Genomic DNA, 280000 nt, shown 5'->3' on the forward strand with positions numbered 1-280000 from the left:
CATTGAAATCAGTATCTATAGGACTAAGTTAAAGCCCGTTCATTTCAGTGCAGTTGAAATACTGTTTGCTTCCTTTTTGCAATCTCTGGATCGGAAAAATGGAAAAATGCAGAATGGAAGCAGCTGGCTGAATTTTGCCAATGAAAATATTATAAACATAATATTAAAAGTGATATTTTTTAAAGTGGAAAATAAATGCAAAACTGCTTTGAAATGAGGTTTGTTATGCCCTGGAGGTTTACTACCATATTCGGAAGGAATGTTGCATTTTTGCTGGTGTCAGCATGAAACATCTATGCCTTAATGAAGAATTACTGTCATTATCTCTTGAGTACATTATTCTAAAAATCTTGGATATAGTAATGGAAGAATAAGAGGAGATGTAAGAGACACCTCACAATGGAACAAAAAGTGATTGTTGCTACATCCTTGAACACAGATCTCCAAATGGTCCTCAATGGAACCACATCTACATGGAGGGAAGTGTGTAGTGGGATGCCCCAGGCTCTGTTCTGGGCCCAGTGCTCTTTAACATCTTCATCAACAATTTGGACGAGGGGATAGATGGGGAACTCATCAAATTTGCAGGTGACACCAAGGTGGCAGGAGTAGCCAACATTCCAGAAGACAGGTTTAAGATACAGGAGGATATGGACAGACTTGAACACTGGGTGCTATCTAACAAAATGAAAGTCAATGGTGAAAAAAGTAAGGTTCTACATTTAGGCAAGAAAAACCAAATGCACAGGTATAGTATAGTAGTAACTGTGAGAAGGATCTTGGAGTCCTAGTGGACAATCACTTAAATACGAGCCAGCAGTGTGCTGCAGCTGCCAAAAAAGCCAACACAGTGCTAGGCTGCATTAACAGGGATAGGATCAAGATCACATGAAGTATTAATACCACTTTACAATGCCTTGGTAAGGCCACACTTGGAATACTGCATCCAATTTTGATTACCAAGATGTAAAAAAGATGTTGAGACTCTAGAAAGAGTACAGAGAAAAGCAACAAAGATGATTAGGGGATTGGAGGCTAAAACATGAGTAACGGTTGCTGCAATTGGGTATGTCTAGTTTAATGAGAAGGACGAGGGGGGACATGATAGCAGTGTTCCAATATCTCAGTGGCTGCCACAAAGAAGAGGGAGTCAGCCTATTCTCCAAAGCGCCTGAAGGCAGGACAAGAAGCAATGGATGGAAACTAACCAAAGAGAAAAGCAACCTAGAACTAAGGAGAAACTTCCTGACAGTTAGAACAATTAACCAGTGGAACAACCTGCCTCCAGAAGCGGTGAATAGTCCAACACGAAGTTTTTAAGAAGAGACTGGCCATCCATTTGTCTGAAATGGTATAGGGTTTCCTGCCTGAGCAGGGGGTTGTACTAGATGACCTCCAAGGTCCCTTCCAACATTATTATTGTTGTTGTTAATCATCATCATCATCTTGTGGGCAGTGAGCATATCTGCGAATATCTTCAATTTTTATGAAATTACTGTAGCAGAGAATGCATGGCTGACTATCAAGGCACATTTGGGATCCAGGACAGAACAAATTTATGAAACTTGTTGTCCACTTTGCATTAGAGCTCAATCCCATAACAGGGATACAAAGCAGATTTAAAACTTGTTTTAAAATCCTCACCTCCCCATAAAGAATGACAATGTCTTAAAATCTGAAGAACAAGCCTTGCAAGTGATATATGTGGATATAGATTCAATTAAATAAGCAAATCTTACACCTTTTAGTTCAAGCTGCAGCTGAACAGGAATGCAATTGTACAAAAAAATTGCATTTCCAGAGATAGTATATTCTGTTCTTCCTCCAGGCTACACCAATCTAGCCATTTTGGTGGCTCAGTGGGTTAGGACGCTGAGCTTGTCGATCAGAAGGTCGGCAGTTTGGCGGGTCGAATCCCGAGTGCCGCGTAACAGAGTGAGCGCCTGTTACTCGTCCCAGCTTCTGCCCACCTAGCAGTTCGAAAGCACGTAAAAATGCAAGTAGAAAAATAGGGACCACTACGGTGGGAAGGTAACAGCGTTCCGTGCGCCTTTGGCGTCTAGTCATGCCGGCCACATGACCACGGAGACGTCCTCGGACAAGCGCTGGCTCTTCGGTTTTGAAACGGAGATGAGCACCGGCCCCTAGAGTCGGAAACGACTAGCACGCATGTGCGGGGGAACCTTTACCTTTACCTTTAACCATTCTGGGGAGGATCCAGCTATTTTGGAAAAAGATTAGAATACCATGGTAAAGAATATAACATTCTAGTATTTATTTCACCTCTGGAAAAGAACATCTCTATTATTCCAAACATCACTAATATTACTTTAAGTTGCTAATAAGAAAATTTGAAAAAATGCAGCACCATCAAGGAAGCATCCTCATGTGATTTAAATAATGGAACTTGTACAGTATATAAGAAGAAGCTAACCAGTCAGGTTTCCAGATATGTAGCATATAGGGTTTTATATGGCAATATAAGTACCCTTGTGATATGTTTTTTTTAAATTATCATCATTATTTTGTTTGAAATCTGGCACCACTTCAGCTGTTCAAATTAAGTGTAATATGTTTGTTTACAATAGAATTATTTATTATGAAAATATTTTTAAAGTGTAAGGGAAGAGCAAAGCAGAAATAATCTAGCAGTTCAAGTGGCCAATCACCATTCTAACCTATCAAACAAAATGTGCCTGTTAAAGCAAAGAGTAGATAAAACAAAATAATTAAATGAAACAAAGCAATGAAAAACACCCAGGGGCAGAATATACCAATGTCAAAGCTTTGAAAAATAAAAAGCACTTAGTGTTTTCTTAAAGCCTGCTGAATTTCTCTAAGGCAATGTGTCTCAACCTTGGCAATTGAAAAGACTCTGTCTTTTACCATCCAGTCAATTTCCTTGGGAAAAAAAAGGGGGAGGGAGGCATAGTGGAAGACATCCCTTCAAACAGTCTTATCCCCAAACCTTGTTATGGTTAAGAGAAACCAGCATTTTGAACCATGCCTGGAAAGAAACTAGAAGCCATTAGAGATGGAACAAGACAGGGAAAGTATAATCAGAAAAAGAGCTCCTAGAATCATATCTGATTGTGATGTTTTTATTCTGAAATGTGGTGTTAAACAATCAAGTATTGGCTTACCTTGAAAGGAGTGCAAAAAACAAAACAAAATAATGTATGAGTTACCATAGCTATTACCAGCATCAGACAGCTACACTGATTTTTTCTGAATGATTTCAAACTTGTCATTATTATTCATTTAATTCTAAATATTTGTTGCCGGATATTTTTTTTCTTTTCTAAAAATGCGGGGATCTGACTTCCATGCAGGCATCATTTAAAATTATTTACTACTCCTTCTGCTCATATTTTCATTGAACTATGTTAAAAATATTTTGCTGGAATGTTTCTTTATGCTGTCCATTGCCTTTAATAGACGTGCCATTTAATAAGCTCTCTACCTGTAAGGATAGACTATTTGACCTCTGTGACCTGCCACTGGTAGACATAGTATAAGATTGCTTTGTGAAATAAAGCTGTCGGTAACATCAACAAAATAAAAAATGATCGTATTCCAATACTCTCTGCTGAGTACTATGACAGCACTGAAATATGGAATAAAATTGAAAGAAGATTAGTTTTGGGCCCTAAGTCATGTTTTGACAAGATATAAGAGAAGCGAACATATCTTTGAACTTTTAGTTTTAAAGTTTTTTAATGAAAATATTTATCATTTTGTAAGGTTCCTTTCTTTATCACAGATGGACTGTATAACCTTAAAACAATCCATTCTCTTATTGTGAGGGATATAAATACTGGTCTATCTTCTTTTATATTAAACAACACAAAGAGTCCATACACAGGGAGAATGAAATTGTGTGGCATTCATACTAATGCTTCTACCATGATGATGGCGATAGCAACAACCTTATTGAGAATGTTGAAAAATCAATTCCTAATAAGCTACATATTTTTAAATTGCACAGAACAGGTAAAGCATTCTAAGCAAGTAAGATTTTTTTTGCATATTTTCTGCTTACTCTGAGAAAGATCTTAGATCTGAAACAATGGGATAAAAGGGCTTGACTGGATTATGTTCTTAGGGGGAAATGGAAGTGAATTTGCAGTGTTAGAAACATTTGCAAATGCATGTATTTACAATAGACATTATTTAGATCCTCACTGCTTGTCTGAAAGCATGATGTTTTAAGTGCTGTTGCCCCACAGCACTTGAAGGATTTCCTCAGGTTGATCTGAACAGTCAGATCAAGGACATTAACAAAATTGACTCTTTTTCAAATGGTTTCATCCATGGGATTTGGATGTCATTTATTGTAATTAAAATTGGTGAGCCCAGTTTCCCTTGAATGTAAAGTAATATTTATACCAGCCTCCCTGATTCTGGGACTATTGAGATGTATTGGACTACCATTTCCAGAATTCCTGGATTTTATTTATTCAGTGTCTATGCTGCTACATCCAAATGATTTTCTTACAATATTACAAAAAAAAAGAAAAGAAAAAAAGATGTTTGGATTTCCCCAAAGAGATTAGTAGCATTGAGGTTCTTTCTAATCAAGAAGCATAATTGTCTGGAGGGTAGGGGAGATTTACCAAAAATGCATTATACACTGTAATGCAAATTCCACTCCTTATGGACATACGCAAGTATAAATAATAAAAAGGTGGAACATGTTGTGATACCCTGATACATGCAGTTTGAGTTAGGAACAGGCAGCTATGCTGGAAAGAAAAATTATCCTGAAATGTCTGGGCATAAATAAGCAGTAATGGGTGGTGTCAATCAAGAGGAACAGGGAGGACAGTAGGATTTTCCATCTGTAGGCTCTGAGAAAGACATTTGCTCCCTGTTGTATCCAGATTTTTGAATGAAAGTGAAGTGCATATGGAGAGCAAGAACCTTTCATTCTTAGTTTTGGTGCATAGGTATAGCAGCCTATGGTGAAAAGAATGGTTTCTTACCTTATTTCTATATCATGTATGTTGCTACTTGTTTACTCTACACATTAAGTTAAAGGCTTAAGTGATTACAGATTATATGTAGATACTCCTCACAATGTATTTCCCAGATCTTTTGTGAAACAATTCTATTCATCATAAATATAATACACTGCTTGCAGAGTGATAAACTGTGCTTCTGCTAAAATAGAGTTTTAAAATAGAAGGAGAAATGAAAGAATTAACAGGGGCAGGATGGCCTCAATGATGTTACTTAATCCATTTTATTAGAGAGTATATAAGTGACGATGAAGCACTTTAATCCTAAATATTAATACTCTGCTTCATAATCTATGCTGCTTTAACAAATTATGCTGTCGTTTGGTTTAATTTAGATGGCAAGCAAGGAGGCCAGTACAAGGCTTTTACTCTATGTTTCATTTGCAAGTTCCTGAACAAACTAATTACCCCCAAGCAATGATCAGGATATCTTCTTATTTTTTTCATACCATAAAATAAAATGTTACATAATATAATATTAGAATATTCTTACATATTTGCTACATGTATGTGTATGATGATAATGACACATATTCAGAGATGATGATGATGATGATGTTGGCGACAACAATGGTAACAGCAGACTCCTCTTTGGGCCATCCTTCTTTGGCCTAAATCAGCTTAGGGGTAATAACAATGTGTTTATCCATTTTGATTCAGAACATCAAAATTGTGCCACAGGGGAGTATCTCCTGATCTGTTTGTCAGAACATAGTTTAAGGTACAGCAGGCAAAATTTAAAGAGAAATTGAGAGGGAAGGATACATCTTGACATGGAACACATGCTTTATTCTAATATAGACCAACCCTGTAAATAACTCAGTAGATAGATTTTTTTTAAAAAAAGAAGATGACAACTGCTGTGATGCACGACAATGATTCATTTTCATTTCCCAAATCCACCCCATTTTATTTTCATGAAAAACTAAACCATAATACGCTTTTTAACAAACAAACATGTTGAATTATTACACCACTTGAATAAACCAATGAATGACATCTCATATCTCACCCGTTTCTAATTTAATTATTTTCAGTGGAGATAATATTCATATTTTAGACTTCTGTAACCGTGTGACATGAGATCAAACAATAGAGAGGCATCTTTGAATTAATCTGGTTGAAAGTATGCTTCCTTATTTTTTAGCCAGATGTAAAATCATTTTAGTAGATAACCTTAACCAGTATATCTCTCTGTTTCCAGCTGCAACATTCTCTTCACCTCATCACTAAGAGCAAGGTTGCCTCTTCTTAACCCCCGATGTTGAAATTTCCTGATTTGTTTGACATGATTAGTTAATTAATTTTACATGCTGCATATAGTAATAAAATGTGTACTTGGAGCTCTCTTTCTCGGTCGCCCTCTTAATACAAACGACCAAGAGATGGCAGCACTATCTCCACTCTCTTTGCCCGCTGTGACTTTTCAAGAAGGCTGCTAAAACAAACTATCCATCTGTGGCCAGCCGTAAGACAAAGGCTCAGTAGTGTTGTGGGCTGTGAATTTCAATTGTTCACAACGTTTTCTTGTAAACTGCTGATTAGACAAGCAATAACAATGCCCCTATTTTCTTTAATTGCTGACTGTGTGAATGTACGATGAAAGATGTATTTGGAATTAGTGACAGGCATGCCGATGCTTTTGCAATACACAAGAGGCTCAGTTGAGCCAGTTTGATTTGCCATCATGACTCTTGAGTTAAAAAAAAAAAATCAACAGAATCCCTGAGACCATCTAATCTTTTTCAGTGGGGCGATAACATTTGGAATGGTAAGATTCTATTAACAGATACAATCCTTGGTTTACCACCACAATTGGGACCAGAATTTCCACGGTTAAGTGAGTCATGGCCAATTTTATGACCTTTTTGCCATGGGTTGTTAAGCAAATCACTGTAGTTGTTAAGTGAATCATTTGGTCATTAAGCCAATCCACCTTCTCCCATTCACTTTGCTTGTTGCTTGTTGAAAGCCCCCTGTCAATCATGTGACCCCGAGATCCTGCAACCATTGTAAATATATCCCATTTTCCAAGCACCCGAAGTTTGATCACCTGACCATGGGGATGCTGCAGTGGTCAAAATGTTTCAATAATGTTGTAACTTCCAATGGTTGCTAAATGAATGGTTTTAAGCAGGGCTTTTTTTGTCATAGAATGCTCAGTTCCGGCACCTTTTTTTGGATGGAACCTTGTAGGGTAGGCAAGGCGGGTTGTATGACACGTGTGAGTTCCGGTACTTTTTTCTTTTGCAAAAAAAAGCACTGGTTTTAAGTGTAGGCACATTTATAACCATGGGTGCAGGAGTAAGGTCTTGCTTATTCATCAAATGGTAATTATAATGATAATATTATGAGATACAAAGCACCTATTGGTTGGACCATTCTCATCTCTATCCTGTGCTGGATGCTGTCTAATATCACTCTTTACCTTTATCCATTTCCGATCAAACTTCCACACGAGGTTTCTCTTTTCTCAAAAAAGTTTATGCATTTATTTGGGGTCCAGAAACATAAAAGTAGCTGATAATACGCTTTCCAATGCTTTTTAAAAATTGATATGATGCTTTAAAAATATACTTGGGCCAGGGAGCATGATCAAGGAAGGTTTTTGTTGCTACAGAGCTCCTGCCAGATACCTAGTGGGGACCAAGTTTTACAAGCACATTTATCAAATATGTCTGCTTTCCTTGATAACCTGTAATGAAATGCAAATGAACACAGGGTTTCTCCACTCCAGTAAAGGAAAGAATGACATTTCCTGCATATTTTACAAAATAAACAGAAAGGCACAGGGAAGCAAATTGTATAAAGTATTGCTACCTCACTTTCCTTAAAAAGGTTTATTTTTTTTCAAGCATCAACCTCACATGACCTGGGAGCAAAGGCCTCATGATGGATGGATGGATATTAGTTTCTTAAATGGCAGTGCAACATGGTAGAGGCATCAAGTAGAATTAGCCTATACCTGGAATTCTAAAGAGCATCTCTAAAGATATCATTCTTTCATAGCTCTGTTTTCTTTCTCCTACTTTTCTTCTTTTAAATACATTTAATGTTATCCAGTGCTTTTTTTGTAAAAGAAAAAGGTGCCGGAACTCACACATGTCATACAACCCGCCTTGCCTACCCTATAAGGTTCCATCCCAAAAAGGTGCCGGAACTCCGTTCTGAGTGTTCTATGAGAAAGAAAGCCCTGATGTTATCAAGAAGTGATAAGCTAAAGGCATATATTTTATCAGCACTAGGTATTTTTTCCAGAGTTCCAGTTTCATTTCTTAAAAGTAAGAGAAAACAGTAATGGAAGGCCCGTGAATTAATGATTATATTATTTTGGAAGACTGGGTTAGTTCTTGTCAAGGAGAAGGTTAAAAATAGTTGGTGCACAGTATAATGTGCTGAGTTGTTAGAGAAATGGCAAAATGTATAATGATGACTGTGCTCCAGAACTGAAGATACCTCAAGTGGCAAAAGTCAAAAGATCTAAATTTTTCAGAAGAAGAAGAAGAAGAAGAAGAAGAAGAAGAAGAAGAAGAAGAAGAAGAAGAAGAAGAAGAAGAAGAAGAAGAAGAAGAAGAAGAAGAAGAAGAAGAAGAAGAGAAGGAGGAGGAGGAGGAGGAGGAGGAGGAGGAGGAGGAGGAGGAGGAGGAGGAGGAGGAGGATATGGTAGGGGAAGAATATTGTTTCTTTAGTATCAGATTGATTCAACTACAATAATCTCCAAGATATGTCAGCATACTGCAAAAAAATTGCCATTTAAGAAATATATTATAATTAATTAATTAATCATGTGACATTAAGTTGATGTTGATTCCTAACGACCAAATGGATAGCTTTTCTTCAGTAATGCCAGAATACCTACAGAAGGGGATCCCCCCCTTTTTTTTTGCTCAATGACTTTTTTTTCTGCAGTCCTTAGATCCTTAGACCCTCTCTACCATGGACAAAAAAAGGAGAGTTCTACCTCTAAAAGGGTAGAGTTGAAAAAATGTTTAGTAAATCATCTGCCATTCCAGGAAGCATCAAGAAACAAGCCTCTATTAAAAAAAACTAAAAACTAAAGAGGCATAGAATTTTGCTTGTTTTTCTAGATAAGTGTAGAAAATCCCTCACCAGACCCAATATAGATTTATAAGGAGAAAAAAAAAACAGTCTGAAAATTTTCCAGGCTAGAAATCTGTCCCTGAAAACAGGATGTTAAATAGGATGGACCGATTCTGGTCTGCTCATTCATGCTGACCCTTTGTTCATATAGTCACTATCTGTATGGCTACAGTTGTATGTCATAGGAATGCATTATTAGGAGTGCAGGTGGTCCTTGACTTACAACCGTTCATTTAGTGACCACTTGAAGTTACAACGGCACTGAAAAAAGTGACTTATGACCATTTTTCTCAGTTGCGACTGTTGCAGCATCCCCAAGGTCAAGTGTTCAAAATTCAGAGGCTTGGCATTTGGTTCATACTAATGACGGTTGCAGTGTCCCAGGATCATGTGATCCCCTTTTGCAACCTTCTGACAAGCAAAGTGAATGGGGAAGCCAGATTCACTTAACAGCCATGTTACTAATTTAACAACTGCAGCGATTCACTTAACAACTGTGGCAAGAAAGGTCGTAAAATGGGGCAAAGCTCACTTATCAACTGTTTCACTTAGCAGTGGAAATTTTGGGGTAAATTTTGGTCATAAGTTAGGGACTACCTATAGTGTCCTGTTTTTGCATTTCTCAGTAATAATATCAGAAAGCCTCCTGGTCTATAGCAGAGGTTCCCAGCCTTTTGGGCACCAGGGGCCGGTTCCGTGGAGAGAGGGTTTTTTCACGGACTGGAGGGGGCGTGGTTTTGTGTGCTGCCTGCATCCTGCAGATGTTTCCATGGACTGGCTTCTGGCATGCCGCGGACCGGTACCGGTCCATGGACCAGGTCATGGGGACCCCTGGTCTATAGCCAGCCAATAAATGAGATGAGCAAATTGAAGTGAATAGAAGTCAAATAAAAATAGAAGAATAGCTGTTTTTTTTAAAAAAAGCCAGTAGTGAAGTACAAGGGTAAAAATGTAAAATAGTCTGTGGAATTATAGGGCACCTATGGCTAGAGATGAACCTCTGAAGGCTGAGCACTTTGTCACTAATGAAAAGGCCAATGTATGCTTAAGCAGATTTTGTTTTGGCCCTGGAACAGCAGATTGTATTTTCTGTCTCGTTTGCTTTCAATATATTAGTCCTAATGAATCCATTACCTGTATGTCCATCACCATGATAGACCAAATCCTGGCTGTGAGTGATGGCATTCCCTTTTGAAAAAAAAATTAAAACATAGTCACTGCTTTTGCAGAATGTAGAATTGTTTATGGGGAATGAAGATGTTAGTGGTTCTTCCCCCTTAAGATCAAAAATGAATGTTTATGTCTTCTTTCTGCCTGCTGCTTGGGAAAGGTATGAAAGGAACTCATCAGGTTGGTCCTGGAGCAAGTGACATCTTGTCTAAAATCTTCCTATACTTGGTGGCAATTTTAGTTTCCTTACACGTAGCCCTCGACTTACAGTATAATCATTCACTGAATGACCGTTCAAAATTACAACGGCACCGAATAAAGTGACTTTTCGTCTGGTCCTCCCTGTTACAAGTATCTCAGCATCCCATGATCAAAATTTGGGTGCTATGCAACTGGCAGGGTTTTTTTTGTGATGATTGCAGCATCCTTAGTCATGGAATCACCTTTTGTGACTTTCCCAGGGGGCAAGCAAAGTCAATGGGAGAAGCTGGATTTGTTTAGCCACCTCATGATTCACTTAACAACTGCAGTGATAACAACTGTAGTAAAAAAGGGGTGTTTTTTTTGCAAAATTGGGCATATCTCGCTTAGCAACTGCCTTGCTTAGCAATGGAAATTTCAGTCCTAATTGTGGTCATATGTCAAGGACTACTTGTATAGTAGCTAATCAAGAGAATGGAGAAAGGGAAGGGGTGGGGTTTTTTTTAGAATGGATTTATCCCAGGTTTTTAAATATATACTCTCTACATATTTACAGATTATTTTAACAAGCTGTTCAGAAATGGTAAAAAATATTCCTAACAATTATCAGATCAGAAATAAATTTAATTTGTTTTTTTTTGTTCATGTTTCAGAAAGGTTAACACCACAGCAACAACATAACAGGATGCCAGTTTTAGATGGGCTTCTAAAGTGACATTGAAGGATACCGTATATAAGCAATGCTCTGACAATGATTAGCAAACATACAGCAGTCAGGAGTTCCAATTTTGCCTCTCATGTTTGGAAAGGAGATGCTACCCTTCTTGTTGTTACTGGTATCCTTCTTTGAAAATGGAAGACTGAGGCATGGTAGCTCATCTAAGGTCCTTGCAGGAGTCATAGTTTAGCAAGAAGCTTCCTGGTTCATCATCGCTCAGCTCTCTAAATCATGGGTCTTGCAACCTGCCCGCTCGCTGTTCTTTACAGGAATTTAATGGACTTTGCACCGTGGTAGCAAGGAACTTTAATTGGGGGCCTGGTCTCTGGATCTTGTCATACTGCACCAAATAAACAGGCTGGGCTGAAGGCACAGAGAGGATTCCCAAGGGGCATCACATCTGAAGAAAAGTTTCCAGGTGACTGAGCATGGTCTATTAGGTTCACTTTGTTGAAATTACAGAAAACCAGTTCCTGAAATCTAATCTAACAACAACAAAAAAAGTAAGGGAAAAAATTGTAGGTACTGGAGCAAAGCTGCTGTGGAGAATGTAAGATGGGCTCAGAAAATCCAAGCTAACTATTCTTAAGGCAGAGTTTTACTTTAAATCCTATCCTCATTCACATCCATCCACATTCCTCTCTCTCTCTCTCTCTCTCTCTCTCTCTCTCTCTGTCTCTCTCTCTCTCTCTCTCTCTCTGTCTCTCTCTCTCTCTCTCTCTCTCTCTCTCTCTCTCTCTCTCTCTCTGTGTGTGTGTGTGTGTGTGTGAGAGAGAGAGAGAGAGAGAGAGAGAGAGAGAGAAATGACAGCATAGATAACATAAAAAGTGCACTTTTTAAGAAAAGCCTGAAAGAGAATAATAGTATCAGTAAAGTCTATTCCATCATTGTATCATTTGGGAAGAGAAAATATAATCAAGCAAATGCTTGGTGAGAAACAAAGTCCCTCATTAAAAATCTTGTTTGTTGGGCCTCAGTAAGCCATTATTTTTTACTTGCCATCTTCTTTTTTTAATTTAGGGTAGATAAAATAAACATTTATGCAGTTCTTATGACAGCTGTGACCACATTGCAAATCTGTGCTGGATCATGGAAGAGAATCTCGTGAATATCACAAGATCATTTACATATGCTTCATTGGCTACGAGAAAGCCTTCAATTGTGTTGATCATGCAAAATTATGGAGAACCCTGCAACACCTGGAGGTATCAGCAAACCTGGTCAAGTTGGTACAATCACTGTATACAGATCAGGAAGCCACTATTCGAGGACCATATAGAAACACTGATTGGTTTAAGATAGAGAAAGGAGTGCAACAAAGTTGCATTCTCTCCTCTTTCTTATTCAGGTATGCTGAAATGATCACAAGGAAGCTAGATGTTGAAGAATCAAAAATTAGGGTAAAGATTGGTGGAAGAAATGTCAACAATCTTTTGATATGCTGATGATACAACTCTCCTCTCAGAATCTAGAGAAGGCCTGAAACATCTGATCGAGAAAATCAAAGAAGAGAGTGAGAATTTTCATCTCTTTTTGAACATCAAAATGCTACTGCAAGGAAGGGAAGCATCAAAATACAAACAAAAGGTGAAGATATAGAATGTGTGAAAAAATTCACTTTCGCAGGATCGCAGATCACTCAAAGTGGTGAATGCACTACAGAAAGCTACCTAAGGTTGGGAAAATTAGAGCTTAAAAAAGAAAGACAGGAAAAAAAATCTACTCAGTTGAGCTGTGATGCTGGAGAAGCTTCCTGCATTTTCCTAATTCCTTATTAGGTGACTAACAAGCAAGTAGCAGAGTACATAACACCAGATATGTCACTGGAAGCAAAATCACGAAACTGCGTCCCGCTTCCTTTGGCCATATCATGCAGGGGAATTCACTGAAGAAAGCAATTATGTTTGGAAGAGTTGGCAAAAGGAAACCAGGCCATCAAAGGACACGGTGGTTTTATTTATTTATTATTTATTAATTTAATTTCTATACCGCCCTTCTCCCGAAGGACTCAGGGCGGTGTACAGGGCAATAAAATACAATAAAAATACAATATACAAAAGTTAAGATAAGAATTAAATAAAAAAGCCCAATTGCAATAAAAGTTAATTAAAAATTACAATTAAAATACCCCAAACCCATCAGACCAGGCCGGCTTGTTCAAATAGGTGAGTTTTCAGATCACGGCGGAAAGAGCAAAGGTCAGGAGCCATCCAGAGCTCAACATCCTCAAAGCTGACATTAGCTAGAGTGTAGAAAAACTCAAGCAGTGCAAGATTGGAAGATTTGGGGAGACCTGGTCCATAGAATGGACTGAATAATAATAATAATAACAACAACAACAACAGTAACAACAACAACAACTTTTTTTGTCTAACAATTGTTGATAAGAAAGACAAAAAAGTCTGGATAGTGGACGTAGCAGTGCCTGGAGACAGCAGAATAGATGAGAAAGAACTGGAGAAGATAACAAAATATAAAGACCTACAAATAGAAATAGAAAAACTGTGGCAAGGGCAAGCAAGGGTAGTACCAATAGTAATAGGTGCCTTGGGTGCAATCCCAAAACAACTGGACCACCACTTGAACACCATTGGCATTGACAAATTCGCCATTAGTCAATTGCAAAAGGCAGCCTTACTAGGAACTGCTTCCATCCTGTGACGATATCTGTAATACCCTCAAACATCCACATCTGCCTATCCCAGCTCCTTGGTAAGGACTCGATAGATAGACAAAAATGCCAAATCCAGTCTGAACATCTGGCTGACTGTGCAATGATAAATAATAATAATAATAATAGTAATGATGATGATGATGGTGGTGTTGGAAGGGACCTTGGAGGTCATCTAGTCCAACCCCTTGCTCAGGTAGGAAACCTATACCATTTCAGACAAATGGCTATCCAGACTCTTAAAAACTTTCACTAATGTTGTTCTCACTGTCAGGAAATTTCTCCTTAGTTTTAGGTTGCTTCTCTCCTTGATTAGTTTCCATCCGTTGCTTCTTGTCCTGCCTTCAGGCGCTTTGGAGAATAGCTTGACTCCCTCTTCTTTTTGGCAGCCCCTGAGACATTGGAACACTACTATCATGTCACCCCTCACCCTTCTCTTCATTAAACTAGAGTTACCCAATTCCAGCGACCGTTCCTTATATATTTTAGCTTCCAGTTCCCTGGATATCATCATCATCATCATCGTTGTCATTGTTGTCATTATTATCATCGTCGTTTTTACTTCTTAAATGAATACTATTATGTATAATTGTTATATCACATTTACAGACCATTCCATATGACTTGTCAATTCACAAACGCAGCACACATGACAAAAGCACAGTTAATGCCAATTAAATAAGCATAATATACAAATTATATAAACAAAACTGTGACCCCAAACAAAATAACATCAAGGTCTAACTATCCTCTGGAATAACTCCATTTTGAGCTGCTTCTGGAGGATAGTCCAAATGGGAGCCAACTGAATGTCCACTGGGAGGCTGTTCCAAATGTCCGATATCATCACTGAAAAGCAGCACCATAGACCTTCTCACCACCTAAAGTGAGGAACCTCTAGTAGCTTCTCCAAGATAGATCAAACTGGTTGGACCAATTCTAAGGAAGTTATATAAAACTCTAGAGGTTAGTACTAGTCCTTATAAATTGCACTGGAGGCACAGCATTGATGTTATGTGCTCCCATTAAGCAAAACTAGTTAATACATAGATCTCTCCTCTCCTGGAATAGCTTAGCCCATACTCTTGTCACCACCCTACAGCAATTTGCAACCATTACTGCTGCTTTATTGCCACTTGAGACTGGTAACTCCTTCCAGCTATTGATCACACACAAGTTGGTAACTTCTCATGTGGCCCCAATAGCATCTCCAACAGCTCCAGCGACCTTGGCACCTTCATTAGGTCAACAAAGAGCTCTGGCAAAACTGTAGGCAGCTCAGCAACTTTTTGACTAGCAATAAGTCTCCAGACGAAGCCCTTCTACCCTCTTCTTATTTTTGGCCTTCACTCCCACTCTCACTGTAACCTGTACATTTCTCACGCTACATTCATTTTTCCACACCTTTAACCAACTACCCTCTCTGGTATCATTCATGGTGAGCCTGTTTTCTTTTCCACAGGTTGCTACCATTAAGAAACAGCTAGAAGTTCATGGATGAATTATCAGCATTTCAACCAGCAGATTCTTCTGTCTTTGCAACTTTGTCTGAAATTTTTCCTTCGCTGCCATCAAACTTGTGTGATGCAAAGTATTTCCACATTTACGGATCTGAATTTTATTTTCTCTTGGGGTCATATAAGTTTCTATTTAGGTTAACTTTCCACACCTAAATTTCAATATTGAAAGCCAGAATTGGAAGTGCCTATGGCACTCTTATACATAGGTAAAGCTGGTAATTTCACCTTTTCATACATTGTCATTTTAATCTTTTGATTTGATTATAAAAAAGGAACAAAATTATCAGTTACACCTAATTATTTCACAAAGAAACAACAATGCTAAAGAAAAATCAGCAATAATTTGGATCCGGCAGGCTGATCTGTTGCTCTGTGATGCAAACATCCACAGCATGTTTCTTATTATCATCATGTTGATCATGCTCTTTTGTTCTATTTTTAAAAAAATGTATTATAAGTGATGGACAACAAATGTGTGGCAGGAGAACTCATGCTTCCTGAACATTTCCAGAATGCCTGCAGATAGCTGTCTGAAAATAAGTGTTATCCCTTACATGTGTAAGTATGGTCCCGACACCCATGCAGATGCCTTCAAAGCTCAGATGATAAAACTGTGATGAAAGCAGGGTTGCCCATCATTACTTTTTGGGAGCTCATGTATCAGAAAATCCCAAAGATCAAATCATCAGGTTTATTTAATTAAGGTAACTTAGAATAAGGCAAAATCATCATGATTCAACAGCCATCCTGCATACTTTACCACAATGAACAAATAAGCTGGAGCAGAGAAACCTCTTAGTGGTAAATGATTAACCATCTTCAAAATGCTTTTGAAATGATTCCATGTTCATAATTACATAGTTGTTTGATATACAAAAGTCCACTCAGCAAGCTCATTCATGTAGGTTCCTACCTCCATGCCAAATCCATCTTCTTAAGAGTATATTTGTTGTTTGCCGTTGAGATAAGACACTTAGCTCAAACAACAGTTCACTTTCATTATCTTGTTTTACTGCAGCAATCACATGGCTGGTTGGAATCTCAGTGTAACAAACAGAGAATACGATAAGCCTCTCCAGAGTTTAAATCCAAGAGATAGTTGAGTGTGGCAATGTTTGTTCATTGCTATTTATTATCTGTAGTAGCATCATGTTAAAGTGTAGGGTTTCCCCCCCCCCCTCTAATCTGGGAATTCAGTACAAATGTAGAGATAAAATGTATTGTGTTCAGTAAGTGCATACAGGATTGCACCCTAGTCTTCAAATTTTGGTCACTTAGATTTTTAAACAGGTAAATAAATGATAATGAAATAATATTGTCAGAAGGAATCAGAAACAGATATTTCAAATCCCTCCATCTGTGCAAGAATATATAAAATAATAAATTTCCCACAAAATATTTGAAAAGGTATTTACTACTTTAGGACACATTTAGTACATTTGGCTCCCCCCCCCATAATGCTATCTCATCCTTCTTTCAAAAAATTTAAGGTGGTCCCAAAGGTGCTTTTTCAAAAGGCAACTGGACTTTCTTTGTTCTTCTGAACTGAAACTGAAGAACTGAAGAAGCTTCTTGGATGAGAAATGAAAGATCTTCAAAGAAAAACCAAGGAAATCCAGTTAACTTTTGAAAAAGCCCCTTTGGGACACCATGACCTGGATGACTGCGAATCTCCATAGACATTCAGGGCACTGATCAAATATTTGATCAAATGAAGTGAGGCATATTAGGATAAGAATTCCTAAATAGTCCAAAAAGATTCTTGTGGCTGTGCAGTTTTATCCTCTTTTATACACTTGAATGCTCTTCTACAACATACTTATAGCTTTAATTTAGAATCATATATAGGATTTTAGGGTGAGTAATTCCTTTATGAGATCCAATAAAAAATGGCATTGGTACTGTGCAACAGAATAATTCCAGAACACAGGCAAATGGGATGGCATGTAAGGAATTTTTCCAAAATTAGGTCAGGAATTTTAGCCATGAAATCTGCAATTTAATACCAGTCTCAAGGAGAAGATTTTTATATCAGTGCAGAGTCAATGGCAAAAATGAGGTAAAGATCAGAGGAATCTGCGGCTATGCCAAACTGGCAGCCATTTTTCCACTGTTTTGCCCACTTTAAAACAAGCTCTTTTATTCAGCTGAATTTTGGGACTGGGATGAATTTTCATTTGAGGAAAAAAAATGGGGACAGCTGACATTTTATGCTATTATTTTATCTTTTTAAAATGTCATTATTATTAATTAATTATCTATTAATTCTCCAAATACATGAAAGGGAAGAACAGAGTTGGAATAATAATGAAGTTGGAAGGGACCTTGGAGGTCATCTAGTCCAACCCCCTGCTCAGGCAGGAAACCCTATACCATTTCAGACAAATGGTTGTCCAATCTCTTCTTAAAACCTCCAGTGTTGGAGCATTTACAACTTCTGGAGGCAAGTCGTTCCACTGATTAATTGTTCTAACTGTCAGGAAATTTCTCCTTAGTTCTAGGTTGCTTTTCTCCTTGATTAACATGAGATTGATATGCATGAGATTTCTTCGATACAGAGGTATATAGATATAGAAGAATGTGCAAAAGTGTACAAATAATTGAAGATTTGCCATGTGGAAAGATCTCTTTTGTTGATAGAACAACAAGAACAAAAACAGTTTTGGAAGTTTTATAAAGGGTCTTAGAGAAGCAAAAATATTCTCTGTATTTCTCCCTGGCCCTTTGAATACACAATTCAAGAAAGGAAGAAAAGGCACATAATAGAATTAGTTATAATTGCTGCTTTATTAAAAAAATTCAAATGAAATGTTTGTGAGTGGATTTTCTTTGGAGTAAATAATATTCATAGTAAGTGAGTGAGCTGTTGGCTAGACTATAGGATAGGAAGACAGATAATGCTACTTATAAAAAGGTATGGGACAGATGATGGCATTATTCATATTTTAAATTAACGTGGCACTACTAAAAGTACTTCATTGCCAGTGACTGATATTGCCCTATATCCCAAACTGGAACACTGCAATCGTAGCAGCATTTTTTTCAATTGATGTGCTTGTTTTGGCAGAAAGTGACAATAAACTCTATGATCCATGTAATCAGTGTTGTATGGCAGTGGCTTTTCAGCTTGAACCTAGGACCATTCCTATGTGGTTTACTATTTCAGTATAGCCCCTTTTAGATTCAAATCAGATGAGCATCAAGACAAGTTATTAATTGCTTGAGAGCTTAGTAGCCATCTATGTCAATCTTTCAGAGAAGTGGTAACTTTGGTTTCTGTAACTTTTGAGCTAGGTGACTTGTGCAACCCCTGACAATCTAATGGAGTCTTTAAGTAAATTTAATAGTAATGGTGAGATAGTACTGAGAAGAGGAGCCCTGGGCAAGATGGTTGCAGTAGTTACCTATATCTTTATTTTCCCAAAATCTTTCTGTGCCCTTTTTCCTCTGGAGACATGAAGATAGTGGTAGTTCCTGACACCCATACTAATTCTTCCAAGAATTAACTTGTTAGCTTGTATAACAACCACATTATCATCATAATTGGGTTTAAATAGGTGGGTTGGGTACATGAGGTCTGGCACTCATCCTGCTTAGTTGAGTTCTGATGCTGAGTTTGGTTTTCCAAATAGTTTCATGGAGCTCTTCTATTTCTATTTGAACCAATCTTCCAAATGTAAGGAAGGAAGGAGAAGCTGCTCAGTAGATTCCAGGTTCTGTTAGTTTACAGTGAAAGATGTAGAAATTACATAGTTTGAATCACATTCCTCTGGTGTCATTTTTGTGTAACGTGGCATTTTTGGCTCTGTTGCTGTTATTACTATTGTTATCCTTGGTATGGTGACATTGTTCAGTAGGTGGTGTTCCTTCGAGAGCAGGGCATTGGAATTTTATTTCAATGTGTACCATTGTGTATACAGGTAAATGACAATAATAGTTATCTTGTCATATAGCATAGCATAGCATAGTATATGTATTTATTATCACATGTCACATATCACATATCATATATCTAGAGACGATGTTAAGGGGAGAGATAGTCCAGCTTATCCCCATAAGTGCTATAATTCCACTGTTATGGATAAGATATTATTGATTCTTGTCCAGAATTAGGCTCACTTCTGTATGTGCAAAGAACACCAGAAGGATGTTGTGAAATGCCATTTATTAGGGCTAAATGAAATGTAACAGCAACCATAATCCATGTCTGATTTTTATAAATGTAAAGTGTATATAATGCATAGTGAAAAGCCATAATTCACTGAATTTTATTGCAGGAATCATATGTAAGGCAGGCATTATTTTGTGCTAGAGAGGGAATCTAACCATAACTTGAGATATCCTCAAAATTGCAACTTTCTTTCTTCCTTCCTTCCTTCCTTCCTTCCTTCCTTCCTTCCTTCCTTCCTTCCTTCCTTCCTTCCTTCCTTCCTTCCTCTTTGGATCAGTATTTGGGTGACAGAAAATGGTGTCTGCACTAAGAAGTCAAATAATCTCGTCCAGAAGAAGGCAATAGCAAGCCATTTTCATTTTGCTATCAGGAAAAATTCACAGACCAAAATTCATAAAGTTCCAAGAAAGTGCCCTTGTCTCAAGGAGTCTTTACTTTGTAAGTGGAACATGTATATTGCCCTTGATATTTCATGCAGATTACTATATTGACAGATTTAATGAAGTAATTCTTTTGGGTGGCTAACAATGCATACATTAAATAATATTGGAAATTCATATTGTCACTGACATTGTCAAATAGTATGATATATTTGTGTTTAGTAAGAGTCAAATTGAAATCATATGCAAAATCTTCATTTTCCCAGTCTTCCTTTCAGTTGTCAATAAAAGAGATAATCATTCTGCCCATTTAAAGTTATATAAGTCACCAGCATCACTATTTATATTAATTAATGATTCTAGATATTGTGTTGGTATTTTGGTGATTCTGTAGAAAGAGCATTACAGTTTTAATACTGGAAAACATAAAGAGGCATTTAGTTGTATGTGTGTATACGTCTTTCAGAAAAAAGCTCCTTGAAGAGACAATAGATATGTAGCTAAATAGCTTAGATAGCTACAAAAATAGAGATATATAATTGAAACAGTAGGTGTGTGTTTAAATGGACTCCGGAAGATGGTAGAGGACAGGAAGGCCTGAAGGAACGTTGTCCATGGGGTCGCAATGGGTCAGACATGACTTTGCAACTAACAACAACAACAACAACAACAATTGAAGCTTGACTGGTTTGGTCTTTAGGCATGTATTGTGACTTTTCTATTCTGTAGGATTTTGTAGGATCAAATGCCTTCCTACAATCTCTGTCCCTCACCCCACACATTAAAATAATGATTAAAATCACACATAAGCATTAGGGACCTTCATGATAAATGAATGATTAACACACATGGCAGGGAAAAAATGGAATATCAAAAGTGGTCTAGCTGTTTCTGTGTACTATTCTGCATTAAGTGGACTCTGCTTCTAACAAAGGTCTGCAGTAACCTGGATTGAAATCACCATTCTTTTTTTTTTTTTTAGAGGGCATCTGGAGTCCATCAAACGCTAATGGTGTTCATTCATCGCTAAACTAGGCTGGCTTAGAACCAATGATCCAGAGGCAAAAAGCTTTCCTAACCCATAACCAATCTCCCGAAGTCACCCAGACTCTTACGGTTCACTCATTTTTTCTGCTTTCGTAGTTCTCATAAGTTACAGTAATTTTTCTTCTCCTATGCCTAACATGATAATCTTTCTTCTACATATCTCCCTTTGACTTTCTTGACAGTAAGGGTGACAAACACCTTTCACACTCCATCCCATCTCCAATTTTTATGCAGGTATTAGTGAGGAGTAGGAAATAAGAACATCAAAAGCTCATGACGTGGAAGGTACTAAACGTTTGCACTTGCAAATAGTTCTCTCTGTGTTCCTTAAACCTTCCATTTTTATCATGAGATGAGTGCTAGCCAGCAATATGACAAATATGGTAGCTCTGGTAGAGGGGCAAAGAAAGGAAGAGTTTTCTTTAGATGACCTGGGCAACAATAGGGTGAATCAAAGAAATTTGGAGCTAACTGCAACTTCATAAAAATCTAGTCTGGTCCAGCTCTCATCTACTTCAATGTAACATATAAACTACAGGTAATTCCTCAACTTACAACTGCTATTAAGCCAAAAAATTCTGTTGCTAAGCGAGGCAGTTGTTAAGTGAGCTTTGCCCCATTTTGTAAGCTTTCTTGCCACAGTTGTTAAGTGAATCACTGCAGTAGTTGAATTAGTAAAACTGTTGTTAAGTGAGTCTGGGTTATCCATTGACTTGGCTTGTCGCACAAGTTATCACATGACACCAGGACACTGCAACCATCGTAAATATGAGTCAGTTGCCAAGCATCTGATTTTTGATCATGTGACCGTGGGAATACTGCAACTGTCGTAAGTGTGAAAAATGGTCATAAATAACTTTTTTCAATGCTGTTGTAACTTCGAACTCTCTCTGCTGTATGTCAGGGACTACTGTACTCTATCCTATCCCAAATAGAAGGCAAATCAGCCTTGTTAGGTACCTTCAGAAAAAATGAATGCTGTCAAGACAATGTGTACAGTATTGGAACCTAGGATGGTTCTCTTTTCACCCAATGGCTTTAGCCCTGGCTAACCTCTGGCTAACCTCTTTCACATACTTGGAAATCTCCCCTAAACCTTGTGTTCTTTTCTTCAAGCCCAGCTCTTTAATCTTTTGTCAGAAGAATGGCAAGCAGTGGTTTTTTTTTCTTATAATAAGCTAGCTGGTTTTGATAATTCCCCTCCCCCCCATTATTTCTTTATCAACGGGCAAAACAGAGACTGTCAAATTCCTCATGGCATACTTTTCCTCTCTAGATTAAACAACAACAACAACAATTTTTCCTTCACAAAGTATAAGCTTGTAAAAAGAAAGGGTGTTTGTTCTTTATAGCAGACCCAAGACTTTCAGATAAACCTATGTAGTAATAACTAAAATATATGAACTGTTTGCAGTCCTTCCCCTGCTTCAATCCCCAGCTAACTCCCAGTTATGATTTCTCTTTCTTACCACTGCATTGTCCTTTACCCTATAATGTACTGATATGTCACTAATTAGACCTCATTTTACCACTCCTTTCAGTTTGAGGCATAAATTCACTATAGGTAATTGTTACAATTAAGTAAATATTAATTTCCTGCATTTCCTACTTTAAATTATTAATTCTGAAGTGAATTTGTCTTCTCTAATAGCACAGAGCAGTTTCTAATACAATAGCACTTGTAGATAGTGAGGGCTGATTACAACATTAACAAAGTTATACACAAACATTTCCATTTTCTTATATGTTCATCAAGACATATTCTTCCTCATTTGCCCCTAAACATGACACAAACTAGTCCTGGTAGCCTTTTTTTTCTGCCAATCTATGTCTGAGGTAAATTTTCCCCTAAACGTTCCAGTTTAAAATACATTCTTTTTCTTATCTTCCTTTTTATTGTGGATGTGATAAAGTATACTTCATTGACCATTTGATTGCTGACACAGTCAAGGTTTGGGTTGTGCTAAAGTTTCTCTGAAAATGTTAAATTGCTAGGTTTGTATCTCCTTCTTTCTGGTCACTGGGCACTTTATTTATTTATTAGATTTTTATCCTGCCTTTATTACTTTGTAGAAGTAACTCAAGATGGTCAACATACCTAATATTTCTTCCTCCTCCTGTTTTCCCAACATCAAGAACTCTTTGAGGCTGGTTGGGTGACTCCAGCCAGCACTAGAACTCATGTCTCTTGATTTCTAGGCCAGCACTTTTATTATTACACCAAACTGACTCCCAGGTTTTACCCCAAAATGATTCCCAAACTCTTCCTGAGAAACTGGGTGCTTGGCTTCCACAGACCTATCTGCATGTTAATACATGATTGATGCTTTCCATAGCACTTCCATAATGTTTGTCAGGTCTTAGGCTCTTCTTTAAATATGAGTTTAATATCTTCTGAAGGAATGGTGGTCCTGTGCTGCATCAAAAGCCAGTATAAGTTGGGAAAGAGAGTTTCTGGCATCTGTATTTCTACTTCTGTTACTGTATGATATGTATTTTAGAGAAAACTTGAAAGCATATCTGGTTTTGGTGATCAAAATGGGAAAATGTCTGTGAAAGGCATAATATCCTAGTCCAGTCTTCACCAACCTGATACCCTTCGGTGATATTAGGAATGCAGATCCAAAATTGCCAGGGAGCCCATCAAATAGTGAATTCTGATAGCTTTACTTTCAACTCATCTAACGGGTACCAGATGTGAGAAAGCTGTTGTAGTTACTTACCCGATAAAAAAGTCTGCTCGTCATGTCTTTTCTGATGCATTTCATGATTTATCTCTTTAGGAACAATTGCCACTTATCATTATAGTTTTTAATACTGCCCAAGGGGATAAATATTTTATTTCTGCAAACCATTTCCAGAAATAGATTTTTTTGTTGTTACTGAAAGCTGTTTATTTTTAATAATATGTATCGACTTTTAAAGCCTGATTCCTTCTGGAATCATAAAATAACAAATTAATTCCAGCATCTGACTTTGTCTCTTTGTCAACTTTCTGTCAGAGGTGTTGGACTAACTACAAGTAACTGATCATTAGAAACAGGACTGTACTTAAGTAGAAATGTTGCTTTGGTTGGGCACAACGTTCAACAACTGGGGATTAGTGGGTTATTGCTGGGGGGTCCCAAGACATGGTTGATGTATTTAGGTGTCTCCTGCAACTGATTTCCAGTTAGCTGTAATTAGTTAGTGTAGATTAACGTGGAAATAGAATTTCTGTTTTGACTTTTGTGTTAGACTGCTTTTTAATATACACCCTTTTCATATTGTCCTTCCTACAACTTTAATATATGCCCTTCCTATATTGTCCTTCTTTCTTCTTTAATATGTGCATTTCACATTTTGTCCTACGTTCTGAGCTCCACTGTGTGTCATAATACAGTAATAAGCATCCCTCAATATCCAGACTTGGGAATAATCTGGAAACATCTAAAAATGATAACATTTGTTCTTCAATTTTTTTAAAAATTATTCTACATGTATGAAAATAAGAACAAAAAAGGATTATAGCTCAGTACACTAGGCTTTATAATTAGACACTGGTGGAAAAAAGAGGCAAAATTCCAAAAGAAGCAATTTATGAAATTAATTGTAACTTGTGTACCAGGGGTTGGCAACCTCTGCAATTCCCAATCCTACTTTTTGAAGCTTCTGGTTTTACCCTCTTTACTTACAGGTGGACTTCTCTAATCCACTAATTTGTTCAATTATCCTTTTTTTCCCTTGCCAACTCTACAATAGTCTTTTGGAGCACTGGTGACAGCCTTTCTTCCTGTCTGCAAGGCTTTTTGTAGCATGGAGACAATGGATTTGGCATCCCTGAATTGATACAATTGGAACTGAACTGCAGAGCCTTATCCAAGTGCTTTGCCTCACTCTATATCTTGATGTGAACAGAAGCTTCTTTTGACACTTCCAATTGCCAATGCCTGACAAGCAAAATGAAGCGAGCAGTTTGGAATATGAAGAGTAACAGGGCTACTCAGCCAAGAGAGCTACTGTATTCTGCCAGGTGAGAGAGTAGAATATTGGAAGGCCTGCTTGATATTTGCTTCTGCTAGTGAAATATCTTTCCAAGAGACCCTGTCTAAGAGCAAGCATCTTCTGTGCTCTCCAGAAAGATCACAAGGCTTCCTAATTGAGTTTTAGTTAGTAGCATTAAGCAAATAGTCAGGAATTAATTAACCATCTAAAATGTGGATTAAATGTAAAAATGTTTTAAGACTCTGGATGGTTTGGTTTATTGAGGAGTTGTTAGCGTGTTTCACTTTGTGGTCTTTAATCTTGGTTTCATTATTTTATGTTTCATGCTTTAACTTTAATTTATCTGTGTATCATTCAGATTACTTTGAATATTAGTTACACTGAGACAATAATAAACAGTTAATAAAATAGTTCAGCCCTATGCATGGTTGTTCAGAAGGAAGCCCCACTATGGTTGGTAAACCAAGAGCCTTGGTGGAGCAGTGGGCTGATGCCTCCTTAAGTAACACCAGCTGCCTGCAATTAGTGCAAGTTCGTGTCCCACCAGGCTCAAGGTTGACTCAGCCTTCCATCCTTCCGAGGTAGGTAAAATGAGGACCCAGATTGTTGGGGGCAATTAAGCTGACTTTGTAATAATGCCGCTGGGGGGGGGGCAAAAGCCCTAATAAGCAGGCATATACATAGAATGAAGGCTATTGCTAAGCACATTGATTTGTGCTTTGGATTGTAAGCCGCCCTGAGTCTTCGGAAAAGGGCGGGATATAAATGGGATTTTTTAAAAAAACAAAAAACTGGATTCCCACTGAAATATCTGTAAACCTTTGTACTATAAAAGTTATAGCCAGAGTTCATATTTGCTCTCCTCCTTTTATTTGTGAATATCGACCATCTCGTTTGAATTTTGTGAGTGTCTGACACTAAGTTATGCTGATGTGGGTAACCTGCATATGTTTGAAAACTTGGGAGTTCTTCTTCTGTCTCTTTGGCTTCATGAAATTCAATAGGGATGGCCATATTCATAGGCAAATGTTGCCATTCTTCAAATTCTTCATGTTTATTTCATCACACCCAGAGTATTCTTAAAAGAAAGAAAAAAAGCTGCCAGTTTTTTTTTTATCTTAAACTCTTGTGAACTGCTCTGAGCTGGGGAAAGAAACACTACAAACCCTGGCATTTTTAGGACTCTAAAAATAACTACTCAGATAGATTCCTAGCTGTTCAAAACCGAGTTTCCCAAAATGAGATTTGTTTATCTTTAATGTACATGGTTGGCATAGCTGATTTGTTGCAGGACTGATATTCTACCAACCGCCAGTATGCGGTTTTCTGCCTGAAAACCCTTCGGCCTGACTGCAGAAAGTCTCGAGTGTCATTCCAGCTTCCATATGTAATACCAGCAGCACAGGTAGATGGATCTGACAGGGCTGAGAACTAACAGCGTGTCAGAGGCTTTTCTCCAATGAAGGCTATAGATCAGAGGCAGGAATCTGCTGGAACCGGAGAGGGTGACAAGGGAATAACATCCCTTTCTCTTCCATCGACAGGGGTAATAACTCCTAGCTCTCTAGGGACAGATTGTAAAAGCCAATAGCTAGGAGCTATGAAGCAGTGAGGGCAGAAGAATTGAAAATTAAAGAGGGAGAGAAAATTTGGTGTAAGGCTTTTCTGAGAGGCTGGAATAAAACATCAAATGTCACTTATTTAATTGTCTTATTGTTCATATGGGGGGGTGGGGTGGATGTGAAAATTTAATTTTTACGATTTTAAACAGCCCAGTTAAAATGATTAAATAGCACATTTTGTGTTTGTTGTAGGTCAGCTCTCTCTCTCTCTCTCTCTCTCTCTCTCTCTCTCTCTCTGTCTCTCTGTCTCTCTGTCTCTCTCTCTCTCTCTCTCTCTCTCTCTCTCTCTCTCTCTCACACACACACACACACACACACACACACACACACACACACACAGAGTGTATCTATGTTAAATTCTTTCCACTAATTGTTGAAGTAGCAGGAAATGATAGGTAACCATTTTAGGAGTTATTGCATATATTACTTTGAACTTCATACAGGATATTTTCTCTTTTGGTGCATAGATTTGAGCATCCTCTTATGTTCAGAATAAATTCTACGTATATTTTAATGGTTGCCTGAGTTATTTATTAGAAAGGTTTCTACACTGGTTACCTAATTACAGTTTATTTAAGATACAAGTCCTGAATTTCTGCATTTGCTAACTTGTATGCACGATTTCAAGAAGGACAGTAAAATATTTAACATTAGACTTCTCTTCTGAAGGTAAAAATGGTAAGAACTGCTACAGAGTCTCTGTGAATAAAAGGCTTTAAATAAACCTTACCCTTGTCCTAGCATTGAGATCTTAACTGGGTTTTCTTATTACTGTATAGCACCTGTACCATTTTCAAGTAGTGATACAGGGGCTGTTACAAATCCTCTTATTCTGGATCGGCCCCCATTTCCTGCTAAATAATTAAAGTATAGTAAATAATTAATCCTGGGTTATTTATGCCCTTATAGTGTCCAAATGACATTCTGATATTAAAAAAACCCCAAAAACCAGTGGCTACAAAGTGCCTTTGGAAAAGTGATGTGCTAAGAGGTTATCTTTGTTGTATGAGAGATGTACTCATTTCGCTTTTAAAGTGCGACTGGTGTTTAGTTAAATCTTTTACAGGCTCAGTTCACTGAAGGTGACAGAAGTACTCACTTGAGCTCCATAAGAAGGAGACGGGCAGTAAATTTCTCAGCCCCAGACAGGGGATCTTGTTATAGAAGTCAGGATGGGGGGTCAGGGCAGAGCCTGTTGATGATTGAGGAAAAGAGAAGTAAATTCATTCTGCTCCAGGCACTTTGTCAAGTGCCAGTAGCTTACCATTGAGAGCTAGTCACCCGTTGGAGTCTTACAGCCCTAGAGGTCACGCATTTGATATAAATCATAGCCTTGCATAGGCTCAGCAACCATTGCCATTCGGGATGAAAATAAAAAAGAAGAATGCTGCCTTCTGAATGGAAATGACGGCGAACGTCCCACCACATGTTGCTGTTTAATGCAATATGCAGCTTGATATTGATCTCCCGAATCAAGTCATTAAAATGTGCTGGGTTTTTTTTATTTATTTATTGGAATGAAGCAATTAAATGGTTCAGTTATGCTAGACCTTACCTTTTTCTGATGAAAACTATTGATTTCTTGCCACAGCTTTATAAGCGACAATGTTTTTGATTACTCTTGACAAACCTCCTTGGAGTGTTAATTAAAATTGAACCAGATGAGCAGGTGTGGGAGATCATTAGATTGCCCGGATCACACACCACACTTCATATTCTGCAGCCTTGCATAATGAATAGGGCACAAGAGGGGTAAAACAATATCTTAATCAGCAGAATTAGCATCTTCCCTCAACCCTCCCTGCCCCCACTAGTCCCCACAAGTAGGTGGCATTCAGTTTTACAGCCCTGACATCTATCAGCTGCTGGAGACATTCAGTGTCACCAAATACACTTCCTCTTGTATAATAGTAATTTGTTTCAAAGGACAAGATGAGTCCCTTTTATTTTTAAAGCATAGACCTATTAGAGCATGCTAGAAAGGGAAGAGATTGTTGGCAGACAAACTTAGCTTTGATAAAGCCATTAATCAAATACTTTAATTTATGTAAAAATACAATATCTTTTTACCAGCAGAAATATTTTGACAGGTATCTTCTCAATTTCTTTTCTCTGGTTATTTAATTGTATGCTAATTGGAATTAAGGCATTAGTAATAAAGGATAAGCAGAGAGAGGTGGTGGCATTTAGACAAAATGAAATGGAAGAAGTATAAAAGGAGAAAGTAAATGAGGCAGTAGAATTTCAGGCACCACATTGAATCTCAGACTGATCAAAGTGGATAAAACATCTGTTTACAAAATACCTGCCTTGTAATTAAATGGAAATCTTCAGGTTTCATTAATTTGATTGGTGAGGTTTAGTCAGCAGTAACTAAATCCTCTGTGATGGTCTTTACTTCATCCTAGGCTACATTTCAATAGATAATTTGGAATTGTTTGCTTTTTTAAAATAAAACCCTAATTTACACTATCAGCAGTCCAGATAAGAAACAAAGAAGCATGAAATTCCACTTTGGTATATTTGTCTTAGTAGAAGCATTCAGAATTGATGCTGGAAATTTCACCTTAAAATAACCAAGAGAGGTGTGGGAGATACCTTGTTTATATGCTCAGAACAAATAAAGGTGATTGAATCAGCCATGGTATTTGAGTTTTGTTAAAATGCCAGAATAATTTATTGTAGTTTCAAAATTGCAGTGATATATTTTAGTTTTACATAGAACATCATGCATTTTCTTACAATATACATTTGTTAAGCTTTTAAATAATATACTAGATTAGCAAACCTTCCACTTTGAGAAACTAAGCAAAAAAAAACAACACAGAGGGAGAGATAAATGTATATATAAGGTAGGGTTATGATTATAAAATAGATTGTGCTAAGCATCCTTCAAATAACTGTCTTCTTGACTATCAATCCTTTAATATTACTCTGTTATAATGCTAATATGATATTGAACTTGAACCAAAAAGACCATAGTGTTGTCTTTTCTTCATCATGGTCATTGGTAGTGATAAGTAAACTTTAGCCTACACTACCTCATAGAGTTGTTGAGAGAAAAACAAACTTCATTGTGATGTGCCTTGTCAAAGGTTTGTCAAATGATCCCATAAGGACCTTTCTATAGATCCATTTGGAGAAATAATGCAAAGCTATCTTTCCCGATTTGATTAAAGACAATGATGTTTAACTAGGGGGAGGAAAGTAGCTGAGCCCCTGCTGATTGGACCTCCATTGCATTTAAACTGCCCAAAGGAGGGTGGAGGAGGAAACAGTGCATGAATCATATAACTAAAAATCAAAAACAGCAGCAGTACATTCAGGGCAAGTGCGTCTGAGTTTCCTTTTATCTCAGAATGTCTGGCTTAGTTCAGTGCAACACTTGTTTTGCAGCTGCCTTTCGCAGTACTCTTTTCAAACTTGGAAACTGTCCTATCTCTAAAGAAATCACTAGTCTACAAGGACAGATTATTTATCTAGGGTCTGTAATCTGTGCTCTTCAGGAAGAAATTAGGTATCCAGTTCAATCCATCTACTACTCTATTGAGCCTCTGCACTATCAGTCCCCTCTACCCCAAAGTTCCTGCAGGAGAAGGGCAGTGTGGACAACCGTGGGATCTGGCAGGGTGAGAGCTGTGAACAATAAATACAAAGCTTTTGCTGTGTCCCTGCATAACAGATACAGTGCCCTTGCTGACCTTAATAGGGACATTAAGGAGACAGGTCAAGGTAGTTGTGATGATAATTCAAATAAGCAGGGGATTGTGGTCTGAGATGAAGAACTTGTTTTTGATAGGGAGACATGTGAATCAGGTATTACACATCAGTCATGCAAGAAGAGAAAGGCATCCAAAAAGAGAAGCCACTTCTGGTTGGTGATTCAGTTATAAGGGATGTAAATTTAGGAAAGGACACAGAGGGTTCGAAAGAGGTCAGGTGTTTTCCAGGTGTTACTACCAGTAGGGACAAGAAGCGTATTTTTAAAATAGTCAAGAATGCCAGCAAGGACTGTGATGTGGAGGCTATTGTACATCTTGGCACTAACGATCTGTCCTAAAAAGATGTACTCTCTGTACAGAATGATTTCCAGAGCTTGAGGCAGGAACTTAGCAGGATAGGCTGTAAGCTTACCTTTTCAGAGGTTTTACCAGTGTATAAGGAGCAAAATGGAAAAGGCCAGCGTATAGCAGAATTCAATATGTGGCTAAAAGAATGGTGTAAAGGGGAAGGCTTTGCTTATATTAGTCACGATGTCTATAGCTGGTCCAATGAAAAAATGTACAAAAGAGATGGTCTGCATCCATCAAAGAAAGGGATTGAGTTACTTGGCAATAAATTAACAGATTTTCTGGAGGAATATTTAAACTAAACAACGGGGACAGTGAGTTAATTGATACAGAACATCCCTGTCCCTGGCAACCTAAAAATTATAGGGCTATCAGTGCATGTAACATAGATGTGTGTGTGGACAAGAATATCAACCTTGCTGTCAAGCAAAATCAAGCTTTTAACTGCGAGTGCCACACAAAGTGCACTAACCAAACAGGTGGTAAGAAAATAGGGGAACTCAGGCACCAGACAGATTATGTAGAAAGTAAACACAGGGTCAGTCATAAAGGACTCATATGTCTATACAACAATGCACAGAGTATGAACAGTAAACAGGGTAAACTAGAAATTCAGGTTGAGGGCAGATATGATATTGTTGCCATTACGGAAACATGGTGGGATGATACCCACAAATGGAACACACAGCTAGAGGTATTTAAATTATTTTAAACAGGGGTGTCAAACTCAATTTCATTGAGGGCCGCATCAGCATTGCCCTCAGGGGCCTGGGTGGGTGTGGCCAGGGTGGGTGCAGCCTACTGGGTGGGCGTGGTTGGAGTGTGTGTGGCCTACTGGGTGGGCATGGCCAGCTCTACATCATTTGCATCAAGGGTGCCTATGGGGGCCTGGGCAGGAGTGGGACAGATCTGAGGGTCTCTGGCAGAAGGAGATGGGACTGGGGCTAGTGCCAAGGCATGGTCCACTGGAGGATCCTCACTGTTCCTCTCAGGCCATGCCGGGGGGGGGGCTGGATGGTGGCACTGAGGTCAAATGCCCAGCGTAGCCCTCAAGCACCCACAGCACTAAGCCCTGCCCCACTTCTCCAAGGGGGCACCTAGCTGCACTTACCTCCTCAAGGCTGCTGCTGATGTGCTTGCTCTCCTTAGCCAGGTTGCTTATGATGGGTACAAGGGCAAAGTCAAGAGGGAGGCCCACTCCCTCTCCATGTGAGGAGACCTCGCTTTGTATTCAAAGCTTCCTTAGCAATAGGATGGGAGACCCCCCAGGCCAGGCCAGGAGGAGGGGGCAAGGGGATGGTGAAAGGGCAGCAGGGAAGGACTAAGGCAGGACTTCCCTCAGATCCTCCCCTTCCTTCCTTCCTTCCTTCCTTCCTTCCTTCCTTCCTTCCTTCCTTCCTTCCTTCCTTCCTTCCTTCCTTCCTTCCTTCCTTCCTTCCTTCAAGAGTGGTGGGAAAATATTTGAGATAAGAGGGAAAAACAGGCAAGAAATGCAGCTGGGGAAGTGTCATCCTTCATGAGGAATGAAGAAATGCACCATTGCCTGGAAGCGGCCAGCACATGGCCCTCGCCTACTTCACATATCTGGCTTGGTGGGCTCTGGGTGAGGGGATGCCATGAGCAGCATGAGAGTCGATGTTACCTGTGCAATGCTGCCCAGCCCCTAGCCTGCCTGAAGTAGGGAGGGCCATGTGCTGGCCACTTCCAGGCAATGGTGCATTTCTTTATTCCTCACAACGGGTGATACCTACCCAGTGCGCGCCCAGTGGGCGGGGCCGACACAGCAGGGACTGGTCCCTCGCTGTTTCCAGACGGCCTTGTGGAGCTAATACTGAATGTGTTTCAGCATAGATGGCCACCACGAAATTGTACATTGTTTCCCGGCCAGCCTGGGCCAGGGCCAAGGCAGTAGGGGCCATTCCCTCACTGTTTCCAGGATGGGTTCATGGGCCACATGAAACCACTTTGCAGGCCGGATCTGGCCTCCGGGCCTTGTGTTTGACATGTCTGATTTAAAAGAAACAGTACAAATAAAAGAGCAGGTGGAGTTGCTCTCTACATAAGAATTAACTACATCTCTACAGAAATAGAGCACAACAATGATGAAAACTGTCTTGAATGCATTTGGGTCAATATAAAAGGGGGAAAATGACATTGCCATAGGTATATACTATAGGCCACCCAACCAAACAGAGGAAATAGATGAACTTTTTGCTAGTCAGCTAACTAAGGTATGTAGGAAGCACATCACAATAGTAATGGGAAACTTTAATTACCCTGACATCAACTGGGAGACAAACTCTGCACTTAGTGGAAGATCAAACAGATTCCTAACAAACCTAGCAGACAACTTTGTCTCCCAAAAAGTAGAGAAAGGAACTAGGGGATTAATCATATTGGATCGAATTCTCACTAACAAAGATGAAATGATAGAAGGTGTTGAAGCCACAGGAACCTTGGGGGGGGGGAAGTGATCATGCAATATTGGAATACAACATTATGGAAGTGCAAGCAATAGAACACAGTCAAACTAGAGTCTTGGACTTAAGAGAGCTAATTTCAATAAACTTAGAGAAACCTTGGGAAGAATTCCATAGATTAGAATCCTCAAGGGGAAAACAACTCAAGAAGCTTGGGAAATTTTTGAAAAGTGAGATAATAAAAGCCCAGTCCAGCACAATACCAACAAAGAAGAAAAATAACAGCTCTCAAAAGAAACCAGCATGGCTGCATAAAGAACTCTCTGATAAATTGAAAGATAAAAAGAACAAGTATAAAAAGTAGAAAGAGGGGCACACAACTAAGGCAGAATATCAGCAAATATCCTGACCCTGCAAAATTGAAGTGAGGAAAGCTAAGGCTCAAAATGAACTAAGGCTTGCGACCAAAGTCAAAAATAACAAAACAAAAGCTTCTTTCAACATGTAAAAAACAAAACAAAAAGATAAGGAAATGATTGGTCCATTAGTGGGGGAAAGTGGCAAGAAGGTGACAAGCAACAGGGAGAAAGCAGAACTATTTAACTCATTTTTTGCACCTGTCTTTACACAAAGGGAAAAACAGTCCAACCTATCAAAAACAGTGCCATAAAAAACAGAACAGAAACACAAATTAAGGCAAGAAAATGGTAAGTGAGCACCTGTCCAGCCTAGATGAGTTCAAATCACCAGGACCAGATGGATTACACCCCAAGGTTCTCAAGGAACTGGCAGATGTGATCTCAGAACCACTGAACTATATTTTTCAAAGGTCCTGGAGCACTGGGGAACTACCAGAGGACTGGAAAAGAGCTGTTATAGTTCCCATCTTCAAAAAAGGAAAAAAATGGATCCAGGAAATTATAGTCCTATCAGCCTGACCTCAATACTTGGGAAGATTCTGGAAAAGATAATCAAACAACGAATCAGCGAACACCTAAAGGCAAACAAAGTCATTACTAAAAGCCAACATGGGTTTGTCAAAAACAGATCATGCCAAACAAATCTTATAGCATTCTTTGACAAGGTGACAAAATTAGTGGACCAGGGAAATGCTGTGGATACAATTTACTTGGACTTCAGTAAGGCATTTGATAAAGTAGATCACAACCTACTACTTGATAAGATAGAAAAATGTGGGTTAGACAGCATCACCACCAGATGGATTTATAGCTGGTTGACCAGCTGTACTCAGCATGTAATCCTCAATGGAACTGCATCTACATGGAGGGAAGTGTGTAGTGGGGTGCCCCAGGGTGTTCTAGGCCCAGTACCCTTCAACATCTTCATCAACGATTTGGACGAGGGGATAGATGGGAAACTCATCAAATGTGCAGACGGCACCAAGCTAGCAGGGATAGCCAACACTCCAGAAGACAGGCTTAAGATATAGGAAGATCTGGACAGACTTGAATACTGGGAGCTATCTAACAAAATGAAATTCAGTTGGTGAAAAAAGTAAGGTTCTACATTTAGGCAAGAAAAACCAAATGTACAGGTATAGTATAGGGGCTACCTTGCTCAATAGTAGTAACTGTGTGAGAGATCTCAGAGTCCTAGTGGACAATCACTTAAATATGAGCCAGCAGTGTGCTGCAGCTGCCAAAAATCCAATACAGTGCTAGGCTGCATTAAAATAGGGATAGAATCAAGATCACGTGAAGTACTAATACCACTTTACAATGCCTTGGTAAGGCCACATTTGGAATACTGCATCCAGTTTTGGTCACCATGATGTAAAAAAGATGTTTAGACTCTAGAAAGAGTACAGAGAAGAGCAACAAAGATGATTAGGGACTGGAGGCTAAAGCGTATAAGGAATGGTCGCTGGAATTGGGTATGTCTAGTTTAATGAAGAGAAGGACGAGGGGGGACATGATAGCAGTTTCCCAATATCTCAGGGGTTGCCACAAAGAAGAGGGAGTCAAGCTATTCTCCAAAGCACCTGAAAGCAGGACAAGAAGCAATGGATGGCAACTAACCAAAGAGAAAAGCAACCTAGAACTAAGGAGAAACTTCCTGACAGTTAGAACAATTAACCAGTGGAACAACCTGCCTCCAGAACAACCTCTGAATGCTCCAACACTGGAAATTTTTAAGAAGAGACTGGGCAGCCATTTGTCTGAAATGGTATAGGGTTTCCTGCCTGATGACCTTCCTAGGTCATCTAGCAGGTTAGACTAGATGACCTCCAAGGTCCCTTCCAACATTATCATCATCATCATCATCATCATCATCATCATCATCATCATCATCATCATCATCATCATTATTATTATTATTATTATTATTATTATTATTATTATTATTATTATTATTATTATTATTAAAATTGCTGAAGTAAGCCCTTTCCTGTAAATTAATTTCTGGGGTTCCATATAGTTTAGATGGTCATTGTTATAAAGTGCAAACTATTGTTTTCTGATATTGGAAGAGCCTCCCCCAATTTGTCCCCATCCATTTGTCTTGAGATTATGAATTCCAGAGTTCAAAATTCAGATGCTTGGCAACTGACTCATATTTATGATGGTTGTAGTGTCCCGGGGTCATGTGATCACCTTTTGTGACCTTCTGATAACAAAGTCAATTGGGAAGCCAGATTCACTTAACAACCATGTTACTAACTTAACAACTACTGTTGTTCATTTAACAATTGTGGCAAGAAAGGTCCTACAATGGAGCAAAATTCACTTAACAACTGTCTCGCTTAGCAATAAAAACTTTGGGCTCAATTGTGGTCGTAAGTCAAGGACTACCTTTATTGCCCAAACCATCCAGCTGGAGATCTTGTGACTGGCAGCCTCAAGAGATCTGGGAAAGTCTAGATTGCATAGTCTAATACAGAGGCCCCTAACCTTTTTGGGCAGCAGGGACTAGTTCTGTGGAGAGAGGTTTTTCCATGGATTGGAGGGGGCGTGGCTTTGCATGCTGCCTGCATCCTGCTTGTTTGTGTGGCCCGGTTTATGGCATGCCAAGGCTTGGTGTCGGTCCATGGATTGGGGGATGGGGACACCTGGTCTAATATATCTCTTCCCTCTCTTCTTTCATTACAGTAACTGAACATATGCCATAAAGGCCAAAACCTCTCAGAAGGAGTAACTCTCTTGTGTTACCTGTTGAGCCCTCTTGGAAACCATCTCTGTCAGTTGATAGTCTCAGAGTTGCTTGAAAGAACTTTGGCAGCATTGTCCTAACCTTACAAACAGTTAACTCTATTGTATATTTGCCTTTGATTCAAAATAATAATATCTTTAATTCAAAATAATAACAATGCCATAGGACTTTGGCAGGGACCCAATAAGGACGCAGGCGATCCAGTAGCAGCCTGACAGAATATTTCACAAAACAGTTCTCCCGAGGGTCCTTGAGGCGGGCTGTGGCGTTTTGCTTGTACTTAACATACATCAACCACCACCCCACAGCAGGCAGTGTTGGACTGCACACAATGGAACATCCAGATGGGCTAAACAAAGTGAACAAATGTTCAGTTCTATTAAAAGCTGTTTACATCAACTTCCAGTATTTCATGTGGTAAAGTTTATATTGTGTCACCTCTTTCAGCCCCATCCTTTCCTTGCAGATCACTTTTGTAAACTATTGTTGCTTATGTGTTAAAATAGCGGCATGAAAATGTTTCAGCTCTACGTGCTCAGTTGCATTAAAAACAGCAGGAAATGGGGCATTGTATGCTAATTGCTCACTTTTGAATATGCTCAGGGAGCTTTTTCTTCCATTTCCACTGAATCGATCCTTTTGCAAATGAGTCTCCCATTTCATCACTCTTCAAACTTGCAAGCACCAACATGGAACATATTTATCTTATGGTTTTATCTTAAGGCAAGCAGGAATATGGGTTAGGTCAGACCAAAACATTATTCTATTGTATTTCCACAGTAGCCAATGGGAAGTCTACATGCAGGATATGAGTAGATGAACACATTGGCACTTGTGTTCCTAGCATCTGTTATTAAGAGTTCTCATTGGAGACAACATAGTCATTGATAGCCTAGGGAGAAGGGCGGTATAGAAATCCAATAAACTATAAACTATAAACTACTCCTGCATGGAATGCCCTTGTAAAGTGTAAGCTAGGGTTGCTTAGCTGAGGTATGAGCCCAAACAAAAGCAAAGCCTGGGATAAAACAAGGGGAAAAACTCAAAACAATGCTGATAATGAAATTGAGAGGCTTCAAGAATATTATGAGGTGTTAATTTTAAGGGGTCAGCAGATGGCATAGTTTCAAATTCCTGTTAATGCCTCCCAATTTTCCCCCCAAATTATTATTTTGAAGCTGGATTTGGAGTGAATGAGTCATCAACAGGTTTTGTTATTGTCGTTTGTGGGGAACCACCAAGAGGATAAGATCAGAAGGTTTCCTGGAGTACTGTATGTTGTATGGCTAGGCTTTTCTAGGATTTTGCCTTCCCAGGGTCAGCCAAAATATCCCAAGCAGCAGCTATAAAGTCAAATGGAGACAACCACAGTCTTAACTCACATACTTAGCCAAGCTAGATTTGGAAGCTGGAGAGTTGGACTGAAGACAGTTATTTAAAGTCTATGGTGGAAAATACATTACACAGACTATCTAGAAGCATCCCATGACCATTCATCTTTACTGGGATTCTTTTTATGGGGTTCAAACCCTCTTCCAGGAATTGAACTTATAGATCTTTTAACTTCAGATGACTACATATAAGTATCATTTAGGTCCTGGGCTTAGTAGCAATAGCAATAACACTTAGACTTATATATTGCTCCATAGTGCTTTACAGCACTCTCTGGACAGTTTGCAACATCAGCATATTGCCCCCAACAATCTGGCTCTTCATTTTAGCAACCTTGAAATGATGGAAAGCTGAGTCAACCTTGAGCCAATCAGGGTTGAACGCCACACTGTGGACAGAGTTAGCCTGCAATACTGCATTCTAACCACTGTGCCACCACGGCTCCTAGTAGTCCCAGGAAGGACTAAATGTACGATCTCTTTCAGAATAATGTATGCAGTCCACCTTTTTAAGCTCTTAGAACATATATATATTATGTAATGCTTCCTGTATGGGGTTTTGTATAATTTCCATCTTTCTCTTGTTGGAGAGGGAATTCCTCTGTTTTATACACTGTAAAAATAGCCGTGTGGTATTTTGTTTGTTTGTTTGCTAAATTTGTTGGCCACCCATCTTACCTCAGGGTAATTCTGGGCAGCTTACAATCATAAAAAATAAGAACTTTACAAAGATAAAAGCATAAATAAAATACTACACACAGCAGCCTAATTAAAAGATGGGGAGGGTAGGAGATAGGAATTTTCGGTTACATTGACTGCTAGGAGGCACCATATGGCTGGTTTCATCCTTATTGGAACATCTCAGATGTAGACAGCCAGATGTTATTCTTTTTCTGTCTTTTTAAAATATGAATAGATATCCGTGGTTTCTCTTCCTGTTAGCTAACCCAGTGTATCACAACCTCAGCAACTTTAAGATATACGGACTTCAATTCCCAGAATTATGCTGGGAATTCTGGGAATTGAATTCCACATAACTTAAAAGTTTGCAAGGTTGAAAAACATTGATGTAATTGATTTCCTTGGGGAAAGGGCTGCAATTCAGTGGTGGAATATATGGTTTGAATGCAGAAGGATTGGGTTCAAAAAAATAAGCATCCCAGATAAAACTGGGAAATACCCCTGTGTGATATCCAGGAGTCATTAATGGTTGTATTATCTGTGTTTCCCAAATGGATGCCCTCCAGGGTTACTTCTCCCAGTATTTTCACCCAATATTGGCAGCTAGTTAGGACTACTGAAAATTGTATACAAAAATACATAAAAGCACCAGTCTGGGGAAGGTTAATGATCACTAAATGCTTGATTTTATGTTTGCTGTTGTAGCTGTTCATTATTTATACCGATCTCTTAATGTTCTTTTATTAAACATAATCTATTCTTTAATAGGGACGCGGTGGCTTAGTGGGTTAGGACGCTGAGCTTGTCGATCAGAAGGTCGGCAGTTTGGCGGGTCGAATCCCGAGTGCCGTGTAACAGAGTGAGCGCCTGTTACTCGTCCCAGCTTCTGCCAACCTAGCAGTTCGAAAGCACGTAAAAAATGCAAATAGAAAAATAGGGAAGGTAACAGCATTCCATGCGCCTTTGGCATCTAGTCATGCCGGCCACATGACCACGGAGACGTCCTCGGACAAGCGCTGGCTCTTCGGCTTTGAAACGGAGATGAGCACCGGCCCCTAGAGTCGGAAACGACTAAAAATGCCGTCAAATTCTCCTGGAAAGCACAAGAACAAAAATGGCTCAACACACACTCAATGCAACAATTTGACCCAACATGGTCACCAGGAGCAGAAAATCAATCAACAGTATATGATCAAGAAATGCACTACATACAAGATGAAAATGTAACTCCACATCTAAACCTAAACAAAATAGTATTCCTTGCAGACGATGATGCACAAGCAAGCAAAAAAAACAAAAAACAAATACACACACCAGGAGATCCAGATCTGCAATACAAATTCCCAATAAACAACTGGTTCATCAAAATGATACCACTCTATGATGCTGACAGCCATCTCATCAAAACAACAGCACAAGTACTCATCACCATGTCAATCACACTAGAATATGTACCAGCAAAATATGCAAGCAACATGCCATTCCTACCAGACACACAACACATGGACCGAAGCTCATTAATGACACCAATGCATTTCCTAGGAGATGGCATATAAAATTCAGGACAACCAGGATTTCCATCACCAGTAAAAGGTGCCTTCATACCAACACTACCAAATCAAAAAGGAACCAAAGACAATGGACAAAAAAAATAAGAACAAAAAACTATATCTACTGACAATGAGGCAGGTACTCAGCTATAGAATAGTCCTCCTTACTACTCCCCCACCCAATCAGAGCACACCTCCACCCACAGAACACACCCCCTCTGGCAGTTTAAAAAAGAGGAACAAACAGTCACTAACACATGCTTCTCCCAGAAGAAGGAAGCTGAAGCCACCAGCCTGATGATGACGGATGGGATTTCGTCGAAACGTTGCTTTTACACCTTCAATTCTACGTGGGAAAAAACCCAAATAACCAAAGATATATATATATATATATATATATATATATATATATATATATATATATATATATATATATATATATATATATATATATATATATATATATATATATATATATATATATATATATATATATATATATATATATATATATATATATATATATATATATATATATATATATATATATATATATATATATATATATATCAGGATAGGAATGCATGAAGGGCTGCAATTGGGATTAAACTAAGGTGAACAGAATGGTCTTGATGCATGATAGAAGGTGTGACTTTGTTTCTTCTCCATCACCTGAGCTCTTCTGAAGAAAGCAGGTTGTCTTGGCATAGAGCTGTCCACTTTTCTTCCCAGGATGTGTTTTCTATATGTCCTGTGTCTTCAAGGTGTCAGCTTATCAGACCCTGGCATAGCCTCCATATATTCTTGCTTGACAGAGGTCAAAGCCTGGGTCTTTCAATGAGTCCTTGGAGCCAAATTGTCAAACCAAATGCAAGCTGCTCTACTTCCTGTTTATGCTGCTGCTGAGTTACATATCCGGACTTGCTTGTCTTCAGCTGCAGGTTTTTCCATACTCCTTAGGAGATCACTTTCTTATAATGGTTTCTTAAGTAAGCTGCTGGAAGTTTGCTGAATCCTGTTTTACTTCACACATGCTAATTATTGAATTCACTCAAACTATATTGCACTACAAAAGGATAGGTCAACTGCTTGTATCAGCGGAAAAGATGTTAAAAGAAGTATTTTTACTTGGAATTTATTACTTCTCTGTAATACTTCCTGAAAGTAGAAATTAGGTACAAGTTGAAGCTTTAGATGTAGATGAAGAATATTCACTGTTTTATAGATGGCAGCTTCCTTAAAAAGGTTGATTATACAATCCTTACTGCTTCAACTTTATGTTTTGCTGACATCCCCTGACTATTTTAATTATATTTGTTTAGATCTGCGTGCATTCTCCAGTTAGTATATCCCATCCTACACATGGGCATCAAAGTTTTCAGCTAAGTGATAAAAGAAATTCCTACTTCAGATGTTGATGCGGTAAACCATGTAGACTCTAGAAGAGAATATCTGTAGCTCAGGGTGGAAGTGAGGAGTTCTTGGTGCTCTCTGAGTTTGGTTGTTTGCTTGCAGATGTTTCATTACCTAACTAGGTAACATCATCTGTCTGAGCGGGGTGGTTGCTTTCTGTTCCTATACAATGCCTTGCCCTGCCAATGTTGGTGGTGTGATTTTTCTTTGATTAGAGTACTGTTTATCAGGTTAATTGTTTGTCTCCTTATTAGTTCCTTGATTAAGGGATGTGGACTCTAGTCTATAAGAGCTTATTGATTTTACTCGTAACTTCCAGGAGCTGAGGCTTGCAGACCACAAGCAGGCTTAGTTGTGTACAGCATCATTCCAAAACCTGTTATTGATATACAATTATAAAATGACAAAATAAAGTTAAATATATAGGGAATAATAATATTAAGCGCATTTCATTGGATTTAATATTAATTCCATTTCAGTGAAACAAAATAAAATTTGATTCTTGTCCAGGCCCAATCAATTTTTTGGAGCATAATTCCTGGCATATCCTTCAAATATGAAGTGTGACCCATTGTCTGAAAATAGGTTCTATATCTCAATCCTAGAATGTATTTCCTCAAGTATCTCAGCATCTCTTTTAATTTGGGGATAGAGGGTATACCATAAAGATTCTTTTGAAAGCATATAACATAAGTTACATCTTTGAGCCTAATTGTCCTTCATATATTTTGTGTAAATATACAATGGTGCAAAACTCACTTAACCACTGTTTCACTTAGCAACATAAAATTTTGGGCTCAATTGTGATCCTAAATCAAGGATTAGCTTTATAAGCAAAACATAGCAGTGCTTTTGAAAATATTTGTCAACTATCTACTTGTTCAGACATAGAATACATTTTAGTGCAATCATGGCTATTTTGCATTAAAAATTACTTATAAAGGGGTAGGTGCATCTTTCTTACATAGGAAAACCATCATATACTCTAAATCACATTTGTCAGTTACAGGAAAAGGTAATATACAAAGAAAATTTCCTTTTGAGAATTACATAAGTAGAAAAAAATGAGATTATTTTTTAATGTTTTCTTTTTTACTTCCCAGTTCCCAAACAGTCTAAAAACTAAGCAACAAAATCAGTATAACTAATTCTCATCTACCCTGATTAAAGATGTGTTCTCATTAATAAATCAAGTAATGATACATCCTCTCATTAATCCAAAAAGAAAATTAGATGATTCTAGACATGGGATTAATTTCTTTAAGATATAACTATAACTTTTCTTGGGCTGCTACAATTAAGGTTGAAATCTCTCTGAGATGGCATTTTGATTTATAAAAAGAGAAGATTAAAGTTTGAAGGATTTTATTAGTTGAACAGCAGTATTCCACCAAATATAATTGACACCTGGTATCTGCCCAGAGACTATGTAATAAAAAGGGCAAGGTAATGTGGGCACACAGAGATTGAAAAAAATCCACACACCTCTTCCTTCCTTCATAAATTGTGACCCCAGATTTCATATTTAGCTGTTTGAAAGAGTCATATGTCATGTTTGAAAGAATCTTCTACTTCAATTAAATAAAAGTTTCCAGGTGGTTCCAAACCCTGTCATTGAAATGCAGTCACAATAAAGCAGAATAGAGAAATTGTAACCGTTGGTATTAAAAATTACAAAAAATTTACTATGAGAATTAGAAACACCAGAAAATATTGCATTGCATTGCACTGAAAGATAACATAATAACAAGACCCTTTGTCAGCATACAACATTCTTGGTCAAAAGGGAGGTAGTGCCCCAGTGGCAGGCAGAAAGGAAGGGTGTCAGTGGGTGCTGTAGGTTATTTGATTTTTTTCTACCACAGTTTCAATCAGCCCTGGACAGAGTCATCACTTATATTTTCTGCAAACTATTTTGAAACTAACATAGTGACTTCTTCAATTGTCATATCTCGAGCATTTTGACAAATGCTTAGGCAAGAAAAACCAATTTTACAACTACAGATTAGGTGAAACTTGGTTCAGTAGCAGAGGGATCTTGGAATCCTAATGGACAATCATTTACATATCAGCCAGCAATGTGTTCAGCCACCAAAAAAGCCCAGGCAATCCTAGGCTGCATTAACGGAGCGATAAAATCAAAATCATGTGAAGTGTTAGTACTGCTTTATGAAGCCTTGGTAAGACCACATTTGGAATACTACATCCAGTTTTCATCACCACAATATAAAAAAAAGATGTTCAGACTCTGGAAAGAGTGCAGAGAAGAGCAACAAAAATGATTAGGGGGCTGGAGGCTAAAACATATGGAGAACAGTTGCAGGAATGGAATATGCCTAATCTACTGAAAAGAAGGACTGGGATGACAAGATAGCAGTGTTGCAATATTTGAGGGACTGCCACAAAGAAGAGGGGTCAACTTATTTTCCAAACCACCAGAAGGGAGTACAAGAAGCAATTGGTGGAAACTTTTTCCTAAAAATAGTGTGCTTTAGAAAAATACTTTTAGGTTACCGGTATTTGTTTTAAAGTCTGAGTCTAGACTAGATTTCTCACATCTAATGCAGATTGGGAGTTCAAGGTCCAAAATTCTCAGCCAGCATGGCCACAAGCAATGGATGGAAACTAATCAAGGAGAGAAGCAACCTAGAACTAAGGAGAAACTTCCTGACAGAACAATTAACCAGTGGAACAACCTGCCTCCAGAAGCTGTGATTGCTCCAACACTGGAAGTTTTTAAGAAGAGACTGGACAGCCATTTTTTTTGAAATGGTATAGGGTTTCCTGCCTGAGCAGGGGGTTGGACTAGATGACCTCCAAGGTCCCTTCCAACTACATCATCATCATCATCATCATCATCATCATCACCATCATCATCATTATTATTGATAATAATAATAATAATAATAATAATAATAATAATAATAATAATAATAATAATAATAATAATAATAATAATAATAATAATTCTGGATGTAACTTGTTTGGAGAGTTCCAGCTGGGGAAGGCTGGGCTGGATTTTCTCTTAATAATTAGTGCTGATCACAAGTACCCCTTTGTTCTTCTAGCCATTTGTCACAATGCTTATATTTCTTTTATAATAAAAAGGTGTAAAGTCTTTTTTAAAAGCAGCTGGAATGAAAACAAACATATCTACCAAGTTTGGCAGGCAGATGAACAATTTGTTATGAGTTTCAAAGGCTTCTTCTTTCATCAATGGTAGGATAGAAAAGGAGGCTGGGAAAATCTGATTTCCGTTTTTATCGTTGAATGAACAAGTTGATGGACAGTGTCAGGAACATTCAGGGGTTTGCTGTCAATTTGTTTACAAGGGAATCTCTGGTCACAAAGTGGGTGGGGACAAGAATATATTTTATTTGGTGGCCCAGAAAAACAAAGTTCTCCTGTTTATTTCCCTTTCCCTTTCCTGCTGATGGTTTGGAATCAGGTTAGATGAGATAAACAAGAAATATTAATACTGTCAAGTAATAAAAGCTGAGCCCATTCTCTGTCTGGTACTTCTCAAGTGGTATCCCACCAAATATCCCTCTTGCAAGATTAAGCTTCAGCCTTTGTGCCAACCAACTGTTGTTCCTTTAATGATTAGGGATAAACCCTGTATTATCTCAAGGTTCCTATCCACAATGTCTTACTGACTTCCATCATAGTCATAGCGTTAAAATTTATTTTTATACTGGCTTCAATTCCACTCTTGCGGACCATTTAAAGGTATCTATCACTATCATTAATTATTGTTGATTCAATATTTTTAGAGAGTTGGTAGGGGTTGATAAAATACTATCATTGATACTGTTAAGATAAAATACATCATGGTATAGTGCTTTACATTCTTATGTATTATGTTTTCAACTGATTTTATTTTTTAAATTTGCTCATAAAATTCATTCATGTTTCTTGCATTTTGTGTATTAATTTCAGTAGCTTGTGACTGATACAAATGCATTTTCCATTTTTTTAAAAAAATGCTTTGCTAAAATCTATTTCTTGAGAAATGCGGTGCATTTCTATAGTTCAATATGTATAGTGTTGTCTAAATGTGCGTAAGTTCAACATCCAGTTTGTTTTCTAAGTGAGCACGAAATATGCTAACTCATTCAGAAACTTCTGTTTACAACAAAGTTCTTGTATTGAGTAAGTATTCCAAATATCTAGAAAATAATCCAAAGTGAATAATTTTAAAATGCTGTCCTATATTCACTTATTTGGAAACAAAAGTCCTTGGGGTTGTACTGTTACAAGAATGGTTTGTTCTAAGTATGTGGTTTATTCTCTACTCCAGCCTTTCCTGTTGATTTTTTGATATGATTTTCCTAAAAAGTTAAATTCATAAGAATAACAAAATATATACTCACAGGCAGACCCTTTGTAATTTGAAATGTTCCCTCCCCCAGAGGGATAAATAGACTTCTCCATTTACCACTGACACATGTGTGAGGAACAGCCCATAACGTGATTGAACTCCATTGATTTTTCATAAAAGTTTAATAAGATGATACAGGTCAAAAGCTTTGCAAAATTTGCAATAAATTTTGGTGGCCATTTGAACCCAACTTCTCTGGGAAAGCTGATATAAGAATAGTAGTAGTAGCTAGTACTCTGAAATGTTTGATCCTTGCTTTAAAAAGTCCATTACATTGACATGGTCTCTCATCAAATAAAATTCTTCTGTATTGAGATTTCATCCACTGGATAATAGATTCTTTTATCCAATCATCTCTATTATAAAGGCATCTTCCTCAGAGTGCTGCAGATGGCCCCAAAGGTATTTTTGTTTACAACGTTTATTTGTTCTTTATTACAGTTATGCCTTCTCTTTCCTCTAGGAGCTACAATAATGAAGAGACTTTCTTCTTTTTGTTTTCAGAAGAATCACCTAGGGGAGCTAAGGAATAGCAACTGCCTCTAGGTACCCAAGAAATCTAATGGCTAAATGGATACTTATATCTTCAGGCTTAGGATGTTGTATCTTGGAGGCTGTTCAGCCAAAACTGTTCTGATCACTATCTTCTGTTGGAGAGTAGAATTATTCTTATTTCAGGTTCTTGCTGGTTTACTTGAAATTGAAAGAAATCTAATCTTTAATGAAATTTATTTAACATTTAAAATTTATACAGCACCCATAATCAATGAACAGTCTGGAAGGACTCTGCAGAGCTTAGGGATGCCTTGGTTCTCTAATTGGTGAGGTACCTTACGGTATTTTGTTCAGAAACCTGCACTTACATATATAGAAAATGTTGGGCTGAACACTTTAATCCTTTTTACCCATGAAAAGTTTATTTTACGAGATATGTTGTTGTTGTTAGTTGCAAAGACGTGTCTGACCCATCGCAATCCTATGGACAACGTTCCTTCAGGCCTTTCTGTCCTCTACCATCTTCTGGACTCCATTTAGGCTCACGCCTACTGCTTCAGTGTCTCCATCCAGCCACCTCATTCTCTGTCGTCCCCTTCTTCTCTTGCCTTCAACCTTTCCCAGCATTAGGCTCTTCTCCAGTGAGTCCGTCCTTCTCATTAGGTGGCCAAAGTGTTTGAGTTTCAACTTCAGGATCTGGCCTTATGAGATATACAGTATATTAAAAATAGCTGACAAATCTGCCAGGTTTTTTTTTTTGAAAATTGGATTATTAGTACTTTAGATTTAGTTATAATGTAGGTAATTACAGGTAGTCCTTGACGTACGACCACAATTGAGCCCAAAATGTCTGTTGTTAAGCAAAATGGTTGTTAAGTGAGTTTTGCCCCCTTTTACAACCTCTTTCCGCAGTTGTTATGTGAATCACTGCAGTTGACAAGTTGGTAACACGGTTTGTTAAGTGAATCTGGCTTCCCCCATTGACTTTGCTTGTCAAAAAGGTTGCAAAAGGTGATCACGTGACATTGGGAACAACAACCGTCATAAATATGATCCAGCTGTCAAGCATCTGAATTTTGATCACATGACCCTGGGGATGCCATAAAGGTCGTAAGTGTGAAAAATGGTCATAAGTCACTTTTTTCAGTGCTGTTGTAACTTTGGGTGGTCACTAAATGAACTGCTGTAAGTCAAGGACTACCTGTATAACAACTTTATAGAAACTTTTAAAAGATAGGGTTACCTAACAGCACTTCTTGATAGTTTATTTGTGTGCATTTGCTTGGGTATTTCATTCTGATGCCAGGTCTTGGAGCAATCATTTCAGGCCTCAATGTCAGTGAAGACAGTTTATGAAATTGAATTAGACATTTACATGAATTCTGTAATAATGAACTTCACCATTCTTTTTCTGTAAACCTGTAGAAGATTATTTTAGGGAATATGAAATTAATTTCTTTTGACATAAAACATTAGAAAAGTTGGGGTATAGTGGAAATCTTTCAGTTTCCTGGATGTGTCCTAGCAGTGTATAGAGGTAGTCCTTGTCTTACAACCATTTTTAATGACCGTTCAAAGTTACAACGGCACTAAAAAAAATGACTTATAACCATTTTTCACACAACTGTTCCAGCATCCATCCCCATGGTCATGTGATCAAAATTCGGATGCTTGGCAACTGGTTCATATTTATGACATTTGCAGTGTCCTGGTGTCATGTGATCACCTTTTGTGACCTTCTGACAAAGTCAGTGGGGAAGCCACATTCACTTAACAACTGTGTCACTAACTTAACTGCACTGATTCAGATAATAAGATGATAAGATAATAAGATAATCTTTATTGTCATTTTTTTACTGTGGGCACAACGGCACACATCAAAAATGAAATTTACCGTATTTATCGGCGTATAACACGCACTTTTTCTTCCTGAAAATAGGGGGCAAATGATGTGTGCGTGTTATACGCCGATATAATGTTAATGACCCATAGTAAATACCGCACAGCAGCGCGAAATTTAAGTTTTTCCCCTGAAATTTCCTTTTTAAAATGAGGTGCGTGTTATACGCCGGTGCGTGTTATACGCCGATAAATACGGTAGTTGCCCGCTCTCAGAGTGAAACACATACATGACACACACCTAAAACATACTATATACAACATATGTATAGACCCACACCCCTACATATACATAACAATAAAATATTAAATACTGTCCATCTTGAATATATAACGGAAGGAGGAAGCCTGAGAGTTCACAAGGTTAATGCTGTACGGAATGAAACTATGGTTGAATCTGGATGTTTTGCTATGGATACCACGAAGCCTCCTCCCAGAAGGTAACAAGGAAAACAGGTTGTGAAGAGGATGTGTAGTGTCCCAGATAATCTTACGGACCCTGTTCAAACAACACTTCTGTGCTATGTCCTGGATGGGAGGGAGGGAACTGCCAATGATCTTTTCAGCCATTCTCACCACTCTGCACCGCCTTCCTGTCTGAAGCAGTGATGTTTCCAAACCAGACTGTGATGTTATATGACAGGATGCTCTCGATCGTCCCCCTGTAGAAAGTGGTCAGGACAGGGGAAGGAAGATGAGCTTTTCTCATGCGACGCAGAAAGTGCAGGCGCTGCTGTGCCCGCTTCACCAGTTAACAACTATGGTAAAAAAAGATCGTAAAATGGGGCAAAATTTATTTAATGGCTGTCTCTTTAAGCAATGGAAATTTTGGGCTCAGTTGTAGTCATAAACTGAGGACTACCTATATTTTGGGCTGAGGCCTTCATGCCCTTAGTATTCTTAGTATGGCATATAGACTGTTCATTGCTGGATAAGGATCTATGAACTATATTTTGTTATTGTCAGCATCTGGAGTTGAGGAAGACAGCAAGATCAAGCATAGGGAAAAATGGGAAAAGAGAAGAATGACATCTGACTTTTTTTTGATACAGAAACAGATGTGAAATACATTAACCTCTTACTCCAAAATGAACAATACCCAGTATTTCTATCATCATAAGCAGTTCTAATCGTCAAATCCTAAAATTAAATGTTCATATCTTTCAGTTTCTAGAAGGAGATCCAACAGTGGTTTCCAAGTTAAAGTCATTTCTAAAGCAGTGTTTCCTAAAGTACAGTCCTAGGATGCCTGGGGTCAAGGGTCAAAAAAATAATAGAATATTAAAATCCTATCAAGCAATCATGAGAAACAACAGGGGTAGTAAATGTGTCAATTTTAATTTTCCACATGCTAAATATTGATAAATATAACCCATATAGACCAAAGCATTTTTGTTCTGTATAATATATGAAAGTGGGAAGAGGTCCTGAAAGGAAAAAAAGTTTAATAAATCTTGTTCTAAAGCAGGTTGTTGGAATGGGCCAAGAAACAGGATTCAGACTTTAAACAGGGCAAAGTATTTGAATTGGTCCTTAGTCTTCATGAGCAGTGTGTTATGCTAACTCTCAACTTCCTGAATGGGTTGCCAAACAACTACAGCTGGAGATAGTAGGAACTTTTGGCTTACTGATAACAGCGATGCTGGCGTGATGTCCCTTTCCAACATCTATCCGGAAGGCATGTCTTTGCTGAAACTTGTGTGTTGCCGAAAACAACCCACAAACAAGCAGAGGATGCTAACACCAGCAGGAAGGAAGGCTAAGAACAGACAAAAAGGAAGCAGTTTCACTGGGAAACTCCAATTATGTTTGCAAACTTGGATTATGTTTTGCAAGGAGGAGGAGGAGGAGGAGAGATGGGAAATGGCCTTGAAACATCACATGAATTAAATTTTATGGAGATGGCTTATAGCATGATTATGGCAGCCTTTTCCAAACTGGGTGCCTTCTAGATGCAACTCCCACAATTCAAGCTAAAGTTTGGCTGAAAAAATTATGGGAGAAAACAGGGAGAGGATATCCAGCTTCTCTGAGTGGTAGGAATGTGTCTTTCACAATGGATTTATCTTCAAGCAGTGCCTCTGACTAAAGGACTTAGCAGCTATTTGACTATTCAATAAAGCTCTAGAGCCGATGACAGAGATGATACATTAGCCATGGTTTCTCTGAGTCCTTCTTCTTTCCTTCATCTCATTGGCTTTTCCCTATATTGATTGGATTTCTGCTCATGATTGCGGTTGGGAAAGGTGATGGCGGTGGGGCGAGAAGACATTGAATGGGGAGAAGGTGCAATGGCTGATGCTCATCTCCGTTTCAAAGCCAAAGAGCCAGTGCTTGTCTGAGGACGCCTCCGTGGTCATGTGGCTGGCATGACTAGACACCAAAGGCGCACGGAACACTGTTACCTTCCCACCGTAGTGGTCCCTATTTTTCTACTTGCATTTTACGTGCTTTCGAACTGCTAGGTTGGCAGAAGCTGGGATGAGTAACAGGTGTTCACTCTGTTACGCGACACTCGGGATTCGACCCGCCCCAGTCTGGTGTGGGACATTAACTCCTGTAATCCCCAGCCTGCTTGACTAGGCTCTGTGGCAGATGGAAGTCCAGCACATCTAAAAGACATGAGTTTGGGCAAGCATTGCTTATCTCCTGGGCAGCAATGTAGATCATGTATGGTAACAATATTAGAGTCTCCTTGGTTATGCTCTCAAGAAGAGTTTAAAGATGTAAATCCTGATATAATATATATAAGCATGGTACTCAATTTATGAGAATGTATTAGGGTTACCTTAAAAAAATGCCTGGGTTTCTCTCTCATCTTCTAATTCTACTATATTAGCTTTTAAGTATATAACTCGATTCTTCTGCAACATAGAAAATTTTTAGAGATTAGCTGGTGTTAATCTGGGGCTAAAATGTAGATGTGGGATTAAAAGAGAGTTTCACACCACAATGGAGTATCGATCATAGAATTGGCACATTGGGAGTTTTTCAGATTGAAATTCAATTCCCAAACATCTCATATCAATTCTAGCTTGATTTGGTATTGCTGCATAACATTAACTATTGTTTTGGGTTTTTGTTTAAATTGAGATTTTCTAGATTTTCTGTCTTTAAATGAAGAACTGCATAATCCTAAGAAAGAGAAGACTAAGAGGTGGATTGCATATAGTTTATTGAGTTAATTATGTGTTTGTAACACACTGTATCTATTTAGTGTCTGTAACAAAATCTTCCTCTCATATAATCTGGTTATCTCTTTTTCAGCCTTACATTTGTGTTCTTTGGTTAGACTGTCTTAATTTTTAAAAATTCTACATTTCAGCAATTCTTCATTTCCTCCCTCTTGGATGTTTTTCAAATATAAAAGGGGTATCCATACTCTAAATATGCTTGCATATACTGTAATACTTCATCCAACTTCCTACTGCTGTATCCATCCATCAGCCTGTTGATTGGACTGCCAATGAAACAATACAAGGAAGCATCTTAGTCAGAGCAGCTTAGATTGCATAGACTGTCAAACTGATTTAAATAATAAGATAAATTGCTCAAGAGTTTATTTAAAGAATTCACTTTCGCCTTGTTCCCATTTACACTGATGGTGAGTCTTACTGTTCACCTCTAGAGGAATGATTGAATAGGTCCAGGCTGGACTGGATTTATACCATATTTATACTGATATTTTAAATGCTATCAATTAACTATTAATTCAATTTATACAGTCACCTCTCTCAAACATATGTCTCTAGGTGCCTAAAACAAAATTAAAAGCAAGGTAAAGATAAACAAATAAAAAATATAGGAGATAAGAGAAAAAGCAACCAATACCGTCGAAGTATGATCTCAGCCAGACAAATCAAGTAAGGTACAGTTAGCATAGGTCTCACAATGCCTCTGTCTTCTTATCCTGACTGCACACAGTAGATTGACATAATGAAGTCCACGATCCTAATTCAGACTCAGCTCTACCAAGTTACCAATGACACAAAGTGAAGTCATTATATTAGTGATTGCCCAGCACATTCATTTTCTTATCAAGCTAAGTCCCCCGTTGCTACATAACAGTAATAATAGCAATTTTCCCCACACTGATATAACAGTTCGTGCATCTGAAGCATTTGAAGAAACACAGTAAAGCAGCTTATAGTGAGAATGAATGACTGCTGGAGTAATGGTCTGATTTTAAAAAAAAGTGAGTGAGAATCTTCAAATGTTTTAGGCCCCAACAACTCACATAATATTTTTGGCCATGCTGGGAGTTCAAAACATTTGGGAATAATAAAGTACCCTGCCTTACTTAATCTCCCAAATAGGCACATGTTACAGTTCTACTGTTGAATTACATCTGAATTTTTTCTTAAATCTATTTTTCTTCAAAGGTCCACCTAATATTTGGGGAAAAAAGTAATTTCAAATGTAATGTAACACATAAAGAGATAATTAGTGGGTATGACATTAGATGCTTATTGACTATAGAGCAGCAATGATAAAATGAAGTAATTCTCACAATTTCTATTTTAATCTTTGCCACATTATTCAGGGGTTTTTGTCCTCAGCATTGCCAAGTAGTAAGCTGGTTTACTCGACAATGTTAACCTTTCTACTGCGGATTTGGGAAAACGATTCTATTTTATGTGTGTGGGTTTGTATGTGTGTTTTCTTAAGAGAGTTTAAAATATCAGATATGTAAAATTACATCAGTATAAACATATTATTGATGAAGGAGTATTTTTGCAATACATGCCGTAATTGCAAACTTTGATATGTGGGGTAGAAAATAGGGAGTGCAGATTTGCCACACAAAGTATATTGCTTTCAATGGAGCTTTTTCATTGGCTATATACAGATTGTAATGGAAGTAGACTCAGGTTGGGGAAAAAAATCCCATTTGTCAGAATTCAGTGGAATGCATAATATTGCATAGAATCTGCCACAAAAATTTATGTCTTTGGAACATTATGTAAACAGGTGGTGATGCCTTCCCTAATTCACTTGGTAAATTAGATTTTCTATAGAGCTTTGTTCCTGTTAAGATGTACTCGTCTTTTTAAAAAAATATTTTTTCTTGAATAACCATTTTAATGTTAGCTACTAAAAGAAGACACACTAACATTTTGAGAAAACTAAGAACCCCCCCACAATTTATTCTGATCTTTCTAAGTATTGCTAAGTATTTGAGTAATATGGTGTCAAACCTATGGCATTCCTAGGATGTATTAAACTCATACTTCATAAGTATGCCATAGCTCTGAAGATATATTAATATTATACATCATTAAAGCACTATGCTCTTTTGACATATAGCTCAAATAGGGTTAAGTGGCATACCTAGAGCATCTAGTTTTGATAGACCTGGCAAGGTAAGTGATTTTTTTTTCCTGTAAAGGAGATGCACAAATATAGTTAAATCAGATTGGTGTGGAGGAACTAAAACCATACATGACTTTCATAAAATGAGAATTAAAAAGCTAGAACTAAACTTAGAATGCCTGCCTGAAAACAAACAAAAGAGATGCAAAATAAAATTCTGTTTCCTAATCAGCAGTGCATATCCTATAAAGTTTTCCACAAAGATATACGATATCTGAATAGTCTCCTATGGGTAAAATACAATAGAAACTTGAGGCAGAATCAGGAATTCTTACTCGGAGAATTTTACATGAAAATGTATCTAATCATCCCCTCCCATCCTGTAAGGTTCTTTAGCTTTTGCTGAGGTTGCTGCTGCTACAGTTTTACAGGAATTGTAAAACCCTAGTCATTATCCTCTTGTGACAAGTATGCTAATACTGTCAGAATATGCAAGATACCACTTGCCCTTTATATGATCGAGAGAGAATCGAAAGCATCCTTTCTAAATACCACCAGTAGTTCAGAGTAATATTTGAAGTTGAATTAATATCTTTAGACTTGTGCCTCCGTTGTATCAGGGTATTGTAATGAGCTCTATAATAATCTAGTAGAAGAGAATATGTTCAGCTACTTCCTACTGTGGAATCCTTTGGTACTCTCTAAGCTTGGTTGTTTGATTGTAGATATTTAATTACCCACCCGAGAAGAACAGCAATGCTGATGAGTCTGGTGTTCACTCAGGGAGGTGGGGGTGTGGTTTTTTCCTTGGTAGTTCCTTGATTAATCTACTGTATATAAATACAGAGCAAGCCTCACATTCACTAGCACTGATGACGCTACCTAGCTGGGTAATGAAATGTCTGCAAGCAAACAGAGAGCACTAAGAACTCCATTCTATGTAAGCTGCTTTGAAATGACCTTCAGAAATTTCCACTTCTCCAGGATGCAGCCCTAGTAGTTCTGCTTGGTACATAGCTGCATGAGCCTATGTACTATGCCCATTTCTGGGTATTACTACAACTCTAAATAAATGGTTCCAAATTCCCATTTCATCTCACATGCCTAATAAAATATCAAGGAGGACTTGAATCCCGTTTTTGCATTGCCCTTTGGGTGGATGCTAACTTAGTTGGGATTTGTAGACATAAACTTTTCTAGAAACACCCCCTCCAACCCCAGTTATTTGGCTTCTTTTTTTAAAATTTCTCAGTCAACAGAAATGAAGCTGTTTTATGGCTGCTGTTTGTATTACCAATCTCATCTTTCCATTCATTGTGGTGTTTTGAGCCAAATGCTTTACTTCATCTGCTGTGCTATTCCTAAATTGGTTACTTTTTAAAATTGTTAAAATGATTTAAATATTGCTTGCTTTCTTGAGTGGGTGAATATTTTTAATTGCTTGACCCTTTAGGGAAAAAAATATCAGGTTACGATAAAGTTTCAATCTGAGGATTCCTGGGAAAAGATTCCAGGATCCCAATCATTTTCTGCTTTGTCTGCAGAGAGGGAAATCACTAAGGATCTGCTGCGAAACCTCACTGTTATGGGGATGAGAAGCTTGTCTGGATCTGCCAGAAAGGGAGAACAATGGATCAAAAATAACAAGGCAGAAGAGGAGGACTAGGAAGGAGAAGCTTTGGCAGCAGCAGCAGCAACAACAATAATAGGAGCCTGGCTGGGAATTAGGCTCTGGCGATGCTTCTGTCTTGGATCTTCTCCCTTCTCTGCTGGACTACTTTCCTCAAGGAAACCTGCAGCTTTGTTGTGCCTCTGATAGTTGTGTTATGTATGGGGGTGTGAACAGCCGCTCTGCAGCTACCACCAGGTGGCACTGTGATTTGGCCGGATTGGCTGGAAGGGTTTCGGCGGGAGATACGAACGGATGGATTGGCCAGAGTGTCACCTGGTTAGGTATATAAGGCGTCCAGGTAACCCCCTTTGTTCAGTACGTGCCTACCACAATAAAGAGCTGACATGCGGTACTCATCTGCCTCTTCATTGCCATGTGGTCCTCAACCCACTACACAATACGTTGCCTATGCATTTCCCCAGTTAAGTTCAACCTATGATGTGTATTTGTAAGACACTTTGCCTGTTTAGCAGGAGAAGGCCATTGGTGCTACTCATAGGTTTTCTACTGCATCTGAAGCAATAGCCGCTGTCAGGACCCACCTCAATCCACATCTTAGGAAATAAGAACTCTTGGATGCAAGTTTAGTCCAAAAGGAAAATGTTTACTAGGATGGAATCGATTGTGGGAATACAAGACAGAATCTGAGAAAAGTTACATTTCAATCCTATATAAACCATTCCCATTCCAGCCCCTCCCCTCATCCATTTGGTCAGGCTGTCGTCAGTTGCTAGGTGTCAGGTCCTTCCATGGGAAAGGGAACTCTCCTTGGTTTTATGGTTATTGCTTTCCTTTTCAGTTGTAAATGAAGATACAATCCAGACCTGTCTGTCCCCCCTCCCTTCCCCAGTAAAACATCCCCTGTTGTTTGAAAATCGATTTAGTAACCATCCTCTCCCCCCCCCTCGGAGAGATGGCAGAATCCCCAGAAATAGCACGTTGTTCTACCTATACAATTATGAAATGTGATATAAATGGATTCTGACATTCGGCTCTCCTTTCAGAAAAAAGATGAGTCCATCTGTGGGGAAAGAAAACATATAAATGTTAGCCTGGTTTGTTTGGATATTCTGTATGAAACCTCTTAAGCAACTTAGGTGCTTTAACATGGAGTTTGTTAACCCACTCATTTTCTGAGGAGGGGAGGTGTTTCCATGCCACTAAATATTGTATCGTTCCATGGTGTTTTCTGGAATCTAAGATTTCTTTCACTTCAAAATGTTGTTCTCCTTCCACCATGATGGGGGGTGGTGGTGGTGGGATTTTTTCTCGTAGTGGTGATTGTTGTTCTCTCTTTAATAGACTGCAGTGGAAGGTTGGGTGTATTCGTTTAAGATTTTTGGGTAGTTCTAATTCAACTGTTACTGGGTTTATGATTCTTTTAATTGGAAAAGGTCCAATATATTTTGGTCCTAGTTTTTTACAGGGTTGGAGTGATTTCAGGTATTTTGTGGATAAATATACCATCTCTCCTACCCTAAATGGTGTGGGATCGGTTCTTTTTTTGTCTGCCTGTGTCTTGTATGCTTTTCTGGCATCTTCCAATGCTTTCCTAACGATTGGCCATGTATTTTGTAATTGAGCAATCCATTCCTTCAGATCAGGGATAACCGGTTCTTTTGGGGTTAGTTCTGGTATTGGGTTGAAACTCTGGCCTGTAGCTACTTGAAAAGGAGTGTAACCTGTGCTTGAGTGGACTGCATTATTATATGCTACTTCTGCAAAAGGCAGTAGGTCCGTCCAGTCGGACTGCTGAAAATTAATATAGCATCTCAGATATTGTTCAAGTATATTATTAAGTCTTTCAGAAGCTCCGTCTGTCTGAGGATGGTGACTAGATGACAGTCCTTGGGTGGTTCCTAAGAGGGATAAAAATTCTTTCCAAAATGCCGACGTAAATTGCACCCCTCTGTCAGATATGATGCGTTGTGGTACCCCGTGCAATCTGTAAATATGCTGTACAAAAAGTTTTGCTAATGCTTTTGCAGTCGGGATTTTTTGGCAAGGTATGAAATGTACTTGCTTAGAGAACAGATCTGTGACAGTCCAGACTACGGTGTTTCCATTACTTTCTGGCAGTTCTACGATAAAATCCATGGCTATTTCTTTCCATGGGGCTGAGGGGTTTGCCACCGGTTGTATCAGACCTGGCGGTTTCCCTTGCAGTCTTTTGGCCATCGCGCAAATTTGACAGCTACCCACATAGCTTTCTATGTCCTTTTTCATAGATGGCCACCAAAATTGCCTTTTAGTTAAGTGTAAGGTTTTTACAAAGCCAAAGTGTCCTGCTGATTTTGTATCATGGCACAGTTGCATGAAATTGATTCTCTGTGTGGCAGGTATATATAGCTTCTCCCCCACCCACGGCAGTCCATCTTTAATTGTGCACACATGTTTATTTTTCTGGAACCATTCATCACTTTCCAAAGATTTCCTGAATTCTATTCCAGTTTGGCTATCTACCTTCGGCTTCATTTTTTCTTGTGCCCTGGTGGTGACTGGTGCTGCCAGTTGTTGTTCCGGTACAAGTGGTTTAAAGTCAGTAACTCTTGTGCTGTTATATTGGGGCATGCGGGATAATGCATCTGCCAGGAAGTTCTTTCCCCCCGGTAAGTGTTTGAGAGTGAAATTGAATCGGTGAAAATGTTGGGACCAGCGGGCTTGCTTAGGAGTGAGCTTCCTGGGCGTTTTTAGTGCTTCCAAATTTTTGTGGTCTGTCCAGACCTGGAATGGTATTTTATTTCCTTCTAAAAATTGGCGCCATGTTAGTAATGCCCACCTCAACGAGAATGCCTCTTTTTCCCATATTGGCCAGCGTTGTTCTGTTTCTGTGAGTTTTCTGGATGTGTATGCGCATGGTTGCAATGTCCCCCCATCATTTTCTTGTAATAGTACGGCTCCTACCGCTACATCACTCGCATCTGCCTGTATTACAAAAGGTTTGTCGGGATCTGGGTGTTTTAGGACAGGTTCAGCAGAAAAAAGTCTCTTTAGCCTCTCAAATGCTGCTTGACATTCCATTGACCATTTCAGAGGCTGGCTGGGTTTCACGGGTGATCCCCCCTTCGTTTTCAACAAATTTGTGAGGGGCATGGCTATTTGGCCAAATGCGGGGATGAATTGGCGGTAGAAGTTTGCAAACCCCAGGAAACTTTGCAATTGCTTCCGTGTGCGGGGGGGTGCCCACTCTAGTACTGCCCTGACCTTCTCAGGGTCCATTTCAATGCCCTCTGGAGATATGCGATATCCCAGGTAGTCGATTTTTTCCTGATGGAATTCACACTTCGATAATTTAGCATATAAGTGGGCAGCTTGCAACTTCTTCAGGACTGCTCTGACTAGTTTGATATGTTCCTCTTTGGTTTCTGTGAAGATAAGGATGTCATCGAGGTAAACCAAGACCCCCTTATATAGGTGCTCTCTCAGCACGTCATTAATTAATTGCATAAAGACTGCGGGGGCCCCTTGCAGTCCGAATGGCAATACTTTGAATTGATAGCACCCCATTGGGCAGTTGAATGCAGTCTTCCATTCGTCTCCTTCCTTAATCCTAATACGGTAGTATGCTTCCCTCAGGTCTAGTTTGGTAAAAATCTTTCCTTTCGATAGGTGGGATAACATATCCTTCATTAGGGGAAGGGGGTACAGATTACATTCACTAATTGTGTTCAAATTTCTATAGTCCACAACCAAACGAAAGGACCCATCCTTCTTCTCCCTGAACAGAACCGGGGCGGCCACTTTGGGTTTGGCAGGCTCAATAAATCCTCTTTCTAAGTTTTTCTTTATGAATCTCTCCATTTCTGCCATTTCCCTTGGGCTCATGGCATACATCCTGGGTTTTGGGAGTTTTGCCCCAGGTTTGAATTCTATGGTGCAGTCTGTGGGGCGGTGGGGGGGAAGCTCATCTGCTCTTTCCTCACTGAAAACCTCAGTCAGGTCCCTGTATTCCTCCGGTATCTCTGGTAATCCCTTCTCTTTCCCCACTGCTGCTGTCTCCTCCCTCTGGGTTGGGGGGGTGCTTTTGGAGTCTAAGTTCTTCTGCCCCCCCTTTGGGAAATTGAGTTCTGCTGTCCTCCAGTTTATCCCGGGGTTCCATTTCTTCAGCCATTCCAGTCCTAGGATCATTGGGCATTCCATGCCTGGGGCCACTATAAACGTTATGTCCTCCTCATGGGGCCCCAGTGATAGGTGGATTGGTAAAGTGGCTAGGGTGGCTGGTCCTCCCCCTGCTATTGTCCCATCTAATTGACTAAAAGAGATTGGTTGTTTTAGCCTCCTCACTGGGATGCTCAATCTCTCCACCAGCGTTGGGCTGATAAGGCAGCGGATGCACCCAGAGTCTATCAGAGCTTTTATTTTGGCTGCTTCAGGCATAGGGGAAGCTAATATAGTCACTGTCTTACGTATGGGTGGAAGGGGTCCACTTACCAATGGTTCTCCCTCTGAGCTGTCTTCCGAGTTGTCCACCGTCCCTGTGGTGCAGCCCGGAGTCCAGTCCCAGTTCCTGGCAGGAATTGTGGACTCTACAGCCTCTGTCCCCTTCATGGAAGATTCTTTTGTGTTGCCTTGGGGCTTCCCCGGCTTCTTGGAGGATGATGCCTCTGGTTTTCGTGGGGGGGCTTTTGAACGACATTCTGCAGCACGGTGGCCCTCTCTCCCGCAGTTGAAGCAACTTGTTGATTTTTTGGCTGTGGCTGGTGGTTTTTCCCCCTCGCGTGTTTGCTCGGGTGGCAGGCGGCCCCATGGTTTTCCTCTGCGGTGTCTCTTCAGTAGGTCTATTTCCACTTCCTCCGCCAGGATGTACCAGTCGTCGAGGTGGGGTGGGTCTCCTCGAGGCAGGCAAGCATCATACAGGTCGTAGTTCAGACCGTCTTTGAAGTGGCTAAGGAGGATGTCTTCTGGCCAGTTCAGCTTGCTGGCAATGGCTCGGAATTCTTGGGTATAATCAGCCACTGCTCGCCTGCCCTGCCTCACCGTTTTGATTCTCTCCCGGGCCTTACGGTCAGCCAAAGGATCCTCGAACCGTCGCCTCAAAGATGACATAATCGGTTGAAGTCGTTGAGTTCTGGGGCGTTGGAGTCATGCAAGTTCACCACCCAGTATGCAGCCGTCCCGTCCAGGGCAGATTGCACAATTTGGATGCGTGTTTTGTCACTGGGGATGTCCCGTCCGTACTCTTCCATGTAGCTGAGGACTTGGGTTAGGAAAAATCCCAGTCATGATGGCTCCCCCTTGAATTTGACTTCCAGGGGCGGGAGTCTTTGGCTGGAGCGTTGTCTGCGCCGTGGCCGGTATCGCTCCTCATCCTGGTCCCCATCTGTGGTTCTGGGGGGGGGTGGGTACTGCTGAGGCAGTAATTCCTGTTCCATTGGATGGCCCCGGGGTTTCAGGTGTTGGATCCCCTCCGTTACCTTTCCAGTTGCGTCCCCAGGCGCTGCCTCGGTTGCGATTTTCAGCTCTCTCCTCCCTCAGTGAACTCAGGGTTGCTTTCATCAGATCAATGGCCTTTTCCAGGATCCGCTCCTCCTCGCTGGCATGCAGGGAACTCTCCATCTCTTGCCTCCATTCTGGTTGGTGGTTACTACGCCTCAGGGTCGTTTCTCCCGAAGCCTTTTCCCACTCACTTTTCCTTCCAACGCCCATCGGCCACCGGGGTTTTCGGTCGTACTGCTCCACCGCTTCTTCCCCGGGGGAATATGCTGCTTCAGCTTCCCATTGTCTCTGGGATTCCATTTGGGGGGAAGACTCCCCCTCCATGGGGCTTCCCTCCTCTCTTGCTTCGTCGCCAGACATTTTATTTGTTGCAAAGTCCCCCGGTAAGGTTTTCCCTTCCAGGTTGACTCTTAAAGCTGATTCCGTCTACTGTCAGGACCCACCTCAATCCACATCTTAGGGAATAAGAACTCTTGGATGCAAGTTTAGTCCAAAAGGAAAATGTTTACTAGGATGGAATCGATTGTGGGAATACAAGACAGAATCTGAGAAAAGTTACATTTCAATCCTATATAAACCATTCCCATTCCAGCCCCTCCCCTCATCCATTTGGTCAGGCTGTCGTCAGTTGCTAGGTGTCAGGTCCTTCCATGGGAAAGGGAACTCTCCTTGGTTTTATGGTTATTGCTTTCCTTTTCAGTTGTAAATGAAGATACAATCCAGACCTGTCTGTCCCCCCTCCCTTCCCCAGTAAAACATCCCCTGTTGTTTGAAAATCGATTTAGTAACCATCCTCTCCCCCCCCCTCGGAGAGATGGCAGAATCCCCAGAAATAGCACGTTGTTCTACCTATACAATTATGAAATGTGATATAAATGGATTCTGACAGCCGCAGAGTTAGCTGTAACATCTCTGTCCATGTTATTCTGATTGAAACCACTACTGTAACTCATACCTGACTCTCTTTTGCTGATTCTTTAAAGACGCATGGTTTGCACAGAGTGCGCAAATTTTCTGCTTCTAAAATAGCTTTGTCAGTAAGTTTCTATGATAGCATGTTAGTCACACCTGAGCTGCTTCCCTTTGGAATATGAAAAAAAGAAGAAAGAGTGTGCGAGAGAAAAGATGATTCTAATCACTCAAATTATGTTATGTTGCTCTACTTTGCACATGATTTCTCTGTTTCCCCAAGTTTAGCTTCTGTAGCTTAGCTAGGGGACAAAGACAATGCTCTACAGAGTACTCACAACTTTTAATCACAAAGAAAGAGACAATTCAAAAGATTAAAAAAAGGGGAAAAAACTGTTGCTTTTCAGTTTCATAGGTACTTCCCCCCCATGGTACATCCTTGTAGATAACACAGTGGTTCAAAGTAGTCCTTCTCCACATAACTCTACTCAACATATGTGTGATGGTTCTTGAGAGCCTTTTTTTTGGTTTTGGTTTTGACAGCAACTTGAGTAGGGTGATAGTTACAAGTAGCTGTGATAGGTCACAGACAGCTTTGACAGTTTGGCACATGTAATGATGTGAAGCAGTTCCTTTGGCCTAACAGATGCTGTTCCGCTATTCTCTTTGATCACTACATGGCTGCTTAAGAGGTCTTGCTGATGTAAGTGTGTCATTTTCATTAAAGAGGTGGATGATTTCTGATATCAAGTGACCACCTCTGGGACTGAAAGAGTGGGCCGTTTTCCACAGGAAGAAGGCGTGTCCTTCGGGCATGTGATAGACATAATACAGAATTCCCTCTACCCTGTTTCTGATGGAATGTTTACATTGAAAAATGAGAAGGGATTAGCAAAATGCAACCTCTTTGGGAGAATGTGAAGGACCTCTTGAAGTTAGGCTAACAAATAAACATACCAGCAAGTATTCTCAGTGGAAGGCCAGATTTCTCTTTTCCAAATTTGTGGATCTTAGATTAAAAGATGCAAATTAATCACATAGACCTTGAACCTAGCTCTCTCCATCTCAGATCGTAACTGCTAACTCTATATTGGGCATTTGGATTCCAAGCTATATTAAAAGGCAAAATGTTAGAAAAAATACTTATCTCTTTTTTGCTGGAAAAAGCCAGCATATAGCAACCAGTTCTACTGAAATTGATCTTCAGAGGGATCCATTCTAATTTTCAGGCCTTTTCTTTCATAGGTTGGATCCAGTTTATGAAGACTTTTGCACAAGATCATGAAGAAACTTGCACATGTGAGGCTGCCTCTCCATCGTCGACCCCCCCTTCTTAAATATTAGAAGGAAAAGTAGTAATTTCCCAGGCGAAATGCTGTCATCCTGACCAATGACCCTGCCTTGTTTTTTGGCCAGATTAGTCATCCACCTAGCCTGATAACGTTTATGTGTTGTTTTTCCTGTTTTGACATTTTATGGCGATTTCTTTATTTGTGATTCCAGAGCAAGTTTCCCCTTTTCATTCTTGAGTCTGTTTGTTGGGTGTAAGTATGTATAATGGTACCTTCCGCTTGTACTCAAGATCATTCATACAAGTGATTTGTGTCCAAAAGAGAGAGAGAGAGAGACACACACACAGAGAGAAAGAGACAGAACATGTTTTAAGAAGGAAGGGGAAGAGAATGTCTTCTAGGAAGAAGGAATCACAAAGATGAATCTGAAGAGGGTGAGAACAGGAACGTTTTATGGGGCTCTATTTAAAATATTGGGGAGAGGATGCAGAAGAAAACCAAAAAGAGAAAATAATTTTATTTATTATTTATTTATAAAATTTATATAGCTGCTCATCTTATAACTGCAACCCTGGACAGCCTACAATAAAACAGAGCAATTAAAAATAAAACTTAAAACAACTGAATAACTGAAACATAAATTTAGAACGCAAGCACATTTTATGCCAAGATTCCAGAAATGGGAAAATTCTAGTTTTGCGGTCCTGATGGGACATTTCATAATTGGAGCTCTAAATGTGGAAATCAACATGGGAAAACTCAAAAAAAAATGTTGTAAGCTTGTTAATATCTACAGCTTTCTTTAATTTTTGGAAATTATGTAAAATTTCACAAGCTTTTAACTAACTTTTTAAAATAAAAATATTGAATCAATAATTTATTAGGCACTCGTACAAATAATTAAGTCCACAAGTAGATGTAACACTTAAATTAAGGGAAAAATAAAATCAAATAGAAGAAAAAAAACAAGTCCTGGAGATTATATACTGTAAAAGTGAAAAATTTAACTAATATTTTAATTCCTCTTCTTTGTTTCTTTGAGAAGAAAGTACTGCCAATTACTATTAGAAATGAAATGCAGTTGTATATAAATCATTTAATACTAAATAGCAAATATTATCAAGTTTCTAAATTCGCATGCATGTCAAATATTGTCAGAACACTAATTCTGTCCCAAGGGTTCTTTTCTTCAAAAGGCAACTGGACTGTTTTTTTGCTTGAAGACGTTTTGGTTCTCATCCAAGAAGCTTCTTCAGTTCTACACACCATGTGCAAACCATGCGCCCTTAAAGAATAAGCAAAAGCACCTTTGGGACAATCATGACTTGGATGACTGAGCATCTCCATACTGAGCATCTCCATTGGTGTGAGCATACCACACCAATACTAATTCTGACACCACAGATTTCAAATTTTAAAAAGTAGCATATAATTCTACCAATATTCAGGTTTGGTAATATGATTCAGTTATAATCAGTTCCTGGAACTCTTTATCTAAGATAAACTTCTCTGATTTGCTGCCTTCTAGTATGACAATGCTGGCTGGAGTGATGGAAGTTGCTGCAGTCTAACACATCTGGAGGAGACCAGATTTGGAAAGGCTGCTCTAGATCAGGGGTCTCCAACCCCCAGTGTGTGGACCAGTACCGGTCCATGGCATGCCAGCAACCGGTCCACACAAATAAGCAAAGCTCCATCCATGGGATGCAGTCAGCACACAAAGCCACGCATTCTCCCGTCCGCAGAAAAAACTTTCACCACAGAACCGGTCCCTGGTGCCCAAAAGGTTGGGGACCTCTGCTCTAGATTATCTGTTAACCTTGAACCATTATCCCATTAAAAAAACCCCAAACCCTTCCATTTAACCATGTCCATTTCTCGGAGACTGCATGAACAAGTGTTGCAGTATTCTTGGAACGTTTCAGAAGTTGTTTATTATTGCCTTCTTGAGTCACTCAGCTGGTTTTGTGCCTAAACTAGGACTAGAAGTCATGGTCTCTCAGTTCATAGCATGATGCCTTAAACACTTCATCAGTACTACAGGTAGTCCTTAACTTACAACAGTTCAAACAGCACTGGGAAAAGTGACTTATGACCATTTTTCACACTTACAATTGTTGCAGCATCCCCATGGTCATATTTCTTTCTTTCTTTCTTTCTTTATTTATTTAGATTTATATACCGCCCTTTCCCGAAGGACTCAGGGCGGTTTACAGGATATTTAAAAGCAAATCAATACAAAAGCTAAAAACAATTTAAAAAGATTACATCATTCCCTGAGAAAAAATAAAAACCCCAGTTAAAGTTAAAAAATTCTCAGCCTGGGCCAGAGAGCTCGAAGAGCCAGGTCTTCAGGTCCCGGTGGAATGAACGGAGGTCAGGGGCAGTCCTCAACTCCACGGGCAGCTGGTTCCAAAGGGCAGGCACGCCCACTGAGAAGGCCCTTCCCCTGGGTGTTACCCGCCGGCAATCTTTAACCGGAGGCACCCTGAGAAGACCCTCTCTGTGGGAGCGCACTGGACGAAGGGAGCTTGATGCTGGCAGCAGGTGTTCCCTCAGATATCCCGGACCCTCGCCATTTAGGGCTTTATAGGTCATCACCAGCACCTTGAATCTCACCCGAAGGGCAACCGGAAGCCAATGCAGCTCGCGGAGTAGAGGTGTTACATGGGAGTATCGGGGAAACCCCCATCACAACTCGCGCAGCCGCATTCTGCACCAGCTGAAGCCTCCGGGTGGTCCTCAAGGGCAGCCCCATGTAGAGAGCGTTGCAGTAGTCTAAACGGGAGGTCACGAGCGCATGAGTGACTGTGCGTAGGGCATCTCGGTCCAGATAGGGTCGCAACTGGCGCACCAGGCGAACCTGGGCAAAAGCCCCCCTGGTCACGGCTCCTATGTGATCTTCAAAATTGAGCCGTGAATCCAGGAGGACGCCCAAGTTGCGAGCCCTATCAACGGGGGGGGGTAACACCTCACCCCCCCATCGTTAGAGATGGAATAATCTGGTTGACCCGAGATGCCGGTATGCACAGCTGAGTCATATTTATGATTGGTTGCAGGGTCACCTTTTGCCTCCTGCTGACAAACAAAATCAATGTGGAAGCCAGATGCACTTAACAATTGCCGTATTCACTTAACAACTATGGCAAGAAAGGTCGTAAAATGAGGCAAAACTGTCTCAGTTAGCAACAGACATTTTGGGCTTAACAGTTGTCGTAAGTCAAGTACCTGCACCCTCAGTACTCCATTACCTATCCTTTCATGTCAATGAGACTCTTCACCAGGAGGAGCATGCATTTCACTAGGTCAGAGTTTCAACAAACCTGGATTATGCAACCTTGTGTTCATACAGAAGAAGACAACGACTTCTAAATTGCTTCCATACTGTGAAGCACATGAATACCACAGCTTCAGATGTAGGCAGTATGTTCAAGAAAAATGGAATTCTGTTTTGGAATGCTATTTTCATTCAATGGGTATAAAGAGTCTTTTTGAACTTCATTCTGCAAAAAAGTAAGAGTGGAATAATTAATCATTCTAACGTCTTCTTCCTCAAAGTTGAATATGCCAAGTAAAACAGATTAATAACTGTGACATGATATACAGCTCTTTAAAACATAGACACATATTTTTGCTAATATTTCAGCACAGTCATAATACAGTTTGCTGTATTGTTTGTATTTCTTGGAGATGAAAAGAGAATCAGATTAAATACAATGTTAACACATCTACTGAATGTTGTGCTTGAAGATTTTGTACATTTTCTTTGTCTTTTCTCCATGTTATGTTAAAACAGAGTAACCAATAAGATGATTGAAAAGTTTAGGCCATCCGGATGAATGCTTTTAATCTGGGATATTGTTACAGGGGTTTTTCTTGGGATGATTTCATCCTTTATTCCTCCAATGATCTTATGAACAGAGTTGCGAGGTCAAAAAAGCAATTGATAGACATGTTTAATAACTCCAACATTAAATATGATTTTCTTTTGCTTTGCACCTCATATTTCTTTATGCTAGTCCTACCTACATTTTGAGATACTTCTTAAAACTTGCAATCGGATGGTCGTGCAGATAGCTTCCTGCTCAGAGACCCAATAGAGTGGTGATGCTGATTGCTGGCATGCCCCCTACAATGAAACTGCTTCTGGGGGCTTAGCTTCAGATAGCAAGTTGGAGTTCCTGGCACCAGCCCCATCTGTCTATCTGGCAGTCTCTCTGGACAATTGTTTAGAAAGCTCAAGTAATGTCCTTGGCTCTGCCAGGGATTCATATTGCTAGGAGGTTATTTGAAACTTCATTTATCTAGTCATTTCTTTCTCCCTCCTACTGTTGGTCGTGTCCCACAGGGAAAACTGAGAATAGGCTTTTGAGTTATATTTACAATGGAACCTTAAGCATTTGTAATACACACACACTCCAAAGTAATTCTCCAGAAGTTCTTTCTCAGATAAGTGGATATCTGATTCCAAGCTTTAGACTGTGCATTGAGCATGATTTGTTTAATCAACCTTTGATAAATACACCATATGGTAATTCAGAAACTATGGCTTTACAAACCATTATGATCTGATTCATAAACCATACAAAGTCCAAACTAAACAAACTATATTACGGTTCAGTTTAATGGTCCCTAACCTATGGCACACCGCAGGCCATTCCTGGGCTACTGGAAAGTAATGCAATCTCGGCTCATGTACTACTTATGCATCGTGAGCAACATTACATTATTATTCACACTGCAGTTTGATTTACAAATATCCAGGCATAATATAATAGTCTGTTTGTGAACAAGCATGCTGAATTATTACAACATAACTATTTTTTTTAAAATGATAATGTTATGTGGTTGACAGAGTCTCCAGAAACGTTCAGTGTAAAATGTGTAAAATGTAACTTTAATCTGCGACCCCCTCGTTCCAACTTTTTGACAGCTTCACATGATGTTGCAGGAAAAGGATCCTAAAATAGGAACACAGGAAATTGCTTTAGTTAGACCATTAGTTCATACAACGTAATATTGTCTACATTGACAGCTGCTTTCCAGAATTTGGTTTAAGTTGTAGAAATGACACAACATGGGTCTTTTAATGACTGTCTTTTTTTTTGCAAGGTACATGTGTGACCATGAGGACCTTTGGACTCTTTGCAAGCATTTAAAAAATATTTAGTAGCAGGAAAGTCACCAATTTTCAAAGTCTGAATTCAAATGCAGAGTTTTAAAAAGATCTGAATTATAAACAGTATAGTATAGTGTAGATTCCTACCTTTATCACTGCTTTTTGTTTGCTTTCTGGTAAACATACCAAGTCATTGATTGATTTTTGATTGATTTTGATTTGATTGATTAAAATGGCATCAAGTGGATGTCAATATTTAGTAACCACACAGATTTTCTCCAGAGATTGTCCATAGACAATAATAATTACCCTTAATTTAGGTTTTGCATTTTTGTCTCGTTTTTCTTCTAAAAGCAGCAATCTCTTCTTACCAGGAAAGATCCCCAAGGCATACTTCTTAATCTGACAAAATTAGAAATTAAACAGGCCTGTTTTACAAATAGGGGCTGCTACATAGCTTCTAGAAGAGTTTGAGAATAATTCTTAGGAGCTAGGAATTTGGAGAGAACAGCAAGGGACACCTACCTCCTTGCAAACATGGTGTGATCTCAGTCTCATTTGTAATCCAGAGTTTACTTGGATCTATAATGGAGGAATGGATTTTGAAGATGGCGGAGCTTGCAGAAATGGCAACGATGACTAGTTCGATCAGGGATAAAAGAACAGGTATTTTTATAACAGACTAGAAAACTTTAATGGACTTCTTGCTGAAAGTAGAAAAAAATGAAATGGTGATTTTTGAATTTATTGATTAAAAGGGTTTAATATGGGACAGAAAGTGCCGTCTGATGTAATAGAGAGGAAGGAGAAATAATAAATTGTTTTGTAACTGCTGTAAAAAGGATTGGAAGTGACTACTTTATATTTTTCTTCTTTATGTGTCTCTCACACTTTTTCTTAACTCTCCTTTATATATGGTTTTATATTTATCCTTTATTCATGCAAAAAAATTCAATGAAAATTAGATATGTAACCAGAGTTTATTTGGTATAACTGAAGAGGTAACAATTATGAAAGGTGAGCTACATAAACAACAGACACATTATTTATCTCTGATAGAAGAGAATGTAGTTCAGGGTCGAGATAAGGGTCCTTGGTTCTCTCTGAGCTTGGTTTGTTTCATTATCCAAACTAGGTAACATCATCAGTGCTAGTAGGGAATGGGGTTAACCCTAGCACCAATAATGTTATCTAGTTTGGGTAATGAAACAGCTGCAAAAAAACAACCAAGTGCAGGGAACACCAAGGATCTCACATTATTTAATCCGTTCTATAGACTGCATAATACGGCTTCAATCGAGCGAAGGGAGAATTAAATGTTTGAATAACTTCCATATTGAAAGGCACCTCCATAGGAATACATAAGTACACCTCTTCCTCCATATAAACATAAGAAAATGATGTTCTTGAGTTTCTGGTTTTTAAACTCAGAAACCTATGTACAAACAAGAACAATTTCCCTCTGTCAGTGGCTGAACAACAACGCTTATACTGTACCTTGTGAGCCTGTTGAATGTTGACTGTTGGCTCTGAGTCATGTTATGATATATTTGAAAAGGCAATGATGGGACTTTAATTTCTTACTTTTTAAAGAAATTATAAAGGAATTTTTTTGTTGTTGTCATTATTATTCACAACAATGTGAGGTCACATCTGAGTTCTTCCCAAGAACCGAGGATGTCATAATGTATCTGGATTATTATGGTTTGTTGCAGTCAGCCAGATGTTTAGACTGGATTTGGCATGTTTATTCACCTAATGAGTCCTTCTCAAGGACCTGGGATAGGCAGATATTGTCTGATGATATTTAAGGTATCATCGCAGGATGTTAGCTGTTTCAAACAAAGCTGCCTTTTGCATTTGACTGATGGGACTGATGGTGATTTTGTCAGTGTTAATGGTGTTCAAATGATGCTTTAGGATTGCACACAAGATACCTATTACTATTGGTGCTATCTTTTCTTTCTTTTGCTACAGTTGTTCTACTCCTATTATTACTCCGCTTAACATTGCCTGAGGGACAAATATGTACTGTAGCTCTCCAGATGCTGATAATATTCCATGGTTGCTAATCACTACCAAGTTGGATTGTTGCAAACTATTTCCTCTCCAAGAAGTAAATTTCTGATAGCATTTATAAGTCCTTCTTGTCCAAATAGGTCTAACAGTAATGGTTCATTTTCTCTGTTCTAGTCACTACTGGCAAGGCCTTGGCTCCCATATGGAAGGCTCCTAGCAAAATCAATCAAAATATGGCATAAAGCTTTTATATCTTTCTTCCTTTAATGAATTTATTTTCTTCTTTCCTGGAGAGAATATATAAAGGGCAGTGGAATGAACACAAGCAAGTTATAACATCCCATATGGAGCTTAAGAGTCCATTAGTAGTATAGAATCCTTGCACATAAAAGACTCTACTGGAAGCAGTCAATGTTATAAGGTTGATCAATATCAATCAATCAAAATTTATTTATGATTCAAGAGCAAACATGTTGATCAGTGTGAGAAAACCAGGTAAGTTAGAACTACTTGAGTCATATGCCTCCAGCTTTCAATACTTAGTTCCTTCTCCTGGTTTTGGTAAACTGTGCTTTGCTGCCAAGAATCAAAAGACAAGGGAATAAGAACTTACCTTCTGATCTAAAATGCCTGATTGATGACTGGCATTGCTTGATTGATCAAAGCTTGCAACGGTCTGGTACAAAGGCACCAAGAGGATATTGCCAGGAATCAAATCAGCAACACATTTCTTTTCTGAGAACTCTAATCCAGCTTCTCCTTCTTCAACTGCTTTATAATAAATAAGCCCCAAAACATTGGTCTACTTAGTCAAATTTGTTGCTACTCTTGTCCAGCAGCAGGCATCCCAGATCTCGGTCCGAGGAGCTTTGTCAGTGTTACCATCTTTTTAATTAAACTTGTTAGGGACTTAGGCTATCTGCATGCCACATTATTGGTAGAGTTCACAGGGATTTTTCCAATATATAATATCATTGTAATGACATCACCTGAAGCTTTGGAGAGAACGTTTTACCCAGTGCTTTTTTTGTAAAAGAAAAGGTGCCGGAACTCATACATGTCATACAATCTGCCTTGCCTACCCTACAAGGTTCCATCCAAAAAAGGTGCCGGAACTCCGTTCTGAGCGTTCTATGAGAAAAAAAGCCCTGGTTTTACCACGTATCTTACATCCATGGGTTTTCTGCTCTTACGTTTTAGTGATATCAGAAAAACAATTTTAAAGTAATCAGAATGGCCATATCAATATTTATTGAAATTCTGGAAATAAAAATCCATTAGTGTTGAGAAAATTCCTGGCAAGGACTGACATGAGACAACATGAACTTCACAGATACATTCAGAGAACAAGTAACTAACTGCACAGTTTAAAGAGTTGCATGGATTCAAATGCCAGGTAGCTGCAGAACATAATGGTAATACAAATATTCAGACACTACAGTTGTCTGATTACAAACACTGAAACAACAGTAAGAAACCAGCCAAAGCCAAAACCTTTGCATTTTAGTCTGCTTTTACTAATATGTAATCAATAAAGCAACTGTAAGTTAACTGTCTTGTTACAAAGTGGTTAACAATTAACATTTATTTTGCAAACTTGGGCAATCAGATGAATTCCTGGAATCTCAGATGTTGGCTAACGTGTGTGATAATTTATTTGTGAGTTTGTCCAATAATTATTCTTGGCTCTTAACATCCACGTGAATGATCTGGTTGTGTCCACTGAAAATTGTGCTCTGTTAGTGGTTTTAGTTTGTTTTCAGCTTTAAAATGACATCTGCCATGGTGTTTTAACAAAAAAAAAAAAAATTAAGGATTTTACAAGACATCCGTGTGAAAAGTCTGAATTAAATAATTTTCTAATTAGCCTTAAATATCACAGATATTTAATTTTTAAAGGAATCTTCTTTGTTTTCATCGGAAATATGAAGAGAACTATTAACATAAGTTCCCTAAGATGGAGCCGTTAGTAGTTGCCACTGGAGAATCATAGGAGAATTCCAGAGTACTGGGCTTTATCAAATTTCTCAGCTACACATCCCTAATTTAATGGCATGTACAAGAATTCTAGGCTCTAATTAGAAAATAATTGTCAATATTACTTCAACCATATTAACATATGTAGGGCACCAAAGATGGAGATATTTAAAACCTTTGAAAAATGAACACATTTGACTTTTTGGTACCAAGATAGCATATTAATAAAGTTTATTTAATATACCGTGGGCCTGGATACCAAGAAGTATGCGGCCAATAGCTTGGGCTTACCTTGTGAAAACTTCTGTTTTTTGCTTATCTTGAAGCCCCTTTAACCACTTTATAACTTTTTAATTTGGCATGGATATACCAAAGTCCAACCTATTCATATCTGTAGAATGAACTGAATGAGCTGGGACTTGACTATTAGGCTACTACTTTGATTTCTACTTCTACTGACGTAGCCTCTCAGTACAACTGAATTATCCATCTTATTAATAGCAGGTAATTGCAGAAATAAGGTAGGAGTAACTTTATATCAAAGAAATATCCTTTTATACAGTATAAGCAAAGATGATTTCTCCTTTGTTTCTTCTGATCCTTCTCCATTAAAAGACTGGCATTTTAAAAACAACCAAATTCACGTGGTGATAAAGTGGCCTAAAGCTAATACTACAGACATAAGTGTTGTCTTTGGTATACAATGTCCACTGCTTAAAAATAATATCCAGATAAGAGTGCACCTCTCTCTGTTCACATAAAACAGAGAGAAGTGCTAATCACAAAATTTACAGTAAGATTTTAAATAAACAACATTTAGGATTATGAAAATGTATAAACATTTCATCAAAAACCTGATTTTAAACTGAAAAGTCCTTTGAATGTCCCTGAACTATGAACTATGAGTTGAAGACATGCTGTAATAAACATATATATCTGCCTATATTTTTTATATAAAGGTGAAACTGAGGAACAATAAATTAGCATCACAATTGGCTACAATGAAAATGGTGTTATACAATATAAATAAACTATTTAAAAGCCAGCAATCTTCATGAAAACAAATGGACAAATAAACAAGGCTTGTGGATTAGAAGTTTGATACAATTTCTACAAGTGATTGTACAGCCAATAACCCAAACAGAAAAATAAAGTAATTAACATATACATGAGATTCCCCTTTTGATTTTAGTGTCTCACGACATACAGTAATTAAGTACTGGTAAAGCTAGTTACCAATCTAGAAAGCAACATTAAGGAAATCATGGTTTTTGCAATATTATCATGGGATTTCCCCCTCCCCCCCAGGACCTCACAAATGTAAACACAATAAACTTTATTTTCTTAAAAACTGTAAAGTATTAATACTTCCACCCTAAACATATTCAATCCACATTTGTACAGTTACCATTCAAAATTCTGAAATAAGGCAAAGCTTTCATTATGGTGGCACATTTCATAATACTGATAACTTCACGTTGGATAGAATTATTTGTCCTTCTCTGATATTTGTTCTGCAGCGGACTTTGGTTTTACATAGATTTGGCAGTATCACTCTTCATTTAGCACACCAAAGATTTTTTGCTTTAATTCTTGTTTTTAAAATGTGTTTTCGGTTCCAAAGGATATACAAAAAGGATGCAGATTTTTCAAACTACCACTAATAAGAACCAATTGCTGGATTTCATCAGTTGATCTATTTGTATCAATAGGACTAACTTGTTACTGACTTTCAAAAAAATGTTGACCCCCAAAGTAAGATAAAGCTGAAGAACTCAGTTTTCTGAATGGATAAAGTGAAATGAACATTGTGGAGATTCTTAGTCATCCAGGTCATAGTTGCTTGAAAGGTGCTTTTTTTCTTCAAAAGGCAACTGGACTGTTTTTTCCTTGAGGAAGAAGAAGAAACATTTTCGATAAGAAGTGAAATGTTTTCTTCTTCTTCCTCAAGGAAAAAACAGTCCAGTTGCCTTGCGAAGAAGCAAGCACCTTTGAGGACAAGAGAATATTACGGTACTTGGTGTATTGTGCCCCCTCGCATAAGGGAAGTTCTGGACCTTTCAAAAATACATCAAGAATGTGAGATTAAAAAGGAGACACAGAGATCTGGACAGGCAATCAAAGCAGAATGAAGGAATTAGTTTAGAGCGAGGGCATAAATGGATTCCTGTTAGGACCAAATTCTGACAAAAGTGTGTTAAAACCAAACATTGGCTGGACCAGCTGAGAAGCCATGACTAGTTTCCGCACTTGTCATCCTCAATCATCTTCCAGTTCTCAATGTTTCAGAAGGTTCGGGGTATTTTAAATTTCTCATTTAAATGCCTCTGGTCTCCTATGCCTCCTACAAGTTTACTGAAATTTAATAAGGTGCCCCTTCCATTGCCAAGAGTTAAGCTTTGAGCCAAGGACCTGGCAAAACAAGAGTCCCAGGAAAACAATCGGAAGATGGGTTTTCTTCAATCTGAAAATGCCTTTATCAGATATTCATTCCCCCCACCCCAGCTCCAGTTCCGATTATCTGGTTTTAGATATGAATTCAGCCTACTGTCTAGTATGGCCATCTGGACACCTTTAGTTTTTTTGCTCCGTAGGCCAAACAGGAAAACTAGAATGTAAGGGCTACAATAATGATCTGAAGACTCCAAAGTTATGCTAGCCTGCTCTTGAACTGCATGTGCACATGGTTCACGGGGAACCCCTAGCTGAGGGATATGTGGGAAAAGAAAGAAATCACAGTGAAGACAAGACAGTGGGATATTAACTGAATTCACTAATCTGGAATTCTCTCAAATCCAGGTACTAGATTGGAGTTCAAGTAAAGAGATGCTACTGCTTGATGTTTTATTTTAGGCTGTGGTTAAAGAGTAGCCACAAGCTGATCTGGCACTAAAAGCTTTGAGAAGTCATTCCAATAATGTTTAATTTGAGCCTGGAATTAAAGTCCACTACCAATTGCTTTGGAGCAGCTTTCTTCCAAAATTTGACCAGGGGTAGAAGAGAGATACTGCTTGGCTGAACAACATGAACCCTATGACAAAAGTAAACTTAGAAAACATTAAGAATGTCACACCAATTTTATGAATAAAATCATTTTCTCATAATAGTATTTTTTCTCATGTTCTATATCTGCAGGTCGGACTCACAGACAGACGAAAATCCAGGCTGTATTTATTTGCTTGCTTGCAACACTATTCTGTATGCATGTGCACGTGTGAGTGTGTGGCTCACTCCAGATTTTTAATGTAGTGTAGATATAGAGATTCCTCTTGGAAGGAGAAGTAAGAATTCAGTCTTTGGAAAGACGACACAGGGAAACTGCAGTCTTGCATCCTTTAGAGGTGTTTTCAGTCTCGCTAACCAGTGAAGGGTTGTAGTGCATGCAGATCCCCTTGATCTGTTAGCTGAATAACACAGATAAAACTTGCTCCTACATGTATTCATATTGGTAACGGGCAAAGTTTAAATGTATAAGCATTGTTCTTTCCATTTTTATTTTTATTTTTAATTTTTTTTTTGCCTTCATTGACATGGAGGTTGGTAGCCTTTCCGCTTGCAAATCTCCTTTCATTCGAGTGATAAAAGTCCTATACAAGTTCCTTCGGGGAAATGGTGTAGCATTTCATTCACAGTTGGCAATGAAAATACCCTGATGCATCACTTATTTACTATTCAGTATTTGATTATTATAACATTATTTATTTATTTATTTTGCAAAGTTTCTTTAAACCGAGTTATTTCAATTAGTGTCACTCGGAGAACTTTTAGAGTAGTTTTCTTTCTGGAAAAGCAGGAGCTGTATCAAAGGCTATAATTTATGCTCTCTTTGCATGCAGCATTTCAATGAGAAGGTTATTACATGGCACATCCCCGTTCAGGTGTTTGTAGTAGAGGTACTCTTCGGCCTGCATGCTGATTGCCCGGATTTCTGGGAGTCTCAGCAGAAGCTGCCCAAATTTGTCTGTCTGCTGTGGATAGTTGCACATGGTATAGTCCAGCAAAGCAGCGTTCACTTGCTCTTGAACACCTTCTACCAGCTGGAAGTTCTCTAGGTTTTTGACATCTGAATAAAATAATAATAATAAAAAAAGATTAGGAACATGGTAATAATCATGGTGTTTAAACAGGTAGCGCTCAACTTACAACAGTTCATATAGTGATCATTGAAAGTTACTTCGGTACTGGAAAAAAAGTGACTTAGGACTATTTTCATACTTATGATCATTGCAGCAGCCCCGTGGTCATGTGATCAAAATTCGGATGCTTGGCAACTGGTTTGTATTTATGATGGCCACAGTGTCCTCGGGTCACGTGATCAACTTTTACGACCTCCTGACAAGCAAAGTCAATGGGGAAGCCAGATTCACTTAACAACCGTGTTACTGATTTAACAACTGCAGTGATTCACTTAACAACTGTGTCAAGAAAGGTTGTAAAAATGGGGCAAAATTCACTTATCAAATGTTTAACTTAACAAATGTTGGGTTCAATCGTGCTTGTAAGTTGGGGACTACCTGTACTTAATTATTAAAATGATATTTCACTAATATGTTTTCCTCAGCATAAACAAATGTTTTCCATGCCCCTGAATATTAGTTGAATCCCTCTGCCAAGTTTTTTGAAGACTCCAAAAACGCACAAACCTCACCACAGTCTAACTTTGGAATGTCATGTTGAAATTCTGCATAAAGCTTAGATTGTTGAGACATCAATGGATTTTGTACAAGGTCATCTCTTTCTTTTCCATGTATCTTTTGGAGAAAAAGGTTGAAGATGCCTAACATTCAGAATTGTAATATATAGTTGGCAAATGAGTCCCCTGGGAGGAAGGCGTATCTTTAACCCAATATATTAAACAATTCATATAATTCTGTATTAATTCTTCTGATCCAAGGTGAAATCTGTGTCCAGGGCATACTGTAGTTAATTCTAATAAAAAATGACAGGCTTCTTGTTTCTTTTTTGACATTTTTCTAAATTATTCTGAAAGACTTTGACTTGTCCATCCTGATGCTAATGAGCCATCTGGAACATTCCAGTGATTGCCAAAATAACCTGCCTGACCCACAAATGAGTGTGCGTGTGTCGGTTTCTGAATTCCAGAACTATTGCTCTTTAGACAAACTGAGAAATTTTTTTAGTGTTTTTTTGAATATTTATCTACTGGATGGTTGTAAATACTTCACACTCAGAACCTAACATAGTTTGCAAATATTTTCATTTATTATATTTATTCCTTTACTTCACTATCAACTTACTCTAAATTCTTGGTACAAAGCTTACAGCTCTTCTAAACTGTCTTCAGTCCAGAATTTCTTATAGTAACCTGAAATAGAATTCTGGAACTCACTCAGGCATAATCTTTGTCTAATAAAAGTTATGCCAGCCAGGATACCAAGTAAGACTGACAGTCTTATGTACAATGGATTCTCACCTATATGTTTAATTTCTTTGGGACACAAACCTCTCTCAAATTTTCCTTTTAGACTCAGCACTGTCTCCTTTACTGTCTGGCCATGAAATGACAGGTAAATCCATCCTTTAATAACATTTTAGTAGAGGGAAAGCAAGAGTCGGTTTGATGTAGTGGTTTACGCACCAGGCTAGAAATCAGAAGACTGTGAGTTCTAGCTCTGTCTTATACCTGGAAGTCAGTTAGGTAATTTTGGCCCAGTTACTCTCTCTTAGCCCTAGAAAGGAGGCAGTGGCAAACCACTTCTGAAAATGTTAAGAAAACTTCAAGGACTAGAGCAGACAATGCTAACTTGGAGACATAAAATAATAATAAAAAAGAGGTATACGATTGAAACATTTTTATACATCTGCAGGATTGTACAGATCCATGTAAATAAATAAATAAGCAGGTATTTATTTTTTGACTGCGTGCTAAAGAAAGTCACTGTGGACAAATCTCCCTCTTTGGGTGTCAGGGTTAGGGTTACCAAAAAGGAATCAAGTATTTTTCCATTGCATGTGAATTCTTGTGAATGTTCGCCAGTTTCTTCCTCAAATCAATAGAACCGTATTTCTTTTATTATGTGCTGATTGTACAAGATGATGCGTTCATAAATTTAACAGCCAATCCCTATATGCGCTTCTGCGCACAGCAAAACAATGAAATCTGCATGTATACAGATGGCAAATCTTGAAGGGTCCTTCATTTGTAAAGTGTTCTAGCCCTTGAAGGTCACGTTACTAGACTTCAGGCAAAACATCTTTGCTCTATAGCTATTGGTAATAAAGGCAAAATCAACTCTAAGAAAAAAAAGTAATCAGTCTTATCCTAGACTCAAATACTTGATGAGCACTCAGTTGCAATGACTCATGATCCTATTTTATATTGGAATTTAGCCATAATTTTCCACTGAAAAATATGTGGCTTTTCTTTTCTTTTTTAAAAATGCCTTCTGCTTTCTCTCTCTCTCTTTTTTAAAAGCAACATAATGAAAACAACAGTTTGGTAAGACTCACTGAAAGGAAAATATTGAATAAACTGTGTTTCTGAAAGAACATTTGGTGGCTCTTACCCAGATTACCTTTAACCCAAAACTCATACTAAGATGAGTTATTAAACTACTTGAATACTCTAACTCTAACCCTGCTATGCCTTAAATTGTAGATTAACTGATCTACTACAATTAAACAGTGTGATTATGTGATAAAGAGCAAAAAATTTGGATACACGAAAAAAATACTTGTTTAATTGAGGCTTTAAAATGTCAAAGCTGCAAAGAGCTTTGATTTATTTACAGAAAATGATTCACCTTCTGGAAGAAAAAAGTCTCTGTGAAAACATAATGGCAGTCTTGGGGAAATACAATGCATTGGCAATAGGACTCTTTTGGTGTCAGCACTGCCAGGAAATCAGATCTGTTACTTTAACAAAGTAATCTTTGAAACTTAAAAGTTTTTTTTCCAGCATCCAAGTGCTTGGTAAATGGAGGCAGAGAACTGAGAATTCATGAGTTATGCATAATCTAAGAAATCAGCATTTCAAGTTCTGAAAAGCTTGTGACAAAAAAGGGGGAAATACTGTCTTTCTTGCTGTATGCACTTTCAATTCAAAGTACAAGAAAGGAAAAAATAGTATCAACCTCTTATCTCTTCCACTTTATTCACTCAGGGACTAATTACCGATTTTTAATATGAAACGTCTTACTGAATGTTCACAGTGGGACACATCTCTTTTCCCATCCTTACATGAGAGTAAACCCTGAAGTCTTGTAAAATATATTGCATTTTTGCAAGCTCTTGCAATAGTACTTTTGTCAAACACAGAATATATTCGTTCTATAATTTACTTCTAAAGATCAGGATTTTTTTAAAACAAAAATTAAAATGCCATTCTCAGTTATGCAGTCACTCTAAAAGTCTGTCAGCATCTCCTTCAAACTCCTATTTTTGACAGTTTATCCCTTCCTCACCAAATAAAGATGCTTAGCTCAAAGTCTGCATATTAAATAAGACTAGAAAAAGACTATGATCCCATTTTTTTTGTAAAAACACAATAGGTCTTAGCCTTCAGAGAAGAAAAATATTTAGGTTTCACAGAAGCTTCCTTTCCTCATATTTGAAGCGCTGAAATTCAGTGCGGAATTAATTGATAAAAAACTCATGTAGTTTGCAAATTCTGAAAAGGAAAATTAAAAGTGAATGGCAAATTATAGTTTGAAAAGTGGTTGCTGTGCAAAAGTTGATAAGTAGTTGCAAGAAAAATAACTATACTTATTGTACAATTTAGATATCGGACTGCTATTGTCAAGGAACCTAAGGTTATCCATACTCACTTATGTTGGTTTATAGCTGAAATGCTAATGGCCTCTAAGAAATTGATGTCTTGTTTTATATCTTTATTTAGAAGGGTGCCACCATCTTCTTAAAAGATTGGCACAACTTAAAAAAGCTAAATTAAAATCGGGGGGGGGGGGAAATGCCTGTTAACAAAGCACAAGACTAAAACAAGCACTAAAAAAAACCCCTGAGGGAAAAAAGGTTTCAAATCTCCTCTTAAACTATAATAAGGAGAAGACTTTTTTCTAATTGAGGAAGGAGTTGGTTGCTTACTATGGGCCCTACCAAAGGAAAGTAGAAATTACCATTGACGCAACATGAACCTATACTGAAGGCCAGTTTGATGTAGTGGCTAAGATGCAACATAAAAACCAGGAGATTATGAGTTCCAATTTCACTTTAGGCGCAAAGATAAGACTGACCTTGGGCCAGTCACTCTCTTTCAGCCCATAGGAAGGAGGCAATGGCAAATCACTTCTGGAAAATCTTGTCAAGAAAAGTGCAGGAATTAAATCAGGCAGTCAGCAGTGACCACACCAACTCAAAGGTATAAACATATATACATGCATGTCCTGCTAATGAGCCAAGAATGTGGGGTGGACCATATAGTAACATATGAACCTGTAAAGCTTTGATGAACATAAAGAATTGGGGGTGGAGGGCAACCGTGAAGCTGTTTCAACATGGGGAAGTGTGGAACCTCAAAGAAACCCTACTAAACTATATTGCTGCCACATTCTGGACCATTTGCAACTTCTAGATTACCTTTAAAAATTGTTCTATGCTATTCTCAGTCTTAGAATATCAGCAAATGAATAACCAGTTCTGAGCTCTGAGGTTACCAACACATGACTATTCAGCACATAAATGCCAAACCCAGACCTCTTTTTGGGGTAGGGATATCTCTGTTTTATCAACCAAATTGATAAAAACACTCCACTACTGATATTACATGGTCAAAATATAGCCAAATATTTCAGAACAACACCTTCAGGAAAGACACTACGATCATAAAGGATGTTCTGGTGTAATCTGGTCTTTCCCCTGACAGCAAATGCACCACCCCAGAGCACAATAAACAAAAAACAAAACAAAAAACCAAACCCCCCACCACACCACTATGATTATGTATAATATTTGCATGGATAACTCATGCACATTGATGCAGATTTAGAGAATATTTAAATATTCACACCATGATATGGTACTCAGTCAGCTGGCTGTCCAAATACAATTTTTGATGTGCAGCTTCAAGGGCCCCGTTCTTCCTCCTAAGCACCTTTAAAATTGTAAAGGCCCTAAATGTAGGGCATTTGCTTCAAATAGAGGTTTGATCCTCTGGAAACTGGGACACACACTTCTCCTGTATGTTGCTGCTGTTGTTCCTATTAGATAGTTCCCACATAAAGGAGTGGAAAGTTGACACAAATGAACAACTTTCATACCGGTTGGTTATACTTCAGATACAGGTAGCATTATGATGGAAATAGGGATGTGATGGCTGTTGCTAAGTGATGCAGGCATAAAAGGTAATGTCAGCTAATCGCATCACCTCATGATGGCAATCCTGGGCAATCCCAATTGCCTTTGTAACCCCAAGATTTGCAGGTAATTAAGTGGGAAAAGTGAGAATCTCAGGGAAGGACTGCAGGCATGGTCTGGGAAGCCCAGCAGCGGCCTCATGTGAGTTATGGGAGAGCCAGGTGAGGGAGAGCTGGTGTGGGCCTTGGGTGAGTTGCAGGGGGCCTGTGCCAGTTGTGAGAGGTTGGGGGAGGCCCTGGGAGGGCCGGTGCGACTGAGCACGGATGTGGTATCTGTGTGCTGTGATCAGAGAAAAACTAAGACAACTTACTGGCGTTACCTTCCCTTCTGGCTTTCCCATTGACACTGCGAGAAGCTAGTAGAAAGGTTGTAAATGATGATCATGTGACCATAGCTCCCTGCCACAACATAATTGCTAGCCAGGACTAGACTCAAATAACCATAGAATCATAAGGCTGAAAGGGACCTTGGAGGTCTTCTAGTCCAACTCACTTCCCAAGGCAGACCTTACACTATCTGAGACAAATGGTTGTCCAAAATTTTCTTGAAAACCTCCAACTATAGAGAATCTACAGTTTTGGGAGGCAAGCTGTTCCACTGATCGACTATTTGTAATGCATCACATATAAAATGTATATGTTGCTTCTTATGGACTGTGTACCATTAATTAACTGCTTCAAAGGATATCTTCTAGTTCAGCAGATGTCAAAGTGTGATCTTTCAGGAAGTCCACAAAGTCAATAATGTTAAAATTATTCCATTTAATTTCTAACATCATAAATATTCATAGATATAACCTGCAACAAAAAAGATTCTGTGACTGATGAGCTCCTAAAACCCTTATGGGATACCATCCCGTAGAGTCCATATTTCCAAAACATGCCCTTAAGCCACTATTTAATTCCTATTTTTCTGTATGTTGGGTTGTTGATTGTTGTATCATGCAAGGAATAAGAATCCAAATTCACCTTGAAATGTTGCTTAGCTGTAGTTCCTAGTAATATTCATCAAGCTAACTAAAGTTGCTAGGAGTGGTAACAGCAATAGCAACATGGAAAACACAATCCACATTCATCTGCTATACAGATTTTGTCCCTTGAGTGGATATTAACTATTTCTCAAAATTCTGAGTAAGGAAAACTCAATGGTGGACAATAGTTTCATATACAACATAAGGTAGAAAGAGTGGAGCAATGGAAATGGAACATAACAGATTATCCGGAAAGCTATTAGCAGCTCTTCAGGAAAAGATCAATGAAAAAGACATGATTATGATGATATATTGGTCTAAGGCAATTATGTTCTTTATGAAAAATGTAACATAAATGTAAATACATTATGTTTCAAGAGGAAAAAAGAGTCAAACTCCCAGAAAGTGAGCAGGAAGCTTTGACCAATGTGCAACTTATAAATTATGCCAGTGGTTCTCAACCTGTGGTCTGCAGACCCCTGGGGGGTCCATGATGTCATCACAGAAGGCTTGAAGAAATGTGATTTTAATCTTGAGTTAAGTCAATCAATCAGAATAGAGCTGGAAGGGATCTTGGAGGTCTTCTAGTCAACCCCCTGCTCAAGCAGGAGACTATACCATTTCAGATAGGTGACTGTCCAGTCTCTTCTTAAAAGCCTCCACTGAAGAAACACCTACAACTTCTGAAGGCAAGCTGTACCACTGGTTAATTGTTCTCACTGTTAGGAAGTTTCTTCTTAATTCCAGGTTGCTTCTCTCCTTGATTAGTTTCCCTCCATTGTTTCTTGTCTTGCCTTCTGGTACTTTGGAAAATACTGTAAGTTGAACCTGTCTTCTTTGTGGCAGTCCCTCAAATACTGGAATACTACTATCATGCCTAGTCCTTCTTTTCTCTACAATAGCCATACCTAATTCCTGCAAATGTTCTTCATATGTTTTGGGGGTCCGTGGCACAAAAGGTATTTAAAAGGAGTCCATGGTAAAGAAAAGGTTGAGAACCACTGAGTTACACTAAGTAAGAAACAAGGATGATGGCCTTTAAGATTTATTCAGAGTCACTCACCAAGAAGAGCGAACACGCAAGGTGAACAAGCTGGCCAAAGAAAGTACAGATACTTAATATGTTTATTACCTGCCTGAGCAAGCTTTGGACACTATCTCTTTATTGTGGCCATAAAATATTTTTGAAGTTCAATGAAATGTTAAATAATGCTTAAATTGTTTTTAGAGTTTTGCCTTTTTAAAGTGCTTTACAACAACTCATGAGTTTCCATTCAAGCAGAAATAATAGGCTGGATTCAATGATAGTTTCTCTGAGATGCAGAATAAGATGCTTACACAGTAAGGAAATGCTGGAATTATTGGGCTGAATCCTATTTAACTTCCAACTATTAAGGATAGTTAGAGCCACAATTTGTTACAGACCACTTCACAAGTCAAATAAAAGCACACTTTTACAACACTTTATGGCATCAAGCTGCCAGGTGTATTATTTAAAATTATATTTCATTTTTCTTTCCTTTTTTTCTTTTTAAAAAAGCATGGGAAATGGTATTTTTCTACACGACAGATCAGCTACGCCACCTTTCCTTTGCTAAATTGGAAATGCTATGAACCAGGAAAATGTCTTTTGAGGTCAAAGGATGAGAGTTTCTCTTTCATTCACCCCTAGAACAGGTTTTCCCTAGCAGCATTTTGACCATGGTCAGAGAAGATATAAAGGAGAGAAAAGAAATGGGAGGATAAGAAATGGGAGGATTTCATTGTCCTCCCTCCCCAGGATGTTAGTGAAACTATTCAAACAGTTGGTAGGATTGGAAAGTAGGACTGGAAACCATACTTTTTCCCCCCTTCTCCCTCATCATCCTGTCTTCCTTGTTTGATAAGCCTCTTAGATCTATCTGATAGCATTTGCCTTTTAAAGCATGCCCCAACCTTTTGGGCATCAGGGACCAGTTTCCGTGGAGAAAGATTTTTCTGCGGACCGGAGGGGGCATGGCTTCGCATGCTGCCTGCATCCCATGGATGGGGCTTCGCTTGTTTGCACGGCCCAGTTGTTGGCATGCTGTGGCCCAATGACCAGGGGTTGGGGATCCCTCTTTGAAATAATGAATAATATGCAAAAATTCTTTCTGCTCCCCTAGCAGAATAGTATTCCCTAAAGAAAACATAGAGCTTTTATATAGACCTTAGAAAGATTGCTTAGAGCAGAGGGTCCCAATCTTGGCAATTTTAAGACACCTGGACTTCAAATCCCAGAATTTCCGAGCCACCCATGCTGGCTGAGGAATTCTGGGAGTTGAAGTCCACACAGTTTAAAAGTTACAGAGGTTGGGAACCCCTGGCTCAGAGCATCCATTGAAGCTTGTCTGGATTGTGCAACTGAACAGCAGTAAGAAAAGGGGCATGGCTATGATTGTGAAGTTGCAAAAGCCATCCTGATTTGTTTTTACCTCTGCTGTAGTTACTTTTAACTGGAATTGTAACTTTTAATTATTTTGAATTATTCTGATGAATATCTAAGAAGAAATGCAAGGATTTCCATTTACTTTCTGAAGTCTTTTCTCTAGATGCATTTTTCTTACATTAAAGCAAAGCCTCTTTTTAGTACACTGTGTGCGTTTATAAAATCTATATATATTAAATTGGGGGAGGGGTGGAACTGAAGAACACAGAAACAGCTTTTCCTATCTTAGCAGATTGGAAAATAAACCAAATATCAATTTTCCTTTCATTTTCATTGATGAACTCTTGTTTGTTTCCCTTTTCTCTCTCTTTCCCCCTGCCTCCAAATTTTTTTATGCTCTTGGAATAAGATATAAAGTTTGGTTTGTTCAGGTAGTCCAGACTATGAATTCTCACATAAAAGAGAATTTAAATAGGCAGATCCAAGTGGGGATATATTAAGCCAAAATACAAGCTCTAGTTTCTGAATTTAGCAGGCACTAGATGTCTGGCTTGCCTCAGGAAAAATCCAGCTAATTGAATGAGGAAAACAGCCTCCGGTATGATAAAAATTACAAGAGTTTTCAGTCAAACACTTCTTGTTATAAATATTAGCTTAAAGGCATTCTTCTGGTTCTTGGGAAGAGAATGATATTTGCATATCATTATGGCATTCAAGCTTTTATGAACTTGGCTAAATACATTGGCTTAGATAATTATTTCACGGGCCTGGGAATTTTACCCTGCTAGTGACTTTACCAAACAATACGAGATGTTTCATAAGACAAATTTGAGAAGCCACAGGTGTTACATGCTGAATGCAGGACATGTCAAAATGAGTGAAAGGAAAGTTTATATCCATTTTTTTTCTCAAATGAAAATTGCATGCTGGTTTCTTGGTTCTTTCTTGGGTTTGTTTTAAAACTCTTATGTACCCCCTAGACCACTTTTTTTGGGGAAATTATTATTTTAATTCTTTCCCCACATTTAAGATCTGCTTTGAGGAGGATGAGGAGGTGACGTCATGAAAGCAAACATTCCTGTCAAAGCATTCACAAAGTTTTTAAAACAGTTTCAAACAGCATGTATACTTTAAAAACCTTTGGAGACGTTTGGGAGGATTAAGAAAGGAAGCCTATCCATATTACATTACAGTGATATCAAGGTGATAAAAAAGCATAACATCAGTAAATAAAAAAATAATTTACTGTTGCTTCAGTTTCTTCTAAAATTCAACAAGCCATATAGAACAAGGGTCTTTTATCTATCAATTGCCTAAGCTACCTTTAATCCTGTTACAGAATTGGAAGAAAATGTTTCATTATTTGTAACCCCAGTTTGCATTAAGCCAAGAATGATTATGCTTCAGGAATTATTATGTGGTTCCTCTTCCTTGAAGGAATAAGCCTATAAGCAAAAAAAAAAAAAAAAAGGAAAAGCAATTTGGGAATTGACTATCATTTTCATTCTAAGCAAATAGCTACAAGGAGAAGAATTCAGCTATTGTCTTGATAGCCTAAAGAAGCCATTAACACCAAGTACTGTGTTTCCCAGAAAGTAAGGCCTACACCAACAATAAGCCTTAGCTTCATTTTTGGGGGTGGGCCTAATATAAGCCCTATCCCAAAAATAAGCCCTAGTTTTGGGGCAAGGCACAGACCTAAAATTGAAGCTAGGGTAGGGGTGGGGATGTGGAGCTGCCCCACCCGCCCTGCACCCACTTACCTTGCAGCCAGGCCCCTCCTTGCCGACCCACTTCTTTTTCTGGAGCCTCTTCTGCAGCCAGGCCTGCATTTCTCAGTCACAGGGCTTTCCTGAAGGCCTGTGCAGCCAAGAAACGAGCTGTGGATTGAATCCATAGCTTGGCACTCAGCTGCTTAGGCCTTCTGGAAAGGCCTGACTGCAAAATGCAGGGTGGAATGCAGCTGCATAACTTCGGACCCAGAAGTTAAGAGCAAAAAGAATGTTTGCTGAGTTTGTTTTTGTGTGTGTGCATGTGTGCAAGTAAGGCATACAAAGGTCACCAATTTTGTTACTCCATTTGCTTCTGATACATGAACAGCTTTTGCAGAAGGTTGTCTAATCTTCTAAAGCAGAAAGGGGCCCCACCGAGGAGCTTGTAGGCTGGAAGAGGTTCATAGTATGTGCAGAACACATATAAGCCTTTGGATCTTGGCCTATGTAAATTAAAAATGTATCTAATTGCCATGGGAAATATATAAATTTGCCCTATACACAGCAAAACATGTGGACTAACCACAGAAAGCTGACACTTAAATGGTGAGTTATTTGGGACTGGGTTCAACAAAACGAGTCATTTAAAAAAGAGCTAGAAATAACCAGTTTTTTCCATATCCTATTCCAAATTCAGAAATTCTGCTACACTCCTTATGATATTGTCAGATAAAATATAATCTTTCTCTTGCTTCCATCAAATGAGTGATGTTAGCAGAGCAATACCAGTTCAGGACACCTAGATTTCTATATTTAGCATCTACATGTAGGATGATGTCCATCAGCTCACAAAATCTTGGAGGCAACTGAAAGACTGAGCAACAGTAACATATTGGAGAGTCTTTGGTGCTGCGTTGCTTTTGACATTATTTTTACTACTGCTACAATGCCACTGTCAAGGATTTATGGGGCAGGGTTAATACCCAAAACAGAGCTTCACATTCTTACATTTTAATTTTATGAATGAGTCTCCACTTAAAAATTAATGGCGAGAGTGGCCCCTTGAAGTGATGTTACCGCTTTAAAATATTAATCATAGAAAGACAAATGTCTATACAGATAACGATTCCTAAGGAATTATCTGACTTTGAACACTGACATAGCAAGAGAAATTTCCCTGGTGTCTCCAACTACTTTAAGTCTTTAGGAATGATAAGGTGTTCTTGAATGTAATCTCAATAAGTGTGGAGTAATTCTGAAACATGGATGAGAATTAGCATGCTAATTCAGCAATCACCACAGAGACAAAGCAGTCTTTCCCTACATGCTGTCCTACACAACATATTAAAACATATTAAGTCCATGACCAGGAAATATGGAAAATAGATAAAACACCCACAGAGAGCATCGGTAGCCCAAAGTCTTTCCCAAGGCATTCCATTATTGATGCCAAATGCAATTTCCACCCTTACATTAAGACATTTTAAAATGAATCTTTGACTTAGTTTCTCCTAACTCTTTCTTGTCAAAGTACACAAGACTGAGATGATTGCTCTGCTCTTACTAGAATAAAGCATCCTTTTGAGACCAGTGAGCCTCCCTACAATTAAAGTGTCCAGTTCAGGCCTGGTGAGTGTGGCCAGAAAGACTGCAACACAATTTACAGAAAAAACACCATCTGCCGTTCTTATTTAGCTTTTTTTGTTTTCTCTTTAATCTAAGTTTCATTGTGGGAAAGACAGATTAGTTTGGCTCCTTGACTCAGGGAAGAACTGCTAGCTAAGCTAACCTGACCTAGCTTTGGTTGTCTCCAGAACTGGAGATGGTTGATGTTTCAAATTCAGACATCTTTCATTTACACCAAAATAACAGACATTTATTGTGTACCTTGCAGTCAAGTGACTATTTAACAGCAAGACTCTCACAGCTTGGTCCTCTTACTTTATGTTCACAGTAATGAAAGTCCACTATTGATTTTTCTGTAGCTGCTTGTAACTATTATAGTTGATACATCAATAGAAAAGGAAAGCACAATGTTTCATAGGGAGGCAGAAAATCAGAGGATACACCATGCTGAGACTGTAAATCATGCCATAATCTCTAGAATTGATAGATGGTTACCGCTAACTTGAAACCCATGGCTTTTTCTGAAAAGACTGGCCTATAATCACCCAATATGTCCTAACAGACTGAGTGCCCATAATAGCACCAAAGGACATAACACAATCATTCATTGTGTGTGTGTGTGCGTGTGTGTGTTTAGATTGCCAAACTTTGTCTACTTTATATAGGAGAAATCAACTCACTATGCTATGGTTTTATATCTTGCCGCCCAAATAGGAAGGCAAAATTAAATTAATCAGAAGAAATTATTGGTGGATTAAATGCTCCTGAAATTTACAAATTTGTTTAGATCTGGATGTTTCTTCATGAATCTGAATATGTCCTGTTTAAAGGCATTCATTTAGAAGATAATTTTTTCCACCCAGCAAAATGGGCAGGACGGAGTAATTATAGGTTCAGAAAGTCATGGATTCTACTACTCTTTCTTCTTGAGCAGAGTTGTGTTCCCTGAACAGAGGTGGTCCACAATATGGAGATTCTCTGGGACCCATGACTCTTGTTCCAAGGCCAGGTGAAGCAAAAGAGCCTTGGCTTAGATGAACAGGTTATGCCAATTATAGTCTTTCTTGGATTGGAAAACTTTTTTGATGGTCACTCATGGCTTGTAACCTTATATAAGGACAACTGCAATACACTCTACATGATGTGCCTGTCTTTACCTACAAGCTGATCTAGAATTTATCTATCTAAATTTGCTGATCCAGAATACAACAGTCCAAGCAATGGATGGAAACTAATCAAGGAGAGAAGCAACCTAGAACTAAGGAGAAACTTCCTGACAGAACAATTAACCAGTGGAAAAATCTGCCTCCAGAAGCTGTGAATGCTTCAACACTGAAAGTTTTTAAGAAGAGACTGGACAGCCATTTGTTTGAAATGGTATAGGGTTTCCTGCCTGAGCAGGGGGTTGGACTAGATGACCTCCAAGGTCCCTTCCATCATCATCATCATCATCATCATCATCATCATTATCATTATCATTATTTAGTAAGTGGGAACAGGCTGTTTGCTCATGACACCACTACAAGATTTGGGAGTTGCACTGATTTCCAATAGGCTTCTGAGTGCAGTTAAGGTATTGGTTATTATCTTTAAAATTGTTTATGACTCGGGGCCTGGGTATGTGCAGAATTGGTTCTCTGGGTGGAATATGCCTAGCCAGTAAAACTGAGTAGATGAGGTTTGATGTTCCTCTAGAGTTGACATAGAACTCTAAGTATTCAATGGTATCCCCAGACATAAGGATGGGGGGAAATGGGAAGTGGCTCTTTTGTGGTCTCTGGGGATAACATGAAAGTAATAATGAAGTCTAGTAATAATGAAGATTATTGGTAATTAGGAGAGGTTTGGTTATTTTATTTCATTTTCTTTGACTGAGAACTTGATTGTGACCTGAATTGTACTTTTTAAATCTTAAAAATTGTACTTTTTAAATCTAATCAATGCACTTTAGAGTATATGTTACAGACAGAATCATTTTTTAAATTGAAGGCACATATCTGCCCTATATATAAAGAAATACATTTTGATTCAACAGAGAAGATAGGTCTATGGTTGCAAATCTATGGATACATAAATCTACTGAATTGATTTCTGCAGTAGAAAAGCAGAATTTCTTACCACGGCTGTAATCTAGATTAAGATTCTCCAGAGCAGTTTATTTAAAAAAATAAAATCTGCCCAATCCTAAAATTAGAATTTCAATAATCCTAAAAATGTATTGAAGCTCCTTCTAATAATTAATTAGCATAATATGAAACCATTAACATTCGGTTCATTTAACACTAATATAAATTTGTGTTTTAGCCACTATTTAGCTACATGTTGGCTTTTTGATCATAGTTAGGGTTTATGCGTTTGTGCTTTATACAAATTATTTTGCTGGAGATTTTGTCCCTTTAGCAATAAATTTTATTTTATATTATCATATTATTAATTATACTTCACTGTTGCAAGCAACAACAGAAATCTAGAATGAAGTATTTGATCTTTAACTTTAGAAATGATGAAGTGAAAACATTATTCAGTGGTTGCATACATATAGAAGATTCTAGGCTCCTTCTTGGCATTTTCAGTTTTCAAAAAAATGTTTAAAAAAGCAGGATTTATAGCAACCCATACAACATGCATCATTTCCATTCCTCCACACCCCCTCCCCATCACAATCTTACACAAGCGAAATTCTCAGAATGTGATGCTCTCTTCAGCTGGTCAACAATGGACCACCTTTGGTTCTGCAGACTGTAGACACAAAGTGTAATCATTTTAAGGGAAACTAAACCATGTTTTTCTGTATTGCCAGGAAAAAAATGAAATTGCACCCCTTAGAAAAAGAGGTTGTGTGTGTTTAGCCTCCTTAGTCCTTCTCTCTTTTCCAAGCAAGAATACTAAAGCACAGTCAAATTTACATAACTAGGGTTTTAACAGCTTTAGGAATTACTTCTCATTTTATATTATGCTTTTCCTGTTGATAGGTATAGCATATAAGATTTGACATTTGACATAAGATTTGGTTTTGTTTGTTTCCTTGTAAAGAAATCCCAGAAGCAAAGACTGAGGAATATTTACGTTCAGTAAACATTCCGTGGCTTTAAATTAGCCAAAGAGAATTACAGGACATTCATACAAGTTCCACTGATATTTATTTATTTATTTAGCATATGGTATACCATACATGGACTAGCAATATATACATTAACCTTTCATCTGGATTATAAAACACAATAAAATATAAATGTTAAAAAGATCTATGTTCAAATACCAATATCCAGGCCATCTAACCATTGAAGTGCAGCATCATTTATTTTTTAAAAAATCAGACATTGGACTGGTATATGCCCTCAGGTTACGACATGATCTACAGTTTGACATGGGACCCCTCACTCACATTGAGGGGAGGATACTAAGCCTCATTTATACAGAGGGTCCAGGCAGATGCCATCTGAGGTATGACACCTATTCAGAATTATCCATTGCTGACATAATTCAAAGCCTGGCACTTTTTTTTTCATGTGTATGTCTTTCTATGTCTGGGTGTTCAGCGACCCATTTGGCTTCCCATTGAGAATCGATGTTAAAGTTGTTGGGCAGATGTTGTGCAAGTGCCAGTAGGGGCTTCCTGGAGTTGAATTTTCCTATTGATAAATGAGGAAGGTTGGCATGCATCGGTAGGAGTGAGTTGTTTGTAATTTTTCTGTATTCTTTCAGTAGTGCAACTTGCCTTCATAAACCTGGTGGTGCTATATGGCTCGGAACAGGAAGCCAGCAAGTCGGAGTGATGTTAATACATCCGCTTATAATCTTCATGGTGTCGTTGAGTCTGGCCTCTAACTTATTAATATGGCAGCTTTTAAGCCATACAGGGGGTTATATTAATTAATATTAATTATGAAATGAACCTTTATTGTCAAAGTACAACTATGTGTACATTGAGATTAGCTGAGCCTCCCTTTGTGCTCCCACCCCCCAACACACAGTGACAACAAACCCTCCATCTTACTACACCATGTGAACCAACTACACCACACACCGGCCTCCCAAGTCAATTCTGCATAAAATTCACAAAAGTTCACAAAAGTTATTTCTCATTCAAAAGCCTAACAGCCCACGGATAAAAGCTGTTTTTCAGCCTGTTGGTGCGGCTGGCTATACTCCTATATCTCCTACCCGATGGTAGGAGAGTAAAGAGATACTGTCCAGGCTGTGAGTCATCCCTGAGAAGTTTCCTCACTCTTCCAAGGCAACGAGCCCTGGCGATGTAATCCAGTGGTGTCAGGGGACAGCCCACAATGTCTTGTGCTGTACTCACCACCCTCTGTAATACTTTCCTATCCGCGGCTGTCAGACAAGCATACCAAACCACAATACCATACGAGAGGACGCTCTCTATAGTAGACCGGTAAAAGAGGGTCATTAGCCGTTGTTCTACAGCTATATTAGTTGGTATTAAAATGTCTGAATATTTTTGAATATGTGAATATTAAAACTTATTGGGTTGTGGCTTTATCATGGTATATTGTTAGGAAATTTCCAAGACCATTCAAAAGTATCAATGAGTCATGTCTTCAACTTGCCAGTATTTTACTATTTCTCCTTTTGTGTAAATTGACCTATTGAAGTCAACAGAATTTAAACCTAATAAATTAAAAAAGTATTGATTTTTAGAAAGCAAAAGCTGACAAAATGTGAGGCATATGTGACAAGGGCATTCCAAACGTTTTTCTCTCTTAATTACTGGTGCAAATTAAAAGAGATTTTAAGATCTTTAAGGCAACCAAATTCATTCATTCATTCATTCATTCATTCATTCATTCATTCATTCATTGCAGCTGGCAGGTCTCTGAGGAGCTATTAGAAAACACTAACCATAATTTTCTAACCACCATAGCTTTTCTACATGGGCACATGTCAACAGAGCTTCTCCCAGTTTGAGTAACCAGATATGGAATATTTGATCCCTTCTTAATTCTGATCTGGCAGCAAGTGAACAGGAAGAAGGGGAAGCTGATCTCTGGGTTACAAAAATTAGAAGCTCACTTGCTGCCATATTTGTATATTGTATGCTGTGTACTAAAAGCGAGAGCTTGATTTCTGGCTTTAGAAGCTTCATTTCTAGGTAAAGCTTGAGAAAATCTGATGATAAGTGGCTATGTTGGTCATTAGAAACCAGTGAATGTTGTTGAGAAATCTTCTAAACAAATGAAATGTGGAACTTCTCATCTATCAGTATTTTATCTCCCGGTTGTCCTAATTCACTGTTTGCCTTCCAAGACTTCCAAGACTTTCATGCAGTTAGTAGGTAAATATACAGAATGTCAGTCAATACACAGTAGAATTGCATATCTCTTACTTGTAATGAATGAACACTTAAAGCAGACTAAAGTATGTGTTATTTATAATTCACGGTATTTAAAATTTTACATATGTAATCCATGCTCTATTAAAAATGCTTAATAAAATGCTTCAATATTCTGTGTTTCTCCTACATGTCATTTCATGCACCAACCTGCCCGTGAAGAGTTAGGCTAAAAACCTGGAGTTAAACAGGAATTAAACCTCGCTTGCAAAAGACTGTGTTGGATTCTTTAATAAACATTCACTGGAAATTTGCCAATGATCTCATGGGATATTATTCATTTATTTATTTTAAATGAAAAAATATGTACATACAAATGGAATTGACATTGGGTAACAGATATGACTAGCAAGAATTGTATTTCTGATTAGAATATCATGTAGTCATGTAGTAGTAGTTTAGAAAAAAATGTGGTAAAAATCTTTTTCTGTGGTTACACAGGACTGTGTAACTGTGGTTACACAGTTTGCCATAATTTATTTTTAAATCTGCCATCGTTTCAACTTTGTTGCCATTAAAAACTTATATAAGATATGCTCAGCAAAATAACTTTTAAATACTTTATGGTAAATAATTATGTGAACCATTTCCCACCACAAAATAAAAATTAAGCTTACCAGATTAGCCCCACTATCATATAATAGCAGAAAAATCAATGTGTTTTGAGAAGAAATCATTAAAGTCAGAGACAGAAGATTTTCTAATTATGGAATGGGAATAAACAGAAAAGGGGATAAACTATTCAGAATAAAAACAACATGAGCAAAGCTTTCAAAAATGAAGTCACACAGAAGAATTACAACATCTTTTTAGACAAGTAGAGAAAAAAGATGAAAAAAATCTCATTCTACTTTGGTTCGACTGTGTAATTTAACAAGTGATATAATTCTGTATTCACAGTATTCAAACAGTGTAGGTGATGGTGGTTTAAATTTGTTTGCGCAAACAACCAACAAATTTTGCTATATGAACACTGAGACATTTTCTGTGTTCAGTAAGAGCCTGTTGTTTACCATACATAATGATTAAATGTTTATCATCTGTACAAGTTCCAGTTGTCTCTTGTTAAGTGAGACATGGATCAATAGTTGCTCTGCAATTATTTGCTCATTGATAAAGCCTTCATTTCTTAAATGAAGTACATTTATCTGTAGTCTTGACAGTGATAAGAAAACAGTACACATCACTCCGTTACCTATCCTAGCATTAAGTGACCGGACATGGGTCAAAAAATGTCTAACTTTCCTTGTATTGGCATTTCACTTTACAAGCTGTTCCAATGCAGCCTCTGACAAATCATCCAGGCTGACTTCAAGTAAGGAAAGCTAGAAGGACAAATGGAAAATTTGGGGGAAAAGAAAATAAGGACTGGATTCCTGTGGACATGGCTGTGGCTGCCGGAAAGAGGACAAGCTAATAAGAGAAAAGGTCAGGCATGCCTAAGCAAGAACAGTGCAAAGGAAAAATGTTTTTATTTTTTCTTAACTGCTTAAAAGAACACATTACAAGTGGTTCTCGGCTTGTTCATTTAGTGAGAGTTTTTCATACTTATGACCATAACAGCTGCAACTGACTCATCTCTATGTCGGTTCCAGTGTCCCGGGATTCTGCGATCCCCTTTTGCGACCATCTGACAAGCAAATTCAATGGGGAAGCCAGATTCACTTCACAACCGTTTAACTAACTTAACAACTGCAATGACTCATTTAAGGTTATAAAATGGAGCAAAATTCACCTAACAAATGTCTCACTTAACAAGAGAAATTTGGGGGTCGTAAGTCAAGGACTACCTATAGAGGTTTGCAGTGGCTGAATGACTGTGTCTCCCAGATTTATTCCCTAGGGGTGTCTATGCTTTTGAAATGATTTAGTTGGAGTTTGAGCACCGCACACAATGTTTTCAGGCTTTTGTGCAAGTCTGGGGGGAAAAAAGCTACTCTTTGAAGTTAATGCTGCTTTTTAAAGCACCTTCAACGTTTTGTGGGCTTTGTGGATCCCTAAGGAAAAACATGCAGCTGCTTTAATGAAGAGCAGGAAGGAGCTACGCTTTACTTGCGTGAGGTCTGATTTACTCTGTTCCCCACAAGAATACTTAATTTTGAGCTGAAATTTTATGTTTGCCAAGGGAAAAAATGCAATTAAATTAAATTAGGCTAAGTCATATGATTGTTCTCCAGATATTTAATACAGATAATCCCCAACTTATGACCACAATGGGTGGGGAACTGAATTCATGTTGCTAAGCAAGGTGGTTCTTAAGTGAGTTCTGCCCAATTTTATGAGTTTTCTGGCTTTGGCTATTAAACAAATCACTGCGATTGTTAAATAAATCATGAAGTCATTAAGTGAATACAACTCCCCCTCCACTAACTTTGCTTGTCAGGTACCAGCTGGAAAGGCCATAAATGGTGATCACATGACCTTGGGACTGTTGCCAAGTGTCTGAATATTGATCTCATGTTTGTGGGGACATGATGGTTGTAAGTGCAAGGACTGGTCATAAATCATTTTTTGAATGCTTCTGTGATTTCAAACAGTTGCTAAATGAATGGTTGTAAATCAAGGACCATCTACCCTTTCTGCCTTCCCAGCAGGCTATATGTAGCACAGGCCCTTTGGATGTGCACTGCTGTCATAAATGTTCTGGATTAGATTAGGCCAGCTATGATGGCGAAACTTTTAGAGACCGAGTGCCCAAACTGCAACCCAAAACCCACTTAAGTATCGTCGGGTGCCATGTGGGCATGGCCCATTGGGTGGGTGTGGCCCATTGGGTGGGCGTGGCTGCGGTGGTAATGGCAGACTGGGTGGGACTAAAAAGTTCAATCAATCAATTCCAACTTTGCAAGATTTTTTTTCCCCGTGAGAAGTTGAAATTGATTGATTGAACCTTCTTTGGGGGGCACACGGCGGCGGAGGCCTACAGTGAAAAGGTTTTATAAAACCCAGCTGAAGGCCTAGGACTGCGGCGATGGTGCGCGTGCCCACAGAGAGGGCTCTGCGTGCCACCTGTGGCACACGTGCCATAGGTTTGCCACCATGGGATTAGGGGATGCCACTTCTCAGCTATCAATTGTAGATAACTGCTCGATGCGTATATTCTTGCCATGTGATATTTCAGCCATGATATGGAATCTCGGCAATTGCTATCTGAGAGAAATTTATTTGGTTTCCTCATGTTTCACATCCAGTCAGCAAGCTAAAATATCATTCTGGAGCATTTTTTTCAAAATAGAGCAGTTGGATATTATTAATAACTTTACAGGATTTAGGGTTTTTTTGTTTATCCAATTTATATAGCTGTCTGCTTGACATGTGACATAACTGAATAATTAAAATCAAATAGCAATAAAATATCCATAAAATATAATAAAACATATTGTACCATAGATGGTTTAGGTAATCAAGAATAATCAATGATGAGTTCATCAAATCTCCTGTCCTGTCTTGGGGGAAAAGCTATGCTGATATATGACCTTACCCAATGGCCACCTCATAGTAATATTATAGAGAAAATTGAACCCTGAGCCAGCCTCGAGCCAGCAAGGTCGAGGGCAAGTCCTCTCCCCCATGAACACCAAATGGAACCAGCCCTGAAGGAAGGAGGAGAACCACTACAAGCCTGCCCCTATCTGCCCTGGAGCCATTTTAGATTAATAACATTACATAAGTGTTATTGAAGGGCACCAAGCTATCAAGGAGAGCCAGGAAGGATGAATCGTTCTTGTCCCAATCTGACATCCACAAGCACGATTAATACAATCTCAGAACAATAATTGCCCATGCCTGAAATCCAATGGAAAGGATCAAGCTAGTTCATTTGCTCTATAACCAAACCATCTTCTCAACAAATATCCACAGAAAAGGAAAGTTGGAGATGGGCCAGGAATTTTCCAATGCTGGGGATCCAATGATGAATTTTTGAGAAAGTGGCAAATCAACATTTCCTTAAGACAACAAGACCCACCCATCACACAAGGACGGAGCCAGGTGGGAACATGGATCTAATGAAGAGGTGGCTGTGCTTACAGCCTCAAGCACACTTCCCCTTCCTTGGGATCAACAGGTTCAAATTCTTCTCAGATAACACATCTCAGACTGTGCATTTGTTCCCTATTTGTTCCCTACAGCCCAACTTCCCAAACAGGATGTCATATCAGATAGTGGAATAGGCCTCTGAAAGTGGAAGGCATTTCTAGGATAGCAAGACCAACTCCTGCACTCCTGCTCTAGAGTCATGGCCACAGGTCTGCAACCCGCGGCTCCGGGGCCGCATGCGGCTCTTTCAGCCATCTCCTGCAGCTCCCAGTCCTCTGCCATGTGCAGTCCCCCAAAAAAAAGTGGGACTAAAAAAGTTCAACCAATCAATTCAAATATGCAGGGTAGGTGCATATCTCGCCTTGGCTCCACTCTTTAGTCAAACCCTGTTCTGCGCATGCGCACATGTATGCACATGCGCACACATTTTTTGCGGCTCCCAGTTTTTCCTTTTGTGAGGGAACCGATTCCAAGTGGCTCTTTCACTGTTTCAGGTTGCTTGCCCCTGGTCATGGCTGATGCCACACTCAAGGTAGATACATTCCTGAGAGGGAATTTCCCTTCTGTGCCTATCAAGATGTAGGTAATACTGTAGTTATATCATATATATTTGCATATAAATCCATCTGTGGATAAGCTGACCCTCATTTTTAAATTTTTTTTCACAATTAGCTTATCCATATTTCTCATCATATTTTGGTTGAAAATGTGAGAGCCTGCTTTTATCCACAGATGGGATTATCCTCAAGCAGTGCTTTTTTTGTAAAAGAAAAAGGTGCCGGAACTCACACATGTCATGCAACCCGCCTTGCCTACCCTACAAGGTTCCATCCAAAAAAGGTGCTGGAACTCCGTTCTGAGCGTTCTATGACAAAAAAAGCCCTGTCCTCAAGTATATAGGGGATATACAGGTACTTTAAAAAAGTTTTACCCCATATACTCCCATTTGTGGATAAGACAAACTTGCTTTGAGGGGTGTATTTTGGCATGTAAAATTCTTGTCTTATCTATGAGTATATTTTTAACATTTGTATTGTTATTGTTTTATCCCCCTTTGTTTCTTTTATATTGTTTTCAGTTCATTTTGCTTAACTTTTATAAAACATTATATTTTAGAAAAATAAACATCTAAGAGAACAAAGTTGTATTTATAATTCACATTTTGTTCCTCAATTAACACGAAGCCAGGTAGTTTAAAAAAATAAGAGCAATGAATAATAACATTCATTCTAAATGAATGAACGTACCTGAAGTGGCCGATGAAAATGACAACACATAATAATTACTTAAAATAAATGTGAGCATTTTTCAGATATAATTCAGATGTTCAGCTGTTTAGAATATCACTGAAGTATGAAGACTTGCTTTAAATATTTCATCACAGAGCAAGCTACATAACTCCTGAGACATTTCTGCTGCATTGCCTAACATGTGTGAAAATATCTTACATGCAAAACTATGGCAAGTGGTGTTGTGCTATCCAGCTAGTTAATTTATAAGAAAATAATAATTCCTCTATAACAGTACTGTTTTTATTCCCCAGTCATCAACATCTGGAAAGAGTCAGCATTTCTGAGTTTTAAGATTAGCTGATGTTTAACTTTGTTCTATTTTTTTAAAGATTTGTGATTGTACGAAGTTGATGCATATAATTAACAAAACAGATTTTTAAATACCAAATCTATATGGTATTATATTTAACAATATAGATGCAACATTAAGATACCCAACAGATTTTCCAGGATTCCTAAATTCTCTGGACTGAAATTACACTGCCTTTGAAATGGAAAAATTAATTCCATTCTTAGAGAGGTGAAAAACCAGCAGAAAGCAGTGGGGACAATTCTAGCAAGATCGGCCTTGCATCCAATGGTGGGATTCAAATATGTGAACAACGGGTTCTCAGTGTGGATGCTGCTTCCGGAAGTCCATTCTGGGCCTGGGCAACAAAAAATTAGCTACCGGTTCTGCCGAAGTGATGTGAACCGGCTGAATCCCACCACTGCTTGTATCCGATTACTTGCCACTACCTTCCAGCATTTGCAGTCACAGTAGTTAATTGACTCAAAGGATAGAACCACTGTGTTTATCCACTGATTAAATGTGAAGACTCCTTTATACCTAGCAATGGTCTTGCTCTCCTCTAAATAGCCAGTTTAGCCCAGTGGTTAAGGTGCCAGTCTAGAAATAAGAAGATCATGAGTTCAAGTTCTGTGTTAGCCATGAAAACCAGCTGGGTGACTTTGGGATGGTCACTCTCTCTCAGCCCAACCCACCTCATAGGGTTGTTGTTGTGGGGAAAATAGGAGGAAGAAGTTGTGTTGGATACATTTACCGCCTTGAGTTATTTTTTAAAATAATAAAGGTAGGGTACAAATAAAAATAAATAAAAAATCAGCACTGATTATAGACACATCAGCATGCTTCTATGAGTGTAGCATTGCATGTACTTTCAGATGGGTTGGCTAAATCAGAGGCAGGCAAGACTTTTCAGAAGTTGCTGAACTTTATTTCCAGCAGTCCCAGCCATAAAGGGTCATGGTGAGGGATGCAGGGAGTTGTAAGTTTAGCAACATCTCAGCTGAATCTGCCTACCATGGTTTATAATATGAACACAGACAATGTATTCGGTCATGCTTGCCACAAGGAAAAATGAGTTGTAAAAGGAAAGTCTGAAGCTATTTTATTCTGCCCTGTGAACCGCCCTGAGTCCTCAGGGAGAAGGGCGGTATATAAATGTTATTAAATTAAATTAAATTAAATTAAGTGTAAGCCAGAGTTTTTGCAGTTTTGTCATTGTATTTCAGGCGGGATTAAAAATTAAAAAGTAAAAAGTAAAAGTCTGAGGCCAGACTTTTTAAAGCAGGACAAAGTGCATTGCATAGATCATTGGCATCAGTTGCCTTCCATGGCTAGAAAGTTATTTTTGCATTTTATTTTATTTTATTTTATTTTATTTATTTTATTTTATTTTATTTTATTTTATTTTATTTTATTTTATTTTATTTTATTATTTTATTTTATTTTATTTTATTTTATTTTATTTTATTTTATTTTATTTTATTTTATTTTATTTATTTATTTTATTTTATTTTAATTTTTTTATTTTATTTTATTTTATTTTATTTTATTTTATTTTATTTTATTTTATTTTATTTTATTTTGTATTTAATATGTGTACAATAGCAACTTGCAACCATATGGCATTTAGAATAGTATATGCCATTTAATTCTGCTTCTTGCATACATTTTAGGGAATAATTCCTAACCCAACCAAGCCCTTTCTTAGCCACCAAACTAGTTAAAATTAAAATGTGTTATATAAAATCTATATATGTAGCTAGCTAGCTAGCTAGCTATATTAGCTTTGTTAGCTGCAGTAGAGAGTAGACTAAGGTGGATATATATTTTAATTAGTGCAGTTTTATGAAGATCACTGTGGGGAAGATCACAGAATTCCAAGACCCTATGGATCTTGGCAGGCAGAGAAGCACCCACAAAGAGAGAGCTTTGCTGTGGAAGACCTCCTGACCAGCAGCAAATAAAACTTAGTTGCCTTGTTTGTCATACTAGTGCACAAAACAAACAAGCAAGCAAACAAATAAATAAATAAGCTCATACTCAACTTTCAACTTATTTTGTGTATAACCTATAAACCTATATAACATATAAAACTTGAATCTTGAACATGGCAGTTTTGTATGCCACAGTGCCATTGCTTTAAAAAAAAAAAGAAGAACTTCACACATTGCAAAACAGAGCAGCAGCCTCAGGCATTGTCTGAACTTCCAGGAACGTATCTATGCTTTTGGGAAAATGAAGTGGAAGCATGCTGGTTAGAAAGGAACATCAGAACCTTGCAAATATAGGCGTTTTGTAAGAATACCTATCGGATGTTCATCCAACATTTGACATGGGTTTTCCTCTCTTTTGGAAGAACCCATCAAAATGGATACTAATTATGTATCATCAAGTGCTAAACAAAGAATCAATCAAATGGTGTATATAATCAATCAATACCTTTAAAAATACATTAATTTAGGAATTTCTTTTACTTTAAAAACTGTTTAAATCCTACCTTGCTTTCAAATATATCAACAAACTGTCGTTTTGCCAAGAGAAAGAATAAAAAGCAAAATTATAAAACAAAATTGTATGTAATACGTAAAATATCTAAGACACAAAGGCAACGTCTTCAGACTCTAAATACTGAAAAGAAAATATGTGTAGCTTTCTTTCCACTGTGCTCCCATGTTGCATACAGAGAAATCTTACGTCTATTCTATATACGGAAGCTGAATGGGGAGGACTAACAGAACAAGACTGCAATTCTTCAGACTGAGAGTATGCCCAAATATCTGTTTAACCTGTTTTCCTGCAGTTCATGAGGTGACACAAAATATGCCAGCATAATTTTGTCTGTCCCAGCAGCTAAACTCAGTTTTGCATTGGTAACAAAATCAGTTAGTGACACTGTACTGGCAGCTTTTATGGGAAACAAATTAAGGAACGTGATTGATGGATCTCTTGCTGGTGAGAAGAATACCATTCATTTGTTCTTAGTATCTATCTATCTATCTATCTATCTATCTATCTATCTATCTATCTATCTATCTATCTATCTATCTATCTATTATCTATTTATCTATCTATCTATCTATCTATCTATCTATCTATCTATCTATCTATCTATCTATCTACCTATCTATCTATCTAATTTCTATATTGCCATCCCATTTGCATGACTCTGGTGGTTTACAAATAAAACAATAACATCATAGAAAAGCCATACTTATAAACAAAGTTAAAAACAGAATGAAAAAGAACAATTGAAAAGTAAAAAGGGACCATCCCCAAGGTTGCATGTCACTCAGGCCACCATGCCAGTTGGCATTGCTCAGAGAGTGGGGCCCCACTTTACCTCCATGGGCAAGATGTTCCGTGCTTCCATAATTCCAACCCTATAAGGCAAGGTGGAACTTTGGACCATTGGTTTTAACTGCCTGTCAGAACTCAAGGATGACTGGAGGTTTCCTGCTTCTCTTACTTTATTGGGAACCTGCACTCAAGGTAGCGCACCTGACCAACCCTGTGGATAATTTGTGGATTATCTCTCTTGCTTCAGCTCATATGTCCTTCATGTTCTTTTATTGTCATGCCTCTCTCTTCTATTATCAATTTGCTGCTCTATATTTCTTGCTCCTCTCTTTTGTCCACCTTTCTCTTATTTCTGTCCTTTGCTGTACTGTCTTGCTTCTCTATTGCTCACTTTCTTGTTTTCCCTCTCATTTGCTGCTTCCATTGCTCTTTTTGAAAACACCTTTAGGGAGACTGTTGGGATGAGCTTGTGGGAGGGTTCTGGCACTTCAGATTTATTCCATTGGTATACCAATGGAATGGGAATGGGCAATGATTTGTCTATAAATATAAAAAGTTGGCATATGGAGCTTTTGGTTAGGTGTCGCAGCATGATGGATGCAGGAAGATGGGGCTCCATCTTCCACGTTCGATTTCGCCCCGCTGGGGACCCTAAAAAGGATCGAAAGACCCTGGAGAGGTGACAAAGAAGGAGAGGACCCTTGTTGATCGCAGAGGGGTGGCAGCCCTTCCATTTGATCTGGCGGGGGAAAGACTAGCTACATTTGTGTGGCCAGTCATAAGCTCTGACAACTGAAGAAAATAAGTACTAATGAGCAACTTTTCAGCAATGTGGATGGAACTTTATCCTCTCTTTATGACTTTAAGACTTTTTCCTGGAAAAAAATTCCCAAAGCAAAGAATCCTCCCTGACAAGAGAGGGAAGGGGAATTTCCACCCCATTCCCTCAGGAAAAGAAAAGCGGTGAACTAATTGCTTGGGGAAAACAGAGAAAATTACAAGATTAATTTGGAAACAGTACAAATATATAGCTTTGAAACTGTGGGACTAAAAGTGCTTTTGAGACTTTTTTTTAGAAAAGAGACTTGAAAAGCTTGCAATATAAGTTTGGATTTAAAAAGCTGGAAGATGGTGTCAATGGCATCTAGTGGTGAACCACAGCACTACAATTTATTATCCTTAAAGGAAACTTGGCTTGAAGCCCAGACTCAGATAAGATTTTTGTTGTCCTTGGAAACTTTTACTTTTGAAGACTGCAGCTGGGAAAAGTAAAAAACAACAACAACAACTCTTGGGCTGCTTATCTATGTGGCAGAGATGATACACTATTATAAAACTGACCTGCCTGGATTTTGAATACAAATACTAACTGATCTTTAGAGCTGTGTCATGGAGCTATTTCCCTGTAGAAGAAACATGCATTACTGATTGAGATGATGGAATACTTTGGATTATAAACCTTTGATTGATGAACAACTTTTAATTGCTTTTTTCTCTCTGGGCAGAAAGGATATGTTTTTCATTGGACAGAAAAACTTGAATTTTGCTTATATTTGTTTAGGGGAGACTTAAGGATGGACTGCTGATCTGGCTGGATAATTTGGAGTTCAAATGACAATTGACTGAAACTTTTTAAATCCCTAAATAGATTGGACTATAAAGACCACATACAAAAACAAAACAGATGTTCCATACTTAGCCTGAAATGGTAAAAAACCACCCCTGACACCTGTCTTCAAAGCCCCCAACTTGACATACCAACAAGAAAATGTTGATGAATCTCAGAAGGAAATTCTATGTTGAAATCAATACAAGAGACAATTGCCTTAGCTCATGATGAGACTAAAAACAATGCAAAGTAGATAAAAGAACAATTTTCTAATCTAAACCTACAAATTCAGAAAATGACTACAAAGAAGGAACTAGTAACCCAGAAAATAGAAGGAAAATTAGAGGAAGCAGATCCAAAGATGGAGGACTTAAAGGAAGGAATCAACAGACAGACTCAGACAAATGAAGAATTAGAAGACGTAGTGATAATACTAAAAATGGAAAAGATATCTTATCAAGATCTCAGAACACATTTGAGGATAAGGAAGAAGAGCTGATCGAACGGAAGATAAAGCTGTTAGGAGAATGGTGGAAAATTGGAGAAGGAGGGATATAAATGGGCTGAGCGTTCTTCCAAAAATACTTTAATCAAACAATATACACAAAAATAGAGGAAGAACTACTTGATGATTCAAATGCATTGACTTGGAAAGTTAGTTGGCAAAGGAAGAAAGCTAGACTGAAGAAAATAGAGATTTTGACCCATTAGATTGGATATTATACTATTAAATAGATGTTTGAACATGGCTAAGTGAATAGATAATTGTTGGGAATAAAAATATTATTATAAATAGAAAGATAGGATCTTAAACTAGAATACTATATTTTGGTATGAGAAGGGAAATATGAAAATGCTAAAAGGGTCTGACCAAGGGAAGCTTTTGGTTACCCAAATATAATTTATTATGAGAAAACTATAAGTGATAGAGACACTTTGAACATTGATGGGAAATCAAAAAATTTTTAAAAAGCGAGAAAAACAGGATATTGATTGAACAAATGGATTTTAAGTGCAAATGCAATTGAGATATGTTTTGGTTAGAAAAGATATTTTAAACTGACACTATTGATATTATGTGTAATATTAGAAAAATGTGATAGAGAAGTTGATATTCAATTGTATATGTATTAACAGCAATAAGAATTGTATTTGCCTAGTTTATACCACTGGGAGAAAGAGGAAGCACTGGATGGTGTAGTATTGGATCTAGATCAGGCATGTTAAACTGCTGCCCCGCGTACCGGATGCATCACGACAAAACTGCGCCCTCCTCATTGCCAGCAATGGGGAAAAAGTTGCAATATGTTGCGTGACGTCACGTGACATCGCGAGTTTGACATGCCTGATCTAGATTGAGGAAGTTAATATATACCACTGATTTACTAATTGACCCAGAGAACACGCTGTTTGTTAAGTACTGATGAATGTAAAACTAGAAAATTAATAAAATATTTATATATATATAAAAAGAAATGTATGCTATATGTGTGGGATGTTTACACATTTTTGGAAAAATTATTTTCAGTGAAGATTTGTGATATTATCTGGACTTTAAAGTATTACAGAGAAAGATCAATTGGGTTCTGTACATAACAAATGGAAAGCCTGTGCATATTTGGAATATTAGAACATCTTGAAAGGTTGACTTGCTATCAATTTTGAAAACATGATTGTGACAGTATGTATATACCAAATTTTCTGTGCTCAATACCCAATTTTGTCCATTTTTCACTTTCTGGGGAAAATCAATCAAGCACTGAGCACGGTTTCTATGAAATAGAAGAAGATTTTTTTAAAAAAGAAAAGAAATTGGCATACTATGCATTACATGCCTGTTCCTGATATTTTATGATACTCAAGCTAAAATAGTCATGGAAGGAAGCCACCAGTAGTTAGAGAGGAGCGTTATGTAGTCAGACATAACCAATAGTTGCTGGGCAGACTCCAGTCCCTGCTGCACTATTAACACAATTGTCATGCATAAAATAAATCTGTGGTTGTGAGAAAAAGATCACTATCAGATCTCAGCTATGGACTAAGAATGAGATGAAAGCCAAGTCATTTTAAGACCATGTCCTTAAAAACATTTTAACATTAGGTATTTTCAAGTACAGTTAGAAATATCTGTAGATGAGCTTTGAGTGTGCCTCATCTGTGGATGAGTGTTGAATGGCATATTTCATCCTCTCCTATATAATCCTGTGAAATAGAACATCAACAAAGGAATGAACCAGAACTCTCTTTAGAGATTCTATTCTCATCTCATTCTGTTGCATAATGGAAAACTTCATAATATATTGACTCATGCTGCCACTGAGAGCTAATATATGTCCAAGGGAAAAAGACATGATCCTATTCTGTTCAATTTTCAGAGAGTAATCTTGCTGATGGGAAGAGTGAGAGGGGGAGAATGGGAAAGGGAGAGAAAGAGAAGAAGAAAGACAGAGTTTTGAGCTCTTTTATAAAATTGGTTTCTAATATTTTGCTGAGCTGTAAATAATAAAAAGAACCGTGTACACAGTTGGGAAAGGATTAAATAGCAAAATAAAGTCAATCTATTTTCATTTAAATAAAAATCAAATAATAAGGGTACATACCTAAACTGAATAGCACCAAAAATTTGAGACATACAAATTCTCGTAGGTCAAACTGTAGAGATCGTAGTTTAGCTACCAGCTCCTGTGCATGGCTCATGAGACTGTTGAGGGTGGCACCTGCTTGAGATGCGATTACGGAATAATCCACCTGTAAAAGGGCATCAGAATTTTATTGGCTATAGTTAACCAGGTACATTGTTTTTTACTTCATACATTTGTAAATGGATTCCTTTTACCAGTGAAGTGCTGAGACACAAGGAGGACGAGGATAAAAATATACATCTGCAAATAGTTTTCAGTTCTGATCTGTTCCTCGTCTGAAGAATTCTGCACCACACCTTTCAATTTTGATGAGAATCATTATCACACATTCAGTACTTTGTTTATGATATTTTATCTAATTTAGGCAGCAATATATAGAGAGCTTTCTCTCTCTCTCTCTCTCTCTCTCTCTCTCTCTCTCTCTCTGTTCATTCATCCATCCATCCAGTTGTCTTCCCAAAATGTAATGGGATTTAATTGTCAGTTCACAGAAAAAAGATCATATTATCTAGATAACATCTGCCTTGTTTTTGTGAGGTTTTTGTGAGGATAAGAACAATTAAACATGTATCTCATCCTATGTTATCTACTCTTTCAGTTCTCAAGAGGCAGACTGAAATTAAATCTTGACCTTTCTAGATAAGCATACTGTATACACATGGCAGAAAGTGAAGAGGAACTAAAGAGCCTCTTGTTGCGAGTGAAGAAGGAGAGTGCAAAACTTGGGTTGAAACTAAACATTAAGAAAACCAAGATCATGGCATCTGGCCCTCTCAATTCCTGGCAAATAGATGGGGAAGAAATGGAGGTAGTGACAGATTTTATTTTCCTGGGCTCCAAGATCACTGCAGATGGGGACTGTAGCCAAGAAATTAAAAGACGCTTGCTCCTTGGGAGGAAAGCCATGGCAAATCTAGACAGCACACTAAAAAGCAGAGACATCACCCTGTCAACAAAAGTGCGTATAGTCAAGGCTATGGTCTTCCCAGTTGCAATGTATGGCAGTGAAAACTGGACCATAAGAAAGGCTGAGCGCCAAAGAATTGAAGCCTTTGAACTCTGGTGCTGGAGAAGACTCCTGCGAGTCCCTTGGACTGCAAGGCGATCAAACCGGTCAGTCCTAGAGGAGATCAACCCTAACTGCTCTTTAGAAGGCCAGATCCTGAAGCTAAAACTCAAATACTTTGGCCACCTAATGAGAAGGAAGGACTCACTGGAGAAGAGCCTAATGCTGGGAAAGATTGAGGGCAATAGAAGAAGGGGACGACAGAGAATGAGGTGGCTGGATGGAGTCACTGAAGCAGTAGGCATGAGCTTAAATGGACTCCAGAAGATGGTAGAGGACAGGAAGGCCTGGAGGAACGTTGTCCATAGGGTCGCAATGGGTCGGACACGACTTCGCAACTAACAACAACAACATACACATATACACGCCTTTGACTGTTATACAGTGTTTTTTTAACTGCACTTTTTATCTGTTCATGAATTGTTTTGTTTGTGTACACCATTTAGGATTTATTTTTAAAACTGTGATATGAATACTATTATTTATGTAGCCAGATTATATCATCCCAACTCAAAAGCAAAGTATGAACAAGGTACAGAGTATCCTAAAGCAAGACTAAATATTAAAAATCAATAAAGGTGGGGGAAAAAACAATAAAGGAATTGGCAATTTTAAAATCAGCAGGGAGGTGTAGGGATAGATAGGACTGAGGTTTTTTTTAAGAGGAATGCATAGCTGAATGACCAGGTAGTGAACAGAAGTATTTTGAACTACAACATTTTATTGCAGAATGACTTATTTAAGTCAACTTCTACAACTTAATGAGTAACAAATGTGCTGGAGTTCAACTTTCAGAAATAAGAAGTAATTGTATATTAACAGAAGATTTGTTTATTTGGATGGTCTGTTTAAATTATCTTCATGACAGTTCTCAAAGCTACTGTTTAAATTTACCTGGCTTCAATGTGATTGTCTGTCTTATCTTAAGACAATAGAAAGTATGGTCTTTTTTTCACAAGTTAGAAAACCAAGATAATCACCTTTAGGTGGGGAATGAAAGCAAACTCAATGTTTTAAGTTAAGTTTATGTTGAGGTGCCTTTCTTCTCCCTTGTTCTTGCTCATGAACTATGGATGAAATCAGATTTGAATATATAAAGGTTCACAAGTTCATTTCCAGCATAAATAAATGACCCTAAATACCATGGTCATTTAATACCCTGTTTGTCAGCTGTAACTAGCAAATCTAGGACTGCTGCAAAGACAGGCGTATATGCTACCAATTTCCTCTTTGCAATTTGTTGGGAAAATACTGTATATTGGAAAGAGATTGTCCCTTGATAAGGTGCCCAATTGTACTCTCTTGCTTGCTTGCTTTATTTATATCCCATCTTTATTATTATTTTCACAAATAACTCAAGGTGGTAGATGTCTACGGAGATTCTCAGTCATCCAGGTCATGGTTGTCCCAAAGGTGCTTTTTCAAGAGGCAACTGGATTTTCTTTGTTTTTCACTGAAAATTTTTCTCTTCTCATCCAAGAAAGCTTCTTCTATGATCAAACAAACTAGCAGCTCCTAATGTTCTAGCTACAATATCAAGACTTGCAGCATAAGCTATGATATTGTTACACCCAGAAGAAGCTTCTTGGGTGAGAAATAAAATGTCTTCAAAATATCCACCTTGGGGTCAAGATGGTAGACTTGTCTAATTCTCCTTCCTCCTTCTATTTTCCCTTCCACCCTGTGAAGTGGGTTGGGGTAAGAGAGAGTGACTAGCCAAAATCATCCAGGCAGCTTTAAGAGAACTATTGTCTTCTCTTTCTAATAATAAATCAAGATTTTCCAATTAAACTCATGAATACTGGAGCTATACTCTTCCAATGATAATGTAAAGGGAAACCCCAACAGATAGATTCTCTTACCTACCGCTTCTAGTGGACTCTTAGGCACTAACTCCACTTTGAGATGCATTTAATATTTGCCGAACCAGCAATTTTGTCTGGGAGGCAAGTCTTCATCTGCCACTCAGCCAAAGCCGACTGTATTAAATTTTTATATTTATTGACATTTCATTACCATAATTGACTGCACTTGGTTCCCTAGTAGAAGGCACGGGGATGCCTCCTAAGCAGGAGAATTGGTCCCCTGGGTCAGATTTGCAATTAAAAACAAGGCAGAATGGATTTTTTTTATTGTGTAAATATGATGAGTTGAATTTTCAGCTTTAGCTAGAGACTACGGAGAGCCAAGAAAATATTTTTTTCCACGAGTGAGCAAAATTATGACTCAGTGGAAAGATGACCCCCCAAAGGTGTCAATCAGTTTATATAAACTCAACGGTGCATGAAAAGCCCCGGTTAATGTCTCTTGGAGTGGGGGTAGGAGAGAGTGTTCCTGTTAAAGAGAATATGATTTCTGCTAGCTAGTCAATGGCCTATTTGTCTATGAAAGAAACCAAATCCTTTGGAGCTAATATTTACCTCAGAATGTATGATTGAAAATCGGGGGGGGGGGGAATGCAGGCTGAATCCTGATGTTGATCTAGAGAGGAATTTTACTCAGGTATTTAAGACTTATCCTTAACAGTGTTCACTGAACAATTCCTTATAGAACAACCTCTATGAGATGATTTGTATGTTATTATATTGCCATTAACAGAAAAAAAAGAGATTTGGATTGATGTTCTGGGACCCCCGAGACAAGGTTGTAAAAGCTATAGGATAATTCAGATATTTCCCTTTGAGATCCAAGAGGAATGACAACCTCAGAGTGGAAATGCACCACTAAAAATAGTTGGGATTTATAGGAGTTGCAGTGCAATATAACTGGACTGCCACTGGCTGGAAAAACTGTATTCATCTTACTACATTCATCTTACTATCTCATAAGATGCACTCATCTTAAATGATAGTATCTCCCAGTTGTTAGGGTGTATTAAGAAAATTTCAAAGGAGTATGATACCAGATAGGTGAGGAACAGGTAATTACAAAGTTCAGCTATCTTATCCCTTCCCAAATCCCATCACAAAACAAGGGTTTATAAAGTTTCTATGGGCCGAAGAAGCAGGCCTCTAATTGTAAGCGTTTAATTGAAGGATGATAATGATTATACTGATACGCTGTTAGAAAATTATTTCCCTAGAATAAACAGAAGTGGGAATTGGAAGTTAAAATTAATGATCCATTTAGTTAATGAGAAAGTAGTAATTTATTTAATTATTTTTTTGAACCTACCTATAGATTGCTTTCCATATATTTCCAGTAATAAAAATAAGAAGTGCCTTGAGACACATCCGTGTCTGTGCTTATTTCACCATTTTTATCTGTGATTTGGTTTCTTAGGGTTACATATTTATAAAATAATCAGCTTCTTAACACTTTGACCAATACCAGGGTTTGGAATATGGAATATTTATTTCATAAATAATTTCATGTGCTTGATTACTTAGTGTATTTTTTGTTCACTTTAAAGATGTGTAGGTTTTTGTTTTGTTTTGTTTCTTTTACCCAAAAGCAGTTTGGAGTACAGCATTCTTGGAGGCTTTCTCCTTTTGACATATAATTTCAATCCAAAAGATTATATTGATCAATGAAATTAATTCATTATTCAATAAAGTCAAACCTGCATTTCAAGAACACATTATGCAGATTATTTTAAACTATACAAACATATATTTTTTTCAAGAAATATATATATTTAAAAAAAAATACATTTTAATTTACAAAAATATTTCCAGCAAGTCATTTTGGGGGAACAAAGCAGAGTCTTTTCAAACCATTTTTTGGGGGTGTGTGTGAAAAAAAGTTCAGTCTATACAGGGATACATCCTACACAGAGACAGCAGGCAGAATGAAATCAGCTTTCATTAAATTAATTAAAATTTTGATGACTTGTACAATATACGATGCCTGTCATTTTAACATGATGTGCCAATAACAGAAGATAATGAATTAAATTCTGCGCAGACCTCTCCCTCCGGATGGTGTTAGAGAGGTTGCTAATTAGTTCTAATATGCAAATAGTAAAACTGATAACTCTTCAAAGTGATATAAAACATCTAGTACGTTTATGGACTGTGATTACATCAAGAGAGAAATTAAAAAAGAAACCTAGCCCCTACTATATACACTTGTATTCTATCTCATGAAATGGAGATTAGTATACAATTGCTAATCTGTGTGTAAGTTTCCTTTATTTATATGTAACTAGGTGGACATATCCATAGCTCCTATTTTGATTTATTTAACAATTTTAAATCTCTCCTTTTCTCATAGAACTTTTTTCATTTCAGCTGCACAAGGACAGCTGAGTTGAGGAGAAGTGACTAATTTGAGGTTATCTAGTATACTTCCACGACTAAGGGCAGCTATGAGTCTGGCTCATTCATCAAATGGGTGAGTCATTAAAGTTAACCCCAACTCTTTACATAAAGCTGTTTTGTTTGTGGTGTCAATTTGGTAAAGTTGTGGCCCATCAAGCAAACTTTATCTTACCAGCCACATAAGAAAACTGATTGCAAAAATCCCTCAGATGCAGACACCAAGTACTGTGGGTTGCATTCTGCAACTCATTTCTAATATCTAAACAAAATAAAGCTTGCCATTGTGAGGAAGGCCAATGATTGTTCATGCCAGGTGCTAGGGCTAGATTGAGAGACAGCAGTGCTGTGAAACTGGGTTTGGGGGCTTGCCTGCTGGTGTTATCTGCTTGATTATGGGCTGGACAGCTGAAACAAACAGTGTGAACAGTTCATCATCATTCAAAAGCTGTCAGCAATATATGGTCAGCCTTGTGTGAACATTTGTTGCGATGCATGTTACCTCTGGGGGACATTTAGAGCATCGGTGGCTATTCCAAAATGGCACACATGTGATCAGATCCATGCACACCATATCATATGGTAGAGATAAATCTTGCACACCTAGAAACATGGGGTAACAAGGGTAGTAAGAAATAAGCTATGGAACAAAAGGAAGGAAATTATCTCTCTTGGTGACCATTTGTTTGAAGGCTGGCCCTGCCAGAGGTGGTATAAATGAGGAGCTTTATTCTTGAAACTACCAGTTTCAGTTGTAACAGTGGTTGAACTAAGTTATGCTGTGAAGTATAGCTTTAATATGGGACAAGTGCAATATCTATCTAACTAAAGGTAATCAGAAAGTCAAGCATACTACATGCACTATAGTTTGAAGAGATTTATGGCCATAAGACACTGGCAAAGGATATTGGAGGCTGCTGTACCAGCACAATGTCAGCTGGTACCACTTTGCAAGAAGAAAAAGCATTTACACACTCACAATGGCATGTGGGCCAATTTACCATCCAGTTTAACTAAAGCAGGGGTCTTCAAACTTGGCCCTTTTGACTTGTGGACTTCAACTCCCAGAATTCCTCAGCAAGCATGCCTGACTGAGGAATTCTGGGAGTTGAAGTCCACGAATCATAAAAGGGCCACGTTTGAAGACCCCTGAACTAAAGAGACCATTCATGGATGCATTTGCTTGTGGATTAGCTCAGGAATAAAATTTAAGAGTTAAGATCTGGTCTAATGCACAGTAGAGCATTCTGTAGAACTTCCAACAACCTAGGATGGTGCAAAGAAAAGATGGAACATGGCGAAGTTTTTTAATGTATTCTTCAAAGTTAGGATTGTATGTATGTGATTTTTGTTTTCTGTGCACAAATTATATTGGAATATCTGATTGTGATGTTAGAGGAATGCTAGGCATTTTTAAAGAGCGAGGATCTTTATTCCCAGATTTCTGCACATTATAGAATTTTGATAGAAAAATAACAGGGATGAAAACAAAATAAATTGAGCTGGGATCCCTCTCAGAGTAATAAGAGTAGCAACTGTGTAGTAAATGTGGCATCTGCTGATTCAACATTTGTGGGATGGCCATAGCTGATAATAGCGAAATGTTAATAGAAGATTGCCATTTTGACAACTGTACTGGCATTATACTCTGCAATCTGGAGAACAGTTTTGAAGGATCATGAAAGTTGAAAGCTCACTCCAATATGAATGAGTAATGTGTATTTTACAAAGAACAGAACCTCTTTTTGAATTTCAGAAATGGTAACTGCAAATGGCAGTGTTTATTGTAGCAGTGGTAATGAGGGAGAGTGGTCCATATGTAGACCCACATTCCTGTTCTTCAATCCCTGGAAGATTCTCAAGATAGCATTTCCAAAACTATCTTTAAAGAAAAAAATAAAATGTATTTTTAAAGAATTCTTTAAACAAATAAAATGGATATTCTTATTAAAACTCTGAAATATGAGTAGGAAAATGAAAAGTGGGACTTTAATCATTTTGATCTTGCCCATCTGGTGAAAACCACACCGTGTCACCACCACAAATCCAATGTGTTTTTAGTCTTCCCCCCACCAAAAATAAAATAAAATAGAAAATCCACGTCACTGCATAAATGTTGCGTGTCCCAAATTTAATGTCAGATTGGGATGGGGTAAGGGATGCAAAATTTGATTTCAAGGAACACCTGAAAGGTCATAATTCTTAATGTCAAAATTAGTATATTAAATTTGCTTATTTCCTCTTCCATTCCCATCCTTCTTTCCATTCGTATTTATAATTAAATTTTAAGTTTATGAAAGAGATTATAGGATGACTAAAATTGAAAATGAAATCTGCGCAGCCTTCAAGGTTACTGTGATGAATGCCATCAGAAACATATGTGATGTTGGGTTGAAAATAAGTTTGACGAAGCAGGGCCAAAAGTGAAGCTAGTCCAATTTAGACATGATTTTGATTTAACTGGAGACTGTATCTCCGTCTAGGTCTAGGAATAAAAGAAACAAACATTTCTAAAGATCTCTTGAGTTTACAATCAGTGCTTGTGCCTATTATTTAAATGTGACTAAATGCTTTACTGTATGACATTTTAGCAATCCGTACTCCTTTATTAATGGCTTTGAAAGTGATTTGTGGAAATAACTGGCCATGTATTTTATTTGAATAAAAAACTTCATAGCTCTTGAAAAATTGTTCTATTCGATACAATTCCTGAGACTGTCATTTTTGGTTTTATAGATTCCAGCTGGGTTGGGAGTACATTACCCAGAATTCCCAAGCAGAACTGAATTTGAGGCATTATAATTGCATCATATCTAGAGAGTACCTGGTTGGGAAAGTTATAAAACTTTATTTATTGATTGATTGATTTGATTTCTATAGCTGCCCAGGGTTGTTTGCTAAAATGGTTGACTATAGAAATCAAACAAATAAACATTTTTTTCCTAAGAAAGAGGTGTTCAGCTTCCGCCAGCACCATAGCTTGCTTTGTGTGCAACATTGGGCATTGCACTCCAAAACTCCAAAGATTACTTCCCATTTTGGGAGTGGGTGACATGTTGCCTTAAGGATCTAAGGACCCATTTCATTTTTAAAGATTTTTTTCCGTGTCCTTATTATTTTTATAAATACCTCAACGCAGCAAACAAATAGTCCTTCCTCATCCTATATTCCTCACAACAACAACTTTGTTAAGTGGGTTAGACTAAGAGAGAGAGAGAGGCTGAGGTCATCCAGCTGGCTTTCACGGCTAAGGCAGCACTAGAATTCACAGTCTCCTGGTTTCTAGGCTGGCACCTTCACCACTACACCAAAGAGGTTCTCTATGGACAAACTTTTAAAATAGTTATTTCTCTAGTCAAAAAAGGATGCAGAAGTCACTGGGTAGAGTTGCTGCAGAATCTTAATTGAATAAAATAATTCAAAACTTGGCTATTGCTTTGGGCCTTTTTCCTCTTCAATCCAGGCTCTAATGAGCACCAGTGAGTGTACAGACAGAAAAGCTTAATTTAATTTATTATTTCTTTGATATTACTAATCATGGTTTTTAAAATCCAAGCAAATTTTGTGTTCATGTCTACCTCTCTTGCTTTTCTTTCCCACCTGGTATTTTTAAGCTTTGTTTGAGATTTGCATTATATCAATATTTCTTATTGTATTTGAACTTTAGAACTTTGACTAGACACCCAAGCCCCATTGGGTCATCCTTTCAGAGATGTTTCCTTACAGAAACAGACAAACAGAATGACTATGAGTAAATCTGTAAAAAAGCAATGGGAGAGAGAGAGAGAGAGAGAACGAGTGGCCCAAGTGACTCATCCCTAAGGTGAGACTAGAATTCACAGTCTCCTGGCTTCTAGCCTGGTGCCTTAACTGCTAGACCTACTGACTCTCTTATCCCTTAAATTTCTCCCTCCACAAAAGGGTCCACATTTTCAGGTGTGCACTGAAGCATGTTGTTTATTGACATCAATGAGTTTTTAAACAGCTTAATTTTGACCATGGCCATAGTTAATGAAGCTGCGATCAAAGGGTTGAACTCACCTGCTTCATATATAATGTATGTCTCCTTTACCTAATGTAGAGCACATACAACAATCCATATAAATGCAAACGAATGGCTTACATGGTTTAAATTAGGGCTAAGACTCTCTATGTAAATTTTGGAGAGCAATTGAATAATGTGGATGACAGTCAAAACAAGCAACTGTTTCCTCATATGTATTTAAATTGAGGCAGTTTAGGTTTCAGCTACTTAAATGCCAGTGGACCATCATTTGGTTTCACTTTGAATCAGAAATAAAATGCACAAAATGCACTCTGCCTTCCCATGACACTGTACATTCTTTTCCATTAGAGCTGTAATAAATGTTCAAAGGGCAAGGTTTTGATTTAATTTGCCTTGTCACTCTCATTTATTTTACTTGAAAATTACAAACGAGTATGGCCACGACACAAGGATGTTCTCTTGTGACAACCTATCAAGCTATAGTGCTCTGAAGCAGGCTGCGTTCATTTTATTCAGAATAGTGCTAGGGAACTTCCTAAAGGAATAGATCCTATAGGGAATTTTTCACTTTTAAAGCTGTTTCTGATTCCCTAATTGGGTCTGCCTTTCTCTCCCATACTCAAACAAGTCCTCGATTTCTGACAACACAAATGCCCTAACTTTGTTCGGGCACCCGACTATGCTTCAATTGCGATGCTTGAGATAATAGTACAATAGAGTAAAATAATGTGGATGGGTTGCATGCACCTCACATTTAAAGCGATTAGTTAAGTAAACACAAATTCTGTGAATGCTCTATGATTTATCTTACCTATGTGGTTGTGCATGCTGAACAGATGGGTAAATACTGTACAGTTAACTTCTCCTGATTTATCCAGTGTTTCGAAAGCCGTGGAGAAGAGCCGTCCGTGGTGCTGACAGCTTTACTCTGACCACCAGACCTTCTGCTCAGTCTCATCTCTAATTGCAGGATTTGTGTCAGGGCTGCATGTTTGATTTTCAGCGTGTGTTTTCTCCCTCTTCATGCTTTAGACATTTTTTGTATTTGAACGGAACTCTGTATTCCGTTCAAAATTCTATATTTGTAGAGCGGGGATACAAGAAGGAATCTTGAAGAAAGTATAAAGATTCCTAAGCTGTAAGTTATATAAGTTAAACACTTTCTGAAGGTTTTCCTTCAGTACTTATTACCACAAATGATCTAATCTAGCCTTGTCTGCATTGAATGTTGTTTCCCCAGGGGAGCATATTATCTGCTTTAAATTCAGCTGAACTTTTTTTTTCCTTCAAAAGATGTACAAAGGCAAAGGGTTAGCCTGATCCATGTTTTACTTGACATAAATTCGTAGAAATAAAGGGACATGACCATTTATCTTGATGTTGTTTCTTCCAGGCATACACACACACACACACACACACACACACACACACACACACACACACACTGTATATATATATATATATTGTGTAAAATTTGTCATTGAGACTGGCACAGAGAACCCTTTTCATTTTACTAATATTCTGCTAGAACCTACATCTCAGTTCAGTGGAAAGTGTTTTCAGTGTGGCCCAGCAGTGCTTCTGATCTATCTAAAATCTGAGTATTTGCAAGGTCGTTAATACAAAAAACTCAACAATTTTATTATGCAAACTCACTTGTTGCCCAGTGACTAGAAGAATGGAGCCTTCCTTCCCATGTACCACTTGCCGATAAATATGATCTAGAATTAAGAGTTCACTCCAGCAGTTTTGAAGGAGCTTCATTTGGTCATCAACCTACGTACCAAAACAAAGAAACAAACAAAAGAATACCTTGGGGTTATTGCTGTTGCTCTCTTTTGATCTTTTTTTTTAAAAAAAATCATGCATTTCAGCCACCATTTAAAGAGTACAAAAAAAAAACCCATTGGGAGATACTTTCACATAAATTCTCTTGTGCTGCTGCTGTAATACCTTGCGACTGTATTAATAAGTTTTACTGCAACTGCCCATTCTGCAAAAGAATTTATTTTCTAGGAAAGGGCACTGAAATTGAGGTAAGACTTTAAAGCTGAAATCATTTTCCCAATTGGGATAAGTCCTATTGAATTTAATAGGTGTTTTTTTTCCTGAGAAGATACAGACTTCTATTGCGGGATCATGAGATGAATGGATACTAAGTTTTCATGAGAGTTCATATTTCCAGTCTACATCCTCCTGCTTTTTACCAATTTTCAGTGTGTTATTTTTGTATTTTCCCCCACTGAACAAACTTTGGCATCCAGTTGAGTGTGCTTAGTCTCTCTCTTGTGCAAAGATGCACTATGGAAGCAATGCCAAAAGGAATTATCTTTTTTTTCTTTGAACATAAACCGATCTTAGAATTAGTTCAAGGTAGCTAGTAAGTTCAATAATGAAAACCACAAAAATGGCTCAATTGCAGAGGGACATGGCACAAAACAGAAATAAATGATATGCTGTAAAACAGGGGTGTCAAACTGCCGGCCTGCAGGCCAGATGCATCAGTGCGAAACCAAGCCCACCCCATTACTGGCAATGGAAAAAAAACTCGCGATATGTCATGACATGTCACGTGACATTGCGAGTTTGACACCCCTGCTGCAAAAATAACACTGAAAGGAAGAATTAATGTAAATTAATATGTTAAAAGATCAATAAAAAGGAGCATCGATAAATTCCCAGTATTTTCATTACAAGCTTCAGCTTTTTATCTTATAAATCAAAGACCATCCTGAAAAATAAACAGACTTTGCCAACCAGTAACATTTCAAAACAGACAGGACAAGTTGAATTTCCTTTAATGACTCAGTTATTCTTGCATGCCTGCTAAATGTAAACAAGTTGTGTCAATTAAGTATTAGTTTCAGAAAAAAGGCAACTTGTTTTACTAAAGTACTTTTTTTATAGGTTTGTATGTAACATAATTTGTGGTTCAGAGGACGATCTATTTAATGAGCAGTATTTCATAGTTTTGTAAACCTCTTTAAGAACTGACTTCAGGATGAACTTTGTGTAATAATAATTAAAAAAGAGAACTTAAGGAACGATGTGTAACCCTATGTGAAAATTTTCATATGAACATTAAAAGTGAAATTGCTGCTTGGCATTTTATGAATGAGTTAGTTTGGCTCAACCAATGAAATAAGTAAAAAGATAAATCAATTAAAACATAAGTAACATAATTGACTGATAAAAAGCAACCATATTTGTCAGACATATAAAATTTTAGTAGAGACATAAAAATGCTTCATTGAATTACACAAGCCCCTTCGCCACGACAAGGCAGTAATCCATGAAGGGGATGCCACCAATATTTTATTTTTAAAAATTTAACTTATAAATTGTTATTTTGTAATGTGCTTTATAATCACGTAGCTATTTTCTGAAATTATTAAAATATCTTTATTGTTGCTTCAAATTGTTTTTATCGTTAGACTTAATATTTGTAAGTAGCACAGTGTTTTGTACAAGTGGGTAGCTGCTGAGATTGAACAGTTTAAAAAATAAATATTAGTCATTTGTCATAGTAGTGAACTTCAGTATTTCAGTCTTCAAAGTTGTAGTATTATCTTTGTGTGTGTACGCATTTATTTTCAGAGAAAGGTGCCATAATGTTATTTACCATTTTAGAGATTCACAGTGTTACCAACCTTTTCCCAAGGGAATTTATTAAACACTGGGAATATATTTTTTCCAGGCATGTAGATCATCTATTATAAATATTCCTGTAGGTATTTGAATATGTATATTTATCCTGGTGGAATGTGTATCTTTTTATGCAGTGCAGAAGTATCATCTGGTACCTTTAAGTAGAGTTTTGGGAATGGTTACTATAATAATAAACCTAAGATTCAGAATAGGGTCAGTCAACTCTCCACTATTTAAGAACTGGATCTGCCTTGTGGCACTTTAATGCAACCTCATAATTAATTGCAGGAGGTGGCAGTCAATAGAGGAAGCTGCCTTAGCCTCTCATGAAGGATTGAATCAAACACTGCTTCTAGATCTATAAAAATGGTGTGAAAAGCACCTCCAGGAGACTTAGTGTACTATGAAGAGAGGTGGTGCAAAGTGATATATTGGCAAGTAATGGAAAACTGTGATCTGAAGCTAGCTAGCTTCTTCCATTGCTGGAATTCTTTCTTGAACTACCCAATCAATTGTACAAAGAACAATTTTGTGTCCACAGCATTTAAAACTTTTAAAGCTAAAGTGCCAAGGCTCTTGCTGTATGCTGTGTAATGTTATGCTTACAAACAGTGGTGGGATTTGGCCGGTTCGCATCACTTCGGCAGAACCGGTAGCTAATTTTTTGTTGCCCAGGCCCAGAATGAACTTCCGGAAGCGGCATCCACACAGAGAACCGGTTGTTCACATATTTGAATCCCACCACTGCTTACAAGGCTACTTATATGTTGGAAGCTGTTCAGCCTAACTTCTTCAAGTCTCTACTTCAAGCTCCCTGCATTGTAGCTAATGCAATCCGTCTTATTAGTTTTTGTAAGCAGATACTGCCTCCCTGGAAGAAAGAAATAAAGGATATGTCTGGCTCATTGTGGGCTCACTCTTTATCTGTGCTAGGCTTGAATAAAGTCAGGAGACTGTTCAGGTAAAGAATTCTCATTTTATAAAGAGATAGAATCATTATTCCCTAACATTTATATCATTTATTCATTCTGGCTTTTACATTGGCACATCTGAATGCCCTCTCCTAAATGGTACTGTTGGGTAGATTCAATGGTATTTTATAAAGAACATTTATGTATCTGCTGAGATTCTGAAATTGAAACATTAATGTATATATATCTGAATTGCACCATTTGCCACTCTTTGACAGTAGAGTTAATCTCTCCTTTGATTACAAAATACTTAAGATAGTTCTCACAAGCACCATTTATTAAATGAACAGGATCAGGCAGTCTCAAGAATTGTAGCTAAAATTGTACTACAGAAATTAAAAGTTATTGGGCTCAATCCATTTTCTAGGTGCCTGCATTTATCTGTTTGGTCTGTGACTGTATATTTTAATAAACAAAACTAATTAGAATTAAATTAGGAATTAGTAATTTCATTTGATGTAAATAATCAAGGAAATGGTTTCCAATGTTAGTAAGTCAGAGGGAAAAATTCATAGCAACGTCCAAAAACTTTCATTTTGTATGAGCATTTATTTTAAAATAACTCATAATGACAAGGAAGAACGGATTTCTTTGTTAAAGGTGGTTTATTATTTTCCAGACATGTTATATTAATATTGAATTCTATAGTTTATATTTGAAGTCATTTTTGGCGAAGGCTGTTGAAAATATTAAAAATTTGACAATAACTAAAACAACAATAATAATGGCAACAGTAACAACAATAGCAACAGTTCTAACAGCCATTGTAATAAAATATGATCTGAAATTCAAACATCTATTTACATGATTCTTCTCGCATTTAATAGAATAAATTACATGTAGCCTTCGACTTATCATCACAAAAAGCCTAATATTTCCATTGGTAAGCAAGACAGTTAAGTGAGTTTTGCCCCATTTTATGAATTTTCTTGCCACAGTTGTTAAACGAATCATTGCAATTATTAAATTAGCAACCGTTACAAATATGAAGCAGTTCCATGTGTCCAAAGTTTGATCACATGACCATGGGGATGCTGTAACAGTCGTAAGTGTGAAAAATGGTCATGTCACTTTTCCAGTGCTATTGTAACATTGAACAGTCACTAAATGAATGGTGTAAGTTGTGGATTTAAATTGAAAGAGATTGCGAAATGTGAATAACTAGGACTGCATTATGATGCCCTTTGGAACTTGGTAATTTATTGTCTCTATATGCATCTACTTGTATTCTGTCTGCATTTCTGGTAGAGCCAATATTTAAACATGAACATATACACATAATGCGTGGCAGATTTTCTTTTGATTTCTATCTGAGTACAAAATGGGAGATGCACACCCTACCCTTTTCAAGATTCTATCAACAGAACAATCCTTTTATAAAATCACTTTCTATGCTTCTGTACTGAGACTACGTATTATAGTTGTTACTTTTGGGAGATAAGAAAGCAAGTCAAAAGTCCATGACATCATAGCAACCCAATGTGATTTGTTCCGGAAATTACAGGAACGGCACAGAAGCTGAAGACTTCTTTTTGATGAAGATATACGTTGAAAATTATTATTTAATTTAGCCTAAGTAAAGAAGAATCTGCTTGGTGTAGTGATTAAGGTATCAGATTAGAAACGGGGAAACAGTCACTTTCTCTCAGCCCTAGGAAGAAGGCAATGGCAAACTACTTCTGAAAAACATTGTGAAGAAAACTGCAGGGACCTGTCTGGACATGTCCCAAAGGTGCATTTCCAAAAGGCAACTGGTCTTCCTTTGTTTTCCTTAAAGACTTTCAGAACTGAAAAAGCTTCTTGGATGAGAAGTGAAACGTCTTGAAGGAAAACAAACAAAAAAAGTTCAGTTGCCTTTTGAAAAAGCACCTCTGGGACAACCATGACTGAGAATCTCATTTGTCTGTACATGACTGAATGGAAAAATAAAAGTAAAATAACTGTTAATTATCATGCCGGGCTTAGCAGCACCATGCAGTAACTGTCAAAGGATCACATGAGTTTTCAACAGCATATACAGTAGTATAGTTTCCAGCACAGGAATTTATTTTCATTACTCTACCTTCCACTGTTGCATACCAGTCACATCCCACTTTGACAATACAGTTGGATGAAAGAAAGAGGAGTGGGAGATAGCAGATGGATCCATGATAAGTCAAAGTGTAGCCTGTGTTATCACAGGAACAACCTTGGTCTTCCCCCAAACTATATGAATATCACAATAATTCATTTCTACATAGAGAACAGAACAAGGCTGAATCTATATTTTTCAAAGACAACATTTGTTTTGCTCTGTCCAGTTGCATTTTTCTCTCTCTCTATCTCTTGTGCCTGTCTTAACAAAGCCACCGGCTATCTGGAAGGGAAGACTGCAATCAGGCTTGTCAAAAAAGGATGAATCCCAGGTCTTCAACCTCTCTTCCCCAAATGTCCTCTCAATTTTAGTTTAGAACACTCTTCTGTGCCTTTTTATTGAAGGGTGAAGATAAATTATAACCATATTTAAGACTGATAGTTGACAGGCTAGGAATAAACAGAGCTGTTTATCTACAGCATGTTCCAAAATATATCTTGCAACAAAATGCAGCACACGCGCACACACAAACACACACACACACTAACGCACACATACACAGTGTGCTGTACAGCAATCACGTTTTAAAAGGTAAAATACGATTACAACAGCCTGGTATTTGATTATTGCCTGTTTGGAATGCCTAAAACAAAATGTGTTTCCCAGGATTGTGTGTCAGTTGTAGAGGACAGCTGCACAACTCTATTCAAACCACTGCACAGCTATTTTCTCTCTCTCACTCTCTCTCTTGTGCACCTCTTCAAATCTTAACAATCAATGTTACCAGGCTAATGTCAGCTCTACATGTAGATCAGATTAAGAAACCTATGCCATATTGGCTAGGGGTACTTTTATTGAAACAGCCATAGTAACAGAATCTGAGTGTGAATTATGGAAGATATAGTGTAGCACGTCTGAAGAGCACCAATTAGTAAGATAGGAACTGGGCTGTTTCATACCTATACAGTACCTATTTATCTATAGGTGGGGAGGTTAAAGTAGCATATAATTTCCCTGTAATGTAGGCCAGTATTAAATAGTTTCTCAGCATCATGGATTTCTTTTCCTGGGGAAATGTAGGGAGAGAAAGCATCAGACGTTGATCAAAGTAGCAGATTAATAGATAAAAAGAGGCAGAGAGTGAACAGAGAAAACTGTTTTTTAAAATATCTAGTTACATGGATTAAATGTGTGAGGAAACACAGAACATGCATTTCATTAATTAACAGATAAAATCTGGCAACCTAAATAGCTTCCTATCAATTGAGAAAATCTTTATTCCAAAATGAACTTTGACATTAATAAATTGTGACCTATGATCAGACTCTTATGCAATAAAGACTGAGACAGCTATTGCTTTTTCTCCTGTAGTGCTCTAAGCCTACCTTAGCTGATTATTCTGTAGGAACATCATAATCATCATAATCATCATCACAATCACAATCACATTGATGCTGGGAGGGACCTTGGAGGGCTTCTAGTCCAACCCCCTGCTTGTACCCTGTTTATTTTATTTTTAACATGCCACTGCTTTTGCAGCCTTGAAAGGGAAGTGATTCAAAGCAGCCAAGATTGGCTCTGATACAAGCCAAGTTTGATGGTTATCCTTTGGAGCACTTGGATGGGAACCACGAATGAGCAAGTTTCTCTTCTCTGAACCATCTTGCATAGGAGAGGCAGAAGAAGGGCAAGGATTTTAATAGAACGGAGGTAGTAAAGAAGAAAATTGATGGAAATTCAAATGAGAACCTTAAGTTTCATTATAGTGTCATTCATTATAACTGATAAGTATTAGCATCCTGGGCAGTACAAGAAAGTTTGATTTTCTTGATCCCTAGAAAGTTAAGGCATACTGCAGCAAAAATTAAATTAAATAAAAAATAAATCCTTTCCTTACCTCCACCAAAGTCCATCCCAATTATTTGTCAATCATATTTCAAACAATCTTATCTATGTTAACATTTGTGTATGAGGGATAGTTTTTAAAAGAGATGGATCTCTACTTTTTTAAAACTGAAGGTCACTGTTGCTGCAATATCACTGCTGTTTTGCTTTGATAAGCAGCAATATCATTTACTTTACAATTAACTCAAGGTGGTAAACATACATAATACACCTTCTCTTCCTGTTTTCCCCACAACAACAACCCTGTGAGGTGAGGTGAGCTAAAATAGAGTGACTGGCCCAAAGTCATCCAGGTGCCATAACTTTGCCAAATTCCAATTCCACAAGAGTAATGTGTCCCAGAGTTTGGACACATTCTGCAACTCATCTGAAATACCTTGGTTCAAAAATTGTTCTATGATACAGTTTCCACAAAATGAAGGTTACAAACATACATGATAGTTTTAGTAATGTGTGTATGTGTATAGAGATAGATAGATAGATAGATAGATAGATAGATAGATAGATAGATAGATAGATAGATAGATAGATAGATATAGATAAATGGGCTATCTCTGAAGGATTCCTCCTTCCACATGCACAAGAGATCATTGGCTGTTAGGCTTCTTGATGGGTGCTGGTTTTGATAGCTGTCTCTGGCTTCAAGGCAGTATATCTTAGATGCAGTTGCCAATAACTGTTGATTCCTTTCCATGCTTTTTGTGAGCTTTTTACTTGCAACTGGTTCACCAGCAGTATTTGATAGACTCTTGGCCAGATCCAGAAGATCTTATGTTCTTAAAACTCAGTGTGGATACTCCTTTCCTCCAGGACAAAGAAGAGATAACTGTAACCAAGTGTGATTATGCCAATAGAAGGAATGCTTAGCTCAAATTGAAAGGCATTTTAGGGCAAATACAGAAGTGAGGGACTGCTTGACTATGTCTCACTCTAGCATAAAGCAACAGAACTTAACAGCCCTTTTTCTCCAGCTTGGGTAGAGAAAACAGCACAATAATGGTGGCAACCAGCAGTTCCTGGTGGTTTTTAGTTGGAAGGAAGGAAGGAAGGAAGGAAGGAAGGAAGGAAGGAAGGAAGGAATTACATAAAACAGGTAAACAAAAAACAGAAGAGGAGGCTGAAGACAAAAATGCTCTGTCTCTTGCTTGAGATGATGTCAACTCTGAAACTACCACAGACTGTTGTACTAAAGATTGGTGTCAATTTTTTTAATAAAATCAATACCATTCACATGTATTGATTACATATAAATATAGGGCATATTACCCCACGGTAAAAAAAACTAAAGGAACACTAGACATATAGAGGGAAATCACTGATAATTTTCTATATTATTTTCACAATTTACAATGTACTTTTGAAATTATGCTTTGCCTTGTAGGATAAATCATTTTAGGCAAATGGACCTTTTGTTTAATTTCCTCTTTGGGGCAAAGAGCATTTGGAAAACTGTGGAGGGAAAGTTATTTCTTCCTCTCCCAGTGCTGTGCAGCTGATAGAGATTCCCTTTCAGCTCTTATTAACACTAAGATGTTATTTAATCATGTTAAGTGTGATTTGGCAGTTTTGCTATAAGTCTGGTTGGACCATTGGAAGCAAAACAATAATCCACAGTATGTCAAGAGTCATGTGATTTTTTTTTAAAAAAAAGAGGGGAAGAAAATACCAGAAGACAAAGCCTTACTCTTCAAATTTCCTAATATGACTGGGAACATATTGGATGTACTCAGTGCATTCTGAATGTACTCAGGCAATTTATTCCAAATGGATAGTTGACACCCTCAATGAATCATAGAAGGCCTTGTTGTAGCACTCACTAGGCTACCAGAAATTGATGCTTTGAAATATGATTTTGAAAGCCTAAAGTAGTAGAAAAACAACAGGGAATTGAATCAAACATGTTAGATGGGAGATGTCTCTTATTTGGCTGACCTGGACCCTATGTTGCAGTGCACCAATCATGCCTATAACAAAGCATGTCATTCAGCAATCTGATGCATATTCTTTTGAGTGTCACTGTCTATTTCTTTAGCGCCAGGAGCTCATTTACTAGTTCCATGTGAATCATTCCTTCTGACCAAGACCTGTACGTCAGAGTTAGATTCAGCAAGAGCAAAATCAAAGAAAAATAAAAAACTAGGTTCTTAAGTTGTGCAAAAACCAGCCAATAGCAGCCAGGACCTCTAGCCTGGAAGTCTCCAGAAGTTTATTAAATAATCCTAGCCATCATCAAACCAACAGAAGGTACTATGGCATTTAAGTTAAGCTGGCCAGAGGAGACCATCCAAGATTCATCAAAATGTTCTTCTGCAAATAATGACCCTGTTGTTTGGGGAATTGTAATAGGAATTGTAATATATGCACATTAAAAAGGTCTGCTTGAGTAAAGCTAATCTATATGGAGATTTGCTTCCAGGCTGATGGATTGCGCACGAGTACTAAACATCCCTCTAAACGTTTGGAGAAATATTGAGTAAAACAATCTTATACCAATATAACTTGCTTTTCTTTCCATGCTCTTCTTTATGCATGATGCTGATTTTCAATAGAAATTCATACAAATACTAAGCATAAAAGGCCATATATTTTTTAAATGTATGTATGTTTGTGTGTGTGTATATCTGTGCATATGTATGTATTCTGTCTGTCTGTCTATCAACCATCCATCCATCCATCCATCCATCCATCCATTCATCCATCCATCCATCTGCAGGAATTTGGATCAAGCAAAGCATCAGATGTAGCTCCTGGCATTTAAAAAGTGCCTTTGTGGGCTGTTTGATTTGTTTATGCTTTGCTTGCTAGACTGAATGTAGGTTATTCATGTATGACACTCAGCATTACTTATGATGAATTATAAATATAATTTTAACAGTTTCTTTTCTTTCCTCTTTTTTTCTTAAAAAAAGAGAATTTTTAAAAAGAAAATCCCATTGAAAACTCTGTAGATTATTTGTGCTATTTGGTATAAAAAGTACTTTGCTAACAGTCTTGAAACAAAGAATATTTAGAGTTCCTACTCTATTTATTATTATTATTTTTGTTTTATTGTTATCTTGGCAATAATTCCAATGAGATTATTGAAACCTAAATTAAGATTACCAGATGTAGGCTGCAAAAATCCAGAATACCATGAATGGCAGTGCAGAGTTGTCGGCACTTCTTTGCAGTCATCTGGTGATTATTTAAATATTTCTTGTGAAACAGATTTATTAGCATTTCAATAGGATTATACTTGAACAACACAAGAAAGAGATTTTTAGCATTCAGAATGATCATAGACTTGAATGTTGCCCTATGAAAAAGTATAAAGCCAGAACTCTTTTACATGATAAGATCCACCATTTTAAGAAAAAAGTAGCTTGTATTTCTTTTTCTGTACTAGTTTTCTTTGCAAAAGAAATTAATTATCATTTGTCTAGAGCAGAAGTATAAAAAGGTGGCTTTTGAGCCACACACAGCCCACCAGTATCCCTTTTATAAGTTTTAGAGCCCTCTTAGTAGGTAAGGCCTAACATATAATCCCACTTTTTGCATTTTTGGAGTACCTGAATAAGTGGCCAAATTAGTGCTTTTGGAATATATTCCTATATTTATTTATATCCCATATTATTTATTTTAAACAAATAACTCATGCCTAATACCCCTTTCTCCCATTTTCTGTACAATAACAATCCTGGGAGGTGAGTTGGGCTGTCCCAAAGTCACCCAGTCAGCTTTCATAGCTAAGGTGGGCTCCTAGTTTCTAGCCTGGCATCTTAACCACTAGACAAATTGGCATTCTATTTCTTGAGATGTTTGAAGAGCTGCTGCAGCCTGCAGTTGATGGTATAATCAGCAAATAGTTAATGAAGGACAGAGTGTTAAGAATTATTATGAATAGTGTTGTCTGCTTCTTCTCTTGAGGCCCTTGTGAGGCAAATAAGTGAGCTGTGGTGACAAATAACTACCACCACTGCATTTCTCCAGTAGATTGTGGCTGCTGCCATTTATCTACCAGATCATGTCGCCACTGATACCAAACGTTGATTAATCCTCAGAACAAGGCAGGTTTCTGGACTGCAGTGTATCCCTCAGAATAAGGTCTCAGAGAGGCCTTCCAGAGAGACAAGTTACACCAGTGCCATCCTCTAAGGCAGGGGTCTCCAATCCCCAGTCCGTGGACCAGTACTAGGCTACAGCATGCCAGCAACCGGTCCACACAAACAAGAAAAGCCCCATCTGTGGGATGCAGGCAGCACACAAAATCATGCACTCTCCAGGCCACAGAAAAACCTTTGTCCATGGAACCGGTTCCTGGTGCCCAAAAGGTAGGGGAACTCTGCTCTAAGGTAACCTTGGACATGGCCTGTGCTTGATAGCATGTGCATTCTCCATGGGTCTCTTACCTGTAATGCTCCCAAATAAAGAAAAATGCTTCATGGTGAACTTTCCCTGTAATACTTTCTTCTTCTTTATATCTAGTAACTTCAGCCAGAATGGCATGACTTGGCTTAGTTGTGCTGCTCAGGAAAAGGGGAGTAATACCAGAGGAGAAATGGATTTGAAAAAAAACCTTTGCTACCCTGTTAGCCTCCAGTTATGTAAGAATTCCCAGAATTCCTAGTTGCTGGCATGCTGTCTAATAATTGCAAATAATCTGAAGAGCATCAGGCTAGAACAGAATAAATTCTACAAACGATTACAAGAAAACAGACTGGAAATGAATGAAAAAATCAAAAAAATCAGTAGTCAATATATTTTAAGTATATTGGATCAAAATTAGCAACAGGCCATATTACAAATGCTTCTGATTTTATTCCCCCCCCCTGTTTTTCAATGTAATGCTCTCACTGTTTTCCACAGCCATTTTTCAACTGGAATAGGTTTCAATAAATTATATGCAAAGCTTTCCACCACATATTTTAGAAAACAAAGCAACCAAAATCTTACAGCCTTTCTAAACGTTTGATTTATTGGGTAAAACAAATGGCACTTTTTTTTTCAGAGTAGCAATTCCAAACTTTTCAACATCTCTTCATTTCTAACTAGCCCACCTACTGAGGATGAATTACAGGTCTCTCAAAATAAATTGCAGAGGCAAAATGTTAGTACCTGTTTGAAGTGGCATGTCTGTTGTAAGGACCTTTTTTTGCTTTTCCAGCTGAACCAATGCACTGCCCTGGTTTGTATAAAGGTTGCCTGAGTGATAAGGGCACTACTGTTTAGCACCTGTGACATCTCTGGAGGTAATACAATTTTCCTTGCTTTAGTTTCTTTGTAATGAGGAGCACAGGAGAAATATTTTTAACAGAACAAATACATAATCAGTGTGTGTCACTTAGAAAAGTACTATGTTTTAGCAATTAAGCATTGCATTCTTTCAAAGGCTATTTCATCTCCCCACCCCCACGTTTCAGTACTTTTTTTGAACCAAACCAAAGAACTTGTATAATGTAGCCTAAAGCAAGTCGTCCTTTGGCAAAATATGTCTTTTTTTGTTTTGAGTCTAAGATTGAAATAGACATAATAGCACATAGATTTGTATACTCCCCTATAGTGCTTTACAGCATTCTGTGGGCAGTTTACAATGTCAGCAAATCACCTCCTACAATCTGGGTCCTCATTTTATCGACCTCAGAAGGATGGAAGGCTGCATCAACCTTGAGCCCCATCAGGACTGAACTCCAGGCTGTGGGCAGAGTTTGCCTGCAATACTATGTTCTAACCAATGCACCATGAGAAATTCAACTTCTTCTGATTTCTCAATGTCATTATTATTTTGAAGAATGTGTTTATCCCCTTATATTTCAGAAGATAATACATAAAATGTGTTGTTTTCTTGTCTTAGAGTCAGTACGGAATCCTGATGACAGTCTGGACAAGTCCCTACAGTTTTACAGAAGTGATTTGTCTTTGCTTTCTGAGGGCTGAGAGAGAATGAGTGGCCCAAGTTTATCTAATGGGCTTTATGGCTAAAGCAAAACTACAGTTCACAGTCTCCAGTTTCTAACCTGGGCCCTTAGATATTAACCCATATTGCCTTACTAAAAAGCTAGTAAAAAGTAGACAAATCAGGCTTAGGAGTCAGTTATGCAAAATAAAATAATTAATACAACCCCAAATCGAATAACCGAAACCAATTGCAAAATTTACGGGTTTTTTTTCTCAGCTGAGAATGTTATTTTATTTTAGAGCTTTAGAAGTCAGAAATCATCACGTGAAGTTCTTTTAAAGTTATTCTTTACCAGTGCTACCCTCTGCGTGCTATGCCATCTTTTACACATTACATGCTTATATCTGACAAAGCAAAAAGTATGGAGATTGCTAAGCACAGCAGCAGTTATTCACACTGCAGGAAAAAAAAGAATTTTAATGTTTAATAAAATATTTATTATATGTGGGTTTCCATAAATAAACACTGATACTGCATATGTAATGTTTATTTGCTTAAATATCATCAATACATTATATATGAAGCATTATGTCTGGCAGGTTTATAAATGAATGCCTAGGTTAACCATGTTGTTTCATTTCTGATCAGCTGACCTTATTGATTTTGGCCTCTGTTAAAAAGGAAACAATACTCAATTGTTCTTTGCATAGCTTCTCCACTTCAAAAGACCCCGTCAGAATCTTTGTGGAATTTAGGTATTTTGCACTGTGATTGCTTAGGATGTTACTTATATAAGGTTTGTTGAGAAAGATGTGAATGATATTTGCAGAACAGGTTTAAAATTGTGGAATTTCTGTAAAGAGTAAGAATTTGAAAAACATGTTGATACAAATGCAAATATACTCTAAGGTAAAAAAAGATTACATTTGTATCCTTTGGCTAGCTGAAGCCTTGTCTACTTTCACAAGGGCTGTTCCTGATCTAGGAGAGTTTCCTTATTTGGAAAAAGTGATTATAAATCTAGGAAAGCTTAAGAGCTCACACATGCACTCTAGAACTCTCTGCTACCCTAAGGTTTCCCACCTGTAGAGACTTTTTAAAACATTTTTAAAAATCCTCTTGTTTCAATCAAATCATAATTAACATTAACCAATTTGCTGGGTTACGACCATCCTAGAAAAGTGGTAGCGGGGGAGGAAAATGAGCTGAACCAGTGGCAGCACCGCACAAGCCTGAGCGAGAGATGGCTGGAGCTGCAGGGCTGTCAGGGCTCAGTGGAAGTGCCAGGATCAGTGCCAGGCTCCAGCTGGACCTTGGCGCTGATCCCCGTGCTTCTGCTGAGCCCAGAAGAAGCGCCGATCAGCTGGAATGTTGCAGCATCACCAGAGTCTTGTGATTTACATTCAGATGCTTTGCAACTGATTCATATTTATGATGGTCACAGTGTCCCAGGGTCATGTGAAGTGACCAAAACCTGCTGCAACCACCCAGCAGATGGGGGGGAATAAAAACAAATCCCCACCCCACTGCCAATCCTCAACAGAAATGCTCACAACAATGAAAACCTCGGACAGGAGGAAGACCACCACCGGGCAGGCAAGCAGGTGTCTTGCTTGGCTGTGGCTTGGGGGGCACTTTTTTCAGTGCCATTGTAACTTCGAACAGTCACTAAGCGAACTGTTGTAAGTCAAGGACTACCTGTACTTCATCACTTTTTTCCTTTTTTTTTTTGGTCATCAAGCTTTTGACACCTTGCTAGGCAACTGGTGGTACTCGGATGTTGCCATATCCTAAAAGTGGTACAATGGGTGAAAAAGTTGAAAAGCCCTGATCTAAACAAAGCTACATCCATTTAAAAATAGATTCCAAACTAACAGCCATACATTGCTTTTAAAAGAGTGAGTAGACTTTGGACTACAGGTAGTCCTTGACTTATGATAAGCAGGGCAGTTGTTATATGAGTCATTCCTGATTTTATGACCTTTTTTGCCATGATCGTTAAGTGAAACACTGCAATTTTTAAGGGAATCATGTGGTTGTTCAGTAAATCCAGCTTTCTCCATTGAATTTGCTGTTGGAAGCCAATTGAAAGGTCTCAATGGCCATTGGCTGACCCCAAGATACTGCAACTGCCATCATGTTGCAAAGTGCCCGAATTTTGATCACGTGACCCTGGGTGTGTGTGACTATTGTAAGTGTAAGTCACTTTTTTCAATGCTGTTGTAACTGTGAAAGGTTGCTAAATGATCGGTTTTAAGTCAAGGACATATAGGACTTTCACTTTCATGAAAGGCTACTGCTAAGTTTGTAAGCCGCCCTGAGTCTTCGGAGAAGGGCGGGATATAAATGGAATTAAAATAAATAAAAATAAATGATATTATGATTTTTCCTGTATTCTGAACTAGAGCAGTCTATAGCAGCAGATTAAACTGCACAAAATAGCTACAATATTCATCCCAGAAGTGGCTATAGTGTGTAGTTTTGGATGCAGAAATAAATTTGGGCATATAGCTTCAGAATAGGTAGGAAATCAGAGAGTAAATAGATCCCTAATTTCAGTGTTTCCTTGGGAACTTAAATGGCCACTTAAAACAATACTTGTCTCTGTTAGTAAGTAGTCATAGGAATTCTGGGAAATTATATGTGTGAAACCAGGGGATGTGAATGAGTGTGTCAGGAATATCACCAGTACTGTTATGGCATCAGTAATGCTAATGAAAACCACAATAGCACTTACCAATAGCACTTAGCACTTATATACCGCTTCATAATGCTTTGCAGCCCTCTCTAAACAGTTTACAGAGTCAGCCTATTGCCCCCCAACAATCTGGATCCTCATTTTACCGACCTCGGAAGGATGGAAGGCTGAGTCAACCTTGAGCCAGTCAAGATCGAACTGCTGGCAACCGGCAGTCAGCAGAAGTAGCTGCAGTACTGTGGCATCACTGCGCCAATGTGGTTGCTACTGTTGCTGTTAGTATTACTTGAACTTCTATCCTGCTTGTACATTGAGAAAACAACCAAAGGCAGCCTTAGGTATAAATTTTTAAACTGATTTGTAATTAAAACAATTAACTTTGACTTACTATTGATATTGAATAACTAGTATCTGTAAGTTTACTGCTTCAGATATTGTAAATTCTCGCAGAATTGATCAGAATTTAAATTTTAAAACATGAGATACCTTAACTTAACTGGATCCAGTTTAAGCAAATTAAATGAAATCCGAGGGTGCCGTATCTTACACGTCATTCACATGCAAGAGTAAAAGTCTATCTTAATCTCATCCGAAACAAAATCCTCGGGGTCAGAGATCTATCAATCATTTTTCACACTTGAGCTAACCAGTCCATGAAGCGAAGTGCCAATGAGGTATTAGATCAATATGATGAAGCATGGAAATTGATCTGATCCCAACCCAACTCCATTAACAGACCAGTAAGAGAATGACCTCTCACCTGCAGTGCAAATTATCTTCAGTTCTGCAAACCGCATATCTGAACAAAGGCCTCAGAGTATTGTACTTTTAATAAATACTTTTCATGGTTAGGCAATATAACTGAAGCCAAAGTTAAAAGCAAAATAAGTGGGTCTCAGAGAGATTATTTACTAGACCCAGACATTCAATTTTACCCTGAAATTCACCCCTATGTAAATGAGTTTACGTGTGGGTAAATTTCAAGGTTTTCTACATAGCTAGTGCAATACTTGCTACTCTACAGTCCCACTGTTAATGAGGAGAGAAATCATATGCTGAAAGAGGGAATTGAAAAGAAAAAACTCCTCCCAAGTCCTAAGTGGCTATAACTGTGATGTCAAATAATGAGTGCTTTTTCTCCGACTCCACTGAGCTCACCTAAGGAAGATGCTCCCAAATACCTCCTCCCTGGAGGGTCATGTTAACGGCTATAGGTAGTCTTCCACATTCATTTAGTGACTGTCTGCAGTTACAATGACACTGAAAAAGAGTTCCTTACAACCGGTCCTCACATTTACAACGGTCACAGCATCCGCACAGTCACGTGGTCAGAATTTGAGCACTTGGCAACCAGCATGACGGTTACAGCATCCTAAAGTAACCGTTTGTGACTTTCCTAGCTGACTTCTGACAATCAAAGTCAATGGGGGAAGCTGGATTTATTTAACGACTTCCTGATTCAGATAACCGCTGCAGTGATTTGCTTAACAACAATGGCCAAAAAGTTCATATAATCACTCAACATCTACCCTGCTAGCAACAGAAATTCTAGATTTAGCTTTCTAATGAGCCCTGATCTAAACTGGCAGCAAAACATAGAACTAACTCCCTTTGAAGCTATTCTGGATAGGAAGACAGCCTACTTCATTGTAAATACAGCTTCTATAGCAGATTGATAGCTAAAACCCTGCATATCCATACCCAGCTTGTTTTCCCATGATTAAACAATTGCAGCAGTTAATAACTCTTATGCAAGGTATCATACAATATTTTTAACTTTAAATAGATTAATCATTTGTTCAAGGGGGAGCATGGAACTGTCCCTTCAAAACTGTCAGTTGCAATCCACCTAAAATTAAGCATTTTTTAAAAGCCAGCTTTAATTCTCTAGTCATAATATATTTATGATACAACTTTACATTTGGAAATGACAATATTTTGTACTCAACAGGTGTGGATCTGCCATTTAGTTCTTTTTATTGGTAAATCAATACTGTATGTGTCAGAAATTTAATATGGGCAATACAGAATATTATTTAAATTTTATGACTAATTGGTGAAAAGAATTTTTGTGATTTTTCGGACTCTAGCGGTCACAAAGATTGTGGACTATGGACAGAATCCTCACTTATATAATCCCAAATTTAAAACTCACTGTTAGAACTGTGTTGATACAAACTTTTATGACTGTTGATTGAGCAGTGGTTTCAAGTATTTTTCTCAAAAGCTTTCCCATTAACATCTCTAAAAAGACCTCAGATTTATAAAACATAGTTTTTAATACTCTGTTTTTACCATACTTTACCCTTCAGAGTATAATTGAATCAATGAATTAGAGGAAGGTTACTGAAAAAAAGGATTAATGCATTTTTAATGATAGAGAATGATATAACTTCTGTTATTCACTAAGAATAATGGCAGATCTATCAGGTTTGTACAGATAAGAGCTGGGTAAGTTTATCTGAAAGCTTCATAATGGCTCTCATTTAGCTATAACTGGGAGTGGGGGTGGGGGAGAAGGAGCTGTAGACATCCCATTTACTTTCTGATTCATTGTTTATTTATATGAGTTTCCTTCTAACTTGCAACCACTTCAGAAGCTAAACAAAGAGATGAAAATTTGTTTAATAAATATACATTATTGATTCCCTTTAATAATATGCATTTTAAGATATTCTTACAGAAACAGGATGTAAGTGCTGAAATGCTCAGACCACACCATAGGGATTTGTACCTGCACTTTGGGGTTATATTACCTAAGATAATGTGCAGTAACAATGAAAAATATTTCAATTTGTGCAGGATTCTGATTCCTCCTTGCCTTGACCTATTCAATACAAATCTCTTTATTTTATTTTATTATTTTATTTTATTTTATTTTATTTTATTTTATTTTATTTTATTTTATTTTATTATTTTATTTATTTTATTTTATTATTTTATTTTATTTTATTTTATTTTATTTTATTTTATTATTTATTTTATTTTATTATTTTATTTTATTTTATTTTATTTTATATCACTGACTAATGCAAGCCTTGAAGATCAGAATGCTGTAGCCAACTATTACTATGATGTTATGATGATTGTTGTGACCTACAAAGACATTCATTGTACAAGGGCTAGTTATTTAAGGCACTACGGGTTTCTGATTACTTCTGCCTATCCAATAAATTCTAATAGGATGGACCTGTTCCAGTTCCCATCAATTAAGCATGGTCCTCTGCTGGGACTCAGGAGAGTCCTGGCCACCTTTCAGATCTCCCTAAGTAGGAGGTCAGAGATTTTGTCCCTGTCTTGATTGCTCTTGAATTCTCCTTGGTTGGGTGAGGTCACCTCAGGTACAAAATTGTTGTTGTTGTTGTCGTCGTCATCATCATCATTATATTTTTCATGTATCTACTACCTTGATTTTCATGTTGAGTGGGAGACCATATACATTAATTCAACCAACCATTTATGAAACATTCAGATTCTTTCTGTAGTACATCTGTTAGAAGCTGAGAGAAAAAAAGAACTGATCTCATCTCACATTACAGTGCTATTTTGGGTGGATACAACAATGAAAATTTGCCAGTTCAGCTGTATGGAAGCCTATGACTTGATTGAAAGAGAAAATAGTGTACTCCACAAAACTCATTGACAATTTCTATGTGCATAGTTTGCCTGAATATACATTGTGAATTGCAATGTGTCTTTCTATATGAAACAACCAGGCATGGTATTTGTTTGGATTTCATTCATGTCACCTAACTTTGAAACAGTCATTTTAACATTACATAATATTCTGCACTAAAACTGCTACTGTTGTAACCTGTCTCAACCCCCCTATACACACACACACACACACACACACAAACACACACACACAGAGTTTATAACTTTATTATAAAGAAAAGAATTACAGTATATAACTTTATATACTGTATAACAATGACAACAAACATCTGTGACTACAATTAAACAGCAGTACCTAGAGCAATACATAACAATGCAGTAAAACTGAAAAGAGTAATAATTCATCCCACTGAAAATATTTGCATTTAATATGCCTGGGCAAATGAGAGTGAACTTTGTGCTAAAAATTATAAGGTGAGGATCAAGCATGCCATCCCTCAGGAAGATCTTTTGAAGTACAACTGTGAAGATGGGCTTCTTCTAGCAACCTTAATACATTGTCAGTGTGAGATGAAAGGTTATTAGTTTCCCCCACCATAAGACATTTAGGTCTGTTTTAAGTAAGTGCTAGTATTTTGAAATGGACTATAAATGTTTAGGGTGTTATTAAAAATTGTTCTGTGAGTTCCATGTTTCTTGTGCCCTTTTTTTTACATTTTTTTATTTTATTCAAAAGATTAAAATGCAAAATGCAAAAGAAAAGACATTAAATAGAAACAAAACATTAAAAATGTGAATTAAAAATACTTCTTCAAGAATTGCCTGAGTACATTCTTTAAATGGAGATTTCTTTTCTTTTTCTACTAGAAATGTATGCATTTTTGATAATAAACATTTGTTCATAACAAATGTTTTACCAAGTGGATTAATAGATAGAAACCTAAGGGTTTGGTTATGTCCTAGATCCAGCAAGGGGTGAATGAGTCTCAGAAAGAAGCAGATGGATGCCTTTTCATGCTATCACATGTCTTAGAAGGGTGAACTTAATATCAGACAGCAAGTAAACATTGCCCACTGGTCTACAAGAACCCAACAATCCTTGGATTTTACTGGTAGTTTAAGATTATCATTCAAACTGGTGCCATTGGAAGTATGTCAGAGCATGTACAGTAGTGGCCAAAACTGTGGAAACCTTTTGGGAAAAGTGTACAGTAGAAATGCCACCCTTGGTTAAGTTTTCACCAATTTTTCTTCTAATTTCTTTATAACTGTAGCCTTGTTCACTTAATAATTATATTTTACATTGCTTTCTGGGCAACCAGTCAACTCTTTGCACCATTACTTTAATTTTATTACGTTTTACAAGCTCACTAAATGAAAGGGGGAAAAATCCAACCAACTCGATAGCGATCACATAACACACTGACAAATGTCCTCATCTCAGCTTCAATACATAACATCAATAACTGAATCCTACTGTGATCTGATTGGCTCATTGCCAAAACAAGATGACACTTGCTCTCTAAACACTCATTCTCATTGGCTACAATCAGATGAAGGAAAGCTACCTGATATCAACCTAAGGAAGTTGTGCTTCCTTTTTCTGGTTATTTGGCTATAACGTTTCATAGAATACAGTACAGATAATTGAACAAACTTTGTTGCATTACATTCTTAATTAAATCATCTTTCCATTGATATATAATTTTATGGTACTACTCCAAAAAAACAAAAACAACAACAACAACAACAAAACACTTTTCCCAAAAGGTTTCCATAATTTTGGTCACTACTGTGTATGGTAGACTGAGTCACATGCTATACTTTGTGTTAATTTGGAGTTTCAGTCTGCACCATTCAAGCTGATGGGTAGAGCATAAGAAACAAAGACTCAATGTAGCCACTGAAACAAATTAAAATACTGCAAAACACTACATACTGTATTGGTAAACAAAGTACCAAAAGTACCAAAAACTCTGCAGTGCAATGGGGATCAATTATTAGGCTGCAAAGGTGCAAATCCATACCTTAAAGCAGCTATGAGCAATCTCTAGCCTCATGGTCCAGGGATAGCTCTGGAGTCCTCTCCCATGGTGCTTATCAAAAATGGATGGTATGGAGTCAAGTGATTTTGAATCAGGAAAGCCACAAAAAATGCAGAATACACCCCAAATAGACTTAAACCTCTCATTCCTCCTCCACCCCATCTTGATCCTGCTAACAAGCATCATGTAGCTGCACCAACCTATTGTGGCCTGTGTCCCACTCCCAAATGTTAAATACCATGACTTACCAAAGTTTGCTTACCACTTTTCTACAGGCAACTTCCACAATGATCAATAAAAGTGAAGTTTACCTTCCTCACCAACATGTCAAGAAGATAAAAATAATAATAGTCATCACTACCACCATCACCTCTGAAGAAAGCTAAATACATGCCACTGGCATCCTTCACTTTCCCCTACTCTTTTTGAGTAAAAGCTCTGTCCTTAATTATTTTTCTATATTAAACTATCCATCCATCCCTTTTGCATCCTGGGTGTATACAGCATATACCCTCATTCTATGTGATGCAAAATTTTATCTACAGTAGGTTAGAGAACCTAGCCTGCATAGAATAGGGTCAGCTTGCTTGGATTAAAACAGGGCTACGCTTGTGGTGTAACTGCTAAAATGTGATCAAACTAACCAGTGCTATTTTTACCATGATGTATAGGTGGCATTGTAAAACTAAGGCTGGCAACTAGCTTATATCTTCTCTATTTTACTATTTTACTAAGGCTGTTATATGTAAACCTTGATAACAAATGAAGGCGAATAAACATGTCCTAGGATAATTTTGTTGCAGGATCCAATCTGGGTCGGTCACCAGGACCAGAGATTTAGAGAGACAGGGACATAGAGAGAGAGAGAGAGGTGTTCCCTGCAGATGGGCTCCAGCACATTCCAAAAACTTGGAAGACTAAAACCCTGGTGACCGACCTACATTGGATCCTGTAAACCTTGATTGACCGATGCCATGATAGGCAGCAGAGGTATTCATCTATGATGCCCATCTACTAAACCCTGTTTTTTTAAACTCAACCTCAATTTTTTTGCTCTTCTGTTTCTTGCTTCTTTTCTGAGTTCTACATAACATTGTTTTCTGTGAGAGGGATAGTACAGTGGCAGCACGTACTTCTAGAGCATATGCCTTACATAAAAAAACAACTACAGAAGTTTCTAAAAAGAAATAGAGTAAAGGAGATAGCATTTAAATTACTTGGGAAAAGAATGCCTTCTTGAAAAACAGTTTTTCAGATTCCAGCTGGGCTGTTTGACAGTCTTTCTCTGCTCCAAATCAAATATTATTTTATTGTAGTTAAGACAAAAGAAAAGACATCTCCATTAAAATTTAGGAAGCAACGTCATCCATATGGCAGGAGGGAGTTCTTGATGAATCTGGGACCTAAATTGTTTTAGGACTATAAAAATAATGATCCACAATTTGATTTGTACCAGAAACAAAGTAGTAACCAGAGCAGCCCTTACACAAATGAGTTACTATGTTTCTGACAGCAAGTATCACTGACATTCTTGCAGCTGCATTCTGGACCCACATCATGTGTTTGTGTGTGAATAATGAACACAAAAGTAGTGTCCTGCCCTACACTCTGCCCCTTTTGTAGGTATGTTGTGATAAGTTATGCCTCTATGAGAGGTGAAGAGCTTGCAGTATGCATCTTGATCAAAGCATTCAATCATGCATTCACCTCCATCTGGACTAATTGCATTTCCCAAATATTTTTAAAATGTGGCCCCAAGTAAAGCACTATTACAACAACCCAATCTAGATTAATCGATGCATGTGTCCCTGCAGCCAGTTCTGATTACATCAAGGATAGAGGTGGCTGATAATTTGTTCAAAGTAAGGAGAGGAGATAAGATCTATACATACAATGTCTGTTAACTACTTGAGTAATACTTCCAATCAAGTCTGGGGCTGCTTTTCACATTTATCAGAAAGAGAGAAACTTTGAAGAAAGAGCTATCTGCATTTGTTTATCATTTATCCTGCAATCTGTACAAAAAGCTTTTAAAAGGACATCAGAAATAGACATGACTAGCCACCTGCTGATATACGGTGACAAATTCCACTGACACAACCATGACCCCCAGTTTGTCAAGATTTAATTAAGGATATAATTAAGTCAGTGGAACAGAACACTAATGAGTGGTTCTCTTTCTTTTTAATATGGGTAATTACACCTAAGAATATAAAGTAAGGCAAGGCTCTAAATACGTCATTAAAATGAAGAATGCAAGTTTCTAGTGGCCCAGTTTTCACAAAGCATTTGCATTTCAAGCTAGCTAGTTTTGTAGCGTTTCAAGATTAAAATTCATTCAGTATCTCTGGGAATTTTCCCAAAGAGAATCTGAGTATGTCGTTATCAACTTGTTTCTAACCATAAAGCACATTGTTATTATATAAATGTAACACACAGAGTTTTTATGTTTAAAATGTTGCTGTATATTCTTTATGATACTAATTGCCAGTATTGCTGAGCAATTGTTTGGATTTTAACAATTTTACATACATTGTTTTCAAGAAAGAGAGGTACACACCTTTCAGAAAATGGGCTACTATTGCTCTTCTAACCCTTAGTTCTCCTTGGTTAATGGCAGCTGATAGGTGAGATGAATATTAAAGGTTTCATATAACACATTGATTAAAATGGCTTATGTAACTAGTCTAGTGCCACATGAAGCAACTTAAAATTGGTAACAACCTACCATTCAGTTTTGACACATTTTGGCCAGTATACTACAAGTGCAACCAGAATTAATTTATCCCAAGCACATTCATATTACACTATGTAAGTTAGAATCTCTAATCTAATTTAATAATCACAGTGGTAATTTCTATTTTAAATATTCAGACTACAGGGATATGAATGTTCAAGTAAGAAATGAACTGATTTAACAATTCATCACATTTTTATTTCTAATCTCCCAAAACTCATGTAAGAGGCATACCAATCCTATGAGATTGATTAGAATTATCAATTTATGTAAAACCTCCCAATGAGAGCTGATTCATATTTTACAAATCAGTTGTGTTATAAGGACATTGACATTTCATTAAACTTTAGTATGGTAGCAAATCTCTTCTAATACACAATTAAATTCAAAAGAGAACCACAATCAATCATAGCTTCATAGAATCTTTACTCTATCCTGGTTTTTACAAAGAGTAGATGAGGTCAGCAAACCTGCATTTTCCGTATCATCATATCAAGATCATATGACAGACTACTCCTTCCTTGGGAGAAAATTCTTATACATGGGAAGCTGGTATCTCACACGCAAAAATAAATAAATAAATAAATAAATAAATAAATAAATAAATAAATAAATAAATAAATAAATAAATAAATAAATAAATAAATAATCAGCCTTAAACTTTTTGTTCTGATGTTCAGCTCATTTTAGCATGGAAGAGCATCCAAGTCATATAAACATCTACTGCAGCTTTCAGTAGTAGTAAGGAGTCACCACACGCATATGAAAATGGCCCACATATATATGGCAGCATGGTGAGAGCAATGCTTCTCACTTTCGCAGCTTTAGTGCAGCAAACAGTGACAGTTTTCAGTAAACACAGCACTGCAAAACATGTGAAGTGCGGCTTGGAGACCCTTATCTGTAGATTGATAAGAACTGGAGAAAAGTAGAGATGGGGCACTGGGGCATTTGAACATCGTTACATTTCAAAACTGAAAGCAGTTTTTGTGCACTATATCAGAGGTCCCCAACCTTTTGGGCACCAGGGACCTGTTCCATCGAGAGACGTTTTTCCGCGGACTAGAGGATGCATAGTTTTGTGTGCTGCCTGCATCCCGTGGATGGGGCTTTGACTGTTTGTGTGGACCGGTTGCTGGCATGCCATGACCTGGTACTGGTCTACGGACTGCGGGTTGGGGACCCCTGCACTATATTCTCATCTCAAACCAATTCAATATTACTCAAGTATGGCTTCTAAATTGTAACAATATTTGATCTTTGAAATGTCTGTAATTTGAAATGGGCCAAAAAAAGCAATTCTTTGCATTCCAGCATTTCCTCTCCTTTGGGAGCTAGAATGGGAATAAATTATGTCATTGGGCCAATCATAGAGCTGGACGATATAGTGGATGATGAACCAATAGAGTAAATTTGGACTGGACCAGCCTATCAGAGCTCATGTCATTCTCCAAATTTGAGAAACCCTGCTTTCCTAAGCCTTATCTGCAAAACATATCTGATTTATATCAGATATTCTTATATCTAATCTGTTTTAGTTGCTATGTAAGGCAGCATACTATTTAAATTTGTCTGGTGGTTGATGAACTTCAGCTATTCTAATCCCTGGATGTAAAAAGATGAAGGGAACCCAGTGCTATCAATCAAAAAGCCCTTGTGCAACTTTTCCAGCTTCTCTCTTTTTTCAGGGAAAAAAATATATAAAAGAAATTATGGAGAAACCCTTCAAAAGTTCCATGAATGTCGTTACTCTGTGGAAGTCTCAGTGGAAAGAAATATCTCTGCTTTACATTGCCACTGTTAACATTGTGAATTATTTCTTGAATTCAGCACTAAATGCAAGAAAAAGAATAAACTGAAGCTCATTCTAGGCATCGAGAGATGCTATTATGTTGCCAAACCAATAACATGGTATTTCAGCACTGCCCTTTCAGTTTAAGGAAGCTAGAGAAGAATCTAAGATTCATCAGAGCTACTGGACATGCCGTTAACTTTAATGGCCTTTCACCAATGTTACTTGCTCACAAATGGCTTCACTATTTGAAGAATCACTGCTGAGTGATAGGCAGCCATATAAATCACCTAAATCAACCACTAAAAGAGGGGAGGGGGGTCTGAACAGATTAATAAGCCTTTGCTAGATTGTTCTAAGGTATTATACATAGACTAACTGTGAAAAATGCTCAGAAACTTCATCTGATGCAGCGCACAGGGATTGGTTCATTAAATGGGGCAGCACAGCAGATACCATTGCTGTCTTAGCAGTAAAAAGATCTACTGTTACAAAACACCTATGTGGCCATTGTTATTGCTATTATTATTTCTTCTTCAATTAAGATCTCCCTTTGATGCCCTTCTCTAATAACTTCTATGTTTGGAAATTAGAGATATTCTAGAGAGGACTTTTCAAGTCACTATATTACATTTCTAGGCATATTTTCCTTATACCCACTCATATATTGTTATCTTTCAAATAGCAGACACTCTGTTGTGTTCTCATGAAGCTTTGATAGCTTTTAAATAGGAATCCCACCCCTTGACCTGGCTTACGATTATTGTTTTATCAGCAGTTTCTTATCGTTGTTTTATTGCTGTTTGCTTTATGGTATAGTACGGTATTTCTTATGTGGGTTTTTTTTGGGGGGGGAGGGTGGGGAAAGTCAACCTGATGTTATTGTGGAGTGAGAACCATTTGCCACAATTAAGAATCAAACAAAGAAATGCCCAGGAGACTCAGTTGCAGTTATAATTCCTTAAGCATTCCGGCCCTTTATCGTTTTGTACAGATCAACCTCCTGAAATCTATCAGAGATGACTCTATATTTCACCTGATGCTGTGGAATTATGGGAATCTTCATTCAGTGGAGTGCTTGGTCAAAGAGCAAAGTAGGGTCATTGAAAAATTAATTGAAAGAAAACCTGTAAGGCTTCCTCTACGGGAAGGGAAGATGGTTTCCTCCCGTCCCCTTCTCCAATTAGGGAGGATGTCTGTGATATAAACAACTCCTTTGTATTCTCCACAATAGATAAGGTTGATATGAAAGTTGTTTTTTATAGTACTGAGCAACCAGCTTTTTCTGCTGAGATTATACTATTCATTCCCAGCTGGTAACTTATATTTCATGACGGCCTTTTATCCACTATCAAAGCCACAAATAGAAAAGCAGATTCTCCTGATCTCCAATGCTCTCTCTCTCTTCGGTTTTCTCTGTAGAGTTGGATGCTATTTCTTCCTGCTAACAAGCCCTCGGATTTCCATCTGTGCTGCTCTCTGCTCTAAAGATTCTCTCCAGTCTTTAGCTTGCTCGTCTAACCTAAATGCAGCAGACTTCCATGGGAATGGAGAATCATTTGTTTTTACGACTGTATATTATCTAGAAAGAGGGAGTGGGAGAGGGAAAAGTAAGAGATCACCCTGCCCCTCCTGAAACTGTGGTGTGTTTTCCCAGTGATTGTAGTAGAAAAAGGAGTGTACCCTGAAACGGGGGATAGGTAAAATTGTACATAGCAGTATATCTCTTTGAGGTTTATGGCTGGGCTGGCCTCATCTTATCAGAATTTAATATCACTTAACAACCAATGTAGAACAGAGCAAACAGAAAATATCAGAAAGGGCATTGCTCTAGAAGAGGTTGCTGTACTATTGCTTAGATTGCTCTAGTGCAAAACTGACAAGGTTGCAAATGCCACAATCTTCCATACTCTTAATTCTGAACAGAAGCATCGCAGTGAACTGACCATTATAATTCAGAACATTAAAGCATCTTTAATTCACACTCTGCTTATATTCATTATAGAACAGCTTCAAGCTGTATGAATTATTCAGTGTTTTTTAGTTCAAAAGTACGCAACCTGTTTGGACTAGAAGACTGGGCTTTGATGGGGGCTATACTCAAAAAGTCATAGGGAACAGGAAAAAAACCCAACTAAGTCTAATTAATTAAATTTAATTAATTTAAATTTAATTAAAGCCAGATTACATTAATTGAATATATTTAGTATGATCTTCTTCATGTGTCACTTTAGAAATAAGAGTTTGTGACAACTTTGGAAGATTTTCATAGGCTGCGCTGAACAGGGATTTCAAGTTGTATATCTTCAATTTACTGTTTGGGAAATACAGCAATGAAGTTGGAAGAAAGAAAAACAATGCCACCAAAATTTTATACTCATAAGGTTTTCCTATAGCATTGCCCCACCCTTGCCTTGTTTTCCTAAGCTGTAATAGCGGAGCTTCGATTCGATGACTCTCGTTGTAATTGGGACAATTTATTTTACATACTGGCAGCAATAATTATGCATTTGATCTTTTGTTTATTAAAATGTTTTATGTTTTTAGCATTTTTCTGTTTTTAATTTGTTTAAATTGGCTTGGGAACTCCTGTTATTGGGCAAACTAACAAATGAAATTAAACAGTAAAACATTTCGGAAGGCAACACTTTCCAACTGTTGCGATGTTTGCATTAAGACGTTTGCTCAAAGGCATGGTTTTTTTTGCAGCATAAACATAAACATGCAGCATAAATTCTCCTCACATTTTCAGTAGGTGTCGTCCTAGGTCATCATGTTTTACTTATATTAAGAACGGTGAACAGTTATTTTTACAGCAGCTATTCTTGTAGTAAGTGCCGAAATACTGCACAGAAATATATTCCCTAGCCAATACAGTTAGGATAATATGTTCTAAAGTAGGAGGGAAAGGAATTAATACAGTGCAAATTTCTAGAAAGGCCGTAAAATGGCACAAAATTCACTTAACAAATGTCTCATTTATCAATATAAATTTTGGGCTCAATTGTGCTTGTAAGTTGAGGACTCCCTGTACATAAACTGGAGTTTTCTTCAAACACAGCTTTGTTAATATAAAATAATCCAAGCCAATTTTAGTGATGTATACCTGGTTTCTAAACCCAACCCCACAATAACGTTCATACACTGACCATTCCAGTCTATGGGGCTACCTACCATATGGGGAATCATACTGGTACGGCTATGGAGTTTCACTACCTTGCAGCCTGACAGATGGCAGATATAACCAACATAGAGATGCAAGCTATACCAATAGGGTACACAACAGTACAAAGTGGAATTCTATATTGTATCAAGGGATCCTCTATTGTATCAATCTTGGTTCAGCGGATCTTCATTAATCTTAGTATAGGATGAACTATGCATCTAATTTCCTAAAGAAAGTCTGATGCAGTCATTAAGATGCAAGCAGCAAGTTCTGTGAAGAAGGGAGGTGTCAAATGTGACGAGGTGGTGGATGAAGGGTTGTCCTTTCTTTTAAACTTGCATGAAATATTGCTGCAAAAGAGCTGTGCTTTGCACGGTAACCCTTGTTATAGCAACTCATTAATTTGATCTGCCCTGCACATGGATCCTAAAAAGAGGGCTTGCTGGTCTCAAAAGAGAAGTTTGTGCAGTACCATGAAATGAATGGTGTGGCCTTTGAGAATCAGAATATTGCTAGGGTGATGTTTGTGCTTCAAGAAGAGCTCATGAAATTTACTTTCTACAAGTTATTCACTGTCAAGTGTCCTTTGATAATAGAAAGTGAAAAGATCTATTGTGCAAAGAACTATTCAAAGTCAGTTATCCACCCAGTCCACAATTTCAAACCAATCTTGATACTCTAGGTTTCAGGCTGTAGTCTTTCCAGAGGCTGGATGCAATCTGGGTATATTTTCCTAGTATGTACTCTAAGGCTAGTCTATCTCCAATTCTGAATGGATGAAATATGTTTGAAATTTATTTATTCGGTCAATGACCAGCAACATCAAATGACAAAACGAGCGATAACATGCAGAAAACACAAGAAGGATCAAAAGAAGGTGCAGTCACATACCAGCAACCACAAAAATAAATCAAACAACACCCTGTCCGCCCATCCAACACCAACAAAATCAATACAATAAAAGTATTCAACAAAAATAAGCAAAGAATTAATATCAATAAGGATCGTTAGTTCTTTAGGTGTTTATTAAGAAACAACACAAAATTTTACTACTGCATGAGCGATGACTAGATTTGAATCTTGAAGGAGATGAAACAAACTAATTCTTAAACAAGAATTAGTGGATTTAATTATACTTAGAGTAAATTCGGGGCGCGGTGGCTCAGTGGGTTAGGACGCTGAGCTTGTCGATCAGATGGTCGGCAGTTTGGCGGGTCAAATCCCGAGTGCCGCGTAACAGAGTGAGCGCCTGTTACTCATCCCAGCTTCTGCCAACCTAGCAGTTCAAAAGCACGTAAAAATGCAAGTAGAAAAATAGGGACCACTACGGTGGGAAGGTAACAGCATTCCGTGCGCCTTTGGCGTCTAGTCATGCCGGCCACATGACCACGGAGACGTCCTCGGACAAGCGCTGGCTCTTCGGCTTTGAAACGGAGATGAGCACCGGCCCCTAGAGTCGGAAACGACTAGCACGCATGTGCGGGGGAACCTTTACCTTTACCTTTACTAGAGTAAATTCACTGAAATTATCAGGATGGCTTCCTTAAATATCATTGATTATACTGGGTCTACTCTTGTGTCACTAAGCTTGGGTTCTGCCTGGTAAATTGATAGATAGCTAAATTCATTGGGCTCTGCTCAAATGTTAACTACAGGTAGTCTTTGACTTACCCCTGGTCACTTAATGACTGTTTGAAGATATGATGGACCTCCCCAGAACTACTTATGACCTGTTTTCTAAGCTATGATAGCCCTACCCCTCCAGTCATGTGACCACATTCTGGGTGCTTGTGAACTGACCCACCTTTATGAACGTTTGCAATATCCCATGACTGTGACTGTGGTTTGGGACGTGTTTGCTGGTTTCCGGCATTTACTTCCAGTTAATGACCCCGGTGATCACTTAACGACCACTACAAAAACGTTGAAACATTGGATCCAGTCATGTGATGCCACAACTTATGACTTCAAAAACCTATGACCTCAACGACTTATGATTGTAATTCCAGTTCCCAATTATGGTCATAAACCACAGGCTATCTCTATGGTCACCATGCATTGCTTTAAAACTCTTCCTTAAAAATAGCCATGCTGGAACTTCATTGAAGTAATGATAGAAGCTGATGAAACAAAATGCAGATAATTGAGCTGAGTCGTCCCATTATGTTATTCAATCTGAATCATGTTCCTCTCTTGCACTTTTGTTAGCAGAATGATTATTTCATTATACAGGACTTTTAAAAATCCAGAAATATAAAACATGTACAAAACAATAACACACTTTTTTTTCTAGTAATGAGGTTATGCTTGAATTACTGTTGGGGCTTGAATTTAATTTAATTGTTTTATTTGTTTTTATTTTTTTGTATTCATGGTTTTAACTGCCCTGTAAACCGCCCTGAGTCCTACGGGAATAGGGCGGTATACAAATCCAATAAAATAAATAAATAAATAAATATGCAATGAGTTATTGCTTAATATTACAAAGGGAAGAAAGAACCAGACTGCTTAGCATTATCAGAGTGCTAAGATGTATTAGTATCAGTGAGATTTGTTTCCAAACATGCCCTTTTTAATAAGCTTTTTAAAAAGGAAAGAAAAAGAAATGATACTTCCTATTAACTAATTTCTGGATCAGGGTTATTTGTTCAGTCATGCTGAAAAACAAGGAACTAAGATCTCACACAGAAGCCACAGTAATTGTCAAAAATACAGAAGGCTGGCTTATTCTTGGAAATCTAAAATGTTTTTTCCAAGCATTTTGATGCACGCAACGGGCTTTATAAAGCCTTTCATTAAAGATTCCTTCTTCCCAGCACAGGGAGACGCAGGCACAATTGATTTCTAACATTGTTTCTGTTTTCCTTTTGCAAGGCCACCCCTTATCAAGTTATGTATGAATGAACAGAAGGGCCTTTCATCCCCCCCCACCCCCCCTCATGCAAACTTGCCTTGGTGTTTCAAAAGGAATGACTAAAATAGCATCAAATCCAGCCTACAGCCTGCCAGAAGAACCTGCACACATCCCATCCTTAAGGCATGTGAAAGGTTGAAGAGCTCAGCGAAAATTTTTATGTACGGGAGCCGGCCCAAGGAAAACTCACACGGCATAACCAATTGTGGACAGAGTATCATCTATCAGCAGACAAATGCAGGATCTCCAGAATGTCTCTCCTCAAATGAAATAATATATCTTTGAAAGCCAATGCCTGTTTTAGGCCTGTGGCCCATATATCAAGCCAGAGAGGCTTGTGGATACGCTCTACGGCCATTAACCTTCCACCTGTTTCCCCTTGTCCTTCAGGAGGAGACCCTGCCCTTGATTTTACTCCCTTCCCTTGTTCATCTTCCGACAGAGTGCAAATGTAAAGCAAAGGGCCTGCGAAATAATTCAAAGGCAATGGACCAGGGACATGGTTACAAATCTCTGCCGCTGGCACTGTGACTTATGCAGGCAGTTTGTCACACATGAGCCAGGTGACCTCTATGACATAACAGAGAAAAATATGGTCAGAGATCAAAAAAGGAGACACGGAGCGCCATAGCTAACTTCGGGGGGGGGGGTAGCTTGCAAAGTGGTATTAAACAATATATGAATTGTCCCCCTTTCTGAAAACTCCCCCTCCCTCCCTTGATAAGGGAAGCAAAAGTGTCCTTAACTGCAGATATTTTTCTATTTAGAGAGGGAGAAAATGACTTGTCCAAGTATTTAGGGTGATTTTCCCCCTCTCCCCAATTCAGTCTGATATCCCTACAACAATTCACAAATGGAAATCTTGTTTACAATACTTTTTAACATCTTCATATTCTTACAATGAAGATAATTACCTCAGGGACATACATATGCCTATAGAAATAGACAGCATTATAGAGGGCTCTTAGTCAGCTCCATGTGTGTGTGAGTGAGTGTGTGTGTGTTTTATACAGCAATAACCTACTGCTGTTGCTAATAGCCTCTAGGAAGCAGCCTGGATCATTCAGGCTTCCTACAATATTAAATCTCAGTGTAATAGACCTGCTTATAGTTCTAACATAGAGGCATCTGAAATACAGCCAGCAGCTTTTGCTATACTGAATATAAGAGTCAGGAGGAAAGAGCATGTTGGTGTTACGAGTCAATGCATATGCAGGTAGTCCTTGACTTATGACCAAAATAGGGGCTGCCCATCAGAGTAGTGAGTTTTGATGCTCGTAAAACAGGTCACCCACATGACCTATCCAATCTTATGACTTTTTGTCATAAACATCATAAAACGTGGTCAGATAACCACCGGACATTGTGAATGGCTGTAACTTCAGGCCAATTCAAGTGACCATGCTGGGACACAGCCATTGGAACCAGGTTGTGAGTACTCCAGTAAGGTCTGTCTTCAGTCTGAACTGTGGCTAAGCAACCGGACATAAGTTGAGGTACACGGTTCTATGAATATGTGCTAGATGTACCTCTGTTTCTCAAGAAGTTTCTCATCATTTGGAGATTTATATTTCTAGAGACCAGGAGGTGGAGATTGTAATCAGACAAAAACTAAGCCTGACGATGGTTTGAAAAAGTAGTGCCACCGTACTTGCTCCAAGAGGCAGAGAGAAGGGATAGATCTCGCAGAACACACTTACACACACACACCCTACGTGACAGACAAGGTAGTGTAGTGTAATGCTAAGGTGCCCGATTAGGACTGGGGAAACTCTGGTTCTGTTCCTTCTTTAGGCACAGACGTTAGTTGGACAATTTTAGACCACTCACTCTGTCAGCCCTGAACTGGGAGATAGATATAACAACCCTCTCTGGACTAGTGTGTTAGATAATCCATCATTTTCAGTGAAATGGCCTTCATCTTGCAGTGGATTGATTCAAGCTGATAACAACAACACACATACAGATACCGTATGTACATACATATACACAAATGTACAGAATAAACACATGGACCGGTACAGATATGCAAAATGTGCCATGAACCAGATTCCCTCCCTTTTTCTGTGTTCTGTGAAATGTAGTAAGTCTACTTATAGTGTGGTGGTACAGGAGCCATTAAGGAAATCATTCTAAAATCATTTGAATTCTGATTAGCAACACACTTCATTGGTATGCTTAGGAAAAGAAAAATGGGTGACTCTTGCTTTTAATTTTAAAATTAAAAATACGGTTGCAGAATGGTCTATCTTCTGTTACGAATATGGTGCAACTAGTGTGATGAAGAAGGAAAGAGTTAATTAATTAATAAATTCACAATGTGTAGTTTCTCATCCTTACAAACATTAGCTTTTTTTTAAATGGTGATTCAAGTATAAAATTATGGGGTCCACGGTGATCTCTGAGCTAGGTTGTTTTCTTGTAGACGTTTTATTACTCAGCTAGGTAACGTCATCAGTGCTACAACAATATGTAATTTTAAAATTATATATACAAAACTGGGAAATTGACATACAGATTCTTTCTGTGTATATGTCTTTCTATCTTGGCAAATGACAAGATAAACATAATTATGAAATATTACAAATTATGAAACGGTATGATCTTATTTTCAAAATGTTCTCAACCTTATAAACCTGTCAAGAGTTTTTGTGTATGTGTGTGTGTGTGTGTGTATGTATGTATGTACACACACAAATACACACACACATGCATTCTTAAGATTAAGTTAAAGGCATTTCAAGGAATATTTTACAAAGGGATTTGCAGGCAGCAGAAACTTTAGTCAGGCTACCGAAAGACAAAATCCTGTTTTATACATGTATGCCGGGTAAACCTATGGCCCTGATTTTCAGGAAAGGGTTATCCAGAAAGGAACAAGGCTTAATCAAAATTAATTTCTACTTTCAATTCAACAATTCAAGTTGCACAATATATTAAATTTCCCAGCTGTTATATACATCAAAGAATTTCTCTGCTGGATGCAGTTGAAAGGAAAGTTCTTATATAACCTTCCCTCACCCCTGCTGTGACTTTAACGGCTTGTCTGGTATGGACATTTTTTTTCTTTTTCATAAATTATTATCTGCCATTATGATCCCAGTTATGGTGATGATGAAATTTACATTCTAAATGTAAATGTTATTGCAGTTCCTGCTCAGACACTCAAGTTCTTTAAATAGTGAAAGTCCAGTTAGATTAGATATCAGAGAAATAAAATGTCCATTTTACGGTGCATCACCAGATGGAGATGGAGCTGTGGCATTGCAAAAACTGTTTGATTCTTTATTTTAATTTGCTTTTTCACAAAATAAAATGTTAGGAAATGTGTGCTGAATTGCACTTACACATTTTCTCTAATGGAACAAACAGTATCTAAGGAAGATGCCAATTATAAGAATGTTCCTTTAGGTCTTTCTAAATTGTCTCTTCCAGATTTTTTTTAAAGGTAAATATTAATGTGATAGAAGACTTTGCAGTTTTCTACATCTTGTCTAATAAGGCAGATTTACCTATTACTGTTACTATTGCTCATATTACAATTTTATTTTGCAGATCATGCTACCCTAAATTTTGCAGGTCTGCAGGTCTATGGTTAAAAAGGTCAAAAACTCATTTTAGGTGTAAGTGATCTACGAACTGGCAGATAACAAAAAGTGACACTTTCTAACAGACCTAATTCTGTCGATAAAAGTGCTTTCAGTGTTGAATGTTGTTATTCTGTTATTCAATCAGTTAAACCAAAGAGACCAACCGCCTCCTTTCTCCCTTGACCCAGAAAAAAAGTATTAGGATAGCGTTGGTCCTTGATTCTGGAATTAATTCATAGAATCTTAAATGACAGAGGATTTGTCCCACGGCTGTAGTGATAGACACTTTAGATGATGATTTACATCAAAGCATTTAACTTCAAAAAAAGGTAAACTTGGTCCTATTGCCATTTTGGGCCACCACATTTATTCTCCTAATGGAGTCATCTGCCTGCCTCAAAAACCAGGGTTAATGGACCGCCACCAAGAGGTTGTCTGGGGGAGATTCTTACATATTGTTGAGTTTTCCATTTCCCAGTATCATAGTCACTCATATCCTGGTCACCTCATAGCTTAACCACTTGGAAGCTTCAATTAGTCCAGAAACAGCAGTATGGGCAGTGATGGACCTGCCTTAGTGTGCCTGTGTAACACTTCAGCTTTGCAAGTTGCACTAGCTCCGGGAATGTTTCCAGATGCTGGTTGTGACCTATAATGCTATATATGACATAAGACCTGGATACATGAAGGACTTTCTGTCTCCTGTGGTAGTAGCCAACCAATTCAGTCCAATAGGGTAGCCATATTCCAGTTCTCTTCAATTAAGCAATATTATCTATTGGTACCCAGGATACGTGCCTTCTCTGTTGAATGCCTATTCTCTGAAATAAGGATCTCCCTGATAGCCACAAGGCTCCTAACCTGATGGCATTTTGAAAAGCCAGGAAGATCTAACTGTTCTCCCAGGCCTTGGGTTAAAGGGTTGGGGTCCCTGCAGAATTGTTTAACAGAATAACAGAGTTGGAAGGGACCTTGGAGATCTTCTAGTCCACCTCCCCCCCAACCGCTCAAGTAGGAAACCCTATAGTGTTTTTTTCCCACAAGATGGCGGCGCGTTCACATGCAGCGGCTCTGAGCTCCCGGTCACTTATGATTGTGCATCATCTGACCCATCCACTGCGATAATCAAGTTCGCAGATGATACAACTGTGGTGGGTCTTATTACAGGTGGGGATGAGACAGCATATCGGGCGGAGGTACAAAAACTATCCATATGGTGTAGTAACAACAACTTGCACCTAAACATCGGCAAGACGAAAGAGATGGTGTTAGACTTCCGGAGAAAAAAGGAGGAACCTGCCCCACTTTACATCGGGGAGGACTGTGTAGAGAGAGTTTCCTCCTTTAAATTTCTGGGAGTCTACCTCTGTGAAGATCTGACCTGGAAAGTCAACACAACCGAGGTGGCTAGAAAGGCCCAACAGAGGCTTCACTTTCTTAGGGTCTTGCGGAAGAACAGGGTAGAACAACAGCTAATGACCCTCTTTTACCGGTCTACTATAGAGAGCGTCCTCTCGTATGGTATTGTGGTTTGGTATGCTGGTCTGACAGCCGCGGACAGGAAAGTATTACAGAGGGTAGTGAGCACAGCACAAGACATTGTGGGCTGTTCCCTGACACCACTGGATGACATTGCCAGGGCTCGTTGCCTTGGAAGAGTGAGGAAGATTCTCAGGGATGACTCACACCCTGGACGGTATCTCTTTACTCTCCTACCATCCGGTAGGAGATATAGGAATATAGCCAGCCGTACCAACAGGCTGAAAAAGAGCTTTTATCCGTGGGCTGTTAGGCTTTTAAATGGGACATAATCTTATGCAGAATTGACTTGGGAGGCCGGTGTGTGGTGTAGTTGGTTCACATAGTGTGGTGGGATGGTTTGTTGTCACTGTGTGTTGGGGGGAGAGAGCACGGGGGGAGGCTCAGCTAATCTCAATGTACACATGTTATACTTTGACAATAAAGGTTTATTATTATTATTATTATTATTATTATTATTATTATTATTATTATTATTATTATTATTATTATTATTAACGGTTGTCCAGTCTCTTCTGTGAGTAGTCACATTTAGCATCAGTTTTTGTATTAATTTATTATTTTCATAGTGTATTATTTTTTATTGTACGCAAATGCAAGTAGATAAATAGGTACCACTTCAGCGGAAAGGTAACAATCTTCTGTGTATAGTTCTGCTGGCCATATGACCACCAGTGTCTTTGGACAATGCTGGCTCCCTTGGCTAAGAAACAGAGACGAGTACCATCCCCTACAGTCATTCACAACTGGGCAGTGGAAACTTTTACCTTTAATATAGCCCCCAAAGGTGGTTGAGAGCTGGGCAGGGTCTAAATTGTATAGATTAATTAAATTAAATTATCACACAATTACTATAGGTTTTTCCTGACTCTGCCTTTCCTTTGCTTTCTTTCCTCCCTTTACCCACCTTTCTCTTTTTGTTCTTTCATTTCCTCTCATTTTTCCACACTAGGTAACAGCACAGGAATGTTTTCTTCTCTCAATTTTAAAACATTGAGTGTGGATGAGAATATCTATATTTGTGATTGTCATTTTGCATTCTTTGGTTTTAGAGGAGCAGAAAACTAAAGGTGGAGTAGGATTGTACTTCTGCTTTTTTTTTTAAAAAAAAAAGAAAACTTGAGAGGTGCATCTATGACCCTTTCACCTTTGCCCAATAGCCATCTTCAATGACACAACAGCAAAAGCCTAGTCTATTGGTACCACTCTTCAGAATCCACTTACAGAGAGTTTCAGTTTTCAAAAACACCATAATATAGTTGACAGTAAGCTGGATTCCAAAATGTTTGAAAAGTAACTTAACAATGCATACCCAAGTAGCTTCTTCAGTCTGAGCAAGTTGGCTAGAGGGATCCCAGGTAAGAGCTCCAGGGTGATTTCATTTCTCACCTAATCTGAAATGAAACTACTATCCTGGAGGACCCCAAAGTGCTTTTGTTTCAAAAGGCAACTGGAGTTTGATTTTTCCCTGAAGACGTTTCACTTCTCATTAAGAAGCTTTTTCAGTTCTGAGTGAAGAAGTCGGAACTGAAGAAGCTTCTTGGATGAGAAGCGAAACATCTTCAAGGAAAATCAAAGTCCAGTTAGTTGCCTTTTGAAAAAAGCACCTTTGGGACAACCATGACTTGGATGACTGAGAATCTCCACAGACATTTATCCTGCAGGACATTTATGGGGTCCCTCTAACCAACTTGCTCAGACTGAAGAAGCTACTTGGATAAGCAGCGAAAGATTTTCAATTTAAAAAAAAAGAAAAAGAAAAGAAGTTTAGTTGCTATGACTCAACTTCTGGATAACTGTACCTGAATTACGGAGAATCTTCATTGACATAGTAATTTAATAAAATACTTAATCAACCCTTCCAAAACTGCTCAATGGATCTTTTGCTGTGGATTTTAACAACAGTGTATCTATGAGGCAGCAATGTGGCCCCTTTCTGGATTGTCCTTATTTCTGCATAAAATTATTATTTATTATATTCTAGAAAATGTGTCTAAAGTGAAATATTAAAGGGCAATTTCTGAAGATGTATCTTTACACAGCAATGACGGGACTTCATTCTTTCTCTAAAAAGTGATAGAGATAAAATGGTTGAGTTTTAAAAACACACTGAAGTTTGAGGCATCTAGCATAGCATTGAGCTAAATAGCACCTTTGAGATGGTTGTGGCCATCACCTCTTTTCAGTATCTCTTGGTTTACAGCAATGTTGTTCAACTTTGACATGTCTAAGATTCATGGACTTTCACTCTGAGAATTCACCAGAAAAAGTCTATGCATCTTAAAGTGTGAAACATTGGTCTATGGCAGTGGTTCTCACCCTTTTCTTCACCACAGACCCCCTTTAAATACCTTTTGTGACCATAGACCATGGCCATGGACCTCCAACACTTAAATCATAACATTTCTTCCATGAACCACAGGCTGACAACCACTGGAAGGTTTAGTCTAAACCAGGGGTGTCAAACTGCTGGCCCATGGGCTGGATGCGTCATGTACAAGCCACACCCACCCCAGCTCCAGCAAGGGGGAAAAAGTCATCATATGTCGTGACATGTCACATGATGCGGCGAGTTTGACACCTGTTCTGTCACAGCCTGCCTGAGTCCTTGTTATGCCCACAAGGAGAAACCCCTCTTCCAAGAAACAGGCAGGAACCACAAGAAAAAATCAACCCCATTTATTCTCACAGACCTGAGTCAATGTCCAAGGCAAACAAACACAGTCCACAGAAACTCAATCCTCAACATGAATGGTTGCCTTCAGCAACCAGCACCTCCTTTTATAATTCAGCCAAGGCGTGGCTTCCTAATGCCTTCTCCTTTGCCTTTGGAGCCACCCCATTGCATCCCTCTGTCCTACTCGCTTCTCTTGCCTGTGCATTTGTGCATCTGGGATTTTTCCCAGCTGTTCTTCATAATTGACCAACTCAGGCTCCCAGCACAGCTGTGTCTCAGCCTGAGCACGAGTAGAGGGGCCAGGCTCCTCGTCCGACAGTAAGTCTTAGAACTCCTCAGAGCCTTCCTTTAACTGTAATGTCACTCCAGGCCCCTCCTCCTCATCGGATTCCTCAGACTCAGCTGCTGGATCCACTGGCTAGCAAGGAATCACAACAACACCCCTGGTCTAAACATTCCTCAAAGTGTCAATGCTGAAGAAGACCGATCTGAAAACCTGAACAGCAAAATTTATATACAATGAAAGTATTCCTAAGAGTCAAAGCTATGTTGTCAGACAGGAAGAAAATATAAAGTACAGCAGAGGTTGGACTGTTGTAGTAAACTGGGAATTTGGGAGAGAAAATTAATTTGTAGTCCTTCCCTCTTGTTTTCTTCTGTTGTGGGTTCCATTAGAATTAACTCTGCTGTGAGAAAAATGATTTAAAAAGGAAAAGGAAAAGAAAAGAATTGAAAGAATGTACTTTCTCTATTCACAAGGCTATATTTCAAATCTCTTTCTATCCCATTTTCTTAGGAATTAACACAATTCAGGATTTATTGATTTTTTTCTTAGTTTTAGCTTAAATTGAGGAACCATTGCAATCAAAATATGCTCATATGCCCGAATTCATACATTCCTTCCTCTTACATAAATCTTGTTCTAATTAACATTTACTCCTTCTCTATAGACTGCTCTTGATGCAGTGGTGGCATTGTGGAAGCCTTTACAACTGAAACTTCTCCAGAGGGACATTAGTGGGTAATTGTTGCCATTATGACATGATTGTTCACTTGTTATCAGGTTGATAAATTACACTTGATCTTAGCCAAAAAGCTGAGAAGTGACTGGCTGATAACTATTTTTTCCTTCTGTCTCTGTGTTGTGTTATTTCTTATTCTAAATTGTTATTCTATCTTAATTTTTTTTATTATTCATAATGTTTTTCCACAAATTCAGAGTCCATTTTTGGGGGATCGAATGAGTCTTGATTCACTGGTTGTGACAGGAATTAATTGACTGACTTGTCCCAGGGCTTGAGAGAGTCCAGAATCATCCAGCCAGCTTTCACACCAAAGACATGACTAGAAACCAGAGTTTCCTGGTTTCTACCCTTAACCACTAGACCAAATTGTCTCTCCTTATCTTGGATACCTTGCCATGATTCTCAAAGATTCAGCAGCATAGAAAATTTTATAACAACAACAACAACAACAATACCTTGCTCAAAATCCTTTTTAAGAACAAGATTATCAGTAAAATAGCGATGGGAGGTATGGCATGGCTGAATAGTCAGCTGAAATTTAAAAGAAAGATGTACATATACCTACATTAGATTTTTTTTTCTATTTGCATGACCCAAGAAACCTGACTGGTATGCTTTATACTATTTCTCATTATATTATTTGTTCAATTAGAGCAGAAATAAGAGTACAATAACAGTGGGAGCTAAGGTTGTCTCCAGCTTAAAATCTAAGTTACTCTTAAGGAGTCTATTGGAGTGGGCAGACATAATAAATTTAATAAATTAATAAAAACATTTTTAAAAATTGAAATTAAATACTGTTCCAAAAGTTGCTGAGAATGGCAATCACACACAAGGTCACCTGATGCTGTATTATAATATACAAAGGTTGTTGTAGTTCTGGAAGAATATGATTGTCACATATTCCATATCCAAGATAATCAGAAGCTTGTTTTGATTTTGCCAATTTGAAAAAGATTGAGTTTCAATACAAACATAATATTAATTCACTGAAAATCATTTCCCTTGCTCTCCCATTTACCACAAAAAAAATATTTTGCCATTTCCTCCAGGAAGTTAACAATCATGTCTGGACATGATATCTAAGTTTGCTGAAGCTAAGGTTTAAAGTTAATTTTCAAATGATGGTTAACAGTCTAGGTTTGTGTTAATCATTCCTTGTGTCAGTACATGTGTAATACAAAAGGAGGAAGGAGAAGGAGAAGGATAAAGGGAGAAGGAGAGAAGGAGAAGGAGAAGGAGAAAGAAATTTTTTGACTTATCAATGAGAGGAGAAAAGAAGCCACATTCTCCAAGACTCCAGTGTTGATTTCCAAAGCCTGATTTAAAATAAGCCAGATTAATAACTGCGTTAGACAACATTCACACACTGCAAACAGACATCCTTTCAGATCTATGCCTTCCATTATCTAAGTCGTGTGTTTATTTATTTTGTTCTTACTACAAATGAAAATAGAAAGTGAAGGAGGGAAGCTGCCCATCTAACGGAAATCATTTAATGAAACCATCGTTTACTGTCAACAATACACTCTGAGATTATGTCCATCATTATGAAGATTTCTGGAAACCTGAACAATCTTTGAAAAGGATGATGTGGCAGATAAATATAATATACTCTGAAGTTCACTTTCTTCAGACAAAAAGCATTTCTTGTATTCTGTAGCAAACATTACTAAATGATATACATTAATATATCTGGCTTAGAATGCTTCCATGAAGCCAATAAACATAAATGCCCTTTTAATAAAAGAAAATAGTAAATTCTTATTTTCCCGGTGTTGTAAGTTTCTACCCATATCTGAGCTTTAACAACAGATGAATGTGAGACCAAAATATCTATTGTGTACGGGTAGTCCTTGACTTACAACAGTTCATTTAGTGACCGTTCAAAGTTACAACGGCACTGAAAAAAGTGACTTATGACCATTTTTCACACTTATGACCATTGCAGCGTCCCCATGGTCATAATGATCAAAATTCAGACGCTTGGCAACTGATTCATATTTATGTCGGTGGCAGCATCCCAAGGTCACATGATCCCTTTTTGTGACCTTCTGACAAGCAAAGTCAATGGGGGAGCCAGATTCATGTAACAACCATGTTACTAACTTAACAACTGTAGTTATTCACTTAATAAATATGGCAAGAAAAGTCGTAAAATGGGGCAAAACTCACTTAACAAATTTCCCACTTAGCTACAGAAATTTTGGGCTCAATTGTGGTCATACGTCGAGGACTACCTTTATATCAAAGCGAGTGTTGTGATTGCTTGGCATTTATCTTTTATCAGCTGATTAGTATTTTAAATCATTTTTTTAAAAAAATAAAGTTTATACACTCTGTTGTATAAACAGAATCACATAAAATGAGAATTATAACTCGGTTCTGTGAATGAAATAAAAACTATACCTAACATTTACAGTATATTGTAAATTATACTGTATATTTTTTAAACATAAATACTTATGACTAGGGAAAATTATGCCAGATTTTGAGACTGTTTTCTGCATTTTCTCCAGAGTTAAATACAATTAGTTTCTGAGAGTGACGTGATCTGGAGGATTAAAAAAAAGCTTTGAAAGAACATAAAAATCTGTATGTATTTGGATTTCTCAATGCAATTTTTTTATTCCATTGAGACCAAACAAGATAGATTATTTTTTACCATAGCCAACATTTAGATCACAATCTTTTTTTTTTTAAATGAAAGCCTTCCTGCTTTTAAATGATATGCCTCTGCAGGCTTGCTAAATCTTCCCCTGTGGTTAAATTTACTGTATGTCCACACCTCCCCCAACTAAAATCAACTAGAATAAACAAAGTTGAAATTTGGATGGATTATTTGGTTTCGTAAGAATTCTGGGAGCAGAGAAAGCTCGAAACAAACACACAGGTAAACTTGGCAAAGTATTTATAATATGCTAATCAAATCTAAGTTGCCAATGCACTTCATTATGATTGCTAAGGCCGCTCCAGAGTTACAATTACTTCTTCAGAACGGGCTCTGCACCCAGAGAGAAAGAAATATAAACCCCTTTGTGATATGATTCTACCCCCTCATGCCCCCACCCTCACATTCTTTTCCATCCACAAACAATTTCCGTTGGGAACAGGGCCATGTAATATTGACAGTGACAACAAATTGTATAGCCTGGTGAACATCTGTTTCCCGGCTCCCTCACTGATACTGCAGGTTGGTTACTGAGGAGTGACTTTGTCTTCACAAGTTGTCCAACTACAAAGGAACTGGAAACTGCTGCTACAAAAGGGATAGGCTTTATTATTGGAACACAGGAAAGCTTTATCAGCATGCTGGGATGTTCTGTATCTTTCTCAAAGACTAAGAGCTGGGGTTATATTAAGCATGTTTGCCTAGTGGAAGATTGCTTCTAGTGGAGGTATGGGGGGTGGGTGGGAAACAGCTCCTTGTGCCATCCATCCTTGAAGGAATTTGGATACAAATATAGCATAAATCTTATTTTACATTAGTTTATCACGCCACCTAATTTTTACAGTGGCAAACATTGTAAGGAAAGCTCAAGATGAGATGGAGACTCATTTAGTGACTGTACAATGACCATTTTTCACACTTATGACTGTTGCAGCTTCTCCAGGGTCAAGAGATTTGCATTCGGATGCTTGGTAACCGATTCATATTTATGATGTTTGCAGCATCCCGGGGTCACACAATCATCTTTTGCAACCTCCTGACAAGCAAAGTCAACGGGGAAGCCAGATTTACTTAACAACCGTGTTGCTAATTTAACAACTGCAGTGATTCACTTAACAAATGTGACAAGAAAAGTTGTAAAATGGGGCAAAACTCACTTTAACAAATTTCTCACTTAGCAACATAAGTTCTGGGCTCAGTTGTGATCGTAAGTCAAGGACTACCTATATAACTTCACCCTTCTTTACCGTATCACATAATGCCTTTTGAAGACAACAGCAAAATGGCTACAGATGTGTTATTGCGACACAACATGTGACAATTAAACAAGAATCTGACAAGAACAAGTTGGAAGGAGCTTTTTGCTATATTACATTATGATGTTTGAATCAATCTTTTCTACTATTTAAACCTACTAACCTTTGGCACTCAAAAAGTGCAACATCAAGGCGAAATATCCCTATAAATTTTAGGAGACCCTTCCAAGTCAGCAAATCAACAATGCAGCAACCACAGAATGAAGATGGATGTTGCCATCTCATCCAATGACACTCCCGGAGGCTGATATTTCCTCTGTTAGGCAAACAGGCCTGTTAAGGAATTTCCTTGGCAAACGGACAACATGGAAACATCCTTCAACCCCACAGAACTCATGAGCCAGCTAAAACCATTTCCTATGCTATGGCAACAATATCTGCGTAAGGTTAAACAAGACATTTCATGCTATCCCTTACTCAGGCCACCGTATCTATTTCTGGATGTCTTCTTTTGTTCAACCTTTGCTAATAATAGTGATCTAGCTTAGGTGGTATTTATAGCCTTTAAAGACTTGTTGCCTGCCTTTTCAGAACACTTTATTCATGCATATTTCCTTTGTTTATTGTTACCTCAACATTTTTTTAAAAAAATCATCATTAAGATGTTTCTGATCCAAGATTTTTATTTAGCAACTCATTTTCACAGAGACCTTTCCATTCTCCAACGAGCAAGCAAGCCAGATTTGGTCAAAGCCTTTAACTTCACTCTCCGGTAGACACAGCCTATGAGTGTTTTGTTAGAATGTCCCCTGAGAAAAAATGTGGGTATCACTTTCATGTCAAGGAAGATAGCTTTCTGTTTCTTCCCAGTTGCTAAGAGCAGAACTAGAACTTGCGGCAACAAGGAAAGAGTTTTGCTAAAAGCTTTCTGTTCACCTCACCAACTTTTTCCATAGATACTAATTTGCTACATTATCCAGTTTGATTTCTATTTTACCAACACAATTTTAAATTGTGGCAGGGCAAAAAGAGGCTAGCAAAGCAGTCAAGATCCTAAGCACTTCACTCTAAGTCAGGGTTTCCTAACCTTGGAAATTTTAGAATCAAAATCATATGAAATATTAGTACAACTTTATAATGCCTTGGTAAGACCACACTTGGAATATTGCATGCAGTTTTGGTGGCCATGATATATAAAGAAATTTATTTATTTATTTATTTATTTTATTTTATTTTAATTCCATTTATATCCCGCCCTTCTCCGAAGACTCAGGGCGGCTTACAAGCTTAGCAGTAGCCTTCATTCTATGTATATGCCTGCTTATTAGGGCTTTCACACACACCCCAAGCGGCATTATTACAAAGTCAGCTTATTGCCCCCAACAATCTGGGTCCTCATTTTACCTACCTCGGAAGGATGGAAGGCTGAGTCAACCTTGAGCCTGGTGGGATGCGAACCTGCACTAATTGCAGGCAGCTGGTGTTACTTAAGGAGGCATTAGCCCACTGCTCCACCAAGGATCTCTTGAGATCCTAAAAGGATCTCTTGAGATCCTAAAAGAGGGCAGATAAGAGCAATAAAGATGATTAGGGGACTGGAGGCTAAAACATATGAAGAAGGGTTGCAGGAGTTAGATATGTCTAGTTTAATGAAAAGAAGGATTAGGGGTTACAGAGTAGCAGTGTTCCAATATCTGAGGGGCTGCCACCAAGAAGTGGGGGAGTCAACCTATTCTCCAAAGCACCTGAAGGCAGAACAAGAAACAATGAATGAAAACTAATCAAGATAGAAGCAACCTATAACTAAGGAGAAATTTCCTGACAGTTAGAACAATTAACCAGTGTAATGGCTTGCCTTCAGAAATTGTGGGTACTCCATCACTGGGGGTTTTGAAGAAAAGATTGGACAAGCATTTGTCTGAAATGGCATAAGAGTTCCTGCTTGAGCAGGGGGTTGGACTAGAAGACATCCAAAATTCCTTCCAACTTTGTTATTCTGTTAAGATTGGTAAACCCGGCTCTAAGTCCTTAAAAACGTGGTTGAGTTGTAAATGTACTGTTCTGCAACCTACAGTAAGTTACATGACTACATTCCCACTTCACACTATATTTGAAAAACAAACAAACAAGCTTGGTGTGATGCATAAATCAACATCATAAATGTGACTCTTAGGTTAGGATTGACGTCCATATGCCAGAGACGCAGGGCTTTATTTCTCATAGAACGCTCAGAACGGAGTTCCGGCACCTTTTTTGGATGGAACCTTGTAGGGTAGGTAAGGCAGGTTGTATGACATGTGTGAGTTCCGGCACCTTTTTCTTTTACAAAAAAAGCACTGCAGAGAAGTAATCTTTGTGCTATTAAACAGAATGAGAAGTCCTACCTACCACATTTAGCAGACAGGTTAATATGCATTTATCATCACTGAATCCCATTTGCAGGTTACCTCAGGAACAATAATGGCTAAGGCTAAAAGAAACCTAAAATTTGTAATTCTACCAACTTACAAAGCTGGTCTTTTATAAAAGTAATTCAAGAGACAAAAGGAAATGGGCTTCTGCTTTCTTCTGTCTCCTTGCACCATTAGACTTGTAGATACACCCCAAAGCACCTTCCAGGTTTTAATATTTTTAAAAGATTTATTTAATTAAAAAGCAGACATATGCAATCTCATCATAAATGGTTGTTTTATCACTGACCACACCCATCATAGAAACCATTTTGTGAATATGAAAATTCTTTCCATGACAATTAATTAAGAAGGTGTCTTGTGCCCTTAATATTCCAGATCTGCTCGTTAATCTAAAAAAAGCAGTTTTCCTAAAATTAAGGAAGGAAGCTGAAGATCTATCTGGAACAGCAGCTTCAAAATTTTCCATGGCATTTATATAAAAGAAGATGATGTTTCACGAACAATCTCTTACAAAATTTATTATGCCAGTTAACATAAATAGATGGGAAACCAGTGGAAAAGAATAGCAGAGATGTGTGTGAGATTTAGAAATGTCCTCAAGATGGTTTGTGAGTAGATGACACCACAATCCTGCTGCAACTAAGCAAATTTGGCCACTGATCTCTCTGGATCATGTATGTGCTGCTTTGAATTTAATTGATGACTGGGAATAAAAAATGAACATGGGAGCATTCTGTAACAAAATGTTCCCACTTGGAACATTTGGGTTCAAGATATCTTCTAAGATATCTTTCCAAAATAAAGGTAAAGGCATGCTCACAAGGTCTATTCCTAACCCAGATGATGAAATGTGTATTGCAATGTTGCAATGCAAGACCTGCCGTTTCATACTTGTGTCATGATGTCACATACTGGTACATAAGGGCAATGGTGGGATTCAGCCAGTTTGTACCATTTCAGCAGAACCAGTAGCTAATTTTTTGTTGCCCAGGCCCAGAGTGGACTTCCGGAAACAGCGTCCACACAGTGAACAAGTTGTTCACATATTTGAATCTCACCACTGCATAAGGGGCAGAATTTCTGTCACAACCTTATACTGCATATTTAGGCACTTGCCCCTGTGAAGACACCTATGGCAGTTTCTTTGTAGACAAAGTAAAGAGAGGATTAACATCATGCATGATAGCACTGAGTACATTATGCAAAGAATGCACTGTATTTCACATCGTGATGCAATTGGTGCAGATTAGATCCTCTGCATTTTTGTTTGATGAAGCCACAATGAATGCATGTGACATTATGGCTTCTATCCAATGCATATAGTGAAATTTGAACACTCCATTCTCGTATCAATATTTGGGCCCTACCTCTTGAACATTTTTTCATGAATGGTGTGTCTATGACTTTAATCAACTCTAATGTTCTTTCATATAAAAAGTAAAAGATTATCTGCAAACCTTCCAAGCGCATAGAAGGCTAATAAGAGGAAAAAATATAGCTGTACTCCATAATGTGGTAATTTATTATCACACAGTAACTGCTGATTATGCAAAACTTTACACCTTCCGAGATACATTCCAGAAGGTTGTGACATAGATAGCCTATAGCTTTGGAAACCATACATTGGGAATTTCTGGGTTCGATGACTACAAATGTTTTGGGAAGATTTCCTTAAAAATAGTTTTCAAAAAAAAGTGCTAAATCAAAATTAAATGGGTAAATTATGTGCATTGGATATTCTGATCGTAATCTGCTTCTACACTGTGTCTTTTCTGACAAAGGAATGTGTACATCAGTGGGTGTACATCAACAACTTTAAAAGGAGCAATGCGGGTATCCTATTCCCCAGATGAATGGAGAGAATCTTCTGTGGTGGCATCCCAGTTACAAAATACTATTTCTAAAAACTCTCTTTGCAGTGCTGGGTCTTTATATTTTCCACAGCTTTAATGTAGCATCTTAAGTTCTCCGTGTAACCTGGTTTTTAACATCTTGCTTTCTTTTCCCATATGCTTCCATTTGAATTATTCAACTCCACATTATATATATATATACTTAAAAAATCTTCTTCAGCTCTTTTGAGGTAGTAAAAATAACTATAATACATAAAATCAATATGTACACAAAATGTGACACATAGTGGAAAATAACTCCTGGGACAGAGAATGTTATAAATTTTAGGAAAAAGAGAAAGTAAGCCTCTCTAAAAGATGTGAGGTGCTACAAAAGTGCACCTCTAATTTAACTGCTTTTGTTTATTTTTATTTATTTATATTTCATAGTTCTAAACTGTCCACCTCCCTCAGATACTGACCAAGGTTTGTCTGCTTCTGCCTTTCCTCCAGCTTTGGGAGCAGAAGACTTAAAAATAAAGGGTCCTAAAAGGCTGCCTATGGCGATTCTCAGTCATCCAGGTCACAGTTGTCCCAAGGGTGCTTTTCCACGAGGCAACTTTTTTCTTTTTGAAGACGTTTTGCTTCTCATCCAAGAAGCTTCTTCCATTCCCCACCATCCAGTCAGAGCTGAAGAAGCTTCTTGAATGAGAAGTGAAACTCCTTCACTTTACTCTTCAAAGAGTAAAAAGAAAGTCCAGTTGCCTCGTGTTCTAAAAGGCTGTTGGTTCTAGTCCTTTTAGACGACTCTGGAGTGGCTACAAGCTAACAGGATATGTCTTTATATATCCAAAACATATATAATACTTGTCGATCCTGAATTTCATCTTGAATATACTGCGTATATGGAGCCCTAAAAATACAATTATTTTCAGTAATAGAACTGTTACTATTCTCCTATCTAACAGTTGCTTTTTTTCTAGAGTTTTTTTGCTCAGTGAATCTTACTGAATCCAGCAAGTAGAAGAATAACTCTTATATCATAATGTACCTGATCACAGAATTAGGCTTAGACTTAGACATTTGTTACTTTATGTAACATGTACACATAGTATTTCGGCAGTATAGTTGAATGTTCATGGATCCATATCATTTTTTTCTGAATTTATGACTCATTGATAATAGCTTAAAGGATAATCAGTGGAGAACTTATGGTGTCCAGATGTTGCTAGAGCTTCACTGGCCAACTTGACTTGGGCTTCCAGAAATTGGAGTCCACTTCTGGGAACCTGGAAAATCTCCAAATATTCTGGACTCCAATTTCTGGAAGCCCAAGTCAAGTTGGCCAGTGAAGCTCTAGCAACATCTGGATGCCATAGGTTCTTCATTCTAGTTCATATTTTTAATCCTTTCTTCCAGTAATTCTTTCTTTCAGTCATACACTAGGACCTATAAATATTTTTTTCCCCAATGTTGCTTCCAAAATATTTTACCAAGGGCTTTTTTGCCTGTTTCTCTATCAATAGCCCTCTTTTTCTACCTCTCAAAAAGAAGCCAATGGGAAATAAGGTAGCAAAGGGGTGGCTTTTCATACTCACTGCTGCAACTGTTCTGGTCTATTTCTACTAATACTGTTATTCAACAGTAGCCTATAATCATAATTAAGTTAGCCAGGCAAAATCTCAGAGTTCCCCCACCCCCGATTTTTTTAGGTTTAGATAAAAATCTTGACTTAAACATCCAATTCAGCTTTTCCACTGATAATTATTGAGACCAAAATGGTCATAACATTTTGAAATGTTTCTCTCAACAGCTTTTTCTCAAAGAACAATACACAAATATAAGTTGTATGAATCAAACGTTAATCATGTTTTCAAATACCAAAAACTCTTATTTTGTTTGTTCACTTATTTGTCCAATTTAGTTACCGCCCATCTCACTCTCAGAGTGACCACAGCCCATGAAAGATTTGCATGACATACCTTAAGTTCTCTGAAGAATATGCTACTCCTAGCCCACTCGACAATAGAGAAGAGGGTTTGGTCAGCCATTTTGCACATAAGCCCAAACGTGTTGAGCTTTTCATGCTTGCTTCTGTTGGCCTGCTCTTGCTGCAAGTAGGCCATAATCTTAGCTTGGACTTGCGGCTCATCTGGCTCACACTTCAAGAGTTCCAAAATCAGATGAGGAATACTTGCTGGTGAGCTGGTCTGATGGTAACCATCCATGTAAGAGTAGCCCATTATCGACTCTGGAGAACTAGTATAAGGATCAGGGTACTCAGATTTGATAGCACGGTTTGGAAAGTGACTGTAGCTCTGATAACCTTGCAGGCTACCATGTGGCGGCATTGTCATACTAATTGGAGAGGTGACAAAAGGACTTCGGTCATAGTCTGTGGGAGGCAAGGCTGTATGGTTCAGAGGTAGGCCCTTGGAGGCAGAATGGATGTTCTGGATGGCAGAAGATATTGTGAGATCAGTGGGCATCGCTTGAATCACCTGAGTCATGGCTTCTAATTTGAGTCCATTTGCTCGAATGAGAGCTTTCTTCTGCTGCTTCAGTGCCCTGTCCCTCTTGTACATGGGTCCAAATTTGTTCCGACCTCCACGCATTCGGTCAGCTCTCACGGCTGTTGAATATAGTGGTGAAAAAAGAAAATTATAGGTATCACATTGCAGACATGATACACATGCAAATATTGACTGGAATCTTATCATTTTTAGTCCTTGATCAACTTGTAGCACAACTTTATGTCGAATACACAGTAGCTGTTTTAAGGGTTTTTATTTTATTTTATTTAGTGTGCTGTGGTGGCGCAGTGATTGGAATGAAGTTTTGCAATCTAACTCTGCCTACTACTGGGAGTTTGATCCTGATTGGCTCAAGGTTAACTCAGGTTTCCATAGTTCTAAAGTCGGTAAAATGAGGACCTAGATTGTTAGGGACAATATGATGACTCTGTAAACTGCTCAGAGAGTACTGTAAGGAACTATAAAATGGTATATAATAGTCTAAGCGCTATTGCTATTTATTGTAATTTCACTTTTGTTGAACCACCAGAGAAGATCTAACATTGTGAATAAACATATTGTATTAATTTGCAAGCATTTACTGGATGAAAGCATACTGATGAGGAATCTAAAAGAGCATAATTCAAGCTTAGTGTATTACATTTTCTAGTAAATCTAACAGGATAGGTGTAATAAATTCTTCTAAAGGACTCAAAATTGCATTTTGGGACTGGGCAAGAGCTTTTAATAACAGCTTTTCAAAAGGCTTATCATTTTTTTCCCTAATTGTTAAACTCTTTTGACTTAACCCATTGAGTCGATGTTATTTAAAGGCAATTTAATGCTCTTCACATTGGCTCTTACTCTGAAAATAGGAAGCTTGCCAATTTTGGAGAGAGGTAATAAATTGCACTGTTGTTATTTCCTCAAGTTGATTGCCTATGTTAAAGAGCAAAGTGTCACCAAAATGAAAGGATTTTGCAACTTCCAATGCCGTTCAAATCATATCAGAATTAAGGTTGTGGAGGAAAAAATGTTAGTCTGGGTTACAGTACTATGTTGCTAGAACATGTTTTAAAAGCAGCAATATTTTACCAAGACCAATACCTTCCCAAAGGTATTCAGACAATAAGAAGGGCCTTTGACAGCTTGGTGACATGCTGAGATAGCTGGAGGTTATGTTACTAAGCTTTTATCTCATAGATTAGCATGCCATTAAAAATGTATTAGAAATCCTAGGTATACAGAGACCTATAAAACTATCATAAAGATGTTAACAATTAATGATTTGATCCTAAAATGTAATTTATGAACTAGAATGTAGACTATGTATCATAATCAAGAAAACACGAATATAAATATTAGAAATGTTTATATAGCTGAAAGCAGGAGTTCCTTCCCATCCTGCTGATAACAAAGAGGAAGTCTGTTTATATAGGAGAATATTGCTATTAATCTTTAATAAATAAATAAGAAAACAAATATTGGACAGAAACACATCCACTCTTATTTTGCTGCTGGAAAAGAAAAAAGTAAACAGAAATGCCTAACAAATTATAGTTAAATAGTTTTATCTTCACTACTCAATAATGGCACATTCTGGCATTAATTTTTTTATTGCTTTTTTTTTTTAGGAAAGAGGTGAATTCAACCTCCTCCGATTATGGATTTTCCAAGATATAAGAGGCATGTAACACATTCAAAGAAGATACACAGACCTCTTTTCTTAATTATCGTCTCCACACAAGAGCTGTAACAACCCATTTGGCAAAGAAGTCAAGTCATATTTTTTTGAAAACTAGCATTAAAAGTCTGAGCACATTTGGTATGCTTCACCTCTGTATATCTCATTGAACAGCTTGTGAAAGGTTAGGGCTACAGTATACAGTATGTAAAATGATAAATGGGATTCTTCAGTGTATTCACAGAAGAATAAAGGAGAATATTTGTGGCTCAGGGTTGATCTGAGGGGTCCTTGGTGCTCTCTGAGCTTGGTTGTTTTCTTGCAGATGTTTCATTACCCAAACTAGATAATATCATCAATGCTAATGACTAGCACAGAGGATCTCTATGGAGACTGGAGGTCATGGTTGTCCTAAAGGTGCTTTTTCAAAAGGCAACGGGATTTTGTTTTATCTTGATGATATTTCCCTTGTTATCCAAGAAGCTTCTTCAGAAACATCTTCAAAAAAAAACAAACAAAGTCCAGTTGCCTTTTGAAAAAGCACTTTTGGGAAAGCACTGATGATGTTACCTAGTTTGGGTAATGAAACGTCTGCAAGAATACAACCAAGCTCAGAGAGCACCAAGGACCCCTCATTCACAGAAGACTTTATGTACCTGCATCCTCCTAACATTTAACTTTGTTTCACAATATTCATGTTTTCGGTGATATAATCTGTCACATTCTTCTGTCATACTCTTGTGTTCCTTACTGATTTTTTTTAATGGAAAGAATATTAAGTCAGTAGTAGACATCATAGCTTCTCTGGATAAAACAGAGGTACAAAATATCAAAACATTTCTAGGCAATGCCAGTATAGACAGAGAAAGCACTTTTGAAAAGAATTTGCAAATAAGTGCTTACATCTTGAGTTCTTGCTCCCGTTCCAAATGTTCTAAATATTATTTGCTCCTAAACAAGAAGCAAACAAGTATATGTGTGTGTGAGACTGACCTTGTAAGATGCATTTGCAAAAGAGTAAAAAATGTAGAATCACTTGAGAATTCTTTCCTACTACCCATCCGTTCCCATTGATTGTATTATTATTATTTTGGGAAATGCAGATTTCAAAACATACATTTGATGAAATAACTTTTATCTCCACCCTGATATTATCTGTTGATTCCTGTCTAGATTGCTGTAGTTCAAGGGGGGCTTGAACAGCTCTAAATTTAGGTTTAATTGGCATAAGCAGAATTATTCTGGAATGAGAAGTTTATGCATCATAAACTCTATGGGCTAAGCTGTTCACAATTTCTACATATGCCCATAAGAAAATAGAGAAGTTCTAATGAGAAACTTAGCTGAGTTGCAGACTTGAGCTCGAGAATTAATGAACTGAACCAACGCTAGTGACTTTTTGAAATGGAACTAAACTGCAAGAATGTTTATAATTATAATTAAATAATAATCACTAACTCATTTTCAGACAAGTATTTTACATTATTTCAGAATTAAAGCAACTTAAAAAAACACCAAATGTCTTTACCAGTAAAATTTAAGTTACTCATTAGCTGTCTAAAGATTGAAATTATTAATAATTATAGTTCCACATCTTTAAAAAATATATGAAAATTACAACTAATAAACAGCACAGTACTAAATGTTAAAAGTAAGACCAATGGGATGTTCCCAATACTGTGTTCGTAATGGTCTATTAAATATCAGTGAGGAGAATTAATGAAGAATAAGACAGTTTCCATAACTTGGGTCATATATATATTAATACAAATACTTGGCATAAGAATTTTCTCTCCCATCACTGATATTTGAATTCTTATTCAGCATACATTCAGCATTTCAAACTAGCAATAATTTAACCTAACAGAGGTGGAACTACGTAGACTGTTGAATTTGTAGTTGCAAAAAAATGACAAAACAGAATTTCATCAATAATCGCTGTTAAAAAATACAACTAATTGTCTACATTAGGCAAGTATTTATCAGAAAAGTTTCAAAACTTTTTGACAGCAAGATTCGTGGTTACAATATATATATATTAAGCTACCTTTTGTTTCCTTGTTTCAGATTCTGTAATAGTAATTTAATCTGAACACAATAATGTGACAAGATGTACCCATATTTTATCAGTTGGCTATGGAGCATTATAATATGCCTTAATAATTTCCTAAAAACTGAAAACTATTTGTGCTGGATGAGTAATGTGGGGGTTTTGTTGTTGTTTTTTTTTAAGAAAACCAATCATTCTTTAGTCAATGATTAGCCCAGCTGCATAATCCCTCCCTACAAGGAATTCCACTGATAAACAAGAATGATCAGTTGTCCCTGAGAGGGGAAAAATGTCCAATATGCTGTATTGTATATATAACTCTCAGATATGCCTGAAATGTTTTCATTTTAGAAATCACTACAGTATTAATTTTTCTTCAATTTTTTATTTTGCCTACTCTGATTGAATTTTGTTTGCCTAAAGAAATCAGTGTTATTTGTTCTAAGTATTTATGTTTAATTCCAGATAGACTACACTCTTTGGAAATACCAAAACTGTACAATTATACATATTGACCTTGCATGTGCTAATGCTTACATCTGAAATGAGCTTCTAGGTACCACATCAGCAAACGGAACAACGGAGTCTTAAAATCTCTTTGAAATAAGCTTCTTATAGTTAATCGTAAGCGTCAATTCTTTATGATCCATCATCAGCAATCATTCTTTGAAATAATAAACCTCAAATGAAAGCAGTCTAAATAATGCACGTAGAAGGACTTGTATTTAATATGTAATTATTATTTTTTATTGTTATGTAGGAACAACTGTAGACCTTACCTTCCAACTTCATCCCAACACTTAGACATTTTTGAAACCGACAATAAGGACAGCGTTTTCTTTGAGTTTTGTCAATTTGGCAGCTTTGATTTTCTATGCATGTGTACCTTTTGTTATTCTGGACTGTTCGCTTAAAGAAGCCCTGTAAAATAGATAGAACAGGTTTACAAATTTGGCACAAACGGCTCGAACCAGGAATTGACTTCAGATTATGAAAACATTCACCAAATCCTCTCTTCTACTTTCATCCTGCTAATTCAGCATTTATGAAATGGCTGGTTTGGTTCCAGTTTTCCTTGGAGGAAACCCACTAGGCCACAGGCAGAATTTTTCTGAGGCTAGTCTGTGCTGGTATTGATTTAATCAGATCCTGGCAAGGCATCTTTATTGTTTCCCTAGCCATCATCTACCTACCAGTAGCAATTTGAGTGAATTAAAATTCTTTCAAATGATCCTAATTTTTGAAAGTGGCCTTTCAAAATCACCTAATGCAGAATTTTAAGACAAATCAAACTTGTATTTGCCTTTTTTGTTTAGACTTCACCAATAGGAATCCTAACTCAGTTCTAAATCTCAAATGAAAGAGTGCCTAAGTATGTTTCCCCAATCTACCACTTGTTACTCTGGTTTCTCCTGCCTCTGCTGGTGTACTATTCTTCACTTTATCATCCATCATTACTGCTGTCACCTTACTTCTCTGATATTTAAAACTAAATTTTAAGCTGAATTTTAAACTCTTTGGGATTTTAAAAAGTTATTTGCCAGGCTTCTTTCTTCTCCCTTCCCTCAACACTACGTACAGCTGCATAAAAGACTTCTGGTGACCATGATGATTAAAATCATGTACTAAATAACAGATATTCTAGTTCTTACGTAAATACATGGGGGTAGTATTATAATGTGATTAACTTTTGCTTCAGCATGAATACTGACTTGCTCAAAAGTTCCCTTACCAAATGTGACTCATGTAACTTTAACAGATACAGGTTTTTACTGCATAAATATTTCTATAGAGTCCTAAAATTATATGTGTGTTATTCCAGAAAGCAGTGTTAAAATGACATTGCTTTAGTACTGATTTGCTTGGTTTCTTTCCCAATACAGAAATATTTTACACAATTGCAATCAATGTAGTCCAGATCTAAGGTAAGTCTGGTTTTACTAGATGGTTGCATGGCATTCCTCTATAATTTTGAGACTCCGGCTGATATAAAATAGAATGCATGAGCAAAAAATATTCTTCATAGTGATGAACAGCATTTTAAAACCATTTAATTGATTTCCACTTAATCACCTTGCAGATAAATATGGACATAAAATGCTGTGTATGTATGAGGGTGTATGCACATTTATAAGCATGTGCAAGCATAAAAAGAATGTCAAGAGTAATTTACATTTGCATCGTGAAAGATGAAAAACTTGAAACAGTTGCCTTCAATATTGTAGCCCTGAAATTTATCAGGAACAAGATGCAGCAACAATAATACTCAATGTATATAAATCAGCTAAAATCAATATTGAGGACAGCTGGGAATGAAAGTCTCTCTACAACTACATCACTTCACGACAACCAAATATTTAAAGGCATTAAATATAGCCACCCTGTACAGAATACCGTGGGCACATTTTTCTTTCCATTGAAAGAAACCCTTCTTACTCTTTACTCTTTCCATAACTTCTGCCTTCCGAGAATGCTACTGCACATCTTCACAATATTCATTTTCCATTAAAAGAATAACAGAAGTATGATTATCTAGCATTTTTCTTGATCTGATTTTTCAGCTCCCTCCCCCCACCTTTTCCATGAAAATAAATTGTACAAAACCTTGCAACTTTCACAGGTAAGGAGTCCATAGTGATAACCAGACACTTTATCTCCACAGACAGGACAAAGTTCTTCAAGATCTTCATCATAAGAGTAATTCACCATTTTAAACTGAGACACTGGGGGGGAAAAAGAAGAAAAATAGGGGGAGGAATTAAACCCTAAGAGAATGTATACAAAACATTTGATGCATTATTTCTTCACTGGGGAAACAATTCCAGGACGTCCAGGGGTTTTTAATTTCCCTTTAAATCCTCAAAACAGGAAAACACAATTTTGAAACAACAGATTTTTTTAGTAACCAGAATTATTCTCTCCAAATTCAGAATAAAACCTGTTAAAACTACCCACAGTTCTAAATACAGCAAGCATTTTAATGTACTAAGCCCCCAAACTGGGTTTTTCAAAATTTAAACTCTTAGTTCACTCCTATTTGTGCTTACACATAAGTAGAAAGGACTAGTTCAAGACATCCTACTCTGAAGTTTACATGCCTGAGGCTGCAGTCTTACTTTTCTTTAGTTTATTATTCTTGGGATAAAGATCACCATTTATCGGTAATATATTTAAAATGTAATTGCATTTAAAATTTAAAAATCAGATGACTAAGTGGAAAAGTAACTTTTCTCTGTACTTTGAAAGTTCGGCTATAACAAGTCACCTTAAAAAATGTTTACCTAACCCTCATTTCAAATTTACAAAACTAGTAGTCTGAGTGGGGGAAAAAAAACCAACAACTTAAAACAGAATTTTAGAAAGGGAGATGAAGAGAAGGGGGAAGGGAAGGAACTGCAATTTTTACATATCCATCAAACTTGTCTTTTTTATTTTATATATTTTTTTAAATCATTCTTCTACCTTAACTGTTTTTCCTTGCTGTCTCAACCGACCAGAGAAAATACATAAACTGTTCAAGGATTTACAGAGACTCTGAAGGCTAAGCTTTGGATTTCTCTTGCAAACTTCTTCAGATGCTGGTAACTAAAAACAAAGAAGAAAGTCTTACGACATCCTTCCTTCCTTCCTTCCTTCCTTCCTTCCTTCCTTCCTTCCTTCCTTCCTTCCTTCCTTCCTTCCTTCCTTCTCCTTCCTTCCTTCCTTCTCCTTCCTTCTCCTTCCTTCCTTCCGTGGGTAACACACAGATCTTTACTTGAGAGAGCAGAGAGAAACCTCTTGGCGCGATCCTAAGAATTAATTCAATGAGATGGAAAGTCCCAACTGATTTAGGAGCGAGATCCTCCCGAAAGAATCCGGTTCCTGTCGGGGGAGCGAGGGAATCGGTGTCCCAGCGACCCCATAGGAAAGAGAGAGAGAGGGGTGGGAAAGTGTGTGTTTGAGAGGGCGGGGGGGGGGGAAGGAGAGGGAAATTCTGGGAAGACTTTTGGCCAGGGAGAGAAATAGCTAAAACCTGAACCCGGACCCCTGCCCTCCCCCCTCCGCCGAACCGTCGAGAAATGGGAACGTGAGGCGTAGTTTCAAAAGTGCGAAGAAACTAGTTGCGAGAGAAGCGGGAAATGCTACGGAGACGTTGCCTCCCAAAGCCCTTCCCGGACTTCAGGCACACCGGAGCAGCGCAGGAAGACCATTGACCGGACATGCCTACTACTACTATTGGAGGCACTGACTAGTCAGTCGGCCGTGGACTTTTGGGGCGGGAATTTTAGGTGGGACCTAGGAAGACGCCGTGGGTCCAGCCCGGGATCTTCCACTTATACGCGGAACTTCGCGTTTCTTTTCTTCTTCCTCTTTCGGACGGAGGAATAGACGGGACCAATGCAGCGCGCGACCCCAAATTGTTCGGTACCCCAAGATACTTAATCTGGGAGGAGTAAAGATGAGGTTGGCTGGGTAGCAACGGGCCCAGTTTTGATTTCGGGTCTTCCATTTAGGCAAGAGTCGGAGATTCTCTTTCTCACACACAGAGATATTGCCCGATTTGTAAGTGGAAGCGAGGCAGTTCCCGATTCCCAAAGGGGCTTCATTTCTGGAGGAAACGAAGGACGGAAGCGAGAGGGAGAGGGAGAGGGAGAGGGAGAGAGGGAGAGGGAGAGGGAGAGGGAGAGGGAGAGGGAGAGGGAGAGGGAGAGGGAGAGGGAGAGAGGGAGGGAGAGAGAGGGAGAGGGAGAGGGAGAGGGAGAGGGAGAGGGAGAGGGAGAGAGAGAGAGAGAGAGAGAGAGAGAGAGAGAGAGAGAGAGAGAGAGAGAGAGAGAGAGAGAGAGAGAGAGACGAAAGCGGCACCGTCCCACCACCGCCTTAAGACACATTTCGAAATCTAAAACTACCCACCTGCCCTCCCCGTTTGCCGCTGTGGCACCCACGCGAATCCCCGAGGAGGCTTCGTACGACCCCGCGCCCTTTCTTCGGGCGTTCCCGAAACGGGATAAAGGTCCGAATCGAGAGGTGGAGGGAGGGATCTGGGCAGAAGCGGCTGAAGGAGCCGTCCAAGAAACGAGAGGGGCCAAGGGGCTTCGCCTCTGCATCCGGGCATGGGCGCCTCCAATTCTGCCCGCTCCATCAAAGAGGCCCCTCTGAGTTGGTGCGCACCACCTCAGCCGGGAAAGAGGCTTTCAGCCGCTCGTCCGCCCCTTCCGACTAGAGGTTTTCCGGCAGAGCCGTCAAGGCAAGAACTTCAACTGCCAACCGCCCCGGAGAAGTGAACAGGACCTCCCCTAAGGCTTGCCACAGAGGAAGTAAAAAAAGAAGGCAGGGTTACAGCCTTAAGCTCATTTACCTGCCAGCATCTTCTAGCCTCCTCCAGCCGTCGTCGAAGTTGTCCGCACCAGGCTGGTTGGATGCCTTCTAGAAGACGCCATAAGCAATTATTGGGGACAGGCCAGGATTTATAATTGCCTGGTTCAGACTTGCACAGGAGAGAAGTGACCTGCCCCTTCACTGCTGCTACCCACGCTGGACCCAACTCTCCGCGTCCTTCTTAACGCCGAAATAAAAGCGCCGTCGGCAATTCCCGCTGACATCTCCTTACAAAACAGTCACTCTGTGATCGGACAGTTGTGTTTCCTAAGGTGACGAGAGACTGCTTCAGGAACGGGCATTTCGGGACACGACTTCATTTTCACAAGGCATCCGCTTCGCCACGTTTCTCAATTAAATTCATGTTCTGGGTTGGTATAAGCCCTTGAAGCAGAAACTAACCCAAAGGGCTAATGTTTGCACAGTACTTATGGACCCCCTTCCCCAAAAGCTTAACCAAACTGAACATCAAATTCGACGCGTTCTGCGAATGCACGCACTAAATCTCTACCTCAGCTTCTGGCGCTTTATGGGGGGGGAAGGGGGGGGAGGAATACAGCCACTTATGTTATCTACCTCAGCAGCAAATCACATTATCTATTCCTTCCTCCCCCCCCCCCGTCAAAAAAAGCCGTGGCACCAAGTTATTTTGAGACATTGAGACTAAAGTGGGTTGGTTGGTTTTAATCCCATTTCACTTCTCCTGGCTGATAAACGGTGCTCGCTGTTTTCCGCCCTGTTCCGATCCCACTGGTCAGCCTTCGCTTTGCATAATGGGAGCTTCCCCCTCCATCCGATTTGAAACCGGTACGGCTTCCATGCCATTCAGAGGCTTCCGCGAATTACTTGGCCAAGCCCTTCCGGATGGCGCGATGTTTTGAGGAGCTACGCGCGGTGTGTTCGCTCAGACCCTTCAGAAACATGCCGATTCCTTTTGTCGACAACACTACTGGGACTTCCAGTCCCCCCCCCCCTTTCGAATTAAATAATCACGACTAAGAGCTTAGCCTGATGTGCCTTCGGAATCAAGTTAAGGGGAAACCCGATTAAAAACAACGGGTCGAAGTTTCCATCCTGAATACAGAGTTAGCACCACGGACTTTTGCCCCTAACAGCCTTTCCTAAGTATCGACAGCCAGGGGATCTTACCTTCCCTCCCCCCACCCCTTACCCGAAGGCTCCTACATTTTTAACTGATCAGCCGCCCTCGATAAGAACTGGGGAGGATCTTAAAATAGATATTAAACTCGCCCTTTGAATTTCCATTAAGGAAACCTAAGGGGGCGGTGTGCCTGAAGAGATTGCCGGCTAAGAAAGTGAACAGAGGCGCTCCCGTAGTAATTTCCCGTAGTATTAGCCGCCCCCCCCCCATCCCAACCCTACTTACTTTCTTCCCGGCCCATCTGTAACAAAAAGCACCTTAGCAATTCTTTTTGCCCTGTCTTTTGTAAAGTTCCCCAGGGACTATGGCAAATCTTTTCTGAAAGAAGCGAAGTCCCTTAAGGCGTTAGTACTGATTTCTCACAAATATTAAAATTAGAAGCCAACCCACTGTCCCCAAGGTTTTTTGTTCCCCGCGTTCAGGACTTCCGGGATAGCAACCTAAGCCCCGCGGTCCCGGCGAAAAGTAAATGTGGCTTCAAGCACAGCAACAGGCTCAGACCCCAAGTCACGGGGATGAGGGTGGGGGACGGGAGAAGACGGAAAGAAATTGAAGAGCCTGCATCCTTGCACGGAGCACTCCGGGTCCGTCCTCCGCCATCTGCTAGGGGAGTTTCGCTCTAGAGGAAAGAAACTTACAAAACTCCGCGCGATGTTTCCGCCCTTTCATTCCCTGCCTGCTTCCCTCGCTCCCAATGGTCGTTGGGATCCGAGAAGGACGGCGCAGGATCAACTAGATTCCCACCTCTCCCGAACCTGAAGTCTCTTTTTCCATCCTTCACAAGCTTAGAGATCTTTAGTGATTTCCTCCTTCGGCATCTTAGCCTCGTCTGATCCTGGTAAGGAATACCCACTTCTGATCCAATGAAGAGAGCTGAGAGTCATTCCTCCGCCGCCTGGCCCATAAGTAGAGGTTTGCTAAGGCTACAGTCTCTATCTTCTGAGGCGTGTGAAGGGCACGCGGTTAGCAGCCTTCAGACACTGTTTGGGGGAAAGGCGTGTGCGCACACCCATCCTCTTGCTTTCTGTTGGGGAAGTTCCCTAGTTTAATCAGTCAAACTCCCATTAAAAAAAATCCCTGCCCAGAAAGGCAGGAGAATTTCCCCATAAACGTTTAGACGTTGCCTTTTTTCCTTCCTTCCTTCCTTCCTTCCTTCCTTCCTTCCTTCCTTCCTTCCTTCCTTCCTTCCTTCCTTCCTTCCGCCGCCCTCCCCTTCCCCATATCAATCATACTAAAGCGAATGATTGGGAGCGACACTGTTGGGATGGCTGACCCTTCTGATATTGTTTGGAAAGAGGAATCTTCCCCCCCCCAAAAAAAAAACCCCCACGATTTTAACACCTCCGTAACTAGGAAAACAAATCCCAGAATTAGTCTGCAGTGTGGCAGTTGATGAATTTCTGCAGTCTCCCACCCCGCCCTCCTTGAAGGACGCCGACCTCTGAGAAAGCATCGCCCGGATCGCATTTATTTCTCGTCGCCCCCCCTCCCGCCGGAAGAGATGCCAACCGCTCGGGTCGCTTGTCAGCCTTCCTCGCACGAGAACGCCGGCTCCTAAGTTCTTTCCTTCGGGCCACCGCCTCTGGTCCCCTCCTCCCCCGCCCTACACCTCCCAGGGAGAGAAAAGCCCCCCAGGCCTGTTCAGGGAGGAACTTCTTTCCAAGTGCGCCTCCGGCGGCCGCTGCACCATCCGCGCGTCAGACTTGAAAAGTCCCTCAGCCCGACTTTCCAGGCATTTTACTTTTCGTTTACTTCGCAGTACTTAAAAGGGGAGCTGGGTGTGTGTGTGGGGGGGGGGCGGGAAAGAGGGTTGAGCACCCGGCGGCTTTGACAGCAGCCCCGCCAATAAGACGCTGCGATCGAGGCTACCGAGAGCGAAGCGAGTCCCACGTGTGGGGGGGGGAGGGCGAGGATTTCCCCCCTCCCCCGGCTGAGAGCCGAGGATCGCAAACCCGAAGTCCCTGGAAAGCAGGGCTGCCTTTCCCGAGGCGCTCAAGAAGCCGCTTGCTTGCTTGCTTGCGAGCCAGCCCTACCCGGCAGGCAGGAGAAAGAGGAGGCTGGGGGCTTGGCTTGCTCTCGCCCGCTCTTTCGCCTGGGCGCACGTCAGCTCCCTCGCCGGCCAGCCGGCCGGCAGGGCAGTCCGCTCGCCCCCTCTTACCTTGCATGTTTTCCGGCATGTGCCCCCGTTCCCCATTCGATCGGACCAGTCCCAGGGCTTCCGTCTCCACTTTGGGCAGCATGTCAAGGCGGCCGCGGGCAGGGCTAGGCGGCGCGCCGGCTCTGTCGGTCCGGAGGCAGAGCAGCACCTGGAGGCGGGCTGGCGAGGCAAAGCGGCGGGAAACCGGGGAAGCCGTCAACGGGAGAGTCCGCTCGGCCGTTGCAGCTCTCGGCCAGTCCTGGCAGCCGGTCGCTCGGCAAACCGCGCCGGGGAAGGCTCGGAGCGCTCCGATCCCAGGTGGGAAAGGAGCGCTCGGGCTCGGCCGCTCAGCTTTTCCCTCGGTTCGGCTTAAAGAGGTTGGGAGGAGCGGGCGGAAGCCAGCGGGGAGAGGCGCGACCTGGCCAGCCGGGCCACCTCGCCCTGTCCCGAGCGCCGCAGGGGCATCGCGAACTTCCCAAGCCTCCCTTACTCCGGAGTCGTTCAGTTCTGCTCGGCGGATGGGCTCCCCTTGGACAAAAAGGAAGGGGCGCTTCCCAGCCGAGGGAAGAGGAGGCGGGGAGGGCTCGGGCCGAGCGTGTGAACGTGGAGCGTTTGTGTGTCCAGGGGGTGGGGAAGGGGAGCGCTGACACTGCCCGGTTGCAGCCAATGAGAAAGACGCCCAATCAAACAAGGTGGTTAAACTTGACGGACGGACGGACGGACGGACGGACGGTCCGCTTCCCAGTGAATGGGGAGAAACGCGCGCGCGCGCGCCGGTATTCTGCCCGGTCCGCCACGGCGGAGTTTTTCCCCCCTTTCCTTAAGCTCCCCTCCTCCCGCAGCATTTCCGTCCGTCTTATTCTGCTAGGGAGGGTAAAAGGGTAAAAGTCCGTCGGGAACACGAACAGGTCCTTCCCCGAGGGTGACTCTTTCATTGATTTTACCCCCAGCCCCCACGAGTTGGTCCTCTGCTTTCCCACCGTCGAAGGAGTGGCGAGGGAAGGCTACTGGACTTCTGGCCCTGGTCCGCGTTTGCTGGGAAGGCGTTCCCGAACGCGAACTCAGAGACCCTATGTCGTTCGGAAGAAACCTACGGAGGGGGATCCTTTTCTGAACCGCGGTCTACTCGGACCACCTCCAAGAGAGAGAGAGAGAGAGGGAGGGAGGGAGGGAGGGAGGGAGAGAGGGAGGGAGGGAGGAGAGAGAGAGAGAGAGAGAGAGAGAGAGAGAGAGAGAGAGAGAGAGAGAGAGAGAGAGAGAGATCTAACCCTACCCTTTCTCAAAGCCTCTCCGTCCCTTTTGGGTTCTTACTCTGATGCGGAAGTTTGACATTCTCGTTACGTCCCGGGATGCTGCGAAACCGATCTTAACGCGCCCAAAGATTTTCGTTTCCACGTTCTTCTTATCCACCTCTTAATGTTTCCAGGACTCGGTTTTAAGAAAACGTAGGAGTTCGGTCCGTAGGCATCTTCCTCTAGAATTCTGCCTACACAGCCCGGGTAAAACGCGTTTGTGCTTTCGATAGCTTCTACACGGGCAAACGAGCTTAGTTGCTTAGTTCCAATGAAAATCAATGGGACTTAAAGATGCTAGCTAGCCCTTGGCCCAATAAGGTGCAGAAAAACAAAAGCAATAGGAGAAGAGCACCAATTGGCCAGCCAAAGCAAAACTTTGCTACGTTCTCCTGAAATGGCTCAGGTCGCCAAAGAATCCGTTTAGCCTTTATATCCCGCACTCTCAGGCAGTGTGCGCACTTTCTTCGGGCGAGGAAAACGTTCGTTCTCATTTGGGACCCAACTTTGGGAGGCTCCGAGCAACTTCCAACGCTTGACTGTCATTCTTATTTTTCGTAACACTCTTAAGACTTCTCCCACCATTCAGATCTGAACAATAACACACCCCACTCTAGAAAAATGAACCGTGCTGGCGAATTAGGGATACATTTTTAGGTTTACCGACAAACAAGTTCGTACCGCAAGCATACACAGATAAAATCAATGTTGCTGAAACGAATACCCCTTCAGACAAAGCAATCTTCCTATCATGGTATTTAAACCCCAGAATTTATTGCACTGAGTTGTAGGAAACCAATTTCTAAATATCAGCCAAGCAGGTACTGATGTTCTCATAAATTGATATAACTAACAAAACCAGATCAGGGCAGACTAATAACTATAGGACTCAAACCTGCTTGCAAACTTTGGGGTTCTTCTCTAAGGCTCTTTCTTAGCTGAGAGGTTAAAAAAAAAGTAAGGGGAGGCAGAGAAGTAGCTAGCTATGCCCAAATTTCATAGCTTCTAAGCTCCATCTCATCTTCCTTGAAAAGAGCCCCCAGAGAGCTGGTGACGTTTACACAGAATATTGTGACTATTTTTAAAAAAATTGTCATTGTTTCCAATAGAACTTTCCAATAAATCCCCTGGTATGAATTTTTCATACTGGCTAGAAAAACCTTCTTGGCTTCTACAAGGAAATTCACTTAAGGTCCTGATCTTTGGTTCTTTACTCAGTGGGAAGAGACTCTTTATTTTCCATAAAGGACTTCCCTCCATCTGTCCTCTTGTTACTCTCCTAGAAGTGAGAGGAACCAGCTATGCAGCAGACCTCCGGATGGTGGCTCATACTGCAAATTAAGACTGGCAAATTAAGGGCAAATTAAGACCGCCAATTAGCAAAAAAAAAACCACAACCCTGCTCAGTCTTTTCTTCAAAGGATGCTCCTTCCTCCTTTCCTGCTTTCCTACTGTGTTCAGCAATCTCTTAGTCCCACAGAACCAGAGAAGCTCAGATTCAAAGTCAAGCACCAATACTGTTTTCCCATTACAGTGTATGTTATGCTATGCCCAAACCTTTCAGTGGTTTTGAGTGCTGGCCTGATTCACACAACATGTTTTAGACAAAGACCAGGCTGAACCACAAGTTAGTCAGGTGTATTTTATCTTGGTCCAGCATGTTGTGTGACTCTAACCTCTATGCCTTGTGGTTATCCTTGGCATCATACTTTCTCTTTCTTCTTTTCTTTTTCTTTCTTTCTTTCTTTCTTTCTTTCTTTCTTTCTTTCTTTCTTTCTTTCTTTCTTTCTTTCTTTCTTTCTTTCCTTTCTTTCCTTTCTTTTTCTTTCTTTCTTTCTCTTTCTTTCTTTCTTTCTTTCTTTCTTTCTTTCTTTCTTTCTTTCTTTCTTTCTTTCTTTCTTTCTTCAGACTTTTGTTCTGTTTTTATTACTTCATAAATAACTGAAGGCAGCAAGTATATATAATACTCCTTCCTCCTCTTATTTTCCCCATAACAACAACCCTTTGGGTTGAGCTGAGAGAGACTGACTGGCCCAAAGTCACCCAGCTAGTGACTGGCCCAAAGTCACCCAGTTAGTCAGGTGTATTTTATCTTGGTCCAGCATGTTGTGTGACTCTAACCTCTATGCCTTGTGGTTATCCTTGGCATCATACTTTCTCTTTCTTCTTTTCTCTTTCTTTCTTTCTTTCTTTCTTTCTTTCTTTCTTTCTCTTTCTCTTTCTTTCTCTTTCTCTTTCTTTCTTTCTTTCTTTCTTTCTTTCTTTCTTTCTTTCTTTCTTTCTTTCTTTCAGACTTTTGTTCTGTTTTTATTACTTCATAAATAACTGAAGGCAGCAAGTATATATAATACTCCTTCCTCCTCTTATTTTCCCCATAACAACAACCCTTTGGGTTGAGCTGAGAGAGACTGACTGGCCCAAAGTCACCCAGCTAGTGACTGGCCCAAAGTCACCCAGTTAGTCAGGTGTATTTTATCTTGGTCCAGCATGTTGTGTGACTCTAACCTCTATGCCTTGTGGTTATCCTTGGCATCATACTTTCTCTTTCTTCTTTTCTCTTTCTTTCTTTCTTTCTTTCTTTCTTTCTTTCTTTCTTTCTTTCTTTCTTTCTTTCTTTCTTTCTTTCTTTCTTTCTTTCTTTCTTTCTTTCTTTCTTTCTTTCTTTCTTTCTTTCTTTCTTTCTTTCTTTCTTTCTTTCTTTCTTTCTTTCTTTCTTTCTCTTTCTTTCTCTTTCTTTCTTTCTTTCTTTCTTTCTTTCTTTCTTTCTTTCTTTCTTTCTTTCAGACTTTTGTTCTGTTTTTATTACTTCATAAATAACTGAAGGCAGCAAGTATATATAATACTCCTTCCTCCTCTTATTTTCCCCATAACAACAACCCTTTGGGTTGAGCTGAGAGAGACTGACTGGCCCAAAGTCACCCAGCTGACTTTCATGCCTAAGGCAGAACTTGAACTCATTGTCTCCTGCTTTCTAGACCAGCACCTTAATTACTAGGCCAAACTGGCTATGGTTGCAGCATAAGTACATACAGAGAAATACTATTCAGCATTGCCCCAATTCTGGTGTATTTGTGTTAAATGGCCTTTCTCCCTAAGAGCATTTTTTTTCCTTTGGCCATTGCAGGGCTAACAAGCATGGATCCAGTTTATAACATCCTCCCCCGCCTTGCTTCAAATAAATCTTTAAAAATTGGGTCACAGCAGAAAAAAAATGCCACAGGGGGCTGTGGATACCCCAACTGGAAAATACACTCTCATGCTACACCAACAAGACTTTATCACGTTTTGCATACCGAATCACCTGGCCTGAATCAAAAAGGTTTAAATCCTCATCTTTGGAACAGTATGGCTGGTGATCACTGCATACATCAGGCTTGAACTATGGCAGTGTCTACAGTCAGCTCCTAAAGGTTACAAGGAATCTTCAGAACTTGTGTGCAGAACTTCTACACAAGCTAAATCCTAAATCTTTGGAGAAAGACAGTGATCTTGTTACCTCCTCTCCCTTCAGAAAGGGGCAGTGGCACCATCTGTGGGGTGAGTATATTTGACAGTCAACCTTATTTCTAGGTCATCCAACAGGAGGTGTTTCTCTGTTTCTGCCGAGAGGCTCCAGAACAGAGGTCATAAAGACTTTCCCTAGCAGGCAAAATCTGTAGGATTGTAGACAGGAGCATAGCTCTAGACAACCAGAAAAAAATCACAGACTCCACAGGATGGTGGAGACTTTAATCTTCTAAATGTCTAGCGTTCTCTCCTGGGTGATTTCAGGCCCCAAATTAGTACCTCTCTCTTACTTTTCCCAGGGACATGCTGATACAATTTTGTAAAACCTTTGTGCTCAGTGCCAAGAAAGAAGAGCACTGAGTTTCTCAGTGAACAGCCCCATACATGTTAATTTGGGAATTTGCACCAATAGGCACAGTGGGACTTGCATTGATCAGCTAGGTTTAACACAGTTAACAATGGCATCTTCCCCACAGATTAAGAAGATTTCCTGGGAGAAAAGGCTAGGGGTGGCTGAGTAGCTTTGGTTACCTTTTTTGGATGGCTGCCATTCTAAAGAGCTTTGAACTAAGGTCCACAGCATGAGGTTTCACTCATCCCCAAAATCATTTCTTCAACTTTTCCCAACCTTTGCAGTGAGCTACAACTATCTGTTCACACACACACACACACCCTGTGTTTCAGGCATCATGAAACAGGCACAGATTGAATGGATAAGGTGTGAACTCCTAATCCATCAGCCTGGCATGTCCAATGGCAAGAGATGATAATGAGAACCGCACTCCAATATCATTGTTAATCTTTTCAAAGTACTTAAGACTTATATGGGGCACCTTATTTAATCCAATAGCTAACTAACTGGGAGTGAGGAAGACGAGGAGGGGGATAGCTACCCAACTTTCAGGCCTCAAAGGAAGGGAGACCACACACTTTATGCACCAGCTTATCCAGATGCATTAGTGCAAAGATGTTTTGCAGCACAAGGGTCTTTCAAAGCTGCCTTAACTGAAACCCAGAACTTTCCCACAACTTCTACAATTCAAGCAATATTTATTATTATTCTTGCAAAGGTGCTTCTTTCCTCACCCACCTCTTCAAATTTTTCTTCCTGTTGTGACTTGGTTGGTTGACTCCTGACTCAAAAAAAAAATGCTGTATGGCAGATCAAAAAATGAAGGCTGGAAAGCCTTTTACCAGGAAGAGAAAGTAGGGATCCATTCTTCTTTCCTCTCTAGGCAGAAAACCCCCAACTAAAAGTAAAGATCCCTCTTGAAGTGAATAATATGCATTCTACTTGTAAACTGAGTTCTTTTGCTTTGGGGTGCCTTTTAGTGGAAGCAGTGAACTTATAAACACTCCCACCTCCTAAGAGTTTCCAAATTTTGTTATTTACCAAAGTCCTGAAACTCAGCTTATAGCTGATTGTGCCATCAGCATGCTAGAACAGATGCCCAACCGTAAGTGGGGTGATCCAGTTTCAGGCTCACTCCCTACCCCATTCACCTGATTGGGCTGTTGCAAGCATCCCTATGCCTCCAAATGTTTTAAGAGTTTGCTGTTGGGTTGTTGTAGAAATTGTGACTCAGTAACCAAATGGCCACCCTTTGTAGCTCTGCACCTCCCACCCCGTGTAATTATTCAGCAATGTCCTGCTACATTCATTAAGAAATTATGGAACTGATGCCCATTTTCAAGCAATGGAACAGCCAGGGCTGGACTTTAGTAGATCAGAGCCTAAGATGGCCCCAAATAAACCTCTCTTTCCCCACACCAGGGGTCTTCAAACTTGGCTCTTTTATGACTTGTGGACTTCAACTCCCAGAATCCCTCAGCTGGCGTGCCTGGCTGAGGAATTCTGGGAGTTGAAGTCCACAAGTCATAAAAGGGCCAGGTTTGAAGACCCCTGCCCCACACCAAATGTCAGCAAGAAGAGGCACTGGCAGCATCAGCATCAGGACCCCACTCAGCATATCATTTTAAAATTTCTCTTATTTTAGAAACAGGGGGGGAAGGGGTGGCAAGATGCCTCCTCCCCTATTGACTATTTATGGTGACAAATACTCTATTGTATTAATCTTTAAATTAAACCATGCTTATATTGAATGTCAGGTGATTCTCAAGTAAGAGGGTTCAGCATCAGAGAAGAGCTGCCAAATCATGTCGGGGTTTATTTTTGGCCCGTGATGACTCAAGCGAGTTTGATATGTACTATATGCTCAGAGAGGAGGTGTTATAAAATCATTAAGTCCAGGGAGGGCAATTTCCTGGCTAAAGCACTGCTCCTGAGCACATAGTGTTTCCATGAAAAGAAACATGACTGGATTTGGACAGTGTGTGCCTTACTTCTGGGTAAACATACAGTACATGGACAGGAGGATGAAAACTAGATAATTCTATGGAAAGTAGCCTATGAAAACATTGAATACTTCAATGTTCTTGAATATAATAGATATACTCAATCCAGGTAATGTCTGCATTTTATTCTCTGCTCCCAAGGAATTTATAATCCTCATTTCCCCTAATTGTCTATAAGTTTACTTAGATCAAGTTCCATTGAATTCAGTGGTCAACTCTGAATAGTGCCGAGTTTGGTTTCCACCTATGAGTTTGTTTCATAAACTGATCAGGTTTGATATTACTCAGATGTGAAATAAGCAACCATTTCCCCTGGTTTCTTTATTACATCAACAAAGATGGGCATAAATGAGAAACTGCAGGGGACAGCATTTTTCCTTCTGAGTAGAGCATTATTGCAAAGTGGAAGAAAGACATTTTATTTAATCAAAAATAAATAGTAAACAGTTCTCAGAAAGAAAATTTCGGTGAGTTTCATCGGAACTCATTAGATCTGTGATGGCATCCTAGCATTTTCCAGTTCTGGATTTCCTAACCAGCCTTGGATATGTCACCTTATCTCTCAACCTCTGCTGTCAACTTGGATACTGGTGACTTATCTTCCCAGGGCTTTTGTAAAAAGGCGCCACATCAGAAGCACAACATTTCAGACAGAAAGAAGTGCGGCTGCGGCTTTCTAAAACAGTTGACAACCCATCTATCTACTCCCTTTAAATAAGCAAAAATGCGTTATCGATTATTTACTTCAAAGTTCCACTACAGAATTCAGTAAGACATATATGGGTAAAAAAAAAATACTTAGGACTGCAGCCTTATTCAACCTTTCCCCCTACAAGTAGAATCTCTCTCTCGCGCGCCTTCCTTCCTTCCTTCTCTCCTGAATCACCAGGCATTTCCCGCCCCCCCCATTCACTCCCGAGTCATGACCAGGGATTTCCCTCCCCCCCCAACCTCCATCGGGCATTTCGGGCATACCGCAAACAATCGGCTTGCCAAATTTATCGGAGTCCGCTAAATTTCCCCGAAGAAGACTCAAAGATCACATTAGCACACAAAACACGCGCGGCGGGTGGGGGGGGCGGAGTAGAGAAGATCGCCTTTTTCGTCGGCCAGACGCGTGCGGAGAAGCCCTACTCCGTTGCTCCGTTCCCCGGCGCTCCTTCAAGAAAACCGGCGCTCGGGTCCGGAGAAGGCTTGGGGAAGCACACGGCCGCCCAGCAAAAAAAACTAGGACAGGGGTCTTCAAACTTGGCCCTTTTGTGACTTGTGGACTTCAACTCCCAGAATTCCTCAGCCAGCATGGCTGGCTGAGGAATTCTGGGAGTTGAAGTCCACAAGTCACAAAAGGGCCAAGTTTGAAGACCCCTGAACTAGGAGCTCCGAGTAACTTCGGCTCCTCAAAGGCCCCGCCTCCGATTGTGGAAGGGTTTTTTTTCTTTCCCCTCCCTTCCACCGCCCCTCCCCGCTTCCGTACTGTAGGAATGCCTGTTGAAAGTCCGCCTCTCTCAAAAAGAAGCAAAACAACAACAACAAACCATTCCACTCCGAGCTGACCTGCTCTGAGCGGCCACGTAAACGCCGGGGCGAAGCGAAACTGCCGAGGCGCGTAAGCACGCCGGCGCCTTAAGAAAGCGAAAGAAAGCCGGGGAAAGCGCAAAGGCGGTCGCCCGCCACTACTACGGGGTTTTTGGTTTTTTTTTTGTTCCGCCGCCGCCTAAGATCCTGCACCACACCTTGCCCGATCGCCCAGTTGCTTCTCCGGTGCAAATGCAAAAACAAACTGGCCCTTTGAAACTTGCGTTTAACTGCACCCAAGTCGGTTTGTCAGGGAAACAGTTCTGTTCCCTGGCTCCAGCCTAAAAATGCCGCAAGCTCCAAAAGCAATCCTAAAATGAGGGTATGTCTCCTCAGAAATGAGCCTGAGCCCCGTTGGCAGTGTGGAAAACTTGCTATCGGGCAGAGGGGCAAAGGGTGGTTCGGGCAAAGAGTGTTCAAGGCACTTGTTCCTGGGATAATCGGGAAGAGTTATGAAGCCTGAAACGTGGAGGCAAAGGCAGTTGAAGACCTAAGAGTGGGTGTTAGCGCTGGCTTTGCAAACTTATTTTCAAGTTCTCTCTCCCTGCTCCCTTCCAACTAAAGTTATTTCCAAGCAATAGGAAAACCTTAAAAGCAATAGGAAAACCGAGCTGTGATTAAACAGAAGCTGTGAAAATCACTGAAGTTACAGGATGGGAAGGGAAGGCAAGGAAAGATTTTCCCCAAGAGAAGGAATCTTGTCAGTCAGGTCTCTTTGGACCACTGGTGGGGGATACCAGCAATTAGGAGAGCAGTCCCCTTAAGGATCTGCTAGAATTAGGACCTGGTGCGTAGGGAAACCTTTCTCCAATGGCAACAACCCATCTCCAAACACTTGAGTTCCAGCTGCTCTAGCATCTGTAAGTGTTTGTGCTTCCATTGATCCAAAAGTAAATTAGCTTGGCTTCTGAAAAGGAATAATATAAGGAAGGGGTAACTTGTGTGAAGTTGATTTGGAAGCAGCCAAACACAGTTGATGTGGAAATGCCCAACTGCAATCCTGTGCATTTTTATCTGCAAGGAAGTCCCATTGGAAATGCACCTTTATTCATAAGATTGAGCTTTCCATAACAATAAAGATCAGTTTCCTGTATCTCTTTCCTGCTCTCTGTTGGTTATATGAATTTTTACAACCCAGATATAATATGCCTTGATGAGACTGGAAAATCTATCCATCTTCAAATTGCTGCAATGAAGCAGTATATATGGGCAATAAGCATAGTGAGTGAGAAGTTTGGGAAACATCTTTTACATCACACTTATTGGAAGGCACAGCTCTTGAAACTACCTTGGATCCTTAGTACAACCTTTATCTTGGTAGGAAAGGTTATGATTTTAATACTGCATGCAAGCCACATTACAGTTTAGCATGGAGCACGAATCCTGTCAATGATTTAGACACGTTTTGACATGTCCACAACTTCAGCAAGACCTGACATTTATTAGTATAATTAATACTCTTATTTATATGACTGAGTTATATTTAGTGCTAATCATCAACCCTTTGTTTACAAAGGTAGCCTAGAACCTGCCTATCAGTGGCAAGCAGTCTTAGGATAAAAAATTAATAATGTTGCACCTCGTCTATATCACCACACTTTAAATCATTTCTGGGAGAAATGCAATACATGTTATTTAAAGCAAATACATAAATGAAGTCAAGTCCTTGCTCAAGCACTACCTCTCAAGCACTTACTATTTAAGTGGACTTGTTTGGAAAGTCTCCTGGCAACAGGCAAATGCTTTAGGCGGCCATTTGTATTGACTGGGTGGCCATAAACTTTATACAAGCTGTAGAATTTCACAGCAAAAGTGACTCTGGTTTGTTTTCTTTCCCTAGCTAGCTGACTTTATTGCTACCTGATTTTCTTTCCTCCTCCTTTGACAGTGCTGGGGTTTACCCTGTTAGCCAAACCGTCAGCATTCCTTAATCTTACAAATATTTTACCAGAAAGCATGTGATTTTATAAGGGCTGAGGAAATAAAAGAACAAATAATAGATTCAATGTTTTAGAAGTTCCCACTAGAGGTGTGTTGCTGGGTAATTCTAGGAGTTGAAGTCCACGTGTCTTGAAGTTGTCAAAGTTGGGAAACTTGCTCTATTGTTTTAGAGCTCAGTATTAGAATTGGAATTCTAAATTAGGTGGACTTTGATCCGATTGAACTCTTAAATTCTTATACCATGAACAAAATCATATAATTTTCATGTACCTGCCAAACCCATAGTGAAAATTTGTTGGACAACCCCAATCAAAGTCAGTTTGTAGAATGATTATGATTTTTGCCACATCTTGCATAGTGCAGAAATTATTTATTATTTATTTTAATCCCATTTATATCCCGCCCTTCTCCGAAGACTCAGGGTGGCTTACAATCTAAGCACAAATCAAATGTGCTTAGCAAATTAGATATATGTTAAGTAGTGGCAATAGCAATTCTATTTAAAACTGCAAAAAATCCATTAGTTAATTCTAACACCACTTCCTATGAAGGTCTAAATCTAATAAAAAATGATATTGTTGAGATATATAAATAATAGGAAGCCCTGGTGCCCAGTGGTTTAGAATGCAGTTTGCCCACAGCCTAGAATTCAATCCTGACAGGGCTCAAGATTGACTTAGCCTTCCATCCTTCCGAGGTCAGAAAAATGAGGACCCAGATTGGTGGGGGCAATATGCTGATTCTGTAAACCACTTAGAGAGTGCTGTAAACCACAATGATGTGGTATATAAGTCTAAGTTCTATTGCTATTGCTATATAATTATGAGAATGTACATTAAGACAATTAAAATAAAACTCATTCTATTTACTCCATATTTTCTTCTATTCTTTTGTTGTGATAAAAGAACATCCAAGTTTTATATCAGTTGGTTTAATATAGAATTTAATTTAACTAAATTTATCACTTTAAAACTTCAAGGGTAATGAGAAAATAGTCAATCTGTATTTTCTTCACTTGTATCATTCTGCCCCCAAACAAATTGCTGAATTATTTTCTATATCTAGAATGAGAAGTCAAATCTTGGTTTGGTCCAAGGTTACAATTGGTCTGCAATTAATGGGTGAATAACAACTCCAGAAAGTGGGCAAAATGATGATAAAAACTAAATGTGATATAATCTAATAAATCAAATAAAATTAATCTATGTTTCTATTCAATCTTCCCATCCTGACTCATTTAAAATTATAACTCATCGACAACATTTGAAGAACTTTTTCAGGTTCCAATGAAGGTATTTGGGTGGAGGTGAAATGGCTACTGATTGTACATTATTACTGCAATACACACACCCACACCCATGCCTACACTCCACTGAGAATCTGATCTGTATTCAAAAAACAGGTGGCTAAATAAACTGACAATTAAGAGCAACCTCCCAGCCTGGGTGGCCTACGGATGTCTGAGTCCCAGAATTCCCTGGCATGACTATTTTCTAAGATTTCACAAGATTGAAATCCAAACCTGGTATCCAATTCGAATAAAGTTGGTCAATAATATTGTGCATTTCAATTGCCATCAAAAGCGTGGCTAGAGGGTGTTTCAGAACTTCCCAGAGTAATGTCAACTGAAATTTGTAAATAACATATGCTGACATAATTTATAAATAGCCATTATTTGTAATAGTCATTATTCAAATCTATATATGTAAATTCAACTACAGTGCATAATATGGTTGCAATAGGCTTCATTCAGAATGAGAGAGAGTGATAAATTATTTATAAAAAACCCTTGATCATATATTGATCATTCAGGTTTATTTCCACATAGCATTCACAGACTGAGCGGCATATCTGTGTTCCTGCTCATTTTGTTACAACCCATTTTTCATTGTAACATATCTCCAGCTGATGCAACAGTGATGGTGGAATCTTTGTAGAAATTAAACATAAGGTGTCCACCAATAAGTATATGCTACAATTAGGACAATTGCTTGCAACTCTGTTAGAGGATGGTGCAAAAGACTGGTGAATAAAAATGCCAGTGTTTACAGACTGCAAAAAATATGAAAAAAAAGACTTTTAAAACAAGATTGGAATTTCAGTTTTAAAATTTGGAAGATCGGGCCTGATTAGGAGAATGTAATAGTCTTCTTGTAAATATCCATGTCCAAAATAAATCCTAAATACTTGTTTTTCATTGTAATAAAAGAGAATGATTCCATTTGTTTTGTTTCCAAAGTATTACATATATATTACATTGAACAATTACGTGCCTTGATTTTCATTGCAAGAAGAAAACCTATGACTTAAACAGTTTCCCTATCAGAGCAGTGTTATGCTTGTTTACTCAGAAGTAAATCCAACTGTGTAAAGATCATTCCTGTACTGAGGCACAAATTAATAAGAATCAAATATCTTGCATTAGCTGGCAAAGAATGCAGTTCTTTATATGTTACTTGAAAGCATGTTCAGTATTGAAATTGTAAATTTTTTGGAGAGGAATAAATATCTGAAGATAAATCTATTGTCCTTAATTTTGTTATATTGCAGCTCATCTGTAATTTACATATATAGGAAACTGACACAAAGCAAATTTTTGGACCACAAACCCAAAAGCATTGCAATCAAATGCACACACACAAACACACACATTTCCAGCCAAAGACCATGATATGATAAACTGTCACTACATGAAAGTACTATTTCACTTCAATGAAATGAATCTAGAAAATATTTATCCATGTTCCTTTCAAATATACCCAACTTGCATTGAAAGTATACAGAGCTTTTCCCTTGATTAAACTGATACATAAATTGTAAGCATAGAATGTTTAGCAAGAACCAAAAGTGGGTTGTAAATTGCACATGAAAGATAAAAAATAACATACAGCAATATGACAATCTAAAATGATACTATACAATCTTTTTGGGGTGCTTCCTCATTCCCGTTTAGTATTTAATTGGTTTATGTTATTTTACAATGTTGTACTTTAAAGACAAAATCATTCAAACTTAGATTTTGTCTAGTGCATTTTTTCAAAGGTCTGCTTGACTTTCAAATTGCTGTGAAACTATTTTGCTATAGGCTTAGAACTTTATATATAAATGCAGCATATCCAGTATATACATGTTTTTCTTTCTACTTCATCTCACTAAAAATCTCTGAACTTTGGTTTAAAACATGTGTATCTATTTACTAAATGACAAGAGATTTCAGCATATGTTCAACTCCTTTGCTGAAATAACCGGGACTTCAAGCGTGTTTTTTTTTTTTATAAATCTGTTGCATTTGAAGAAAAACAGGCTAATTTAATCATTGATATAATTGCTGTTTCTTTTTAAATATATTTATTGCAACTGAATACATTTGAAGCATCAATTAATTAACTATGAAGATATTCCACAATGATTATTTTCCATTATGGAATGCCCAGTAAGCCTTGGATTCAGTTCTGTCTGATAGGGTTTATCAAAACAGTCGGAAAAAGTCTGACTTACCACCTGGAAGAAGCCCATGTTTTATAGGTTCCTGAGTGTTGCTGGTATCCGAACTAGAAGACATAATTAAGCCCAAATATATAGTGCCCTTGGGTTGCAGGTATACAGCATTGAACACAGCAAAAGGTGAGGCTTGTAAACTTCTCTGGCCTTGGGAGAGCGGCTACAGTAACCTTCAGTGAAAGTCAGGAAGCAGTCCATCAACAGTGCGCACACACACAAACACACACATGCAAACGAAAAATCCAATAATTCAGAAAGTAACAGGCCGGGCTTCCAATGGACTCTGTACTTTTTCCAGCATTAGTGACCCTCTGTAAACCAGCCATCCCATTTCGTGATGGTCTCTAATCAGGAAAATCAGGAGCTGGGATAGGCTGGGCTTGATCACATGACCTCCCCCCAACAGGTTGATAAGCAGACCCTGTTATAAAGTGACAGCAAGAAAGAGATAAGAACTCTTGGCAGATAGCAGCAGAGAAATGATTAACTCTGTGTTGCAGAGGTGCTATGAAGCAGAGAGAGGAAGGCTGTAAACCTGTGGGGGGTCAGAAGATCATACCGAGTGGATAACCTCCCCCGCTTCCATCCCAATTTAAATGGTAACACCTATAAACTCATGTTGGTGACTGGCCTCTTGATGTCATCATTTCTTTACAGAGTGGACAACAACACTCAGCTTTTTAGGCTTCTGTAAATATCTGGGGAAGGCAGAGCAAGCAAACATTCCTGCCTTAACTTGGGCCTACAACATTTATTGCCCTGTATTCCAAAGCTATACTGTGGAGTAAACCTATGGTGATTTTCTGTCTGACACAAACATTTTATTGTACCTATTCATTAGACAGGAGACTAATCCCAGCTTGTTTGTCTGATAGCCGGCAGTTAAATGTACAAACTCTCTCCTCCTCCCTCCCCCAATAAGTTAAAATCCTTTATTGCATGCTTGAATATCATTTTCCAGAGAAAATAATGGCACCCACACAGTTGCATTGACTTTTGCTCTTTGTTTGGCTATCTGAGCTGAATGAAATAAGTTTCCCTATTTCACAAACCTCAAACATTATACTGAGATCCCAGCAACAGCATTTGTGGTTTAGGGGTGCTCCAACACTGAAGGTTTTTAAGAACAGGTTGGACAACTGTTTGTTTGAAATGATATAGGGCAGGGGTCTTCAAACTTGGCCCTTTTATGACTCACCTGGCTGAGGAATTCTGGGAGTTGAAGTCCACAAGTCATAAAAGGGCCAAGTTTGAAGACCCCTGATATAGGGTCTCTTGCTTGAGCAAGGGGTTGGACTAGAAGACTTCCAAGGTCCCCTCCAACTCTGTTGTTCTGTTCTGTTTTACTTTTCCTAAATTTCATATCAGCCCAGACAGGATTAGAGAAAAACTCTGCCCAGGTAGATAAAACTGGGTTGGATAAATAAGGGTTTTCAGGCCTAGAAGGCAGATTCTTATGCAGTAATCCTTCTTTCCCAAATTACCACTTCATACCTGTAGGGCATGTTGCCAGATTATTCATTGCTGCCAATGAGGCAATACATTCATGGACTGGTTGCGACTCATTTACCAATCAGCTGTAATTCTAACACGTAGGGTAGTCATAATAATAAAAATAATAAAAAGCAGGGATCATAATAATTACAATTTAACATTTTAACTGAACCTAGAAGGTGTGAAGTTAGAATGCATAAGTTAGCATTTAGCATTATTTACGATACTTTTCAAGCCAAATGTCATTCAGTCTGCTTTTGACATTCAATGTGCAGGAAGTAGCTCCATTTTTTTTTTTAAAAAAAAGAAAGTACCATCCTCAAATAGTTCTTGGAAGGAGAGATTTAATCCTACACTTCCTTTCCTCCAAGTGAACAAATTCTCAGTTAGAAAAACTACCATTGGTGCCAAGAATGATAGGTTCGAGTCACTTCAGGAGCAGATAGAAAGTAATACCTTTGAAGGCTTTCTTGTATAAATATTTTGCATGTAGTAAAATCACATTGCACGTGATCTGTTCATATTTATTGGAGGAAAGCAAGGTATTTTGAGAAACCTTCAGAAATATGACCTTCAGTGCAAATTTCTTAGGATGCTTTACTTAATTATTAATACTAGTAATTAAATTAATTACTATTAATAATTAAACAATTAATTATTTAATAATTCTCATATTTCTCAGGCCCACTTCTCTCTTCTCTCTGTTGTGACATTTTCTTTTATTTCTTTTATTCTTTTATCAGCGGTTTTTATGTTTTCCATCTCCTGAGGTGTTTTGATGCTGACTCATCTGTGGAGAAACTGCTCATCTCTGGTGCTTTTTCTTGAGTAGGATACAGGTTGAGTCTACTTAATCCCACTATCAGCATAGATGGATTGGGAGGGAGATTCAACAAACTGAAGCCCTCTCCTCTAGCTGCACGTTGGCCAGGGAAGATTCATAAATCTTGGCCAGCTATCTTTTCTTGCCACAACTCCCCTGCCCCTGCCATTTGTTGGAATATGGTGCTGTGTTGAAAATTTATTCTGCATTGTTTTTAATCATATTTATTGTGGGGGAAAAAAGAAATTGTCTTAGGCTTTTCCATAGAAGAACATTTCAGTGACATTCTTAGAGGTGCGGTGAAGTTCACCTGGGTGAAGTTATACAGGTAGTCCTTGACTTACAACCACAATTGAGCCCACAATTTTTGTTGCTAAGTGAGAAATTTGTTAAGTGAGTTTTGCCCCATTTTATGACTTTTCTTGCCACTGCAGTTGTTAAATTAGAAACACGGTTGTTAGGTGAATCTGGCTTCCGCACTGACTTTGCTTGATGGTGATCACATAGCCCCAGGTCACTGCAACCGTCAAATATGAACCAGTTGTCAAGCATCTGAATGAAAATCACATGACCATGGGCATGCTGCAACGGTCATAAATGTGAAAAAGGGTCATACGTCACTTTTTTCAGTGCTGTTGTGACTTTGAATGGTGACTAAACAAACTGTTGTAAGTTGAGGGACTATCTGTATTCTTATGCATGGTTGTGAGTCAGTGGGGTATGCTTGGACAATACAATTTCATTGTATCAGGGTCACTCTAATCTTTGAATGGTGTGTTAGGAGATTTATTGCCTGGGGCGATGCTGTGATATTAACAGGTTTAAAAAGATGCTCTAAGAAATAATTAAATGACTCACTGTAAATCCCTTAAATGTCCTAAGAAATACGGAGGAAAAATGTTTTTCAGTGCATGCTTGGCTGAAGCTGTTTTCAGGACTAGCACTATCCTCAGACTTTTGTCAAACGCTTATCCATTTCTGATTTTCTCTTCAACCTCTACATTTCAGTCTCCTAAGTGTACTTTTGTCTGAAAGTAAGTCCCATTGAGCACAGAGGCACTTAGATTAAACACACAGCAGCAGACACGGAGGTGCTGGTGGGAAGGGGAAATATTTATTGCGATTGTTAGACAAACTGGAAGTCAGATTCCTGGTTGGATTCTCATGGAAATCATCTACTAGGTGGTAATCTATCTTCTGCTGACCAACTATAGGTTATTATCTGATGGAGCTGGTAACATCAGCCACGTAGACTAGAGATGGACAATCTGAATCTCTCCAGACTTTGTAAAATTACAATTCCCATCATTCCTATCCACGTTGGCTTTAGCTGGTGGGAGCTGGAATTCAACAACATCTGGAAAACCCACGTGATCCTTCCAGGAAATAAATTTTTAAGCTGAACTACTATTTCTATTATGTTTTTCATTCATAAAGGCAGGACTTAACCTATAATTAATGATAAGAGCATTGGCAGCTTTTAGGAATGAACAGGCTTAAGGTCCTGAATAGCTAGCCAGAAAATGGACAATTTGAGTTGACAAAGATTGCTCAAATAACCTACAACAAGCACCCCTTCCTCAGCTTCTAAAGCCTTTTCAACCACTGCTCAGTCTAACTTATTGGCACGCTAAGAAAAATGATATTAATGAGTTACATTAGCTACATTAAGGCTTATCTGGGAGGCTCATTTGCTAGAGATGATAGCGTTGCAGATCATACTGTGAGAAAATGCCAGATTTTTTTTTAGTCATTAAACAGGCAGGGGGGTGGGTGGGAAAGAACCTGCATTTCTGGAACAAGTCACAGATGCTTCCTTCTCCTTCGGTAGGTCTGAATGCTGGAAATGAAGAAGCCATATTCAGCCAAAAAATAAAATACAGATCTACATACAATGATAAAAAGCAGAGCAGGTCTTAGTATGTCTTTTTCAGTTCATATTCTAAAACTAGGCTAGAGTAAAATGGTCAACCTCCAGGTGTTCTCAGACATTTGTAATACAATGACAGCTGTGGCCAGTTTACTGATGTTTATAGCACTGTAATATCTGGGAAGGATACAGTCTTTCTACCTCTGTTTTACAACTCTGGCATCTAACATCATATTGGTCTTTCATGAATTTAAGGATAACACCTGAAAAAGTCAATAATGACTGTTGTTACAGATTTACTGGGATTGCATTTCATTCATACAGTTATAAAGAATGTGCATAGTATATATGTATGTGTGTCCATGTGTGTATTTATTTATAAATTTATATGCCAGCCATTCCCAAAGCTCTCACACACATAGAATTACCCATTGTCAAAGGACAAGTTACCAATTGGTTAGAAATGAAAGGAAGGATATTAAAAGCATATTTATTTGTGAACTAACCTGAGAGGAACAGCAGAGTGAACTGGGAAGAGAGAAGGTATGTGTTGAAAGGGCATGTCATACTGAAAGACCATAGTATCTTTGTGGCTGTAGGAAAATATTTATTTATTACAACCTTTTTTATAGTGCTCTGCTTCTTAACAACTCCAGATGTTTTATACAATAGAACATTATCACAACTCAATGGAATACAGAAAAGTTAACCCTGCAGCCCAGGTCTGTCAGGGCCTATCAGAAAAGTCTGTCAGAAGATAATGGTTTTCATAGCTTTGTGAAATGCAAGCATGACGAAAGCTCCTAGTAACTTTGGAGAAAAGTATTCCATCAAATCAGGGTCACCAAAAAAAAAAGTTACCTTTCTGTCTTCACACCCCTTTTATCTCATTTGAGTTGGGAATTTGGGCAGGCCCTCTTAAGTTAAATGTACAGGCCAATTTGATTCTGGTTAGAAGAAATAATCCTGCTTAGTGTTAAGCCATGCAAAATGTTAAAACACTGCACCATGAAATGTGCCTGGAAGCCTATTGGTATCCAATAACCAATGAATTACCACTAACCAGTGGGTTAGGTTTACTGCCATATATAAGCCGTTTATTTGAATAAGGGGATACCAGAACATAGTTGGTGAAGAGCAGATGAGGAAACAGTTTATTCAAGAAGAGATATCAGAGTAGCTAATATTGAGGAGGTGTAGGTAATCTGAAAGTTATGTCAATTAGATTTATGAGCATTTTACCTGAAATGGTGAGAAATTCAGCACCTGGCATGAAAGATAATCAATTGTGCAAAGTTCTAATCTTGACCAGGAAGAAACTGGAACATACTAATCATTAAGCAGAATAATAGTAATGTACTGCTTTTTTTAAAAAAATGGGGGAGGGTAGGGGGTGGGATTATGTAAGAGTTGATCAGGAGTAAAACTGATATATGAAAACTCAAAAGGCTTACAGAACCATAGCTGAATCTTATTTTAGAGAAAAATAGAAAAGAGGGAACAGTCACAGTCATCCAAAAATTGGAATCTGCAGGCTGCCCAGCCTTGAGCTAAGAAATTAAATTGTCGGACAGCAGATTTAAGCAGCCAGTTAGAAGGATAATCTAGAAGCTCCTATTTTCTGAAAATCATTAACCAGAGGCTGATGGGCATTCATTATAAATGTTCTAACTCTGAATTCCTGCATGGAACAAGAATATAAACAATAGGAGCTTTATATGTGATTTGATATAAAACCCACTCTAATGCTATAATTCTATGGTTGTACACTTGATATTAGGAATGTGTCTAATCAAAGCAGATTTGTTTGGGGAAAAAGAGTCTATATTTTATTTTATTTATTCTGGTCAAAGAGGTTTCTTCCCTTTGGCTGTTCTGCTTCACCTGGATTTACCCTGGCATCCACAGAAGTTAAGAGTCTTTGGTCAAGGCAGATTGGTCCTATTTTTGAAGGTGTAACATAGCATAGCATCTGCTGTTGTGCTTCTTTTTAAATATTTTTAAGCACACTGCATTGCTATCAACTCTTGAATTGAAGTGCCAAAGTTGAGAAGCAACTAGAATATCATCAGTTTGCCCCCAGAGGCAGATCATTGAGGTCTGAAAAACTTGCCCCTTGAATGATTTCCCATGAAGGACCAATAATTGCCAGGGAAAGAAAATATCCTCATATAGGAACTTCTGGTCTTGCATTGTAGCGACACAGCTAATAGATTGTAGGGCTCCGCACCTCATGGCTGGTTTCGCCCTGCCAGGGGACCCTAAATGGATGTAAAATCACCATGGAGAGGCGACGAAGAAGGAGAGCCCCCCAATGATCATGGAATGATGGATTATAAAAACCATATATAAAGATAAGAATTATATAAGATTTGGTGGTTTGGATTTTAAGATTGGCTGGTTCCACAAGGCTAATCACAGAGATTATGACACCGGTGAAAGACTATCTGGAGGGGGGAGATAAAATGGATGTTGCATACCTATCTAAAAGTGGCAGGAAACCACACCTAATATTTCCTTCTGAAAGCCCCAGCCTGGAACATCAGAGATCTACAGGAGCAATACTCTAAGACAAGGCAAATATTTTCCAGGAGGAAATGTATGCAATTTTGCAACAGATTCAAATGACAATGTTTCAAATCATGATGAGATTAAGAACTTTGATGATATAAATGAGCACATATTTAATCTAAATTTACAATTAAAAAACTCTCAGAAAACGACAACAAGGAATAAACAAACAAACCAGACATCAGAACATAAACTAGAGGACAGTGACCCCAAGAGGGAAGCTACAAATGAAGATAACTACAGCTTAATATAAGCAAAAGAAAGCTTGCAAATTTTTGCCACAACAATGGAAATAAAAAAGATATTTTATTTTTCAGGGCTTCAAAACAAACTTGAGGATAAGCAAGAAGATCTAACAAAATGATTATAGAGCAGCCAGGAAAATCATTAGAATTTGGGAGACAAAAAATGCACATCCTACTTAACGTGTCTTTCATACTCCAAACATTCACAAAAATACAGGAAGAATCCCCTGGCAAGCTGAACACACTGATTCGGGAAGCTACTTGGCAAAAGAAGAAGGCTAGAGTTTGAATGAAGAGATTTGATTCAACTTATCAGAAGGAGTACTATATGACTAAACACTTGTTTGAATATGGTTAAAAGAATAGATAAATTATGGATATAAAGGGGCCCTATAGTAAGAGGGATAAGATATACAAGTAGTATATAATATATGAAATGTAAAAACATTGGGATGGTGTATGTGAATGGAAAGTTTGGATATTTAAAGGTAATTAACTTTGAGAAAATCATGACTGATAAGAATGGTTTGAATACAGAGGGGAAATTAAGCTTAAATAAGAATCCTAAAAACAGGACATATAGTGACTCAATAAGATAACTTTTGCAAATACAATTGAAACTTAAGCTGATCAGAAAAGATGTTATATGCTGATGTTATTGTTATTTGTACAAATACAAGAAAAAAGTATATATCCAATTTTGTATGTATTGAAAGTATTAAGAACTATATTTGTTTAATGTTGACAAAAGGAGAATACTACTGTAAGAAGAGAAGATCAAGGAAATATATCATTAATTAATATATTGGTTATAGAATTATATAAATTAATTATTATTGATTGTTTTTTAAATATATGAACCCAGACAACATGCTGTTTACTAAGCACTAAATACTGTTATTATATGTTAAGTGTTTGTTAAGTATTTAGAATACCTTGCTAGGCCCCAAACACGGGACAGATCTTATTTTCTGTTTCAGCCTAACCCAAGGCCATCCACAGGCAGTAGTCACAGCAGTGACAGCTCATATTTGTGTAATATGAGAAGCAAGGGAGATATGTGTTAAGTGTTTGTTAAGTATTTAGAATACCTTGCTAGGTCCCAAACACGGGACAAATCTTATTTGTTAAGTGAGTTTTGCCCCAGTTTATGACCTTGCTTGCCACTGTTGTTATGTGAATCATTGCAGGTGTTAAGTTAGTAACATGATTGCTAAGTGAACTTGGCTTCCCTGTTGACTTTGCCTTCAGAAGGCCACAAAAGCTGATCACATGACCTCAGGTCACTGCAACTGTCTTAAAATATGAACCAGTTGCCATCTGAATTTTGATCATATGACCATGGAGATGCTGCAATGGTTGTTAGTGTGGAAAATGGTGATAAGACATTTTTTTCAGTGCCATTGTAACTTTGAACAGTCACTAAATGAACTGTGGTAAGTCGAGAACTGCTTGTACTTTTCTAGATTGTAGACTTCAAAGAACGTTACACATGGACAAGGACCACCTTACCTGTTTTGCTGCATCTCTTTGAAATGTATTTTTTTACATCTTATATCTTCTCTTTGAAATCAATATTTTTAAAAAAAAATAACAGAAAAAAAATCTATATCACTAGTGTTACTGAGATATACATTACAAAATAGGTAATGGTTTCAATGTTCTGTGGTTAAATTGTTAACTCTCACATAAGCATTCATGCTATTTATTAGATGTACAACCTAATATTTGCTGAAGAACTCCAAATGGCACTCATTCCCCTGGGTCAATTTCTTCCCAGACAACAACCCTGTGAGGTTTAGCAAGCTCTGACACTAGAACAGTGATGAGATAATGATAAGCAACACATGCCCTAAATATATGTTGCTTCCCACTGTTGTTTTCCTTCCCTTTGCAAATAGAAAGATATTGAGTTGTTTGGTAGTGTTAATCCTGTAACCAAATATTGCCCCTTTGCCACTCTTTTGACAGCATAATCTTACAGGGTGTTCCTCTGGAAGTTGCAAGAGGAATTGTAAGCTGAATGTGGTTCTGCTCATTGTAAATGTGGAATCAGCACTGCATTCGTTTTTCCAATGCTTTCATTTAACACCTTTGCCTTTACTGAAGACTCTGCTGAAGGCTTCATGAAATTACACCTCTGCTTTTTTTTAGTACAATCAATAAATAGCTGTGGGTTTAATGAAAGCAAAGTGTATACTTGGGCTTGAGTGAGCTTTTAGTACTGAGCTAATGAGCTTCTCCAGTGGGAGCTTGTTTTATTTTCATTCTTGACATTCTCTCTCTGGGTTGGTAGCTGACATTCCATTTTCACCCAGTGAAATGTACCTTTTCCCCTTTCCCAAGTGACAATGAAGGTGAAATGGCTATGATTTCATTAGTTTTTTAAAACAGGTGCATTGGTTATGACTGTATCAGAAGGCAAGTGATAGAAACACACCTCCCCCTCCCCCCAATGCTTTCTTTGGGTAAGGATCCTACTCTGTCTATTAACATGCAGCATACAAATAGGTATAAGAAACCACCTTCTGTCTCTTATTTCTATGAATCCTTAGTTCCATACCCCATTGACTGAATTTCATTTGGCATAGCAGGTTCAGAAAGAGTCTTACCACTAAGTTGATGATAACATGCTTAAAAGCTCATTGTCTACCATCGGAAGATCACATAGAACATTTATGGATATGAATGTTCTACATGTAATGTTCTACAAGAAGGGTAATCTTCTACATGGAAGTATACAACTTGAGAACACATGCTGTCCTTGGGTATTGACACCAAACACTAAATTGGAAGTTTTAATCCAACAAATAAGCTAATGGTGTTAAATTAAATTTTATTTAAATGAAATGGAACCAGATTTAGTCTTTATCCTGGGTTTGCTTATATTTTTCTACCTGACATTTTCTAAGCAGCAGACACAGCATACCAACTGAAGTTGTGCATTCCTGCTCTAAAAGATGATGGAAGAGAAAGAAACAGTTAATTGAATATTGTTGTAATTGCCAAGAAAAAAAGATATATCACAACATATTTCTGTTAGGAAATTCATCTAATATAATACAGAGTAAATCTGACAAGAGTCACTTTAATGTAGTGTTTAGGTACCAGATTAGAAACCAGGACATTCATGTAATGTAGACCAGCCTTTTTCACAAAGTCAGCTGGGTAACCTGGGCCGGTCACTCTCTCAGCCCTATGAAGAAAGCAATAGTGAACAATTTCTGAAAAATCTTGCCAGTAAAATTACAGGGACATTTCCAAGCCAGGACTCAAGAATGACTCAAAAACAAACAAAATCCAACTTATATCTGAGTAAATACACTTTGGAATATTTACCAGATTGCAATTTAAGACCTGTATTTTCTATGAGATAAGCAGCTTAATCTTTAAGATTCAATAGAACAGACACCTAATTAGTACTCAAAATTGTGGTTGCCCAGATAGATTCTCTACAAGTTTCCTTGCAATAGGTTCTACTATTGTCATGTAGTATATGATTGCAAATTAACAGTATGATCTTATTCATAGTTTCTCAAAGGCAATTTCTACAAGGGATAATGAGGTAGAGATACAGTGATGGTTTAGTTTTTGTTTTAATTATGTATGCTGCCCCAGGTGCAAGTGAGATGGTTGGCCATATAAATTCAGCAAATAGATAAAAATTGTAATGTATTGGCCTTATCTGTTTTAATTCACTTGCTTAATGTCTGACTGCTTGCTTAATCTCTGACCTACTTCTCTGTGTTATGAATGGTTGCTGTTGCAGAGCTAGACTTGCTGTCTCCAGGCTGATAATTAGGTTTGGGGTGGGAAACTGCTACTTTAAACCTATTGGTTGCCACCTAGAGGCCAACCATATAAATAGCTGCGCAGCAGCTATTAGTTGCTTCTGTTCTGTTGCTGTTGTAGTTCTGTTGCTGTTTCAACACTTCGTCTCACTTAATGCCTCAAAAACCGAATATTTAACAAAAATTATCCACCGAAGCACTCAGGATACTGTAGCTTGGCTTTCTTGCATCTCAACTTCACGATGTTGAGTTCTCTTGTTGTTCATTTTTCATAGCAATGCTTGATGGGAGGGTGGGGTGGGGAGAGAAGAAATTTTAGCTTTTCTGTGATTGCAGATTCATGAATTAAGAGACTTTGTCTAAAAGAATCATATTTTGGTTCAAAGAAAAGACTGACAGGAAAGTCACTGGCTCAGATATTTCTTAGATCCTTCTAGTCTAGTCTTTCAAAAGATGATTGCTTACAGGCATCCAACATGAATCTTCATGTCAGTACAATGAGGTAAGATGGTTGGAAACAGAAATAAAGAATTCATAAGTTTTAATATCCCACCAGCTTTTACTAAAATCCCTTGGCTCAATCAGGCACATTTTATATGCTTGTGCCTTGCCCTAGTAATTTCAAATGTGGGACTTAGACATATTGCAGCTGAGTAATTTGTGTAATCAGTAAAAGGCCCCAGGGATTTTGGATGAGTCTGATAATTTACTTAGTAAACTGTCATATGATTTCATAGTATTCAAATTCCCAGGATTCCTTTGAGATTGGAAAACTAAATATTTCAAACGGGTTCAATTCTTGTGTGAGTTTTGTGACCACCATAATTTTAAAGAGTGCTCAACCCCATTAAACATGTTCATTTGCCCTTTTAATTTTTTTTAAAAAAAGGAATCTAACCATCATTTCCTAAAGAGTCACAAACGTTGATACCTCTGTGCTGATAATCCTAAAGGCATAAATTTATGCTACAGACAGTAATGTTCCCACAGTGGGATATTAAGTGTGTGTGTGTGTGTGTGTGTGTGTGTGTGTGTGAGAGAGAGAGAGAGAGAGAGAGAGAGAGAGAGAGAGAGAGAGAGAGAGAGAGAGAGAGAGAGAGAGAGAGAGAGAGTTGCAATGATCTTTTTCTGTAGCCAGCCCATTGTGAGTCTCAATCCTTTTCTGCAACACTTGGAATGCAACAAATTTGAGTGTTCATCCTCTAGGATCATGATGCAGTCTTCAGTTTACAGAAAGTGAGGAAAGATTTAGGGAATCTCCCTGAAAGAATAGGGCTGTGTGTGATATGATAATGACTTAGGTGTTCTCTGCTTTATCTTGTTTAATTTGATCGCCAAAAATGTTGAAAGTGGCTGCTACGTGATGGTACTTTGTACTTTGACTTAAGCCTCTATCGCTTCAACACCATTGTTTTGATGAGCTGTTTAGGGTGTTTTTGAGATGCACTGATGGCATAAGTTAAGCTTACAGACCTAAAATACACAAACTGCTTATTGTCCTTATAGGGGAATGTAGGGGGGGGGGTAGTCCAATTTTTACAGCTTTTTAAATGCTGTACTAGATATATTAAACAGTACCAAAATGCACCCCTTCCCATATAAAAGCACATGTTTTTTTGTAGATGCTGCTAATGGCCTCATTCCCAATAGCTTTCCAATGGGTGACAATGGTCTGCTTTAAGATTCCACCCTTCCTTACCTATATGGAGATGAGACATGGGAAATTGTAACTGAGTAAAGCCTTGGACTTTGTGGTCTTTCATAAAGACAGCTTTATGCAAATCTGCTTCATTGCCTTACCAAAAAAATTTGGTGTTATTTTTTCATTGGGACCCATTCAAATGCGATTGTGCAATGTTTAAAAGTACACGGTAAGGGTATATATTTCCATGGGTGTGCCTGAAAAAACATCCCTGTTTCTTCAATTAGTTTCTTCATTTGCAGGCTGCAAATGAAATCTCAAGTAGATTTTTCAGCTAATTTGTCAGAGTGAGGCTGTTGTCTCAGGCAGCAAATACCGATAGACAATGGGATCCTCTTACTTTTCTTTCTGCTCTTACCAACTGTCCTCTACTGAAGGATGGCTTATGTATGTCACACAAGCTGTTCTGGACTCCTGCTCCTCAGATCTGCAGGTTGCTATTCCACTGGCAATGTTCAGAACAGCCAGATCTGAGCTGCGTAAATCTGGATGAGCATCAGATGGCAGCAAAGCGATACAGTATAGAAAACCTGTTATCATCTTGATTATTACCACCCAAACCAGGTAGGCCTGCCACTGTGGAAGGGCTTCAGTCAGTTACATGTATAGATTGGAGCAGAGCTGCCACTTGTCCTCAGGTTCTATGCCATTTTAGATTTATCCTACGATTTTTTTGCAATTTTATATATACTATATATAACTTTATATATATGCTACTTTATATATAGGGACGTGGTGACTCAGTGGGTTAGGATGCTGAGCTTGTCGATCAGAAGGTCGGCAGTTTGGTGGGTCGAATCCTGAGTGCCGCGTAACAGAGTGAGCGCCTGTTACTCGTCCCAGCTTCTGCCAACCTAGCAGTTCGAAAGCACATAAAAATGCAAGTAGAAAAATAGGGACCACTACGGTGGGAAGGTAACAGCGTTTCGTGTGCCTTTGGCATCTAGTCATGCCGGCCACATGACCATGGAGACGTCCTCGGACAAGCGCTGGCTCTTTGGCTTTGAAACGGAGATGAGCACCGGCCCCTAGAGTTGGAAACGACTAGCACGCATATGTGGGTGAACCTTTACATTTACCTTTACTTTATATATACCGTATTTTTCTGTGTATAAGACACTATTTTTTCCTGCAAACACCCTGTTCAAAAATCAGGTGTGTCTTATACAAGTGCAGCATCTTATATACGGAAAAATAATGGTAACCTCTGCAGCCCAGGGCATGCCTGTGTGGGTTGCCATGCCACCTGGTGCAGGTGTCAAGCCTCTGTGGGCTTGCCACTAATGGGAGCGGGGAGGGGGAAAGATTGTCGGTGGGCTGAACTTCCAGATTTGCCAGCTCAGATGTTTGGCGCTCTGCTGAACAGCTGATCGGCGCAGGGAAACTCGCATGCGAAAGCATCTTATACAAGGGTGCGTCTTAGAGACGGAAAAATATGGTAGATATTTATATTTTTAAGAGATGTTGGTACCATTTATAATGGTATGTGAGAATGACCTGAGAGAGGAGGGAAAGAGATGCTGCCTAGGAAATGATCATATAAGAGAGGGGGGGGGGAGCCCCCAGTGGCTTAAGGGCCAGAGGAAGAAATTTAGGAAGGTGGGAAGTTTGTCCTTTCAGACTTGCAAGAGTTGGTTAATATAGCCTTACAATAGAACTCTATTAGCTCATCTGGTCATGTTTCCTGTCTGGTTTACCTGGAAAGCTGGGTATTCGCCTTATCATTTACCATTTTGGGCAAATGGCTTTAGGGATGGGCACCTGTGATCAACAGAGGTCCTTACTGCCCCAGTCCTTATGACCAAAGGTGAGGTATGCTGGAAGATGCAGTTCATCTGGAAATTTTCAAATTCTTTACCCTTTCAGAACTAATGCAAATGAAGCAGCATATAGAGTTCTAATCTCAAATCAATCTGTAAAATTCTTGAAACATAACTATTCGTCTGAGCAATTTAGCTGCCTGGGAAGACCAACACCTTGGCTAGGCCTAATTTGGGGGCTATAAAATTGGAATTAAGAGAATAGATCCATTTGTAAGCATTTCCTTATCTTTCTCTGAAGCAGACGTATTCATAATATGTCCAGTGTGATGGAAATGAGAACTATTTATCTCCTGAGTAATCTTGATATCTTCTCAATATGTGACTTCCTAGTTCTTTTCCCCCTATGAATAGCCAACATCTCCATGGAGCTCAAGTGCGAATTATTTTTGCCTTTTGCCAACTATTTTCCCTGCTTTTATTAAACAAGTTAGTAGCATGAGAAAATATAGAAGGCACATATGGAGACACTGAGCTCATTTAATCTTACTGTGGAGGAACCAGCTTGGCAGCAGGGTTTCCTGAGCACCTGCGATACATTGATGGCTATTTCATCATATTAGTCAGACAAACTGAGACATATAAAGCTTTCAACAGTGGCTAAACTCTACCAAGCAGCCAAGGCTCTCCCAGCGGACATTTACTGCTCAGCTAGTTCATGAAGACCAATGTTGCTGGATTATCAGCCAGCAGCCCCCTCTGCCCTGAGTCTCTCTTCATATATCAATTTTAGGCATTTTTTGAAGAGGTAGAAAAAATAATAATAAATACAAACGTGCTTTTCCACCTTGTCAGTTGAAACCAGTCCGGGAGATTACCTGCTCTCTATAAATGTATTTACGTGACAATTGTATGCATAGATAGAACTACTAGCACTTAGGCTTATATACCGTTTCGTGGAGCTTTATAGCACTCTCTGAGCAGTTTATAAATGTCAGCATATCGCTTCCCCACCCCCAAATCTGAGTCCTCATTTTACCTACCTCGGAAGAATGGAAGGCTGAGTCAACTTTGAGCCCTATCAGGATTGACCTCCAGGCTGTGGGCAGAGTTTGACTGCAATACTGCATTTTAACCACTGTGCCAACACACCTGTGCATGTAAATAATTGTTTAAATATATTTATTTATATACTGCTCATCCCATAACCATTAGCTTGGCATACGACCATTTTTCCTACCCCAAATTATTGCCTGGAACCATCTGTTTTGGAAGGAGAGGAAACATTTGAGAATGAGAGACAGTTTGGTGTAGTGGCCTAGAAACCAGAAGACTGGGAGTTCTAGGCTTCCCTTAGGCATGAAGCCAGTCAGGAGACTTTGGGCCAGTCACTCTCTCAGTCCAAGCCAACCACATGGTTGTGTGGAAAATAGGAGGTGGGAGTATGAGGTACAGGTAGTCTTCAACTTAAGACCACAATTTGAGCCCAAATTTTCTGTTCTTGTTAAGTGAGTTTTGCCCCATTTTATGACATTTCTTGCCACAGTTGAATCCCTGCAGTTGTTAAGTTAGTATTTATTTATTTATTTATTTATTGATTGATTGATTGATTGATAGGGCAGTATATCTGCCCTATTCCCGAAGGACTCAGGGCGGTTCACAGGGCAAGTTAAAACAATAGAAAAAGGAAAGATAAAATAGAATTAAATTAATACTAGCCCACAGGATTAAGACAAAATTTAAATTTAAATTTAAAATTAATTTAATTTAAAACCCCTCAGTCCAGGCCAGACAGTTCAAACAACCAGGTTTTTAGGTCCTGGCGAAATGAGCGAAGGTCGGGGGCAGTCCGAAGTTCCATTGGCAGTTCGTTCCAAAGGGCGGGCATGCCCACAGAGAACGCCCTCCCCCTGGGACTCACCCGCCGGCAATCACTAACCGGCAGAACCCTAAGGAGGCCCTCCCTGTGGGCGCGCACAGGACGATGGGAAGCTGATGCTGGCAGCAGGTGCTCCCTAAAGTAATCTGGACCCATGCCATTTAGGGCTTTATAGGTCATCACCAGCACCTTGAATCTAACCCGGAGGGCAACTGGAAGCCAATGCAGCTCACGGAGAAGAGGTGTTACATGAGAGTATTGGGAAACTCCCATTACTACTCGCGCGGCTGCATTCTGCACCAGCTGAAGCCTCCGAGTGGTCCTCAAGGGCAGCCCCATGTAGAGAGCGTTGCAGTAGTCTAACCGGGAGGTTACGAGCGCATGAGTGACTGTGCGTAGGGCATCTCGGTCCAGATAGGGCCGTAACTGGCGCACCAGGCGAACCTGGGCGAAAGCCCCCCTGGTCACGGCTCCTATGTGATCTTCCAAACTGAGCCTTGAATCCAGGAGGATGCCCAAGTTACGAGCCCTATCAACGGGGGGGTAACACCTCATCCCCCATTGTTAATGATGGAGAAAAATGGTTCACTCGAGATGCCAGTATGCACAGCCACTCAGTCTTGGCAGGATTGAGCCGAAGCCTGTTTCTCCCCATCCAAAACCGAACCGCCTCCAGGCAACAGGAGATCACGTTGAGGGCATCACTGAGTTGGTTCGGGATGGAAAGAAAAAGCTGGGTATCATCAGCGTACTGATGATACCCCACCCCGAAACCATGAATGATCTCACCCAGCGGCTTCATATAGATGTTGAACAGGAGGGGAGAGAGGACCGACCCCTGAGGGACTCCACAAACGAGAGGCCTTAGGGCAGACCTATGCCCTCCCGTCAACACTGACTGTGAATGGCCCAGGAGGTAGGAGGAGAACCACCGTAAAACAGTGTCCCCCACTCCCAACCCCCTGAGACAATCGCAGTAGGATACCATGGCCGATGGTATCAAAAGCCGCTGAGAGGTCTAATAGGACTAGGACAGAGGAACAACCCCTGTCCCGAGCCCGCCAGAGATCATTCATCAGCGCGACCAATGCCGTCTCCATGCTGTACCCGGGCCTGAAGCCCGATTGGTACGGGTCAAGATAATTTATTTATTTTATTTATTTTATTTTAATTCCATTTATATCCATTTATATCCCGCCCTTCTCCGAAGACTCAGGGCGGCTTACAAGCTTAGTTCCTCCAGGAACAGAGGGAGCTGATGCGCTACCACACTCTCAACAACCTTCGCCAAAAAGCGAAGGTTGGAGACCGGATGATAGTTATTCAGAATAGCCAGGTCCAGGGCAGGCTCCTTGAGAAGGGGTCTCACCACCGCCTCCTTCAAGGCGGCAGGTAAAACACCCTCCCTCAAAGAAGCAGATATCACTGCCTGGAACCAGCCTCGTGTCTCCTCCCAAGCTGAATAAACCAGCCAGGAGGGGCACGGGTCCAATAAACAGGTGGTAGAGCTCAGCCTCCCCATAATCCTGTCCATCTCATCGGGAGTCACAGGATTGAATTCAGTCCAGATAATGCTAGTCTCAAGACCGCTCGATTCCTCCACATCAGACTCTGCCCAGTCAGAGTCCAAACCGGCCCGAATCTGAGCAATTTTGTCCGCCAGATGCTGACTAAACTCCTCGGCCCACCCCTGTAAGGGCTCCTCCCTCACCTCCTGATTAAGGAGGGAGCAAGTCACCCTAAACAGGGCAGCCGGGCGATTATCTGCGGACGCGTTGAGGGCAGCAACAGTAACCTAGTTGTTAAGTGAATCTGGCTTCTCCATTGACCTGATTTGTCAGAAGGTTGCTAAAAATGATCACACGACTCTGGGACACTGCAATTGTCATAAATATGAGTCAGTCACCAGGCATCAGAATTTTAAACATACGACCATGGGGATGCTGCAAAAGTTGTAACTGTGAAAAATGGTCATAAATAACTTTTTTCACTGCTGTTGTAACTTTGAATGGTCACTAAATGAACTGTTGTAAGTCGAGGACTACCTGAATTTATGCTGCTTTGAGTGATGTATTAAAAAAGATGAGAATCCTAATTTTTTTTAAATTCCATTTATATCCCGCCCTTCTCCGAAGACTCAGGGCGGCTTACAAGCTTAGCAGTAGCCTTCATTCTATGTATATGCCTGCTTATTAGGGCTTTCGCCCCCCCCCCCCAAGCGGCATTATTACAAAGTCAGCTTAATTGCCCCCAACAATCTGGGTCCTCATTTTACCTACCTGGGAAGGATGGAAGGCTGAGTCAACCTTGAGCCTGGTGGGATGCGAACCTGCACTAATTGCAGGCAGCTGGTGTTACTTAAGGAGGCATTAGCCCACTGCTCCACCAAGGCTCCTAATAGGACTAGGAGCCTATTTGGCCTATCATGCCCTTTTGTCAAGCCCCAATAGTTGGTGTAGAACAGGCATGTCAAACTCGCAATGTCACATGACATCGCGCAACGTATCATGACTTTTTCCCCATTGCCAGCAATGGGTTAGGCGTGGTTTTGGTGTGACACATCCAGCCCGTGGGCCGGCAGTTTGACATGCCTGGTGTAGAAGGATACGTAACTTGTTTAATGGTACTGAAAATGTTTAAAAGGCTAACAGGAGCTGAAGGGGCACACTCGCTCCTTTTTAGGCCCAAGCTTAATCCACTATATGATTAGTACTGATTGGACAGGACTAGGATGTTCTATAGTTCCCATCTCACCACTTTCTTCAAAATTTTCCAAAAAGAAAAGATAGGAGACTGGGTGAAAATTGTTTAGTATGATCACCTCAAGGAACAAGCCCCTTCATAAGAAGGTGCAACACATACGAATAATATGGAAACATGGAAACTTTGGGGGGAGCATTGTAGAGATACGTAATACAAATAATACCTAAATTGTATTGCATGCCATTTCATTGCATAAAGATGGAAACATGTAATTTTTGGTTTATTATTCATTTTCAACAGTATTGGCTGGATTCTGTCTGGCAAAAACAGATTGGACATCAGAAAAGAAAACCTACCTCACCAATAACTAATTGTAAGATAAAGGGGATTTTTTTAGAGCTTTTGTTATCCATCTACAGACTTCATTTCCCCTTCTTCCTGGTTAGCACTGGGTGCTGATCTCCAAGTGTCCCAGAGAAAGGCTGGGTTGCAGGGTTTATCTTAATTTGGTTTGCTTTTTGTATTGAGCTGTAGCTACCAGGAGCATTTTGTCCGACAGACTAGGGTAAAAATACTTTTGAGTAAATAATGATTGGACTGTTAAATGCCACTTTATGCAAGATTATTCTGAAGCTAGCCCCAATTCATGGGATATAGAGTGCTTCTTTAATTTACTTCTAGAATCAGAACTGAACCAAATTAAAACCTGCATTTTTAAAATATTTGAAGTGAACTGGAACCATGCCAGAATATCTTTCAGAAGTGGTGTATTCATTTAGTATATTCAGTGCACACGTAAAGAGAAGTAAGTGGCATCCTAATGTGCCATTATACACAATCAGAGAAAAAAAATCTACAACAAATTTCCTCTAACTTTGATGTCTCCAGATAAACTGGAACTGCAGTTCTCAGAAGACTCAGCTTAGAGAAGACACAAGACTTTTTAATGATGAACCTTTCAACATGAGGGAAGTTGTTGGATTTCAGCACTTTCTTCATCCAGTTGCCTCTGACTGCTTTGGTGCCACCTTCATCAGACAGGGATTGCCTTCCTCTATCAGTAGTGCAACATGGAAATTCTGAGGCTGGCACAAGACTTTATTTATCTTTGACCATCTAATCAAAGTGAAGTGCATGTGTCATAGATTTTCCTTAGCACACACTGGGCATATCTGTGACAGAAGAGTCAAAAATAAGTGGGTGATGCTTCACATCAAGCTGCTGAATCTCGTTCATCTGACAGATATGGTGAGTGTGACCATAATACCCGTGACTTAGTTCTTGCTGTCTCAGATATGACTTCATGGTTTTGGACAGTAAAACTGACTTGCTTGAGGCAGGTTGTCACACATTGTCAGCCTCAGCTGCATTGGTTTTCCAATGGTACAAGATGATACTGAAGTAGAGGAATGCAGAGCTAAGATCATTGTAGGAGGCAGTTATGTTGTCACTGGTGCTTTTATGGAGAAGTGCTGTAGGACCACTGGTTATTTCCAGTGAAGGAGACTAAAACACTGGATAAGTGCTTGGTTCACTCCATCTGCTTTGAACCATGTGTCAAACCTTCAAACAAGTCTGGCTACAGCCATCATCACTTCGTTTTCAGTTGCCACAGCAATGGAAGAAGGAGATGCATTCTTCTGGTTTAGTCATAACAATAACTTTCTTATGGGAACCAAGGTCAAGCTACCTAAGTTTTGGTGGGCTGGAACTTTCGCTAGAAAGCCCACAAAAATAGTTAATTGGGGATCGTGATTTATGACGTATTACAGGGGTGGGAAGTTCAACTCATGTAACATTGGGGGAGGATTTTCAGTCTTGGTTTCACCTTTGATCGTGCCAATACTATGTAGCAATTAAAAGTATTCTTTGAGGAAAGCAATTGCCTCAGAGTTCTTATTTCTTCTGATCTCATCTGTCGGAACCATGACACCATGATCCTTTGGATAGGTGGGCTTCAATCAGATGATAGCTTGGGCTAAAATAAAACACTTAAACATGAGTCACAGAAAAAAATATATCATACTACATATACTACTACTTTGTATAATCCTATAATCCGACTACCAAAAAAGAGTTTAATTTTTCAGACTGAAGTTTTTATTATAACATTTTTTTCTGTTTCAAGTTAATTATACCTCTTATAATTTGAAAAGCCTTAGAAGCCAACCACATGGAAGTTCCTAGTCGGAGAATGTAAGTTATATAGCATGAATGAAAATGTTAAGAAAAATATAACATATTCAATCATTTAATATGAATTTGTCATATAACTTAGACAACTAGGCATATACAATTAGTAATGATAGTTCCAAGAGGGAAAGAAATTAAATATATAACTTAGCATTTCACAAGTGTATGAACTCTGAAAATCTGAAAGGCCAATTTATTATTTCTTTTAAGAAAAAATAAATTTAAAAATACAAAATGGACCTATAAAGTTCATAGAGAAAAATGTAAAAACAAACCATAAAGAGAGTAAATGTGTCATTTTGTTAATGTGTTAATTTATTTGCTTAGCTTGATATTTAACAAAATTGTAACTCATTAAAGATTTGTAATTGATTAACCTCTGGAGTGTGTTTGATAGATCAATTGATCAATTATATCTGGCTAATTTGCTTATTAACAAGTCCCCAGTGTATCAGTTTCACCAAGGAGAACAATGCTTACCTTAGTTTGCTATGGTGTATATTTGAAAGGCAACATATTTATTTATTTATTTATTTATTTATTTATTCGTTTTATATACCGCCCTTCTCCCGGAGGACTCAGGGCGGTGTACAGAGCAAAGTAAGTATACAATAAACCAACAATAAAACAAATAAAACCCCAGATCTACAAATAAAACCCCAAATCTATCAGGCCAGGCCGGCTTGCTGGAATAGATAGGTTTTTAAATCTCGCCGAAAGGTGCGAAGGTCAGGGGCCATCCGGATTTCGGCTGGTAAGCGGTTCCAGAGGATTGGCGCACCCACCGAGAATGCTCTCCCCCTGGGGGTCACCAGCCGGCATTCTCTGACCGGTGGCACCCTGAGGAGGCCCTCTCTGTGGGAGCGCACAGGACGGAGGGGTGTTGACGCTGGCAGTAGGTGCTCCCGTAGGTATTCCGGACCCATGCCATGTAGGGCTTTGTATGTCATCACTAGCACCTTGAATTTCACCCGGAATGATGAATGATGACTGATGAATGTAACTACAAATAAAATTAATTGACTGTTAGGTCAAATAAGAATGCTTTTACAAAACTGTAATGTTCATTAATTTTCTTGGATCAAAATTAATGAATGAAAAAAAAATAGGTTGATATGCATTCCGCAGATGGGTAAAATTAACTTAAGCCTATCTATCTAGAAATAATAATAATAGTCATAGTCATAGTCATAGTCATAATCATAATCATAATCATAATCATAATCATAATCATAATCATAATCATAATCATAATCATAAATTGGAAGGGACCTTGGAGGTCATCTAGTCCAACCCCCTGCTCAGGCAGAAAACCCTATACCATTTCAGGCAAATGGCTGTCCAGTCTCTTCTTAAAAACCTCCAGTGTTGGAGCATTCACCACCTCTGGAGGCAGGTTGTTCCACTGGTTAATTGTTCTGACTGTCAGGAAGTTTCTCCTTAGTTCTAGGTTGCTTCTCTCCTTGACTAGTTTCCATCCATTGCTTCTTGTCCTGCTTTCAGGTGCTTTGGAGAACAGCTTGACTCCCTCTTCTTTGTGGCAGCCCCTGAGATATTGAAACACTGCTATCATGTCACCCCTCACCCTTCTCTTCTTTAAGCTACACATACCCAATTCCAGCAACCATTCCCTATATGTTTTAGCCTCCAGTCCCCCAATCATCTTTGTTGCTCTTCTCTGTACCCTTTCTAGAGTCTCGACATCTTTTTTACATCGTGGTGACCAAAACTGGATGCAGTATTCCAGGTGTGGCCTTACCAAAGCATGGATCTCAATATGTTGTTTTCTTTGGTCCAGTCATGTCCGATTTTTAGAGACTGCTTGGACACGTTCCCTGCAATTTTCTTGGCAAGGTTTTTCAGAAGTGGTTTGCCATTGCTTCCCTCCTAGAGCTGAGAGAAGGTGATCGACTGAAGGTAATCCAGCTGGCTTTGTGTCTAAGGTGGGTCTATAACTGTTGTGATTCAGGGTCAGCCTGTGGGTTCCGCAGTTGGGTCAGATGATTCAGAGGAGGAGGAGGGGGGAGTTGGAGAGCTTGCTGAGAATAATATTGAGGCTCCACAGAGCCCTCAGCCAGGCCCCTCCCATCTGGTCATGACGCAGACCCAGCTGTGTGAGCCTGACAGCGTGGATGAAGATGACCCACAGCTGGCCCTGTTCAAGGACGCCCAACGCAGGAGGGAGTCAATCAGGAGTAAACAGAGGAAGGCAATGGGGCACCTCGGAAGGAGGCAGAGAGAAGCCACGCCCTGAACTGCTTAAAAGGGGAATTTGTGGGAGGGCTGGTTTGCTGAAGGCAACCGTTTGAATAACTCCTGTTTCATGGTTCGTGTTTGCTCTCTTTGCTCTGTTTGCTGTTTTATGTTAATAAATTTGGCAGGCTTAGTTCCAGCCTCTTGCCTTCTTGTAAAGGGGTTGTCCCTGCCTTTTCTGCAGGGCCGGTAGCAGGCTGGTACAGAACAATAACTCCCAGACTCCTGATGCCTTAACCACTACATCAAACTGGCTCTCTAATGTGGCTTACTTCCCCATTATTGTATTTAGAGAGTAGCTGAAAGTTCACAGTTCTTGCCTGTATTACTCAACTTTATGAATCAACTTGCACATAAAAATCAGCAATTCTTTTGGTAGCAGGATAAATAATTATGAATAAACTCCATCCAATGCAGGCAACTGTATTGTGGTGAATTCTGTTTTTTAGAGTCTACTTATTTCACATGCACATAAATTTTCCACGGGTTACTTTTATAGTCCTATCTCCCACTTTATCTCTCTGCTTCTTTTATATCGTTCATTTAACTTTACTCCAATCAATAATTTTCCGAATGGGGTCTCAGCTCTTTAAGTGTTGTCCTAATAACTGCATTGTCAAGAGTGCAAAGGAAAGTTGGTGTTTCCCACAACAAGGTAAAGTTCTGCAGTTGTATGAGACTGGGATGGACAAATTTTAGCTGTTAGAAGTGGCCAGCAGACATTATAGAGCAGGCGTCCCCAAACCCTGGTCCATGGACAGGCAGTGGGCTGCAGCATGCCGGAAACCAGTCCACGCAAACAAGAGAAGCCCCATCTGTGGGATGCAGGCAACCTGCAAAACCACGGCCGCTCCAGTCCACAGAAAAATCTCTCCCCATGGAACCGGTCCCTGATACCCAAAAGGTTGGAGGCCGCTGTTAGAATTGTGGGCAAAAAGTCAAAATGACTGTATTGATTTCAAAGGAATCTCCACTGGAATCCCATCAGTAAGTTCATGACATCAGAAGCTTCATATTGATCTCGACATTTCTCACTTGATCAATCAAGTGGACATTTGTCAAACGAATTTCTTTCTCTAGTTTTGCCCAAGGGAGAGCAGCTTCTGCCTAGCGACAAAGAGATAAATACTTTCATTTTATTATATTTGTTAGTTGTCCCCCTCCTTTTCTGTTTGGAAATTTATTATTACGTTTGCATCCAATCTTCATCGGGAGGCGCTCAGGACAGAATAAATCAGTTTCCCCCCAAATTGTATCCTACCCATGCACTTCTGAGGTAACCTTGACCAGAAGGAGAAACTGCATCAAGATTTCCCAGGGTGCATTTTATGCAAACACAGATCTTTCTCGCTGATGTCCCCATTGAGTCTTGAGGTGTGACTCTTATTTTGGCAAAAGCCAAACTTAAATTAATTACAGTTGTAAGTGGATTGGAAATCTTTAATTCAGAAGACATTTTTGCATGTATGAATGTGAATCAAGGGATGATCAAAGGTACATTATCTCCTACCTCCATTAACTGTATTTTCACCAGACAACGTATACTATGAAGGCAGTCTATGTGTGCATGGATTACATTAGGGATTGATATGGAATATTCATGGAAATTCATATTCCAATAGTGGCCCTCCTGCCAGTCTTGAAGTCTCTAAACCTTAGGATGCTCCATGGCTTCATTGCTCCCCAAGACAATAAAAAACAACATTCAACATTAGAAACAAAAAATAGAAATTCTCCCTCTCTCTTGGAGGCAATGCAATTGAACAGAGAGGAGCAAGAAATGGAATAGCTGGGCCTAGAATTTGGTGATTTGCAAGACTTTCTCTTCTGCTTGGAAACTTTTTGTTTCTTAGATCAGCAAAATAGGTCCTTCTAAGATACACACACACACACACACACACACACACACACACACACACACACACACACACACACACACACAAACAGACCCCCTGCAGAAGCTTGGCAATCTGGAATGCAAGATCAGGGCCCTTTTGTGGCTTCCAGACTATGGAAGACTTTCACCAAAATGTTAAAAGCATCTCATTCTCCTTGTTTATAGGAAAATCACAAAAAGCCTTTAATTGTTAATTATTTTAATAAAATTGATTTGAGTTTCCTGGTTTTGATGTTAATTGCATCTGTTTTACTCTTCTGTTTTCAATTCTGTAATTTGCTATTGAAATCTGCTTTGAGTATCGGTATGAACAGAAGGGTGGGTTGCAAATTAATAATAAAGAGGAGCAAGAGTTCAATATTCCTGCCCCCCTTTTTATCATCATATCCAAGCAAATGCTTTTAAGTTTTTAATTCTTTTCTCACTCCATTTGGATACATGTATGAGAGCACGAATCATGTGTAGCAGAGTAGAAGTCCCAAACGACTAATTGTAGGTTGAGCTTTGCAAAGATTTTTTGAATCAAGTCAAAGCAGTTTAGAGGTAGTGGTCTCATCTAAAGTGAATGCAAATTTATCCCAAATTGCTTTGGTGTATGCTTGATTCAGATTATATCCTACGTCTGAGAGCTATTGCAATGGTCTGTCTGTGGGTTTCTCATAAATATCTGGTGCCCAGTTTGCGACAACATTGTCAGCTAGATAAGCGCGCGCAGGTGTGGAGGATTGTACTTTGGAGACCCAGGAGGGAGGGGTTGCTTCCCAGAGGGCAAAGGAGGAGAAGAGCCTGGAATGTCTGATGGGCAGGAAGAGGGCAAGGATGGACCCTCCCCAGCAGTTCACAGAACATATTGATAATTATGCAAATAGTTGCTTTAGTCTGACAAGATTTCTGTCTGTAGGTGAACAACAATAAGCTACTCAGAAACAACTCTTGTTGCGTGGTGGTGCAGTGGTTAGAATGCAGTATTGCAGGCTAATTCTGCTGACTGCCAGCAGTTCGATCCTGACCGGCTCAAGGTTGACTCGGCCTTCCACCCTTCGAGATTGGTAAAATGAGGACCCAGATTGTTGGGAACAATAGGCTGAGTCTGTAAACTGCTTAGAGAGGGAGGTAAAGCACTGTGAAGCAGTATATAAGCCTAAGTGCTATTGCTTATTGCTATGGGGGCCTGACTTCAACTAAATATATAGGCAGAGGAGTCCACCTAGGGAGGGTCTCCAGTGAGACTGGGCTGCCTGTCACTGTATTTCACAGAAATCTTTTTTAAATTGACATGGCTTCATGACTATGTGCAGTGAGGTTTCCATATGTGCATTGGAGCAATGACAAGCTCACTGAAAATATTGTGAATCACTGTGCCTCATACGCCTGTGTCCTGTCATGTGAAGGTGCCTAACAGAGGCAAATCAGACATTTTCTTTTGTCATTAGTCCAGTTTCATTTCTGAACAATAGCAGAATCTTTTTCTGAAATGACATCATCCTCTTGCATTTTGGTATTTGTGTTAAAAAGTTGTTTTAGCAGGACTTAAGATGGGTGGGGTTTGAGGGACTTATTGCAGAGCTGTAAACCTTATCTTGCTAAATAACATAAAAACTGGCTAATGATCACCGATCTTATATTCTTTTCTTGCAAATCATGGGCTGAGGGAGGGAGAGGAAGAGGGAGAGGGGGAGAGAGAGACAGAGACGGAGAGGTAGAGATGGAGATGGGGAGGGGGAGAGGGGGAGAGGGGGAGGGGGAGAGGGGGAGGGAGAGGGAGAGGGAGAGGGAGAGGGAGAGGGAGAGGGAGAGGGAGAGAGGGAGAGGGAGAGGGAGAGGGAGAGGAGAGAGAGAGAGAGAGAGAGAGAGAGAGAGAGAGAGAGAGAGAGAGAGAGAGAGAGAGAGAGAGAGAGAGAGAGAGAGAGAGAGAGAGAAGCTATTTCTTTCAACAGTCCTGAAAGGATCTTAGAGAAAATAGACTTCACTGTGAATCAATAAAGATAAGCAGCTCTTAAGAAAGCTGGACATTCCTAGGCAGGCAATTCTTATGAAATATGTAAAGCATGTATATATGTAAACCTATGAAATTCCTTACAATTGTATAACTCCTATGAAAAGAAAGGGGAACCCACTCTGTGTTAAAATGATAGGAGGTTCAAACAGATGATTCTGTGAATCTGAGAAAAAAGCAAGTTGAATGATGACAGCTGGAGACTGCTGTCCATTGTAAGTCCATGCATATGCATGTGTAAAAGCAACTATTTAAACCCAATTTAAATCCCATTAAATCATTTTTGCAATATGGCAGTTGGTTAGTATGGCTGGATGTTGTTCCTGTGAGCCTCTATGGAAACCATGTCGTGTTGGGAAGAGATATGCTCCTTCATGACTGCCATTTGGTTTGCTGATGATCCCCATAGAGACGTTAATTCCCACTGTGCTGAGAAGCTCCCCCAAATTCCCTTTCCTTGACATTAGTGAGGAACAATTAAGCATTGATGGGGAAAAATCAGGATAGGAGTGTTCAGAGGTAAAAGATTCCATCTTAATATCCACCCTAATCTTTCTGTTTAATCTAATCTGGGACAATTTGAGGAATTAACCTAATAACAGAGTGCAAATAAAGCCTAGCCATTGTTATTTAGTGTATGCTTGTATAATCTGTAAATCTAATCAGTTGTGGGTTTAACTATGACAAGTTTCTGTTGTTTTTGTTTGTTGTTCTCTGACCCGCTTCTTCACTTAAGGCAGAAAAGCATTCCGTTCCCTATCAGCTGTAGCTATTCTAAGCCAAGTATGAGGAAGGCATATAATGTGCTGGTTTCTAGATTTGGGGAGGACCCTTGGTCAAAGTAAGATTTATTTATTTTTTAAGATCGACAAAATGGCCGACTATCAAAAAAGCAATTTAGACAGTTTATGTTCTCCAAAGAGCAGTCATGGGTTTCAGAATGTTGGTTTATGACAAAGACACTGCTGTGGGATTTTCTCATATGGAAGTTTTTATAGGATTGCATAAAGATTATATGTTACATAGGAAATCTATGCATTCTGACTCAGAAATAGGTCCACTGTATTCAGTGTAGCCACATTGTGTGAGATACTGTATATTCTTAACTCATTTCCCTTTTTATCTTCCTTTTTTCTTCATTTCTTTTGTTGTTGATGTTCAGATGTTATTCCTATAATAGCATGAGTGAGGTGGGTCACCTTACCCATTAATAGTGGGTAGTGAAGAGATCCTAGTGAAGGATCTCTGTCTCTGAGCGAGATATTTAGCAGGGTGGGAATTCTGGAGGTCATTATCAACAACTGCTTTATGGGAAGGAATATAGAAGTTATTTGTTTTTCAATAAATTGTAATTATGACATAACAGGTAAATGTTCTACCTAGATAGCTGCAACTAGGTAAGAAAAGTGCATGACGTAAGTGGGATGATGATGATGAGGAGGAGGAGGAGAAGGAAAAAGAAAATGTAGATGATGATGATGATGGGAGGGAAGGGTTGTAGTGATCTGTGTGGTATGCTGGTTCTGATTAACCACACCTTTGATTTATTGCCTGTGGCAACAAGCCGCACTGCTGTATGAGAAATCTGGTTCTGAATAGAGCATAGTCCTGCCAAGGTTAGATATGAGATGTCAACCTTAGTCAACCAAATATTGACTGATGACTTGGTTGTATAATTATTGTTCTGGATAAGAAATATTTGTACATTGCAACATTTCCACAGTCTGGCTACCATCTGTGTAATCTAGTGTCCTAAACATTCCCTTGAATCTCACGAGATTTTGGTGATCTTACCCAACGAACTTATGAGATCTCAAATAAAAGCACAGTAGTTCTGTGCATGATCTCATGAGCTGTTGGTATTCTTGTGTGAAAATTCATGAGATGGCTGAAATCTTGACCATCTAGTGAGATTTTGGCTTTTTAAATGGGTTAAATGTGTTTAATTCTAAATTTAATTTTGCTGGTGGGCCACTGTTGGGTGCAATATCATTGCTTTGACATCTTCTAGGCTTGTGCATCATGAACCTCTGGTGTCTAATTTCTATGAAGTTTTCTCTACAAACATTAATTCAGCATATTTCTATATGGGCATTCAAAGATGACAATAATTATTTTCCAGGAACATAATAATGTTAAGGTCAAAAAGTTAATCAGGAACATAGCAATGCTTGGGGTATCCTCAAGGAAGATTTTGTGAGGTAGCCCAGTACCTGGATTCATTCTCTGTCTTTCCAAATAAATATTAAGAAATCTTTGCCCACAGATTCCTGCAGCTATTTTTATAGAGACAGACCCTTTCATTCTTTGGAAAAGGGTCTATAATTGCCAATATCGTTCAACCCCAACCCCAAATAAAAATAATTATAGGCATTTGATGACTTTCCTATTATTGAAATCAATGGAGAAAAACCAGCTAGTTTTTGATACTATGGATAATTCTACATTGCAGTCTAAACTGCTTTTCTCTCATGTTGTTTCTGACTGTTTTCTAAGACAACTTCTGAAATTCCAAATTCTGGATTGCAGTGCGCTGGCAACAGGGACAAAGCTGGTGCTCAGTCTACCTACAATCACTGTAGGACACGACTGGTCATTCCCATTCTTGTTTTTCCCATCCTTGCAGACAAGCCGGGTCCTGTGAGGACTGGATACCAATGCCTGCCCTTTCCCTTTTAGGGATTATTCTCTCCTGTGCCTTTACTTTTCCTTTTTCCAGATGTTTGCACCCATGAATGCCTTCACATTCCTATCCCTCATATACCGCTTTCGACAGCAATGGAGGCATTTTTTCTTTTTTCTTGTTCTTCCCTTGGACGGTGCGTCATAGCTCCAATGCTACAGTAATCAAGACAATATTGTTCAGGTTGTTCTTTCATTCCTATACTGTATAGGTCCAAGGAAATGTTGCAGAAAAACAGACTTCATAGAAACAAAGGAGCAATGCTCTTAAAGAGCAATTTAAACATTAAAAAATCAAGGAAAAAAGAAGGGAGGTGTTCAAATATTTTGAGCAATGGGGTGGGGGTGAGGAACAAGGGGAACATGTTTCACTCAGCTTGGGCAGAATGGAAAAGTGTGCTTATTTTGGAGCTTCTTAGATCAAAGATAACTCATACACCTACCAGGCCATTGTTGGGTCAACTGCAAGATTATTAATAAATAACTACTGCTGATCAGCAAAGGATGTAGCAGTCTTGCAAGCCATGGGGGAAAAATGATTATATAAGACATTGAGCAGCTGCTAAAGGTGTGTCCAGGCATGGGAAATGAAGAAGCACCTGGTACCCCATGCTCTGAAGATCCTGAAGATGGAAAACATGGGTGCAGGCTCCATTTGTAATGGGCTGGGAGTGAAGACAATATCACTGGTTCTGCATTCAGGAAGTGGTGAGTGGTCCCTTTTGGTGATAGACAAGCAAAAAGAATTGAACCAAGCTAACTCTGCTTTGGATCTGAATGAAAAGTGTCCCATCAATCAATCAATCAATCAATCAATCAATCAATCAATCAATCAATCAGTCAGTCAGTCAGTCAGTCAGTCAATCAAATGAACAAGTCTACTTAGCAATAGACTTATATACTGCTTCATAGTGCTTTACAGCTCTCTCTAAGCAGTTTACAGGGTCAGCCTATTGCCCCCAACAAAGTTGGTCCTCATTTTACTGACTTCGGAAGGATGGAAGGCTGAGTCAACCTTGAGCTGGTGAGAATCAAACTGCCAAACTGCTGGCAGCCCGCAGTCAGCAGATGTAGCCTGCAGTACTCCATTCTAAACACTGTGCCACCACGGCTCTTGCAATCTTAAGCGAAGCAATAGAAGAATAATAGAATAACAGAGTTGTAAGGGACCTGGGAGGTCTTCTAGTCCAACCTCCTGCCCAAACAGGAGACCCTATACCATTCTGGACAAGAATTGCATTATTAGCTTCCAGAAAGTTTAGTTAATGATGCCAAATGTCTTCCATTTTAAGCCAGGTTTAGAAGGATTTTAATAGAATAACTTATTTATGTTCAGTTAACACCCAGCAAGATATATAATCTTAATAATAGTTTACTCCAAACCTTCATTTTGAAATTTAACATTGGAATGCCACAAATGTTCTTAAGTGATTTAACTATTTCTTCATGTCTCAGAAAAGACGTAAGATGTGTCTGAATGAATTGTCCAAATTAATTTAAGAAATCTGACATTGTGAGGCTTTTGGGGCTAAAACTGAACATTTTTTTAATGATGCTTTGGACAATGCTTGGCAATTTTTCCCCTGTGAGAAAGTAATCAATCTATCACCTGGGGCTAGGGGTGGGAGAATCATTCTGTGACCTAAAGGAAGAAGCAAATTGTGATTTTTAGGTAAAAAGGAGAGACTTACCTATGAGGGTCATTTATCATGACAACAAAATTGCTGGTTGCATCTGAAGAGACCAGAAGGAAAGGCTGCAGTAAGCAAAATGGAGAGAAATCACAAACAAAATATTTTAAATTGATTAATACATTCTGGACTCCCCAGCAACTAACATCTGCGGTGGCTTACAATAATTACAATTGCTGTGATGTCTCTTAACAATATTTATTTTTTTATCATAATATATTTTTATAAAAAAGAAGACTTTTAAATAACAAATGGAATACAATAGAATATTATATTCAAGATATTATGTAGATTTTGGTGTTTCAAACAACCCCCAGATTTGTAGGAGCTCTTTTAGTATGCATGACAATCAGTACTATTTTAATAGTTCTTTAATTTGTGAGACAGAAATATATCTATTCATTGGTTTAAATTTTTTAAATTTGTTTTTAGATTTGTTACCCATTGCAATCCTAATATTCTCAGCATTTTATAGTAATGAAACATTTTAAAAACCCTAAAATCACAAAATGATAGAACTATAAATTCTAAATAAATAATCTATCCTAGAAATACATCACAGAAATGTTCAAATGGGAAGCTATTCCAAAATATAGGTAGTGTCACAGAAATTGTATTCTTCTATTATGGAAATAGGGTACCTATCAGCACCTTGAATTGCAATTAGAAGCCACCAGAAGCAGTGCAGGGGTTATAGCAGGGGTCTTAAAACTTGGACCTTTTATGACTTGTGGACTTCAATTCCCAGAATTCCTCATCCAGGCACGCTCAGGACATTGTCCCTTGCTCTAGTGCAGGCACATTGTGGTGAAAGCAGTGGTGGGATTCAGCCAGTTCGCACAACTTCAGCAGACCCAGTAGCTAATTTTTTGTTGCCCGGGCCCAGAATGGACTGCCGGAAGTGGCGTCCACACAGAGAACTGGTTGTTCACATATTTGAATCCCACCACTGGGCAAAGGCATAAGTTATTGTTGTGAGGTCCTTCTGCCTTTTGCTGTAGCTGGTGCACAATTCTGGATACAGTGATCAAGATGTAGTTTAATGTTCAGTGAACTCCACAGTTTGTTATTTATTCACAGTGTTATTGTTTTGGGATCTCTGATAAAGCTATAGTTTATCTAGATTTAGTTCATTTTGAAATTTGTGATTTGAAAGTTCAACCTTATTCAAACTGGTGCACCCATTGATGTTGGCCCTCATAATTATTAGCCTCACCACCAATGACTGTGGTATCTGGTGATTATGGAACTTGATATCCAATACATCTGGAGAATATATATCTGGTTATGAAGGGATGTCAAACTTGCCACGTCACGTGATGTGTCGCGATGTATCATGATTTTTCCCCATTGCCGGAGCTGGGGTGGGAGTGGTTTTGGCATAATGCCTCTGGCCTGTGGGCCAGCAGTTTGACACCCCTGGATTAATGTAATGTAAAGGAAGAAATAATAGTGGTGTCTCTGTCTGTCTGTCTGTCTGTCTTTCACCTGAGTGACTCTGAGCAATTTACAAACATCCTAAAATACAGGTAGTCCTTGACTTAAGACATCAATTGACACCAAAATTTCTGTTGCTAAGTGAGACATTTGTTTAGTGAGTTTTGCCCCATTTTATGACTTTTCTTGCCACAGTTAAGTGAATCACTGCAGTTGTTCAGTTAGTAACATGGTTGTTAAATGAATATGGCTTTCCCATTGAGTTTGCTTGTCAGAAGGTTGCAAAAGATGGTCACATGACCCCAGGACATTGTAACCATCATAAATATGAACCAGTTGCCAAGCCTCCGAATTTTGGACATGTGACCTCGGGGAGGCTGCAACAGTCGTAAGTGTGAAAAACAGTCATATGTCGCTTTTCCCAGTGTCATTGCAACCTCGAACAGTCACTAAATAAACTATTGTAAGTCAAGGACTACCTGTAATACAAAAATACAACGAAATACAACGTCCGGTGGCGACGCGGCGCCAAAGACAGCCGCCTCCGGGCTGTCTGCTCCGCAGCTGTGTTTTTCCATCGTAAACAGCGCCGATCAGCTGTTTAGATGGATTTGAAGCCCCCTCCTCGGGAGAAGAGGAGGGGGTGAGGCCCCAGGTAGGGGTTGAGCTCTCCGGGGCCGCCTGAGCTTAGAGTTTGGGCGGCTGAAGGATTGAGCCCCCCCGAAGCCTGGGTTGCTCCGAGCTGCGCAGTGTCTCTGCTCCGTGATTTTTGGAGCAGAGCCAGGCGTTAGCAACCACCCCTGCCAGAAGGAGTACTTTTGAGTATCAAGATGCAGGCAGAGCGGTACAGGAGGTCAAGGTGATGTGGACTTTTATTTTTTACTCTCTAGCTCAACGGATTTTATAGCTTTAAAGTGAAAGTGCGCAATAAGTGAAAGTGATGAAAGATGGCAGCCAAAACTTCTAAAGTTTTTCGGAATGCGGGGTTTTCCCCGGTGCAACAGACCTCGTTGCAAGCTTTGCTTCCTCCTGTACCTCCTCCAGCGTTGACGCTTAAGGATTTGCAAGATGCCCTTGAAAAGCATTCACAATTAATGTCTGATATGATGGATGAAAAGTTGAAAAAGCTGGAGGAGAAGTTGGAGAAGAAGATGGAAGAGAAGTTTAGAGCAATGAGGGTAGACATGTTGTCTATGATTGAAAGTGTAGCTGAATGTGTGCAACAGTTGGATGTTAAAGTGAAGGATCTCAGTCAAAAGAACTCTATATTAGAAGCAAAGATATTAGAGAATGAAAATATAAATGAAAATTTAAGGGACAAAATGGATGGAGAATTGAGCCTCGCTCAGTATCATCAGATGCAGTATGCTATTAGAATCAGGGGCTTAAAGGAGAATTCTAAAGAAGATTTAAAGCAGCTGATCTCTGAGGCTTTGGAAGTGGTATTGGGTCAGCCAGCATCTGAAATTGAGGGAAGTATGGATAAAATTTTTCGTGTTAATTCATGGATTGCAAGACAGAGGAAGTTACCCAGAGATGTGGTGGTCTATTTTACAAAGAGAGTAATTAGAGATGAAGTCATTCAAGCTGCTTATGATACTAAATTGGTAGTTGCTGAGCAAGAAGTCTTGGTTTTAAAAGAGATTCCTCCAAAGATTTTAAAGAGAAGGAAAGATTTTGCATTTCTTGTATAGGAACTTAAGAAATGTGATATCAAGTTCAGATGGGAGATTCCAGTTGGACTGGTGGTGATGTATGAAGGTAAAAGATATTGTCTGGTCACTGTGGCCCAGGCACGTGATTTTTATAGCAATGTGTTAAAAGCAAGCCCCCTACCACGTCTGGAAGTTGCAAAGGGATATGGTGAGGGAAAACTTCAAGAAGTTGCAGATAGACGGATAGAGGAGAATGGTGCTGGAGGGGATCAAGTTACAGTTTCATCGGTTGCTGTAGGAGAGCAGAGGATGACGCGTGCCGCCCCAAGACGAGCGAGACGAGAGCAAGAGGAAGACCAGCAGAAAGTTATGGAACCTCCAAAGCGTACTTACAGCGAAGCTGTGGGAGGGGCGCGGCTTAAAGAAGCTGAAGGGGTCATTTCAGATATGCTCCAAAAGCTTTGGAGTGTCAAGATTGGTGACTAAATTTCTAATTTAGAATGTCAACGGATTGAATTCATCATAGAGGAGAAAGAAAGCTTTTTAATATTTAAAATAATTTAAGACTGATATTATTTGTTTGCAAGAAACGTATATTAGGGTTGTGGACCAAAAGTATTTATTGAATTTAATTGGGTACGCAAGCTTCTAATCAACAATAAGTTGATTTTTTTTAATTTACTATAAACAAAGGCTACCTAATTGGATTATAAAAATTTTTTAAATTTTTTATCTTATTTTTATTGGAGATTGGAATGGTGTCCTAGGCGTATAGATGGATGATTTGGAACTGCGAGATATTTGGTGTGATATATGTAAGAACTATTTTTGATTATAGCTCAGTATGGTTGGAGATTAATAAGGTTAATAGAAATAGGCGCTTTTGGCGCGTAATTGAGAATTTGTCTAGAGATTAGAGAAATGTGGGAGAAGGTAAATGGTAGATGAAAGTTTTTTCTTTGAAATTAATATGAATAAGGATTGGGATTAAGAAATTTTATTTAGCATTTGACTAAAGTTCCTTTTCTGTTTTTTTCTTTTTTTTTCTTATTTGTAATATTATTATTGTTTGTAATCATTTTACATGAGCCAGAGGGTGATAGAATTAATAGTTTATTGTTGATAGTATATGGATGCTAATGTTTGTTTTTCGTTTTTATACCTTGTATTTAGCTCTGGGAAGTCGGGGAGGGGGGGAGGGGGGAATGGGGGAGAGGGATAGGGAGGGTTAGATGGGGTGGGGGAGGGGGGATTAAAGTTAAAATGTATTGTAAAACTTTTTAAATAAAAAAAAATACAACGAAAAAGCCAGGTTAGAAACAGAGTTAAAAAGGATAAAAGTTATAAGTTAAAAATAAAAATAAAAGTTAAGGCTAAAAAGTTAACCAAGTGAAGGGCACCCTCATGCCATGAGCCACGCCCAGTGTTGCATAATTGGCAGAGTCAATCTTAATGCTCTTCTGAAAAGTCAGAAGTGAGGTGGGGGCTCACCTTAGCTGTGGGGGTAAGGTGTTCCAAAGGTGTGGGCAACAGCAGAGAAAGCTCTCTTCCTAGATCCTGCCAGTTGATATTCTTTACCCAGAGGGATCTGCAGCATGCCCTCTCTCTCTGCCTGATCGGATGGGATGGGTCAATGTAACTGAGACGAGAGGGTTCCCATGCCATGAAGGGCTTTAAAAGTGATAACCAACACCTTGAATTGGATCCAGAAAGAAACTGGCACCCAGTGCAGTTTGTGTATCAGGAAGTGTTACATCTGCAACCCTGGGGGTGCCCAGAACTGCTCGCGCAACTGCATTCTACACCAGTGCTATCTTCTAGATAGCCTTTAAAGGTAGCCCCATGTAGGGTGCATTGAAGTAGTCCATCCAAGAGATGATCAGGATGTGAGTGACTAAAAGGATGCAAGCATGACCAATAGGTTTGCATTAGTTGTACCTGGAACCCTCTGACCAGAACTAATTTTGCTTTACATTTTTCTATGTGAGCCACTGAGATTCACTTTTGATCGTAGTGGTAGGCAGAGATGTTAGACAAACAAACAGACAGGCTGCCTTAATTGTCTGCTTGGTTGGAAAATTCTGTTGTAATAGCTGAAGTTGTCCTGTTGGTTTTCAGTGTGACTTAACTTCTTTTCCTTGATCCATTTTTTTTGGGCAAGGGATTATTGATTTTTAAAGAAACATTGTTAAATATGAACCTGCTTGTCTGCTATATAAATAAAAAGCTTTCTAGTTCCAGTGTGTATTTTTGAAGTGCATCCTGGGTACTAAATTCAGCCAAGTCATTTTCCATTTATTTATAGAAACAGCTCTGCTTGCACTGTGCACTGGAGATTGGTGTTTAGATGAGCTTTGGATAAGCGAATAATCAATCATTTTGGGATAATAGACATCAGTGTTATTGCTCTGCAAGGTTTACTCTTTGATTTACACAAGTAGATTGTTTTTTATGGTGCTTTAAGAATATTTGTGGCTAAATAATGTTTATACAACCAAGCCATGAAGGCAAAGCATTATTTCCTTTAAAACCATCAATCAACTGTATGATTACATCTGTACTTCAAGTTTGTTTGGGATGAGTTCCACCTAGCTTTGTTAGTGCATGAGAAAGCATTATGAAGTCTATACTTTCTCCTCTGTTATTGCTCTCTGCACAGGGAAGTACATGTATTACTTCTTGATGAGATTAAAATCAGCTTGTGGCATTTAACAAGGTCATTAGAATTTTCTTTTCTTTGGTTAAAAACTATAGAGTAGTAAGTCTAAAGAGTCAGTAGAAATGAACTTAGAGAACTCACCAGAATGAGCCAGACATCCCTAAACACACATAGCAATACTCATTAACTTATTTTAAAAGGGGCTTTCCTCAACAAGATCATTATTTCCAAAATTTAAATCATATGTCCCACTGGTGAACATCTAAAGATTTTGATTGTGAAACATTAAACGTGGTGGAAATGATTATGATTGGCTGAGTTATTGTAGTATCAGTCAATTGGAACAAGTTGAGATTTTTCTACATGACAGTGGTGATAAAAGATATAAGATTTTAGAAAAAAACAATGGAGGAGAGAATGGAATACAAAAAATAGGGGGATTTGAAAGTTGAATATAAGAATTTGGAAAGGTAAATCATGCAAAATGGGTTTAGGAAAAGAAAGTTTGAGAATAATTCAGATGAAATTTAAGGTTAGAGAGAGCTAGAAGGGAGAGAGAAGAAAGTTGAAGTGGATGGAAGGGAGGAAAAAAGCAGCAGAAAAAGAAAGCAAAGTTCATATATTGATCTGAAATAATTTTCAATCATTGACTAGCAGTTCTTCCATGTCAACATTAACTCACCACTCCTAAAAGGTGTAGTGAATTCAGCTGGTAACATTCATTTAAAATTAAAAAAGTTACTTTGTTTTAAACATTTACCTCTACTTGGTAAATTTGGCTACTGTAGCTGTCCAAACACATGTAAAAATCTGATGATTTTTGAACTCCGTTTTATCTTGCTTAATTTAGATTTTACATGGCAAACGTGTATTGACTATTGCAAAATTGGCTGAGCATCTGAGATTTCCCAGATTGTGCCACTCATTCTTTTAACTCTTGTATTAAGAAGCTTATTAGTCATATTCTCATGAGAGAAAAGAAATGATGCCAATGTTTGATATAATTAATTTTAGGTCCATAGATATTGGGCAACTGTAATTTGTTTGGACTTATCCAAATACTTGTCAATGAAATATACACGATATACATCTTTTTAATCTTCATGTTCTCCATCTTCGGTCACAAATGGCTGGGATTTAAAACCATCTTACCTGTGAAATCACTTCTCTCCAAACAGCTTCTTCTCTGATTTGAGTATTTTTGAGAGTTCACACATGAGGAAAATAAGAACATTGCCCAACTTTTATCTGGGCTGGGAAAAAGGATGCCGGAGTGAAAACTTGGCATGTGAACTTTCAGAACCTCAGATTTAATGTAAATGCTAATGTTTTTACTCAGGGAAAAAAAATATTTCTTGTTGCTATGGGAAGCTAGGAATTACAAAATTCTCAACATCACACTGCTCATTCCTCTGAGGATGGAGATACACAATTTCTTATAGTCACAGAATTAGAATGAGCTATGAGTTTTAATCCCAATTACGTAGTATAAATCCAAATTCATGGGGAACTTTAGTCCTCAGTCTCCTTAAGAATGGTGACTTCTTTTAAGCTATTCTATTCTATTTTATTCCTGTTCCATACAATTTTTTTAAAAAATAATGTATTTGTATAATGAATAATTATTTTCTGTTATATTATGGAGTGGAAAAAGTGGATTGATTATATCCAGAACAAATATGGGACCAAAAAGTTTCATTTAGCATTTGTATAAGTTTTTTTATGTGATATTAGTATTGCTTGTAGTCATTTCATATGAGCTAGAGTGCGATAGACTTAATAGTTTATTGTTGTTAACATATGGTTGTTTATGATTGTTTTTACTTTTATACCTTGTATTTAGCTCTGGGAAGTTGGGGAGGGGGGAGGGGGGAAGGGGGGAGGGTTAGGGAGGGTTAGGAAGGGTTGGGTGGAGGGAGGGGGGGAGGGATTGTTAAAGATAAAATGTATTGTAAAACTTTTCAATAAAAAAAAATAATAATTATTTTCTGCATTATTAATAATGGTCAGTTGGTAATCCTTGGGGTGGTGGAACTAATTGCAAAAATTGTACAAATCTGTCAATAAATCTCATTATTTATCATCTGCTCATTTCTTCTTATGTTATGCTAGTATAGATCAGCATGTTAATATATATAATATGGATCAGCATATTAATACATTCCATATAACTATTGATTAACATATTTATAAAAGGTATAAATCTGCAACACAAACCCATGCTTTTTCATTGTTAGTCTAATGTCTTTCCTTCCTTTTATTTCTGTCTTTTATTACCTGTTTACCAATTTTCTCTGATTGTTTGTGTTTTGAGTTATGCACAACAGAGAATAGTAATGATCTAATAAATATTGATTAGTCCAACATTTTGTTTCTAGCAGGGCAAATCAGTGCATGCTCTACCTATAATGTATTTACATTACCTGTTCTTCGCTGTTGACTACTTTTCATATTCCTAAAGCAGGTAACAATAGCATTCATAGTAAACAATAACATACTTATAGGCTGGCATATAATAGATAATATAATCACACAATCATAATCACCCAAGAAGATCAAAATGCATAGTAGGAGAAGGTGGGAAAGATGGAAAAAACCTCATTAACTGAAGTATTTCTTTATGACTATTTTAATAATCAAACTCAAGAATAAAATTATTTATAATATTTCTAAGGACATTTAAGGGCATTTAATAGGAGAGGGAGTTTCCATGCGTAATATTGATTGTGCAGGTTATTCAAAACAAATGGGTGACTTTCTTGATTTTTCTTCTCAAAAGATTATCTGACTTTCAGATTGGATGAGATGCTGCTAATGGATGGAATAGATCATGTAATGATCAGACAACACTTCAAATCACTGATATGGTTTAAGGATGTAAAGCACACCTTACAGACATGTAGATAGTGGTTTTTTTTTTTTTTTAATATAGGGTCATGTTTTGTTTTTAAAATCTTGTCTAATGTTATGCTTTGCAGACAGCTACAATCTCTACCCTGAAGTGAAGAGCTATAATTCATTCTCATATCTTTCCAGCTCCTTTTACACAAACAGGCACAGACAACACCACTTTCGTTCTGCCAGCAGCAGTGAATTTCCCTCTGAGCCCTGTTGTGGGGCTGTAATAAGTAACTTGTTTCCATACATACATTTAAATCTCTCTCCAGCCATGAGGAGTAGAGTCTAATTTTTTTTTAAAGCAAAGCTAAGATACTTAAGGTATCCAATTTTGTGCCATGTATAAAGGATAAAAATGTGCCATCTCTTCCCTACCTGGGTTGAAATAATTCAGATATCTACTAGATCAGGGTTAGGGAATCATGGCCCTTTTATGACTTCTGGACTTCAACTTCCAGAATTCCTGGGAACTGACTCAGGAATTCTGGGAATTGAAGTCCACAAGTCATAAAAGGGCCATGGTTCCCTATCCCTGCACTAGATAGTAACACAGTGTGTTTTCTGTATGTTTTTCTTGCCACCTGGTGGTTACCCGATTTTTGAAGCCCAAATAAGTAGCTCTAATAAAGGTAAAGGTTCCCCGGCACATGCGTGCTAGTCGTTTCCAACTCTAGGGGCCGGTGCTCACACCTATGTAATTTTTGTGGTTGAATTCATTGTAGGGCTGTGTAGTACTGTACATGCATGTATGTGTTTGAATACTGTACATGCATGTATGTGTTTGAATAACCAAGAAACAGAGCTGGCGCCTATTCCAAAATCGGAATACAGAAAAACCATACAAAGTTGCTGACCGTAGTTCCTGTCATCTTGGCTAATGGTAAGGGATGCTGGGAGCTGAAGTTTATTTATAAATTCAACATTATCTGAAGGGCGATTGTGTGCTTTTTTCATTCTCTTAACTGCATTTGGAATCAAAATCATCATTGGAACCAATGGATAATTGTTCTTCTCCCTTAAGCTATTAGTTGTGAGTCTGTGGGGATGAGGGGGGAGGGTCCTTTGGGGAAATGAAGAAATATTATGTTTAATCCATTCTTCCATGCAATTTAACCATACAAAGTTTAAACTTTTCTTTCATGCTGCAGATTTGGATATTAACTTTCCTTTGGGGATAGTCCCTGCTTTGGGAATGATGCCATATTGGTATTGCTGGTTATCTCTTTGGTTAGATATTAACTAGTTTGCTTATTTGTTCTCTGACTTTCTTTAAAAGTTCAAAGTGATCAATATTAGAAAGAGCCTAAGTCATCCAATGTCTTCCAGGAGTGTTAGTTTAACAGCCCTGGTCATCAAGAAGATTATTTATGTTGTTTGTTGTTTTAGACCAGCATCCTGCCTTCTAATAACAGTGGGTTACTATTCTTTTAAACCCCCAGAATATGGGAATAGTAATTTAACATGTAAGGTATGAAGCATGGTGACACTGATTAGCAACATTAAACAATAAGCAGCACAAAAAATGCAATCAAATAATACCTGAAAATATAATAGAAAATCTGGAAACAAAACAATTAAAGATATTGCAAAAGGGAGAAGATTCACTTTGCCACTTGGAACAGTACACAAAAAATGTATGGATTAAGCCAGTTCAAGTTGACAAATAATGAGTTAAATCTTGTTAAAAGCAACTTTTGTTCCAAGCTAGACTATTGTTAAGGTGCTATGCAGAAAATTGAGCAAGGGCTAAATCCTGTAGTGCAGGTAATATAGGGAGGAGAACATGTTCGGCATAGTGGTTAAGGCATCAGGCTAGAAAGCAAGAGACCATGACTTCAAGTCCTGCCTTAGCTATGAAAGCCAGCTGGGTGACTTTGGGCCAATCACTCTTTCTCAGTCCAACCACACCTCACAGGGTTGTTGTGGTAGGGAAAATAGGAGAAGGAAGGTGTGTTGGACAGGTTTGTCGCTTTGAGTTATTTGTAAAAATAATGAAGGAAAAATATTAAATAAATAAATAAATAAATAATAGACCGTGTATTTTTTCTTTTTCTGATTCAATTGATTGGTAGAATTATATATTCACTGGAACATAGAGATGACATGTATAGAGGTTTTGACTCTCCAACAGGTAGTGCTTGGCAAAGAATCAGTTACATGCTGTTGTCCATGGAAAATAACCATATGGTTTGGGATGAGGGAGCATGCAGAATTATTCCAAAGTTCTAACTGAAGATTGTGAGAAACGTAAAAAAACGTTTCTCATGCCAATCAGATCAGATTATACTTGTTTATGCAGCTGGAAATCTAGCCACTTCCATTTTTAATATCCTGGTACATTTGCAGGTGTTGCTACTTACATAGATCAGAGCAATTCTTTCTTACCCACACACCTTGGCTATGTTTAAGTACTGCGTAATTTAAAGTCCCATTGCAGTCATAGGGTGGAGAAATGCTTACCTTATATACTATGTACGTTTTAATGTAAAATGGTTCCTTTGGGCCAGGGCAACAAATCAGTAGCAAATCAAAAAACATGGGCACAATCAACACCATTTAGTTGTGATTTAAAATAACTTTAGATATTACACTGTCACAGTAGCATTGGAAAACATGCATTCTTTATTCTTTCCTTTCCTCCATAATACCACTGGTTTTTTTGTTCAAATTATATATTCTTTACCTTCCCCAGCAAGTAATTGCATGAACTGTTATAGAATTCCTTTAATGTAATTCTTTCTGATAGCAAACTCAAAATAGCAAAACTTGAGAAGCAAGGCTGAGAGATCTTGATATTTGTGGTGCTATATTCTCTTTATTGTTCAAGGAATCAATAACAATAACGCCCAATGAAGACCATGGTTATTCAGCAGCCAAAGAATATTAACTGCAACTTGGGAAAAGAAAAAAATGTAAATTTTGGATTGGGAGAGGGGGAATGAATGGCCTTGCTGAAAGAGGACAAAGTGGTTGGCTGACATCCTTGAGCCAGATTCTCCCTTTTGGGATCTTGTTGCAGATCTGGTTTTTTTAAAAAAAGATATCTTATACATCCCAAGAATACAACAGGATTAGTAGCATGAAATGTTAGTGTTGCTTACTACTTCTACATTCAATCCAAAGTAGCTTTGAAGGTCCACATCAGCAGCAACAAAATAGCAATAGCATTTAGACTTATATACCACTTCACAGTGCTTTAAAGCCCTGTCTAAGCAGTTTACAGAGTCAGCATATTTCCCCCAACAATCTGGGTCCCCATTTTACTGACCTCAGAAGGATGGAAGGCTGAGTCAACCTTGAGCCGGTCAGAATCAAACTCCTGGAGTGAGCAGTGAGTTAGCCTGCAGTACTGCATTCTAGCTACTGCGCCACCACGGCTCTTGAAAACAGAGCACACTTTAGGGAATTCAGTGGAATTGCTGTAAATGTTAAAGACCAAGATTATATATTGCTAATGTTATCCCTTTAAAGTTCATAATTTGATATTTATTGTTCTAATCTGCTTGTTTTATGATTAGAGTCCAAAGACTAGAGATTATGAATGATGTGTAAGAGAACACAAAGCTCCAGATGAAGGAAGTAGATGGGGGAAATCCACTTTGGATTAATTTCAGTGGAGCTTTATTATGGTCTCATGCCCATCCCTTTGTTAAAGTCAGCAGGAGCAGCAGAACATATATTTTCCTTAAGGCTAGCTTTTGGATGGCAAGGGGAAGGATGATATAATTAAATGTTTTTATTAAAAAGAAAGCAAATACAGCAAGTGGAAGTTAACAGAGAAATATTTTCAGTTAGTTATTTAACATGTCCTGTTTTATAGAGATGTGTATGTATATGCATGTGTATATGGAAACGAGATGTTGAGACTCTAGAAAGACTACAGAGCAGAGCAACACAGATGATTGGGGGACTGGGGGCTAAAACGTATAGGGAACGGTTGCTGGAATTGGATATGTCTAGTTTAATGAAGAGAAGGATGAGGGGTGACATGATAGCAGTGTTCCAATATCTCAGGGGTTGCCACAAAGAAGAGGGAGCCAAGCTGTTCTCCAAAGCACCTGAAGGCAGGACAAGAAGCAACGGATGGAAACTAATCAAAGAGAGAAGCAAATTTCCTGACAGAACAATTGATCAGTGGATTGACTTACCTCCAGAAGTTGTGCGTGCTCTAATACTGGAAGATTTTAAGAAGAGATTGGACAACCATTCGTTTGAAGTGGTATATGGTCTCCTGCCTGAGCAGGAGGTTGGGCTAGAAGACCTCCCAGGTCCCTTCCATCTCTGTTCTTCTGTTACACTACATTTTCTCAGGAAAAGATTCAGTCATGTAATCATTTCCCTGTAGTAGAAGGAAGGAGAGCCAAAGCACAATTTTCCTTTGCTGGGGCCCCTTTTGTACTAATTAGATCAAAATGTGCTGATACAGCAACATCTTACTGTAACTCATGTTAAACCATGCTAAACTAAAAGTCCTATGGATTCCCTTTGTCTACAAGTGTTGTCATGCACGTGACTGTTTACCTAACATAAAAAGCACCCTTTGCCGCTGAAGAAGAAAGCAATTTATGTTGATTAAACTTGCCTGACGAGAACCAGGAAGGTTATAAAAATGACAGCTCTTGGAGCACTCGACACAGCATGTGTCACATATCAGTCTGATAAGCTTCACCTCTTGTTCATGGGGCATTACAGTCTGATGAAGAAAGCTATCAGAGGGAACTTGGTTAACGTAACCTACGAGCCATTCAGTGCAACACAATGGGCAGCTATAAATTTGCAGGGACATTTATTATGGTTATCTGTTCAACAATTGCATACTGGTTGTTTATGCTTAGCTGTACACTCATTGGAAATTGTTTTATAAGAAATGGGGAGGGTGTGGAGGAAGGGGCAAGAGGTGGACAATTGGCTTGATTTCACCTTCAAGAATGCCACATTGGAAGAAAAAGAGATATGGAATTTGGGGGTCAGGAAGTTTCCCTCAGGCTGGATATCCTTTAGTTTGTCTCTGCCCCCCCTCGCCCCCCACACCCCTGGTCTTTCTTTCCAATTCTTTGCAGCTTCTGAAAATAAAAACAAAATATCCCCCCCCCTTTTCTTCTTCAAATCAACCTTTCTCTATAATGGGTTCTTTTTTTGGGGGGGGGGGTATGTTCTGTAATACTGTACCTCTTACCCAGTCAATACAATCTTTATCTGGATCAATATGTTCCATGTCTGTATGAATTTTTTCCCTTCCATTTTCTCTGCCCTGCTCTTGCAGGATAGGCTGAAGAGGTACCCCCTGAAAACTGAACTCTCTAGGTATCTTTCAGAGTAAAAATATTTCCACAACCAATTATAACATCAGAGAGATTTTTAAAAGTAGCTAAAAATAGGGGTAATAATAAGCACCAGCATTTAAAACAAGCTGAATGCTTATTTCAAAAGTGAACCTTGGCACAAAAACTCAACAACCCAAAACTGCCCTTTTATTGCAGTATAATGGTTGACAAAGTCTCCTCCCTGCTCCTCTTCCTCCTTCAGTTGGCTGCTCATGTCATCTTGGCTGCTCAGCATAAAAAATAATTTTCAAAGAAAACATTCCTCATTCTTCATCATCAACAACTCAGCCTGGTTGCATAAAATGGAGTCTTAACCACTCTATACAAATTCTAAAATTTCATCTACAACTGTGATTCCAAAAATGAGTTGGGACTCTTTCCTCACTTTCTAGTAAACATGGTAACTGTTAGATACTGGGTTCATTGCTTCAATGATGAGATGAGGCGAGTGAGTTCAGCAAAGATCATTGTTTATTGCTTGCAGGAACTGAACTGAGAAACAGTTGCCACCCTAGAGGCAGCCAATGGTGGTGCTGGAGACAGGTTGTCTGAGGAGCTGGGAGCCTTAGCCATCTTCCCTGCTTAAACAACCTACCAGCAATTAACCCACGTGATGTTCCCTTAACAAGAGAAAGCCCAATACATTACAGTAACTAAAGAAGTTTATTAATTCCTACCAGACAGTTGAGTGTGCACTATGTTTAGCAAGCAGACTTTCTTAAGAACATTAGGACATGGCTACCAAACCTCTGGAATTCCACTGAGGTCTTTGTAGGGCCCAAAAACATTTTTGAAAATCAGAATGATATGAATGCTATTTTGCAGTATTATACCCCCCCCCTCTCTATAAATATTCAGAACACACAATCAGAATAGGCTAAAATAATGTGATGTAACAATTTCTGCTTACAGAATTAATAATTGTAACTATGACTAAAAGTATGAAGACTCCTTTTTATATATTAACAGTAATATGAGGAGTTTGAACCAAACCTTTGCATTTGTATCTTTAATTTGTTTTTCTGATATGCTTTTCCTTTGACACCTACAAAAATAGATATCTAAATATGCCATCCTGAACTTGAATCCAAAACACAGAAAAAGTTTACAGCATTGCGGCTTTGATTTCTCTGTGCTGGTGCCAGGTATGTTTTTATTTTCTAACTATAGGGATTCCAGGTGGAAAAATTTGGCTTGGAAACCTTGGCCCTTTCTTTTCATTCAACAAGTGCCTGAATTGTTTATGTACTGAATTGTCCCTTGCCCATTCCTAAGAATAGTTTTAGGCTTATGCCTTTGGGGAAAAACGGTTTTTCCTATACACATATAGTATTGTCCGATTGTTGAAATCTTATCAAAGCAGTGTTATTTTAGTTAGAGAATACTTAGAATTACAGGAGGGGAAAATGGTGGTGAGGAGGACCCAGCTGATTCCTGGCAAACCTCTGGAGAAGCTGTTTTTCAAACAGAGACTTAACCCTCAGTGAGTCACTGTCTCTTTTTTTTTGCAGCCCGAAGATGGATTGAGCTATTCACATCTTTGACATAGTGGTATCACTGCTTTTGCTTTGACCTGTGTGGCTTAAGCTGAATCCTTCTTTTAATTTACACTGATTAGCCTCAACACTCTCCCCTTCTTTCTTTGAATGACTAGGAAGCTGGTGCGTCCAATTAGGAGCATTCGCAAGAAGCTCTTATAGCTTTCAGATAGTAGCTCTTGCAAGGGATCTAAACTAGAAAGTGTTCAAAGAACTATCACTAGCATCATCTCTAGCACTGATGATGTTACCTATTTTGGGTAATGAAACGTCTGCAAGAAAACAAGCAAGTTCAGGGTGCACCAAGGTCCCCTCAGTTCAAAGAAGAACAAAGTAGAAAAATGTATCTGGCACAACCTACGATATTCTCAAACTCCATAACAAAATTCTACTTCATTTTTTTTTTGTTTATTAGACTGATAGGCTGCCAATCTAATCTAGAGTGACTCTAGTTTCCTTGGGAAAAATGTTTTAAATGATATCTTGCTCAGTCATGTTTTTAAGCATTAAACTGGAACTACATCAAATGCAGCGTTCTAAATATATTTGGGGAAGGATAACCCTTGAACGACATTGCCACATCTGTTTTCAAACTTTGGGAACTACAATTTTTTTGGATGCTACCTTAGTCCTTCCTTAGAGTATTTCCTGTCAATCAAGGATCATGTAATGGACATGACATCACAGAGTCATGTTCACAGGAAGTAGTTACTGAAGGAATCAGAGATGAAGAGTGACTCGGGAAGGACTGAAACTTGCAGTAGATTATTCCACTTTTCTGTTGTGATTACCTGAAGCCTTTATACTGCCAAGAGATCCGTCCATCATAATTAGTTACTTTCCAGAAGAAGCTAAGCCAGAGCAGAGAGTAATTAACAGGAAAAGTGTGAATCTTCTTGAACAGAAGAAACATTTTGAGTTTGCAAAAACTTTTATGTATTTGAATGCTGCCCATTCCTGTAGAATCTAGGTGATTAACAATATTATAATAATGAAATAACATTGGGGAACCCCATATATAAGTAGTCCTCGACTTACAACAGTTTGTTTAGTGACCATTCACAGTTACAACAGCACTGGAAAATGTGACTTATGACCGTTTTTCACAGTGACGCCCTTTGCAACATCCCCATGATCATGTGATCAAAATTCAGATGCTTGGCAACAGGTTCATATTTATGACCGTGGCTGTGTCCAAGTGTGGTGTGATCTCCTTTTGCGGCCTTCTCATAAGCCATGTCAATGGGGAAGCCAGATTCACTTAACAACTGGGTGTCTCACTTATCAACTGCAGTGATTCACTTAATAACTATGGCAAGAAAGGTCATAGAATGGGGCAAAATTCACCTAACAAATGTCTCACTTAACAACAGAAATTTGGGGTTCAATTGTGGTTGTAAGTCAAGAACTACCTGTACATAAAAACATAAATTTTCTTAAGAGGTCTATTAAGTGACAACCCCACAGGGATGGGAATTAGAAAAAGGTAACCTTTTTTGCATTGGTTGGAGGATAAATGAATACGGAAGAAGTTGGTATTTTCAGTTAGGTAATTGGTTGTTCTCTTAGGGAAATCAAATCACATGCAATGAATAACGAAGGTTGTAGCCAGCATGTTCCTAGCATGGATTGCAGTATGTGTGTACCGGAATCCTGGTATTAGATCTAAACTCCTTCTATTTTCAATGGCCAGACTGACACTGCCATTGCATGCAGCTAGTCCTCGCAAAGACCCCAATTGGACAGAATTTCTGTTGCTGATCAAGATGGTCATTAACGGAGGCGGGTCTGATTTTATAACCTCTTTTGCCATGCTTGTTAAGTGAATTCATCTTCCCTCATTAACTTTGATTGTCAGAAGCAACTGGGAAGGTCACAAATGGTGATCACATAACCCAGGGATGTTGCAACTGTTGTAAATACATGCTGGTTGCCAAGTGCCTGAAGTCTAATCACATGACCATGAGGCTGCTGCAACGGTTGTTAAGGCGCTGGAACTGGTCATGTCACCTTTTTCAGTGCCATTGTAACTTTGAATGGTTACAAAAAATTACTTGTAAGCTGAGTGCTACCTGTACTTTATCTAATCAATCAAACATCATCCTCACACGTAAAAGGGAATATTAGGCAGGCCTGCAGAGAAGCTCATGTTTTAAAGAAATATAACAATTCGTTAGAAAGCACCCCCTCCTGGACTTCAACTCCCAGAATTCCCCAGCCAGCATGGAAGTTGAATCCACAAGTCTTAAAGTTGCCAAGCTTGGACATCTCTACTTTAGAGGAACAGAAAGAATAGTCTTCATTTGCTACGGAAAGCCCAGAGGAGGTAAAATGGAAAATCCTAGATATGGTGACATTTCGTGGCAAAATGGGTCAGATTGGATATCATTTATCAATAAATACTTGAGGGCAGTGCTTCAAGGAGCATTGTATTTCTTCTTTTTCTGCCTTTTGATCTGCAAGTTCCTCCCTGCCTGTTCAGACCTACAGATGTTCTTTACTTTGTCCAGGCCCTGCTGTTCCTTTCCATTGCTGTGCCATCCTAGGCATTAAATCCATATCAGAATCAGAATAGAGTTGGAAGGAGGTCTTCTAGTCCAGCCCCCTGCTCAAGCAGAAGATCCTATACCATTTCAGACAAGTGACTGCCCAGTCTCTTCTCAAAAACCTCCAGTGACAAAACACCCACAGCATCCAAAGGCAAGCTGTTCCACTGGTTAATTGTCCTCACTGTTAGGAAGTTTCTCCTTAGTTCCAGGTTGATTCTCTCCTTGATTAGTTTCCACACGTTGTTTCTTGTCCTGCCCTCTGTGCTTTGGAAAATAAGCTGGCCCTCTTCTCTTAAATACTGGAATACTGCTATCATGTCACCCCTAGTCCTTCTTTTCTCTAGACTAGAGAACCCAAATCCTCCAGCCACTCTTCATATGTTTTAGTCTCCAGGCCTTTAATCATCTTAATTGGTTTTCATTGCACTTTCCCCAAAGCCTCAACATCTTTTTTCTAATGTGGTGATCAAAACTGCATGCAGTATTCCAGGTGTGGTCATACTAAGGCTTTATAAAGCAGTACTAATATGTCACATGATTTTGATTCTATGCCTCTGTTTATACAACCAAGGATTGTATTAGCTATTTTGGCAGCTGCTGCACGCTGCTGGCTCATGTTTAAGTGATCATCCATTAGGACTCCAAGATCCCTCCCAGAGTTACTGTTTTTGAGCCAGGTTTTACCTAATCTGTACCTGTACCTTTGGTTTTTTCTGCCCATGGGTAAAACCTTGCTTTTCTCCACATTAAATTTTATTTAGGGCCAATTGTTTAAGTCTGCAAAATATCTTCTGGGGTGTTGGCTATTCCTGCCAGCTTAGTGTCATCTGCAGATTTGATGAGATTCCCTTCTATTTCCTCATCTAAGTCATTTATAAAGATATTGAAGAATACTGGGTCTAAGACAGAACCTTGTGGTACCCCACTGCTTATTTCCCTACATGTAGATGTAGTACAGTTAAGGACACTCATTGAGTATGGTTTGTCAGCCAGTTACAAGTCCATCTGGTGGTGATGCTGTCTATATCCTTTCTGCACAGCATCCCATTTCCGTTCAACAACTCAAAAATAACCACCCGGGCGCTTCAACATGCTGACTTCCTTTTTCTCTCACTGAGCTAAATATCTGTCAAGTATCTTTCTGGGTTTCCTATCTTTTCCTGTTTGATCCTTGAGGAAAAAAATAATAATAAAAAGACTTCGCTCTGAATTGATTTCCCACACCACTTCCTATTTACATAGTCCTCTTAGTGCTAAGGCAGGCAAAATACCCACCTAATACAAAAACAAACCGGCCCACCCTTCCATGTATAAGTGAGTCATGCAGCTGTCATCCCATAAAAAATGTCAGCTAATTGTGCAGTGCTTGGAGCCAGGATTCCTCACCGATGTCAGGTGTGTGGGCTGTTCCTGTTTATCTTTTCTGGTTGTGCTTTCCTGCAGATACCAATTTTTTGGGGAAAATGTTTCTCTTTGTTTCTTTGTAGTGAAAATCTACAAAACAGCCAAATGTTCCTTGGAAAGCATAATGCAAGGATGAGCTTCCATTACTTTGGGACACAGCATGTCCTAAACTTACTTTTTTAGAATGATTTGGAAATCATCCCAGAAACCCTATTATACCAGAGAGATGAAAGGACTATATGAGAAATGGAAAGACCACACTTAACTTAGAATAGCTCTTATGTGTTGTTTTCAAGGTGTGTAAAGTGAACAGACTAGTTGGGATACTTTGTCCAGTTTTGGGGTGGTGTGATGTTCATAAGCATGAGTAGAAGTTGTACTCACTCTCTTATTTACTTATTTTAACTTTTAGACTGCTTCACTCAGACCAACCCTAGTTGGTTGGCAAGTCATGTACATCAGCAAACAAAACAATATTATAATACGATAATATGTCATGATGAGATTTCATGAACGTTAGAAGCTGTCCAATAAAATAAATACAGTAAAATAAATACAATAAAATACTGTACGTATATCTTCCTGAAAGCCATCTTCTTGTGTAACTCTCAAAACAAACAATGTAAATATCACCAAGGCCATCATTTACTAAAGGCTCTTAGAAACAGAACAAAATTATAAAACCTTTTAAAAACTTTTTAAACATCTTCAGAAAAGAACCATCCATTTGGGGTAAGACAAGTGGCAAAATGTGCCTTGTGTGATAACACAGCATAAAAGCTTGTGTTATGATGCCATGATAGATGTTTGGCAGCACTTTTGTATCTTGGTTTTTTAATCACCCTGTAAACCGCCCTGAGTCCTTCGGGAAAGGGCGGTATATAAATGTAATAAAATAAATAAATAAATAAATAAATAAATTGCCAGCTTTTGTATGTTGTGCAATTTATCCTAGAGTCTCATGTAGTGGAGACTACAAGTAGTCTTCAACTTATGGCCACAATTGAGCCCAAAATTTCTGTTGTTGAGTTTTGCCTCATTTTATGACCTTTCTTGCTACAATTTTTAAGTGAATCATTGCAGTTGATAAGTTAGTAACCCAGTTATTCAGTGAATCTGGCTTCCCCATTGACTTGGCTTGTGAGAAGGTCACAGAAGGGGATCACATGACCTTGGGATCCAATGACGGTCATAAATATGAATCTGTTGCCAAGCATCTGAATTTTGATCACATGATCATGAAGATGCTGCAAAGGTCATAATTGTGAAAAATGGCCATAAGTCACATTTTTCAGTGCCGTTGTAACTTTGAATGGTCACTAAACAAAGTGTCCATTGTTGTAAGTCGAGAACTTGCTGAAATAATTTCAACAAATTTCAAAGCATTGATTTACTTTCATTTTAGGCAATAGATTAATGAATTTCAGAATAATCATAGGAAATACAGTATGTGTGTTTCAGCCTTTATTTTTCTCATACTGTAAGTGTTCAATATGCAGCAAAAATGACCAAGACAAGCAAAAATAAAACAAAACCTAGTATTTTAATTTAAATGCAGTTCTAAGCTTATTGGGGTGACTGGGGAATCTTCTTAGAAGTAGCTAATATAGTATTACAGCACTCTTTCTGTTCTGTATAGGATCAAGGGATGTAAAACAGTGCCAAATATTGATAATGTTGCAGGGACCTTGAAAACAAATGGTACAGCTAGGATTTATCAATTGAGATATTTTCCTTAAAGCAGGCAGTCCACAACAATAAATCTGCCAATATTTGAAAGAAGGGGCTCATTTCCAGAAGGTTTAACGATCTTAGGGAGACAAAATAGATTTGAGGAGAAGTTTGTTTATTTATTTAATTTTTTCTTTATTTCTGAAGCAGGACAGTGCCTGGGATCCAACCATTGGTGAGATTCAAATATGTGAACAACCAGTTCTCTGTGTGGATGCCACTTCCGGAAGTCCATTCTACGTCTTGGCAACAAGAAATTAGTTACTGGTTCTGCCAAAGTGGTGAGAACTGGCTGAATCTCACCACTGGATCCAACTCACCCATGCATGACAGTAGCATCACATTCTGTACAGATTTTTTGTCAATGATATTTTTAGCTGGCTGATTCCTTCCTATGTTTCTCAGTAAGATTGGAACTCTGAAGTCACATCTTTGTATCCAAGTAAGAATGTCAATAAATAACTCAAATAAAATTGCACCATGGCTCTTAGGTCATACCATATTGTGGCTAGTTTTACCCATGATTTCCTAAAGAAAACAGAATGTCCTGGTTCACAAATTACTGCTAATCCACAAACTACAGTTTATAAACCAAAACAACTCTTTTGAACATCATGCTAGATTAAAAGCAAACAAATCCTATTATAGTATGCTTTTGATTGATGAGCTAGCCAAATCCTCAGCTTCTTCCATCTACCCATTGTTCCCCTAGATCCCCTAGGTTACAGTAGAATGCAGTATTGCAGGCTAACTCTGCTCGCTGCCAGGAGTTTGATCCTGACCAACTGAAGGTTAACTCAGCTTTCCATCCTTCTGAGGTCAGTAAAATGAGGACCCAGATTGTTGGAGGCAATAGGCCGACTCTGTAAACCGCTTAGAGAGGGCTGTAAAGCACTATGAAGTGGTATATAAGTCTAATTGCTATTGCTATTTCTATTTTGTTTGTTCTGATAGTATCAATTATGTCTTGGGTCAGAAAGGAATGTCTAATTCCTTCCCCAAATAAATAAATACAGGAAAAAATTTCAGGCTAAAGATTGTGTTTACAACCTCTGCTCCAGTTTTAATTAATATGTGCATTCAGTACCCCATTTGTGGACATACACAGTTCTTAATCTTCATGGATGTCAGGAACACAGCTAAATTTTTAGGTTTTGAAGTGATTTTGAAATCTATATTGGAGTAATATTTCATTATTTCCCCAGTACTCATCATTTCATGCTTTATAATTATTTCTAAGTTCAGAAAAAAATAGAAAAAAAAGTTGACCAAGATTTTAAAAAAACACAAATGTGATATTGTACAGTTTTGAAATGACTTAGCTTACACCATTGTGGCTATATCAGAAAAGTAATAATTGTTTTTTTGGGCTGTCAGGCCCAAAACCAAGAATGAGATGTGGCAATTCCTTCAAGCTGAGTTCTTTATTGTGCTACATCCATAGGCAAAATCTTGCCAGACTGAAGATTTTACTATCTGCCTCTACCATATATTCTGTGAACTATTGGACAGGATTTCTCTTCACCCTCTTTCTATAACACATAATAACTGGGCTGAGTTGCCTCTTACTCCTCTGGAAGCATCCCCCTCTCTCCTGGGGACCCTCTTCTTCACTACATTCCACCACAGGTGCCCTCATGCTAAAAATCTTACTTGGGAATAAGCACAGTGTCAATTAACTAATGAAATAAAGGTAGTCCTCAACTTATGACCACAACTGAGCCTGAAATTTCTGCTTTTAAGTGAGACATTAAGTGAGTTTTGCCCCATTTCACCACCTTTGTTGCCACAGCTGTTAAGTGAGTCAATGCAGATGTTAAGTTTGTAACTCGGTTGTTAAGTGAATCTGGCTTCCCCATTGACTCTGCTTGTCAGAAGGTCGCAAAAGATGATGGCATGATCCCAGGACACTGCAACCGTCATAAACATGAGTCAGTTGCCGAGCATCCAAATTTTGATCACATGACAATGGGGATGCTGCAATGGTCATAAGTATAAAAAATGGTCATAAGTCACTTTTTTCAGTGCTGTTGTAACTTTGAATGTTCACTAAATGAACTGTCATAAGTCGAGGACTACCTGTAATTAATTAATAAATGGTCAAGTGTCACTGTGTGTGAGTGGGCAGCTTTATAAATTTGTTTAATACAAAGACAACATACTCTTAGACATGACTAAAAATCAAGACAATTAAAATTAAATCCATCAAAATGTTTTGATGCTCACTTTCCTGAGATTATCCCATTCCCATCTGTATTTTAAAGAGATGTGTACAGGACTGGGGTGCAAAATTATAGGCTTTTTCTGCAGAATCATCGGAAATGCTGGAGGAGTTGGAGAAATTTCAGCTTTCTTCATTAAAAAAAAGGATATTTCCTGTTAAACAAACTCACTATATTAACTTTCTATTGTTCAGATATATAAACAGTGCACTTAACAAAAGAACATGTGTGTGTGTAAAAGAGAAAAAAAAAGGGGGGGGAGGAATGATCTCAGTCTTTTACAGTAATCAGTAAGGAAATGTGTGGAGAATGTAGGCATTTGATCCTTTCACAGAACAGAACTGAAAGAAAAACATTCAGCAGTATACAGTTGGATAAACAACAAGGAAGCTAATTTTATTTTATTTTTTAATTGCCCAGGTATATGAAAATGTGTCCAGCTCTGCTCTCAATTTAATCCATTCCTTTAAATCTTTCATATTTGCCTTTTTAGAGTAAATGACTAGAGCAGATTGTAGTACAAAAGCAAAATGAAAAATAGTTACAGTAAATAAAATCTTGCTTCAAAGCAGAAGGCTAGAAGCCAAGAAGAACAATGGAGAACAATCCCCCAAAATTAAAAGGGACAAAAAAATCCTTCTGCTAAACATCACTTATAGTGCAAAGAAAGTTAAAAGACTGAGGTGCCATTACAGGAAAGGCTCTGTCTCCATGAATATCTCCGGATAGTCCTTGACTTACGACCACAATTGAGCCCAAAATTTCTGTTGCTAAGTGAGACAGTTGTTAAGTGAACTTTGCCCCATTTTATAACATTTCTTGCCATGGTTGTTAAGTGAATCACTGCAGCTTTTAAGTTAGTAACATGGTTGTTCAGTGAATCTGAGTTCCCCATTGACTTTGCAGAGGTAGCTCAGATGTACTAAATGTGATCCATATGGAATATGACGATCTTTGGGAGACATTGCTTCAAGTCATCTAAGCCAGAGGTCCCCAACCACTAGTAGGCCGCAGCCCATTCAGAACCAGGCCATGTGAGCGGTGGTTGAGCCTGTGTGCACAGTTCTACTTGGGGAAGAGATGGGTGCTCATGCTCACACGTGAAGCTCCATTTTTGTGAGTAGCGGGCACGTGTACCTGTTGCTTGTGCAAATGGAGTTGCATGTGTGTGTATGCATTGTGTGCACCTACCACTCAAACGGAACCATCCCCTCCCCCCCCACCCCGCTGGGCTGCCAAGCTGGAAAGGTTGTAGGCCTTTGAATGTTTTCAATATCACTCATATTGTGAAAGCAATAAAGTTATTTTGCTGGTATTGAATAATTTCCAGTTATCTCAGCATGTTTTTTTAACCTGCCATTATCCCTGCCCCCCTATCAAACCTACCACTTGCAAGGCTTTGGCTTCAGTGACATCAGTCGTCCTGAATCCACAAGTAACTTGGGTAGAGAATTTGTGGACAGTTATTCTTTGTTTTCCTTTCTTTACCCAGTTGCTTATCCGCAAGAGGACTTGCTCTGTTATTCCATGATTGTAAAACTTACTGTGAAGTCTTTGGTGTGGGACTTTGTCAAAGATGTTTTGAAAATCAAAGTAGAAGATATTTACTGGCTCCCTTGTATTCTACCTGTTTATTAACACCCTCAAAAAACTCTAGTTGATTAGTGAGACAGGATCCTTGCTTAGTGAAGCTTATGACTTATGGGTATCCTTGAACAAGACTGAAATAATTTATGAAAATACCAAGAATGATATTTGTCAAGACTCTATGAATACTTGCTGAATATAACATTTTGCTTCCAATATGCTTTTGTCCATTTCTGTCCTAAAGATGGAGCTGTTTGTAAAGACAACAATGTAACAGCCAGCGTTTAATACAAATATCAATTGTATTGAGGTATTCCATCAGCAATACTATCTTTTCTATCGACACAGTGATACAGACAGACAACCCTGGTCATTAGCAATCAATTTAAGAATCAGGAAACTTCCCAGAAAGTAGAAAAGATTGCACTAGGCTCTTTATTTTTTTTTGGCTAAAAAGTCTGGGTAAGATTCAAAACCAGTACCTATCTGTGGAAAATTCTGCTAAAATTGTAGGTAACCTTCTACCTCTTGATCAAATTCAAAGGTTCTATGGGGAGGTCTCCCCCTGCTCTATGGGGATGAGGGAGTGGTGTTTCAAAGTAGGCAGTGCTGTGCTATTTCTTTTGGCAGATTAAAATCTCTCTCTCTCTCTCTCTCTCTCTCTCTCTCTCTCTCTCTCTCTCTCTCTCTCTCTCTCTCTCTCTCTCTCTCTCTCTCTCTCCCCCCCCCCTCTTCCATCCTCCCACCTCCAGCTCAGTATTGTGCAGTCTCTTAATTTGGGTCTTTTTCTGGGAAAGCTCTGTGTTACCAAAAATCTCCTCCTCTGCTCCTGCTGGTGCAAATTCAGTCACATTCCCCCATCAAAAGTAAAATAAAATAAAAATGAAATTTCGTGTAACTGACTCAGGGTAGTCATTTCATCTTTCTTAGAAAGTTTCTCTCAATCATTGACAAAAAGTGTATGTATGTATGTATGTATGTATGTATGTATGTATGTATGTATGTATTTATTTTTCAGGTTAAGTAGCCAAAATGCAGTGAACTTGCTTATTGAAGAGAAAGCAATTGTTAGGATTGTGAAATAGTGAAATAGTTAGCTTTTTGGAATGGGGCAATAACAACAACAACAACAACAACAACAACAACAACAACAACAAGTGCTGCAGTATTGCGGCATTGAAATGCACAGGGGATTTTAGACCCATTTTTCCTTCCTTGGGAATTTTGAGAAGATGAATGGGCAATTTGAAGTGTGTGTACAGTGTTGGAAAAATAAATGTGGTGATATTCTAGGAGAGGATTGCAGGAGTGTAGAAAAGGTTGGAGAATTGCATACCACCACTGTGGACAAGGAGGTAAAACCCCTTTTTCCTGAGGGACCACAGATCCCTTCTTTTATATGTAGTCTTGATGAAGACTATAGGTAGTCCTTGACTTATGTTCACAACTGTAGGTAGTCCTTGACTTATGTTCACAACTGAGCCCAAAAAAGTGACATAGTTGTTAAGTGAATTTTGTCCCATTTATGTCCTTTCTTTCCACAGTTGTTAAGAGAATCATCGCAGTTGTTAAGTTAGTAACATGGTTGTTAAGTGAATCTGGCTTCCCCATTGACTCTGCTGATCTGAAGGCCATAAAAGGTGATCACATGACCCCGGGACACTGCAGCCATCATAAATATGAATCAGTTGCCAAGTATCTGAACTTTAATCACGTGACCATGAGGTTTCTGCAATGGTCGTAAGTATGAAAAATGGTCATAAGTCAATTTTTTCAGTGCTGTTGTAACTTTGAATGTTCACTAAATGAACTATCATAATAGAAGGACTACTTCCTTTGAAAATGAGGGCAAACGCCTATTTACTTCCTTTCACAGATTCAAAAATAAAAAAGAAGGAAGGAAGGAAGGAAGGAAGGAAGGAAGGAAGGAAGGAAGGAAGGAAGGAAGGAAGGAAGGAAGGAAGGAAGGCCTTAGAAAGAAGGGTTGTCCAGTTTTTTTGAGGTGATGTTAGTATCATTTAGAAATGTAGAGTACTGGTAGACATACCTTCTTGAGAAAGTGTGGCTTCAAGGCCGGCTTAACCTCTTTAACTGAGCATTTTCAGTGGCTGATTAAGAATAATATAAAGAAGCTGAAGATTCCTAGTGCCAGATCATCACGTTCTGAGAACAGGACCAATCTCTTCAAAATTCGTAACATTAATTTGCATCACTTGGCTTCAGTTATTTATGAGGATAGCTTTATCTGATTGCAAAAAATCCAGTGGCTTGAATCTTTTGGATTCTAAGATGACCTCTGATTAAATCTTAGACACATTAAAATATCAGAATATCATTTATTGTATCTGTACCTGGTCTGAATATGAAAAATGAGAGCTCAGGTGGGATGTCCCTCTCTTTGGTTCTCATTGCCTCTTCTGATAAGCTTTCTTCAGTTTTGCTATTAGAGTGCTCTTTTGATCCCAACGGCCTCATAATTGAATTCCTTTGTTTATTCATTTATTAAATTTATATCCTCTTGCCATCTGTTTATACAATATGAGAACATTGAAATAGTCATGGTAGGTCACAGGTTCAAATGGCTAAATTATAAAATCAGAACTCCAAATTAAAACAAACAACATAAAAGTGAAGATAATAATACATATGGAAGAGCTTGTGAATGTAGTTGGAATATGGTCTGAACCAGCTTAGTTTTGGGCATTCTCCAGAAAGCCTTCATTAAAGTGGTTAACCTCATCTTGGTTGAAAGCTTGATGTTGCCATTATGAAGTTGTACTGCCTAACTTTGGAGGGGGGTCGCCGTGTCAGACAGCACATAGACCAAGTAAGGAAAAGAGTTCCAGAACGGTCAACAAGTGACCATGGGGAAATTTACCCCTCATGGAATTTCCAAGCTGGCACACAAGCTAGCTCACATTCCCCCCACCAGCACCACCAACAAACAACCGCGGCCGAGCCCGAGGAGGACCAGGAGGACCCCGATCAACCTGGACAGCAACCCTCCCAGGACCGCGGGGCTAACCTGGCCACAGGGTCTGTCTATGGGGTGGGTCCTCCAGAAATGGTCAGCCAGAGCTCACTTGCTGACTCTCCAGTGCAGGAGAACTTGGATGTCCAGGATATGCTGAGTAATGCGCCAGTCTTCAAGGGGGAAGAAACCCTAAGACGTTCATCTCAGCCCCATAGGCCACCCGCGTACCTCACGGACTATGTGCGCAAATAAGGGAAGCCGGGTGGCTGGGTCCATTGGGAAGTTGGCTGTCATGAATGTACGTTCATTGTTTGTGTATATAGTTCCAACCTTAAGGGGGAAGGGGTGTTATGTATTAAGCTTTATTGCAACACCTAAAGCTGTGTATAAGAGTCACCACCAGGAGGCGTTGAACTGTTACTGTTTTGGCGGGAAGCATTTCAGCAGGAAACAGAGGTTCAAACTGATTGGTTGGTTGAGTACCTGGCCAGGTGCTGGCCAGGTATATATAAGAGTGCAGGTAGCCCCTATTCCCCAGTACAGTCCCTTCCACCTAATAAAGAGCTGCTATGCTGTACTCATCATCTCGGTGTCCTTCCTGCTCTCCAGAACCCACTACACAACAGGTGTGGTGGAATTTGCAGCTAGAGTTGGTAGTGCAGCTAGAGTTGGTAGTGCAGCTAGAGTTGGTAGTTGGTAGCCTTCTGTAGGTGCTTCTGAGAGACCCAGATGTCAAATCATAAAGGACTTTATAGGTCAAAACCAGGACTTGAATTTCAACTGGAAACCTGCTTGATAAACAGCCTAATGCCCAAAGTGTGCTTCCAAAGTTTGGTGCTCATCATCCCAAGGAATATTGCATTCTGGAACAACTGTATTTTTCAAGTAATCTTCGCCTTGTAGGGGACAATGGGTGGCATTGCTGTAGTTCCATCAGATAGTAATGAGAACATGAGTTACTATAGTCAGATCCTTCTGCATGAGGCAAGATCACAATCTGTGTTCTGGCTGAAACTGGGTGAAGCTTGCTGTTACGTTCTTGGTTCGGTTAGGTATTGACGAGGCAGAGCGGTGAAACAGCAAGCATGTTTATTAGTAACAACACAAGCAGCCCTAATGACTGCTGAACAGCTTTATATACAGTTTGCCTCTAGGCGGCAACCAATAGATTTGAAGTAACCCTTCCCGCCCAAAACATAGCTAACAGCTTGGATACAGGCAGTCTGGGTTGCAGCAACAAGAACCCTTAAGCAATCAAACACTTGTTGTTGTTGTTGTTAGTTGCTCTAAAGAGCAGTCAGGGTTGATCTCCTCTAGGACTGACTGGTTTGATTGCCTTGCAGTCCAAGGGACTTGCAGGAGTCTTCTCCAGTACCATAGTTCAAAGGCCTCAATTCTTTGGCGCTCAGCTTTTCTTATGGTTCAACTTTCACAGCCATACATTGCAGCTGGGAAGACCATAGCCTTGACTATACACACTTTTGTTGACAGGGTGATGTCTTTGCTTTTTGGTGTGCTGTCTAGATTTGCCATGGCTTTCCTCCCCAGGAGCAAGCATCTTTTAATTTCTTGGCTGCAGTCCCCATCTGTGGTGATCTTGGAGCCCAGGAAAATAAAATCTGTCACTACCTCCATTTCTTCCCCATCTATTTGCCAGGAATTGAGAGGGCCGGATGCCATGAACTTGGTTTTCTTAATGTTAAGATCAAACACTTAAGTAGAGTAATTAAGGTCACTCCATTGTGCAACTGATTGCAGCAGTTAAGACCAATACATTACAGTTGCCTTAATTATGGCTTTTACCTGCTTTCAAGCAGGAGTTTGTAAGTCTTTCAAGAGTGATGCTTGCCCATTCAAAGATAACACCAGAGGTGTTGCAGAGGTGCTGCAACAAAGAATATTCTTTCTTGTCTGGTTTTAATATCAGCCTATTTGCTCCCATCTACCCTTTTACAGACAACTGAAGATAGAAGCTGAGGTGATAGGGCCAAGTGACTAAAAGTATTAAGCAAATTGATAAGCAAATGACTCAAAATTAATATCCCATTTAATTTGCATATCCTTTTTTTTGCTCCTTGAACTCTCATAGCTCACCTTCAGTACTGTTCTTAGTTCCATTTTGTTCAGAAAGCTGAGACTTGTACTTACGACTGGCCACTGTGGGACCAGAAGAGAGAACGTGCCCAGCTTTTGGTGTCACCCAACAGGGTTCTTATCATGTATGGCAGGGGCGTCAAACTCAATTTCATTGAGGGCCGCATCAGCATTGCGGTTGCCCTCAGGGGGCCAGGTGGGTATGGCCAGGGTGGGTGTGGCCTACTGGGTGGGTGTGGCTAGAGTGCATATGGCCTGCTGGATGGGTGTGGCCAGCTCTACATGGTTCGCATCAAGGGTGCCTATGGGGGCCTGAGCAGGAGTGGGACAGATCTGAGGGTCTCTGGCAGGAGGAGGGTCTCGGGGCCAGGGCCAAGGCAGTGGGGGCCGTTCCCTCACTGTTTCCAGGATGGCTTCACGGGCCGCATGAAACCACTTTGCGGGCCTGATCTGGCCCCCGGGCCTTGTGTTTGACATGTCTGATGTATGGTATTTTTGTGAGAATAAAGATTTAATATGCAGGACTTTTTTTATAGACTCATCTCTGGCTTTATGTACAAATTACAATTACAATTTATGATGTATAATTTTGTTTCTGTATGAATATTATGTAAGGTAGATCACATTAGAAATGACAAAATGTCTCTTGATGGACAAAGAAATCTATTGGGCTATTACATCCTTAAGATATTCACGGGTCTGAAGAAAACAGGAAAGGAATGGCAAAGTATATCCTGTAAAAAAAAAGTCTCTGTGCCTGATTATTTCTGATCTTCTGGGGGTTATAAAAAAGTTTAAAGAATTTGAAAGGATATGCATTTCATTTCTTAGCTGAGCTGCCAGATTACATAACAATAGAAGTCACAAAATCTGTAATGTATGTTTTCGCCTTCTGAATTCCCCTTAAAGGTAATTTTCATTCAACTGTAACTGATGACTGTACATCAATAGAGTCTTCAAATCTCAGATCAATATCCTAGATATTTTCAGAGAATACTAATTAGTCTCACAGAGCAGTTCGGCTAGGTTGCAAAGGGGGAAAGGGAAGAGTCATTTCTGCACTACAGCAAGTGTTGACTGTTCAGTTCCTAGACAGAAGCATTTTTTATTCCTCAAAGGGGTCAGTTAAAGACTCTGCAGAGACCTATTTATCTACTTGCTCATTTACAGAGTGGAATATTTTTACATTACCGTATAAAATGAGTGAATAAAACTATACTGGTTGATATAAATATAGTGTTTCTTACTGAAAAGCTTCTTATTCCCATTTAAGAAAGTTACTGGAAACTTTAATACCACAAACATTCTTTTTGTTGTTGTTAATTACATCCTGAAATTATACGGGATCCCCCTTATGTCGTCTTATCTGGGAAACTGATAAAATTCTTAACTGATTAATTTCAGCAAAGCCACAGGATTTATATGTTTAACTGGAGGAAGCAATAATAATTTAAATCTTGACTGCTCTGCTGAGGAGGAGAGGAACTTATGTGGGCAACTGATTATGAAGGTGGCTTGAGGGCACTTTATCTATAGTTCCTCAAATCTGGAATTGTGACATGGGAAATCTCAGCTGGATTATCAGGGTCAGTTATGGTCCTTTCATCTGTATCAGATTGTTTCTGTTCTGCTTCTTCTAAACCTTGACTATTTCATCCAAATACAAATACATGATCCTCATGGTCCTAAGCAATTATGGGAAAATCTTTATCATGTGGCCTTTTCATATACTTCTTACATCTTTTAGAATTCAGCTGTGCTAAAGGAAATAAAAGCTACTACTGTAAACATCAGAATGAAGTTAGCAACCTCAAAGGAAACAAAGGGGAAAATACCACTTAAACCTCTTTTGCCATCCCTACAAAGATTCTTTTTAGAACTAATTACAGTTCTCTAAGGGAAGTTTCACAGAGTTTCGACAGCTCTGATGTTTCTAAACCTATTTTCCAGGTGTTGCTATACTGTTCCTTTTATGGTGACAGATTTTAAAAAAACCTCTCAATCCCTTATTTCTCCCTTGGTACTACATCCTCCAGTCTGCTTTGATGATTTTTACGTTTATCTTTTCCTCTCAGAATAATTCAGTCACCCTCTAGAACACCAAATTTTGTAGAATAGCAGTAAACATCCATAAGCAGTAAGCATCCACATTAACAAACAACTGACATAATTATTTGCAGGTTTTTAAATGCCATTTTTAAACAGTTGGCATATAATTGTTATTTTATTTCATTGGGATTTGTTTGTTCTGTATGATCTTTGGTCACAGAAAACTCCTATTGTCATCATATAAACAGTATGTTCATTTCGTTGAAAAGGTGGGCAGTTCAGAGGTCATTTTACACTTATCCAAATATGTACAAGTTTGTCAGCAAATACACACTAGGAATAGTCAATGGAATTTATATATTAGTTACGTTGGGTTGATACACATTTCTAGTAAAATGTTTTTTTTTAATCCCATTTATATCCCGCCCTTCTCCGAAGACTCAGGGCGGCTTACAATTTAAAGCACAAATCAATGTGCTTAGCATTTACGTAGCTCTTTAGGAAACTCCATATTTAACTACTGCTAATATAATTATCAGCGCATAAATGTGACTGCTCAACCACTTATATCTAGTACTCAACTTACGATCGCTTCTTTAATGATGGTTCAAAGTTATGATGGTACTGAAAAGTATGCACAACCCATCCTCAATGTTATGACTGTCATAATACACCTGCAATCATATGATCACAATTTGTGTCCTTCTCAGCTGGCTTCTAACAAGCCAAGTCAATAGGGGGAAGCTGGATTCACTTAGTAACCATGCGATTCACTAATGATTACAATAAAAATGGTCTTAAAATAGGGTGCAGTCGTGTGAAGACTTTTAACAACTGCATCGCTTCATGACCAAAATTCTGGTTCGAACTGTGATTGTAAGTCAAGGACTACAGTACTTACACTTCACTGATAGAAGATACCTCATGAACTCCTCACTCCCTCACTGAGTCATCCACCACATTGGAAGTGAAATGCTGGCTAATCTATTGTTTATTTAAAACTAGAAAGAAAATCAGGTGTTTGGCTAGTAAAGAGACACTCATTCACTTTTTCTTTCCTCAATTAGAGTTTGCAAAGTATAAGGAACTTGACTGAAAATTTGTATCTGTTGTGACCCTAATATCTTAGTGATCGGGGAAAGAAAATTATTGCAAACAGTTGGTCCTTATTTGTTTGTTACATTTGCTTCTTATTTTTTCCTCTTGACACATGTAAATTGATATACGTGAGAATCTATGTTTATTGCAGATTTACTGTAAACCAGCTTTTCCCAGTCACATCTACCCAACCCACCAGAGTGAGGAGACTGGGAATACTATGGATCCCTGCTCCTAAAGAGGTTCATCTAATAAAACCAAGAAGAAGGACCTTCTCTGTGGTGGATCCCTCCCTGTGGAACATCATCCCCACAGAGATAAGTGGTTCCCACTTTGACACTCTTCTGCAAGGCCCTGAAGACTTGATTTTGTCAATGGCCTGGTGACCCCAGAGTGGGATAGACCCCTTCAAGTGGCTTATTTGATTGATTGATTGCTGTTGCTAGAGGAGTGGGAGTTTATTGCTTGTTATTGTTTGTATATAGGTTTTTTATTTTTGTAAGCCACCTGGAGTCACTGAGAGTGAGTTGGGCAGGCGTATACATTTTCATAAATAAATAGTATAAATAAATAGTATCTGCACAACAACAATCCTGGGAAGTGGGATGCCATTGGAGAAACTGTGTGGTCCAAAGCCACCACTGAGTTTCTGTAAATGTAGGTAGCAGTGAACTTGGTTTTCTCCAGTTCTAAACCAAATATTTAACCACTGCTCCACATTGTCTCCAGGCTCTCTAACATGCAGTGGTGGGATTTAGCCAGTTCACACCAGTTCAGCAGGACCGGTAGCTAATTTTTTGTTACCCAGGCCCAGAATGGACTTCCGGAAGTGGCATTCACACAGAGAACTGGTTGTTCACATATTTGAATCCCACCACGGCTAACATGTTGAAGAGCATTAAATTAAAGAAAGAAATTTATATCGTTATTAACATTGTGATATTGTTGTCCAAACAATTCAAGCAATTTCATAAAACTGTTGGAAGTGGAACACCCATAAAATAATGTAAATTAGCATTTTATAGGCGGGTGCAATGGGGCTGCACATCTAAATGTGAGTATATGATTCCAGGCCACTGAAGAAGGTGCCTTTAACTGCCAGTGTAGATAACCACTACAAGCCACAGACAAGACAAAACAAATCAAAACAAAACAAAAACCACCACAATGCAATCTGCACCATGAACTCACAATGCAATTTGCAGCCTTTGTGCTTGAGTCCTGATATTGGACACGTGTCACAGGATTTGTTTCATGATGTCATAATGCACATTCCTTAACTTTTCCCCTTTTCCTTCCTCCCTGTCCTGCCTCATACCTATAACTGCAGGATTGCTAGCAGCGTGTCATACTTACCAGGCTTTTGAGCCTATCACCAATTCCCCCCCCCAAAAAAAAACTAGTATCAAAACACCACCCTGATGTTGCACAGTGAGGTTTTCTCTTTCCAAAAGCCCTGGGCAGGAGCACTGTTTTCAGCCCCTTCCTAAATAACAATAAGGTGTGGGCCATCCTGCCAAAAGCCCTTTGCATCCGTATTCTCAGGAGGGCACTCAGGATTTGTCACCTCCCAGCTAAACTACGTAGGGTCAACAGATTGCACTTGGAGTAGTAGACCGTCCCTAAGGAAAAAGAAACCCAGTCTTTAGAGGGAGCTGCCATTGTTAGCACATAGGCAGATGCTTAGTGAGCCAGCTGCAGCTGCTGGGTTGTCTTGAAGGACATCTCCATGTACAGCAAATGGAACAGCAATAGTTTCAGGAGTATGAGTCATTGTATTGAATGCCTCCTGATCCAGGAAATGTTGGAATTGGTGGACCAGGTGAAATGACCAAAGGTTCTTCTGGCCATGGTTTTTACTTGCTACTCTAGCAGAAGCTGTGAGTCCAAAACAACAATATCCTGATTGCAAAGCTGCTGTTCAAGAAAAGAGCATGTCTTTCAAGAGTGATAGATAAAATGATATGAAACCAGAGGACTTGTGTACCAACAAGGGGATATATTCGAGTCTGTTCCCCCCAGATCAGACTTCACCGTCTCTTACACCAGGTTAAGATTCCTGCTACCTTTTCTGCTTGCATGAGGTACCAAAAAAACAACCAATGCACTGTCCATACTATGATTAGGCTTGAACAAGAGATCCAGATAATGCAGTTCATCCAAGGTCTTCTGTAGGTGCACTTAAACCACCTTGAGTGATGGCACAGATCTAAGTTATAGATGACTGAATTCATTCTGGTTTACTTCTTTAAATGTTACAGACTCAAACAAGTCACAGATGACCTCACAAGATGATCTCATGAGACCCTGTCTGTAATAGTGTAGACTTATATGGAGAAATCACGAGTAACTTTTTATTAGGACTGTTCTATTTTTTTTCTTTGCACACTTTCTTCTTCCAATTTTCAACTTTTTCTTCTGCATTTGATATTCAACATCCTACAGCTTCTAAGGATTGACAATCATCCTTCAAATGGATTCTGTTTTTTGCCATCACTTATTAAACCCATGCAGGAAAAGAGGAGGAAAAGGAACACATGAAGAATTTCTCTGCTATTAATACCGAATCAGTTGAAAAGATAAAAAATATACAGCTAATCAGTTTTATTTATTTACATTATGGATGTCATTATACACTAAGCAACCCCCATGGCTTCTACCTTCCATCTCCTTCCATGGCTTCTACCTTCCCTGGTTTCTTCCTCCCATGAAAAATGTCTGCACTCTGTCTAGGTTTCTTACAAAGATCATAATGCTTTCAAGAAAGGGATACAAGGTTCATACGTATATGACAAACTCACATATTGATAAGACCTCTCAAAATTAATTTACCTTTTCTACTATAATTGAGAGCTAAGTATCTATGGCCCAGGAAGATCTTATTTATCACCCAGGTCAAGGTTTTTAAAACTAGGACATCTTTCTTTGCTGTTTTACCTATGGAGGAGTAATGTTTCCCCTTGTCCTTCCTGGCATCCATCACTAAAATGCCCAGCATGTAAATATAATTTATTTCTCTCCTTTTTTCCCTTACTCCCCCTGGGTTTATATCTTCTGTGACTTGGGCTCACCAGATGCTCCTGATATATGACATCCTTCCATTTCTCTAAAGCTGTAATTGTCTTCAGATGGTAATAAGTGAACAACAAAACTTTATCTTTGTACCTCTCATAATTGTCTATTCAGAAAGTGGCCACAAAGTCACTTCCCAATCATCCAGAATTCCTCCTACATTCTATAACTGGATGGAGATTACCACGACTGTAACAACAGTTACTTTTTTCGTTATCCTTCCTCCTGCCTCCTTTTGTTTCATTTGGGGGAAGTTAAAACCTTGCATAGTACAGTTCTGAGACCTTGGGATAGTATAATAAAGTGGACGGTAGTTTTTTGTTAGACAGCATCTGAGGGAGAAAGCTCGCCTGAAGAAGGAGGAAGGAGAAAAAAGGAGGAGGAGGAGGAGGAGGAGGAGGAGGAGGAGGAGGAGGAGAAGAAGAAGAAGAAGAAGAAGAAGAAGAAGAAGAAGAAGAAGAAGAAGAAGAAGAAGAAGAAGAAGAAGAAGAAGAAGAAGAAGAAGAAGAAGAAGAAGAAGAAGAAGAAATTTAAAAAATCATATATCCTTCAGGGAAAAAAAATTACCTGTTCTCTCCCCTCTCCCCCCATTTTCAATTTGCCCAATAAACCACAAAATATTAGAAGAGCTGCAGCTATCAGATCTGGCCCGCAGATAACCTAGATAACCACTGAAAGGCAGCAAAAATAAATTGAAAATTCAGAGATTTTGCAACCATTAAGTGAGAGTTTAGATTTTTTCAGGCCAGATCAATCAAACCAGCAAACTAAACCATACAATAGAAATACAAAAATACAAAAGAAATAAAAATGTTTAGAAATGTATAATGGTTTAGTAGCATTCCAGTGTCCCATACAGAGATTTTTCATAATATCTGCTATTATACTTTTTAAGGGGATGTGACAATTATCAAGCATGTTTATGAACTTCCATAGCACGCACTCTCTCTGTCTCCCTCTCTCTTTCTCTCTTAGCAATCTTTATCTCAGGAGACCAATTTGATCCATATCCTGATTGATAAGCTGCATGTTGTACTTTAGAAGATTCCTTGTGGACAAAAAAAACCCCTGCTGCTGAACCCCCAAGCAGTTAATAAGAATAATAAGAATATTAAATATACATTTATTTATACATTTGTTTATACATTTATAAATAGGTTTTATAAGTATAAATTTTATAAATATGTATAAATACATATTTAATTTTACATGTAAATATAGCAGATCTATAATATTACTATTTAAAATATAAGGGACTTGTCCTAAATACATATTGCTCTAAAGGGAAGTTGGATGTTTTATTCTAAGGAAAAATTGAAAATCTTTCAAATATATAAGCTCGGCAATTGCCTTGTCCCAAAACAACCATGTTGTCTGCTTTAGAATAAACTGACACATCACTTTGAATAGAGGTTTACAATAACAGTTCCACTGTGTAAAAAAATAAATTATCCCTATCACATTTTCTACAAGGCATTGACAAAGAGTGACAGACAAGACTCAGTCCACTGTTGGATCACTTCTGAAACTTCATGGTGGCCTCTTTGATGTGACTTTTAAGAGAACTGAGCACCTGTGCTGCTTTCACATAACAGACAAATAAGAAACTTAATAGGCCATTAAGTAAACCTTTGAGTAACCTTAGATGTGACTCATTAATTGAGAGTTTTAGATTTAATTACAAATGATATCAAAATGGGATAGAAAATTATGCAGATGAATTTTTTTTTGGCATGGCCTACCATTATATAGATTATAGTCATTATTCCATTAGAACTGATTTTGAGAATTACTAATTCTATTAGAATTACTAATACTATTATAATGGAAGATTAAAAAATAGCAATGTATGGCTTTCAACAAACCATTGGCATACAGTATATATGACATTTTTTGATGAAATAGAAGTAGTGTTCCAGTATGGATTCCTGGATTTTTCTTCTGGCCAATGATGTTCTACTTGCCTTTAGAATTAATTTCTGCTAATTGTAATTTTGTGATACCTATATCACAGCGCATATTCCACAGCTTTCCGAGGGATCATATAAAATTAGGTTTTAATTGTTTGTGGTAGTAGGAGATATAAACTTCATAATTATTTGACATTACAGCTACTTATCTCAGAGAATACACATGTAAATAAATAGGATTTGTTCTGAATAACTCATATAGGACTAATTTGTTTCCCAAGCTGATTTTTTGATACTTTCTAAATTCACTGTACTGAGTACCTATCAGTAATACAGTGATAAATATTTATTTCCACTGTATCCTATATTGCCTGCAAGTTAAATTATGTAATCAAACATTACAAAATAGTACTGAGCAACTAATATATCAGTCATCTCAATAGCCAATTATAAACATGTTGCATGAAAAAAGTCCCCATCCTATGTATGAAGAGCCTATTCTATACAAAACAACAAACAGCAAATTGTTGTGTTGGGCTTAGACATGTATAGCAAAATTTACGGTATTCATAAGTTCAGTGAATCCTAAAAGAAGACATACAAACACTTACTGAAATCATTAATATAACATTTGCTACAGTTGGGGCTTCCGGTTTGTCATCGTGGCCATCACGTTTTCTGGAAGATGAGCTCCGTCTTCTGCATCTGATTTCACTCTGCTGGGGGACCCTGTAAAGGGTCAAAAGTTGCCCTGTAGGGGTGACGAGCAAGGCGGGGACCCCTGCTTGATCATGGGAGGGCGGCAGCCATTCCGCTCAATCTGGGGCAGCCCTGCAAACTGGCAGAGGAATGACCAGCCATAGTAATATGGCCCGTCACTAGGCTGCAGACAACTGAAGTCAAACTCACCACCAAGCACTTTGAAAGCAATGCAGATGAAATTGGGTGAGATCTGATCTTCTCTTTATCCTAAGTACTTTCTCTTCCTTTAAAAGCTACCTGAAGTATCTTTCTCCCTGTGAGGAAAGAGGGAAGGGAATTTCTATCCCACCCTCTAAGAATAGCGGTGTCTGACTACCCAGGCAAATTAAAGCATTAAAAGAACAACTTTAATCTAATTGGATTTATATGTTCCTGAAACTTGGGACCAAAAATTTTCATATTTTTATTGCAGACTCTTGTTTTTATCTATAAAAAAGAAATAAAACTGGAAAAAGGATTATAAAAATTTTGGACTTAAAAAAAACCTTAAATGGGATCAGTGACAACTTGTGGCGAAGTTTGATATTTGTTATTTCCTAAAAAAGACTTGGCTCGAAGCCCAGACCTTAGATAAGACTTTTCTGACCTTGGCACCACCGTAAGAGAACAGCTGGGTGGCATAACTGGCCTACTTGAACTGTGAATGTAAACCTTTACTGACTCTCAGAGTTATATGTGGGAAATTGCTTTCCTATCTCTTTATTTGAGAAATATTGGTCACTATATGAGACGTTGAAATACCTTGGACTATAAAATCTTGCTTGACAAATGACCTCTACTAGAAAGACTATTTATAAAAATGTGAAAGAGATGAATGAAGAAAAAGATCCTTTCCATGTTGAAAGCAATACATGAAACCATTCTTTCAGCTTGTGATAAAATAAGACCTAACATAAAAGATCCAGATGCCAGTTTAGATACACAAACCCAAACTTTGACTACAACCAAAGAACCAGCAATGCAGAAGATAACAGAACAAGTGGGACAATCAAATATTAAGACAGAGGACTCAACTGACCAACAAATACAGCTGATGGAAAATCCAGAAAAGGAAGTGACAACACTGAAAATGGAAATGACTTTCTATATAAATCAGAAGAAATTTGAGAAAGAAGAACAGATTGAATGGAAGACAAACATATCAGGGCAAGCATGGGGAATTGGAATAACAGGGAGACAACTTAATGAATACAAATGGGCTAGTCCTTCCAAAAAAATGGCAATTAAATGGTCTCCTTTATTTCAAATAAGGAAGATCTATTTGATGATCTAAAATCACTGATATGGAAGCCTAGCTGACAAAGGAAGAAAGCCAGGATAAGGTTGAAGAAAATTGGGGTTTTGACTTATTACAGGGGATTTCATATTATTAATTGGAGGGTTAAAGGGAGAAGTTGAGATAAGGGGAATTCTGGTCATTAGATTTAAAATACTTGGAAATTAGTTCTGTTTAATATTTAAAAATTAGACCTAAAAGGAAAAAGAAAATTAATTCTTATGAATATTGATTTATTGATTAACCCAGGTAATATACATAATGGTTTTGATTTATTAAAGGGGATATTGTATTATTAAGTAGATGGTTTAATATGGTGGGAAATAATAACTCTTAGGAAATAGAACAAGATTACATTCAAATAGATAAAATGTGTATTTTGGATATTAGATTTTGTTATGAATTGAGACAAGGCAAGTCTTGGTTACCTAAAGCCTGAAAATTATAAATATCAAAGGTTAAATTGGAATATTCATGAGAAATTAAAAATTGGGTAAAAATTAATAACAGGATATGAATTGTTTATGAAGATTGAATGTAATTAAGATACGTATAAGCTAAAAATGTATTGATAAATGTAATAATGAGTTGATATAATGAGTTGATATAATAAGAACTGTACTAGCTTGAATATGAGACAGTAAATGTTAAGGGAAAAAGAGAAGAAATATTTAATGTTGTAAGTTGAGATTTGTACTAAAGATTTTGTTATCAAACTATTGATTAACCCAGTCACCACGTTGCTTTTTAAATACTTAAATGTAAAATTGGAAAATTAATAAAATATTATTTAAAAAAAATAACATTTGCTACAGTTGATAGCTAATGATTACTGTAGAGGGAAGGAAGGAAGGAAGGAAGGAAGGAAGGAAGGAAGGAAGGAAGGAAGGAAGGAAGGAAGGAAGGAAGGAAGAAAGATAAAAAGAGTGATTAGTATTAAAACAGCCAAATTGCAGAACAAAATAATTTAAGAAGGAAATAATAGAAATGATGAATGAGACAGTAGAGTTGATCCTAATCTCTGGAGTGGCCAATGCACACATGCAATTGGGTAGTGGATCTTTAATTACAGTTGTCATATAATAGCACAGTAAAATACTGATGATAAAGCTCTGCAGTTTGAATTAAAGTACACGTTCAGTCACTTGGAAGGTTTCTTGGTATTTGTGGGTTACTTTCCCATAGAATATTTAAAAGTTAAAAGCGTAAAAAACATACTACAGCATTCTGCAAAACAGAAAAATATCTAATCAGCTCACCACTGTGAAGTAGAAGTAACTTTTGATCTTTCCAGTTCCTGGGTCATATTCATAACACTGACCTAGGGGTCAAAGTAACAACCAAGCATAACTCCCTGGAGCCATCTTTTCTCTGGCCAGCACTGTATCTTACCATTTCTTTGAACAGTTGCTTCGGCACTGTGGGGTGGCATGCATTTTGGAGTGCTAACTTCTTTGACCAAGAAGCCTCTGTGCTTCTTTAGTAAAATCATTCTTTAAAAATAAAAAAATGAATAAAGCCATGAATAGTTGAATAAACCCTTTAGCGTGAACCATAAGGTAGTGAAATTTTGTTTACTGCTTTGAGAATCGCCTCTGCAGAATTAATGCAAGAGACAATTGGTTTTGAATATGAAGCTGGAGCCAGCCCTGCTGATCTTAATAGGAATACCTCAAGGGTGCTTCCTGCCATTGTTAAAAGAAAGAGGCAAAATAAATTGAGAATACATTATAATTCAGTATGGATGAATATGTGAGTATGAATATGAAGGAGATTAAGGAGCACTGAGGACCAGTGTGAAATTCCAGGGGGGAATTCTTAACACCAACAGCCTCCCAATCAACTATATCCATAGGCAATCTTTTATTTAAATGTGTTGACCCTCTTGGAACAGAATCTCTGACGTTGGCCATAGGTAACAATAAATATTAAAACCTTTATTATCAATGTTTGATAGAGGCATGAAAAATTTATCTTTGTCTAAAAATTACATTTTTTTCTTCAGTTATATTACAGGAGTTTTTACAACTCAAGTTGTATTTATACTGGGTGGACTAATTATGACTATGATTATTACTTTTGCTATTTTTACTATTAAGGAGGGAAGCAAAAGAAATTAGACTAATTTCATAAATGGCCTTCTATCACATTGCCCATGTTCAGTGAGAACACGTAGCTTCAGTAGTTCATTCAATACCAAGGTCTCTAGAACAGACTACATACATTTCATTTTCTTTTTACGTAATTCATTCACATTTATTCTCCATTTGTTTTGGTTCAGCATTGATTCATCACACTCCTTCTCCTTTTGTTTACAGCAAAACATTTTCAATAATTTGGATGCATATAATGTTTAAGAAGCTACATCGATTTTCTTTTTTTAATTATATATATTTATACAAGTTACAGCAATTTTCTTAATAAGAGTAATAATCAGTAAAATTGGCTACAAATCTCTAGCATGAAAGTGTAGTCATTATGGAGCAGAAACAAAAGGAAACCTCAATAAATTTAAATGTTAACATATTACATTTCTATTTTAAAACACTTCAAACCAGCTTTCCGTAATTTAGTGTCTTCCAGATGCTGCATTCTGACTGGTAAGAATTCCCAGTCAACACATTGTCTATTTGGATTCATAAATTCTGGGAATTGCAATTTGAACAGATATGAAGGCATGAAGGCAGACTGCTATAGGGATAAGTAACTTGTGCTTCTTCAAATGTACCAGAACCATATTTTTCAAAAACACCAGCCAATGTTGTTGAAAACTGCTGTTCAATGACAACTGAAGAGGCACAGATCATACTGTTATACAGATTCTTTTGTCCACATAGAATTTGAATGATCTTCATAATGGTTTGTAAGAGTTAAGATTGCCAATATTTTGTATCCACGAGATCTCTTTCTTGGGTGGAAGCTTCTGCTGAGATGAAATGTTACTTCACTTCAAAAAGAGCAACATTTTTTTTAAGCTTTCAAAGACAAAAATGACCTTATGTCTCAAGGTAGCTTTTCTTTGGATAAAGTATCTTAGGTGATAGATATAGACCAGGAATGTAATAGTCTCTAACTTTGTAACTATTTTTTTTTTTAAAAATGCCCAAACTCCCCCAAATGGCTAGACAACAGAGCGGATTTTGCAAGATGTATGGAATAGTTGAATGACAGCTAAGAAGTGGGAGGAGGAAGGGAGGGAAGAGAGAGGGGAAAAAATGGAGTGGACTATGATACAGACACGAAGAAACAATGAGCTACAACAGAAGAGATTATGAGCTACAACAAGGGAACCTGAAGCCACCGCCTGCACTGCTTGCTCATTCTGGAACTGGAAATCAGAACTAAACCTGTGCATTTTTTTAAAAGCACTTTCTTGGATCTATAGGATGATTAATCAGCTGATTCTCAAGACCATTCTTTTCAGATAGTTCCTATTAATCCACTGACCCTCCAAATATGCCAAGCCACCACTTCCATCATTAGCTATGTTGTCTGTGAATGATGGGAGTTGTTATGTAATACTTACCCAGACCCCAAGTGGGTTGTAATAGCAAATGCAATGCTCGACTTGATAGCTGGCAATCCATGCTATGTAGCACAATGGGATGGAGGTGGAGAAAGGAAATATGCGTTTTTGGGTTGTTGTTTTTTTGCACTTTCTTCTCCTCACTCCAGCCAGTTTGTGTGCAAGTCCTTCTCATGTCTACACCATCGGCAATATCACCATGCCTGAATTTATCTTTCCATGTGATATCTTCTAATTTTAACAAAAGATCGAGCAAACACAATTCTGATAAAGTGGTAACCTCATTAAGAATATGCTACACATATAATTATTTATCCTTCAAACATCATTATGTGCTATGATAACCCCTAAACACCAGGACTAAAGCGAAACTGCTAAGTGAGCAAACTAACCCCTAACCCTAACCCTAAATATTGAAAATGTTATTTTAACCCAAATCCCAACCCTAATTCCGACCCCACTTTATCCCTAACCCTATAAAAACTAATAAAATATCTCTCTCTCTCTCTCTCTCTCTCTCTCTCTCTCTCTCTCTCTCTCTCTCTCTCTCTCTCTCTCTCTCTCTCTCTCTCTCTCTCTTATCTATCTATCTATCTATCTATCTATCTATCTATCTATCTATCTATCTATCTATCTAAAGAAATTGATTGATTGGTTAAATAAATTGATAGATAGATAGATAGATAGATAGATAGATAGATAGATAGATAGATAGATAGATAGATAGAGTAGTGGAATTGAAATATGTGAACAACCAGTTTTCTGTGTGGATGCCGCTTCCGGAAGTCCGTTCTGGGCAACAAAAAATTAGCTACCGGTTCTGCCGAACTGGTGTGAACCGGCTGAATCCCACCACTGGATAGATAGATAGATAGATAGATAGATAGATAGATAGATAGATAGATAGATAGATAGATAGATAGATAGAAAGAAAGAAAGCAAGCAAGAAAGCACAACAAGCAAACAAACAGCCCCAAATAATGTTAATTTGGTTATGCATGCATTTTTATCCATATCAATATACTTTTGTGCCAAACAGCTTTGAGGTTGTAAGAGTTAAAAGGTGATATAAAATTATTTTAGAAATGAATGGATTTTCAAAAAGCTTGTGCCTGATGTAATGGCTACTGTTGGGGGAGGCAGAGATAGCAGCAGTAATTCCTCCTCACCTCTCTTCTCAGCAATATCTACCACCAACTCTATACTGGCATAAATTGGATACATATTGATTCTTCCCACCTGAGAGGAAGGAATCCAATTTAATATGCAGAGTATGTAAAACAGGCCTTATAGGTGGCTGTGGGGGCTGATGGATGCAAAGTAGATTCCTCTATGCTGTACGTACTTTCAGATGGTCTCAGTAGCCCTATTATCTATCCTTCCAAACACAATCTGCTTAGTCTATATAGAATTGTATTGGCTTTATCCGCATTGTTGCACTGGGCATATTTTTTTTCCATTCTGATTTTCTAATTTGACCAGTTTTTCTAAGTCTCTGCAGATGTTTCGAAATGCTGGATGCCAACAGGATGGGAAGTGTGTTGACGGCACTTCCTCATGCGTTAAATCTCTGAAGAGTTTTCTCTCTGAGCACTTTATTAGGAGCCATTAAGTATAAAAACAAACTTGTGCTTTAGTTTTTGATGCAGGCTTCCTGTAATTTATTCCTGCTCCTTATGGCATGGGCTGAATTCCTACCTGATTGTTATTAGCTCCCAAATATTTATATCGCTTGAGATAATCAATGCTTATCACGGTCAATACAGATGTTACAAGTTCCTCCAAGAAAGGCATTGTCAGCATAATAACATTTTAATTATTGCAGCATATGTTTTCGAATGGATTGCTTGTAAAGAGACACACTATGCCTATAATGAATAGGCAATGGGAAAGGATATTGTACATGTAAATTATAGCTTTCCCCCAGCAAAGATTCAGAATAGTAATGCAACCTCTTCTGGAGGCATTAATGCCTGCCTTCATTAATTTAAATCATGAAGGAAGGCATTAATGCTTTCAGAATAGGTTCCATTATCATTCTGAATCTTTGCTGAGGGAAAGCTATAATTTACATGTACAATAGTACATGTGCCTTGTAGTCTTCTCTCTCATGCCAGCTTTTTGGATGAGCATCCCTGCAAGTTACTTTTAAGTGGCCACCACATAAAGTAATTCTGCCTTGGGGAGAATTGGGAGCTTTGGAGTAGGATTAACTTGTACTATTCCATTTTTTATTCATACAGTATGGCTCGGAACTTAATAAATGATCATTTCTGAAAGAAAGGGAGGTGGTATTGATGGGAAGAGGTCTATAAAGAAAATCCCATGCCATGCCTGACCTAACAATTTGTCACATCCTGATCATCCTTTATTTTTGAAGCATTGCTCTCTAGCCATCATGTTTTTAATGTTTTCCACAAGATATAAGGAAGGAGTTGTTGATTTCTTATGATCAACTAAGGATAAGCGCAGGCTTCTCTAAATGCAAACATTTCTGTATCTTACCCTTCTATACTTGATCATATGTTTTTGTGTGACCACAGTGAATATTAATTTCATGGAATATCATTAAGTCCAAAGGGTCCATTGTATGCCTATAAATTTTTAGTTAGATTAGATAAGATTTTAGATTGTTTTTATCTTGCCTTTACTACTTTTATAAGTAATTTAAGGGGGTGAACATAGGTAGTACTCCTTCCTCCTCCTATTTTTCCTACAACTACAACTCTATGAGGTGCATTGGGTTGAGAGAGAATGATTGGCCAAAAACACCTAGTCAGTTAGCAAAAGGAGCACAATAAAAGAGGTAGAGTTCAGAAAGGTGAAGAGCGTCATAGAGTTTACTGAGTTATAAACAGTCTGGGGAAGAGAGAGAGAGAGAGAGAAATAGTTGAAATTACAGAACAGAAATGGAAGTTACATTGAAAGACATGTGAATCTTAAGAATTTGTGGCTTCCCTTTTTATTACATTAGTAAGTAACTGAGTACATATGGCATGTTTGTAAGTAAAGCTGCCAGTGATGTTAGTTACACCTCTGCATTTATTACCTTACTCCAGAGTATTATTAACTTTTACATTCCCCATAAAATATAATTTATCACTTAAATAATTTGCTTTGTGTCAAGGTTCAGTGTGCTCCAGCGCTTTCCTGCTCATTAAATGAGATATTTTTACTTAATGAGCCAAGGATGTCCTTTGCGTTTAACATTAAAATTGATTTCAAACACTCCATTTTCTCAACATTTGTGTATGTAATTTTTCTGTGTGGTCTTTGTTTCACTATCTTAAAGGATGGAGAGAAAACACTACAAAGAATAATGATCCGTGAATTCCATAGATTTTTTTAAAAAATATATGCAATATGCATAGCTGGTTATTCTGAAACAGACCAACTTGAACTTTGAGTTCATTCATGCACACTGATATAAGTGTTTTGGTTATAGAATGGTGGCTTGGAAATTATTCTGTATCCTTAGTGGTTTATTCTACCACAATTCTCTGCAGAAGTGACTGAACCCTCTATTTTAAAAAAAAGCTTTAATGCATCTTGTCTTTATTTCAAACATTAGATTTTTCACTTTTCTTATACCTTTATTAGTTGTAAGTGAATATATATATATATATACTGTATATTCACTTACAACTAAATATATATAGAGAAGATAGATAGATGATTGATATTGATTGATAGCACTAGCACTTAGACTTATATACTGCTTCATAGTGCTTTATAGCACTCTCTAAGTGGTTTACAGAGTCAGCATTTTACCCCCAACAATCTGGGTCCTCATATTACTTGGAAGGATGGAAGGTTGAGTCAAAAAAGGAATTCATAATCTTTCTTCCTGTTTGTTGAAAGCAGTTTCTTCTTCCCTCGAAAAAAATTCCATGCATATTTATATATATATAAAACACCTATCTACTTGCTCCAATCTGTGGTTGACTACAGCATTTTATTTTTTCAGTTTCTCTATTTTTTTCTTTACTCAGAATGTTCCTTTATAGATTTGAGAAATGTGTTTTTGTTGAATATCTTGATAATTAAGAGGCAAACATATCTGTATCCCAAAGGCTGAGTGAAACAAGTGGTATCAGTAGATTGAAGACAGGAAATACAAAATCTAAAAAAAACCCATGGAAAAAGGATTCAGAACAGAAACAGGCCAGTTTTGGAGAAATAGCTAATTGTGGAGACTCAGATAGCACAAATAGAATATAGGTGTGCCATACAAGAGCTGCAAAATATAAACAACCATTAGATGGCAGCAAAGAAGATTTCATGTATCTCTTTGTTGCCATCTAGTGGTCATTTGGATTTCTTTGTAGATCAGTTATCATGCTTTATTCCAAGCAAGAAGTGTTTCATTGTATTTTGTCTGTTTTCTTTTATGAGGACGTATGATGAACAGAGTCTATGATCTTCCAGATGCTGTGGAACTACAGCTCCTATTTGTCTTGTTGCCTGGAGACATTTGAATTTTTGTTCCAGCTATCATATGGACTCCCATATGGATTTTTGGGATGGTAGAACCAACAAAAAAAAAGTAATTTGGATCATAGCATTATTGGCAAAAAAAGTTTAGGAATATGTCATCAAATACTTTTCCTGGAATGTAGAAATCACAAGAAACCCTACAGATTCCAGAAAAAAAGGAGCATATGGCAAATTCATAAGTTTACCTGAGTGCTAGCAAAAGTGCTGCTTAGAGTAATCTTCTAGCTGATCTCAGATGAATTTTTATTTTGTTAATCTCCCTGCAAAGTCAGGTAAGCTTGCATCCAGGACCCACCTCCATTCTTGTATCTCTATTCTCTAGTCATCTGTGCCTCATAGCAAAAGGACACAAAACACGAATTTATTTTTAGTGCCATCTAATTGGTGTTTGACATCTGTTTTGTAAGGATATTTTATTTATTGAATAAAATAAATATAAATATATAAATATATAAATATATAAACTTTCATATTCAAGCATTATGTATTTATTCTTCCATGTCTGACACAGCAACAGTTTGTGGGTTGAAGAAGCCACTTCTTTCTATATAGAATTGGACCTAAAATCTTATTAGTTGTAGCCAGCATCAAGAGTAATGAAAAGGAATAGGAATACTGAATTCCAGTGGTTCTACCCTATTAATTACAAATTTATATAGTACATTCTGGGATACAATCCAGTGTATTGTGAGCAAGAGTTTGCTGCACAAAAATACCTCCACCATTTCTTATGCAGGATGTGCAAAGCAAAAGGAGAATAACATCCTATGGTAGATGTCTTTCTATTAGTTAGAGTTCTCTGTGATCAAAACAATTTCTATCAAAAACTGAAAACTCTATTGAGAATTGGCTTTTATTGTACATGTGGGTTACTCATGTCCATAAATTGTGCTGAAGGCCTGCAAGGAGGGCTTCCCTAGAAATCTTTTTAGTGCTGCTGAGCTACCCAGATTGTTGTCAATCAGCTGCAATAAAATTAAAATGAACGATTCAACAAGAGTTAGAATAGCTATATATAACCAGCAAAACTATAGCCCACCATTAAAATTCTATTGTAATATTACTTATAAATAGGTCCCATTCAATCCTTTTCTAAAGCTAATTGGAATTAATATGTACTCAACACCTTAAATCAGAAAAAATGCTGTTGGCTACACGTCTGTCATGTATTTGTTTGGCCTCTTGAACCATACAGAGGACAGCCAAATGAATTCATTTTCAATCTTAGTGAAATTTCCTGATAATCTCCTGGTTTTATACACCACTCAGAGTTCATTGGAGTAAGCTGGCTATAACAAATGTGATTAAGCAAGCAAATAAATAAATAATGCAAGCTCCTTGCTGGCTAGATAGATGCAATCTACAGTATTCAATGCAGACAAGTTTGCCACATGGAAGAGTTCAACCACACAAGACATTGGGGAAATGATCTGCACTAAAAGTTGAAATTTACCTCCTGTACGGTCAAGAACTGAAGGCTTCAAACACCCTCTATGATGCAATTGATCATTACCAGCAGGAAATTTCTGCCACTAACACCCTGCTGTTCCTTCTTATTTATTATAGGCCTCCTGTAAACCGCAGGTATGGGACTAGCGTAAAACCTGTGGATAATAAAATAACTTTACTTTGATGTATCAATTTCAATCATTCAATAAATGATTAAAACTAATATTGAATTCAGTGGTTCAGCTGCTTAGGACAGATCATGGGTGTTCATTGTTTTGGAACTTGTAAACTGTTCAAAATGAAAATTACATTATAATATGTTGTTTTGAACCATTCAACCCCAACATAAACCATTCTATAAAGGAGGAAAAAAGGACCTCCTCAAAAAAAATTGTCTTTATGAAACCAAGTATATTTTGACATAACCCACAGTTTAGTTTTGGATTTATCTAGCATAAACAGAGCTAAGTGCCACCAAATTCAATTACAATAGGGATTATTACAGTAGGGATTATTTTTATTATTAAATTCACAATAAAGTTATAAATGACTACTACTCATATACATATATGCTACTTCTAGGTCAGAGGTAGCATGCCTTTGAACATCAGTTGCTGGTAAACTATGCCAAAAGGATTTATGGACCTTATGTCCTATTCTCATAGACATCTGGCTAATTACCACCTAAACCCCCCCCCCCCAGAATGCTGGATTGATACAGTATGGATTCTTCCATTCCAAGGTATCTTCAGTTTATAACAGAATAAAAGAATTGGAAGGAACCTTGGAGATCTTCTAGACCAACCCCCTGCACAAGCATTCCAGACAAGTGTCTGTCCAGTTTCTTCTTAAAGCCTCCAATGATGTTCTTCCTTCTTGAGGAACATATGATAGTATTTTATATGCACAATACAAAAGATCTCTATATAAAGGTCTATATGACTATAGCCTCTACAAATGGAAATGCCTTATACCAGGCATGATGAACCTGAAATCTGCTAGAAGTTTAAAAAATAAAAACAAAACAAAACTCCTAGTACTCCAGGCAGCAAAGTCCATAGTGAGGAAAACTGGGAATTTTATATTAGAATATTCAGTTGGATCCCTTTGAAATGGATACGCATGTTGCGATGTGCACACACAAAAAAAACCTTTATCATCCTAGATATTCCATGTTTTAAGGTTTAGAAATGACCAGTTCAAGGTTGACTCAGCCTTCCATCCTTCCAAAGTTCGTATTTCTATTTCTATTATCTCTATCTATCTCTATCTATCTCTATCTATCTCTCTTTCTCTCTCTCTCTCTCTCCAGTGCTTTTTTTCTAAAAAAAAAGGTGCCGGAACTCAGAAGTGCTGTCACTGGGAGCGATGCCGCTGTCTTGCTACGGTGTCTCCACCTGTCCTTTGCACCCCCACCCCTGCAGCTCGGAACCACAAGCTGCGGGGATTCCCCTCCCTGCAGTTGCCACACCGTGGCCCATGCTGACCCCCCACCTGGAGCTGCTCCAAACACCGACCCAGAGCTGTGTTCCTTGTGGCAGTGGTCTCCAGTGTCAAACAGCTGATGGCCTCTGGCACCAGCACTCGTTCAGTTACTGCCCCGTCGCTTCCAAATGCAGTAAGTGAGCAAGCGAGCAAGTGGCGTTTGGAAGCATTTGGAAGTGACGGGGCAGTAAGTGAGTGAGTGAATGAGCAAATGGAGTTTGGAAGCAATGGGGCAGTAAGAGAGCAAGTGAGCAAGAGGCCTTTGAAAGAGACGGAGGAGTGAGTGAGAGTGACTGGAGGCTTTTGTGAGCAAAGTGTGAGTGAGTGGGGGGGCTTTTGTGAGCGAAGGGTGAGAGAAAAAGGGAAAAGTGAGGGGGAGAAGGGAAAAAGAAAAGGCACTGACTTCTGACTTCCTCTGTTGCAGGAGTAGAAGGAAGCATTAACATTGAACCTCAACTTTTTGCTTTTCTATAATATTATAAACTAGCCATTTCTATAACAATAAATGAATCTAACCAATGAAACCCAAAATACCCCCCCTTTTTTTAGTCAGGTTTTTGACACCTTGTTAAGCACTGGTGGTACTTGAATATTGTCATGTCCTAAAAGTGGTACAATTTCTGAAAAGGTTGAAATGCCCTGATGTAAATGCAGCCTAAATTGTTTATTGCCATCCTATTTGCAAATAATATCTTACTTACCTAGTTGAGATGGTGTAGCTGGACAGCAGGGAGGGGTGCAAAGTTCCTGCCTTCGCTGCAGACAACTTGCCTGTGCAATGTTTGCTGGTCGGGTTTTTTGGCATGCTCAGCAGCAATTCCTATTGGCTTTTGAAAGCCAATAGGCCCGGGTAAGCAACCTTGGCTCTTTTATGACTCATGGACTTCAACTCCCAGAAGATGTTACATAACATAACATCAACTGGAAGATGTTAAACTGTCCTTCTGTTTCTTTCCTTCCCAAAAATTGTGTTAATGAGTCTTCTCTAAGCTCTGCTGATCAGCTTGTCCTGGGTTGTTTTGCTGCAAAACGGAACAGTTTGCAAGTTGCAGTTGAGACAGCCCATCTCATTTTAGATATATCACATATAATTGAAGATTGTAATTAGTTGTGTGTGCACGTTCAGCAAGTGGGATGTTTTTGTGCTGGCATTTCTAGGCCTCTTTCCAACCACATCCAGAAAAATTTGTAACAAACATTGGAATTCTCAAGGCCATGTTTGGTATTTCCCAGCAATCTGTTACTGGAAGGAAAAAGCAATCCCTGCTCCGTTACTGATCCCAGAGAAGCATTTGCATGTATGCAGGTATCCTTAGGGTGCCATAGTTATGGATAAGAAATACTGGTTGCAAAGTTGGCATTTCTGGATGTAAAACAGATATTTTGGACTTATTTTTGTTTCTTTGCATGTTTGATATTTTTAAAAAGGCATATGCTACTGACTACGCTTATGCACATAGGTAACATCTTTTGCTAGGTTGCTTGTCCAGAATGTGAAAAGTGAAAAATTGTGACTAAACAAAATTTTAATGTACAGATAATACCACCAGAAATTATTTTAGCCTTTTTAATAAATGTTGTTATTGATGTTAAGCTCACCATGGAAAACATCGTATATTGTTATGTATATACTAGGTTAATTATTTAAAGACTGAAGTGCAACATAACTAGATTCTAAATAATCTATTTTTCAAAACACACAACAGTCCAAACAGTAAAAGTAAAGTCCAAATTAAGAATATTTCATTCTTAAGAATTGTTTGATTTAAAGTGGTTTAGTTGTAATAGATGGTCATAGATTCAAAATAGTTTTCAAGAGTATGTACAAAAGATACTATTTTTTTCTAGCATCAGCTAAACTAGACATACTACATTGAGAAAAATCTTTCTCATTTCTTTCCTGCTACCTTTATTGATTTCATTGCAGAGATGTTAACATAGGAAATAGATTATTTTGTTATCTAATTTTACCTTCCCAAAGACAGAAGCAGATGAAAAATGTGAGGTTCTTTCCTGTTGGCT

The 280000-nt window shown here is 38.6% G+C and overlaps 1 protein-coding gene across 2 annotated transcripts; it reads right to left on the reverse strand.

The window, feature by feature from the left end:
* Positions 1-74955: 74955 nt before the first annotated feature.
* Positions 74956-195293, reverse strand: NR5A2 (nuclear receptor subfamily 5 group A member 2; the record flags this gene model as incomplete). 2 transcript variants are annotated; one of them, XM_081322763.1, is made up of 7 exons in its annotated part: positions 74956-75877; positions 106341-106488; positions 117370-117489; positions 168143-168792; positions 173187-173328; positions 175012-175130; positions 195230-195293. In XM_081322763.1, 7 exons carry the CDS (start codon positions 195291-195293, stop codon positions 75630-75632), a joined length of 1491 nt encoding a protein of 496 aa, XP_081178889.1. In that variant the 3' UTR covers positions 74956-75629. The 2 variants fall into 2 exon arrangements, with proteins under 2 accessions (XP_081178889.1, XP_081178888.1); XM_081322762.1 differs by lacking the exon at positions 195230-195293 and adding an exon at positions 181083-181164.
* Positions 195294-280000: the final 84707 nt, after the last annotated feature.

This window comes from Vipera berus (assembly GCF_964194415.1).
Source record: "Vipera berus genome assembly, chromosome: 3".
Lineage (NCBI taxonomy): Eukaryota > Metazoa > Chordata > Lepidosauria > Squamata > Viperidae > Vipera > Vipera berus.